The 286,998-nt window shown below is 49.3% G+C and overlaps 3 protein-coding genes and 1 non-coding gene across 8 annotated transcripts; all 4 read right to left on the bottom strand.

Annotated features, from left to right (window-relative positions):
• Positions 1-4,115: 4,115 nt before the first annotated feature.
• On the bottom strand, positions 4,116-105,317 carry NUP214 (nucleoporin 214). The gene is made up of 36 exons (XM_064376949.1): positions 105,167-105,317; positions 103,150-103,345; positions 102,383-102,534; positions 101,100-101,298; positions 99,363-99,433; positions 97,554-97,617; positions 96,971-97,074; positions 94,708-94,814; positions 93,517-93,583; positions 89,914-90,040; positions 88,609-88,770; positions 83,904-84,372; positions 82,368-82,543; positions 80,789-80,883; positions 77,670-77,756; positions 77,311-77,460; positions 76,169-76,327; positions 71,799-71,902; positions 68,456-68,638; positions 67,739-67,824; positions 67,550-67,633; positions 58,606-58,869; positions 57,305-57,466; positions 54,524-54,623; positions 46,427-46,502; positions 44,860-44,938; positions 42,969-43,059; positions 39,632-39,693; positions 34,527-36,329; positions 32,176-32,246; positions 20,658-20,814; positions 13,552-13,704; positions 9,482-9,653; positions 6,717-6,856; positions 5,452-5,476; positions 4,116-4,368 (listed from the first exon to the last, which is right to left on the bottom strand). The coding sequence occupies exons 1-36, from the start codon at positions 105,209-105,211 to the stop codon at positions 4,335-4,337; spliced, it is 6,276 nt and encodes a 2,091-aa protein (XP_064233019.1). The 5' UTR covers positions 105,212-105,317; the 3' UTR covers positions 4,116-4,334.
• On the bottom strand, positions 103,833-103,934 carry LOC135277384 (U6 spliceosomal RNA). The gene has a single exon (XR_010344991.1). It is a non-coding gene; the product is annotated as a U6 spliceosomal RNA (small nuclear RNA).
• A 4,376-nt stretch (positions 105,318-109,693) lies between the features above and the next one.
• On the bottom strand, positions 109,694-134,740 carry AIF1L (allograft inflammatory factor 1 like). Of its 5 annotated transcripts, XM_064376962.1 has the most exons (6): positions 134,695-134,740; positions 134,492-134,553; positions 119,097-119,163; positions 115,601-115,642; positions 112,563-112,725; positions 109,694-109,881 (listed from the first exon to the last, which is right to left on the bottom strand). In XM_064376962.1, exons 1-6 carry the CDS (start codon positions 134,723-134,725, stop codon positions 109,794-109,796), a joined length of 453 nt encoding a protein of 150 aa, XP_064233032.1. In that variant the 5' UTR covers positions 134,726-134,740; the 3' UTR covers positions 109,694-109,793. The 5 variants fall into 5 exon arrangements, with proteins under 5 accessions (XP_064233032.1, XP_064233044.1, XP_064233033.1 ...); XM_064376974.1 differs by lacking the exon at positions 115,601-115,642; XM_064376963.1 differs by lacking the exons at positions 134,492-134,553; positions 134,695-134,740 and adding an exon at positions 131,897-132,227.
• Positions 134,741-138,301: 3,561 nt separating this feature from the next.
• On the bottom strand, positions 138,302-219,565 carry LAMC3 (laminin subunit gamma 3). Its single transcript, XM_064376985.1, has 28 exons — positions 219,193-219,565; positions 202,160-202,464; positions 196,929-197,059; positions 193,405-193,571; positions 190,341-190,529; positions 190,146-190,263; positions 188,829-188,927; positions 184,915-185,051; positions 181,410-181,520; positions 177,139-177,331; positions 176,860-176,975; positions 171,421-171,639; positions 167,952-168,140; positions 163,570-163,815; positions 162,547-162,700; positions 161,664-161,806; positions 160,926-161,104; positions 159,123-159,264; positions 157,520-157,725; positions 157,045-157,121; positions 155,133-155,267; positions 153,814-153,961; positions 151,921-152,070; positions 149,503-149,605; positions 146,045-146,244; positions 144,072-144,218; positions 143,877-143,976; positions 138,302-139,801 (listed from the first exon to the last, which is right to left on the bottom strand). Exons 1-28 carry the CDS (start codon positions 219,563-219,565, stop codon positions 139,551-139,553), a joined length of 4,728 nt encoding a protein of 1,575 aa, XP_064233055.1. The 3' UTR covers positions 138,302-139,550.
• Positions 219,566-286,998: the final 67,433 nt, after the last annotated feature.

Genomic DNA, 286,998 nt, shown 5'->3' on the forward strand with positions numbered 1-286,998 from the left:
CCAGCACTTTGAGAGGCCAAGGAGGGTGGATGGCTTGAGCCCAGGAGTTTGGGACCAGCCTGGGCAACATAGCAAACCTCCTCTCTACTAAAAACACAAAAAATTAGCTGGGTGTGGTGGGGTACATCTGTAGTCCCAGCTACCTGAAAGGCTGAGGTGGGAGGATTGCTTGAGCCTGGGAGGCAGAGGTTGCAGTGATCTGAGATCGTGCCACTGCACTCCAGCCTGGTGAGAGCGAGACCATGTCTCGAAAAAAAAAAAAAAAAAAATTACAAATGAGAATCTATAGGGGTTAAAAGATGGAAAGCCCACTCAGCGGATGCCAGGGCCCCTCCTTCTCTGACATAGTAATTTGAAATAAACAACTGGCTGGACACAGTGGCTCATGCCTGTAATCCCAGCACTTTGGGAGGCTGAGGCAGGCAGATCATGAGGTCAGGAAATCAAGACCTTCCTGCTAACCAGGTGAAACCCTGTCTCTACTAAAAAATACAAAAAAAAAAAAAAAAAAAAAAATTAGCTGGGTGTGGTGGCGCATGCCTGTAATCCCAGTCCCTTTTAGGCAAGAGAATCGCTTGAACCTGGGAGGTGGACGTTGCAGTGAGCCGAGATCACACCACTGCACTCCAGCCTGGACAAAAGAGCGAGACTCCATCTAAAAACACCCAACTAAGTGGCAGTCCAGAAACCAAGCTGCTGTTAGGGGGACTCACAGGTGGGAGGAGGGCAAGGAAGGCCTTTCCTCCTCTGTTAGGGGAGCTCACAGAGGTGGGTTCAAGTGTTTGGCTGGCAAGGTTACTTGGCCCACTTGTACTTTCAGTTTTTCTTTTTTGAGCAGGTGCCAAAGAGCAGCTTAAATCTACGCTTGCGTCTCTTATCAACAATTTCAGATAAAATCCCTTAGCCTGGATTAACTGCAAAATAAACATGTCCACAGAGTTAGGTTCTGTTCTTCAGATGCCCCCTGGGTGAGTATTTATGGCTACTGTCCTTAAGGCCGAAGGCCCATAGGGTTCATGGATTATCTGTACAACAATCACCCGCTTTAGGAAAAACAGATTCAAGGGCCTGGCCCAGCCCTGGTGAAGAATCTCCAGTGAATGCCTGAGCACGGCGTTACAGCCGCACCACTCCCCAGCAGTGCGGTCCTGTGTTTGATAAGCGGCCTGAAAGCCAGGTGGGAGATGCTCCCATCCCCCAAACCAGATGAAGTTGAAGTGGGGACCGGCTTGCAGCCATTTAACCTGGATGTCAGGCAAGGGCCTGCAGGTGAGGGTAACCGCATCGCCAAGACTGAGAAGCAGCTTTGTGCCAGGTGCACCTAGTTTAATCCGAACCACCACCCTGCCAGACAGGTATTCGACTTCTACTTTACAAGTGAGGGAAAAAACCCTCAAGACACAGGCCAAGCGCCTCATTCTGGTTACAGAGCTGGTGAGGGTTAGGGTTAGGCAGCCTGCACGGTGCACTCCCTTTCTGTAATGCCAGACACTTGACCTAGAAGCCTCTCTGGAGGCTGCCAGAGGGAATGCAAAGCTGAAAGCAGGCAAAGGACACTCACAGGCAGGCAGGGCTGTGCGGAGGGGACCACTGGCTCAGCCACCTCACCATGCCACGGGACTCGCATTTTTGCCCAAATGAGAGGCCAGGATTGTGGGTGTCGTGTAACTGGGGTTCTACTTGTCCCCGAGGAGCCCAATTTGGCCTCTATCCCTGTGTTGCCATCTGAAGCACCAATTACCAGTGTGATATTTGTGTCTGGAAAAGCCAAGCAAAACATGACCTAGCTCATTCAGTCTGCCTTCCCCGGTTCCTTCCTGAGTTATGCAGTGCAGAAACATAAATGAAAGTGCCTGTGCTGGCCACTGCACACATGCCCCAGAAAGGCTGTGTGGGCATCCTTGGGGCCCTTCTTGTTACTGGGACACAGGCCCCATACACCCATCCAGCTCTTTGCCTGCCCTGATTTGGAAGCAGCTGAAGCCCCGTCATCTCCTCTCTGGACAGGCGGGAACGACTGTGCATTCCAGCCAGACATCCTGGCGGCTCGGGCGTCAGGGGATGTAGGCTGAGCTGACCCCTGCCATCGACCACTGTAATGGACCCCAAAAAAGGAACTTGGAGGGGCCCACATGCCAGTAGTACATTCCTCCAGGGCTGCTGCCTGACAGGGAGTACGGATGTTATCTGCCTGAGCACAGCTGATAGTGCCTTATGGAGAGATGTCACATGCCACCTCAATGGAGGATCAACACAGAGAATTTGAGGTCAAGGGTTTAGGCTGAACCATTTCTATTTATATAAAGGAGGGTCCACGGAGAAGCAGAAGGGTAGGAAAAGACTGGCTTAGCCTGGGTGCCGGCCGGCAGGATAACAGCCAAAGGCAGAATGGAGCCTACGGTGCCTCCAGGTACATCACTCCCTTTAAAGCTGAGCCCTCCACTGCCAGCCTCTCCTGTCAGAACTCGAGTCCCTTTGTCTCTAGATGGCCTCTGTATATGAACTAGCACGAGCCCACGTGGGAGAAACATGCCCTGTGACTGGCTGTGAATGTCATGGGAACTGTCCCCCCACTTCATGGCTGAGAGAGCCTCCAGTGAACACAAGGTGGAGAAGGTGAGAGGCTCTTCAATTCTGCAAGGACCAAAAGGGGCACACATTCAATTTTTGGAGACCTCAGTTCTTTGCGAGAGGCAGAGTCCTAGATAATGGACCACACAGACAGCCCCTCCCTCTCCTAACTGCACAGAGTGCAGGGTGACAGTCATCCAGACACCATGGATCTAATTCCAGCTCTTGGCTCTGCTGACATCTGGTTGAGGGAGGGATTTCTGAAACCCAACAGCGCTACACAATGAGATTCCTCTCCTCGGGAGCTTAAGAAATCACCAAACACAAAGCCAGGTGGGCGTCCAGCCTCGATTTCAGTCCTCTGGAGCCAGTCCCCTGGACGGAGGCTGGGAATGTGCACGTGACAAAGAACTCTGAAGATGATGCTGGGGCACAGGCGAGACGGGGACCGTCAGACCAGGTGGTGACACAGTGGAGACCTCACCATGGTCCACTCTCCCCACATAAGCCATCAGAACCAAGGTCATACTGTCTGTAACATGATAAATTAATGTCATGTCAAACTTTTACTAAAACATTAAAAAAATACAACCTGCTGATATGTAAAACTCAAAAAAAACAACCCTTTCCAACTCTCTGTTGCTAATGACCCAAGCCAATGCACTGTCAGATTCTGGGCCTGAAAGATAAATTCTTACATCTGTTTTTAATGCGAGACGGTCTCTGTTTGACAGCAACTACCTAGGATGTTACAGGCCCAAGATATATAAATTATGCCCAGGCCTCAAAGATACTGCATTAAAGATATATAAGCACTTTAATACAACTGCAATGATGAGCTCTAGGCGACGCCAGCAAACACTGTTGTCAAATCCAGCACTGCCCTGCTGGTGGTATCTGGCAACAGCCCGTCTTCACGCTTCCCGGGTCCACCAAGGGCTATCTGCACTGTGGTTAGTAGACACAGGGTAGCTGTGGCTACCAATGTCATTGCCGCATATAGAATAGCTGTCTTCTCAAGCAACTGCCCCCCTCCTCTCTGGAGTAGGAGACACAGCACCCAAGAGCCACATGGAGATGAGCGGACAAGGCTGGCTAAGGGGCAGCACTGTCGTCAGCACTCAGCCATGTTGCCCGGGTCTCTTTGCCAGTCCTGCCTCACACTGGCTACAAGTGTACTGAAAAACGCTACGGCTGCTTCTAAAGCTGCTGCTGGCATGAGTGGGTCCTCTGCCTGCACTCAGTCTCAGAGTGCATCCTTGGAGGGTCCTGATATACAATGACAAAAAGAACTGAGAGAGGAGATAACCAAGTTACCGCTTCAAAAAGACGGCCCACAGGATTCAACCTCTTCCCTACGTGGAGGGCACTAGGTCCGAGTGAGACCGCGGCAGATTCTATGCTGTTTATCAACACCCGATGCTGGAGACTTCTGATGCCATCCTTGAAGACACAGTGCTGGCTGACGGAGACTCTGCTGGCTTCTCAGAGCCACAGAAACGGGGCAATCTCCTTGGCTATGATCTGGAAAAAAACCACACACATTCTGTACAGAAACAGACCAACAGTTTAATGGTGGGCTGGGGAACCCGACATGAAATATAAGACGAGTAACTGCCCATCTCTTGAGGTTTGGTTTCTGTTGTTTCTTTCTGGGTGTATGTTTTGATGGCAATATCCGTCTGAACAGCTTGCTCCAGCATTTCTCGGTGAAGCAGAGGATGCAGTTGGTCCCAGGGATCGAAAGGCCTGCTGACACCCCCTCAGCTTCGCCAGCCACCAAATCCCTGGACAGACCTGTAAGGAAGCACAGGGGAGTGGCGGAGTCAGCTGCTGTGTCACAGAGCAGAGTCACAGGCTCTGCTGCTCTGCCTTTGTGCAAAGGTCGGGACTCTGATTTTTTTTTTTGTATATAGAGTCTCGCTCTGTCGCCTAGGCTGGAGTGCAGTGGTGTGATCTCAGCTCACTGCAACCTCCGCCTCTCGGCCTGGCGTGCGTGTGTGTGTGCGTGCATGTGTGTGTGTGTGTGTGTATTTTTAGTAGAGATGGGGTTTCACCATGGTGGCCAGGCTGGTCTGCCCACTTTGGCTTCCCAAAGCAGGAGGCCTGGGATTATAGGTGTGAGCCACTGCGCCTGGCCATTTTTGCTTTTTTTTTCTTCTTTTGAGATAGGGTCTGACTGTCACCCAGGTGGAGTGCAGTGGTGCCATCTTGGCTCACTGCAGCCTTGACCTCCCAGGCTCAACTGATCCTCCTGCCTCAGCTTCTACAGTAGCTGGGACCACAGGCATGAGCCAGCATGCCTGGCTAGTTTTTTTTTAATGTTTAGTAGAGATGGGCTCTCTTGCTATGTTAGCTAGGCTGGTCTTGACTCCTGGGCTCAAGCAATCCTCCCACCTCAGCCTCCCAAAGTGCTGGGATATAGGCGTGAGCCACCGCACCTGGCTAAGAGTCTGAATTTTAATGCCATGAAATTCTACACAGAAGCATAGAGGGAGGATCAACATATGGAGACCTGGGGATGGCCCAGAGCCCAGGGACTACACGCAGCTTTCGAGACATCCCCAGGGAAGTCAGGCGCAGCATCTCCTCAGTGCTGCCCTCAGGCCTGGTTCACTGGCAGGTGTACTCGTTTCTCTTTAAGCCATCCTCTTAAGAAGGCGAGGCCTGGCACCTCCTGCCATATTCCTACAGAGATGAACAAGTCCACAAAACTCAAACTCTGCTGCTGAACCCCCACACTTCCAGGACAAACTCCAAAAACAGGAAAAATGAAAAGAAAATGCACAAATCCAGCAGGAATGATTTGTGGCTCACACATACTTCCAACTTTATTTAATACTTTTAATTAAGGTCAGACTCAGAAAGGGGGATACTTACGAGTTATTGGATCCAAAGCTGAACCCTGAAAAACAGAAGAGTGGAGTTAAGGCACATCCGCTCGAAACACAAAGGCGGTCTCCATGCCAAGTGCCTGCCCTCCCATGCTTCTCGTGGAAAGCCCTCTGTGCCCCCACCACCTACAGGAAGGCAGGGGAGGTACATGCAGAAGCCCCTTTATTCTGAGTTTATCCTCTGGAGCTGTTCAGGTTCCCCGGAAGTCTGAGGAAATCCTTGACTGTTTACAAGTTACCTTCTTGGTAGTTTTGGGTTCTTCTTCCCTCCCCGGCCCTGGCTGTATTGTGTGGAGGGTCTCTGGGTTGGCCTTTCTCTCTTAGCTGCACTGGACCACACGGATCCATTTCATTAGGATTTTTTTTTTTTTTTTTTGCTTTTGCTGTTGTTTTTCCATCTGCTTGCTTCCTCTTCTTTTTGAGGGCCAGACAAGCAAGATGGCTGGATTCTAGGCCTGGTTCTGCTGCTAACTGACTCTAGGCAAATCAGTTAGTTCCTTGGAGTTTCTGTTTCTTCATTGGTACAATTGTAATGATATTTAAATTCTGTGCCTTGTCAGTTTATTCCAAGAACAAAGTGGAAAACACATACTCTGCCATCTGAAAAAGCAGAGTGTTAAACAAATGCAAGACATTCTGTGAAGTTTCTACATCTTTTTTGAGTCTGCTGGCTTAAATTTTTAAACAAAGGCCCTGTAAGACCATTGTTATTTTGGGCCTCTCAAATCCTAAGAGGAAATCAAGACAGTAGTTTCTTTGGTAATAATGACACAATGTCCTAAGTCTAACTAAAACTTAAAAAAGAAATTTATTTTTCAATCACTTTCAGTATGTATGTATTTTGAGACAGGGTCTTATTCTGTCACCCAGATAATCTCATTCTGTCACTGGAGTGCAGTGGTGCAATCACAGCTCACTTTAGTCTCAGCCTCTCAGGCTCAAGCGATCCTCTTGCCTCAGCCTCCTGAGTAGCTGGGATGACAGGTGTGTGCCACCATGTCCGGCGATCTTTAAAATTTTTCTGTAGAGAATGGGGTCTTGCCACGTTGCCCAGGCTAGTCTCAAACTCCTGGGCTCAAGTGATCCTCCCGCCTTAGTCTCCCAAAGTGTTAGGATTACAGGCGTGAGCCACGTGCCTGGTCAGCTCTTAAAATACTAAACAGACTGGTCAGGTAAAACATACTCCTTTCTTTGGGGGAGAAGGCAAGAGGGAGCCACTGTGCTTGTGAGGCAGAACCTGGGGCAGCTTACCTCCTGTGCCTGATCCAAAACCAGAGAATCCGCCACTCTGGGTCCCAAAACCAGAAGTCTGCTGGGACAGTGATCCGAAAGTGGGGGCGTTCTGACTCGCGAGTGTGCCGAAGGATGTAGTGTTGCTGCTGCTCCCAAACCTGCGCTCCAGTGAGAAACAGACCGAGGTCAGCGGGGCTTCTCGCCATGTGGCCATCTGTAAGCCTCAGCCCCATGCTTTAAGTCTCAATATGCAGGACACACATGAGCATGTTAGTTAGGCCCGGTGATAGATGGGGCCTAACTAGCAGCCTTGCAGGGAGAATGAGCTATCGTCCAGGGTCAACCTTTATCTCTGCTCTGGGAAGAAAAATGGAAGGACTACAGTATGAAATCCAACCTGGCCAGTGTTTTAGTTTCCATCCCCCATCGAAACACCAGGGCATCTGGGAACTATGCAGTACACATTTCCTGCACTATCCCCAGCAATCCTACAGCTTTATTCCATCATTTTAGCATTTCTCACTTACCGACCGTTCCCCCCACCCCTGCCCCATTTATTTATCTTTAGTTCCTCTCGGGATCTTGATCCTATTTACTTTTTCCAAATCATTTCATTCAGGATTGTATTTGCTTCCTGAATCGATAATTACTAAACAAAACAACGTAGAAGTGGCTACCATTTGCTCTCCCCTGCTCAGTCCACCTGGGGACAATCCCCTGCGCACCCTCGCCCAGTTCTCCCTCCAGATGTGGTCCAGCACAAAAGGTGGCACTGTGTGACCTATCAGAGCCCTCTAAATCATTTGCAGAGGAATTCAGCTGGGTAGGGGAGAGCTTCTGGGGTCTGGAGGTGATTAGGTGAGGGAAATGGATCAATGGTTTCTGGGGGAAGGGATAGCACCTGGGGCAAGAATCAACCCCAGAGAGAAAAACGATCTAAAATTCCCCCTCCCCACCACTCTTCACGTTTGATGATGAGGTCAAGGCTCTTTCTGTACAAAGGTGGTCAAGGGATCTGCTCTCGCTGGACTCTCTCCCAGCAGTGGCCTGCTCCCTTCCTCCTCCTGCCTTGGGCCTCAGCAGCAACAGCCTGCCCCTCTCAGAGGCCTGCCCTTCAGGGTCAGAGACAGGCTCATGGCCAGGTACTTGGAAGAAGGTAACGGCTCCTAAGGAGATTTAATAACTGACGTTATTAAGGGTGGTACTAACCCTTTTTAGGACTGACTAACCAGCCAATCAGGATTTATGTGAGAGCTGCCCCAAGGCAGAATATGATACTTTTCTACTAGTAAAAAAACAGCTGGTTTCAAATAAATAAATCCTCAAGATACCCAGTCAACCCAAACCTTCCATCAGCTCTGTAGTACTGTGTGCTAGGTCATCACTGCAGTGAACAGTGTCCATTAAGACCGCTGAGAATACCAGACTAAGTGGGTCTCTAACCGTCCTTTCAAAGTTTTCCCTAACTTTAATTCTTGGGGTTTCCTGAGAGTAAACCTAACGCATTAGTCTCCATGTGGAATATGAAAAGCAGCATACCAACCCGCTCACTCTCACTGCTGTGCTCCAGCATCTTTCACGGAGGGGAAGGGCGTAAGAACATACTGTAGTTTATTTTCAAGATAAAGATGCTGTCATCTTGCCAAGACTCAGATCCCAAGTATCTCTACAATTCCCCCAGACAAAACCATCTCCCCTACCCCAAGTCTTCAGCTCATCCGGAGCCCAGTACCGTGGTGAGAGGCATTTTAGAGTTCCTTTTAGGCATTAACACCTCCTTGGAACGAGAGACTTGGTGGTCATCACCATGTACATTTTTTTTTTTATTGGGATTTTGTGGTGTGGTGGAGGTTATTTTTCCCTTGGGGTTTTGGCAACCAGACTGAAATTCTGTCCTTAAAAGCAACTCCCTAATATGGCCTTTTCCAGTGTAGACACACATGAGGCGACTGGAGCAGCTTCCAAATTCCTGATCATCCAGGCTCTTCCCTTGGTGGGGGGGCCTATGGAACTGAATACTCATTCTGAGGGGAGCAAGAGACACAGGGAGTTGTTTGTTCAAGGACAGCAAGTCTAACACAGAACAATCCCAAGAGGAAAGTAATCTGGTGAAAACGATTCATTGAGGACGTCCTAACAGAAGCTCCACATGGGGGTACTCCTGGCTACAGAGCAGTAGCTAAGGCAGGGCTATTTGCCTTCCTTTAGCCCCAGCAGGAGAACAGGAGTTCTGATGACTAGCATTTCTCATATCAGAGAACATCAACACAACTGAGGTCCACCCATGAATTCAACAAAGCCTGGCTTGAAAGACACTAGTCTTACCCCAGAGAGGAACGGGAATCCTTGAGGGACCTGTTGACCAATTTCAAGGGAGGGGCCTTCAGCTCACGGTCAAATTTCTTTTCTTTTTTTTTTTTTGAGGAGTCTTGCTCTGTCACTAGCCTGGAGTGCAGTGGCATAATCTCGGCTAACTGCAACCTCTGCCTCCTGGGTTCAAGCAATTTTCCTGACTCAGCCTCCTCAGTAGCTGGGATTACAGGTACCTGCCACCATGCCCAGCTAATTTTTGTATTTTTAGTAGAGACGGGGTTTCACCATGTTGGCCAGAATGGTCTCAATCTCTTGACCTCAAGATCCACCCGCCTCGGCCTCCCAAAGTGGCGGGATTACAGGCGTGAGCCACTGCGCCCAGCTTCAAATTTCTTTTCAGAGCAAGAGTACAGGCCTAGTGCTTTTTGGCTGGCATGTGGGTTCTGTAGGGCCCTCCCCAGGGGGCTTACCCGAATCCTCCTGCGCTGGCAGCCGCAGTGCCCTCTCCGAACACTTTGCCTCCCGTCGAGCCCAGAGGGCTTGTAAAGGCTGGGGCTGAACCGAATGCTGGCACCCCTCCAAACCCAGGGGATCCCCCAAAAGTAGGAGGGCTGCCAAACACTGGAGCAGCACCGAAGCCACCTGAGCAAAACAGAGGCAAACAAACAAAAAGGGAGAAAGAAGGGAGGAGATAGGAAGAGAAGACATTGAGCAATGAGAAATCAAATCAAAATAGGAAGAAAAAACAGGAAAAGAAGATGTTAGCAATTCAAATGTAAGAACTAGGGTAAAGAGTAATACCCCCCTTCCCTTCTATCAGGAAAATAGCAATGAAAACAAGAACAAAGCAAAAGCCCTCAAACCAAACCACCCCTTCCATGTCTAGCAGAGAGCTCCGGGATCCACTCAGGAGAGCTCCTGCAGACCCCGTGTGTGTCCGAGGCCAGCTGGGTTCGTCAGTGTGAAGCCACGTGAGCAGACCTCTGGGAGTCCACTCGGTGCACCCCGACCCCTCTCAGGTCCTCTGAGCTGTTTTGAGTGAAAAACCATTCTCAAAAACTCCAATCCCTACCCAGCTGTCAAAAGATGATACACTGTATTACTTATCAGCATACAGGCAAGACATCTAGCTTCATAGAAACCCAACTATAAAATCAGAGGCTCAAAACCCCGTCTCAAGGAGAATCCCTGAATTGGGTCATAGCAGAGACGGAGACGTGCACACTGGCGTCCAGCCAGGTGCTTTTTATTTATTTACAGCCTGATGGCTCCTATGTCTCTCGCCAGTCTCCCTTTCTCTCTCTCAGTGGAGAAGATTTTTTTTTTAAATTCTTTTTTTCTGCAGTTTGGAATTACTTCTCAATGAAAAAATACACCAAATTTCCTCTTTGGAAGCAGGCTGCTGTATAAATCCAATAAAATGGTAAGTCAATAGTGAGGACAGCCCTAGAGTTCAAACGCCTTCTGCAAGTTGCCAACACTGCTGCCCAGTGGGCTCAGGCACCACGCAGGTGGCCACACAGACAAGGGTCAGATCGTGCACTAGGCAGCCTCCTCTGATTGCTGGTGATGCCTGTCAGGCAGGAAGACAAAACATCCTCCCCTGAGCTATTCCTGCTGTTCCTGATGCGGGGTCCCAAACTTCCAAGATGCTGCTGAAATCATTCTAAAGTGTTAGAGTAAAAATTCAGTAAGTGACTTCTTGAATGAATAGAATAGAATGGCATTAAGAAATGTGCTCTAAATGTGAGCACCCTCTAAAGGGAGTACTTCTTAAAGTGTTTGCCTATGAACTGCGTGCTAACGGGAGTAATGGTGGCCTAGCAACAAGCCAGGAAATGGTCAGCAGAGACAGTCTTTTCTCCCCTTTCAGAAAGTGAATCTGTTGTTAGAGGGATGAAATCTAGACCTCTTATCATATATGTAATTGCAACACAAGCCTCTGCTGTCTGAATCAGGAAAGACCAAATACTGGGTATGAAAAGCTGTCAGCTGAATTCCTCAATTAACTGTTATCTTGTGATTCACTTATGTGCCTATTTGCCATTAATAGTGATAGACTGCACAACTGAGAAAATGCTTTTTTGCTAAGGCTCATGTTTGGGTTAACATGCTGCATTTTAAAACCTTGAGTGAAATTCCAAGCTATGATAATGAAGACTGTTGGGTTATAAATATAACAGACTGGAAAAAAAAAGTGCTAAAAAACCCTAACAGTTGAATTATTTAAGACTGATCACAGATCTGGTTACACTTTCTTCCTAGACACACAGGACTTTATCTAGGGCCTTGTATTCAATATTGTTTAGACTTCTTGGTGGAAGGTGAGTGAAAAATGGTACGGAAAATAAACTGGACAGGGGAGGGGTGGAGGTTAAACATGCGCAGAGAGAAAAAGCCCCCAAACAACAAACCTGGGTCATAGCCAAATGAACTAGGAAGAAAACAGTCCTCTGGCTTAAACAGGCAACTCTCTCCTGATGGCAGGAGCGGTTCGATTTTATCAGTTGCTGTATTTTCATAAATTTCTTCTCCAAAAGAAACATACATTTTCTAATTATCAATGATGATAAACTTTGATTTATTGAGGGCCCACTATGTGCCAGGTGCCTCTTAGCAGTTCTCTTAAATCCTCCCAATAAGCTTGGGATCCTTACATTACAGGGGAGATAACTGAGGCTCAGAGAATATGCCACTTGTCTAAACTTTAGCCAGCTGGTGGGTGCTAGAGCTGGGGCTGGAACAAAGCCTGTGTGACTCAAACGCCCACCTCTCATCTTCATAATTCATCCCCTGCCTCCCTCCATGTAACCAAATCTAACACTTTAGTGAGAGAGCACAGTGTAGATCACTGACCGTGGTGGGCAGCAAGGCCATCTTCAGTCCATCCTACCTTCCTCCCGTCCTCTCCCTGGATGACCTCCAGCACGATTATTTTCTAATGCAATTTTATTGAAGGGAGGATAGACACTTTCGGAATTTTTCAAAGACCCATCCAAATCGTCATCTCAAAATCCCTCTTAAAGCAAGAAGTGATGGCCCTGATGCCTGGCCAGGAAGGCAGTTCCTCTATTCACAGCAGGCTTTCCTTCTGGGCTAAAGTGATTTTCCCACCTTAGCCTCCCAAACTGCTGGGATCACAGGTACAATCCACCACACCTAGCTGGGTGGGATTTTCAAAGGTCAGATTTTCAAATCAATGTCAATCCCAGGATAAAGAACCATATACAGGAAAACCGTAAGAGTCAAAGAAAACATTATCAGGCTCCTAAAAACATAAAATGTCTTGATGATCGATGAACTGTAGTTGAAATGTTCACGACGTGCCTTTCTAACTGGGACAAAAGCCTTGTGGCCCTTTCATTTTTAAATAATGCACTGTGTATGTGGCCAGAAGAAAGCTGAGATGCCCATTTCTATACTGTTTTAATTTCTAGGAAGAGTATTAACAACTAGCAACCAAGGACTAAGCTACCTGAGTCACAGTCTGAGGTGCACAGTGGATTTGCAAACCACGGCACTTGAGGCTCTAAACACAAGACTCCATGTACTAATTTGGGGCAGCCTTACTCCCAAGTCAGAGCCACTGATGCATCTATTCCTGAGGTCAGATCCTCCTCTCCAATTAGCATATTTCAGAGCATCACATACATACATATGAGGGCCAAGTGTCCTGCCCACTTACCCACGGGAGTTTGCTTTAAAAAGCTGCTTGCTCAAACAGCCTACTCTGGACCCCCTGTCTTAAAAAAAAACCTCTTTTCACACAACTTGCCATCAACAAAGACAGGAGTGCAGACTCTCTGCAGATCTCAGAGACAGAAACAGGGTGGAGAGGCAGATGACAAAAATAAAGTACATGTTTTCAGATCTAAACATACATTGTTCTTTAAAAATTTTTAGTTATAAATATATCTTACATGATTAGAAAAAGTATATAGTTTATATAAATGTATACTTTAATAGTAATGCTGGGATAAAAAGTAGTGCTAGTAATGTTCCTTTTCCTTGGTTACATGGGTGTATTCCAACTGTGAAAATTAATTAAGCTGTATACTGTTGATATGTGGACTGTGTATACATATATATTTCAATTAAAAACAAAGTGATTTCGGAAAGAGGGGAAAGTAACATAACACATGAGAAATTAAACAGACGATCTGCCTTGCCCTCATAAGTAACGGGCACCCAAAGAAATCCGTGACCCAGGATGTTTTCTTGTTGATATTTCAGTTCTCATTTCCCTCTGTGTTCCCTTACTTTGGTTGTTCTGCAACTGTAAAATATTTACAATGTTTTCTCTCCAAGAAGACTCTGTGTTCTCTTAAGATAGGCTTTTAAACATGTTTCAGAAGACCTGGAATCATGTTAGGAGTGTAGCAGAAGCTCAATCAATATAAAAATAAAGTTGAGAAAACAGCTAACTTTACTCCAATCCTACTCTCTTGAGATAACCACCCCAGAGATGTCTCCTTCCAGATCTCTACGCATAAACAAATACACATATAAAGTTAATCATAACAAATACGTATAGGAGTACCTGTTTTGTTTGGAGAGGAAAACCCAAAGCCTTGGGACGCCACACTTCCTCCTCCAGAGCTGAAAGTACCAGTGGGTTTCTGCTCTCCGAACGACGAGCTGGCAAATCCACCAAATGTCTTGGCCCCACTGTTTCCAAATAGATTAGAGGTATCTGAAGAGATGAAGATGTGAGGGAGGTCAGAGGGAGAAAAATGTCCTTACCTGCTTCTCAGAACAGAGAAGAAATCTCAGTTGGGTGTTTGGGAAGATGGGAGTGACACGCTGCCTAGAACCCAAGGGAACCGAGTGACAGAGCAACAGGCTTTCTCTGATTTTCATGCACCTTGCTGGGAAGTTTTTAATCATTCTGGTACCCAGGCTCAGGATTTCCTGGCATGATTCTACAGGCACAAAATGAAGGGGCAGTGAGAGGCCCCAGTGAGGAGGCTTCTTTGTAGGAGCTCACTGGATGCTCCCACAGGTGTCAGGACTGCCCAGCAACGGAGGCCACAGGCTCAGTCCCACACGAGCTGCTTTATTCTGAAGAACAGGGCTTGGTTTGATTGGTCTCTTCACACTAGGACCAACTTCAAATTTTGTCAAACTAGGGAAATTAAAGTTAGAATAAATCCAAACCAGGCATAATGGCTTCTAGCACTTACTTTCTGTTTTTATAGTCAAGTTCAGCATACATGTGGCTGGCTGCCTGAGCAGCTCAGAGAATGGCAGTGAAATGAGAAAAATCATTGTGCTCCTATCTTTGATCTGAGGGGATCTAGGGATGCTCTGAAGAATGTGAAAGAGGCCAGCAAGACTTCCAGTCAGATTTCCTCTTTCTAAGAGGCTTAATGAAGCCCTTGACCTTTTAAATGCCTATCTAGGCGGTCATTCCCTTCCTCAACTATGCACTAAATTCACTCCAAGAATTAAAGGAAAAAAGGAAACTACTAAAAATCAAGATGGCTGAGAAGTTTTCTCACCTGTTACAAGAAATGCAAACCTGACAGAAAATAGATAAATAGCCAAAGTCCACATACAAAGAAGCCACCACTCAGATAATACAGCACAGAATATGTCAGGGTTTTACAGTTTTTTTTGGGGCGGGGGGATGTGGTGGGAAGGGAAGGAATAACTCATGTTGCCTACAAGTCTGGATGGCTGTTTTATTAAATACGTACCCACAAGGCAGACAGAAGCCATCCTGAAGTGGAGTGGATGTCCAAAGATACAAGGCATAAATGGGAGGCACACCGTATGCTCTGGGTAATCACTGGGTGGGTAATGGAAGACCAGTCTCCCCCTAAGCCAGTCAGGTGTTCATAGGGAAGGTGAAAGGAGAGGACTAGAGGAGGGGAGCACTTAACATCACTCGAAGTCGAGCTGTTGGAAGGGGTGGCCCCCCTTATTAACCTGTCAACTCCCCAGGTCTCTCAGCTCGGTGCTGCTACCAAACCACCCCAATAGGAGAGCCACCATCGTTAATACTTCCAGATGCAACGCTCTTAATCCATAATCCGGGAATTGAGAGACCCAGTCACCTCAAATTTCCAGGCACCAGTAATACAATATGACTTGGCCCACCACATCATGGTCACTGCCCTATAAAGCCACTGCTGACAATCGGAGAGCCTGGTTAAGGAACCACATGCTGAGTATGTCAGGCACTGGCAGCTGGGTGGTTATGAAATCCCTCTGTGTTACCCTCACACTCGGTACCACGGAATAATTTATCCCTTGACTGAGTCCCACAAAATGCCCTCTTGAGCAGTTTGACCTTCCCCTTATTGAGCTAGCCCAAGGTTACATTTGATTCCTTCAATGGCAGTACATTTGACACTGGAGATGAAAAACAGGCTTCTCAGCCATTCCTTTTACTCAGTATTTCAAGAACAGAGGGCTGCAATTTTTGCACTTTGTTAGTGCTAGCAATGCAAAATTCAAATAGCAAACAAATTCAAGGGCAAGACTGGGGTTGGATCTCCTCTCGGGGAAATTTGGTGCTCTCATATGAAATGAGAGGTGAAATGACTTTACTGGGACAGTGGTGGGAAGTCAGAGATCATTTAGAAGTCTTTTGGCTTCTTTATCTTTTTCTCTCTTTAAGAGCTCTTTGTTAAAATCTTTATGGCATATTCTAGTGGAACAAGCAATGAAGTTTGCAGTCAGACCCAGGTGAGATTACCTAATAGCTGTGTGACTCTGAGCAAGGACTTAACTATCCTAAGTCCCAGTTTCCCCACACATAGAACAGGACAGCAATTCTGACTCTGCAGGGATGCTGGGAAGATAATGGGAAGCACATAGAGCAACTAGTGTGATATGTCGTGGACGCTCAGAAAAGGCTGCTGCCCTTCTCTGTTCCTTCAACCTCCCCTTCATCATCTCAATCAGGTTCTAGCCAGTAAGACACAGAGCAGGCCAGCAGAAGAAAATGAAATCCTTGTCATTTTGAAAAGACCCCAAGAATTATATCCTTAAAGCTGTAATCACTCTCATTTGCAGTCTCACAAGGAGCTCTGCATGTTGAGACATTTTACTGTTGATTCAAATTGCTCTGAAACAAAGTAGCATAAAACAATGATTGCCTCTCTGTTTCTTTTTTTTCCCTCCAAGGTTTCTGATACGGGATTTAATTAATAAGAAGTTAAGCACCACAATAAAATACATTTAGAAAACAGAAACAGAATGGACTGTCATCAATATGCAAGTCAGGAACAAAAGAAAGCACTTACACTTTACTGCCCACCTTTCCCCCACGAAAAATTTAAGCACTCTAATTCTATCAATCTGAAATTTTACAAAGACTTTTTTGTGTGGTTATCTGTGTGTGGTATTACATGCAAGATACAAACCAAAATTCTATTTAAGATCTGAAGTTCTAGAATTATGATTTGATTCAAGAAGAATGTCATATTATTTGTGCATGTTACAAATTTATTTTCAGATTATATGCTATATTTTTATGCTTTCTCCCCTCAAAGTCTATGGTTAAAGGATAGATAGCACTTATTCATTCTGAAGTGCATGAGAGAATTTATGACAAATTGCCTTATGAAAAAAAATCTGAAGAGTTCGAAGTAATTATGTATAAATAAAACTTCAAAATAAAACTGCTGTAAATTCTCTGCATCTATTTAGCAATACAAATAACTTCAATAGCCAAAGTGTCATTTTAAGTTTCTCTCCTCCATGATGTATTTAATTACGCTGTTACAAGTAAGACTAATTTTTTAGTATGTGTAACAGACCACATGCTAAAAAAGTTTAAGGGTTCAGAAAACTAAAATTTATAATTCTTTTTTTTTTTTTTTTTTTTTTGAGACGGAGTTTCACTCTTGTTACCCAGGCTGGAGTGCAATGGCGCGATCTCAGCTCACCGCAACCTCCGCCTCCTGGGTTCTGGCAATTCTCCTGCCTCAGCCTCCTGAGTAGCTGGGATTACAGGCACGCGCCACCATGCCCAGCTAATTTTTTTGTATTTTTTTTAGTAGAGACAGGGTTTCACCATGTTGACCGGGATGGTCTCGATCTCTTGACCTCATGATCCACCCGCCTCGGCCTCCCAAAGTGCTGGGATTACAGGCGTGAGCAATTTATAATTCTTATATGGTTATACTTAAGTCAGATATACAAGACTAGAAATAAGTAACTTCAACCTAAAATATGCTTTAAATACCACAAAAGAAAAAAGAAAAACAAAGGGAGAAACGATTTCTCTTCATGTAGTTTCTGAGTAGACGATACAGCAAAAAAGCAAAATATTAAACATTGAGTTTTCACTTCAGAAGAAATTATTCATAAATAAAATTCACTAAATAAGATATAATGAGATTAGGCATATGAATATGGGGTATTCAGACCCACTGCATTCAGATGAGAAGATGACATCTTTGAAGGAAAAAAAACCCTTCCGAAATTATACAATTTTTATCTCATTAACCTTTCAAACTTCACCATTTATACCTTAAACCTTACTCTAAGATAACCATTTTCTTCCCCTCAAAAGTCAGAAACCATGTAATTATTCAAAACTGGGAAACTAAAGGTTAAAAAAAATCAACTAAAAATCGTACGCTCATTAGTATACACAGTTTTATGTAGGAGGGAGACCACATAATTGATCTTTCTGATTAAACCTCTGGCTCATAAAACAGTAGAGTCAGAAAATTAAAATAAGCAATACATACTTAAAATCTGTATCTATATCCATTTTTTTTTTTTTGAGATGGAGTCTCGCTCTGTTGCCAGGCTGGAGTGCAGGGGCGTGATCTTGGCTCATGACAACCTCTGCCTCCCAGGTTCAAGTTACTCCTCTGCCTCAGCCTCCCGTGTAGCTGGGACTACCGGGATTACAGGTGTGAGCCACTACACCCAGCCTATATTCATTTTCTTTTTTTTTTGAGATGGAGTCTTGCACTGTTGCCCAGACTGGAGTGCAATGGCGCGATCTTGGCTCACTGTAACCTCCACCTCCTGGGTTCACGTGATTCTCCTGCCTCAGCCTCCTGAGTAGCTGGGATTATAGGTGCACACCACCACGCATGGTTATTTTGTTTTTTGTATTTTTGGTAGAGATGGGGTTTCATTATGTTGGCCAGGCTGGTCTCAAACTCCTGACTTCGTGATCCGCCCACCTTGGCCTCCCAAAGTGTTGGGATTACAGGCATAAGCCACCATGCCCAGCCCCTATATCCATTTTCAATAGATGTGAGAGTTAAGAAAATGATAAAATTATATGATTATAAATATTTACTGTGTAATAATACAAAATTGTTGTTGCCAAAAAGAGGGTAAAAAAATCTTTAACTGATATTAAACATCTTAAGTAATCTGGAAAATCCCAAGGTTGAAATGTAACTCCACTGTTCCTTCCTCTTATCCTGCACTTGGTGGCCCTCAGGGTTAAAAAAAAAATTGCTGTCCCTTTCACTATTGATTCATACACTTAGTACCACAAAAACTACTGAAATAAAATCGTACACTTAGTTTTTTAAAATAATACAATGTGAAGTGTTTCCTCTACTCCTTCAAATTCACTTAAACTTCCCTTAGGCACACATGTAAATTGTTGGTTTACAATTAACAGCCAACATTTAAAAGATGAAGACTAACAGGTTACCTGGTATCAAGAATAGTTACGTGTTTATTTTAAACCAGAATTAAAAGAATTAGCCAGTAATGTTTAACAACAGGCTGGGGAGTCCTGGTTTGTGGTGTTTTCCGATTTCCATGGTATAAATACTCCACCATGGCTAATTTCAGGCTACCCCACACGATGTCACTGAATGAGCAATTGGGGAGATGTGCACGGCTGGCTCTTGTGTGTCTGTGCAAACCAGCTGCAGCCAGCCACTGACAGAAGGCAACTCCTTGACAGTCGAGAGTCAAGGCATTAGAGATGAATCAGCCAGGAGCTAAGGGATGTTTGTAGGGATATGACACATCTGACTTTAAACAAAACTGGTTAGTAACACAACCTCACAGATAATACCTTAGCTCTAGGATAAATCCAAATTTCTAACTGCAGTGGAGCATGTTATTAAGTGTCTCTTCTGTGCCAGATTCTGTGTTTGGCATGTGATATCCGGTCTAGCTAAATTCTTTATCTGTGACTTTCTGGCTTTGTGACCTCAGCATTCTGGGCTAGCTTCCTCAATGGAAAATGAAGAGCCATAAAAGGACGATGTTTTCAGTGTGTGCTATGTAGCCTCACAGTCCTGTGGTGCCAGCCAGCTGTGTGTCTTGGGGTTCCTGACCCCTGCTTCAGCATGAACCTACTTTTATTTGTTCTCCGTATCAGGATGCTACTTAAGAGTTCATTGGCAAGAACAGTTTTTGAAAACTACTAGACTTGATTTCTAAGATCCCTTCATTCTAGGATTCTAAATCCCTCCTGGCAGACTAAAACCTAAAGAACAAAAATTTCTGATTATATAACTTCACGAGTTAAGAGGAATGTGTCTCTTGACAAGTAATCTTTCCTTATATATTAGTAGAGTGGACAGTGACATCAAAATAACTAGGTTTTTGTTTGTTTGGTTTCTGAGATGGGGTCTTACTGTGTTGCCCAGGCTGGACTCAAAAAATGACTAGTTTTTAGTTTGAAGGGCAAATCAGGATAGAAAGTTTTGCTAACTGCATAGGCCTTAATAGTAAGGAAACATCTGTCATGACTACAGAACACTAGCTCATGATTCATGAAGATCGTGCACAGCACAATCGATGAGAGAAACTTCATGTAGAGCACATTAAATGAGAGAAGCTGAGACAAACAGGACAGGCTCCCAACTTCCAATCTCAGCCTCCTTTTTAATGCCGGGCATGGTGGCTCATGCCTGTAATCTCAGCACTTTGGGAGGCCAAGGTGGGCAGATCACCTGAGGTCAGGAGTTCAAGACCAGGATGGTCAACGAGGCAAAACCCCATCTCTCCTTAAAATTCAAAAATTAGCTGGGCGTGGTGGTGTGTGCCTGTAATCCCAGCTACTCAGGAGGCTGAGGCAGGAGAATCGTTTGAACCTGGGAGGTGGAGGTGAGCTGAGATTGTTCCATTGCACTCCCGTCTATGTAACAAGAGTAAAACTGTCTCAAAAAAAAAAAAAATTAGCTAAAGGAAGCACTAGCAGATACAACTTCAGATGAAAATAAAACAAAAGTGTAAGAGATGAGAAATACTAAAGGCTTCAAGTTTTAGGTGACATCTCCCTACAGGAGCTGAATTTGAAGGAAAATTCAGAGAGTACTACCCAAATGAAAGTCTACATGCTCTCCTCCCAGCATCCTCAGCTTGCTCTGCTGATTTATGCTTGTCTGCCTGCATTCACTTCAAGTCACTCCAATACTAAGAAACAGAGTGATCTGGGCCTTGGGAGAGAAGAGGGGAGCAGCTCAATACAGAGATCCTCTCCCTGCAGCTCTGATGTCTTTTCATGATTATATATGACATCTCATTAAAAAACCAAAAATAAAAAAGCAAAACAGATCACACTGATTTGGGGAAGATATCTTAAATGGGCCTTCTAGATTTTTTTTCCTTTTTATATTTGTCACAGAAGCTTTGATAACACCCTGAGAACGACAGTGGCATTAGGCGACCAAAGGACTGGGAAAAGTCTTCTCAACTTACTTGCGGTAGCTGTGGATCCAAAGCCCCCACTGGCCGAGCTGAATGGGTTTTTGTTGGCTGCATCCTGACTGGGTTTCCCTCCAAGGCCACTGAAGAAACCTCCTCCTCTTCCAGTGTTTCCAGACCCAAACACGCTACCACTGGAAGAGGATGACTGCTAAAAAACAAAAGGGGCAGGAAGCAAGATAGGATGAAAGGTCATTGTAAAATGGCAGACTGCATCCATGGGTAGGAGGTGCTCACAGCTGGTACAAATGGAAAAAGCAAGAGAACTCTTATTAGTTCTGGTACAAATGCTCTAACAACCACAAACGCAGCTAGACTCTGGACAGGGACTTACCACCTATGAGAAGTTCTCAAGCTATTCCATGTTTGCAGTTCTCTGAAAACATGATTTATGGTAGGTGGAACTTTTCATGTTTATCTGCCAGGCTGCCTGCAGTGTCTGTTTGACACAATGCCAGTGTCAGGAAAACCAGCCTCACAAGAGACCCACCAAATAAAAAGTCTGAAAACATTTATAGGCTATTATGAACACCACTTATTCTGATTCCCCCAGTGTTTGGCTGAACTCATCGGCAATGAATGATAAGTGATTTACACTGCCTTTCTCTCAATTTGTACACTTTTACTTCATAATGACTTTCCCAGTGCTGCAGAAGTAAGCTTAAATTAGCTCCATTGTTGAAATGATGACCAAAGCTGAATTCTGTCCAAGTTCGCAAATCTCATGCTCAGAGGATGTTGCTAGCGCAGGGGCAAATGCTGACTCGAGGCTGTGTCAGGCCCCAGACACTTAACTTCTTTGGAAGCTGGTTCTTAAAGAACAACTGGGCCACTTTTGAGGGGCTATTCACATTAGTTAAGTGTCATCTCTCTGTGGCTGAGAATGCAGAATAAGATGGGCTTTAGAAAGGGGCCACTGTGCACAGAAACTTGCAAGAGCAGAGAAATGTTATCGATTCTCTCTTGTAAAATGGGGTAACCATCCACCTCAACACGGTGGTGAGTGAATTACATGAGCCAAGAAATTAACACATTTTAGAATGGAACCTGAAAAAGACTTATATGCTCAAAAAATGGTTGCTGTTCAGTATTTTAACAACAATGAACCAAAAATCAAGCACTCTGTATGTGCTAGGCACATTTCTAAGTATTTTCTAAGTAATCATTTAATCTCTACTAGTCAAACCTCCAGTGGGCCACTTCTGAAATACCTGCCACCTCCCAGGTATCCCTTGCTTTCTAGTCTGGTCTGAGCCACTTAACCCCAACCTTTTGCCCTGACTATGCAACAACTTAGCTGGTCTTTTGCTCCCACTGCAGTCTATGTTCACGTAGCATCTGAAGTACTACTTGGAATGGCAGTTACATCATTTCACTCCTGTCTACCAATTCTAGAAGGCTCTACATGATCTGTCCCCTGTCTACCTCTCTGACATCATCTTTTATCACTCTCCCCCTCAGTCAGGACAGTCACACATATCTTCTGTGCTTTGAATACAACAAGCTAATTTTTGTCTTGGGGCAACTTAATGTACTTCTTAGTTTCTTTTTTCCCCTTTAAATTTCTTTTATCTCTCTCTTTTTTTTTTTGAGACGGAGTTTCGCTCTTTGGCCCTGGCTGGAGTGCCGTGGTATAATCTTGGCTCACTACAACCTCCACCTTCCGGTTTCAAGCAATTCTCCTGCCTCAGCCTCTCTGGTAGCTGGGATTATAGGCGCCCACCATTATGCCTGACTGGTTTTTGTATTTGTAGTAGAGACGGGGTTTTACCATATTGGCCAGGTTGGTCTCCAACTCCTGACCTTGTGATCCTCCCAAAGTGCTGGGGCAGGCATGAGGCACAGCGCCCAGCTATTCCCTTTAAATTTCTTAACAACAACAACAACAAAACAGTAACAATTTGCTACAATCATTTAATGATGAGTCACAGCTTTTAAAAGCTAGCAATCCAATCCAGTCCTAACAGCATTGGTTCTGATAACTAGTAAACTGCCATGGAAAGAGAGAAAACCTTAACAATGAATGCATGATTTTTTGTGGAAGGTATCAGACTGCTTAGCTGACATCCATACATCAGGCTGAAAAAAAAATTGCCAGTATATGAACATTTTGCCTGACAAAGCTCAGAAACCTCAAATGGTTCAGCTTAGTTTTTAAAATATGATTTGACGAATAATGGCTTCCCATAAAAATGAAGTCGATCACTAACATACTTCACTGAAGTCAACATGAATTGATAGTTATTGCATCCTCATAAATGGGTGTGAGAATTCATTTTAATTGAGATAAATAACAATAGGTTTTAAAACTTATAATTATGGAAAATCTAAAAATGTACAAAAAGCAGACAGAAGAGTGTAATGAACCCTCCATATACCCATCAGTCAGATTCAACAACAATCAACTCATGGCCTATCAGATTTTGTCTTTAACCCCAAGTACTTCTCATCCTTTATTACAGTGGAGCAAATCTCAGACATAGCATTTCATCCACTGATTTTCCTATATAAATCCGTAAAACATAAACCATCACTACAAGACCATTATATCAGAAAATTTTTAACAATGCCTTAATATCACTGAGTAAGTGTTTATGATCCAGACTTACAATATTGCAAAAAAAATAAAAACAAAAAAACAAACTTGACTCTCCTCAAGCCTCTAGACCTAATCACCGCTGCAAACGAAGTAACAGAGGGCCGAGGATCGAGTTCACTTTGGTACCGTGGGATGCAGTCAGCAACCAGATCATGAGAAACCCCACAGGAAAATGACCAGCTTTGTTCACAACTGAATTACCAGGATTCCAAAGGGAGGGACATGAAAGGGGAACCTATAGATAGAGAGACTAAAGAGACACAGCAAACAATCCCAATGTGTGGCCTTTATTTGGTCCTAATTAAAAAAACAAAACAAAACAAAATAAAGAGACATTTATGAGACTTTTTCAGAGAGGCATTTCCTGACCATCCAACCTAAACTACTTCCCCATCTTCCCCAACTACTATCACATCATGCTTTGTTTCTTCACAGTACTTAACACTATCTGAAATTATACTGTTTTTTTAAAGATTCATTCCCTCCACCTAATGGAAGCTCCATGAACACAGCCACTTTTGCCTGTCCTACTCACCACTAATTCTTGTATGAATGATTAATCTGAACAGGCCTTGGTTTCAGTCCTGGTTCTACAATTTACTAGCTAAGTATTCCATCTTAACAAAACGTTGAGTCTTCTGATGCATGAATATGGGATGAGTTTTAATTTATTTAGGTTGTCTTTAATTTCTTTCAACCATGTTTTATAGTAGTCATTGTATAAGCATTGTACTTCTTTGGTGAATTTATCCTACCCTTCCAGGACTCTGATTACACATGTCGGACTGCTGATATGGTTGCACAGATCACAGAAATGCTCTGTCCATGTTTTTTCCATCTCTCTGACCTTCATTTTAGATAACTTCTATTGATACATCTTTGAGTTCACTGTTCTTTTGCACTCTACTGTTAAGGCTTTCTAATTTTTTAAAATTTCACATACTAGATTTAAACTTCAAATACAGATACAGAGTTCTATTTGTTTTTTTAAGCTTCCATTTCTCTGCTGAGATACCTTATTCAACCACTGTTTCAATAACCTTCCTATAAGCCCTTGAACACAACAGTTAAAGTCTGTCTCTAGATCCAATATCTGAATCATCTACAGGTTGCTTTTTGCTGATTTAAAAAATTTAATTGTGGGTTTCACTATCTTTTCCGGTTGCTTTGTTTGTTTCCTGTTTTTTTGTATACTAGACTTTGTATTATGGAAGAACAGTTGTGACTGAAGAACGCTAATGCTTTTCCTAGAGAGTGAGAGCTCCCTTTCATCTGTAGATTAAAGTGAGGAGATAATTCAGATTTCACTAAGGGTTGATTGGGAACTGAGCCACAGATTTAAGAAGACTGAGCTCAACTCTGGTTAGCCCAACACTGTTTCTGCTTAGGGTTTAGGTTATTTGTCTTATAAATATCTGAGGTGGGAATCAGGAGGCAATTGGGCTACAGTATCACCTTTCAAACAAGAGTTCCAGAAAACAGGAGAATGTAAGACTCCATGAGTTCTTTCTGCTTTTTAGAGCTGTCTTTAGTTCCATTTTCTTTGTAAAAGTTGGGGAGGGCTGGCAAGGGAGAGCTGGAGGATACGTATGCCAAATAAATAATTGTTGAGCTTGCAGGTCTTTCAGATCCCAATCTGACTTTTTAATTTTTAAATCTGATTGACTGAGGCCAGGCATAGTGGTGGCTCATGCCTGCAATCCCAGCACTTTGGGAGGCTGAGGTGGACGGATCACCTGAGGTTAGGAGTTCGAGACCAGCCTGACCAACATGGTGAAATCCCATCTCTACTAAAAATACAAAAATTAGTTGGGTGTGGTGGCGGGTGTGTAATCCAGCTACTCCTGGGGAAGCTGAGGTGGGAGAATTGATTGAACCTGGGAGGCAGAGGTTGCAGTGAGCCGAGATTGTGCCACTACACTCCAGCCTGCAAGACAGAGCAAGACTCTGTCTCAAAAAATAAATAAACAAACAGATTTGACTGATTGACTGAGACAGGGTCTCACTTTGCCATCCAGGCTGGAGTGCAGTGGTGCAAACATGGCTCACTCCAGCAGCCTTAACCTCCTGGGCTCAAGTGATTCTCCCCACTCTGCCTCCTTAGTAGTTGGGACTACAGACATGTGCCACCATACCCGACTAAATTGTGTGTGTGTGTGTTTTTTTTTTTTTTTTGGTAGACATGGGGTTTTGCCATGTTGGCCCAGGCTAGTCTCAAACTCCTGAGCTCAAGCAATCTGCCCACCCCAGCCTCCCAAAGTGCTGGGATCACATATGTGTGACACTGCACCCAGACTTAGCATATTGTTTTCAAAGTTAATCTGTATGTAGCATGAATGAGAACTTCATTCCTTTTTATGGCTGAAAAATATTCCACTGAATGTATATACTACATTTTGTTTATCCATTCATCTGCTGTTTGACACATGGGTTGTTTCTATTTTTTGGCTACCGTGAATAATGCTGCAATGAACATTGACGTACAAGTATATGTTCAAGTCTTTTTTCAATTTCTTTGGGTATTCTACCCAAGAGAAGAATTGCTGGGTCACATGGTAGAAGTACTATATTTAACTTTTTGAGAAACCACCAAACTATAACGGCTGTACAATTTTGCATTCCCACCAGCAATGTATGAGGGTTCTAGTTTCTCCGTATCCTTGCTAACACTGGTTATTTTTATTTTTTACTTTTTAAATGATAGCCATCCTTGTGGGTATGAAGTGGTGTCCTATCTAATAGTGGTTTTGATTTTCATCTCCCTCATTAGTTTAATCTACTTGATCACCTTTTCATGTAATTACTGTTCATTTATTTTGCTTTCCCCCATCAATGTCAACAACTTCTTGTACATTTTCTCAGTCTTTGGCAAGGCCTCTCTACTATCTGCTCAAACCCAGACTTGGCATCTGCCCCTAGCAGCTGCTGTGCCACAGTGCTCACACCTATGATGGGCTCCACTCTCTGGAAATCAGTTCAACAAGGCTTTCTACCACTCTTCAATAGTCCCATTGTGACAGGCATTTTCCAAAGATGATGACAGCAATACTTCTCATCCCATATGCTCTTCTAGAGCAAGAGGTGGTCTATCTCTTCTTAAACCTGGATAGGACTTTGTGAGTGCCTTGATGAAGAGGATGCAGCCTAAGGGATGTTCTGTGACTTCTGAGGATAGGTCATAAAAGTTTATACAGCTTCAGCGTGGCTCTTTCTCTTTCTTGGAATGTTCCTCCTTGGAACCTAGCCACCATGCTGTGAGGAAGCCGAGGCTACATAGGCCAAATGTAGGTGTTCAGCTAACAGCTCCAGTTACGGTCTGAGCCAACAGTCAAGCCAACCACTGACATCAGAGCGAGCCTTCAGATGACTCACCTCCAGTCTTCCTTTCTTCCAACTGAGACCACAGATACTGTGAAGACAAGCTACCCCTACTATGTTCATCTGAAGTTATGACCTACAGAATCCAAGGCTGTATAATAAGTAGCTGTTGCAGGCTACTAGGTTTTGAGGTAATTTGTTATATAGCAGTAAATAATTCCAGTACTCCCAGAGTAAGTGTGATGTCTACATTATCTGGATTTGTCTTGGTGTTATTATGGCAGTGAAGGTTTTCTATATCCTTTAACATCCTAGCCAGAATCTACCTAGCATCTTTGGAGTTTTCTGAGGATACTTCGGCTACCTGAAAATTCATTCATTTCCACAATGTCTATCATGTGCTAGACACAGTCCTAAGCACTGGAAATATAGCAATAAATAAAAAAGATAAGGCTCCTGCCATCATAGAAAAAACCTTGATTTCAATCTTTGGCCCCTCCAATTGCAAACATAGTTTCTTTGGAGGAAGAATATGGAGTGGAAGGGGAATAACAACATGGAGTTTATCACAGTGATGTTTTAGATTTCTTTGGCTCAACATTGTGCTTGTCAGCTATACATGTAGCTGAAATGTGCTCATTTTCATAGCTGGATAATATTCTACTATGGGGTCAGGTATGGTGACTCATGCCTGTAATCTCATCAGCACTTTGGGAGGTCCAGGTGGGAGGATCACTTGGGCCAGGAGTTCTAGAGCAGCCTAGGCAACATGGCGAGACCCCACCTCTACAAAAAAAATTTAAAAATTAGCTGCGCGTGGTGGTGCACCTGTGGATCTAGTTATTCTGGAGGCTGAGGTGGTAGGATTGCTTGAGCCCAGGAGATCAAGGCTGCAGTTACCCGTGACTGCACCAGTGCACTCCAGCCTGAGTGACAGAGTGAGATCCTGTCTCAAAAAAAAAAAAAAAAGAAAAAAGAAAAAAAAAGAAAGAAAGAGGGCTGGGCATGGTGGCTCATGTCTGCAATCCCAGCACTTTGGGAGGCTGAGGCAGGCAGACTGCTTGAGCCCAGGAGTTGGTTCAAGACCAGCCTGGGCAACATGTGAAACCCCGTCTCTACAAAAAAAACATAAAAGAACAGTGGTGTGCACCTGTAGTCCCAGCTACTTGGGTAGCTAAGGCAGGAGAATCACTTGAGCCTTGGAGGCGAAGGCTGCAGTGAGCAGAGATCACATCATTGCACTCCAGCCTTGGTGACAGGAGTGAAACCCTGTCTCAAAAATCTACTGTGGAATAACATAAATTATAAAGTCACCTACCCATATGAATGTTGATAAATATGTGGGCTGTTTCTAGTTTTAAGTTATTGTAACAATGTTGCTATGAATACTCTTGGATCCTGACACATATGTACATGAGTTTCTTCAAAGAACAAATCTAGGGCTGGGAATGGTGGCTCACGCCTGTAATCCCCACACTTTGGGAGGCTGAGGTGGGAGGATCTCCTGAGGTTGAGACCAGCCTGGCCAACATGACAAAACCCCATCTCTACTAAAAATACAAAAAGTAGCTAGGCATGCACCTGTTATCCCAGCTACTCAGGAAACTGAGACGGGAGAATCGCTTGAACCTGGCAGGCAGAGGTTACAGTGAGCCAAGACCATGCTACTACACTCTAGCCTGGGCAACAGAGTTAAGACTCCGTCTCAAAAACAAAAAAACAAAAAAAGAACAAATATCTAGGCCAGTTATAGGAGCAGTCCATTTTATTTCTCTGTAGTATTTGGCTGTATAAATATATCACAATTTATTCATCCATTCTTCGGCTCATAAGCATTTGGGCTGTTTCCTGTGTTTAGCTATTAAGAAAATTCTGGGCCGGGCACGGTGGCTCACGCCTATAATCCCAGCACTTTGGGAGGCCGAGGCGGGTGGATAAGAGGTCAAGAGATCAAGACCATCCTGGTCAAAACGGTGAAACCTTGCCTCTACTAAAAATACAAAAAAAAAAAAAAAAAAATTAGCTGGGCATGGTGGCGCGTGCCTGTAGTCCCAGCTACTCGGGAGGCTGAGGCAGGAGAATTGCTTGAACCCAGGAGGCGGAGGTTGCGGTGAGCCGAGATTGTGCCATTGCACTCCAGCCTGGGTAATAAGAGTGAAACTCTGTCTCAAAAAAAAAAAAAAAAAAAAGAAAGAAAGAAAATTCAGCTGTGAACATTCTTAACCGTATCTTTTGGTGAACAAAGGCACTCATTTCTGTTGGTTACATATTCAGGGTAGATTTGCTGGGCCAAGAGGGATTTTGTATATTAGTTTTGATACTGCCAAATTGTTTTCCAAAGTGGCTAATATAAATTTACACTCTCGGTAGCAATATATGAGTTCCCAGTTGCTCTTCTTACTCACCAATACTTGGTACTGTCAGCCTTGTAATTTAATTTGGGTATAGTTGTCTTTCTTTCTTTCTGAATTACAGGAATTCTTTATATATTCTCAATATAATTACTCTGTTGGTTAGATAGGCTACAATTTTCCTATTTAATGGCTTGTTTTATCCTAAAATTAAGAAAGCCGTAATTTCAGTAAGGTCAAATTTTCCTTCTTTCCGAACAGTATCTCTTAGAATTTCTTTCAGGTCTGCTAGACATAAATTCTCTCAGTATTTGCTTATATGAAAAAAGTCTTGATTTCTCTTCATTCTTTAAAGATATTTTTTGCTGGATTTAGAAATGCTAGGTGGCCAGTCTCTGGCTTTCATGGTCATTGCTGAGAAGTCTGCTGTCAGTCTGCCTATGGCTCCCTAAAAGATAATCTCTCTTTTATCTCTCGTTGCTTTTAATACTTCGCCTTTGGCGTTCTGCAGTCTCACTAGGACAGGTCTCAGAATCAGTTTCCTTTTATGCATTCTCGCTTGGTACTTCTTGGGCTTCTAACTATTATCGGTTAGTTTTGGAAGTTTCTTTCTCTAATGCTGCCACACATTCTCTCTCTTCTCCTTCCAGTTCTGATTAAATGTACGTTGGATTTTCTCCCACAGGATTTTTTCTCTCTTGTATCTTACATTTTTGCTCTCTCTGATGCATTCCAGGTAACTCAACTTCACCTACGTTCTAGTTCAAGGGTCGGCAAACCATAGCTCAGGGGCCAAATCCAGCTCATTCCCTGTTTTTATAAACAAAGCTTTACTGAACCAATCAAGCCCATTTCTTGACATATTGCCTACAGCTGCTTTTGCACTACAATGGCAGCGTTTAGTGCTTATGACAGAGGCTATCGATAGCCCTGAAAGCCGGAAATGTTGACTACCACATTCTGTTCTAGTGCACCACTCCTCCTTTCAGCAGGTCGAATCTGCTCCAAATACAGCCACTGAGTTTAAAACTGAGTTTAATCATTACATTTTTCTAGAAATTCTATTTGGTTCTTCTTCAAATCTGTTGAAGAAGAATGATTTCCTGTTCCTTATGATTTCCTGTTCCTTACTAGTATTTTCAAGTTTGTCTTTGATTTCTTCTAAACTCTGTAAGCCCCAGCTGATTTATAGTCTAGGTAGTCTGTGCAAAGGTGATTTCTGTTGCTCATTCTGGCTCTTACTCATAGTTACTGGTTTCCTTGTGTGTCTAATTTAGGTACAGAAATCCATATCCTTAAAAATTATTTGTAAGAGTAATCTGTAGCCTAGGTATAGTTCTTTTCCTTCAGAGTGGGCCTGCACTGCCCCTGACAGACATCTGGAGGCAGCATCACCCTGGAACCATGTCAGTCTACTCACCAGCTGAGATCTGTCAATGTGGAGTCCCAGCTGATTGTGGGAGGGTCTCTTTTAGAACTCCCCACTTTGTGCATATCTTAGTTGGTGATTTCTGTCTGTTTACCTTTGAGTTACTAAATAGAAAATTCAGATTTTCTTAGATTAGTAAATGCTGTCAGGGCAACAGGCTTCTGGGCTCCACTTTATTTCTCTAGGTTCCCATTTTCCTCTTGGCTTGGTAAAATACCTTGTTGGTTTATTGGTGCTTTTAAAAATAGGGTTTTTATGTTTTATCTAGCATTTTTAGCAGTTTTCAGTAGAGAACTTGGTTTGAATAATTTAATCCTCTACTACCAGAAACTGAAAACCATAAATTTCACTTCTCTTTTAAGAAAGATCATTGACAGGGCAGAGCCTATCTTCAAAGGAAAACAGAGATGATAAAGAAAATTTCATACTGAAGATGTATAAGAAACATATATTATGCCTACCACCTTATTAACTGCTGGACTAATACAAATTCTACCTTCAGAAAGTGAAAGTCACAATCCTTTCTGATAAATCAGTGTATCCTTCTTTATAAGGGCTCCTTAGGAGGTTACTATAATCTAAATGCAGCTAGTGTCTGATGTACCAGTCAAGTTAACCTCTCTGGGCCCTCAGTGTCCTCATCTTTTAAATGGCGATAATAATAGCACCTATCTTATGGAGGTGCTGTGATGCTTACACGAATTAATTTGTATAAAGCACTTCAAATTATGCCTGGCAACATAGATAACTGTTAGCTACATAAAATGAAACAGTTTGGTTCACCAAAAGGAGTCCCCAGGCTACATAGAGTTTAGCAGAGGAGACACATACGTTGCCAAATCTTCTTCCTCCTTTTTCTTTTTAAACAACCACTTAAAAATATAAAATTGGCCAGGTGCCGTGGCTCATGCCTGTAATCCCAGAACTCTGGGAGGCCAAGGTGGGCAGATCACCCTGAGCTCAGGAGTTAGAAACCAGCTTGGCAACATAGCAAAAACCTGTCTCTATCAAAAAAAAAAAAAAAAAAAAAGCTGGGTGTGGTGGCATAAGCCTATAGTCCCACCTACTTGTGTGACTGAGGTGGGAGGATGACTTGAGCATGGGAGGCAGAGGTTGCAGGTGATACACACACACACACACAGACACAAACACCATTTGTAGATTAAGAAGTTAAAAAATGACAACAACAACAAACCCCAAAAAAGCTAAAGGGTGTATTTAGCCCACAAACTATAGTTTGTCAACCTTTGGCCTAACAGGCAGGGGACTGATAGAAATCAGGCAATGTGGCCAGGCATGGTGGCTCATGCCTGTAATCCCAGTACCGGAGGATTGCTTGAGGCCAGGAGTTTGAGACCAGCCTGGCCAACACAGTGAGACCCTGTCTCTACAAAAATAAAAAATGAGCTGGGCGTTATGGCATGTGCCTATAATCCTAGCTACTGGGGAGGCTGAGGTAGAAGGATTGCTTGAGCCCAGGAGTTTAAGGCTGCAGTGAGCTGTGACTGCGCTACTGTACTCCAGTCTGGGGCAATGGAGTGAGACCCTGTATCTAAAGAAAAAAGAAATCAGGCAATGTGCTTTCAAAGTACTTTCCCAGGGGACTATGGAAGGAGGATCAAAATTCTAGTGATCCCCTCTAATCAGAAGCTGAGACTGCTGCATCTTCAAGGCAGCTGAAGGGAGTACAGCTTAAGAACCACACATGGCTATCTGATGAATGCCGACAAACAACATGAACTGATTATATTACAGTGCAGAAAACTGGACGGGTTTGATAAATGTTGACATGAATGAAGACAAATGCATATTTACCTGGCCGAAGACTGTTCCACCAGTACTGGCTGCTGGACCAAACACAGAACCAGTATTACTAGATCCAAAACCTATAAAATACAAAGAAAACAAAAATTCGATTTGCATGAGTCTTTTACATTAAAGTTTGTTTCTTTTTTTTGAGACGGAGTTTCGCTCTTGTTACCCAGGCTGGAGTGCAATGGCGCGATCTTGGCTCACCGCAACCTCTGCTTCCTAGGTTCACGCAATTCTCCTGCCTCAGCCTCCTGAGTAGCTGGGATTACAGGCACGCACCACCATGACCAGCTAATTTGAGATGAGATGAGACCAGGATGGTCTCGATTTCTTGACCTCGTGATCCACCCGCCTCCGGCTAAAGTTTGTTTCTTTTTAAATGGCATGCAGGTGTGCTAAGATAGCCCACAATAAATCAACTTATGAATAAAATGTTTCCCCATCTAGGAAGTGGAGAAGATTCTGAGAAAATACTTTAAAGACCCCTCTTCAATGCTAACATTTTAAAATAGTTTAAGTTCTAAAGTCCTGAGGACTGAATCCATCCTACCAAACCCCGAAGTGGATGGGGGCTAAGAATAGCTTACTTTCAGCGACCAGAAATTCTGAGGGCTGACTTAATACTATGAATATTTCTACTCCTTGGTTTCTTTTGAGTCTCAAACGCCACATTCTTTCAGGGTAGTTTATCTTTCTTCCAGATGGCATAACATAGTTGAAGTGCTGAGCTGAACAAAAGAGCTCCAGACAAGGTGTGAGAAGGCGGGAGTTCTATTCTCATTTCTTTTTCTTTTTTCTTTTTGAGACAGTCTTACTCTATCGCCCAGGCTGGAGTGCAGTAGTGTGATCTCAGCTCACTGCAACTTCTGCCTCCCAGGTTCAAGCGATTCTCCCGCGTCAGCCTCCCAAGTAGCTGGGATTACAGGTGCCTGCCACCACACCCAGCTAATTTTTGTATTTTGAGACGGGGTTTTACCATGTTGGCTAGGCTGGTCTCACACTCCTGACCTCAAGTGGTTGGCCCACCTAGGCCTCCCAAAGTGCTGGGATTAGAGGCATAAGCCTCTATTCTCATCTCTGTCACTGATTGGGTAGGTGAGCTTGGACAAGACTCAATTTCTCAACCAGGGCTGAAGTAGACAGCTCAGATACCTTTCCACGCAGTTACTAAATGAAAGAAGATTCCTTCATGGGTTCTGAATCTGTTGAAATAGTATGACCATGCCTGTGCATGAGGTCTTCTCAAGTTCTGACTGCAGAACAAATGGTGTAGTAGAGATAGGGACTGTGTTAAATGTCCTTCTCTCTTTTAAGACTCTCAGGGCCTTCTTGTTCCCCATTCTCTGGACCAAGTCGGCACATTTCCCATCATTCAGTGGTCCACCAGCCTCTTCACAGGGCATTGGGTGGGTCTCAAAACCATGTCTGTCTTTTCAACACTGTGTCCTTATAGCTGAATTTAGTAATGAATATAACAAACATTTGTTGAAGGAAGAAAGGAAACCATTTCCTTTCTAATAAATTATGAACCATTTTCAAGTCTTCATCGAATAATGAATTAGCAGTTACGAGTAATCTTGCCCACCATGAAATCATTGATCCTTGCTTTTCTCCCAGAGTCTATTGCTGAAGAATTGCCTTTCATAAGGTAACTATCAGAAAGCAAATCTCAGGACAGATTTTAAAATTGCCTTGCTTATTGATAACTTTCGGAAGTAAAAGCAGCTGCTAAAATGGAAAATGCAATAGTGAAGAATTTCACTGCCAAAAACAGTAAACTGTAGTTTTTACAAAAAGTCACAACATTGAAAATAGGAAAAAAACCCAAATTAAATGTTAGTATCTGCCATTACAGTAAGAAAGATGGTGTCAGAGGGGACAGAAAACCCTGGCAGGGCGGTGGACTATGATGACCCTTGGACTCTCCTGCTGGTTCTACTAGCGCTATCTGACACGAGGGCAGTCTCCTTGACACTCGACAGCTTTGGGCATAATGACCTCTAAAGTGCCTTCCAAATTTGAAATTTCCTATCTATCAGTCATTAAATTACTTGCCAGGACCTTAAACTAAAGATGCTTGTTTTTTCCCCATGAAACTGTCACTCTGATAGCTAGCAGGTGACAACTTGCTAAGAAGCAAAACTGGAGCTGCGTTAAGCTGTAACAGATCCAGCCAATTAGGCCAAACAAGTTCCTGACACTGCATGTGCTCCACGCTGCCTTCCTTAACCTATAGATTATTTTTGGGTTCTGAGTCTCCCCTTTCTTTTAATTACAAAAGTAATATGGGTCTGTTGCTAATGTTTCAAATAGCAGAGAGGGAAACAAAGTAAAAATCTTCCATAAATTCTTACCTGAAGCTTGAGAAAAGCTGAACCCAGAGGATGCCGCTGTTGTGGTGGTGGCTGAGGTACCACCAAATACAGAGCCTCCTTGTCCAAAGCCAGGACTCTGCCCAAAAGCAGGAGGGTTGCTTTGGCCAAACAGCCCCCCTCCTGTGTTGGTAGATGACTGTCCAAATGAAAAGGAACTGGAGCTACTGGTACTTGAGGAGGCACCAAAGACACTTCCACTGGTGGATGTGGGGGTGGAGGAAGCAGGCTGACCGAAGGCAGGCACAGAACTGAACCCAGGTTGACTGAAGGAAAAGCCACTTGCAGCGCTGCTTGCTGACTGCCCAAAGGCTGGGGCCTGCCCGAAGGTTGTCTGTCCAAAGACCCCTGGGGCTGAGGTGCCAAAAGCTGGGCTGCTAAACCCTGAGCTGCTGACCTGTGGCGTGGCAGCCGCTGTGCTCACACTTCCCGTCTGCTGCCCAAACAGGCTGGGTGCAGTGCTGGCTGCCACTTGCCCAAACACGGGCGTGGCAGAGGGGGCAGTGGCTGTGTTGTTGGTGAGCTGGCTGAAAGCTGAGCTAGAACTGGCAGCAGGGGGCTGAGCAAAGACCGATGAGCCAGAAGTGACAGTACCAAACGCCGCTGCCTCTGCAGCTGGACCGGGAGCAACAATGGGTGTGGTGCTGGAGGCTGTGGGGGCACTTGATGTTTCGACAGCCACAGGGCCTACACTTGAGATAGCAGCTGCTATGACAGCAGTCTGCCCAGGCATGGAAAAGGTGGAGGCAGGTGGTACTGACTCCGTCCTGACATCAGGGCCCCCAGTGGTGGCTGGAGTAGCCTCTGCAGAAGGTGCTACAAGAGCGGTACTAGATGCTGCAGTGCCAGAGGTGCTGACTGCAGGCTGGGCAAGAACAGGTTCTTTTTTAATAGAGTCGGAAGTTTGCAGAGGAGCCTGGGGAAGCTGGGATGACTGTTGCTCCTCTAGAAGTGAGGCTGTTGATGCTGACACCTCACTGTCACTTGGTTTCTCAGGCAAAGCTGATAAAGTAGCCTCTTCTGTGCTTCTGCCAGAGGACATAGGCAGGGAGGGAGTAGTTGCTGAACTCAGGAGGCTACTGAATGACAATGTGGGGAATGATGCTGGAAGGGGAGTGGCAGCTGTAGTTGACGGTGGGGCAGATGGGGGCACTGTGCTATTGGTCTGTTGGCTTCCAAATGAAAAACTAGTCTTGCCGCCACTTAGAGATGTCCCACCAAAACTGACTACTCCAGAGGATCCTGCAGTGGTGACTGGCAGATTGCCAAAAATGCCAGTTGAGGAAGTGCTTGTGCTTGTGCTGGTAGCTGCTGGTGGTGCTACTGTGGTGGCGGTTGCAGAGGAGGTCACAGGGGGCTCCGCGAGCTTCCCTAACACTGAGGGGCCGGTAAAATTAAACCCCGAGGGCATGCCTGACGTCTTGTTTGGCTGGGTACTAGTTAGGCTTGTGGATGAAGCCTTATTGGTTGGCTTTGTAGAATCATCTGCTTGGCCAACCCGCAGTCCTGAAAAACTTCCCAGAGTCTCTCCAGCCAAAGAACTTGAAAACAGCTCTCCCAACTTGGACGGTGGGGTTTCCAGTTTACTAGAGGTGGTAGAAAGAGCAATTCCAGAAGGTGCCACAGATCTACTACTAGATGGGGCAGGTTCTCCTGGGGTGGTGTTTGATGCTGATGTGATTCCTGAGGAAGGTGAGCTTTCAGGAATGGCTTCATAAGGTTTGCTTCCCCCACCAAATGAGAATGTGTCCAGCTGGCTTGACTCTTTAGTGGAGGGTGTTGCCCCTAGCAAGAAAAAGAAATTAGAAAATGGGTTGGATTTAGCAAAATATGACCCATTACATTTCCATTCATTGTGTTTCTAAGCCAAAGTTCTCTCTTTCCTCTACAGAGTCAGGGTGCCTTGTTCTTACAGCAGTTTTCTCTAAGGAGGTGGAATGAGTGCTTCTCCACACAAACATCAGCTCTGTCTGAGTCGTCTGAGGTGAAAAGGAACAAATATTCTTTTTTATTAAATCACAAGAAATACAGAATATCTAGAATATGTGAAATTAACATATTATCCCAAAGAGAAATAAAAGGCCTCTTCCCTTAATTTACCCTAATTGTGTGCTTTCCTTAATAACATCCTCAGCGTAGCACCAGCCTGTGGACCTCCTGATAGACAAAGGATTTGATTCAAAATGGAAGTTCTTCCTTCATTTTATGGGCAAATAAAGTGTCGGTCCATAAAAAATAATTTTAATGTACAATTAATGGCTACTTACTAGTGCTCTACTACATCAGATATTTGACAGAGGCAGTATGGTCTGCTGGTCAAGGACATGGGTTCTGGAGCTATGCAGTCTGCTATTTGCTGGCTGTGTGGATCTGGAAAGGCTGCTTTACCTCTCTGGGCCTCAATTCCTCCATTTGGGAAATCTAGATAATTGCAGTACTACCCTCATAGAGCTGTTACAAAGATTGTATGAAATACGGGTAAAGCACCCACAAGGCCTGGTCAAACAATAGTGGTTAATAAATAAAAGAGTAACAAAATTTATAAACCAAAATTAGCCTACTGCAAGTGTCTCCTGAGATTTCTAACTGCATATTGCTTTATTTATTTATTTAGAGACAGGGTCTTGCTCTGCCACCCAGGCTGGAGTGCAGTGGCGTGATCAGTTCACTACAGCCTGATCTCTTGGGTTTGAGTGATCCTCCCACCTTAGCCTCCCAAGTAGCTAGAATATAGATAGGTGCGCACCACCAAACCTACCTAATTTTACAGCATTTTGTTGAGACTGGGTGTCCTTATACAGCCCAGGCTGGTCTTGAACTCCTGGGCTCAAGTGATCCTACCGCCTTGGTCTTCCAAAGTGCTGGGCCGCTACACCTAGCCAATATTGTTTTAAGATGTCTGCCTATCACAAACTGTCGGGAACTCTGCAACACCCCTACTACCTATAATTTCCTGAAAGATCCCTTTGTATCACCTGTATTTGTACTTAGTTGTTTACGGTTTTTGGATTGTGGTCTATTCTCTTTTTAATGAAAATGTTTATGTAAAATTATGATTTTATTCCTATTATGAATTTTGACAATTATTTTGTTCCTCTCCAATCTTTTTATAACACTTGGTTCTTTTTCCTCTAGAAAGTGAGAATGGAAAGGAGGCGGGCCTTGAAGGTGGTTCTACTACATCAAAGTAGGCAAAAGTTAAAAAAATGTTTTAAGAATGACTGTTCGAGAGAGAAAGGAATGAAATTACCAACCCATTAAGTGCCAAACTCAGACCAGGTTTAGGAGTGCTCTTATGCTTTCAGCTCCCTGGCCCACTTTGAGAGGTTAGGAGCTCCTCTTTCCACTAAGAAAACTGCCACTTGGGTAGGCACATACAAAACACTCAAAGAATATTTGTTGAGTGACTAAATGAAAGATGGTCACTATTTTATTTATAATAGGTAAAATTTGAAAATAACCTAAATGTCCAATATTTTAATTAAGGCATATCTACAAAATAGAATTATGAAGCCATTTAAATGATAATTATTCAAGGTTTTAAATAATACTGGAAAATTTATGAGACTGTATTAAATGGAAAAAAAAAAAAAAAAGTAAAAGACAAAACCCCCAGAAGGAAATACAGAAGAATGGCAATAGTTATTACCAAGGGGTGTGATGTGATTCTAAACTCCTGTATTCTTTTAAATATTTCTGTATTTTCCTCAATAAAAACACACTTTTATAATAAATGCTTTCTTTTTAAAATAAAAGACTTGGGCCAGGCATGGTGGCTCATGCCTGTAATCCTAGCACTTTTGGAGGTCAAGGTGGGCAGATCACAAGGTCAGGAGTTCAACACCAGCTTGGCCAACATGGTGAAACCCTGTCTCTAGTAAAAATACAAAATACAAAAAACAAAAAAACACCTGGGTGGTGGCACGACCCTGTAATCCCAGCAACTGAGGAGGCGAGGCAGGAGAACTGCTTGAACCTGGGAGTCAGAGGTTGCAGTGAACCAAGATTGTGCCACTGCACTCCAGCCTGGGCAACAGATCAAGACTCCGTCTTGGAAAAACAAAAATAAAAACAAAATAAAAGACTTGGGATGGGTGCTGTGGCTCACACCTGTAATCCCAACAATTTGGGAGGCCAAGGCAGGCGAATCACTTGAGGTCAGGAGTTCGAGACCAACCCCTGCCCAACATGGTGAAACCCCATGTCTACTAAAAATACAAAATTAGCTGGGCATGGTGGTGGGCACCTGTAATCCCAGCTACTCGGAAGGCTGAGGCAGGAGAATTGCTGGAATCCAGGAGGGAGAGGGAGGTTGCAGTGAGCTGAGATTGTGCCATTATATTCCAGCCTGGGCAACAAGAGTGAGACTCCATCTCTAAGTGAATAAAATAAGATAAAATAAAATACTTAATTGTAAATGGATAACTGGCAGGCATTTAACAAATAGATCTGGTTTCTTTATAGGTCTTTAAATTCTTTTAAATATTAAAAACATGCTATTGATGGATTTTTAACAACATGCATGGGATGAGTGTGTCTGCTGGTATGTCATCAAGGAAAAAAATGAGTTTGGTCTTTCATTTCTACAGCCTATCTGTTACTATGTCTATCTTGCCCTACAGAATCACCCTAAAAAATTGATGAAATTTTAAATTACAGATGAAAAAGCTGGAGAAATTTTTTTTCAAATGTTAACATTTAAATGTTAAAGCACAGCCCTGATTTTCCAGAAGCAAATCCTTTCCTTGTCCTTAATTATGAAAATAGAAATCCTTCGCATCAGTTTCTTAAATTCCGCATATTTCTCTCTCTCTCTTTTTTTTCCAATGGATGAGCGCTTTCTATGTTGCCCAGACTGGGCTTGAAAGAGTAGCCTCGCCTCCTTAAGCACCAGGACAACAGTCAGTGCCTGAGCCACCATGGCTCCCACATTCAGTATATTTCTGATGTACATTATCAACGCTGCGGTTATGCAGATACTGTAAGTACGACTCAGAAGCAAGTCAAATGATAACATCTGGGCAAAAATAACCTGTAGTTGTTGAGGGAAAACACATGAGTAATGCTACTCAACACAGAGTCTGTACCTTGCGCAGCAGTGAAACTAGAAGACGGTGTTGGTGTGATTATCCCAAAATTAAAGCCAGTCCTAACAAGTGGAAAAAGAGAAATTAAAAAGGAACAAATCAAGGCACAATACTGTCCTCATAATATTCCATTTTATAATTCATTCATACAAACCACCCTCAGGAATTTACAATCTAGAAGATAAACAGAGTCAAAGCACCTGTCTCAGAAGGAGTAAAGCTACTCTACAATCTCTAAGCAGACAGAAGCAGTTTGTGGATGAGACAGGACAGGGATAGAGGTTGAGGGCCTGTTGGGGGACGGCTGGGCTTCCTGTAGCAGAAGTTTGAATGGGGACGGACTTCTTGCAAATGAGCAAAGCTATAGCAGTAGAGACACGGAAGGAATGTGCACGTGGGAATGGGTGCTGGAGCAGATGGTCTGTCAAGTGAGGGGACAGAAGGAAGGTCTGGCGAGACAGAAGCACTGGACTAGGGAGAGCCTCTCAGGACCCGCATCAAGACCAACGAGCATGTTGGAGAGCCCCATCCTGCAAGGGAAAACAATGAATAGAATGAAACAGAAGGCTTATCTCTGTCATTCTGACAGAACTGAGTTTTAGGGCTGGGAAAATTTAGTTCAAAAACTTTCCAACTCCTTTCACCATCCTCTCTCTCCCTCTGTACATTTTCTTTACACTGTAAGTGAAGACACCATGGCTAAGGAAGAAAATTCCACACAAGTGTGAATCAGAACAATTATTCACTGTGATAAAAACTCAGGCCAGGCGTGGTGGCTCACATCTGTAATCCCAGCATTTTGAGAGGCTGAGGCAGGTGAATTCCTTGAGCCCAGGAGTTTGAGATCAGCCTGGGCAACATGGTGAAACCCTGTTTCTACAAAAACCAAAACCCAAAAAATAAGCAAAAACAACAACAAAAAAACTCCAAAACCAAAACTCAAAAATTAAAAACCAAAAATCAGCCAGGTGTGGTGGCGTACACCTGTAGTCCCAGTTATTCGAGAGGCTAAGACAAGAGGATCACTCGGTTCTAGAGGTGGAGGTTATAGTAAGCCATGATTGCACCACTGCGTTTTTTTTTTTTTGAGCCAGAGTCTTGCTGACACACACACACACACACACACACACACACACACTTCAAATCAGATTTTAAACTAGTTTTAAAATATAAGGAACCAAGCATATCAAAAATAGTAAATAATGTAATAACTTAAGACACTTTTGATCATCACATTAAAAATAAAAACGTAACCTTTCTTGGTGAAGAAATTTTACCTAATTAAGAGTCAAGCCATTGATTCAATGACTCCAACTTTTCCAAGTTATTTTATAAATGGGAAGAGGGCCAGGCGCGGTGGCTCATGCCTACAATCCCAGCACTTTGGGAGGCTGAGGCGGGTGGATCACTTGACGCCAGGAGTTCAAGATCAGCCTGGCCAACATGACAAAACCCCATCTCTACTAAAACACAAAAATTAGTCGGGTGTGGTGGTACACACCTGTTATCCCAGCTACTTGGGAAGCTGGGGCATGAGAATTGCTTGAACCCGGGAAGCGAAGATTGCCATGAGCCGAGATCTCACTACTGCACTCCAACCTGGGTGACAGAATGAAACTCTGCCGCAAAGGGAAAAAAAAGGGTCGGGGGTGGGGAGAATATCATTTCACAGAAGCAAAGATTATTATCCATCTTTAAGGATGTGGTAATTCTTGGCACTGACCTACTCTTTAAAATTTGCTCCAAATTACCTTTGGGAAGTATAAAACATAATGATTTATAATAAAGAAAAAATACGTATTATTACTTTTGCCCTCAAATAATATTCTAATACCCTCTTTTCTCCTAACGTGTTAGCCTGAAGGACATTCAAAAAATACATTAAAATCAGGAAAAAGAGACTGTGGTTAGTATGATTCCAGTTACAAAAGCATAAACTGAAGAACTTAAGAGGCTTTTCTAATGGAACTGAATGCACAATGCTTCAACAGCAAAAAAATCTTTTGACACGTTTTGATCTCAGTTCCACAGAGTCTAACCGCATCACTGCAGGGAAGAGAATGCTTCAGCAGCTCACACAGGTTTCAAGATGAGTGCTCATAGCACAGAGAACAGGCACCTTAACAAAGGCTCATCTTGAGATGAGGTTTCAAAGATTCTTTCATTTTTAAGAACAACTCAGCTTTACAAGTACAGTCATCACTTTTGAAAAAAAAAAAAACGGAAACAGATTCTTCTACATCTATATAAAACCTCAAATTTCAAATGGCGATTATCTTTCGTTATATTCTCTAAGAAGTTTAGTATATTGCACTCTCAATGCAGTAAGCCTATTTTATTTTATTTTTTATTTTTGGAGACGGGGTTTTATTCTGTTGCCCAGGCTGGAGTGCGATGGCGTGATCATAGCTCACAGTAACCCCAAACTCCTGGACTCAAGGGATCCTACAACCTCTGCCTCCCAAGTGGCTGGGACTATAGAAGTAAACCACTGCACCTGGTTAATTTTTAAATTATTTTTGTAGAGACAAGGTCTTGCTACGTTGCCCAGGCCAGTCTCCAACTCCTTGGCCTCAAGCAATCCCCCGACCTTTGCCTCCCTCCCCAAGCTTTAGGATTATAGGCATGAGCCAAACATGTTCCATGTTTGTCCAGCAAAGCCAATTTGAATGTCACATCTGGCCCCCAAAATGGTGTCAGAATGGAAACATCTCAGTGTGACAAACTAGACGAACTATAGAATTTAACAGACTCACGACCCAAAGAAAATGAGGCTTAGGCAGAAAAAACAAAACAGATACACAAATATGTAATAAACATGTATTGACTTGAAATGCAAAGGGAAAATCAATTTATATGAGAACATTAAACTACTGCCATTACCATCAGATGTATTAATGCCGTGGTAAGAACTCTGGGTTCATACACATTTAATAAGTATGTAAATATATCTCCAAATTTTTTTTTTTTTTTTTTTGAGACAGAGTCTCACTCTGTCGCCAGGCTGGAGTATAGTGGCACAATCTTGGCTCACTGTAATCTCTGCCTCCTGGATTGAAGTGATTCTCCTGCCTCAGCCTCCCCAGTAGCTGGGACTAGAGGTTCCCACCACCAGGCCCAGCAAATTCTTGTATTTTTTAATAGAGATGAGGGTTCACCATGTTGGCCAGGATGGTCTCAATCTCTTGACCCTGTGATTCCCCCACCTTGGCGTCCCAAAGTGCTGGAAATACAGGTGTGAGCCACCATGACTGGCCAAATATATCTACAATTGTAAGGGGAACTGGGGGAAGCTAATTGCTAGTAATATACCACAAAACTTAAGTTCATTACTGACCCTGATGGAGAAAATGAGAAAGGCTTGCTGAACTGCCCAGAAGCAGATGGGGTTGAAGTCATGGTTGTTTCTATCTTGGCTGTCCCTGGCCCTGAAATTATGAAAAAAAAAAAAAAAAGAATATTACAAAAACACAGAAACATCATTCCAGTGTAGAATTCCCTGTAGCTCAGCCTATGTCGTGCTGCTCAACACCGCATGTGCCTTCTGTGACACATCAGGGGCCATTGATAACCCAGCAAGTGAAAATAGAAGACCTCCTAATGAAAGAGAAGACTTCATGATCAGCAGTGAATGGTAAATCTTGGAAATTTCTTTGCAAGTCACACTACTTGCCTAGACATGCATAAAGCAGTTTCTTAGGTTTCTTTGAATCTAACTTCAAGAGTGACAAAAAACTCTCCAATGAAGTCCTTAAAAAAAGTGAGGGTATATGATCTTTCAAAAACTTTTTCTAAAATATTAGCCAGAAATAGAAATAAATTTCTTAACTTGAATCCTGAATAATTCGAAATTTTGACAATTCCACTATAAAATTTTCCTTTTAACATAAAGCTTTAGGCTGAAGTTGAGAAGTGCTGGATACCTCTTTCTCATGTGAGGCGTACATGATACCAACTAGGGTTTCATATCATTCTGAATTCTAGAATACAACTCTGGCTTATGCAATAATGGCTTTCTTCTGCAAGGAACAGTTGCTAAAGATAAACCCAGTATTCAATCAGAAAGTTTGGGATTACAGAGAAAGTCAGAAAGATTGTATAACTGAGATTATGAGAAGCAGGCTGCTAATGTATGAAGTTCAATTCCTAACAGAATTTGCTTGAAGACCCACTTAAGAGCATGACTGAAACAAAAGCCAGAATCCAGAGTGTAAAAATGCAGTACTGCAGACAACATAAGTAATTCCTTGCAACAGGAAGTAATACAGGCCAAATTAAGTAGGCTATAATAAAGGAGCCAACAAAAGGGGACACTGAGGAAGACACACATGAAAATTAGGTTATAAATAAGTAAAAGCATTCTGCATCAAGTTGGTTTGGGTAATGACACTTGGACAAAGTGTCTGGTCAAACACTCATGCACTGTGAAAACCAAATTAATAAGAATTATGCTTGAGTTAGTGTAGAAGTTATTTGGAGAAATAAAAATCTCATTGATATTGACTCCTTATATACTGTGAAATCTTACATCTGTTTTACTTTCTCTACCTTATAGGCTCTTTAGTTGTCACTGTGAACCAAGAGAATTTTTAATTCCTTTCAGTGGAAGTAATAGCGTTTAGCATTCTGATCCACTCCTCTCTCAACTGTGATCATCCAACAAGGAAGAAAAATATAATACTATTGCTTCATTTTAGGAAAAGAATTTAAAGGGAGGTTTTTCTCCTATTGCTCTATCATTTTTCAAACTAACCTCAAAATTTCAGAAGTCTACATAGCCATCAAAGGGCACACTAATTTCCTAGAATTCTTCATTAGCTCCTGTCTATGGCCATACTACCTAGCCTGAATGCTCCCAATCTTGTCAAATGTGACTCCTGTTTCCTACAGCAACTGCCTCAGTGATCTAGAACAATAACCTCTATTGTGGAGTTCTTCTTTCACCTTTATTTTCAAGAAAATAACAAGGAGAACACATGGACACAGGGAGGGAAGCACTATACACGGGGGTCTGTTGGGGGGGAGGGGGGATAGTGGGGGGGTGGGGAGTTGGGGAGGGATAGCATGGGGAGTAATGCCAGATATAGGTGAAGGGGAGGGAGGCAGCAAATCATATTGCCACGTGTGCACCTGTGCAACAACCTTGCATGTTATTCACATGTACCCCAAAACCTAAAATGCAATAAAAAAAAAAAAAAAAAAAAAAGAAAATAAAAATGCAAATTGACCTGAAGCTTTGTCACCAGATGATAACTGACTGGATGCTGGTGTAGGCCCAGATGGTTTTAGGGAATTCATTAGAGACCCCTATAACAGAAAACAAGCAAAATGTTTATGTTAAACCACTAACCGTTCTTTATAACAAAGAAACATGTAAAATGTAAACGTAAAAATATAATTTAAAATAAGCAAGCACAAACACTTTTAAATTACCAAAAAGAAAAACAAACAAAAAAAAGTCTCAATTTAAGTAACCACATGTAAGATCATATTAAAGGATGAAAATAGAAATACTCTGCGAGCTCCAAGAAGGCAGTCACACTGGCCTAGTTCACGGCTATCTTCCCAGTGCCTAGCACAGTGCTTGACGCATCAAGAGCACTTGCATATTAGGTGGATTAATTAATGAATGAGTAAATGAATAAAATAGTTCTAGCTCTCAAAGCATTTAAAATAAGGTTAAAAGCAAAAGCAAAACTGTTTGACTTATCCATCTCCAGTCAAGTTCCTTCACTCACTTGTCATGATTTACGCTTTATCATGTGTTTTTCATGGTGAACACAAATACCTCCAGAAGAAAGATCAAATGCTAAATGCTTAAATGCCATTTTAAGTTATGGTAAACTAAGGAACAGAGACATATTTGAGAACTTACAGTAGGCAAGTCCTGATATCCCATCTCAAATTCTGATCTCAAACACAAACTACTCATCTCAGACACAGACGTAAGAGTGGCAGATAAACCAGGATTTCTTAGGAAGAGTTTCAGCACTCTCCTGACTGACCTTCCAACCATCCAAGCAATGGACAGGAGGAAGTCAGAAGCCTTGGGTCCCAGCTCTGGTTCCACCATTTTACTTATTGTGAGAGTTTATGTTAGTCATTCAAGCCTAGGCTGTTTCACCAGTGAGACATATCTAAACACCTATCCTCCTACTGTACATGGTTGTTGTATGGATTAACTGAGATAATGTTAAAGTAAACTACAAAGCAAAATACCTCATATAAAAATGTATGGCATGAGAATCATGACCCAAAATTACTAGGTACAGAATGTTAAATGGCCTATGAAGACAGTATCATGTCCCAACTGACCTACTCTGATTAACAGCCATGTCAAGACTGGCATGAATTGTGGGGAAAGGATCATGGGCCTTTATAAGACTTATGATTCATTTAAACAAAATCAGGACTTAAAAACAGTATGGTCTTCACTTACACAGACAGACACAGCGTGAATGTTAAAGTACAAATCAGGCCGGGTGTGGTGGCTCACACCTGTAATCCCAGCACTTTTGGAGGCTGAGGCGGGTGGATCATCTGAGGTCAGGAGTTCAAGACTAGCCTGGCCAACATGGTGAAATCCCATCTCTACTAAAAATACAAAAATTATAGCGGGCGCCTGTAATCCCAGCTACTTGGGAGGCTGAGGTGGGAGGATCACTTGAGCTTGGGAAGCAGATTGCAGTGAGCCAAGATCATGACACTGCACTCCAGGCTGGGCAATGGAGAAAGACTCCGTCTCAAAAAAAAAAAAAAAACCCAAAACAAAACATATAAAAATCAGTAAGTTACCTGTTTGGCTTGGTTAGCAGTCACTGGGGTCAACACTGGGTGAGGTGTTTTGGCTGTGGAGTAGGGCACTGAAGAACTGAAAAACACACAAGGCATATACTCATAGAAAGGCATAACTAGGTAAAAATCACATTCATTCTCAAGCCAACCTTCTGTCCAATATAGAATACCAGTTTTGGGTAGGATACAGATGCATGGGACCCCATGCCAACTCATTTGACATTTTTTTGAAGAATAAATTTTTAAAAATGAACTTTGGGTTTTAGCATGAGAGTCAAAGCAGTGGCCTTAAACTTACTTCCTTTCTCCAATCCTAAGAAAAAAATTAGCAGCCATTCAAGAACTAGATCTTTTTGTTATCCAGAGTATAAGCCTGAAAGGATGATCCGCAGGCTCTGTGGGAAGCATCTAGTTCTCTGCCACCTATGCATCCAATTCACTGCTACTCCAATGGTGCTACCCAAAGAAGAGATCTTAGCTTCTCAGAGCAGCTATCCCCAAGAGCCCAGGGCTCACCAGGTCTGCATCCAAGGGATTCAAATGTACCACTGTTCCATTCCCAACCTGCATCTTTGCTACAGCATGAAAAGTATATCCCTATTCGCAGAAAGAGCACTCATCATCTTTTGTTAACTCTGAAATAGGTGAATACTGTATGCAAGGAACTGTTATTTCAATAACTAGTGTTCACATATGGGAAAACTACCTGTTAGTGCAATCACACACAAAAGTTCTTGGCTCCTAGGGGCAATTTTTTCAACCAATTTATCTGTTGTCAGCCCAGAGCTACTCTGACTGGTATATATAGCAGTAGTAGTTGTAGAACTCGGTTATTTTTCAGAGTTCCCCTAGATAGATTTAGGGAGGATTTGTATTTTCTATCAAAAAATTAACTTAGAAGATAAGAGATAGGCCCGTGCCTCACAGAAGAAAATTATCAAACAACTTAACAAACCTTACAAGCACACTGAGATTCTTGCTGGAATAACACAGAATCTTCCTAAACAGACTTTATTAGATTAAGAAAGAAGAAAAACTGAACTTATGTTCAATGAAACAAACCCCATTTCATGCTTCTGCTGAAGCCAGAAGCAGCTATATATGTGCATCTCTCTGGAGAAACACATCCCTGTTCCCCTGAGATAGCTTACCAAGCAGGTAATACAGGTACAGTGCTCCCCACCTCACCTCTGCTGAATCTGTACCAGAGGAAAAGAAGGTGTGAAACTGCTGGGCCCTGAGCAATACCTGGGCGGACACAGCTGACTTGCTTAGAGCAAGGGTTTGAGCTCACAAGGATCACAAGGGAAAGGAAACTCTTTTATGCTTACCCAAAGACAAACAAATCAGAAATAAAAATAAAAGCAGCAATTTAGCCAAATTTTAGAAAATTTTTTATAGCCAAAATTCAGTTGTGACATGATAGTAAATTATACATGAATAAAACTGATTGTAATTATTGTTCTATTTACCTGTGATAATGCTATGCATCTCCTGGGTATTCTAAACCCCTAAACACACAAAATTAGGATTCATAGTACCTACACCCCAGGCCATGTGACACCCCTGCAGAGAAATGCTCTTCAGTGCAATCAGCCAATAAACGAACTAACAGATCAGATTCAAGAAATCTCTACCAAGATCCAAGACAGCAAACGGAAAAGAACAGTATACTCTCAAACAAGCATGTTCAAAGGTTTGGGCATGATCATGAACCAAAACAATGGAAATCAATAGCTACAAATGTTCAAGATACAGAAAAGTCAAATTCAGAAGTACCCGTACTTTAGATGACTTTTTTCTACGTTTTAGCAATATGGAGCTGAAAAATATCAGAAATTCATCTTGATATTCTTTGTTCTACACATGCAAACAAAATCAAAGGACTGTAAAGAGAAAATGGTGTTGTAACAGAGCCCCAAAGAGACATCTCTTTACTGAATGAGTCTACAAATGACATGGACATTACTGGCAACACTAAAGCTCCTGGTTCAGAAATGAGCAACAGAGGCACGGATCACTAAGAGTTTGGAAACTCAGGTTCTTGGGGAACATTAAAACACAGAAGAGTCATTTTTTTTTTCTGTTTTTGGCCACACATTACCAGCACTACATGCCAACACAGGCAGACAAATGCGTACATGTTCTATGGATGTGTACTCTGCACACTTATAAAATTGGGTTGTGAAGCATTAAAATGTCACCTAGGCCCTTTGCTGTTGGTCCCTTCAACTTTAATGAACTTTAACAAGGTAAATACTCATCTCATTGTTGTAAAAGGCCTCAACTTCCTGCTCTTTAACTTATTTCAGGATTTTAAAAAGCACAAAAAACAAGAGACCTGGTTATGTTTTATTTTGGTAAATCTTAATCGCTCTCACATGCATCTTTAACTTATCAAGAGTAACTGAAGAAACAAATCAACAGGGAAAAAGAATCGAAATGATGGAATATACTGAAAACAAACACTCCATATTCAATTCTTGGGAGTGCTTGATGTCTGTCGATGGAAATATAACTGCCACCTATTTTCTCCATTGGTAAATTTAATGTCTTCAAGACACATTCTCCAAAATAGTATCCAAAAGTTTGTTAAAGCAAATTGTATTTCCTGCATGAATGTTTACATGCTAAGTAACTTAAATAATGGAAGTTGGAACTGCATTAGAGCTTTGAAAAACGCCACATTAAATATGAAAAAAGAGGCCAGGCGCAGTGGCTCATGCCTGTAATCCCAGCACTTTGGGAGGCTGAGGCAGGCAGATCACCTGAGGTCAGGAGTTTCAGACCAGCCTGGCCAACATGGCAAAACCCCATCTCTACTAAAAATATAAAAGTTAGCTGGGTGTGATAGCGGGCACCTGTAATCCCTGCTACTTGGGAGGATGAGGCAAGAAAATCACTTGAACTTGGGAGGCAGAGGTTGCAGTGAGCCAAGATAGCACCATTGCACTCCTGCTCTGGCGACAGAACAAGACTGTGTCTTGGGGAGGCTGGGGGCGGATGGGGAGGGGGAGATAGTCAACTGTTCATAACAATGTGTCATGAGGTTTACAGTACAAGTGGAAGTAAAATGTACAACAATAGCATAAAGGTGGTGAAGGGAGAAAACAGAATACTGTTGTCAGATTCTCACACTATTCTTTAGTAATATAATATCACTTGAAGACAGTCTGTGATAAGTTGAAGATATACATTATAAACCCTAATGTAGGCACTTAAATAACACCAAGTTACAGACAATAGTCAACAAAAAAGATAGAATCATAAAGATATTCAATCCAAAAGGCAGTAAAACTGAACAACAAACAGATGGGATAAACAGAAAAAAAATAGCTATGTAATAGATTTAAACCCAAACATGTCAATAATTGCACTTAAGGTAAATGATCAAATCACTCCAATTAAAAGTCCCAGATGGTCAAGATAAAAAAAGGCAAGCTAAGGCCCACTACATACTGTCTACAACCGTGGTCTCCAACCTTTTTGGCACCAGGGACTGGTTTTGTGGAAGACAATTTTTTCCACAGATGGACAGCAAAGGAGGGATGGTGTCGGCATCAAACTGTTCCATCTTAGATCATGAGGCTATAATTTTATATTTTATTCAGTTGGATTATCATTAGAAACACGCAATTTAGATCTTTTGCATGTGCAATTCACAACAGGTTTCATGCTCCTATGAGAATCCAGTGCTGCCCCTGATGTGACAGGGGATGGAGCTCAGGTGGTGATGCTCGCTCGCCTGCCGCTCACCTCCTGCTGTGTGGCCTGGTTCCTGAGAGGCCACAGCACTTACTGGTCTGCAGCCCAGGGTTGGGGACCCCTAGTCTACAAGAAATCCATTTTATTAAAAAAAAAAAGTTTTTTTTTGTGGTAAAATACACATAACAAAATTTGCCATCATAAAAGTAACGATTTTTAAGTGTACATATAGTTCAGTAGTATTAAGTACATTCACATTGTGCTACAAGAATCCCATTTTAAATAAAAAGACAAAATAAGTTGAAAGAAAGGATGGAAAAGATATGCTGTGGTGCTGGGACAACTGGATATTCACATTAAAAACAATGAAGTTGGATCTCTACTTCACACCATTTACAAAAATTAACTCCAAATGGATCAGAGACCTGACATAAATAGGAGCTAAAACCACAAACTTTTCAAAGAAAACAGGTGTAAATCTTTATGACCCTGGATTAGGCAATGGTTTCTTACATGTGACACCTAAAGCACAAACAACAAGAGAAAAAAATAGATAAACTGGACTAGATTTTTACCTAATTTTAAAGAAGGGCAAAGGAACTAAATAGATATTTCTCTAAAGAAGATACAACTGTCCAATAAGCACAGAAAAAGATGCTCAACATCACTAGCCATTAGGGAAATACAAATCAAAACCACTGTTAGTGTGAGATACCATTTTACACCACTAGGATGGCTATGATCAAAAAGATAGTCAACAACGAGTGTTGGTGAGGATGTGGAGAAACTGAACCCCATACATTGCTGTTGGGAATGAAAAATGGTGCAGGACCTCTATAAACCAGTTTGAGCTATGTGATCCAGTGATTCTACTCCTACATATATACCCCAAAGAACTCAAATAGACACTGTCCACCAACATCTTCCCTGACCTCACCCCCCAGCGTTCTTCCTCCTGGCTCGCTCTTGAACTTGTAGACATGCTCCTGCTACAGACCCTGTGCTTGGAGCTTTCTTCCCTGAGATATTCATGAGACCTGCTGTCTGTCCTTTCTCTTCATTCAAAGGTCACCTTCCCAGGGCCACCCTATTTAAAATTATAAAACCATGTTCAGACAATACTCCCTAATCCTTTTCCCTGCTTTAACTTTCTCCATCACACCATATCACCATCTAGTATATTATATATTTTACTTATTTATTTTGATTATTGTTTGTCTCTCCAAACAATCATCAGTCTGTTAGCTTTTTCAGTCTATTTTGTTAACAACAAAATGGGTAGTTTACCTCCAGCACCTAAGAACAGTATGTGGCACCCAGAAAATGCTCATTAAGTATTTGTTGAAAGAATGAATAAATGAATGACTGCACACCAAAACTTCTCAAAGGAATGTTGTATCTGGTGTACTTTGGTACAACTAAACAAAAAAATAAATAAAATAAAAATCCCACCTCTTCTAACCTCATTTGCCCCACTTTCTTCATTTTCCACTTCCTTCCTGCCAGGACTCTAGTCATTCCAGCCACCTTTCCACTGCTTCTCAAACATGTCCTGCCCTTTCCCAGGTTTTGGCTTTCACACTTCCTGCACTCCCTTTTCCAGCACACTCTTCTCACCACTCTTTGCCTAGCAACTTCTGGTCATCATATAAATTTCAGCTAGAAGATCTTTTTCATCAGACTGCCTTGTTTCGGCTTTCCTAGCACCCTGTACTCCTCCTTCATTGACCTTACTACATTACAACTAAATAAGCGTTTGTGTAATTGGCAGTTTCCCGGCTGTCTTCTTGCTTGGTATGTCTTATTCACTACCACATCTCTAGTACCCAGGGAGGCATCATGCTCACAGCAGATGCTGGGTAAGAAGCTGCTGGTCAAGAGATGGAGCACTACAAAGGAGTTTGAATAGCTGGGGGTTGGCGCCAGATAAACACTCTTCCAATGAACTGAATGGATGAGGCCAATGAATATAAAATACACCAATGGCAGAAATATGTAAGCTCACCCTATAATAAACCTTCTGTAAAATACCACTGAGAAAAAGCTAGCTGCAAAATTAAATACTTAAAATACACTTAGGAAACTACTGTTTAAAAGAATCTGAAGTTATTTTACAATGAGCATATTCTCTCGATCTTTCCTGGGGAGCGGTGACAGTATATATCAATTTTCATTTTTCAATTTATGTTTGGAGTTTACCTTTTCTTCAATAAATGATTATTGAAAAGCAATGCTTCTATGTTTCAGGCACCATGCTGGGCACACACATGAAACAATTATACCACAGTCCAAGTCTGTGGAGAACAGAACACTTTAAAGTTTCTTCAAGATTTCTTAAGTCATCTGACATTTTTTCCTGTCAGAAAGAGTAAACTCATTATTATTCCTTGAACAAAGCATTCATCAAAGATCAGCTCAGATGAACCATTTAGGGAAATGAAGCTTGAGAAATGGAAAAGCAGAATCTCCAAAAGGTGCTTCTCATACATGGTTAGTATGCTAGCACCGAATGTATCTCAGAAATCCCAGATAATACTTCCTGTACCTCTTACGTAACATTCTGCCTTTCGGTGGCTTTTCCCTGCCTTCCCTATGTTGGGAATCTGGCTACAGTTCCTAAATGCTAATGCATAGCTCTTTCCCTTGAAAAGTTTGCAACAACCACAAATACCATTTTGGTCCAAACAGCATACCAAGGCTCCGAGGTCACTATAAAACAGTAATAGAGAAGGCTTGTTTTTTGGCTGTTAGTATGGCCCTGAGATAACTAAAAATTTCTCAAACAAGTAGTGTTGATAAACAGAACAACATGGAAAAAAAGAGGCCAGTGGACCAGTGAGGCAAGGCCACTTGAGAGAGGGAAAACAGAGCCATGGCAGATCTGCTCTGTGGGACTGTAGAGGGTGGGCACCCTGTGGAGAACCACAGTCTGTGGCTGCCCTTCTTGCCGCTAGACTGATCATGGGTACCAGATACTAACTCCCTGAAATCTGATACTAGTCTTCAAGATCCCCATGTTCTAAGTGCGGAAATGTCCCTTAACTCTTCCCTATGCCACAGGGGATGGTGGCTGGTCTAAAGGGATCATGATCGCAAAATATGCAGGGTAAAGCAGGGCACAGGCATGTTCTGTGAACCTGCCCCGGGCAGTGGGAGGGAGTCAGCACCTTGAATTCTGAACACAGATGAGGACTAAAGACAAGTGAGCTAGGCACAGTGGTTCCTGCCTGCAATCACAGCACTTTGAGAGGATGAGGTAAGAGGATTACTTGAGCACAGAAGTTTGAGACTGGCCTGAGGTGACATGGTAAGAACCCCATCTCTACAAAAAATAAAAAAAATTAGCTGGGTGTGGTGGCATTGCCTGTAGTCTCATCAGCTACTTGGGAGGCTGATATGAGAGCATGGCTTGGGCCAAGAGGTTGAGGTTACAGTGAGCCATGATCATACTGCATTCCAGCCTGGGTGACAGAGTGAGACTCTGTCTCAAAAAACAAAGAAACAACCACCACCACCCCAACAACAACAAAAATAAGTGAGCTCCACCAGCAATGACTTAGCCCTCAAACATGGCATGGCAGAGAAGCTAGAGTCTCCAAACAGAGCTGCTGTCTTTTAAAGGATTTTTTTTTTTTTTGAGATGGAGTCTTGCTGTTGCCCAGGCTGGAGTGCAGTGGTGCAATCTCGGCTCACTGCAACCTCCACCTCCCGGGTTCAAGCGATTCTCCTGCCTCAGCCTCCTGAGTAGCTGGGACTACTGGTGCATGCCACCACACCCAGCTAATTTTTGTATTATTAGTAGAGATGGGGTCTCACCATATTGGCCAGGCTGGTCTTGAACTCCTGACCTTGTGATCCACCCCCACCTTGGCTTTACAAAGTGGTGGGATTACAGGCATGAGCCACTGTACCCGGCCTTAAAAGACTTTTTTTTAAATACAAAAGCAAAAGAAATGGGAAGAACAGAAATACCTGGAGAAGGGAAATGAGAAAGTGTCACCCTTGAGATTACAGTTTCCAGAATCAAGTCTGCATCAGACCCAAAGCATCAACTCTGGAACCCCCAGGTCAATTAAAAAGAAAAAAAAGAAAAATCAAACTGCACACCTAATGTGTACCACACAGACTTACACATGGCAAACAAAAACAGCATACAGCATCAAGATAAACTTTAAAGGTTTGGGAGCCAACTGTCACTGGCCAGTTAAAAAGGACAATCTCCTGAAAACACATCGTGTAGGCAGGCTTAGCGGCATGCCCCACACGCCCTTATAACCTAAGGCCGGGCAGGAAAACCAGACTGTGTCAGTGGCGCTGCTGCCCTCTGCAGGCAGTCCACCGTGACTACAGAAGTAGCTAGGGGCTGAAACACACTGTAAAGTCAGAACACACCCCATCGCTGCAGAAGGAGTTGCAGGGTTATTCTTCAATTCCTGCACATTTACCACTTGAGGGACATTCTTCAATGTTGATTCAGTCAAAGTGCTTACGGCTATTTAAACAGAGAAAAGAGAACACCATATTAATTCCAGTAAAGGATAAAAAGTTCTAGTAATATATAAATGAAAAACAAAGACATGAGCCCAAGCAGATTAGAGTTTTATCATATGAAGGAAATCTACTCTAGGTAGTTCTGCAGCACTGTGTTCAAAGGAACATCTGGCCTACTCCATTAACACAGGTGATGGAATGAGGCTTCCTGTAACTTAATCAAATGTGATACAGTAGGGGAAAAGAATTCTCTGGCCAGCTTTTCTACACCAGAGCTGAGACACCTGCCACATTGTTGGCTTGTCCTGGAAAAGGACAGCTAGAGCTAGAGGATTAACAGCATTCTGGACTCAGGATTTCTGCCACTCATTCACTCTGTCTCTCTTTAACATGTGCTTATTATGTGCCAGGCTCTGTTAGGGGCTGGGAATACAAAAGGTATCTACAGTTTCTTCTCTAAAGGAGCTCATGGCCTGGTGAGACAGACAGGCATAATGAATAAAATGTGGAAAATGGAGCTTGGACAAGAATGGTGGAAAAGGCCAAGAGGCATATATTTGACATCTACTTATCTATCTTACCAGCTTTTACTTTGTGTCTTACAATTTTAAATTGTATTCCAAAAGACTTAATGACATTCTATAATTAGTGATTAAGGAAGCCTGGGCAAAGCTTGTGGATCACTTCTAACTGTATCTCTGGCCAAGGTAAAAGCGGTATCATAAGCAGAACAGATCTGTGGTTAATTATCTTTCATTCCCTCTTTCAGAGAAGTGACCAGAACATCTTGCCTACGACTGCACATCTTTCATCTTTCACATTCAAAGGTGCCTACACCTTAGAAATTTTTGCATCCAACATGATAATGCAGATCACACCACCTCCTGCTGAGAGTGGAACAATCCTAAATCCTGGCAGATTTTAAGTTTTTACAAATCATCAACTCGATCAGCTTGATTTCAAGCCTATTCAGCACACTGGCAAGATTCTGCTTGGTCCAAGTAATATTTAAAGAGAACATCAAAGAATTCTATTTTTAGAAAGCTCAGAAGTACCTTAAAAGTTATCTCGGTTTTGTTCTTCAATATATATTTTAGATGTTTTAATAAAGGTTTTAATATTTAAATTTTTCTTTAAAATCTTTTATCACTGTTTAATGTTAATTCTTTTTGCCTAAGGTTTAACCATTATGTCTTACCCAGTCTTTTAAAAAGAACTCTAGATTGGTAACTGTTCTAAGCAGTGATAAATCTAAAAAATAATTCTACTCAGCTAAAACAAAAATATTTGGCTTATATCTGTTTCTTGACCCTGGCACTACTGATATTTTGGGACCAGATAACCCCTTGCTGTGGGGGTGTCCCACACATTTTAAAGATTTTTTTGGAGCATTCTTGGCCTCTACCTAATAAATGCCAGCAACACTGCCAACTGTTTCAGAGGGAAGTGGGGGCAGCCTCTAGTTGAGAAACTTGTGGTTTTTATAAGCCTCTACTAGCTTATAAAACTTGTGATAACTGAAGTCATCGAGACCAACTAGGCAGACTGTAAAATCCTAATGTAGAAAGTTTGGGATGATGACAAACCACTGACGAAAAGTTAAGTGCTAACTGGCTTATTAGAACTTCCATCTGTAAAAGTTAAACTTTACAATGTTACAAAAAAGTTTTCATCAGGCGCAGTGGCTCATGCCTGTAATCCCAGCACTTTGGGAGGTAGAGGTGGGTGGATCACTTGAACCCAGGAGTTTGAGACCAGCCTGGGCAACATGGAGAAATCCCATCTCTACAAAAAATCTTTGAATATTTGCCTGGTGTGGTGGTGCATGCCTGTAGTCCTAGCTATCCAGGAGGCTGAGGTGGGAAGATCACCTGGGTCCAGGAGATCACAGAGGCTGCAGTGAGCTATGATCGCACCACTGCACTCCAGCCTAGGCAAGAGAGTGAGACCCTGTCTCAAAAGAAAAAAAGAAAAGGCTTCATGCAAGATATAGTTGGAGGAGAAGAAAAAAGCTGTAGTGAAACAGAGCAGAGGGTTAGAGTTTGGGTTCTGCTACTCATTGGTGGGGTAACCTTCATCTCTCTGAACCTTAGGTTACTCAAACACAAAATGGTCATTCTTACATGTTTGTTTTGTTTTAGAGATAAGGTCTCACTATGTTGCCAAAGGTGGTTTCAAACTCCTGGCCTCAAGTGACCCTCCCACCTCAGCCTCCCAAAGTGCTGGGATTACAGGCATGAGTCACCATGCCCAGCCTAAACAGCCATTCTAATACCTACCTCTCAGGGTAGCTGGAATCTGTAAGATACTAAAAGATGATTCTAATGTTATTAGATGATCTAATTTCAAAGGCTATAATTTTAGGGCTCTAAGCAGACATTATTCAAAAGTAGGATTAGCAAGTGTATTTTTAAAAAACAAAAAACAACAACAACAAAAAAACTGATTTCCCACTTAACTAAATGTGGCAGTTCTAATCCCTCCCCTTAAAAACAATGAATTTCAGGCCTATTCTCTGCCTTCTTAGAACTCTCTCCACAAAGGGGAGAGGGTTGTCACATCAATCTCCTCTTCTGAAGGGCACCAAAGAGAGCCCACTGTTTCTTGCCACCTGCTGTCCTGGCCTGTGACTCAGACAGCTCATAATCAGCCTCTGTACACGTATGGGGCTACAGCATTTACCTGGTGTCTGACTGGCCATCTGTCGTCTGAGTGCTGCTGCGGCAGCTGCCTGGGGAGCTGAGATGGAGTGGGAAGGACTAGGTGCACCATGTTTCACGGTTTTCGTGGCAAGCATTGTGCTATCAGCCCCTTGAGGAATAATTTTGCTAGTAGATGTAGCCACTAAAAGGAAAAGAAAAATTGAGTGTGAGTGGGTAAGAGAACAGGAACATACAAAAGGTTAAATTGATAAAATTCTCTATGTTCGACTGCAGGGAAAATGCTAAAATTAGCATTAACACAGAAAAGTACCAGTGAAGTAACAGGCTGGCATCTATATCTTTTGGTTACTGCATGCAATTTGCCTACCCACCTCTACTAAGATACTTTACATGGTCATTTCCTGATACTAATTGAGATGTAACTTTTATACCAACATAGACCAAGTCCCTGATCCCCTCTCACAAATTCTCTTCATTCTAGTACCTAACACTAGTATTTTTCTCTGCTAGAAGTCACGTGGATGCAAAGCCCTGATACTGCACTGAAAGTGTGGGAGCACAACAGTGGTCAGCACAGTGAGCCAATACTGACCATGAGCACTGGAGCCAGGGAGTTCTGAGGCAGAATATGCCACAAGTCAGGCTGAAATGAGCCAGGATTTGAAAGATATGAGTGTGAATGTTGCTTTATAACTGAAGCAAACAGCCCCCTCCTTTTACTTCTGAAAAAGACCTGTTTTAAAAAACAAGCTGGCCCAGCAGAAAAGCTGTTACAGTGCATAATGTTGGAGGGCATCTACTTCCTTACAATTGGCCTAGCAACTGCTTTCAAGGGGAACACACAACTTTTGAATTAGTCTTCTAATTTCTAGAATACCAGCAGAAGTGGGCTGAGCGGCTGGGTGCGGTGGCTCATGCCTGTAATCCTAGCATTTTGGGAGGCCGAGGGAGGTGGATCACCTGAGGTCAGGAGTTCGAGACCAGCCTGGCCAACATGGTGAAACCCTGCCTCCACTAAAAATACAAAAACTAGCCAGATGTGGTGGCACATGACTGTAATCTCAGCTACTTGGGAGGGTGAGGCAGGAGAACTGCTTGAACCAAGGAGGCGGAGGTTACAGTGAGCTGACATCGCACCACTACACTCCAGCTTGGGTGACAGAGACAGATTCCATATCAAAGAAAAAAAAAAGAAGAAGAAGTAGTGGGCTGGAGCCAACCATCATATTGGTGTGATAAATATAAAACCCAGTTACAATTCCTTCATTAGTTAGAAACATCATAGGGAAAAAACAATTTCCTTTCCCACTGTTTACTTACTTGAAGTTCCCATCACACTAGGTGAAGAACCATGAACCAGGTGAGATTTACCAAAAGGTGCTGCCTGGGGCAAGAGACTGGGCTGAATGGAAGGAGTGCGAACCACAGGGGCGTGCCGAGGGGCCTGGACCACTGTCTCCTCTTCTTTACAGGATGTCCGCGCATCTTCACTCTCCAGAGACTGGGAGACAGATGAGGTTGAGCTGTCTTCATCCAAGTCTTCATAATATCTCTGAGACAGAAAGGCTGATCGAGACAGGCTAGCTACAAAAGTCCCAAATAAGACACAATTTAGACAACTCAAAGCAAGCCCAAAAGCTATGCAATTTTCACTGTTGATTAAAAAAAAAAAAATTCAACTTATAAAATGATTTAATTATTACTTATTTTAAGTGGGAGCAAGTATTGTCAAATGTGAACAAAAATGGTTTTGGGTCTTTGCTCAAATAGGGATTTGAAAAACTGAGCTGTATGAACGAGAACATCTTGGGACTGTTAAAGAATGTGAAAAAGTAAGAGACAGAATTAATGCTGGTGTCAAAGTAGAAGACCTGGAGCCCTCACCAGTAGAATAATAATATACCAGAAAAGTAACAGGCAAGTTTCCATGGTGGGGTGAACAACACACCATTACCATCACCATCCAATGATAAGCTTCTAAGAACAGGTCCAACATAACATGAAAAAGACACAATGTCCTCAGTCCTGAGTGTCTCAAACCTTTCCAGATAAATCTAATGATTCTTCTGAATCAGACAATTAGGTTTAAAAAAATTACAAGAGACTGGGTGCAGTGGCTCATGCCTATAATCCCAGCTCTCTGGCAGACTGAGGTGGGAGGACTGCTTGAAGCCAGGAGTTCAAGACCAGCTTAGGCAACATAGTGAAACCCTGTCTCTACAAAAAAAATAGGGTAACAGAGTGAAACCCTGTCCAAAAAAAAAAAAAAAGGGAGGTCAAGGCGGGCAGATCACAGGGTCAGGAGTTCAAGACTGCCTGGCCAATATGGTGAAACTCTTTCTCTACTAAAAAATACAAAAATTAGCTGGGTGTGGTGGCATGTGCCTATAGTCTCAGCTACTCCAGAGGCTGAGGCAGGAGAATCGCTTGAACCCAGGAGGTGGAGATTGCAATGAGCTGAGATTGTGCCACTGTAGTCCAGCTTGGGCAACAGAGGCCAAAAAAAAAAAACCAAAAGAGAAAATAGAATTCAGTAAGGCCTTATGTCATGTTTCTTTCTATCATAAATTTCAGAATGCAAGTAAATACTTCCTATATATTGGGAAAAACAAAAACCAAAGAACCTAGTCCTTTTTCTTCCCTCCCCCAAGTTATTTAAAATGGCTTTGCAAAATATTTATTGACTTTTGTGTCCTATGTGCACATGGCTCTGCAAGATTTTACTGTCACAATGTAAGTATAACATACACAAATGCCTCTGAAAACCAATGTTATGTGCTACGGCTGTCCTATCCAATTTGGTAGCCACTAGCCATATGTGGTTAAATTTAAAGCAATTAAAAGCAAATTAATGAAAAATCAGTTCCTCAATTGCACTAGCCACATTTCATGTACTCTACAGCCACATATGGCTAGTGGCTACCATGCTGGACAGCAAAGATAAGAACATTTCCATCATCACAGAAAATTTTCCTGTGAGATAACAACTAGGTACTGTTTTAAGCCACCAAGTTTGTGATAATTTGTTATGACATCCATAGGAAACGAATACAAACCCATGTTCTCTTGGGCCCAAACTGCTCTCCACGATTTTTCTAAAATCCTACTGTAGTTCCTGACAGTAACAATAAAAGATGACTCAAATAATCACATCACCTTCAAGAACTAGACAGAAAGAGACACTGGAATAACTATGTAACCTCCAAGGTCCCATATAACATGGGGGTTCTCTTAGATCCTTCCTTCATCTTTCTGATGCAATTCACTTGCCTTCAGTGGAGGCAGCCCCATGAATTGAAAGATGCAATGGCCATGCTCACTCACAGAAGCTTGCAGCATGGACTGCTCACTATGCCAACGGTGCTGCCTCCACCATTAATGAGTGCTGCTCTCTGCTGTGATCAAGGATGCAGTTAACTGCCTGGCATTAGAAAGAGGGTCCCACTGAAATTTAAAGAATCTTATTTTGTTTACACTCTACTCTAGTTCAGATTAGAAAAGGTAGAAACCCACATGACTGAGGGCAGGGAAACAAAAGGATAGAAGTCATATGAGCATCTCAGTAGATGCCGCAAACCTCACATTTTAGGATGAACTGTCGAAAGCGTTCCTTTTGAAATTAAGGATAGATGCACAACACTTTTATGCTGAACTGGAGGTTCTAGCCAGTGAAATCAGGTTAAAAATAATAATAATAATAAAAGAACTGTAAAGGCAGACACATCACCATTAGTATGCATGGAAGATATCATTGTTTCCATAGCTACAAGGCCAAGAAATAGCTACAGATGCGTTAAAATAAAGGAATTCTGCCAGGTTGCTAACTATAAGTAAATATACATAAATCAACTGTATTTCTCTATACTACACCCAACATAAAACATAAAATTTAAGGGAAAAAGTCTACCATCATAAAAGCATCAAAAATACTAAATTTTTACCAATAACTCTAACAAAAGATTCATGTCTCTCACATGCATAAAACACTAAGAGAAATTAAAGAACACCCAAATATACAAATATGTACCCAGGTCGGGAACTGAGAGTACACTACTGCACAAATGTCAATTCTCAAGTTGATCTAGAGACTCAATACAATTCCAATCAAAATCTCAACTTTCCTTTGAAGGCTGAGGAAGACAAAATCCGCCCCCGCCTCTCTCTTTTTGAGACAGAGTTTTTGCTCTTGTTGCCTAAGCTGGAGTGCAATGGCGTGATCTCGGCTCACTGCAACCTCTGCCTCCGGGATTCAAGCGATTCTCTTGCCTCCCTCCTCTTTTATTGTGGTAAAATACACATAACAAAATGCACCATCTTAACCATTTTTAAGTGTACAGTTCCATGGTATAAATACATTCATAATGTTGTATAACCATGACTACCATCTACCTTCAAAATGTTTTCATCTGAAGCTTCGTCCCCTTGAAACACTAACTCCCCATTCTCCCTCCTCCAGCTTCTGGCAGCTACCATTCTAGTTCTGTCTCTATGGTTTTGACTACTCTAGGTACAGGGAGGTGGAATTTAACAAGACAATTTAAATGTTAATATGAAAATGTAAAACACCAAGAAAGCCAAAACATTCTAGAGCAGGGGTCAGAAAACTACAACCATAGGTCAGCTGTCTCTTTTTAGAAATATAAAGTTTTGCTGAAATACAGACATGCCCCTTTCATCACATGGTCTGTGGCTGCTCTCCCATCACAACAGCAGAATTAGGCAGGTGCAATGGAAACCACAGTGCCTGCAAGCCTCAACTATTCTCTAGCTGGCCCTTAAGGAAAAATCTGCTAACCCCTACTCTGGATTGTAGAACTTTCTGCAATGATGAAATGTTCTTTTTATGTGTTTCCCACTACAGTAGGCACTATTCACATGTGCCTCCTGAGCACTTGAAATGTGGCTACTGGGATTGCAAAACTAAACTTTAAATTTTATTTATTTTTCTTTTTAAAATGTATGTATTTAATTGAGACAGTGTCTAACTACTCCTTGTCCAGGCTGGTCTCGGAACTCCTAGGCTCAAGTGATCCTCCTGCCTCAGCCTCCTCAAGCAGCTGGGATTATAGGCATGCACCACCTTGCCTTGCAATTTTATTTAATTTAAATGTAAAACAGAGTACCGTATTGGACAGAACACCTCTAGAATCTAGCAAGAGAACAGTATTGAGACTTATTTGAGCATGAATTAAGACACTGTGGCAGCAGTGCTTTCTAATCATTGTATGAGACCAACAAACATACATGTATATGCATAAATGATTTATAATAGAAGTGGCCCTGCTAAGCAGGGAGGAGAGTCTTTTCAATAAACAGTGTTAGGACAAGCAGATATCTAAATGCAAAAAAATGACACGAGCCATACCTTATATCACACACAAAAATCAATTCTTGATAGCATAAAATATGGTGTATCTATACAGAGGAATACTGTTCAACAATAAAAAGGAATGAACTACTGATACATGGTATACATGAGGGAACAACAAAAACATACTAAGTGAAAGAACCCAAACATTATCAGACTCCATAATATACGCAATTTCTTTTTTTTCTTCTTCTTTTTGTGTCTTGAGAACATACGCAATTTCTTTAAAAAGGCAGATCCACAGAGAAAGAAAGCAGATCAGTGATTGCTTGGGTGGAACAAAAATTGACTGCAAACAAGCATGGGGAAACTTTTTAAGTGATGGAAATGTTCTAGGACTGAAATGTGGTTATGGCTATACAATTCTGTAAATTTAGTAAAAATCATCCAGCTGTATACTTACAACAGGTGAGTTTTATATGTAAATTATACCTCAGTAAAGTTTTTTTTTTTTTTTTTTTTAAATCAATTCCAGGTAGATAGTTGATTCAATTGTGAAAAGCAAACATTCATGTTTCTGGAAGATAGTAAAGGTACATACCTACTTTCATTACCTGGAGATAGAGGATTTCTTAAACACAACACAAAAAGTACTAACTATAAAAGAAAAGGCTGATAAATCTCACTATTTTACAATTAAGAACTTCTGCTCACTGGGCTGGGCACAGTTGCTCACACCTGTAATCCCAGCACTTTGGGAAGCCGAGGCAGGAAGATAGCATAAGGCAGGAGTTCAAGATCAGCCTGAAAAATATAGTGAGACTATGTCTCTACAAAAAATTAAAAAATTAGCTGGGCATGGTGGCCTGTGCCTGTAGTCCCAGCTACTCAGGAGGCTGAGGCAGGAAGATCGCTTCAGGCAGGGAGGTTGGGGCTGTAGTGAGCTATGACTGCACCACTGCACTCCAGCCTGGGCAACAGAGCAAGACTGTTTCTAAAAACAAAAAAGAACTTCTGTTCACCAAGACATAATTAACGGGGCAAAAAGGCAAAGTGACTATCTACAACTCACATAACCAACAAAGGCTGGTCTCCAGAATTTATAAAAACATTTACAAATCAATAAGACAGATTGATTATTCAATAATAAATGAATGAGCAAAAGATTTAATCTAGTACTCCACAAAAGAAGATATCCAGATAGTTAAAACATTTTACAAAAGAGTTCTACCAGAATAGTTAAAAGAAAAAAGACTGACAATATCAACCTGGGCAAAGATGTGGAACAATAACACTCACATACTGATGATAAAGTACAACCAGTTAGTAAAACTGCTTGGTGGAATCTATGAAAGGTGAATATATGGACAGACTATAAGACAACAACGCCACTCCTAGCTACGTAACCAAATGGAAGAGTCCACAGGTGCTCTGAGAGACATTTACAGGAATATTCAGAACAACCTTTTCTGGAATAGCTATAAACTGAAAGAAGCACATGTCCAATGGGAGAATAAACAAACAAGTGAAGCATATTCATACAATGGAATACTACATAGCAACTAAAATAACAGAGGCAACAACATGGATGCATCTTACAAGCCTGATGTGGAACAAGAGAAGCCCATTCAGAGAATAAGTGGATGGATTTATGCAGTAGGCAAAGACCAAAACACAGGCAATACCAAAGTACAGTGTTTTGGAAGGTATGCTTATACAGTACAGCCCTGAAGGAAAGCAAAGAAAAGAAGACTAAAGAGAATGACAACTCATGCAATGCAAAATCCTGGATTGGATCCTAGATCCAATCAACCTGTAGGGGGTAAGTGGGATAGCTGGCAAAATCTGAGTATCAACTGTCTATGAGATAATTGTATACGTTAAATTTCCTAAACCTGTGAACTGTATTATGGTGTGTAAGAGAACACCTTTGTTCTTGGAGAACACGTGCTGAAATACTTAGGAGTAAGGGGCGTTTGTCTTCAACTTATTCTCAGATACTTCAGCAACAATCGTGGCAAACATCAGTAAACGTATGGGTGAGGGTTAAGTGGGTGCTTACTGCACTCTTGCAATTGGAAGTTTCAGTTTTTTTCAAAATAATAAATTAAAAATAACAAAAAATGTCAAATTGGAAAAAAAAGGCAAAGGCAAAACTCTCACATAAGCCCATATAATGGTGTCTTAGGGGAGGAAGGAAAATTGGGGTATGAAGAGGGATTCTAAAAAATGTCAAGGCCGGGCGTGGCGGCTCAAGCCTATAATCCCAGCACTTTGGGAGGCCGAGGCGGGTGGATCACGAGGTCAAGAGATCGAGACCATCCTGGTCAACAAGGTGAAACCCCGTCTCTACTAAAAATACAAAAATTAGCTGGGCATGGTGGCACACCCCTGTAGTCCCAGCTACTCGGGAGGCTGAGGCAGGAGAATTGCTTGAACCCAGGAGGCGGAGGATGCAGTGAGCCAAGATCGCGCCATTGCACTCCAGCCTGGGTAACAAGAGCGAAACTCCGTCTCAAAAAAAAAAAAAAAAAAAGTCAATATTCTGTTTCATGACCTGGGTAAGGCTACAGGGATAGATGTTTTTGTTTTGTGCACTTTATGCGTGTTGTATTTAACAATTTTAAAAATTAAAAGTGTTTCCATGCTGAGTTATTCTTCCCAGCATGCACACTAATATTAAATGAGTATCATGTGCAGTTATCTGTCTCATGTCTGAATTCCTCCTCTTAAATAAAAGCTTCTTGTGGGCAGAGGCCATGTTTCTCTTACTTAACACTGCCTGTAACAAACTAGGCAATCATATTTGTTGAATGAATAAATAAGTAAATTACATATATCTCACTTCTAAGGACTCTATCTAAATATATAATCTGATATGGGCTAAAGATTTGTGAACAAGGATGTTCTGAGTAAAATTCTGGCAACAAGATTAGCAACAGGCATTATGGCCTTCTAATACAAGGAAATATTATCTTGTCATTACAAGGCATGTGTTCAAAGAATATTTAAACACAGAAGGCTGAGGAAAAGCTTATGATTTTAACTTTAAATTTTTTTTCCAATTTTTAAAATTTGGTAAAATACAACATAAAATTTACCACCTTAAGTGTTTTAAAGTGTATGCTTCATTGGTATTAGGTATATTCACATTGTGGAATCATCACCACCATCCACCTCCAGAACTATTTTCAATGTGCAAAACAGAAACGCTATACCCATTAAAAAACAACTCCCCGTGATCCCCATCTCAGTCCTTCAGGCAACCCCTATTCTCCTTTCCATCTCTATGAATTAGATGTCTCAAGATACTTCATAGAAGTGGAATCATGTAGTATTTGTCTATTTGTGGTTTATTACAGTTAGCACAATGTCCTGAAGGTTCACTTAAATTGTAACATGTGTCAAAAATTCCTTTTTTCAGGCTGAATAATAATTCCATTGTACAGACAGACATTTTGTTTATTCATTCATTCATCAACAGACACTTACATTGCTTCTGCCTCTTGGCTATTATCAATAATGCTGTCATGAGCATGGATACAAGTGTCTCTTCGAAACCTTGTTTTCAATTATTTGGGGTATATACCTAGAAGTGAAATTGCTGAATCATACGGTAATTACATTTTTAATTTTTTTAGGAACCACCAAACGGTTTTCTACAGCAGCTTTACCATTTCACATTCCCACCAACAGTGCACAAAGGTTCCAGTTTTTCCATATCTTCACCAGCACTTATTTTTTTTTTTTTTTTTTTTTAATAGTAAGGGCTCATCAATTTTAAATTAGAAAAAAAATCAAGACACAAAACTAAATGTTATAATCTCAATTTCATTTTTAAATAAATCAGATTTACATATGCAAAGAAAAAAGTCTAGAACTAAACCAAAATAACTAAAGGAGGCCATATCTGGGTTGAGAGAGAGAGAGTAATTTTTTATTTTTCTTTTTAGAAATTCTGTTGCTTAGGCTGGAGTGCCGTGGCATGGCCATAGCTCACTGCAGCCTTGAACTCCTAGGCTCAAGCAATCCTCTTGCCTCAGTCTCCCAAAGAGCTAAATTACAGGTGTGTGCTACCACACTCAGCTAATACTTTTTATTCTCCTTTATACTTTTCCATATTTTTCCTAATTATCTACTAAAAGAAGGTATATTTAGGTAAGAAAAATTTATTTAAAAATTCACTTGTCTGTGACTATTATTTATCTAATTTAGCCCTATGTGATTACAGAAAAATAAATCAGTAAGATTAAGGTTCTTTTAGTTATTCTGATTACCAAAAGCATTTGTTATTGGTATTAAAAAGTTTTAACCAAAAACAGAATCTCAAAGAAAAATTTGGATATGAGCAGTAAAACAAGGCAGTTATGCCTAAAGCTGTTTGTAACAATTTTTTTTTAATTGAAGTTATTCTTTAGATAATGGGGAAAAAATTTATTTCACCAGTTATATGGCTTCTTTTCAGCAAGTGTTTTTAACCAACATTGCTTAATCATATTTTCTTCTTCTTTTTTTCATAAAAGAAGCCTTTTTTGGCAAGGCACAGTAGCTCACACCTGTAATCCCAGCACTCTGGGAGGCTGAGGCAAGAAGATAACTTGAACCCAGGTGTTTGAGAACAGCCTGGGCAACATAGGGAGACTCTGTCTTTTATCTTTTTCTATCTGTTATTTATTTGTTTTTAAAAATGCCTTTTTTCCCAAATGCAAACTTACTCTAAACCCAACACAAATCATAAAAGTAAACCTTCTCTGGCTAAAGTAGAGGCTAGGATCCAGCTCAACATATCTCAAACCCTTATGAATCAGTGCCATATCACCTGAGGACAGCAGAAAACTGTAAAAACCAAAATGACTACCTTGCTGCTCTATCACCTATTAAACCCCCCCCCACCACACACACACACACACCTGCACCCTATCATTATGTACAGGCCCAGTTACCAGTTCTCTTTACCTGGAGCAGTGGATCTCACTGGTGGGGTCTTCCTCTTGGCCAAGAAGTTTCTCAGTTGTGCCTGTTTCATGGGGGACAGTTTAGCTGCAAGAAATCCATAAACCCATAAATGCTTAAGATTCAGTTTTTAAGATATCAGTAGCTGGAAGAGAATAAAGGGAGCTAGAAGACTGGGAAGGATGCAATTACCTGGTACTTTGGGTAAGGATTTGGCATGAGATTCTATGGTGGTTTTCAACAAAGCATTGCGCAGGCTTTCAAGGTCACTGTCAAAACTGAAACAGGACAGTGTTACATACAGACCAACTAGGAACTAAAAGATCTGAAGCTGTCGGGTGTACACTATCCTCCTAAATATAAATGCAAGACATGAGCATATCCCCAATATTCATCAACACAACATGATGGTGCCTCAATAGAAAGAGTAATTAAAATCTACGCATTTGGCCTATAAACACAAAACCATTTTGATAAACTCAAGTCAGACTGTCAATCTGCCAGGGTCTGAAAGTCCCCACATTCAAGCAGAATGGCAAATCTGGGTTTGAGAGACAAGTCAGACAACTTAATCCTATCAGTTGATTTTCAATCAAACCATGACACTATTACTATGGTATATCACTTGCTATGATATACTCAGCACCTATTTCATCAGTGTAATACTTTATAGACTTAATTTAACTCTCCAACAATCCCATGAAACAGGTATTGTCATTCCCATTTTTTAGGCAAAGAAACAAAGGATTGGAGAGGGTGAGACCCTGACCAGGATCACAAGGTGAGACACAGCAGAGTCACTTGCAAACCTACATCTGAATGACTCTAAGACTACTCCACATTACTCCCCTAAATATCTGTTCATGCATTCATTCACTCGTATTTACTGAGTGCAAGTTATCTCCACACCTGTGAATGCTGCTCTGGGAAGGCACAGCTGAGGGCAGGCTCCATGGGGAAGTCTGGTTGTAAAGGCGGAGCTGCTGAAGACTGTCCACCAGGTGATTCAGCCTCTTCCTCTGTTGATTGATGATTTCCCGGTTGTTGGCTAGGGTGTTAAACAGTGTCTCTCGCTCTGGCACAAGTAGGTGCCTGTTGACAACCATGGAAAATAATTAAACATGAATGTTCAAGTAAAGGAATCTCTCGCTAAAAAACAAACAAAGACTATGATGGTAATAGTGAAAATGACAAAATGGAGAACCAAGAGTAGACAAGAACCATCAAGAAATTACTAGAAAATAAAAAAGAGATGAAAGCCTAATAAAGATAAAAAGTAATGTGGAGAAAACAGCTGGAAACAGGTAGGCCAGGCCTATAGCCAAGGACAGCATAAATTAGGTGAAATCTGAGAGAGACTCTAGAAAGAAAAGGGCAGGAATGAGGTGCAAGTCAGCAACAGGGGAAAAGTCAATCAGCTTTCTAATTAGAATTTGTTTTTCTGAATGTCAATTATATTCAATTAAAAAAAAAACAGGTTCACTGAAAGTCTACAGGAGTTAGTTAATTCTTCAGACTATTGTCAAGAAATAGTGGGATAGCACAAGATTTAGTATCAGGGAAGTAATCTGCCCCAAAGAACTAAAACAAGACAGGGACAACAGGAGCTGCCTCTGTGAAGGTCTGACTGCAGAGGGGGACAAGTCTATTTGCTTCTGCTTTTCACTAGAAATAAAGTTGCTCTGAAATTTTCTTCTACTCCATTAATTTGCAGAGGGAATAGGAAAAACTATACAAATAGAAACAAAAGGAATAATCCCACACCAGTTACAAACCAAATTTGCTTTGCTATGGTATGTCAATACAGTCATGTGCCACATAATGACATTTTGGTCAATGATGGACTATATATACAATGATGATCCTATAAGATTACAGTAGAGCTGAATTCCTATTGCCTAGTAATTTGTGCTACAATTGTCTGTAGTATTCAGTACAAAACCATGCTATACAGCAGGGGTGTCTAATCTCGTGGCTTCCCTGGGCCACACTGGAAGAAGAATGGTCTTGGGCTATATAAAATCTACTAATGCTGATGATGAGCTTAAAAAAATTGCAAAAAATCTCATAATGTTTTAAGAAAGTTTACAAATTTGTGTTGGGCTGCATTCAAAGCTGTACTGGGCCATATGCGGCCTGTGGGCCGTGGGTCGGACAAGCTTGCTGTACAGGATTGTAGCCTAGGAGCAACAGGCTATACACCATATAGCTTAGGTGTAATAGGCTATGCCATCTAGGTTTGCATAAGTACATTCTATGATGTTCACACGATGACAAAATCACCTAACAATGAAATTCTCAGAACACACCTTAAGCAACAAGTGACTCTATGTATATTCTGCCTCTTCACACAAATCATGGAATGAAAAATGCTTGCTAAAGAGAAACCTCTGGCTTTATTTCATCTTTTCCCATTATCTCTTTGAGTTCGGGGTTGACTAAGTGACTGCCTCTGGTAACAAGGTAGTTCAACATACAATTTTTATAAGGCATTTCAGACCAGGCGCAGTGGCTCATGCCTGTAATCCCAGCACTTTGGGAGGCTGAGGCAGGCAGATCATGAGGTCAGGAGTTCAAGACCAGCCTGACCAACATAGTGAAACCCCGTCTCTACTAAAAATACAACAACTAGCTGGGCATGGTGGTACGTGCCTGTAATCCCAGCTACTCAGGAGGCTGAGGCAGGAGTATCACTTGAACCCAGGAGGCGGAGGTTGCAGCGAGCTGAGATCATGCCTCTGAACTCCAGCCTGGGTGACAGAGTGAAACCCCATCTCCAAAATTAAAAAAAGGCATTTCAATAGGGTACAGAAAACAGAGAAGTGCTATCAAAATAGAAAATTGTACAGATTTAAGAATTTGAACTCTACAGAAAGGGAACTCGGAAAGCCTAAGTAGTAAATCCACAGAATTATTATAAAGGGGGAAAAAAAAAGACTGGCTTCTCTTTTAGCATCATGCACTTTATTACAAGGCTAATTTGTTAATTACCAAAGAGAAATATAACCATCAAGCAGAGCAGAATGTTACCACTATCAGGTTAGGCCATTATTTCCCTTGTGGGAAAGCAAACCGTATGGTTGAACATGAATCAGAACGAAGTGCGTGAGCTGGTTGTCTAATGGGGCCCCACTGCCCATGGAGACAAGTGCTCCAGTCCACAGAATCCTCCCCTTAGATAGTGGGGGAGGAGGGCTTCTCACTTCTATCTCCTCACACCTATCTATGCTCCAAGCTGAGGGTCCTCCAGTTGGGATTTCTAGCCTTTCTCCACATAACAAAATGTAACTTACTGAATTCAGCTTACTAAATTATAAGCGTATTCTAGTCCTGTCCCTGACGTCACACCCAGGTTGTCCCACTGAAAGTACATCAAATGGACCATTTCTTGGTTTGTTTTCACACTGGGCTAACTAATCTATTAATTAAGTGTAGGTGTTTCAAAAATCTAACATTTCAGGGCTGATCTGTTTTTCACATTTCTAATGGGCACTTCATGTTCTCATGGTACACCGCATTCTATTCCTTGTGGAAAATATGTGGCTTAAAACCAAATATCTAGGGATAAAAAACTATGCTAAAAAGTTTCCCATTCCTTTGCCATCGTTCCTCTTATCCTTTTAACTATCCACACTAATTACAAATATTTTCTCAAAAACAAAATTTGGAATATACGGAAGAGTGCTAAGGAAAATTTTCCTTAATCCCGTTTTGCAGATATGACTGTAAGTATTTTGATACATCTATTTACTTTTGTACCTCCACATTGTTATTAGCCAATATGCTTTTGCCTTTTTACTTATTAAATTTTTATATTACATCTAATAATTATAGTGAAATAATTATATATTCTATACATTTTATAGAAGATAGGAAATATATTTAATATATTAAATAATTTCTTGGAGAACATGCTAGTCAATGGTTACAGGGTATTCTGTAATTAAGAAAAAAAAAGTGACCATATTTAGCCACTCCTGTACCTTAAGATAATTAGGTTGAATGCAAATTTTCACTATCATAAATTATAGTTTATATAGTTTATATTTATATGCTGCAATATATAAATTCCTTTATGTAATTATTGTGAGCATCATTTGTTTTTTCTGTAGAAAAATATTTCTAGAAGTAGAATGACTAGGTTAAAAAGAATGAACGTTTGCAGGGATTTTCATATGTTCCTAAATCACCTTTCTAAAATGGCAATAGCAATATCTATTCCAACCCATTGCAGATGAGAGATCTCACTCGCCTTTGTTTTTTCTTTTGTTCCAGATGCCGATCCCACTCCAAGTCTAGAACATCATTCACATCTTGGACAGCAAATTTCACATACTGGTGAAGGCGCCGAATTTCCTATGAGAAAAAAATTAAAAGGCAAATGACTTGTTTTTCTGATAGTTTGGGGAAGATGTATCAAAACAGTCAAAAGAATTCTAAAACACTTCTATATTAAGAACCATAATAAACAAGGAAAACAGAATAGGTTTTAATATGATCATTAAAACTGTATAATTAAAATGAGGCCGGGTGCAGTGGCTTATACCTATAATCCCGACACTCTGGGAGGCCAAGGCAGGTGGACTGCTTGAAGCTAGGAGTTCAAGATCAGCCTGGGCAACAAAGCAAGACTCTGACTCTAATAATGTAAAACAAAAAAAAAAAAGTTACATAAAAAAACTTTAGAGAGAGATCCAAGATGGCTGATGATTAGCAGCTCGGGCATGTACCTCCCAGTGAAAGCGCAAAGAACGAGAGGACGCCACACTTTCAGACGAATATTTGTTGCTCACGGACCAGGAGATTCCCAGTGGAGAAGCCCCACGGGTCGCCAGGGCGACTCTTGTGGCCGGCGTGGTGGTTTTGCTGGTGCCTTAGCACGCCAGTTCTTGGTGCAGAGTCCGGAGATTCCCGGGCAGAAAAGCACCATCAATCTTAACACCACTGTTTTGGCCGGCTCAGTGGATTGCTCAGATCTCGGCGCAGGGAATCAACAAGTTGGACGTCAGAGACCCAGTTAGAAAGCCGGTAATTATAAAGACGACAGATGGACAAATATATAATGAAGGGAAGAAACCAGCGTAAAAAGGTAGAGAATACTCAAAATCAGAATGCCTCTCCCTCTACAGGGGATTGCAATTCCTCATCAGTAACGGAACAAGGCTTAATAGATTACACGTGTGTTCCAATAACAGAAGCAGGTTTCAAAACGTGGGTGATAAGAAACTTCTGTGAATTAAAAGAACTTGTTCTAACCCAATGCAAAGAAACTAAGAACCTTGAAAAAAGGTTTGACGAAATGTTAACGAGAATGGACAATTTAGAGAAGAATATAAGTGAATTGATGGAGCTGAAAAACACAACACGAGAACTTCGCGAAGCATGCACAAGTTTAAACAGTCGAATTGATCAAGCAGAAGGAAGGATATCAGAAGTCGAGGACCAGCTCAGTGAAATGAAACAAGAAGACAAGAATGCAGAAAAAAGGATGAAAAGGAATGAGCAAAGTCTCCAGGAAATATGGGACTATGTGAAAAGACCTAATTTACGTTTGATAGGTGTACCTGAATGTGATGAAGAGAATGAATCCAAGTTGGAAAATACTCTTCAGGATATCATTCAGGAAAATTTCCCCAACCTGGCAAGGCAGGGTAATATTCAACTCCAGGTAATACAGAGAACACCACAAAGATATTCTTCAAGAAGACCAACCCCAAGGCACATAATCGCCAGATTTATTAGGGTTGAAATGAAGGAGAAAATACTAAGGGCAGCCAGAGAGAAAGGTCAGGTTACCCATAAAGGGAAACCTATCAGACTTACAGCAGATCTCTCAGCAGAAACCCTACAAGCCAGAAAAGAGTGGGGACCAATATTTAACATCCTTAAAGAAAAGAACTTTCAACCCAGAATTTCCTATCCAGCCAAACTAAACTTTATGAGCGAAGGAAAAATTAAATCTTTTGCGAACAAACAAGTACTTAGAGAGTTCACCACCACCAGGCCTGCTTTACAAGAGCTTCTGAAAGAAGCACTATACATATAAAGGAACAACCAATATCAGCCTTTCCAAAAATATATCAAAAAGCAAAGAACTTTAACACAATAAAAAATTTACATCAACTAATGGGCAAAACAGCCAGCTAGCATCAAACGCCGGTATTAAACCTATATATATTTTAATTGGATAAAAAGCCAAAACCCATCGGTATGCTGCATCCGGGCCCATCTTACATGCAACAATACACAAAGACTCAGAGAGAAGGAGGAAGATTTACCAATCAAACAGAGAGTAAAAATAAACTAATAAACAAAAAGCAGGAGATGCAATTCTCGCCTCTGATAAAGTAGACTTTAAAGCAACAAAGAACAAAAGAGGCGAGGAATGACATTACATAATGGCAAAAGGATCAATGTAACAAGAAGAGCTAACGATTCTATAGATCAACGAGATAGAAAATTAACAAGGATATTCAGAACTTGAACTCAGACCCGGAACAAGTAAACTTAATAAACATTTATAGAACTCTCCACTTCAAATACACAAAACATACATTACCACCTCACACCTATTCCAAAGGTGACTATATAATTGGAAGTAAATCACTCCTCAGTAATCGCATAGCATTTCATAGGTTTAAATTAAATATTGGTTGGCTGTTTGTTTGTTATCTTCTTCCCTTATTCCTTCCTGACTACATCATTAAGTATAATTACCAGTATAAAAGAGCTTTTCAATACTCATTACTAAATTGCATTCTAGCCTGGGCAAGAAAGCAATACTCCCATTCTCTCTCCCTCTTTCTTTTCCTTCTCCCTCCTCCCCATTCTCTCTCTCTCTTTCTCTTCCTTTTTCCTCCTTCCTATTCTCTCTGAAAAAAAAAAAAAAAAAACAAAAAAACTTTAAAATAAAAAACAAAATCGGCTGGGTGCAGTGGCTCACGCCTGTAATCCCAGCACTTGGGGAGGCCAAGGCAGGCAGATCATTTGAGGTCAGGAGTTTGAGACCAGCCTGGCTAACATGGTGAAACACCGTCTCTACAAAAAATACAAAAATTAGATGGACGGGGTGGTAGGAGCATGTAATTCCAGCTACTTGCGAAGCTGGAGCACGAGAATTGCTTCAACCTGGGAGGCAGAGGTGGCAGAGAGGTGGTACAATGTAAAGGGAAAAAGAATGGGTGTGTCTGCCTAGGCCCCCAGGGAACAAATGTTCTTGCTTAATTCTCATTTCTTCTCAGCTCCTATGAAGTATCTCAACATGGTCAGGGAATTTTCCATTCCATTCTGGTACTCAGACAGTGCATCCATTTAGTTTTTGCTCTCCCATCCATAAAATTAACTGTAAAAGACAAAACAGTGCTGAAAGTAATTCTAAACTTATCTATTCACAGCAGAGAACATGTAAGTCATCTTCCCAAGTTGAGAAATACTCATTTGTTTGCAAAAGCAAAGAACAGTATCAGCACTAACAACTGAATCTAGCATTATTTAACATTTTAGCTATTTAACTTATTATAGGCCTGCAATAATTTTATTTACGTTTTGGGTGACTGCTAACCTTCATGGTTAACTTGATTCTCAAAAATTAAAAACAGGCCAGGTAGCTGGGCATGGTGGCTCACGCCTATAATCTCAGCACTTTGGGAAGCTGAGGTGGGTGGATCACCTGAGGTCAGGAGTTCGAGATTAGCCTGGCCAACATGGTGAAACCCCATCTTGACTAAAAATACAAAAATCAGCTGGGTGTGGCGACACATGCCTGTAATCCTAGGTACTTGGGAGGCTGAGGCATGAGAACCACTGGACACGGGAGGCAGAGGTTGCAGTGAGCTGAGATTGCACTATAGCCTAGGCAACACAGCAAGACTCTGTCTCAAAACAAAAATACAGGCTGGGCATGGTGGCTATAATCCCAGCACTTTGGGTAGCCAGGATGGGTGGATCACTTGAGGCCAGGAGGTTGAGACCAGTCTGGCCAACATGGTGAAAGGCCATCTCTACTAAAAATATAAAAATTAGCTGGATGTGGTGGCACACACCTGTAATCCCCAGCTACTCCAGAGGCTGAGGCAGAAGAATCACTTGAACATGGGAGGTGGAGTTTGCAGCGAGCCGATATGGCGCCACTGCACTCCAGCCTGGGCAACATAGTGAGACCCTGTCTCCAAAAAAAATAAAAATAAAGTGGGGGGGGGGAGGGCACAAGAAGAAAACTAAATAAATAAAATTAAAAAAAGAAAAGAAAAAAATTAGTTGGGCGTAGTGGTGGTGCACACCTGTAATTCTAGCTACTTGGGAGGCTAAGGCAGGAAGAACTGCATGAACCCAGGAGGCAGAGGTTGCAGTGAGCCAAGATCATGCCACTACACTCCAGCATGGGCAACAGAAGACCCTGTCCCCAAAAAAAAAAAAAGTATTAAAAAAAATTACATAATTACATGAAGTATATCGTTTTCTTAGACACGGTTAGGAAAGTTTATGCGAAGTGTGGTAAATTATAAGCAGAAAATTAACAACTTCATAAAGAGCCATCATCCAAATCTATACACAAAAAAAGACAGCAATTGTTACATGAGTTTGTTTTTAAATCTTTTAAATAGATTTACATAGATCTCCTACCTGAAGCTGAGCTTCGCTCTTGGGATCCAGCGGTCTTTTATAAAGCAAATGGAGATATCCAGAGTCACGATTTCTTTCATTTTGTTCTCTGGCTTCCTCAACACCAGCAAAGCCCTCAAGTAAAGTTGTTTTCAGGCTACTTATATCTCCATGAAGCGACTAGAAAAAGTACAATAATGTGTTGATACAAAAAGTTGTTAAGTCCAAACCTTTCTGTTTAGATCAAGGAAGCTGGTGTTTCTCAAACACTGAACACAATGGACATCTGATTATATTTAAGTCATGTAAAAAAAAGAATTTAACTGCTTATAAAGACACTTTTTTTACATTTATTTTTCATCCCCATTAAAAAAACTACATGCTAATTACTGAAAATGTGGAAAACACAAAACCATGGACAGTAGCTACAATACTATTATGTGAAGATAATTACTGCTAATACTCTAAAGAACTTTTCTCTTTCCAAACATGCTATTTAAGACCGGAACTCTGGAATCAGACAGTCTGAAACAGAATGCTGGCACTACCACTTGCTAAGTGGGTGACTATTGACAAATTTACCTAAGCCTCAGTTTTCTGACTTGCAAAATTGAGAGGTTAACAGTATGCATGACACAGGAAAGTTGTGAGGATTCAGTGAGATAATACAAGTGATGTGTTTGGCACAGTGCCTAGCATACAGTAAGAAATAATAATAGTAACAATAATTAACACTATTAACACCAAACATTTAATATTTTCATACTGTGTATGTTCTAAAATACCCTGCTTTTTAAAAATCTAACACTATGAAAGATAGTAAAATTTCAAATACACCAAATTAACAACTATAATAAACTTTATGGAGTACATAGTATGTGGTATGTGTCAAAGGGGTAGAAACTTATTCCATCTTATAGATGAGAAAACTAAGAAACAGAGTTAACTAGATTAACTTGTCCAAAGTCACATAATTTATTAAGTGCTGAAGGTAGGATCTGAACTCAGGGATTCTAGGAAAGCTACTCAGCCATACTAAAAAAACAACACTGGTTGTGGACTGGTGGTCCTTGAAGAAATAAAATATATACACCCATGTCATAGTAGGAGAAAACATTTTTTAAATGCAATTCAACTCAGGAAAAGTATCCATAAACACAAACCTCTGTGGTCTCTTTAATCTCCAAAAGAAAGGTGTGCAAGTCATCTGATTCTGTTCGCAGCATCTTCATCTCCTCAGAAGTGCCCACTTGGAAACAGGCTTTGGAAGTTCGGGCTTTTAACTCTTCCAACTCCTTCTGAAAGTGTGCAATCTGTAGAAGCCACAAATAAGGAACTACTCAGTCTGAATGACAAACAGTAATGCAGTAATGTCATTGCTACTGTGCTTATTAACTGCTCAAACTGCTGGGATAGGTCAGGCTTCAACGTTAGAATGAACTAGTCATGTAGGGGTTGGCACTCTGACCCATCCAAGTCTGTCAGCTACTTCCAGAAAAAAGCCTTCAAGAAACAAATTTACCTCCTCCCCAATTCCAGCCATCACAGGATCTGCATCTTTCCACCGGTGTCCCTGCTTTTCTGCAACAGCAGGCTGAAGTGACTTTGGCTGAAATGGAAGGCAAAAGGTTTAAAAATTGATCCCATACTACAAGCCATGGCTTCTACAAGCAATCACATCAGTGCCTATCACAGGGAGTGGCGCTCTTGTAACACAGTCATTGTTTCTTTACTCATTCTTCCGAACCCTCATTTATAGGGTCTCTACTTTGTGTAAGGCATATTCTAGAAAATGCAAGTAGAGGTGAACAAGCAGATGAGGGCCCAACTCTCACTGAACTTACCTCCTACTGGGACATGCTGAATAATAAAATGTAAGCATATCTGATAATTTCAGTTGGAGAACAAACAGGAAAACACAGAGAATAAAACAGGGCACTACTTCAGAAGAGATGGCCAAGAAAGCCCTCACTGTGGGCCGCCATCTGAACTGAGGCTGCAAGCAGAAAGAAGCTATGGGATCTGCAGGAAGCACCTGCCAGGCAGCAAGAAAGTCAAGCGCAGAGAGATCTCGAGGCAGGAGAAACTTGGTACACCTTGGCAAAGAAAAAAGTAAACGTGGGCTCTGTGAAGTCAGGGGAGGCACTGGAGAGGGCAGGGGTAGAGTCAGGAAGGCAGGCAGGGGTAGGTCAGTCAGGTCACACCGAGGAGTTTAGATTCTTTTCTAAAGGTTTTAGAAAGCTACTACTGGTGTTTTAGGAGAGTTTAAATCTTTACTATTTAAAAGATCCTGCTTACTGCTATCTAGAGCAGGGATAGCAGTGAGATTAGTCAAGAGGTTAAAAAGGTGAGAGGTGGCAATAGCTTGACACAGGATGCTAGCAGGGGGACAGGGCTGTGGGCTTATGACATGTGACACAGCAGAGGGTGGAGGCGACAAGATCTCCTGCCAGCCTGGACTGGGGACACATACTGTGAAGAGAGGGATCTAGGATGCTTCTGGGCTTGGAGCTTGGGCAAACATCTGGTTTGTTAGTGCTTATTTACTCACTGGAAAAGGACTAGCCTCTAGGGAGACAGAAATCAAGAGTTCTGCTTTAAAGATGCTATAATTTGAGATGCCCTTTAGACTATTTGCTACTTACAACGATTAACTTTAGAGAGGTCTTAGACCACATCAGTATTCATTAACAGCAAACATTTATTTGGCAAACACTGTGTGTCATGCATCATGCCACAAGTGTGAACTGTGACCTGGGCACTTACTATGTGTCCAGGACAGGTATGTGTCAGGGTAGGAGAAGGGTTGGTTAGGGGGACACAGAAGAAAAAGACATAACTCTTGTTCCCAGGGCACTCAAGTAAGCATGTGGAAAACACAATTCTCCTTATATTACACCATAAAAATAAACTGAGATGACGGACTACAAATCTAAATATGAAAGATAAAATAAAGCTTTTAAAAAAAATCTTTTGACCTTGAAATAGAAAATGATTTCTGAAACAAAACGTGAAAAGCATTCATCATAAAGGAAAAAAAACTGATCTACTCAACTATATTAAAATGAAGAACAAGTATTCATCGAAGAAACCAAAAAGACAACGAATAGGCAATTCACAGTGATAATGGATTTGCACTGTATGTGCGTGTATGTGTGTGTGTATTCAAGGAACTGTTAAAAATCAGAAGGAAAAAGATAATCCAATAGAAAAATAGAATAAAGACATGAACAGATACAACATAAAATATTCAAATGGCCAATAAAAGCTCAATTTGCTAATCATTAGAGAAATACAAATTAAAACCACAAAACAATACAACAAAAGATGAAAAATACCAAGAGAGGCAAAGATGTGGCGCAGCCAGAAGTCTCATACATTCTTGGTGGGAATCTACTAATGAGGAATACATGCAGAGTCTATGACCCAGCAATCTCACTCATACGGATACACCCAAGAGAAACCTGTACGTGTGTTCATTGAAGACGTCAACTGGAACGGTCATAGCAGTACTACATACAATGGCTTAAACCTGCAAATTACTCAAATGTCTGTCAGAGTAGAATACTTGTAATATAATCACACAATAAATTCCATACAATGACATGGATAAATCTCATAATGTTGAACAAAGCAGCCAGATACAAGAATGCATACTGTACAATTCCACTTAATAGAAGGTACAGGCAGGCTAACCTCATCTATGCTGTTGGAAATCAAAAAAGCAGCTACTCTTTGGCAAGAGTAGCAACTAGAAGGGTACAGGCGAAAAAGAACTCGGGTTCTGACCTCTGCCAGCTGAGTTCAAGTGATTCTCCTCCTCAACCTCCTGAGGGGCTGGGACTACAGGTGTGTGCCACCATACCTGGCTATTTTTTGCATTTTTAGTAGAGATGTGGTTTCACCATGTTGACCAGGCTGGTCTCAAACTCCTGCCTTCAGGTGATCCACCTGCCTCGGCCTCCCAAAGTGTTGGGATTACAGGCGTGAGCCACTGCACCCAGCCAGGTTCTCATAAAATTCTGTTTCTTGATCTGGATGCTAGTCACCAAGGTATGTTCAGATGGTGACAATTCACTGAGCTGTACATGTATTATGTGTACTTTTTTCTATATGTATTACACATCAATAAAAAATTAAAATAGATAAATGGCTTTTATGAGTATACAAGTATTCAAACCTCACACTTTGGTATTTACTATCACGTAGTCCCAGTTACTATCTCCAAGGTCTGAATTCTAAAACATAAAAACCCATTTAATTCATATGTATGCTTGGGCAGTAAATTAATAAACACAAACAAGGCCAGGCGTGGTGGCTCACGCCTGTAATCCCAGCACTTTGGGAGGCTGAGGCGAGTGGATCACGAGGTCAGGAGTTGAAGACCAACCAGCCTGGCCAAGATGGTGAAACCCCATCTCTACTAAAATACAAAAAGCAGTCAGGTGTGGTGGCAGGCACCTGCAATCCCAGCTACTTGGGAGGCTAAGGCAGAAAATCACTTGGACCCGGGAAGCAGCGTTTGCAGTGAGCCGAGATTGCGTCACTGCATTCCAGCCTGGGTGAAGAAGCGAGACTCCATCTCAAAAAATAATAAATAAATAAATAAACACAAACCTTGCAAGCTGAATTTAAACATACCTGGGGAGAGCCTGACTTTGCCACTGGAGCGGTCATCCTGGGGGATTTCTGTACTATTGAGGACACTGGGTTTGGACTGCCCTGAGCAGATCGTCCTGCTTGAAAAAGAAGTCAGTTAAAACAGACAGCATTTATTACTTTTTTTCCTATCACAAATGTCCCTTCCCTAAATCTAAGGAATTAAGTTACACATTGCCCCTGGCCCCACTTTTACGATTTATTTTAAATAGTGATGACCACCAGCTGTGCTAGCCTCTGTTCTAAGATAATGAAAAAAAACAATAAATGAACATTTTAGGAGCCAGGTATGGTGGCTCACGCCTGTAATCCTAGCCCTTTGGGAGGCTGAGACAGGAGGACTGCTTGAGCCTAGGAGTTTGAGACCAGCCTCAGCAACATGGCAAGACCTCGTCTCTATAAAAAATTAGAAGAATAGCCAAAGGTGGTGGTACATGCCTGTAGTCCCAGCTACTCAGGAGGCTGAGATGGAAAGATTGCTTGAGCCCAGGAGGTAGAGGCCGTGGTGAGTCTGGAGCATGCCGCTGCACTACAGCCTGGGTGACAGAGAATCTGTCTCAAAAGAAACAAAACAAAAGCCAAAAAACTTCCTGCTTATAGTATGACTGACTGAAAATATGAATACAGTCGCTGCAGGCACTCTCTCTTCTGTGAGTCTTTTTTTTTTGAGATGGAGTCTTGCTCTGTAGCCCACATTGGAATGCAGGGGTGCAATCTCGGCTCACTGCAATCTCCACCTCCTGGGTTCAAGCAATTCTACTGCCTCAGCCTCCTGAGTAGCTGGGATTACAGGCACCCACCACCACACCTGGCTGATTTTTGTATTTTGAGTAGAGATGGGGTTTCACCATGTTGGCCAGGCTGATCTCGAACTCCAACCTCTGGTGAACCACCTGCCTTAGCCTCCCAAAGTGCTGGGATTACAGGCATGAGCCGCTATACCTGGCCAAACCATTCTTGTGCCTGTGCTTCTTAAACAACTGTTCTGTAACTGTGCTTCATGAAGCGCAGGCTCCACATGAAGATAAATGCCCAACAGTTAGACATTTTCTTTGAATCATTAAGTCACTTAGCTCCATAAGAAGTGTCAGAGAGAAGCGTGGCAGCATTAAAGCCGCAGCGAGTCTCCCAATTCAGAGTACAAAAATCACAGCACATTAATCATTTATGTAAGATACAGGAAGCAAGAAAAAATAACCTTGTCCAACTGTTAGTTAGGACTCTTTTTTTTTTTTTTTTTAAGACGGAATTTCGCTCTTGTTACCCAGGCTGGAATGCAATGGCGCGATCTCGGCTCACCGCAACCTCTGCCTCCTGGGTCAAGGCAATTCTCCTGCCTCAGCCTCCTGAGTAGCTGGGATTACAGGCATGCACCACCATGCCCAGCTAATCTTTTATATTTTTAGTAGAGATGGGGTTTCACCATGTTGACCAAGATGGTCTCGATCTCTTGACCTCGTGATCCACCCGCCTCGGCCTCCCAGTTAGGACTCTTAACACTTGAAACCATTAATCTGAGAAGGCAGGGCTGAGGTCTGAAGTTGTTTGCTTAAAATCAGACCTGATGTTGAAGACAAGACTGAGGACTTCAATGACATGGAACTGGATGATGCTGAGAGAGGCATGGGGTGGTTGAGTGGTCCAGAAGCAGCTGGCTTGGAGGCAGAAGAGAATGGTGGCATCGAGGGTGTGCTCTGGGAGCTACTAACAGGAGCAGAGGTAGCCGTCGCAGTAAACCTGAAAAATGGCAGCCAGAAGGCCTCAGAAGAGCTTGCTAGAAGATTCTTCCAAACTAGCATGAGCAATGTCATCAAAAGATAACTTATTATCTTTTATGTTAACTTACAAAGATAACATACTTTTTTGCCTTCAGAAAACATAAATGTTTAGCTATTTCTTACAAAAGGTGAAAGCTGCAAGGAAGCATTTATCTTATCATCTGCTTATTTAGGATGCATTATTTAGGGGAAATATCAAGTACTTGAAGACAAAACTAAGTTTATCACAATATAAAATATCAAGTTTATCAGGAAATGAAACATTATTGTGTCCAGCTGAGTTTTAAACAGGAGGTGGGACCCAATTACGCTTAGGAGAGTTAGTACTTTTTCTTACCAAGGAAATTACTAATAACTCGTTTTGAGAGTGACCACCTTTTCTGGAAGTGAAAAAGGAAGAGAAATGCAGGTCACTGTCTTTGGGATACTCATGGCCTAAAGGGAATGTAAAGCCGGTTCCACCTAAAGAGCAAAAGTCTGTAGACAATCTAAACATCCAGCATTAGATGACTGGTCAGATAAACTGTGGCGCAGCCAACAAAATGGAACACTATGCAACCCTTAGCATGAAGTGGCTGTCTGCAGGTTCAATATTAACAGTAACTGACGATGGCAGCACCACCACAGCAACAACAGACAGTACGAGCAAGCAGGGAAAAAGCTGGTAGTATTTATACCCAGTGGTTATCTTGGGAGGGGTTACAAAATACAAGGGATTGCTTCCCTCGAAAAGCTTACATTCTAGTGGGGAGAAAAGAACAAGCAGATAAAAAAGTAAATAAATAAGAAATGAGTGAGCTGTAGGACCTAGATCTGGAGGAAACTGGATACCAGCCTAAGAATTAGCAGTGAGCAGCCAGCGGGCTTCATAGGGACTGTCAAGCAAAAGAATCACCTAACAATTTATGATGTCACAAGATCACTTTGTGGCTGTGTAGACAGTTCAGAGTTAAGGGTGGACATGGGGAGGGGAAGTCTACAAGGGATTCATTTCTCTTCTAGGATGTATATTCTTGATTGCTTCTTTTTTTAAAATAAGGAATATTTCCTACATTTGTAATGTAAAAAAGCAAAACAAAATTTGAATATAAATCCCTAATGGTCAAAAAAATAAAATGCTAGCTAAGAGACCCATCTGGACTCTATCCACTGATGAAATGCTAGCTTTTTATGTTGGCTGAATTTCTACCACTTGAAAGTATTACTCTGGGTAAAAAATTCTACTCAGTAACTCCTCTCACAGTGACTCTACGTCTAGCAAATAACATGCAATATTTCTACACATCCCACAGAAGAATCAAACTTTAGAAGTGACTTACTTTTCACCAAGGTTGACTTTGACTGCTGAGGGTGAGAAGGAAGGCTTCACTGCTATATTTGGAGCAGACGCACTTGGAATTGGCGTGCTTTCCAGGGTAGGCTTAAAACCAGATGATCCAAAGGAGAATGAAGCAGCTGATGGAGCCATGGGAGATGCTGCAGGGGTGAGGGCTAGGGAGGCTTTAGAAGGGGGAACAAAAGAAAAGGTTGATGGGCCAGGGCCCAGGGCTGCTTTGGAGCTGTCAGAGCCACTGGAATATGAAGGGGGCTCCCCAGTGACTGTAACAGCTGACTTCAAAGATGAAGAACCAAAGGAGAACACAGTGGTAGCCCCACCAGCAGGAAGCAAAGAAAAAGTGGCAACGGGAGCAGCAGGTGATGATGGTGGCAGAGAGGTGGGGGCTGTAGCTGCAGAAGCATCCAGTTTCTGTGGGGCTTGAGGGGAGGTCGGGGTAGTGGGTGTACTTCCTGCAGTGACAAAAAAAAAAAAAAGGAAAAGGTTAACACTGTAACAGTGGAGGTTCACATAAGGTAAGGCAAGTGAAAAAGAATTTGTGGTAGAATAAAGCCAGAAATGATACTAGTTTAAGCAGCAAAAAGAACAGATGGGAACACAGTTAATGTTGAAGTTTTCACGTAGCATGAGATAAATGAAACTGAAGGAAAACTAAGGAAAGATATTAGAATAATTGGACTTCATGGACTTCTCAGTGCTACTATGGCACACAAAACAGTCAGTCACTGACACATTTCATTAACAACCGGGAAAAAGTTTTAATTCAGACCTCCACCTTATTTCACTAAAAGTAATTCCAGATAAATACACATAGAAAGGCACATATATACATGTATCTCAAAAAAAAAGGAGGTATATGGATAGGTGTTAGGTCTCAGAGTCTAACACCTTGATAAATTTAGAAGTGACCAAAAAGAAAAAAAAAAAAATCACAAAGGGAGAAAGTTAAGATTCATGCAAAAAATAATTACTCAGGTATAATAACTAAATTGTAATGAACTAAAAAGACCCATAGCAAATGACAAATAAGATATTTTCTATTTTTTAAAAACCTCATACAAATAGAGATTTTAAAATTTCAGGACTGATAAACGGGAACCTAATTCACATAAAGAAGATACGTTCGCCGGCTGGGCATGGTGGCTCACGCCTGTAGTCTCAGCACTTTGGGAGGCTGAGGCAGATGGATTACCAGGTCAGGAGATCGAGACCAGCCTAACCAATATGGTGAAACCCTGTCTCTACTATAAATACCAAAATTGGCCAGGCATATTGGTGCACACCTCTAATTCCAGCTACTCAGGAGGCTGAGGCAGAAGAATTGCTTGAATCCGGGAGGCAGAGGTTGCAGTGAGCAGAGATCACGCCACTGCACTCCAGCCTGGACGACAGAGGAAGACTCTGTCTCAAAAAAAAAAAAGAAAAAAAGAAAAAACAAAAAAGAAAAAAGAAAAAGTAAATACATTCAATCTCTAATCAAAGAAATATAAACAAGGTACATTTTAAATGGTCCTCTAAATTATAAGAATTTAAACAATTCAAACCCCTTATGTTTGAATGGATAAAACCTGAAACTTTTCATCACTAGTAGGTAACTAGTACTTTTCTGTTTTTTTTTTTTTTTCTGAGATGGAGTTTTGCTCTTGTTGCCTAGGATGGCATGCAATGGCACAATCTTGGCTCATTAGAACCCCTGCCTCCCGGGTTCAAGTGATTCTCCTACCTCAGGCTCCCAAGTAGCTGGGATTATAGGCGCCTGCCACCACGCCCAGCCAATTTTTTGTATTTTCAGTAGAGATGGGGTTTCACCATGTTGGTCAGGCTGGTCTTGAACTCCCGACCTCAGGTGATCCACCCGCCCTGGCCTCCCAAAATGCTGAGATTACAGGTGTGAGCTCCCGTGCTGGCCCTGTAACTAGTTTTTTTTTTTTTTAAGAAAATATTTTGGCGTTGTATCAAAAACCATAAAAAACAGACCCAGTAATTCCTCTTCTAAAAATAAAGCTTACAAAAATAACCCCAAAAATGAAAAAGATATTTAATGGAATCCAAATGGTTAAAAAAAAAATTCAATGAAAGACTAGGTGCAGTGGCTTATTATGCCTCTAATCCCAGAGCTTTGGGAGGCCAAAGCAGGAGGACCCTTTGAGTCCAGGAGTTTGAGACCAGCCTGGAGAACAAAGTGAGACCCTGTTGCTACAAAAAATACAAAAATCAGCCAGGTGTGATGGCTTGTGCCTAGAGTCCCAGCTACTTGGGAGGCTGAGGTGGGAGGATCACTTGGATTTAGGAGGCAGAGGCTGCAGTGAGCCAAGATCCTGCCACTATACTCCAGCCTGGGCAACAGAGTGAGACCTCTATCTCAAAAATGAGTAAATTTTTCTATTTTCCAAACTTTCCACAAGGTAAAAATATTAATCTTTAAATTAAATAACCAACTAAATAAGAAAGGAATACTTTGTGTCAATATTTTCTATTTACATTAATAGGTCTTGGTTGTTTCAAATTAGCTAAGATGGCAGTTTATCTTCATGGAAGACACCATATCTAAAGCAATGTAATACTTAGGATGCAAGTATGAAAATACCACTTTCTGAAAACCAAAATCCAAATAAACTGTCAGTTTGATTAAAGTATAATGCAAGCAAACCTATTGTTAATACTTCTTTATACAACAGATATGGAACCAGCAACAACTACTTCTGTAAAGACACACATAGATGTTAAACTTTCATGCCTATTAGGTAAACTGACATGAAAAATATACGCAAGACCCTAAAGAAATCATAAGCATTTTTTCCACTGAAAACAGAACTGATTATTGGAAAACCACCATGCTACTACTACTTCTGATCAATACAGCATCCTTGGATCTGCAGTGTAGAAACGGGTGGAATCGTTCATGCCTTCTGAACCCATGAAGTAGGCTTTAGCTAGATGTAGGCTTTAGTAGACTTAGCTGACGGGACAGCCTTTCTCCCCTCAGGGGCTCTCTTCTACTCATCTGAACACAACTATTACCTCTGGACCAACTATGAAGGAAGAGGAGAGTTTCTCTAGGAAAGGCTAACAATAAAACTGGCCTCTGGTTGTGCTCCAGTGTTGAATGGGCTAGTAGCAAAGACTCAGAAACAGACCTTGTCCCACAGGCTCCCAATTTCACAGGCTGCTCTGCTTATAGACAGACCAGGCACCTGGGTATAGGTAGTTCATGGTACCCTCATTCATGGCTGAATGAGAAGGTAAGAAAAAACCAACACAGAGTACACACACTATGAATAATGGATTACCCTGATACAACACTCTGCAAGCCATCTGGTATATTACTTGGGGTAGTGCTGCCAGTTGCTAGGGCCCAAGTACCTCAGTGGCTTTATTGTGATATACAACTCACTTTGCACAGGGAAGCAGTGAGAGAATATACCTCTAAGTATTGTTAACCTTATCCAAACCAACTGGTCATACATTTTTGCTTAGGTAAGAAACTGGTCATAACAGAAAAAGAAATTTATTAGTCATATACTAAGTTCAAACAGAGAAATATTAGTCAAATTCCAATATATGAAACAACGCCCTTTTTAAAAGTTTTATATTTTCTGGTCATGTGCAGTGTATCATGCCTATAATCCCAGTACTTGGGGAAGCCTAGGCAGGAGGATCATTTGAGCCTAGGTATTTGAGACCAGCCTGTGCAACACAGTAAAACCCCATCTCTACAAAACATTTAAAAAAGCAGCTGCATATGGTGGTGCATGCCTGTAGTCCCAGCTACTTGGGAGGCTTAGGTGGGATTGCCTGAGCCTGGGAGATTAAGGCTACAGTGAGCTGTGATCATGCCAGTGCACTTCAACCTAGGCAATAGAGTAAGACCCTGTCTAAAAAAAATTTAAAAAAAAAAGTTTCTTTTCACAAGTGATACAAATGTCACTGAAAAAATTTTTAAAATACAGACTAGTATTTATATGTGTGCGTTCATTTTCATGGAGGATAGGTACCAAAACGTTGACTGTGGCCACTGCTTGATGACTGATGGGCTTTAAGTGATTATGGTTTTGTATGTTTTCATTTTCCTCTATTACTTAAGTAATGTTTTCAAAAAGGAGGAAAAAAAGCTCAAGAAAATAAAATATAAACAACAAAAATCCCCATGTTCCCACTACACAGAAATAAACACCATTTAGATTTTAAATACATCTCTAAGTTTTTTACTATGTATCTTTTTTTCTCATACAAAAAGGATCACACAGAATATAGCATTTTTTGTGATGTATTCTGCTCACTCCTTCCCTGTCAATAAATCTAACATATATAATTGTTACATGGCACTTCACTGTAAGACTATACAATCATTGCTGTAACCAATCCCAGGATTAAGCACAATGTCTTTTGGATGCACAGTACACAACACAGAGTCTTAGAATACCGTTGGTAAACAGCTGGATGCAAACCATCTAGTTGACCTTCCTCTAACTCCAAAGTAAAGAAATGGCTGCAGAATAAAGGTTGAAGGTAGGGGAAGGCAAATATGTGCATACATGTTCAAAGAAAAGATTAGTGCATGCCTTCCTAAGACAGACCAGCCTGGTAAAGATAACCACTATGTGTCTTCATACCGTGTTCATTCTTGGAAATACTCTTGCGCAAGCCCATGGTACTCCCTTGCTGATAAAACAGGCAGAGGCACATACCTGGTGACTTAGGTTGTCGCTCTCCTTCTAGTGAGAGTCGCTCTGGTGTTTTAATGAGAGACTTAACCCCAGGATTTTGATTAATCATATAAAATGGACAGAGCACACCATCTGTTGAAAGTAACATGAGAACTGGAGCAGGAGGAAGAGTCTTTTCATCATCTGTTAAAAAAGAAAACAAAAGCAGTAAAAGAACCAAGTCAATTTAAGAGCCTGAGCCCAGAAGGCAAAAACTGCCCTCAATAAGAAGAGGGCTTAAGGAACTCATCTGAATCACAGCTCAAGTTAGTTTGTTCTGATTTAGATCTCAACAGCCTTTCGTGCACCAGCTATTTAGAGCTGCCGCTATCAGACTGCCACCATTCTGCTGGGCCATGCCTAGAAGCTCCATTGGTCCTGCAGTAGCTCCAACTTTTCCAAAGGCCCCTCAGTTTTTATGAGCGTCTCAGTGTTCAGGAGGTAGGCTTGGCATTCCCCTCACCAAGACGGGAGTATCTAGGAAGTACTTGGGATAGTAGAAAAATGACAGACTAGACTCTTTGGAATGGACAGCTGGACGCAGAAAGATGAGTCAAACTACTTTATTCTCATTCACAGCCGAATAAAAAGTATGTATTTTGTCAATTAAAGACTTCAAGAGAATCAGAGGAAATGAGCTAATCAGAACAAATATTCCTGCCTAACCAGGGAAAGAACAAGCAACTTAATAGTACCTGACAGAGACACCTCTCTAAACTTAAGTACCAGACAGCAGAGACTGTTTCTTTTGTTGCACTTTTACATTTCAATGACTACAGCATTGCCAAGCTACTGCAGGGAAGATCTATTCAAAACACATATCCAGGACTTATTTGAAAACCATGGGCCTGAGGTCTCTCTTTTCTAATCCTTGCCTTCAAACTAAGTACTGGTGTGCAGTGCCAGACTCAGGTATTGCTTCTTTGGGAGGTCACCAGGGAAACGAACTGGACAAAGAAACCAAGCCATAAAATCCTGATGTTCTCTATTTCAGCCAGATCCTCAAGTACACCCAGACACATGCAGGTGTGCAAACATGCACTCACACCTACACATAGTGTCTGGCCTTGGTCTCATCAATGAATATCCATTCAAATCAGTTCAATGTTGTCACAATGCAGCCTATATCACTCTTCAGGTAGAAACGTGCTGCCAGAAGCTCTAAGTGCCCAGCAGAGTAGACTCTGTCATTAACATGTATATTAACATTAACATTAACATGCGTTTCAATATTAACCCTAACTGGAAAGAAGACTATTTCTGCACTAAGTGCCAGGCTGCACTTACTGATTGTGACTTCCACTTGGTTCGTACAGTCTATGGCAACACCCATGGGCAAGGAGTCATCGCTCTTATCCGTCACGGGCAATTCGGCTCGACTAGAATCCTCCAGTAGCCAAGATTCCCAATTAATCTAAAAAAAAAAAAAAAAGGAAGAAAATGCCACGTTGGTCAGAGCTTTGCATTGGTTCCTCCCAACATTGTTCAAATGGAGAGAACAGAGATGTCTCACTTGGTTTAGATTTATGTGTTGAGTAGGAGGCTCTGAAATCTGGGAAGATGGTGTAAAAGCCAGAAGTACCCCAGCAAGTGAGAAGTTAATTTTCCAAATCAACCCCTCTCTATCGGTTCCTGGTGTACCAAGCCTCTGCCTTGTGAATAATCACTATCACAAACACTTTCTGAGCTACCTTCTATGACAACTAGGTAGACTGCTGACCATGAGGGTCAAATCCAATAGCTGCACTAAGCCAGTCAATATCTGCTCCTAGACATTTTGGATTGGGATCAGAAACTCCAGCTGATCTCTGGAGTTTTTCACAAAGAAGCATGTAAGGCTGGCCTGTGCTCAGATGTCCTGTGCTCACTTGTCTATAGAGACAGAGGTAACTTTAGTTCTTCTCTTCTCAGTTCTTGGTACCAGTTCCTCAGACTGGTCAGCTTTCCTGTCCCTAACTTCCTTGCGAAACTACTAAGTCTTTCTAGTAAACTCCCTTTTTGCATAAGTTTGCTTGGATAGGCTCTGTTGCTTCCAACAAATGACTCTTGGTTTTTAAAAATCACTAACATCTTGCCTAACTTTCAGTGATGACCAGACTGGGCAGTGGACAGCATGAATCACAGGGCAATAGTGCTTAATGAGTAACAAAAAAGAAAAACAGGCCAGATGCAGTGGCTCATGCCTATAAGCCCAGCACTTTGGAAGGCTGAGGCAGGCGGGTCACCTGAGGTCAGGAGTTCGAAACTAGCCTGGCCAACATAGTGAAACCCTGTCTCTACTAAAAATACAAAATTAGCCAGGCATGGTGGTGCACACCTGTGGTCCCAGCTACTTAGGAAGCTGAGGCAGGACAATCACTTGAACCCAAGAAAGTGGAGTTTGCAGTGAGCCGAGATCACGCCACTGCACTCCAGCAAAGAAAGAAGGAAGGAAAGAAGGAAGGAAAGGAAGAAAACAGAGAGGGAGGGAGGGATGGAAAGGAGGAAGAGAGGGAGAGGGAAGGAAGGAAGGAAAAAAGAAAAAAAGTTGTTCAGGAAAGGGAATGAAATCACACTATGTGACTTAGCTATGGAGCAGGTAATAGACACATCATACTAAACAAAACAAGCTGAGCTTTTAAAAACAATCTATAGGCTGGGCACGGTGGCTCACACCTATAATTCCAGCACTTTGGGAGGCCGAATCACGAGGTCAGACGTTCAAGACTAGCCTGGCCAACATGGTGAAACCCCGTCTCTACTAAAAACACAAAAAAATTATCTGGGAGTGGTGGTTCGCGCCTGTAATTCCAGCTACTCAGGAGGCTGAGGCAAGAGAATTGCTTGAACCTGGGAGGCGGAGACTGCAGTGAGCCAAGATCACACCATTGCATTCCAACTGGTGACAGAGCGAGACTCCGTCTCAAAAAAAAAAAAAAATTTACAGACTAGATGACTTAATAATCATTGTAGGACAGAATGCAATTTTACAAAAGAGAAGACACAGATAACAGCAAGAAGGGTGCTAAGGGAAAGGGTAGGAGTGCTAAGACATTCCTCTTACAAAGTAGAAGATCAAGAGATACTACTAGGCTGGGCGCCGTGGCTCACACCTGTAATGCCAGCACTTTGGGAGGCCAAGACAGGTAGATTACCTGAAGTCAGGAGTTCAAGACCAGCCTGGTCAACATGGTAAAACCCCATCTCTACTAAGAAGTACAAAAATTAGCCAGGTGTGGTAGCACACACCTGTAGTCCCAGCTACTCAGGAAGCTGAGGCATGAGAATCACTTGAACCAGGGAGGCGGAGGTTGCAGTGAGCCAAGATGGCGCCACTGTACTTCAGTCTGGGTGACAGAGCAAGACTCCGGCTCAAAAAAGATACCACCAGAAATGAGGGTAAAAAACACTACTCAAAGTTACAAAGGTTCACCAAGAGAAGAAATTAAAACAATGTTATAACTCTGAGAGGAAGGAGGGAACTGGGGGCCACGTGTGAGCTAGATCATCATTTGCCAGTCAGTAAGGTCTAAAACTAATAACCAATTATTAGTTATAAAGCAGATTTTTCTTTAGGGATAAGGTGAGAGCATCATAAGAAAATGTTTACAAATTAAAAATGGTCCCCTCAAGAAAGCAAACAGGCAGGACAGGGGTGATTCTTTTCATTTATAAGCCCTTCTCTACTTACTTTTTAAAAACATGAACATAAATTATTTTGATAAAAAGTAAAAATGAAACTATCTTTCCAATGTGTGAACATATGAAATGCTTGTGCTAATAAGAAATTATTACTGAAGTCAATCTAAGATAATTTTAGAGCAGCAAATCAGATGGCTGAACTCTGGCCTCATCCAAAAGTGCCTACCCCTAGACACTGGGAGCCATGCCTCTCCTAATGGGCCACCTGGCCACCCAGAGAGTAACAGATAAATACTAATGGCTGAAGAAGCACAAAGTACCTATGTATGGGTGGAGCACAAAGTATCTGGGTGGGGAGGAGAAGCACTTGTTTCTTATTTACAACAAGGGTGCACTAAAGATTTTTAAGCTCAAGGCAGTTTTAAAATAAGTTTCCCCTTCTTTCGTTGTGCCCTCTCTGTAGTTGGTCATTCTGCATAGTGAACAGCACACCACCGCTACCTGGGCCCACCACGTCCGTGCAAGAAACACAACATGAAAGAAGGTACTTATATGCAAAGGTGCTTTTCTCTTTCTAACAGTTTTTCAAAGTCAAACAGAAAGTATTTCTGGTGAATCACAATTTAGTGTCATCTGCATGTTTTTCTTTCATAATTGAGGATGGATTATTGTTAAATTGTATAGAAGGAGTGGGTTCAAGCAACAGGAAGAAAACAAAGATGACAAAACAAGACAAGGCAGAAAAAGCCTCCCACACATCGGGCATACTCCAGTTGGAGGTTAACTCCACAGCACGCTTCCACAGCCTGGGGATGGATCCTAAAAGAACAGAAGTGAAGGAACTGCTAAGGCTGACACCTGTGTTTCTCCATGCAATAGCCAAGCCATTTGGCCAAGGCACCCTGTCACTGAAGCTTTGCTCTCATGTAGAAACTTGTTAAACAGATGTGAGATAATGTATACCTTAACCACACAGTTAATCTCTTCCAAATCATTTTTGGAAAAGTACCATCAGGAGTTCGTGACCAGCCTGGCCAACACGGCAAAACCAAGTCACTACTTAAAATATAAAACTCAGCCAGGCGTGGTGGTGCGCCTGTAGTCCCAGCTACTTGGGAGCCTGAGGCACAAGAATCGCTTGAACCTGGAAGACATAGATTGCGGTAAGCGGAAACTGCAGCACTCCACTCCAACCTGCATAACAACTCCAACCAAAACAATAATTAAAAGAAAAAAAAAATCACAAAAAATGACAAAAAAGAGATTTACCTGATCACTTTGTCGAGCAAGGATACTAACTTCTGTTGAAGCTGCAGATGCTGCCAGCACTAAATCCCTTAAAGAATAAAACCAGAGACTATTAGATTCAAATATAGCAACAGTTATAAGCTGACTTGGGTCTGCAGGTAACACTTGTAAGGGCTGCCTCCACATGTCAAGGAGAGGGTAAAGGTTTTCTATCTGATTGAACAGAGGTGGGAAGATTTTAGATGTAAAGTGGAACTTTTTAGTTTCTGTGAGAAAGCCCTGCAGAATCAGCTCGCTGCCTACCAGCATGAAGACAAAGGAAAGACACAACAGAATCAAGCCAGAGTGCACAATCAATACGCCACCCAAAGGCAGAATAACATAGCTAGAGGGATGGAAGCTTTGCTTTGGGTAATCTCCATTCTAAAGGGCAACTCTGCTCTCAGAAGGAAACTTTTTTTTTGAGATAGAGTCTCTCTCTGTCACCAGGCTGGAGTGCAGTGGCACGATCTCAGCTCACTGCAACCTCCGCCTCCCAGGTTCAAGTGATTCTCCTGCCTCAGCCTCCCGAGTAGCTGGGACTACAGGCACACGCCACCACGCCTGGTTAATTTTTTGTGTTTTTAGTAGAGATGGGGTTTTATCATGTTAGCCAGGATGGTCTCGATCTCCTGACCTAGTGATCCACCTGCCTCAGCCTCCCCAAGTGCTGGGATTACAGGCGTGAGCCACCATACCTGGCCTGAAGGAAACTTTTAATATATTCCTTGAGTCTTGAGTATCAATATTTTCATAAATCATCATTAGGGGTTATTGAGAAAATTAGATTTTTGAGATAAGTATGTACTTAATATAAATAACTAAAGATTGGAGAAATAGAAATAGTAGTCAGAAAGTTATTATCAAAAATCAGCTGAAAATATGCTCAAGGCATCTCAGCTTCTATTTTCCTCTCTAATAGAAAACATTTCAGGCTGGGTATGGTAGCTCACATCTGTAATCTCAGCACTTTGGGAGGCCAGCCTGAGCAATACAGCAAGATCCCATCTCTTAAAAAAAAACAAAACAAAACAAAAAAACAACCTTTAGCCTGGGTAACGGAGTGAGACCCTGCCAATCAATCAATCAATAAGAAAATATTTCAACATGGGACAAGGTGACTCGGGTGATCTTCCAGTGAGAGTAGGAATGCCCCATCCAGACTCTCCTCACCATTCCTCAATATAACTGAGGTAGTAATGATGCTGTCTCTCCGTGCAGCTGCCATAGCAGGGCTCCATAAAGTTCACAAATATCTCTGGGTGCTTTTCTTCTTTTTTCTACAATGAATAAACCAAGAAAAAAATTCTCATGTGCAATTTTTCTCAGATCCTATAGTACAAGAATCTCAAATGATAAATCATTTAAAGTTTTATAAGAATATTCACTCAAAGTCTAAGTATAGATATGAGGACATGGTATAAAGGCAGCATTTAGAACAAGGAGTACAAACATTGGCCTCAACCGAACTGCATTTAAACTCTGTTCCTCCACTTTCTGCCCATGAGAGAAGCAGATTTTTCAATCTTCCTGATACTTACTGTTCTCATGTGTATACTACACCTACTAAGCCTACTTCAGAGGCTATTTTTAAGTGTGAAATGAAATGATATATATAAAACTTCAAGCCCAGTACATAAAACATAAGCAGCAATTAATAAATACTAGTGTTAATATTATCATCCAGAATAAAAAAACCTCTAATTATAACTTAAAATAAGGCATCTAGGTAAACGTATTTTTAAAATTCAACCTTAAAACCCAAAAGAGTTAAAAACAAGACATCCTTTTCAAATATCAAATTGGCCTCCCCTGAACACCCAATCTTAAACACATACCAGTCATCATCTATCCTAACACGGCTTTATTGTCTCCATCACTCTGATCAGTCCTTGATCTCACACTTAGTATTAACTATCACATTAGAATGTAAGACTAGCCAGGTGTGGTGGCTCAGACCTGTAATCCCAGCACTTTGAGAGGTCGAGGCAGGAGAACTGCTTGAAGCCAGGAGTTCAAGACCAGGCTGGGCAACAAAGCAAGACCCCATCTCCACGAAAAATTTAAAAATAGCTGGGTGTGGTGGTGCATGCCTGTGGTCCCAGCTACTCAGGAGGCTGAGGCAGGAGGATGGCTTAAGCCCAAGAATTTGAGGCTGTAGTGAGCTGTGATCACACCACTACACTCCAGCCAGGGCAATAGAGTGAGACTCTGTCTCTAAAAAATAAATAAAAATTAACAACAACAAAGAAATATAAGACCATAAAAGCAAGGCCATAACCTTGATCACTGCTATACAGTCAACTTTAAAGCAGTGCCTAGCACACTGTTGGCATTAAACATTTGAGAGCAAATGAAATAATTTTAAAAATCAAGATATTGTCTTGCTTTCTAAAATTTCTTTATCAAGTTAACCAAGACTGAAGAGTTTATAGCTTAAGCAAAATCATTTACCTTTTTTTTTAACCTCATAACAAAACAGTAGAACACACTGTAAGTGGACACTCCAGTTTTGGACCGCAGGCCCACGGTACAGCATGGAAATCTTATACCTGAAGTTGCATAATCACTGCCAGTAAGTAAAAGAACCTGAAATCAGGTTAGGTGTGGTGATGCACACCTATAATCCCAGCACTTTGGGAGGCCTAGGTGGGTGGATCACTTGAGCTCAGGAGTTCAAGACCAGCCTGGGCAACATGGAAAAACCCCATCTCTACAAAATAATAATAATAATAATATTACAAAAATTAGCCAGGCATAGTGGTGTGCACCTGTAGTACCAGCTATTCAGAAAGTTAAGAGGTGGGATGATCACTTGAATCTAGGAGGTCCAGGCTTCAGTGAGGCGAGATTGCATCACTGCACTCCAGCCTGGGCAACAAAGTAAGATCCTGTCTCAAAACACACACACACACACACACACACACACACACACACACAATCTTGAAATCAAAGCCTCTAGCTTTATTAGAAGACTTCTCTAATTCTCAAACAATGATGTTTCTTTCACATGCAACAGAGTGAGATCCTGTCTCAAAACACACACACACACAATCTTTTTTTTTTTTTTTGAGACAGAGTTTCGCTCCTGTTACCCAGGCTGGAGTGCAATGGCGCGGTCTCGGCTCACCGCAACCTCCGCCTCCTGGGTTCAGGCAATTCTCCTGCCTCAGCCTCCCGAGTAGCTGGGATTACAGGCATGCGCCACCATGCCCAGCTAATTTTTGTACTTTTAGTAGAGACAGGGTTTCACTTTGTTGACCAGGATGGTCTCGATCTCTTGACCTTGTGATCCACCCGCCTCGGCCTCCCAAAGTGCTGGGATTATAGGCGTGAGCCACTGCGCCCGGCCGACACAATCTTGAAATCAAAGCCTCCAGCTTTATTAGAAGACTTCTCTAATTCTCAAACAATGATGTTTCTTTCACATGCATACCGGTAGTAGAGCCATCACCACATCTGGAGATGTTTCCAGGGTCCCATCTGCAGCAGCATACACTATTGTGAAGACATATGTACCAATCCACAGCACATCCAGAACTGAAAGACACACCCTACTCAGTAGGTCATAAAAATCACAGCAATCAGATACAGCCAAAAGCATCTTATGTTTGGAATAGCCACTGTATACTATAACATATATGATGAATAAAAAAATGAAAATACTATAGCTTTAACAAAGGCCCAGATTTCATTGATTAATATAATTCACAGGTACAAAGACCCAAGAAGCCCAAACTCATCCCCAAATGGTAATTTTTCTGCTCGATTATAATCAGGGCAAATTATGAAGAATTGTAACAAAAAGTCGGGATCCATTTCACGTCATTTACCATGAAACACAGATGTCACCGGAGGGCCATAATTTACACTGACTTAACTAGCTGTTTGAAATAGTGACATTATTCAGGAAGCAAGCACCAACACCTCACTGAGCAGGTACATCACACGATTATGAATTTCTGTAATACACGTAACACGACATTAGAGGTCAGCCCAATAAGAAAAGCAGTTGTTACCTCTGACAGGATGATCTGACTCATAAAATGGAGGACAAGGAATGACTTTTTTTTCCTGCAAAGTCTGAAAGAGATTTGGAGGGGATAATAAAGTATCAAATGAAACAATCCCTAAACCAATGAAACTGTCAAATCCATCTGTTCCCTAGATGCCACCTGTTCCATCTCCTTGGCCAGGAGAGACTGCAGAAACAGAACAGTGTTGTCTACTTCTAGGACTTCATCCTACAGAAATGTATAAACATGGCTGGGTGTGGTAGCTCATGCCTGTAATTCCAGCACTTTGGGAGGCTGAGGTCAGAAATTTGAGACTGGTCTAGCCAACATGGCAAAACCCCTTCTCTACAAAAAACACAAAAATTAGCTGGGCATGGTGGCAAGTGCCTGTAATCCCAGTGACTTGGGAGACTGAGGCAGGAGAATTGCTTAAATCCAGGAGGTGGAGGTTGCAATGGTCGGGATTGGACCATTGTACTCCAGCCTGGGTGACAAGAACAAAACTCTGTCTCAAAAAAAAAAGAAAAAAGAAAAAAAACATATGAACATGTTCAGATATAGGTAATTAAAGTAGCCAATGCAACACCATTCGCAGCAGCAACACCACTAGCACTGACGCAGACAATGATCAATAGTGGAATAAGGCTGGGCGAGGTGGCTCACGTCTGTAATCCCAGGTCAAGGCAGGCACACTGCTTGAGCCCAGGAGTCTGAGACCAGCCTGGGCAATATGGCAAAACCCTGTCTCTACAAAAAACACAAAAATTAGCTGGGCATGGTGGCAAGTGCCTGTAGTCCCAGCTACCCAGGAGGCTGAGGCGGAAGGATCACCTGAGCCCTGGAAGGCTGAGGCTGCAGTGAGTCATTATGTTATCACACCAATGCACCCCAGCCCGGGCAACAGAGCAAGACCATTTCTAAAAAAAAAAAAAAAAAAAAAAAGAAAGAAAGAAAAAGAAAAAGAAAAAATTTTTAAGGCAAACAACAAAGCAAGAACATTAAATAAACTGCATTATCTTTTTACAGGTTAATGCCCTAAAAGATTATGTACCAAATTTCATATAACTTTTGGTAATAAAAAATAAGAAACATAACCTTAACCTCAAACCTATACGACCTACATTCACTACTCTGCACCCCTCCCCTGCAGAGAACAGTCTCAGGGAAGAAGGCACAACAAAGGCCTTGGCGCCACCTGTGAATCCCTCCTTCATGTCCAGGCTCAATAGACATATGTGGGTTCCTTGCAACTCAATTGATATTGAAAGATATTTGCAAATATTATCTCAAAAAAATCACAAGGAGGATGACAGAATGCACATGCAACAACATGAGTATCCATTTTCTTTGGTGCCACAGTTAGAGAAACGGACTCTTTAAGATGGATTCAATTAAAAGACAAATACTGTGCTTTAACCCAGAGTGATTCTGCATTATTGTCATAGCTTTTTCACTAACTCCTTTCCTTTAAGTTCTGTTTTTATGGAATGGACTGAAAATATGAAGTCGGGAACAGTACACAGAGTACGATCACGTTTTACATAAAAAACAAAATAAAAAATGCAGCTACACACAGATTGTTTGTATAAAATCCAGAAAAGCTTGGAAGGCTACCTAGTCAATACAACATAGTGTGTGCCTCTGGAGGGAGGACTATGGGAGAGAAGGGAAGAGTTCCACTCTTCATTCACTGATGGATTTGTTACAATAAGCATTACTTTTTAATAGGAAAAACAAGAACAATACTCCCACACCGCCCCCAAAAAAGTGGGTGACTTAAGAAAAATTCTAAAGTTCAAGATAAGAACTTACAGGAAGATACTGGACCACAGTTCCATTCTGTTTTCCCACTGCCAGCTGCTTTCCTTTGGGGCTCCAGCACACTGAGCAAAGACAATGTTACCAAATAAAAACAAGAAAATGGAGCAAACCAATGAGATCTATCACACACAGCTAATTATCACTTCTCATTCCTCTGTCAGTCCATGGAAGACTGTAGGATCATCCCCACCCGACAAAATGGAAAAAAGTAAAATTATATAAGCCAACTGATTTATCACTGGGCTATTGAACTGAAAGCTAAAAGTGCTTTTTCAATAAATTACTGCCCAGAAAGCTGCAAAATACAGAAAACTCTGTAGTCTTTAGATAAGACAAGGAGAACACAGAAGGTTTCCAAATATCAAGAAATCATTGGCTGGGCGTGGTGGCTCACGCCTGTAATCCCAACACTTTGGGAGGTCAAGGCAGATGATCACTTGAGGTCAGAAGTTCAAGACCAGTCTGGTCAACATGGAGAAACCATGTCTTTACTAAAAATTACAAAAATTAGCTGGGCAAGGTGGCATGCACCTGTAATCCCAGCTAAACTGGAGGCTGAGGCAGGAGAATCACTTGGATCTGCGAGGTGGAGGCTGCAGTGAGCCAACATCACGCCACTGCACTCCAGCCTGGGTGACAGAGTCAGACTCTTGTCTCAAAAAAAAAAAAAAGAAAGAAAAAAAAGAGATCATTCTCCTGCTCCTATTTGGTATTCCAAATGCCTCTCCCCACGAAGGTACAAGTGACTTTTGGAGTATCACCATTATAGATCCAGAAACAATTATTCTCAAAAACAGTTTTAAATCATCTATACCAAAAGATTTCTCCAGAACCCAAGTATATTCAGGTTAAATTATGTATGCTGTTTGGCTTCAAGGACATTAAGTATGGGGATAAAGAATACTTTCAGCCGGGTGCAGCAACTCACACCTGTAATGGGAGGCAGAGAAGGGCAAATCACTTGAGGTCAGGAGTTTGAGACCAGCCTGGCCAACACGGTGAAACCCTGTTTCTACAAAAAATACAAAAATTAGTTGGGCATGGTGGCACAGGCCTATAATCCCAGCTATTTGGCAGCCAAGACACAAGAATTATTTGCACCCAGGAGGTAAAGGTTACAGTGAGCCACTGCACTCCAGCCTGGGTGACAGAGTGAGCCTGTCTCCAAAAAAAAAAAAAAAAACCTCCACTCTTTTGTTTTCTTTTTTTTTAATTGTTATTTTTTCAAAGTTCCACAAAAAACTCTCCACTCTTAACCTCCTCTGTCATGTTTAAAAAAAAAAACACAAAACCACACACACACACACACACACACACACACACACACACAACATGAAAAGCTATCCACTTTTACTTCTAGAAATCAATTTTTTTTTTTTTTTGGAGACAGAGTTTCCCTCTTGTTACCCAGGCTGGAGTGCAATGGCGCGATCTCGGCTCACCGCAACCTCCACCTCCTGGGTTCAGGCAATTCTCCTGCCTCAGCCTCCTGAGTAGCTGGGATTACAGGCACGCGCCACCGTGTCCAGCTAATTTTTTGTATTTTTAGTAGAGATGGGGTTTCACCATGTTGACCAGGATGGTCTCGATCTCTTGACCTCGTGATCCCGCCTTGGTCTCCCAAAGTGCTGGGATTACAGGCGTGAGCCACCGCGCCTGGCCTAGAAATCAATTCTTAAGTAGACTGCCATTATTGTATGTTACAGGGTGAGAGCCTTTGTTACTCACCAGAGGTTACTGCTACCGTGGAAGGAAGAGTTGCACACACTTTCACTGTTTCTGTGACTTGCAGGACAGCAATACTACCATCAGCCAGACAAACTGCCACCATAGAGGGGACAGTGGGGTTCCACTTCATATCAATCACCATGCCTCCTGCATCTTTCAAAAGCTTATGATAGGCAAATGGGCGTTTCTGCTGTTTAGCCTTTTAAAACAAATATGCAAAAGTGGAATAAGTTAACAAATTAGTAAACGCAGAGACATTTAATATTCGATGGAAATTACTGAATATACAAGTTATCTCAAATTAGTTTTTCTCCATAACCATAAAAAAAGATTTAGCTTTATATATCTATTTGCTATAGACAATTTCAACACAACTTAGAAAATGGCAATCAATTATTCTTTTTTTTGAGACAGGGTCTCCATCTGTCGCCCAGGCTGGAGTGCAGTGGTGCAATCCTGGCTCACTGCAACCTCTACCTCCCGAGTTTAAATGATTCTCCTGCCTCAGCCTCCCCTAGTAGCTGGGATTTCAGGCGCCCACCACCACACCTGGCTAATGTTTTTTTTTTTTTTTTTAGTAGACACAGAGTTTCACTGTGTTAGCCAGGATGATCTTGATCTCCTGACCTTATGATCTGCCTGCCTCAGCCCCCCAAAGTGCTGGGATTACAGGTGTTAGCCACCGCACTCAGCCAGCAATCAATTATTCTAACATGCTCAGGGAGACTCTCAGCAGGGGAACGCACAAATGCAAAAGAACCAATAAATAGCAGACATGAGATTAAAATCTTGGCTCTGCTTAACAGTGTTGGGACCCTGGACAGTTACTTAAACTCTGAGCCTGTTTCTCCACCTATAATAGTACCTACTACATAAGGCGGTGGTAGGCATGAACAAGTGACAAGACATATAAAGCACTTAGTACAGAGTCCGACACACTATTACTATTATTATTCTTAAACTGCTTGGAATGGAAGAAAATTGCATTATGAGGCTAAAGGCCCAAAGTGTAGGAATTTTTGACATTATCTATTATGAATTTGGGCAAGTCATGTAAGCCTCCTGATAACACCTTGGGGCAGGTAGTGTTATGAAAGAATTTCTTAAAGTCTCTTCTGTCTCAAAAATCTATGATTCTATAATTAAGGGTTTTTTTTTAATCTCATATTTTAATCTAGAGAAAGACTTCAAGGGTTAACCTATGAAGCTTCCAAGTTATAATTCAACACAAGGAAATCTGCTTAGGGTTCTCATGTTGATATCACAGTATAACAGTAGCTTACCTCATTGGAGAATGTGCGAACATCAAAAAAAGCAATAATGGAACCATATTCACCAGACATCATGCACACAGAGAGTGTGAGGTTATCACAGCTCAAGGCCAGGTGATGGATTGGGAATTTCATAGGAACTAGCAAGCCTTGGACTTTATCAACTATGAAAACAAAAAAATACAAAGCAAAAAAACCAGTATGTTCTAAGCATAAAGCCACAACCTCTATCCAGGTCAATGTGAAAAAATATTTGCATCTGCATAAACATACATACACTCCCGACACCTAATTATACAGATAAAATCTTAACTTTCTTAAAGATATATAACAATCCATTAAGTATCCCAGGAATTCTTCCTCATACAATCTGCGGAAACTAACTGTGGCTATTGCCCTTGTTGAAAATAGTTTTGCAACAATGCTCTAAATAGTACACATTCCCAATAGCTTGGATCGTCCTGTTGTGCCAACTGAAAACCCATTCCAACAAAACCCTTCACCCAGAAAGCCAGAGCCCAAGTTCAACTGAGCAAAATTAAAAGCATGGCATAATGGTAAATTCTTCCCCCTCGAGCTGAGAGGAACAACTCATGGAAAGAGAAATACAAAGGACCAAAGGGAAAACCGAGAAAGGTTTCCATTAATCTTCTTGGGAGTCAACTTGAAAACCGACAGTAGCATTCATTTTAACATTAGAGTGACTTCTTGGGAAGGAAACACATTATCATGCCACCATACTCTTCTCTCTACTTTGCAACATAAACCAGAGAACTTACCTATTTTATTGGGATCATCTCCGGGTTTATTTTGAATAAGAAGATTTTTAGTAGGAAAAATCTGCAAGCCACTGGCTCCACCAGCAAAGACCAGACCATATTTGTTAGACACAGCAAGCAGACTCGACCGTTCCTTGGGCAATTCCTCAGGGGAGTCAAAGATTCTCACCTTCTTTAGCGCTCTAAACTGAAAATCCTATTGTAAAGAATCAAAACAAAATCTATTCAATGAATAAATTAAAACATGTTATATTCAGTAGACTCAATTTCAGTACAACAAAAATATGTATTACTAAGACCAAGGACTGTCTCAGTTGTCTTTTTTTTTGAAACAGAGTCTCACTCTGTTGCCCAGGCTGCAGTACAGTGGTGATCTCGGCTCACTGCAACCTCCGCCTCCCAGGTTGAAGCGATTCTCCTGCCTCAGCCTTACAAGTACCTGGGACTACAGGCATGAGCCACCACGCCCGGCTATTTTTTGTATTTTTAGTAGAGACAGGGTTTCACTGTATTAGCCAGGATGGTCTTGATCTCCTGACCTCCTGATCTGCCCCCCTTGGCCTCCCAAAGTGCTGGGATTACAGGCGTGAGCTACTGCCCGTGGCCGTCTTTTTTTTTCTTTTTTGAGATGGACTGTTGCCTGGGCTGGAGTATAGTGGGCACTCACACCTGGCCCTGGTTTTTTTGATATGGAACACTTTACGAATTTGTGTCATCCTCGTACAGGAGCCATGCTTGTCTTCTCTGCATTATCCCAATTTTATATGTTCTGCCAAAGGGAGTACAAGATTACCATCTTCTAGGTCTGTGGTTCCATTAATAAACCCTTTTTTAATTCTACCCCAGCATATCTGAGGAATATGACACAATCCCATTAGGTGGCTCACCACAGGTGGTAATTCTCAAAAAAGAATTTACTATTCTAGGCAGGGCATGGTGGCTCAGGCCTCTAATCCCAGCACTTTGGGAGGCTGAGGCAGGTGAATCATTTGAGGTCAGCAGTTCGAGACCAGTCTGGCCAACACGGTGAAACCCAGTCTCTACAAAAAATATAAAAAATTAGCCGGGCACGGTGGCAGGCACCTGTAATCCCAGCTACTCGGGAGGCTGAGGCAGGGGAGTCGCTTGAGCTTGGGAGGAGGAGGTTGCAGTAAGCTGAGATCCGTGTCACTGCACTCCAGCCTGGGTGACAGAGGGAGACTCTGTCAATAAAAAAAAAAAAAAAAATCACTTTTCTAAACATGGTATGGGTTACTATCCCCTAAATGCATTTTAGTGATTTACTGTTGACACAGGCAACTAAAATATTCCTGCAACTTACTTCCTTTCACTGCTTAAAACAGATGTAGCCCATTTGCTGTCCCCTCACTCTGTCAGAACATATATGAGAACTCTTAACCACACCATCCTGGAGTTATCCCTGGGGACTCCCACGTCGCCATTATTGGGACGACTTGGCCCTCGCTTTAGGTTCCTGACTGCAGGCTGATACCCGATGTCAAAAATAGTCTTCCTCGTCCAATCAACTAAAGGTTCTGCAGGACGGATGACCTTCCCTGGCTCTACGTTAGGCAAGCCCCTACCACCTTACAGAAGTACTGGGAGAGCAAAGGTCTTAAATGATGCTGGCTTTCAGCCCCCTCTGTCAAATGTGACTTTAGGTCAATTACTTTCCGAGCCTCGACTTACTCCTCTACGTTAACAACTACTTCGTAGGGCTGCTGGGATGACTACCAACGTGCCTGGCACACAGTAAACGCTCAATAAACAGTGGTTACTGCCACTATTGTGACCGCCACATGAAAGTAGCTAGAGTAACTCAAGAGGCGTGCACGAGACCAGGAAGGGACTGGGAAACTGCATTCGGTGGCGCTATCGCGGCAGATGCGCTGCTGTGAACGCGGTAAACTGTTCAAGCAGCAGGCGGGACAGCCGGCAACCGCGCTTCGCCTTTCAGAGGGGCTCCAAGGCAACACCAGGACTAAAGAAGGGAAGGAGGCCCCGGCTAGTCTCTGACCTTCATCTCCCGCTCGGGAATCATGGCATCCATCTCGTCTCCCATTGTGTCGCCCTCGGTGTGTCGAAGCAGCCGACGCTGCCTCCCACGGCCTCGCCCGCAGAATCCAGGTCGCCCTACAGCAAACTTCCTTCCCTCAGCGCCAGCGTCGCGCGGCTGTCCCACATTTCCGGCGCGCTTTGGTGACGTTAAGCTTGGCCAGGGGAGGTCGCGGAATCGGTAGGAGACGCGCGCTCTCCCGGCTGCCGCTCCTCATTGGCCAGCTCGTGGGGCCCTCGCGCCTGCGCCCTGGATCGTCCTGGTGCTCCCGCCTTCGCGGCCAGCGCGAGTCCGCGTAGTGTCAGTGTCGCCTCTTGAGCGGCCCACGCCTAAGCGACGTATGCCCCTTGTTCCCCTTAGATGTAGGTTGGCTATTAGTAGCTTCCGATTCAGAGAAGTTAGGAACTTGACAGATGTTTTCAGGGGCTGCTTTTGAGAGAGGCTTTGGGCTGTGCAAGGGGAGGAAGGGAGATAAAGAAAAACTGGGTCGAGGGGACTTTTAAAATGTGGAAGGTAGAAGGCTGGGAGGGGAGATTAACAGGCACCAAAGAGCAACTTGGTTTGCTTCTATCAAGGTAATCATCTCCAGAGCAAGAGCCATACCCACTTCCAGGCGCACGAGTTTGTGTCAAGTCCTTTGCAAAAACCTTCAGATCTGGGATCTCACGTAATCTTGAAGACGTCCTAAGGGCTATTATTTATTTAATTGATGAGGTAGGCCAGGCACCGCTGGCTCATGCCCATAATCCCAGCACTTGGCAGACAGGATTGCTTGAGCGTAGGAGTTTGAGACCAGTCCGGGAAACATGGCGAGACCCCATCTCTTAAAAAAAAAAATTAGCCAGAGGGATGGAGTGGACATGTAGTCTCGGCTACTCAGGAGGCTCAAGTGGGAGGATTCCTTGAGCCCAGGAGGTCGAGGCTGCAGTGAGCTGTGATTGCACCACTGCACTCCAGCCTGGGTGACAGAGCCAGACTCTGTCTCAAAAAATAAAATAGGCTGGGCGTGGTGGCTCACTCCTGTAATCGCAGCACTTTAGGAGGCCAAGGCAGGTGGACCACCTGAGGTCAGGAGATTGAGACCAACCTGGCTAACATGGTGAAACCCCGTCTCTGCTAAAAATACAAAAACTAGCTGGGTGTGGTGGCGGACGCCTGTGGACCACACAGGAGGCTGAGGCAGGAGAATCGCTTGAACCCGAGAGGTGGAGGTTGTAGTGAGCCGAGATTACGCCACTGCACTCCAGCCTGGGTGACAGTGAGACTCTGTCTCAGAAAAAAAGTATATATATGCATAATAATAACAGTTGATGAGGTAAGAGAAGTTGAGAAAGTTCTTCAGTGGCCCTCAGTCAGAAAGTGGTGGTGGAAGCATTAGTATTGAGATTATCTGGCTAAGGCTGACTGATGATATTATAGTCCTTTGTAGAATAAATTTCTGTAGTGAATTATAAGTGCTCTAGGACAGAGGTTCTTAACTTGGACCCCATGGATTGGCTCCGGGGCGGGGATTGGGGGATGCAGATTTTGCCATTCACTGTTTCTTTCAGCACATTGCTTATCCAAGCCTGCTTTTCAGTTGTGAAACAAGGATGATGTAATAGAACCTGTCTCTTGGGGGAGGTGGTGAGGAGTAAATAAACTTCAGCTGTCTCAGACCAAATGCACAGGACACGGCTCATTTCATCTCTTACTATATTAGCTAGCTCACAATATGCTGAGCCCAGAACCATCCCAAAATACATCAGTCAAGACGATGGTAAGTTTGTCCGGTTTATTTCCAGTCTGTAGAGATGATATCCCAATTCACACACACTCCCATGCACACGCACACACATACTTCATCCACCTGAATTTGCCCGACAAACTCTCCTCTGAGTCATAGGGACAAAGCCATACTGGCAGTCCTCACGTTACTGGTTACGTTAAATTTGGTCTTTCAGAAAGAAGATAGCTGAAGTCCCAAGAAGCTGAGCCCTTGGCCAGAGGAGTCCCAGAGCCAACAGCCACAACCTGAAATAATGCAGACTGCCCCCACCCTCCTTCAAGGGACCACTCTTGAGACCCTCTCCTCCTAGGAGTTGAGTTCCAAGAGATGAAGTGACTCATGAGGTTTCCCAGAACACACCAGCCCCCACCCCCATTCAATGAGAAAACCCTCTTTTCTGCCATTTCCGGAAGCTGGGGCCACACCCGCTTGCTCTCCTCCCTAAGGAGGCTTCCTGCAGTCTTGTAGAAATAAGCCTGATTGGTTCTGCCTTCCTCTCCGAGTGAAGAATAGGGACACTGAATATGATGGGTAGTCAAGGAAGGCTTTATCTTCCTTAAAGATCCCTGCCTGTCCCAGAGAGGAGAGGCAGTGAGGAGGGGTGAGGACAGCCAGTTGCTAATCTAATGATCTCGGGAGAAAAAAAACAAAAACAAAAAAACAGGGCAGGGGAGGGGGTAGGAGCAGGATTTTCCATTTACAGGGAGGAATGTTTTACTGGGGTTTAAACTTCAACTAGGACTGTGTGCATTTGAAGCAGATCCTTGAGCTCAAGACCAGCCAGTCATGGCCAAATAACCTCATTCCTGAACTGGTTGAAACCAGTGGGTTAACCCAACCTGGCCATTTCCCCATGCCTTACCTGCTTCCCTCCCTCAGTCTGCTATCAGAGATGACTCAGTAGCCACAGGGAACCCACGTTGGCTCCAACCGCCAAGATCTCCCAGTCCTGTCCACTGAAGGTGTTGCAAAGGCTCTCACTCAGTCTTGGGCCCAGCTAGGCCCCCAGGATTGTAGGGAAGTCACCCCAGACTTCCCCTTCCTAACATTTATCTCATTGTCACTGTCTGGGTCTCACTTTCCTATTGGACTCCAATTCCACGAATCTGATCATTGGATCTGATCATCCAATTCCAATCATTTCATGATTGGATTCTTAACTGTTGGCCGACAGCAAGTGCTTAATAAATATGTTCAGTGAATAAGTGTGTCTAGGTCCTGAGCAGGTAGGGTAAGAGACTTCAGAACACAGGTGAGGTTCAGGCTGAACTCCCTGATCAGCCAAGATGGGGCTGACTTTGACATCTTCCTGCATGAATTACAAGAGGCAGCTTCAGAGGTCCAGTCTTTCCCTGAAGCCTTGATGCTGACTTGGAGGCACTGGGGAGGGCGGATCCTGGCCCAGGATCTTCAGAGCAAGTGAAACCCTCTCCCAGTGCTGACCTAGGAGGTTACCCCTTCCCAGCCCTTCCCTGTTCTCATCACTAACTAAGGCAGCCCAAACTGGAGATGAGGTGTAGGCAGGGTCCCTGAACATCTGGCCCCAGTCCAGGCACATCCCTCTGGAGATAAGCCTGACCTTGGGCAAGGCACTTAATCCCTGTGGGCCACAAGTCTCCTCACCTGGGAAGTGAGAGGACTGGCCCAGTTACCCTCCAGGGTGCATCAGGGCTCTGAAATCCTGTGAGTCCATAAGAAAGGACACAGGTGACCCCAGTCCAATTCCCAAGCTCAAGGTTTTCAGAGATTTGGGGAGAGATGAGTTAGACAGTGGATACTGCACGTGTCAGGGCAACATGGGAGGGCGTAAAGCTTATAATACGAGGTCAATAAATATCTGCTGAATGAGTGAGTCAATGAATGAATGATGTGAGTAGGGTGGGAAGGCAAATGAGGGAAGTAGAGTCAGGTTTCAAGCACATTGGGATCGGAAAAGCAACCTTGTGTTTCTCAGCCTTGGCTTACCAGTGCTGCTGACTCTGCCGTGAGCATTTTACTCCTCATTCTCTCATCCTGGTCTCCTCAGTATCCTCCCTGAAAGGTGGAACTGCACTGAGCTGACCTGTCTCCCCAAGACCCCTGGCCTCACTTCTACCTCCAAAGCCCTCTGCTGCCCCAGTAAGGGACAGTAGGGCTGCACGCTGCCTCTCAGCTGCCTGCAAAGGTGTGGCCAGGGAGCAAGACCCGAGGGTTCCTTCTGGTATCTTCTCGAAGGGCTCACGTTGCCAAGCTCCTTTCCTTCCCACCTTCTGTCACATCGTTGAGTACGAGAAGAGGTGTGGATTGAGGGGGGATCAGCTGGGGCAGCGGGGCACTGAGTGGCTGTGTCCTGGATGACCCCAGAGCACTGGAACCATGGCACTGTCCAAGGAAACCCTTAAGAGGCCCTGCAGCTTTGTCCCTACTCCAGGGTCTTCCCAAAGTGGTTTGGGGTCCTCGTCAGAGCCAGGCCAGTGAGCCTGAACTTGGCTCGGAGACTTTCTGGAAGGATGGAGAGTGCCAGTTCCAAGCACGGGGAACACAGGCTGGAAGCCTCCCTGCCCTGGCCCTGCCCGCTCTTGTTTTTGGTTTGATATCAGCCCTTCTGCACAGGGAGTAGGGAAGGAGGGAAGAAGAGAGGGAGGGGACCCCAGGCTCAGGATTCTCTGACCCAGAGCCCCTTTAAGGCAGATAATTTGTGCTTTACAAAGACATGGATGAAAACACAAACCAACCCTCAATGAACAAACAAATGAGAGAGAGATCACAATGTGTCAAGAAGGGCAGCAGGATCGGGAGGGAGGAGCAGGGCGGGAAGGCCACGGGGTCCAGGCGGGGTCCTCAGGGCAGGCTAGCAATGTCTCTCTCTGGAGGAGGGCCAGCTGGCTTGGGGCTGCTCTCGTTGGCTTTTCCTTCAAACATCATGACTCTGGTTTGGAGTTGGAGAAAAGAAAAGAAATAAAAAGAAAAGCAAGATTAAGATCCTTCCCTCATACGGGAAAAGATCATCTCAGCCTTGATGTCAGCAGGGTCCTGACAGAATGTTCTTAAATCTGTTCTCTGGTGGGATCCTTGCAGAAGTCCAAGGCAGAAGTTCCGAGGAAGGGGCTGCTGGTCCCATTTTACAGAGGGGGAAATGGAGGCGCAAAGTGCTGATGTGACTCCTCAGAACCACACAGGTGGTCCAGGGCAGAGGCGGGATGCGACTCCAGGCTCTGACTTCTAGGCCATGCCCTTCCCTGAACCACACTGCCTGGAGGAGGCTGAGCCAGACTGGGCCATGCCTCTGCATAAAGATCTTCAAAAACCTGCCCACTGCTCTCAGAGTGGAGTCCGGGGAGCAGACGGTAGGGGCTCGGAGTACAGCCTCCAGGGCAACAGTCTGGATTCAAATGCCAGCCCTGCTACTTTTCAGCTGAGTGGCTCAAGCAAGACACTTGGCCTCTCTGATCCTCGGTGTTTCTCCCGGGAAGTGGGGTGCTAGAAGATCTGGCCAGGTTGGACCGTGGGCTCATGGGCCAGGTACTTAGTCTCCTTGGGCCTCACCAAGCTCCTTTGTAAAATGAGACAGGTCTATTTTACATTGGTACTTTTTTTTCTTTTGAGATGGAGTCTCGCTCTGTCACCCAGGCTGGAGTGCAGTGGTGCAATCTCAGCTCTCTGCAACCTCCGTCTGCCGGGTCCAAGCGATTCTCCTGCCTCAGCCTCCCGAGTAGCTGGGATTACAGACACCCGCCACAATGCCCAGCTAATTTTTAGAGACTGGGTTTCACCATGTTGGCCAGAATGGTCTGAATCTCTTGACCCTATGATCTGCCCCCATCGACCTCCCAAAGCGCTGGGATTACAGGCGTGTGCCACTGCACCCAGCCAACGTTCGTACTTTTAAAAAAGTGAATCTCATTACATAAAAACAAAGTGAATGTTATTTTCTTCTCTTTTTTGTGAGACAGAGTTTTGCTGTTACTGTCCAGGCTGGAGTGCAATGGCACCATTGCAGCACACTGCAACCTCTGCCGCCTAGGTTCAAGAGATTCTCCTGCCTCAGCCTTCTGAGTAGATGAGATTACAGGTGTGAGCCACCACACCCAGCTAATTTTTGTATTTTTAGAGCAGACAGCGTTTCACCATGTTGACCAGGCTGGTCTCAAACTCCTGACCTCTGATGCACCTGCCTTGGCCTCCCAAAGTGCTGGGATTACACGTGTGAGCCACTGTGCCTGGTGGAGTGTTATTTTCAGCTGTGACAAATGACAATGAGACTGTCTAGGGCATTGCTTTAATGCTCTTCAGCAGGGCAGCACCCACAATGCGCTACTATGTATTAAGTGTTTGCCATCAGCCAGACATAGGCTGGAATCTGTGTGTCATCTCACTAGCCCTCAGAACATCACAGAAGACATGATTATCACCCCCAGATGAAGAAATTGAGACTGGCAGACCTAAGGTAACTTGCCCAGGGTCATTTTGGTAGCAAGTAATAGCATCAAGATAAACCTTATCTCCCTTTGGGGCCAATTTTGACTCTATTTTATGCTTACAACAGCCCTGTGGGGGTAGTGGAGTTGCTTTACAAATGGGGAAACTACCGGGCATGGTGGGTCACGCCTGTAATTCCAGCACTTTGGGAGGCTATGGTGGGGCTAATCACTTGAGGTCCGGAGTTTGAGACCAGCCTGGCCAACATGGTGAAACCCCATTTCTACTAAAAATACAAAAAATAGTTGGGCGTGGTGATGCACACTTGTAATCCCAGCTAATGGGGAGGCTGAGGCAGGAGGATAATTGCTTGAGCCCAGGAGGCAGAGGTTGCAGTGAGCTGAGATTGCGCCACTGCATTCCAGCCTGGGTGACAGATCAAGATCTCAAAAAAAAAAAAAAAAAAAGAGGAAACTCTGGCTCAGAAAGTTTCGACAGAGGCTCAGAATGTTTCACAGTAGATTTACCACCACACCACCATCATCGTCGTCATCACAGTTGCCGCTTATTGAGTACTGATTCTGCCCGACTCTGTTACAGGCTAATTTCCTCTGCAAGGTACATATTAACATGACCATCTGGGCCAGGCACAGTGGCTCATGCCTGTAATCCCAGCACTTTGGCAGGCCAAGGGGGCTGGATTCCCTGAGGTCCCCAACATGGCAAAACCCTGTCTCTACTAAAAATACAGAAATTAGTTGGGCATGGTGGTAGATGCCTGTAAGCTCAGCTACTTGGGAGGTTGAGGCAGGAGAGTTGCTTGAACCTGGGAGGTGGAAGTTACAGTGAACCAAGATTGCACCACTGCACTCCAGGTTCAAGTGATTCTCCTGCCTCAGCCTCCCTAGTTCTGTAACCTTTGAACCCAGGAAGCAGAGGTTACACTGAGCCAAGATCACCCCACTGCACTCCAGCCTAGGTGACAGAGTGAGACTCCATCTTAAAAAGAAAAAAAAAAAAAGACCATTTGACAGATAAAGAAATAAGGTTCAGGAAAAGTAAGTACCATGTCCAGCAGGTCACACAAGTTACCTACTACCTGGGGAATGGCTGGGGTGCCCAGAGCTGGGGGCCTCTCTGCATAGAATGATTTTGCCTTCAGGGGCCCCGGGGGAGGGAGGAGGTACTCACAGCTTGAGGACAGCCGACCGTTTCCCCAGCATCATGTTCACAAAGTCTCGGTAGGAGATGGTGTCACTGACCCCCCCTGTCACCTCCGAGATCATCTTCTTCATCTCCAGGTGAGTCTTGGGGACACCAAGCTTCTCCATCATCCTTTTTAAAGACATCAGGTCTGTCGGAGGAAAAGCAGATCTGCTAAGTGAAGACCGGCCACTGGGGTTTGAGGGGGAAGCTGGGAAAGCTCCACTCAGGCACCCCACCCTCAGAAGCTTGGTGTCTGCACTCCTCTAGGGAGGAGGAGCCCATCACTCCCTCCCTGCTCTCTTCCGAGGCAGTATGACTAGTGGTTAGTGATCTGGGCTTCTAGAGTCAGATGGGCTTGCACTGGAATCGAGCTCTGCTATTCCTGGCTCTGGGGTCTGGAACACACTACTTAACCTCTCTGAACCCCTGCTCCCATCAATGGTAGAACAGGTGGAGAGGATCATTCGGAGATCGCCATGTGGGAGGCACTGGCCAGAGCACATTCTTCACACCATGACTGTGGGCTCTGCTATTTCCTGCATTAGGGTGGGCCGGGCGCCTACTCTCCTGTGCGCAGGGAGTTATGCCCAGTGTGGCCAAGTCAGGGAGTCAGGCACTGAAAGTCACTCTACTGGGTGCCAAGGGGCAGATGGCTTCTCCCCATGCCAATCCAGTCCTGCTGTCCTAGGGCTCCGCCTCGGCTGGAAGGGAGAGGACACCAAAAATATCCCACAGAGCAGGAAAACCAACAAGAGAACAAAATTCAAGAAAAACAAGGGAGGCCCCAGAATGTCACTACAGCCCGAGGCGGTGCTGCCTCTGACCGCCCAGCTCCCACCAAGAGCTGAGGCAATTTCCTTCGGATTGTTCTTCAGTGAACAATGGGTCAGAAAAGGATGGTGGGAGGGGTGGAGTGGAGGCCGAGGGCCGTGGTGCTGCCCGTGCTCCTCCTGGCAGGGCGGGCGGGACTGGGGCCAGGCCCAAAGGTGCCAGGATGTCCAGGCATTCAGAGAGAACTGGGCAGCCTTCTCCAGGAAAGGGGGAAAGGGCTGCACATGTATTGCCAGGCTTTGAAGTTGGCAGGACCTTTCTCGGGCAGTTGGGCAAGATGCTTCAAAAGCCTTTGACCCATGGTGTCCACTTCCTGAGATTTCCTCTACAGAAATAACCAGGGAGTGAACAACACTCATGTACAAAGGTTCTTTACAGGATTATCAGTAACAGTTAAAATTGGAAGGCATCCAAATGGTCCATACAAAGGCATCTGCTAAACAAATTAGAATTCACTCCTACAATGCAGTCATTAACTATATTTCAAAAGAAAAATCAGCCAGCGCAGTGGCTCACGCCTGTAATCCCAGAGCTTTGGGAGGCCGAGGTGGGCGGATCACTTGAGACCAGGAGTTTGAGGCTGCCAACATGGTGAAAACCCATCTCTACTAAAAATACAAAAATTAGCCAGGCGTGGTGGCACGTGCCTGTAATGCCAGCTACTTGGGAGGCTGAGGCAGGAGAACTGCTTGATTTGGGAGGCGGAGGTTGCAGTGAGCTGACATTGCATCACTGGACTCCAGCCTGGGCAATAGAATGAGACTCTGTCTCAAAAAAGAAAAAAGAAAAAAATCAATAATAACACAAAATACTCACCATTGTTTTATTTTATTTATTTTTTCTGGCCAGGCTGACCAATAGAAAGTTATTTTTTTCAAGGAGGCTCAAAAATGGTGTAAAACAGCCTTTGTGGTTGGAATGAACAGTGGAAGGACAGAAGCTGAAATGTCTGCAGCAGTTACCTCCGGGGCGTGGGCTTTCGGGTGATGCATTTTTGTCTGTGTGCTTTGCTGTGTTGCCCCAATTTTTTTAATGATGAAAATATGTTTATTTGTCAAGCCAAAAAAATTTCTTTCTAAAGAAAAAAATGATCAAATATTCAAAAGGGAGAAGAAAAGAGAGAGGACACAGGAGGAGGAGGAGGAGGAGGAGGAGGAGGAGGAAGAGGAAGAGGAGGAGGAGGAGGAGGAGGAGAAGGAGGAGGAGGAGGAAGAGGAGGAGGAGGAGGAAAATGCTGGTGGGGGCATCACTCTGAGGTACAGGTGAAATGGAAAAGGGGAAAAGGGCTCAGAAACCAAAGGCAGGGCCCTGGTTTACGACCAGTGTCCCATGCAAGTCGTTTCTTTCTTTTTTTTTTTTTTTTGAGACAGAGTCTCACTCTGTCACCCAGGCTGGAGTGCAGTGGTGTGATCTCAGCTCACCGCAACCTCCGCCTCCCAGGTTCAAGCGATTCTCCTGCCTCAGCCTCCCCAATAGCTGGGATTACAGGCGCATGCCACCACACCTAGCTAATTTTTATATTTTTAGTAGAGATGGGGTTTCACCATGTTGGCCAGGCTGGTCTTGAACTCCTGATCTCAGGTGATCTACCTGCCTTGGCCTCCCAAAGTGCTGGGATTACAGACATAATCTGTGAGCCACCGCGCCCAGCCCATTTCACCTTTCTGAGTCTTGCTTTCCTCATCTGTAAAATGGGGCTAATTAAACCAGCCCTAACCATGTCTTTGCTGGTAAGGTCCAGGTATGGTCTCCTACCAGAACGGAAGTGCCAGCACCTGCACAGCAGGATGTAATGAGAGAATCAACATATGTAAAAGCACCTTGTCAATTGCCAAAACACTTACAATAGAAGGACAGACTTTGGGGCAATGGAAATGCCAGCTGGGAGCCCAGGGCCTGTCCACCCCGAGTGTCCCCAGTTCTGGGCAGGTGTGGCACCCTCTGTCCCGAATCCCTAGAGCACCTGGGGTGGGAGGCTGAGGCGTGGGTGGGGAGGGAAGCCGTAGGGGAGGAAAGCGTCTGGAAGAGTCCGAGGGCAGTGACGCCAGGGCAGAAGGCAAGGGGCTGACTCGGCTGCAGCATATTCACCAGCCTTCTGGACTGCCCCATGCTCCTCACTCACGCAGAGGGTCCCTCAAGCCCTCTACCCACCTAATGCCCTCCTCCCTCAACACAGTCAAGGCCTCACTCACCAATCTCGCCTTCATTGTTCAGGTCAAACTCCATGTACTTCTCTGGCAATCACAAAGCAAAAACTGGCATTAGCTTAGAAGCAGCAGCTCCCTGCGGGGACTAGTGGGCAGCTGACCGTGTCCTCAGGAGTCCGAACCGCCTCCCACACCCTACCAAGGGTCTTGACCTGAGTGCCCCATCAGCCGAGCCATGGTCTCTGGGAAAGCTCATCCTGCCTGGACCACTCTCCTAGAGGTGCCACAAGGGAAAGATGGCTGGGGTCACTCTGACCCTCTGACCAGGAGGGCAACAGCTTCCTCCCGGGTCCCCAGCAGTGTGGACCAGCTGCATCTGAGTTAGTAGCAAAGTGACTAGATCCAATTCCCTGCCCGGGGATTCTGGCTGGTAGGTGTGGAAGGACAGGGTGGGAGCAGGCATGCGCGTGCTTTTCAGCATCCCAGGCAGTTCTGATGGGCAACCAGGTGCAGGAAGCGCTGACTCAGGGGACCTTTGATTCTGAAACCAGGAGAAAGGCCTGCCCTAGCCCACAAAGTGCACATACGGTTTCCTGGGGTACACAGACCATTGTCCAAACCTCACATGCAGACTGAGTTAAACTTCCTTGATCAGGAAAATTTCTGGCATTGAGGGAGGATGCTCCAGGATGCTCAGAGCAGTGGGCTCGGCATGTTGCGACAGGGTCTATGTGTCACACAGACCGTGGGGCCTCCGCAGGTCACCCCTGCCGTGGCACAGCGGGGACCCTCACCATCTATCCTGCCCCACAAGCAGTTAGCAGAGAGAGCCGAGGCCCTCCTGCAGGCTGCGCTGCCCCCGCCCACTCCCTGCCTGCTCCAGCTCACTGCCCCTCTGCCTGGAATGTTCTCCCAAATATTCTCACAGTCCTTCCTCAGGGCATCCGGGCTCCCCATCCTTTCTTTTTCTTCTTTTTTTTCTTTGAGATGGAGTCTTGCTCTATCTCACTGTCACTCACAGATCTCAGGGAGGACACACAGCTCACCTAGGGCGGAGTTGGGACTTGAACCCATGTTAGTCTGGCTCCAAAGCCCATGCTCTTAACCATTATGCTTTTTTTTTTTTTTTGAGATGGAGTCTCACTCTGTCACCAAGGCTGGAGTGCAGTGGCTTGATCTCAGCTCACTGCAACCTCCACCTCCCGGGTTCAAGCAATCCTGTCTCAGCCTCCTGAGCAGCTGGGATTACAGAAGGCTGCCACCACACACAGCTTTTTGTTTTTGTTTATTTGTTTGTTTTTTGAGATGGAGTCTTGCTCTTGCCGTCGATCTGATCTCGGCTCACTGCAACCTCTGCCTCCCGGGTTCAAGCGATTCTCCTGCCTCAGCCTCCTGAGTAGCTGGGATTACAGGCATGCACCATTGCACCCGGCCAATTTTTGTATTTTTTTTAGTAGAGACGGGCTTTCTCCATGTTGGTTAGGCTGGTCTCGAACTCCCAACCTCAGGTGATCCGCCCACCTTAGCCTCCCAAAGTGTTGGGATGACAGGTGTGAGCCACTGCGCCCAGCCTAATTTTTGTATTTTTATTAGAGACAGGGTTTCACCATGTTGGCCAGGCTGGTCTTGGACTCCTGCCCTCAGGCGATCTGCCCGCCTCAGCCTCCCAAAGTGCTGGGATTACAGGTGTGAGCCACTGCACCCGGCCTACCTGCCTTTTCTAAATTGTACCCCCTCCCCACCGCTGAGCACCCGTCTTCCCTCCCTCATTTCTCACCAAAGCATCTACCACAATCTGCCCACCTTGTATTTCCCTGCTCTCTGTTTAGGCTCCCACCACCTCTCACGCCCCCCGGGTAGAACACAGGCTACCCGGGGCAGGGGCTCTCTTGTACGTTCACCATGGTGCCCTCGACCTGGAATGGGCCCGGTGCCTGTGCAGGTGTGCATCTGGAGAGCAAATGAGTGAATGATTTGGAGCCCTCTCCAGGCTCTGCCTTTCTAATATAACTTCCTGTCTGTCCCAGCATCCCACTGAAGACGAGCAGAAAGGCTGCCAGAGCCCTGAGACGCGTCCCTCCTCCCAGAGCCACCCGTGGGGGTGGCCATGCTGGTATGCACAGAGAAGGGAGTGGGCTGGCCTCTCTCTTTTTCTTTTTTTGAGATGGAGTTTCACTCTTGTTGCCCAGGCTGGAGTGCAATGGCACAATCTCAGCTCACTGCAACCTCCACCTTCCGGAGTCAAGCGATTCTCTTGTCTCAGCCTCCAGAATAGCTGGGATTACAGGCGTGCGCCACCACGCCAGGCTAATTTTGTATTTTTAGTAGAGACAAGGTTTCTCCATGTTGGTCAGGCTGGTCTCGAACTCCTGACCTCAGGTGATCCGCTTGCCGCGGCCCCCAACGGACTGCCCTTTTTTGCACAGCTCTCCTACAGGTGGCTGGGCTGGGGTGGGGTCAGGACTGTCTTTTACTATTTCTCTTCTCTCTTCTTAATGTAAAAAGCATCTTAGCATAACGGTTAAGAGCAGGGGCTTGGGAGCCAGACTGACATGAGTTCAAGTCTCAACTCTGCCCTAAGTGAGCTTATGTGTCCCCACGCCAATGACCCAGCCCTCCAAGCCCGAGTTTCTCCATCTGTACATTAACAAGCACACCATCTCCCTCCAGGCCGATGGGGGTGATGTGGGGAGCTCGCCACGTTGCATGAGAAGTGCTTCACAGTCCGACTTCCAACAAAAGCCAGCTGTTATTAATATCATTAGCCATAGATGCCCAGCCTAAGGACAAGTGTAAGTGATTTGAGGAGCACTTGCCAAGTTCTTTGCCGCGGGGCCACGAGGATGCTCACAGTGCAAACACTTTGGAGGGGAATGCAACTTCCAGGATACTTTCCACGAGAGCCCGGGGCCCCTGTGCCTGATTGCCTCCCCCGGCAGGGAAGGTAGGTCTGTGCTGCCCGCTATGTGCCCGGCTCCTCTCCTTTCGAGGTGCTGGCTGGGAACCAAGCGCCAGGGCCCCAAACAGAGAGACCTTTATGCGGCCCCTCTCCCAGGCCCTGTTTTCTTTTCATCCCATGCTGCCGGGTTTCAATGGGCAGAAACTCTGCCCCCCTGCCCACCGCGGCGACACAAACGTCCATTCTCCGCAGGGGCTCCTGAGACACTCTGCTGGGGAGGGGGAGAAGCAAGGCCTGCTCACAAAGAGCTGATTGTGTGCGGGGCCCGGGAGTGATGGGGCCTGGGCAGCGGCGGACAGGCGCCACCCTGAGCCCTGTGGGCAGTGAGGGGAGAGAGAGGGGCAGGGCCTGGCCAGGGCTGCAGGCGAGGGGTGATGGGGCCCGCCGGGGCAGGGAGGCAGGTGGAGGGGCCTGCCCCCACCTCTCAGGGGGTCCCTGTCTCCAAGCCTGCCAGGAAGAAGGGCATTCTGGATGAAACAGGGCCACAGCCTAGCCCTGTGGGACTAGGGGGTCCTGTGTGCAAGGGTGAGGGGCCAGCCCACCTCTCCAGGGATGAATGCAGGGCAGGCAGCCCCAGCTTACCTTTGAAGGCTGTGAGCTTTTCTGGAAGGTTCTCTTCATCACTGTACTTCTGGTCACAGAGAAACTCCTACAGAGGTGAGAGGACAGTGCTGAGCAAGGGGTTGGGGACAGAAGTCACCCACACGTGGGCCCGAGTTCCAGGTGCCTTTCCTCCTGTCGGGTAGCCAGATGCCACCAGGCCCATTTGTCCCATGTTCACCCCAGCTTCCTGTCGCCCTTGGAAGCCTAGGTGCACTGTCCACCCCGTGGGTAGGAAGCTTGCCCAGCGGCTTGGGGAGGCCCCAGAGAGTTTGTTCTGGGTGACTAAGCCCTCCAGCCAGCAGCTACATTACCAGTGCTGAGACCCATGCCCCTCCTCCAAGGACACACCAGCTTCAGATCCCTGAAGTCGTGAGCTACAAAGACAAGCCCCTGGTTCCATCATTAGCTTGTTAGGAATGTGATCCTGAGCTCATTCGTTCCTCCCTGCACTTCGGTTGCCTTATCTACCAAATGAGAATCATTTGCTTCTTGAGTTTGTATAGAAATCCAGTGACGCCCGGTGCAGTGGTTCATGCCTGTAATCCCAGCATTTTGGGAGGCTGAGGTGGGTGGATCAACTGAGGTCAGGAGTTCAAAACCGGCCTGGCTAACATGGTGAAACCTCATCTCTACAAAAATACAAAAATTAGCTGGTCTTGGTGGAGGGCGCCTGTAATCCCAGCTAATTGGGAGGCTGAGGCAGGAGAATAGCTTAAACCCAGGAGGTGGAGGTTGCAGTGAGCTGAGATTGCACCACTACACTCCAAGCCTGGGTGACAGAGGGAGACTCCATCTTAAAAAAAAAAAGAAGAAGAAAAAAAGAAAAAGAAAAAAAACCAGAGTGTGGATTTGTTGTCTCTGCTCTAGCTGGAAGATGACTATACATTTACCCCGTCACCTGTAAAATGGGGGTTTTAATCCCTGGCCTGCCTTTCCTTCAGATGCTTGGAGAGACTCAAATGAGTCCTTTCAGAACCAGATGGACAGGGTAGGGAGGACTGGACACTAATAGTGGCCTCCAGGGTGAAGCCCTTACCTACGTGATCTCTTCACATCTCCTAGGAGTCCCAAGAGGGAGCCATTATTATTATTTTGAAACAGCGTCTTGCTGTCACCCAGGCTGGAGTGCAGTGATGCCATCTCAGCTCACTGCAGCCTCCGCCTCCCCAGCTCAAGTGATCCTTCCACCTCAGCCTCCTGAGTAGCTGGGACTCCAGATGCGCACCACCACGCCTGGCTTATTTATTTATTTATTTATTGTAGAGACAAAGTTTTACTATGTGGCCCAGGCTGGTCTCAAACTCCCGGATTCAAGTGATCTGCTCACCTTGGCCTCCCAAAGTGCTGGGATTACAGATGTGAGCCACTGCACCTGGCCAGTAGCTACTATTATCATACCTACTTTGCAGGTATGAAGCTGAGGCTCATAAGTCAGAGGTTTAACTTGGCTCCATCTCATTTAGAGCCTGCATCCTTAGCCCCTACATCTAAAGGTGGGCAGATTGCAGGTGTTCATCTGGCCTGGCCTCTGACCTTAAAGCCAAAAGCAACAAGTGAGGGAGCACCTGCCGGGCGCAGTGCCAGGTGCCGTATGTACCTTGTGGCTAACCTTCCAGTGGCCCTGGAACCTGTATTCAGATGAGGAAGCACAGGGCACGTTCCCCTCCTACCACTTGAACTCTGCAAATACACCCCCTTCATGGAGTCTCTCACTCGTCGCCCAGGCTGGAGTGCAGAGGCGTGATCTCGGCTCACTGCAACCTCTGCCTCCCAGGTTCAAAGGCTGTGCCTCGGCCTCCCGAGTAGCTGGGATTACAGGCGTGCACCACCATGCCTGGCTAATTTTTGTATTTTTATCTTTTTTTTTTTGAGACAGAGTTTCGCCGGAGTGCAGTGGTGTGATCTCGGCTCACTGCAACCTCTGCCTCCTGGTTTCAAGCGATTCTCCTGCCTCAGCCTCCCAAGTAGCTGAGATTACAGGTGCCCACAACCATGCCTGGGTAATTTTTCGTATTTTTAGTGGAGATGGGGTTTCGCTATATTGGGCAGGCTGGTCTCGAACTCCTGACCTCAGGTGCTGGGATTAAAGGCGTGAGCCACCGTACCCGGCCTAATTTTTATATTTTTTTTATAGAGATGGGGTTTCACCATGTTGGCCAGGCTGGTCTCAAAATCCTGGCCTCATGTGATCTGCCCGCCTCGACCTCCCAAAGTGCTAAGATTACAGGCATGAGCCACTGCACCTGGCCAGTGGAGCTTCTATTCTTTATCGCTGAGCTGACTGGACCTGGACATTGCTCATTCATTCATTCATTCATTCAACATTCTGGGGGGACATAGTGCACACCGCACTGTGCTAGGCCTTGAGGGAGCAGGGAAGACCATGGTGAATATGGTAAGGTCCTTATCCTGAAATTATAGAAAGCTGGTGTTTAAAATGATGTGCAGTGTCACCCACATTGATCACACCTGATCTGTTTCCTACTACATGATGGCTGACCCTGTTCTTACATATCTCTTAGGACAGAGAACTCACTACCTTCCTAGTCTATTGTTGTAAACCCCTAAGAGGCTTCAAATAGAATAGAGGATGACAAGAACTAAGTGACTATAAAGCAATCTGGGTTTGGATCTGTCTGCCTTCTTACTAGCTGTGAAATAAGCCCAATAGTACCCACTCCTTGGGCACTGGGCTCATGGGTCAGCTCTCAATCAGTAACAGATAAGATTATGAGTATGAGGCTCATAATATGGTCTCTTCTGTGGCTCAAATTTCTCCACATTAACTCAGCACCCCTTGACCATAGGAGAAACCTATCTGGCAACGGGGCTTCCCTCACTGGATTGGGAGAGGGTCTGGCTGTCCTCTAGCTTTTGGTAAAGCATTGGCTGTGGCAGACCCTGTGCTATCTCACTAAATCCTCACAGCCACTAGTTAAAACATGAGAACTAGAGAGGTTAAATACCACATCTAAAGTTCATAGACAGGCTGGGCGCGGTGGCTCACGCCGGTAATCCCAACACTTTGGGAGGCCAAAGTGGGCGTATCACCTGAGGTCAGGAGTTTGAGACCAGCCTGGCCAGCATGGTGAAACTCCGTCTCTACTAAAAATATAAAAATTAGTCAAGTGTGGTGGTGCTCACCCAGCTATCTGGGAGGCTGAGGCAGGAGAATAGCTTGAACCTGTGAAGTGGAGGTTGCAGTGAGCCAAGATCGCGTCACTGCACTCCAGCCTGGGCCACAGACTCCATCTCAAAAAAAAAAAAAAGAACGTTCACAGACAGCTGAGGGAGGTTGGTTTCGAACCTGGGTCTATCTGACTCCAAGACCTGTGGTCTTCTGCACCTGGGCAGAGGGCAGTCCCAGGGCCTATGGGGTCTCGCTGACTTGGCCACAGCCTCACTCCAGGCCTCATTGCCATGCACCAGGCGCGGCCCTGCCTCCACTTAGCTGACGCTGGATCCTTCCTTGGCAGCCTGGGAGGCCACCCTCCTCCTGGCTGGCTCTGTCGAGGACTTCCTTTCCTCTTGGCTCCCTCTCACAGCTCTTCGGCACTGCTCCCCAACCCCATCCTCTGCCCGAAAGGAGGACAATTAACTTTTGTCTGTGCCTGAGCAAACCAGGCACCTCCCAGGGTCCCAGATCCCGTATCTGTCCAGTGGAGGGACGTATTAGATCAGTGATTCCCAGATTTTGGGGGTCATGCAGACAAGAAACATTTTTAAAGGGGGGTGGTAGGGGCACACTAATATTGGAGTGCCAAGTTTTTATTTTGCCAAGTAAAGACTTTTTAAACAATGACCATTGACTGTTGCCATGAGTTCAGAAAAGAATGTTTCATAAAAGTAGGAAGTTCATAATGTCTGAAATTTTAAATGGAATCCATTTAGCCTAGGTCCAACTCACCACACTGACCCTACATTCCCTTCACTTTACCAAGAACTAGAGAAACTTCCTGGGGAAGCACAAGACCACCAACATCTGGGAACCTCTGGGAAGAGATGTGGAGGGCCTGTCCCAGCTCCTGGGCTCTAGTTGACCAGAAATTCTGCCTTAGTCTGGACCCACCATCCATAGAGACCCAGTTTTACTTGGGCCACTCTGTAGGTGGATGGGTTCAAGTGGAAGGACATGGTCCCTGGTCTTAGAGACAAATCGCACACAGACAGACACAGACCAGTCAGGCAGGGGTTAAGAGCAACGCCAAGGGCACAGCACACGCTGCGGAAGCGGTTGGTGAGGATGCCCCGGGCTGCACCACGCTTGCTGTGCCCCCTGCCTGGAGTCCACAGATCCGCCTGCTTCTCTCCCTCACTTCCTTCGAGCCTTAGCTCGATGTCACCTTCTTCCTTCTTTTTTTTTTTTTTTTGAGACGGAGTCTCTCTCTGTCGCCAGGCTGGAGTGTAGTGATGCAATCTTGGCTTACTACAACTTCTGCCTCTGGGTTCAAGTGATTCTCCTGCTTCAACCTCCCAAGTAGCTGGGACTGCAGGCGCGCAACAACACGCCCAGCTAATTTTTTAGTAGAGATGTGGTTTCCCGTATTGGGTAGGCTGGTCTCAAATTCCTGACCTCAGGTGATCTGCCTGCTGTGGCCTCCCAAAGTCCCGGAATCACAGGTGTGAGCCACCACACCCAGCCTCAATGTCACCTTCTCAGTGCGGTCAACCCTATTTATTCTTTATTTGTTGGCACGATCACGGTTCACTGCAGCCTCAACCTGCCTGGGCTCAAATGATCCTCCCACCTCAGCCCTCCAGAGTACCTGGGACTACGGGAGTATAGCACCACGGCCAGCTAATTTTTGTATTTTTTGTAGAGATGGGGTCTCCCTCTGTTGCCCAGGCTGATCATGAACTCCTGGTCTCAAGCAATCTGCCTGCCTCGACCTCCCAAAGTGCTGGGATTACAGGAGTGAGCCGCTGTGCCCAGCTCTGCCCCCCCTGTTTTATACTGTTCCCTGCCCACTGTAGCCGCCCCAACTTCCAATCCACCTTACCCAGCTCCACGGGATGGGTCACTTCCAAACATGATTTGCACGCCACTGCTTACTGAGGTTACTACACACTCTGCATCCCCTGCTAGAATGTAGGTTCCACATAGCAGATGCTCAATAAACATGTGCAGGATGAGTGAAGGAGTTAAGACTCAGGTTAACTAACTTGTCCAAAACAGCAGAGCCACCAAGTGGCTGTGTGGAGATTGAACTCCTCTGTCCTTGGGGCTCCCTTCCTGCACAGTACTGGGGAGGACGTGGGCGTCAGGGGGCAGCTGAGAGGAGGCAGGGCCCCAGCCACAGGTTTAGCGTCGAAGTGCTCAGCATATGGTAGAAGACACTCAACAAACATCTGTCGAGGAGCCCAAGGAGGGAGGATCGCTTGAGGCCAGAAGTTTGAGGTCAGCCTGGGCAACATAGGGAGACCCCATCTCTACAAAAAATCAAAAAATTAGGCTGGGCGAGGTGGCTCATGCCTGTAATCCCAGCACTTTGGGAGGCTGAGATGGGTGGATCACAAGGTTAGGAGTTTGAGACCATCCTGACCAACATGGTGAAACCCCATCTCTACAAAAAATAAAAAAATTAGGCCAGGCGTGGTGGCAAGTGCCTGTAATCCCAGCTACTTGGGAGGCTGAGGTGGGAGAATTGCTTGAATCTGGGAGGCAGATGTTGCAGTGAGCCGAGATTGTGCTACTGCACTCCAGCCTGGGTAACAGACTGAGACCCGGTCTCAAAAAATAAATGAATAAATAAAAATTAGCTGTGCATGCCTGTGGTCCCAGCTACTTGGGAGGCTGAGGCTGGAGGACTACTTGATTTCAGGAGGTCAAGGCTGCAATAAGCTTTGATTGCACCACTGCACTCCAGCCAGACCCTGTCTCAAAAAAAAAAAAAAAATCGAAAAACATCTGTTGAATGAGTGGAGAGGCCTGCCATTCGGTCCAGAGTTACTTTCTCCATACTCAGCCCTGCAACAATCAGGCAGCTTTGCAAGTGTGTGACTGTGTGACTGTGTGACAGAGACTGGAGGAGCTCAGGGTTTGGACTCTCATTTTTCCTTAGAGCCAAAAATGATAAATGCAGCCAGGCATGGTGGCTCACGCCTGTAATCCCAGCACTTTGGGATGCTGAAACAGGTGGATCACTTGAGTTCAGGAGTTCAAGACCAGGCTGGCCAACATGGTGAAACCCCATCTCTACTAAAAATCACACACACCTGTAATCCCAGCAATACTCAGGAGGCTGAGGCAGGAGAATCATCTGAACCAGTGAGCTGAGATCGTACCATTGCATTCCAGCCTGAGCCATACAGTGAGACTTTGTCTCAAAAAAAAAAAAAAAAAACAAATGCTTGCGCCACAAGTGGCCAGGGTGGGAGAAGCAGCTAAGCCACTCATGCGTGAGCAGCCCTCGCTGGCCCTGGGCTTAGGGCAGCTGTGCTGACCATGCCTGGGCAGGGGGTGGGGGTGCCCGGTGGAAGGTGGCAGGAGCAGGACTCCACCAGCCAGGCTGCCGTGCCCACTCACACCTCCGAGCTTTGGATTCTTGGTTCCTGCTCATGCACAGTCCACAGCTTCCTCCCTGCAGGCATCTTCCCCTAGTCCCTGCCCAGTGCACAGCTACCCTGTCTATCCAGGACCCTCAGCTGCCCTGACCCTGGCTCCATAGGCAGAGGAGACAGAGATAGATGCCACCCCAGGTATTTGGAGGAAAAGCAAAACAAACAAAAAGAGGGCAAACTGGGCCGGGCGCGGTGGCTGATGCCTGGAATCCCAGCGCTTTGGGAGACTGAGGTGGGTGGATCACAAGGTTAGGAGTTCGAGACCAGCCTGGCCAAGATAGTGAAATCCTGTCTCTACTAAAAATACAAAAATTAGCCAGGCACGGTGGCATGTGCCTGTAATTCCAGCTACTCGGGAGGCTGAGGCAGGAGAATTACTTGAACCCGGGGGGCAGAGGTTGCAGTGAGCCGAGATCATGTCATTGCACTCCAGCCTGGGCAACAAGAGCAAAACTCTGTCTCAAAAAAACAAAAAACAAAAGGCATTCTGAAGCCAGAATGCCTGAGTTTTAATCCACTTCGTGGCTGTGTGAAATTTTTTTTTGAGACAGGGTCTCGCTGTGTTGCCCAGGCTGGAATGCAGTGGTGCAATCACAGCTCACTGCAACCTCGACCTCCTGGGCTCAAGCAGTCCGCCCCCGTCAGCCTCCCAAAGTGCTGGGATTACAGGCAAGAGCCACTGCACCCGGCCGGCAAATACTAAATAAATGTTAGCGACTTGATATTTTTTTCTAACACTTATACCCATACGATCAGCTTAGAACCCCCATAGATGCTCATAGACTATTTAACAGATTGGGAAGGAGGCTCCCTCCCCGCGGAGTAGGCCACTTAGGATTTCTCTCTCCTCTTTCTAGGTGTCCCCGTTTGACAGACGGGACAACTGAGGTCCAGAGAGGTTGTTCAGCTTTCTCAAGATTGCAAAGTTTTAGCAATTCAGGGTCTATGCCTGCCCCAAACAAGAAGGTAGCCTGGCTACAGGTTTCTGGCAAAGAAAGTCAATACTGGGAGTTACCTTTCCTCTTAGACAGCTGCAGGAGGTTATTCCGGAGGCCAGGGAACCACTCTATAGCCCTCCAGGGAGATGCAGGGTTAGGCGGTTTATTCTATCCCCATTCTCCATACACAATCTAACCCACTGTCCCCAAAGGCAAAGTTTCTCAGCTGCAAAAAGAGCTGGGGTCGGGGAGCGGCTGTGAGAGGTGCAGGGAGCCTCCGGGCTCTGAAAGTGGCCACTGACATGCAGAGGGGCAGGTCTGGAGGCCACAGTGGCCTGATCAGTCCTAGCAAAGGGTCAGGAAATGCAAGCGGGCAGGAGCTGCGGGTGACAAACAGGCAGCCGAGCCTACTTCTCAGTCCCCGGGGACCAGAGCGTCCAAGGGTGGGGCCTGGGAGGTGGCAGAGCTGTTAAAATATCCACTCAACCACAGAACCAGAAGGGACTCCTCACAGCGTTCGGCTTGTCCTCCTTGTTCGATGGCTGGGGAGACCGAGGTGCCGGAAGGGACAGGCCTTGCCTGAAGTCACAATGGCTGAAAGCGTCACATCAGCTTTCTGAGCACAGGGTGTGCAGGACACAGGGACAGCTTCCTAGGGTTGCAATTCCAGCTCCAGCACTTACTAGCTCTGGCTCTGGGCAGAGCCTCAGTCTCCTCTTCTATAAAGTGGGCTCATCTATAAAGTGGGATCATAGGCCAGGCGTGGTGGCTCAAGCCTGTAATCCCAGCACTTTGGGAGGCCCAGGTGGGCGGATCATGAGGTCAGGAGATCGAGACCACCCTGGCCAACATGGTGAAACCCCGTCTCTACTAAAAATAAATTAGCCAGGCGTGATGGTGCGTGCCTGTAGTCCCAGCTACTCAGGAGGATGAGGCAGGAGAATCGCTTGAACCGGGGAGGTGGAGGTTGCAGTGAGCCAAGATGGCACCTCTATGCTCCAGCCTGGGTGATACAGCGAGACTCTGTCTCAATAAATAAATAAATAAAAATGGGATCATAATGATACGTAGAACCTCCTCACTGAGCTGCTGTAAGGATTTTTTTTTTGAGTCGGGTTTTGCTCCGTCCCCAAGCCTACAGTGCAGCAGTATGATCTGCAGGGTTCACTGCTGCCTCGACCTCACAGACTCAAGCTATCCTCCCGCCTTAGTGCCCGGCCTGCGGTAAGGATGAGATGAGTGAATTCCACAGAAAGAGACTGGCTCCCAGGACACTTGCTAAGTGTTCAAAATTATCATTAAGTCGGGATTATCCAAACTCAAGCCACATTGAGAGGCAGGTGTGCGCGGGGGAAGGGTGATGCCCTGAAGTCCTCCCGGTGAGCCTTGGCCCACTGGCCATCCCTCCAAGGGCAAGTTTTGCTTTGTCCTCGGCCCCCGGCTGACCTGGCAGGGATGGGCCATCCAACCTGTCCGAGTGCTCCCATCTCAGTCCCCGACAGCACCTGTTCACTGCCGCCTTTCCTGGTCACCTACAGCCTCCGATGCTCGCCAGAGTCCCCCGAGCCCATCCCTGTCCCCAGCGAAGTCCCCAAGTGCTATGCCCAGCAGGGGCTGTTTCCAAACCCATCAGAAGCTGGCAGCCTGCCCGCTCCTCGCCGACTTAACTCTCTTTCCGGGCTGGTACCTCTAGCACCTTCTGGCGAACCCTTGCTCCTGGCCCTCCAGGCCTGTCTTTCTGTATCAGCTGCAGCAGAATTTTCGGGTGGGCGGATATCACCATCTTGGAGGCCATCCAAGAGGCTGGTGGCTCAGGCCTTGGACAACAACTCCAAGGACAGGAAGCACCATGCCAGGGCGCGGGGCCTCTGACGCAGCTCACAGGCTCTTAAAGGGCCAGGGCCAGGACACAGTGGTGCTGGCACCTGGCGAGTAGCAGGAGCCTGTAACGTGCACCCACAAGGACAGCGGGCTCACATTCCCCACGGCAGCCTGGGGCCTCATTCAGATGCCGCATCCTCGCCAACAGATGCGGCAGCTAAAGAAAAACACCCAACCAGCTACTCAATAAAGCGTACCCTGCAGAAATTCCATCTCCAGCTTCCTGTGACATAGCCACACCAAGGTCATAACTGCTTGGACCTGCAGAGGACATTGAATCCTCAGAGGCTCACGTGGCCACTTACCACTATCTCCTTTATAATATATTAAGGAAGAGCAAGAGAGACGGGTGCCTGGCAATGCCAGCTGGGCACATTCACCTGGGCAGAGACAGAGTGGCACTGCCGGGTATACAGGAAAAAAGACACACCTGCATACTCGCCTGGGTCAGGTCTCAGAGGTCCCCCATTGCTGGGGGAGGGGCAGGGGATATATACAACCCCTGGCAAAGATACCCAGCCTGCCCTGCCCAGCTGTCTTCCCAGTGCAGATGACACATGACTTCTGAAAAAACCATCAGGGGCCAGGCGCACTGGCTCACGCCTTCATCCCAGCACTTTGGGAAGCCGAGGTGGGGGGGTGGATCACTTGAGGTCAGGAGTTCGAGACCAGGCTGGCCAACATGGTGAAACCTCATCTCTACTAAAAATACAAAAATTAGCCAGACATGGTGGTGACTGCCTGTCATCCCAGCTACTCAGGAGGCTGAGGCTGGAGAATCACTTGAACCCAGGTAGCAGAGGTTGCAGTGAGCCCAGATCATGCCACTGCACTCCAGCCTGGGCGACAGAGTGGCACTCCATCTCAAAACAAAAAAACAAAAACAAACAAACAAACAAAATTAGGTACCTCAATGTGACAAGGAAAGCCGAGTGCCCTTCATTCGACCCAGGAAGGCTGGACCATTGGGACGGCAGCCAGGGATCCTTATCTACATAAGCGAGAGAAGCCTGTGTCACAGCTACGCTGCAGCCACTTGGTGGACAGGGCCAGGGTGACTGGGTCTGAATCCCAGCTCTGCCACTTCCTGGCGCGTGACCCTGCAGGTGACTTCATCCTGCTGAGCCTCTGTTTCCTTATCTCCAAAATGGGAGTCATGGTTGGGCATAGTGACGCGTGCCTGTAATCCCAGCACTCTGCGAAGCCAAGATGGGCAGATTGCTTAAGCTCAGGAGTTTGAGACCAGCCTGGGCAACATGGTGAAATTTGTCTCCACCAAAAAAAAAAAAAAAAAAAAATTAGCTTGGCGTGGTGGTGCACACCTGCAGTCCTAGCTACTCATGAGGCTGAGGTGCAAGGATCACCTGAGGCCAGGAGGTCAAGACTGCAGTGAGCTGAGATCATATCACTGCACTTCAGCCTGGGCAACCCAGTGAGACCCTGTCTCAAAAAAATAACATTAAATAAAAAACAGGAGTCACGACAACCGTTGTCCCATGGGGCTGTTTGCAGATTCTCACTGTGCATCTACCTACTGGGGAGCCGTTTCGGGGTGAGCGAGATGACGATGTTCATCCATGAGCAGGGCACACAGCCACAGCTGGTTATGGTGTTAATGATCTCGCCTGCTGGCCGGCTCATGTGGCGGCCCTTGCTGTCCCCTGGGCTCCTTCTGCTAAGCCCCAGGGCACAGGCACCCCGAGGGGCAGCACCCCCCCCACTCCAGTCCCGCTGGCTTCTCTCTGTCCCTGTGGGAAGCTGGAGAAAATCTCTCCCGCTGCCATATAAGGCCATGCCTGGCTGGCCTGGGGTCACCTACCACGCCATCGGGGCGTGGGGAATGCCAGCTATGTGGGGGGAGTAGGAGGTGCTGGCCAGTTCTGCCCACTCCAGTGGTGCTGCTATGTACACACGTGCGTGCACGCACAAACACACAGTACATGGAGCTGGCGCGGGCATCCAGCAGGAGGCCCAGCCAAGCTGAGCGATTGAGAAAATAGGCTGGGTTCAAATCCAGGCTGTTTAAACCCAGCAATTTACCCAGCTTCTCTGAGTCTCGTTTTCTCAAAAATTGGAACAATACCTACCTCCCTGGGTTAGAGTGAGCATTCACAAGATAATGCCCACAGGCGCCTGGCACAGGACAGGCACACACCAAGTGTTCAGAAAACAACAGCAAAAACTAAAGTGAAACCAAAAAGAGGCTCATTTTCATACGGCTCCCCAACCTCCCTTCCTCTACCAGGATCTCTAGGCCCATTCGAGTCTTCTATTTTTACTCTTGAATCCCTTATAACAACAATAGCTAAGGCTGGGTGTGGGGGCACATGCCCGTAGTCACAGCTACTTGGGAGGATGAGATGGGATGATCACTTGAGCTGGGGAGGTGGAGGCTGCAATGAGCCAAGATTAGGCCACTGCACCCCAGCCTGGGCAACAGAGTAAGACCCTGTCTCTCTGTTTTCTTTTTTTTGAGACGTAGTCTCTCTCTGTCACCCAGGCTGGAGTGCAGTGGTACGATCTCGGCTCACCGCAACCTCCGCCCCCGCGAACCCAGGTTCAAGTGATTCTTCTGCCTCAGCCTCCTGAGTAGCTGGGATTACAGGTATGCACCACTATGCCCGGCTAATTTTTATATTTTTACTAGAGATGGGGTTTCACCATCTTGGCCAGGCTGGTCTTGAACTCCTGACCTCGTGATCCACCCGTCTCAGCCTCCCAAAGTGCTGGGATTACAGGTGTGAGCCACTGCGCCCGGCTGACCCTGTCTCTCTTAACAACAACAACAAAAAGCTAAAGCTGGGCCGGGCGCAGGCTCAAACCTGTAATCCTAGCACTTTGGGAGGCCAAGGTGGACACATCACCTGAGGTCAGGAGTTTGAGACCAGCCTGGACAACATGGTGAAACCCATTTCTACTAAAAATACAAAAAATTAGCCGGGTGTGGTGGTGCATGCCTGTAGTCCCGCCTACTTGGGAGGCTGAGGCAGGAGAATCACTTGAATCTAGGAGGCAGAGGTTGTGGTGAGCCAAGATCGTGCCACTGCACTCCAGCCTGGGCGACAGCGCCTGACTCTGTCTCAAAAAGAAAAGCTAAGGCTGAGCTACCCTGCTCCTCTGGAAGCTGCCCACACCGAGGGAGGAGAAAGGCCCCAAAGGGAACTAGGTGTTGGCCCAGAGAAGCCCCTGGATCTGCAGGCCAAGCTGGGCTGTGCCCCAGGCAGCAGGCATGGCAGTGCCCCTGGCACAGAAGCAGGGACTCTTTGGCAGTGAGTTGAGAAGCCCAATCCTGGGCTTAGCCCAGGCCCCCAGAATCCACACTCCAGCGGGGTGGCGAAGCTGCACCCCAGAGGAAGGCAGTCCAGGCTGCCAGCACGGTTCTGCCTAAAATCCACTCACCTCAAGGCTCTCCACTGCAGCCATGGCTGTGGGTGAACCAGATTCAGACTCCCACACGGAGTGACTCCCCCACCATCTGCAAAGAGCTTCCATCCGCTTCCATCCACTTCCATTGGCTAATTGTTGCAGGGACTCCAGAGCGAGCAGAGATCCCTGCTCCCATTTGAGGCCAGGGAAGACGAGGCTTTGCTGGGCTGAGCAACAGCATGAGCCACGTCAGCATCTTCCACTCCCTGCACCTTGAGGCCACCAATAAAGAAACTGTCCTGATAACTATGAGGACCGCAGCCAGCTCTCCTGGGTGCTTTACATAGATTGCCTCACTGAAAAATCACCCATTATCTTTTTGGAGAAGGAGGTTCAGAGAGGTGAAGTGGCTTGCCTGAGATCACAGATCAGTGCTTGCCGGCACCTCTTGACTGACCTGGTGGGGCCACCCTGCTCCACCGTGGTGGAGAAGCACTCAAGCTTCCCGTGTGATCCTGGCACTGCCTTCCCACAGGGCCCCGGATCCTGCGCCTCAGCAGCCCTGTAGCAGCTGGGCTCATATGCTGGGTCTCAGAACAGCATCTCAGCAGGGGAAGGACGCTGGGCTGCAAGCTCTGTCACTGGCTTCTGTGTGGCCTTGGGTCAGCTGCTTGCCCTCTCTGGGCACTGTCCTGACGTGGTTAGACCACAGCCCCTTCCTGCTCACTTTCCCTAGTCCCAGTGCTGCCCAGATAAGCCCCCAATAGCTGTAGCCCCTCCCCTTTCTAAGCCAAGCCAGTCCATTTCCCAAAGCAACCCTGGAGCTGCCCCACCCTCTATCCGCCTCCCCAAGGGCGAGGTTGGCACGGAAAGTCCCCCGCACTCTCAGCTCATCTGGCTTGTCCAACTATGGTCACCTCACCCCCATCTCCAGCTGTCTCTGGCTCAGGGTCCTGCTGGCTGTGGGTGGATCCAGCTGGCTCAGAACCTGCCTGGTTGAGTGACCCAGGGGGCTATATGAGGTCAGGGTCCCAGCCTTCTGTCCAGAAGGCTAGAGCAGCCAAGCCCCAGGCTGGGTTGGCACACAGTGAACTGGGAAGGAACCCAGCAGGGATCTTAGACCCCTGAGCACCCCAGCCAGATGTCCAGGCAACCTTCCAGCTGACTTCAAAGTGCCCCCAGAAGGCAGGGTGAGGGTGGCGGTGAGGAGGCCAGAGCTCACCTGGAGGGAGGAACCCTGAGGTCCCCAGAGCCCTGTAGCTGGGGATTGAATGGGAGTCCTGTAGCCAGAGGACGGAAAACAGACAGGCTGCCTACATCCAAGCAGTCCAAGGAAATCAAGGAGGAATCAAGGCCGCACGCTGCTGGCAAGAGGCGGTATCACGGCCGGGCCCCAGGCTCTGGACTCGCCTCCCACAACCTTCAAGGGCTCTGCGACCTCACCAGCGGCCCACTTCCAGACTCTCCGCTGGGCTTAGACCCTTGGTATCCAGAGGTCCAGGGGAGCCCGCAGGAGGAATGCCAAGCCTTGTTTCAGCGGGTATGACTCTGCCACTGGTTAAGAAGAAAACTGGGAGACGTCCACCTCAGGAAATAATGCTAGTTCTCTAAGCGCTTCTCGAATGCTGGGTGCTTGACCACGTAGGCTACATGCCTTCCCTCTCTGAGCCCGCACAATGCCCTGCTTGGAGATGAGAGGCCCTTTGCTGAGGACCACAGAGCTGGCACACTATGGAGGCCAGATCTGAGCTCAGGTCTAGCAGAACTTTAAAGCCACTGGCTGTGCTGCCCTTGAGCATTGGCCAACCCAGACAGGTCCTGACATCGTTCCTTATCTTCTAGAATCTAAGCAAATTTATGGAGCTTTCACTGTGCCTGGCAACAGCAGGCAGGATTTCTTCTGAGAAATCCACCAGGACCAGCAAGAAAAGTATCGAGTCCATTCGACGGGATGGGGGCAACCTCTCCTGAAAGCTGGAGTGAAGAGGAGTGATGTGTTTGGAGTGGCCGGGAAGCAGGAGACCACGGGGACCTGCCAGGATCTCTCGGCCCATCAGAGTCTTCTGTTTGTACTCTTGAACGCCTTATAATAACAATAGCTAAGGCCAGGCGTGGGGGCACGTGCCTGTAGTCCCAGCTACTAGGGAGAATGAGGCGGCAGCATCGCTTGAACCCCGGAGGTGGAGGCTGCAATGAGCCGAGATTGGGCCACTGCACTCCAGCCTGGGCGACAGACCAGCTAATGACCCCGAGCCTGTGTTCTGAGCTGGAGCGATCACTGGCCTGGGGCTCTTCCCGCGCCAAATCCTAGGGCTGCTCCCAAGCGGGCTTGCTGGGAGCCCGGAGCCGGCTGGCATCCGAGCTCCTGACCCGGCCCCACCTCCCCAGTCCTCAGTTGCAAGTGTAACAACTTGCAACCCGAGACGCCGGGACCGGAGGCGGGAGGCGGAGGCGGACCTACCTGGAGTCGGAGGCGACGGAATGGGGGCAGAGGGAGGCACCTGGGGGAAGCCCGGGGGAAAGAGAGGAAGAGGGTAATCTGGAGGCAGGCACGGCCTCGCGGACGGAGGTGGCACCCGCGCAGCGCGCGGCTCGGGACTCGCGCGCTGCTCGGGGCGCGGCGCTTACCCGGTTGATCTCGGCCAGCCTCCTCTCCTGCTGGGCTTTGAGCAAGCCGAACGCCTTCCCTCCTGGAGGAGACAAAGAGGCGGCCCGGGAAGCGGGGTCCTCTCTGGGCCACGCGCCCCCGTCCCTGCCTGGTTCCCGCGCGCGGTGGACCCAGTGGTCCGCCATGCGCGCACAGGTGGCGGCCCCGGGACGGCGACACCTACCTTGGAACCTGTTGCTGAGCGCGACCGACATGGCGAGCGCAGGGCTCCCGCCGGCTCCAGACTCGGCGAGGGACGGGGAGGAGGCACGGGCGCCTGGTCCGAGCTCCGGCTGGCTGCGTGTGGCCGCGGGACCGAGGGGCGGAGGGACAGCGAGGGCGGCCGACACACCCCTCCCTCCGCTGCCGGCCCCTCCCTCCCTCCCTCCCTCCGGCCCGTCCCTTCCCTCCCCTCCCGCCTCCCTGTCCGCGGGCATCAAAGCCGCTATTATGCGGGACGCGGAGCCCGCCGGCCGCCCCTCTGCTGGAGGACAGGGAAAGTGCACAGCGCGGGCCGGCCGCGCCCCTCTTCTCTGCCCCTCCCCGGACCTCAGCGAGTCCCTGCCACAGAAATGAAATGCGAGGATCTTAGCATGAACTTCATGGGGTGGTTGAGAGGACCTAGGGCCGTCGAGGAGTCAGCAGCGCTCAAACAACGGGACTGCTGCGACAACAGCGGCCCGTCAAAGCAATTGGAATGAATTCGTGTCTTGTTAATAAAACCATTTCTTGGGCACTCACTATGGAACCGATTTCTGGGGCGCTCACAGGCACTTTGCACTGTGCACCAGTTATTTCATTCTCAAAACTCCATGAAATAGGACTCAGCAGTCCCATTTCCAGAAGAGAAAAGTCAGGAAGCTGGACCTGGGGCGCAAGGCCACCAGGATGACAAACCAGCCCATGACTCCAGGAACAGCGAAGCTCAGGGCGCAGGTCTGGGTACGGGTGGCCAGGGTGACCATCAAATCTAGTGTCCAAATCAGGACAGCCAGAGGAAGGGGGCACTCCTCATCATGATGTTGGGCCACAGGCGTAAACGGGCACTGTCCCGGACAGATAGCACTGGGAATGGTCCCACCGTGCACACCGAGTGGGCCTCCTCAGGATTACACCCAGGAAGTCTCCTTCCCAATGGACGTCTCCAGCAGACTCCTAGGTTTGGGACCCTGAAATCGTCTTTTTTTTTTTTTTTTTTTTTTGACAGAGTCTCACTCTGTTGCCTGGAGCTGGAATACAGCGGCTCCATCTCGGCTCACTGCAACCTCCGCCTCCAGGGTTCAAATGATTCTCCTGCCTCAGCTTCCCAAATAGCTGGGACTACAGTTACACACCACTACATCTGGCTAATGTTTGTATTTTTAGTAGAGATGGAGTTTCACCATGTTAGCCAGGCTGGTCTTGAACCCCTGACCTAAGATAATCTGCCTGCCTCAGCCTCCCAAAGTGGTGGGATTACAGGCGTGAGCCACCACACCCAGGTGAGATCATCTTTTTTTCTGTGGCTGTCCCTGGGGAGGGAAGTGGCCAGTGAGGAGCTGGGCAGAATGGGATGGGGCTGAGGTCAGGGCAGCAGTCCAGGGGGCAGGCCCCTCCTCCCCAGCGTGACCAGCTCCTGCCTCTCCCAGATGATAGTCCTCTGTCCATTTACCCAAGGGTTTGGATTTGGCCAAGCTGCATGACCTTGGGTGAGGCACTTGGCCTGCTGAGTTCAGGCCCCGATCTTCAGAATGAAGTAACCCAGAACTCACTAAGCAGGGGCTTTTGTAACTTGGATGCCTTGCTGGATAGTTTAAGCAGAGAGTAAAACTTGGTGTTACCACCCCTGGTTGATGGGAGCTGACTTAGGACAGAGCCCTCATAATGCACTTCCCCCCTAGGCTCCAGCAGCCTGTTGCCCTGGCCAGTTGGGCTGGTTGGCCCCAGTCAGCCATCCTGCAGGGCAAGGGCCACCCCACCTTCTCCTGCTCAACTGCTGGATTGCATTGCTAGCCAGATGTTCAACAGCTGCCGCATTCCACCTGGCAGCGGCCCCACCTCTGAGGCCGGAGAGTAGATCAGCACATGCACCAGGCATGATCAGACTGCGTGAGTCACAAGATGTCAGGCCCGAGTGCTCCACCCGTCCGGGATGCTGGGACTGGGCTTTGCAGGATCCACAGCTTGAGTGGATAATGGCTGAATGCCAACAGCAGGCAGCAGGGCGGCTGTGCCGCCAGCCGAGAAAGTGGAGGGAGGAGTGAGGGGGACATCAGACTCTATCCCAGAGACCTTGGAAGAACCCCATCTTCTTGACATCATTTACACCAGATGCCAATCACCGACTCACTGTGCAGCAGCAGCTCCCCGGCCTTCAGCCTCTCCACCTCTGCCCAGGTGTCTACCAAGTCACTCCCTAGCTCGGCTTAATCATGCCAATCCCCCACCGTAGCCTTGATTTTATAGTTTTCTGTGGCGGAGCACGCCTCTGCTCTGAACACCGTCTCCCATTAGGTTGGGGGGTACGGCACCCATCATCATTATGTGGCCTTGGATCCAGAGATCCTCGTTATCCTGAACAGGGGTTAGGGGGACTTCACCTAAGCGGAGAAGTTGGAATCAGGACAGAGTCACCAGCTTGTCTCTTGCAAGCATTGGATCTGATGACATGTACACCTGGGGCCATCAAGGGGGATGGGGCTGGGGGTTGGTGTCCGCTTCCGTGGGGCACAAGAAAAGCAAAGAAAGCCACTCTGCAAAGAGAAAAGAATGGGCCAGGTGCGGTGGCTCACACCTGTAATCCCAGCACTTTGGGAGGCCGAGATGGGTGGATCACCTGAGTTCAGGAGTTCAAGACCAGCCTGACCAACATGGTGAAACCCCGTCACTACTAAATATACAAAAATTAGCGGGGTGTGGTGGTGTGCACCAGTAATCCCAGCTACTCGGGAGGCTGAGGCAGGAGAATCGCTTGAACCCAGGAGGCAGAGGTTGCAGTGAGCCGAGATCGTGCCACTGCACTCCAGCCTGGGTGACACAGTGAGACTCCATCTCAAAAAATATTAACAAAGAGAAAAGAAGGATTCAGACACGGGACAGGAGAGCAGAGACAGAGACCAAGAAGAGAGGCGGGAGGAGGAAGAGGGAAGCCAATCTATCTCAGGCGCTCCTCCCTAGGCTATCTCCAACGCCTGGCCGCCTTTTCTACCCCAGGGTTCCAAGTGACCCTCCCAACACCTCTTTTCTGCTGAAACCACCTCCGGCGGGGTTTGAGGCTTGGGGCCAAGAGCCCTAAGTGAGCAGCTCCAACATTCCACCCCGTTCCACCTGGGTTCCTGGAGTGACAAGAGCTGGCCAAGCCCCCACCCTGCGGGCCCCGGACTGTTGTCCGCCCTCTTGCCTGGACTGCTGCCTCTTCTGCCTCCCCACCTTTCAAGGCCCGACCCACACCCTTCCCGTCCCTAATGGTGCCCCTCCCTGCTCCTCGCCGTCCTCACACTTGGCTGTGAGTTCGTCTCCAGCCTGAACCAGAGGTCAGCTGAGGGCCTCTCTGCACCTCACCCCTCCCACTCCCCAGTTCCTAGGCTTTGCGTGGTAAGTGCCTAAGAAGAGAGGGTAGGTACCTGTGGCCACAGGCCCCCAGCAAAGCCCTCTAACGGACGTACTGGCCCAGCCACGAGCTCAGCTTCTGCTACCTTCCTACCGATGTCCAGTCCACACACTGGCCACTTACCAGGTGTGTGATGTGCGTACCCACAGCCAGGGCCCTGGCTGGCTGCCCACCAGCAGGGAGGATGAGAGGCACTGCCCTGCCCAGTAAAAGGGTCCTTTATTTCCACGTTAAACAGAATCGGTCTGTGCTGCTGCCCTACCCCTGCCCCTGTCAGGGAAGCTGTGGGTAGGGGCTGGGCCCGCAGAGGCGTCTGTCTTCCCTATGCCAAGGCCTTGCGGTCTGCTGGAAGAGGGCCCGGAAGAGGGGAGGGGTGCCAAGAGGAAATGCCGAGGAGTCCTGGGCTCGAGGGCCTGGCCACAGGGCGATTCCCAGGCAGGACAGACTGGAATGGCAGCCAGCCTTGTGACCTCCTGCATGACAAGTGGTGCTGCAGGGCTGGTTTGGGAAGCATCAATTAAAGGCCAGCTGGGTTGCTGGGGGCACAAAGGGGCGCCCCTGATGGCCTGAGCCCCCTGACCTAGGTGCTCTTGGGCTGGCTCTTGGGATCGATCACAGGCTGAAGTGGGTACAGGCAGTGTGGGCCATTCCCTCCGGGCGTCTGGTGCAGTCCCGGGACCCTGAGAGGGAAGCATCCGGTGAAGCCAGTGACACCCCCGCCAGGAGTGGGCCTTGCTCTAGCCAGACTAGCAGGCCTGGCCATGGCCTCAGGGCTCTCCGGGCCTCAGGTTCCACTGCTGAGAACCCTCCCAGGATCTTGCATTTCTTGGCCTGTTGGTCTCTTGGCTGTGTGGAGCTGTGGGGTGTGCACACAGGGACGGATGTCGGGCAGCTGTCGTGAAACAGAGTGTGGCCAGCTCTGGGACTAGGGGCTTCGGTTCTTGCTGACCCCTTGATCTCTGCAGATCTGCTGAGATCTCCCTGTGGTCTGGAGCGAATGGATGTTGGCACCCCAGGGTATCTCCTATAACAACCTGCCCAGCATCCAGAGGGTGCCCAGCGCACAGGTGGCTCTCCCAGCAGCTGCAGACTGTCATGTGTGTGGACAGTAAGCTGTGGACTGGATGGACTGGACTTGAAAACGTGTGGGTCATACACAGACATGCACCCTCACGTGTGTATGTGTTATTGATGCCGGGGTGTGCCTATTTATGCACGTGCAGGGTGGGAGTGTGCACCGATGCCCAGGTGAACTGACTGCGTACACTCAGCCCTCTGGCAGGGAAGAAGCCACAGACAGACTCAGCAGGGAGTGTGACTATTCGCTTGGGAGCGAGTCCACAGCAGCCAGCTCCAGGGTGCGCCGGTATGGGCACACCTGTGGGGTAGTGTCCACGCCCCGGGTCATGTAAAAGCAGACGGGGAGTGTGTGCCAGGGGTCTGGGTGGCCCTCACTGCCAGCTGGCACAGTTCTCAGGCAGGCTGTACAGAATGGCCTCCAGGTTCCGTTTGTCGGCACGGATCTCGGCGAGGCCGCTCTCAAAGTCCTGGATCTGCAGCTCCTGCTGCTCGGATTCCTGCTCCAACAGCCTCAGTTTCCTCTGCAGGCCCCCCTGGGAGCCCAGCTGCAGCCTCAGGCGTTCCAGTGCCAACTGAGTCTCGTTCAGGGCCTTGGCTGGGGCTTGATGGGCATCCAGCGACCCTGTGGTGGGGCACAAACAGCCTCACTGTGAGCCGGCAGCCCTGCGGGCACCAGGGTACCCCCCACCCCCTGAGCCTCTCCTCAGCTCTGGCCTCCCAGGATTCCAACGGCCCGTCATCCACCAGGGAAAGACAGGGACCCAGAGGCTGTGAGGTGGCTGAGGGCCCATGCCTCCCAGTGGGCCCATGGAAAGACTGGAACATCCCCCTGGGTGGCACATTTTTGTTGATGGTTTTACTACTATTGTTTAAAAAAATGAAGGCCTTAGGTGAGTCCTCTCTGTCTCAGTTTTCTCATCTACAAAACAGCACGTGAGAGAGGCCCCTGTGATTTTCGCCGGCTGGAACGTACTGGCATAATTCACTGACAGCACACATTAACAGACGCTGCCTGTGGGCCTGGATGTGGGCAGCCCCTGCGGTAAATCACGGGGTCTCTGGCTTTAGAGCGAGAGGCTGGGAGGCAGCTGGAGCAGGGACTGCAGGCCTGAAAGGCAGGCAGCGGGGTCTTCGCTCTGGCCCCTGCATGTGTTCGCTCTGCTCCCTGGGGTGAAGGACTTCTCAGTATCTCCCCAAGCATCAACCCTAATCCTAACCCTACCCTAACCCTAACCCTAACCCTAACCCTAACCCTAACCCTAACCCTACCCTAACCCTAACCCTAACCCTAACCCTAACCCTGGGGCCAGATGATGACAGCCTGTAATCTAGCACTTTGGGAGGCCGAGGTGGGCGGATCATCTGAGGTCAGAAGTTTGAGACCAGCCTGACCAACATGGAGAAACCCCGTCTCTACTAAAATATACAAAATTGGCCAGGTGTGGTGGCACATGCCTGTATTTCCAGCTACTTGGGAGTCTGAGGTAGGAGAATCGCTTGAACCTGGGAAGTGGAGGTTGTGGTGAGCCGAGATCGTGCCACTGCACTCCAGCCTGGGCAACAAGAGCAAAACTCTGCCTCAAAACAAAAACAAAAACAAAAAAAAAACCAAGAACTACTAGCAATGGTTATGGAGTTGAATCTGCAGGCTGCCTCTCCCATCTAGTCCTTGTCACCTTGTCACTAAGTGTAACATTTAACTGACAGACACGGTTCAGCCAGGTGGGAGAGTGATGGGAATGAGGAGGTAAGTCCCAAGTGGCTGCTTCTTCCTTTTTTTTTTTTGAGACAGAGTCTCACTCTGTCACCCAGGCTGGAGTGCTGTGGCACAATGTCAGCTCACTGCAACCTCCGCCTCCTGGGTTCAAGTGACTCTCCTGCCTCAACCTCTGAGTAGCTGCGATTACAGGCCTGCGCCACCATGCCTGGCTAATTTTTGTATTTATTTGTTTATCGAGACAGAGTCTCACTCTGTTGCCCAGGCTGGAGTTCAGTGGCATGAGCTTGGCTTAATGTAGCCTCCGCCTCTTGGGTTCAAGCAATTCTCCTGCTTCAGCCTCCCGAGTATCTAGGATTACAGGCACCCAGCTAATATTTTGTATTTTTAGTAGAGACAGGTTTCACCATGTTGGCCAGACTGGTCTCGAACTCCTGACCTCAGGTGATCTGCCTGCCTTGGTCTCCCGAAGTGCTGGGATTGCAGGCATGAGCCACCGCGTCCAGTCCCAAGTGGCTTCTTCTAACCCCACAGGATTCCACTGGGCCCCATGGCTCCCTGAGGCCCTGGATTTCCTGGGCAAGCAGCTGCAAGCCCCAAGCCAGGGTGCAAGATAAGGCAGAGGGGAGTCCAGGCCCTGCTGATCTGGGCAGACCTCAGGAGGCCCCACTGCCCATAGCCAAGTCCAAACAGCTTGGCCTTCAAAGAGATTCAGAAATGAGTTACAGGCCCCACTCTACCTGCCCAGGCTGCCTAGGGCTCCTGGAGCAGGGGCCAGGTGTGTGCTGTTCATTCTGCTTCCCCGTATAAAGCACAGGGCTGACACAGAGTGACAAGTGAATAAATGACAGTGACAATGCAGGAATGGTTGAAGAGAGTGTCTGCTCCAAGACAGGGCATTGGGTGTCAACTAATGGCTACCTGCATGCACTGAGTCACTTGGACCCGCAGGCGAGCCACGGCTTCCCCACCGATTGGCTGTGGGACCCTGGGCACATTATCTAACCTCTCTGTGCTAGGCTGGGTGTAGTGGCTTTCTCTCGTAATCCTAGCACTTTGGGAACCTGAGGTGGGAGCATCCCTTGAGGCCAGGAGTTCAACACCAGCTTGGTTAACATAACGAGACACTGTCTCTACAAAAAACAAACAAAAATAAAAAATAAAAATAAACTCTCCACACCTCAGTTTCCTCATCTGCAAAATGGCAAAGGAGTAACTGTCCCTGCATTAAAAACTTAGTATGAAAATTCTGTAAGATGATGTGTGTGAATAGCTTAGTGTCGGCCTGGTGTCCAAAGTGAGCCACCATTGCGCCTCTGCACTCCAGCCTGGGCAACAGAGCAAGATCTTGTCTCTAAAAAAAATTTTTTTTAAGTACAAATACTGTATGATTCCAGTTATATGAGATCCCCAGAGTAGTCAAATTCTTTTTTTGAGACGGAGTCTCACTTGGTTGCCCAGGCTGGAGTGCAGTGGCGCGATCTTGGCTCACTGCAACCTCCGCCTCCCAGGTTAAAGCTTTTCTCCTGCCTCAGCATTCCTCGTAGCTGAGACTACAAGCGTGTGCCACCATGCCCGGCTATTTATTTATTTATTTTTGTATTTTTAGAAAAGACAGGCTTTCACCATATTCATTAGGCTGGTCTCAAACTCCTGATCTCAAATGATCCACCTGCCTCGGCCTCTCAAAGTGCTGGGATTACAGGCGTGAGCCACCGTGCCCGGCCCAGAGTAGTCAAATTCACAGAGACAAAAGTAGAACGGTGGCTGCCAGGGCTGGGGGAGGGAAATGGGGAGTTAGTGTTTCTGGAGGGCAGAGCTTCAGCTGGAGATGATGAAAGAGCTCTAGAGACGGGTAGCGGTGATGATAGCACAGCAATGAATGTATTTAATGCTGCTGAACTGTACGCTTCAAAATGGTTAAGATACAAAATATTGGCCGGGCACAGTGGCTCACGCCTGTAATCCCACCACTTTGGGAAGCTGAGGCAGGTAGATCATGAGGTCAGGAGATTGAGACCATCCTGGTTAACATGGTGAAACCCCGTCTCTACTAAAAATACAAAAAATTAGCTGGGCGTGGTGGCGCACGCCTGTAGTCCCAGCTGCTCGGGAGGCTGAGGCGGGAGAATTGCTTGAACGTGGGAGGCGGAGGTTGCAGTGAGCTGAGATCACACCACTGCACTCTAGCCTAGATGACAGATTGAGACTGTCTAGAAGAAAAAAATATTATGTGTCTTTTAAAATTTGAAAAAACACATGCTATTCTTTTCAGCTCAACTGCCCTGTCTCCTGTCTCCGCAACACCGGGCTTCTGGGACCTTCATGCCTTGGGAGGTGCTGTTCCTTTCATTCAAATCCCTCCTTGCTAAGGCCCATCTTGAATCTGACCTCCTTCCTACGAGCTGCTATTTCCTCACTCTTAACATACACCACGCACTGTGGTAAGCACTTTCTAAATCACCCCATGGTGACTCCCATTTTCCAGATGGGGGATCTGAGGCTCAGAGAGGTGGAGTGACTTGCCCAAGGTCTAATGGCCAAAGAAGGGACAGAGCCAGACCTGAATCTTGGTTTGATTCCAAACCAGCACCTGACGCCACACTTGCGGCCATGACAGTCTTTCTTCTCCTGAGCCCTCAGCCCCCGAGGGCTGACCTGCTCACCCGGCGCCTGTAGGTGTTCTTGCCAATGGTGAGTTTTCTGTGTGCCCCCCTGTTCCACCCGCAAGAATATAGGCCTCTGGAGGCACAAAGAGTTACTCAAAGTGAACTCACTTTTAGACACCCACCCCGTCTCACATGGCATAGGGGCCTGGGCGTGGTTACAAACGCTTGTGATTAAACATAAAGATGGGGCTGTGGGAAGCATGGAGGTAAGGACAGGGAGGAAATCTTCCCCAGGACTGGAGCTTACAGGAATATCCTAGAGGTGCCCCAGGGACCCAGGGGTTCAGGGTCCAGCCCTGCGGCCTCCTTACCCAGCCTGGCAAGGAGCTCTGACAGGGCCTCGATGTCCTTCTCCAGGGAGATGCGTGATTCCCGGATCTGCTGCTCCATCTCGCTCAGCCCAGCACCCACCTTCCAGAGGGAGGAGGGAGAAACAGCTTGAGTGGCACCCCCACCCTTGCTGCCGGGGGCAGGAGGTGATGGGGTGGGGGCCCTGGCACACGTACCCGTTCAGCTTCCTCCAGCTCCTGTCTGCGTGCTTCAGATGCCAGCATCTGCCGGGATGCCTGTTGCAGCATGGCTTGTGTCTGGCTGGTGAGCCGGCTGGCATGGCGGTGCCCCTGTTTCCCCTCCCTCAGCAAGGCCTTGGCGAGCTATGGGGTGGGCGGCAGTGGAGGGAGAAGAGGTGAGTGCCGTAAGTCCTTTTGCAGGTAAATAGCTCTTATGGCAAGAATGCCAAGCAGTCGCCTGTACCAGGCAGATCCTTCATGCATGCATGCAATGAATATGTACTGAATGCAGGCTAGGTACTGGGCACAGTGCAGACTGCTGGATACCACCTGTTTCTCTCAGGAGGAGAAATTCCAACTGTTTTACAGATGAGGAAACAGAGGCACAGGGGGTTGGAGGAGCTGGCTAAAGTCCAAGTGGTATGAGAAGAAGTCAACCCTGGGGACCCCAACTGCAAATCCAGCATGTTCTCCAGGCGCCATAAAGACAGGACCCCAGCTGCAAATCCAGCACATTCTCCAGGCGCCATAAAGACAGGACCCCGGCTGCAAATCCAGCATGTTCTCTAGGCACTGTAAAGACAGGACCCCAGCTGCAAATCCAGCACGTTCTCTAGGCGCCATAAAGACAGTTTGCTTGGTGTGTGAACAAGAGCCAGCAACAGAGCTGGGGAGATAGGCACTCACTAGAATTTGGCACCAATTTTAGGCTGGGCACAGTGGCTCACACCTGTAATCCCAGCACTTTGGGAAGCCAAGGGGGTGGATCACCTGAGGTCAGGAGATTGAGACCATCCTGGCCAACATGGTGAAACCCTGTCTCTACTAAAAATACAAAATTAGCTGGGTGTGGTGCCGCACGTCTGTACTCCCAGCTACCTGGGAGGCTGAGGCAGGAGGATCGCTGGAACCCAGGAGGCGGAGGTTGCAGTGAGCGGAGATCATGCCATTGCACTCCAGCCCGGGCGACAGATCGAGACTCTGTCTCAAAAAAAAAAAAAAAAAAAAATTAAGCCAGGTGCAGTGGCTCACACCTGTAATCCCAGCACTTTGGGAGGCCAAGGCAGGTGGATTACCTTAGGTCAGGAGTTCGAGACCACCTGGTGAACATGGTGAAACCCCGCTCTACTAAAAATACAAAAATTAGCCGGGTATGGTGGAGCATACCTATAATCCCAGCCACTCTGGAAGCTGAGGCAGGAGAATCACTTGAACCCAGGAGGCGGAGTTTGCAGCAAACTGCGATTGTACCACTGTGCTCCAGCCTGGGCCATAGAGTAAGACTCTGTCTTAAAAAATTATAGAAACAGGCTGGGAGTGGCTCACGCCTGTAACCCCAGCACTTTGGAAGGCCGAGGCGGGCAGATCACAAGGTCAAGAGATCAAAACCACCCTGGCCAACATGGTGAAACCCCCTCTCTACTAAAAAATACAAAAATTAGCTGGGCATGGTGGCACGTGCCTGTAGTCCCAGCTACTCGGGAGGCTGAGGTAAGAGAATTGCTTGAACCCGGAAGGCGGAGGTTGCAGTGAGCTGAGATCGTGCTACTGCACTCTTGCATGGCGCCTGGTGACAGAGCAAGACTGTCTCAAAAAAAAAAATTACAGAAACAAAAAAATTAAAAACAGAAAGACAGGCAAAATAAATAAATGCAAACTTAAAGATAACAAAAGAGAAAAGAAAAACCTAGAAGTTTAGGCAGAAAAGCCAAACAGACCCAGGTGTGAGTCCTGGTTAAGTCCATGAGCCTGGCTGTGCCTCAGTGTCCTCACCTGTACAATGGGACAGCAATGACACCTATTTCATGAGGAACCCACAGGCGCACCCCCCTGGAGTCCCTGAGCCAAGTGCCTGGGCCCACTGAGCAGTGAGTGAGTGCGGAGTCAGCACGGATGTCGGGAAGGGGCCCACGGAAGGGTGGTCCCTCCGGAAGGCAGGAGGCCGCTGTTGTCACAGCCACCGCCCTGACCTTGGCATTGTCCTTGGCCAACACCTCTGCTTCCCTGCCCTTCTTCTTGGCACTGGAGGAAAGAGGGGCCGCGTTTCCCAGCATCCTCTCCGCCTGCTTGGTCTTCTTTCTTGTGTCTGCAAGCAGCCTGTCCCTGATGGAGTCTGCCTTCCTCTGCAGAGCCGCCTGGTCCTTCGGCCGAGGAAACTGCAGCTTCATTCCTGCAAACCCGGCTGAGGCTGGGTCAGGAGAACTGGGCTCACGCCTCCAGCTCCTCCCAGGCAGCCGCTGGCAGAGCTGCCTGGCTGGCCACAGACCCTTGGACAACGAGTGGAGGTTTGAGGTGCATGAAAGCTGCGTATCACCTTCTCAGACTTCTCCAGGAGAAAACAAAACAAGTGAGACATAGACATACTGCCTGGGGAATTTCCAGATGCATATTCTCCGAGGATGTCTATTACATGGTGGTCAATGCTGGGGCCAGTGGTGGGGGCTAGCACAGTCCACGGCTCGGTCCACTCACCTCGGCATTTTCACGTGCCGCCTGTGTCTAAACAATAGGCAGTGTATAGTGACCAGTAGATCAACAAACGGATCCTTACCATGGAAAACCAAGCGTCTATGTAACTGGAGGGATGAGGAAGGATGGAGGAGGACGGAAAAGTGTCCGAAAATCTCAATAATGACATAGCAGGAACCAAATGTTCTATTGACCTCTGAGCTCTCAAGCAACCAGGGCAAAAAGGGAGATACTACAATTCTCTCTTTCTCTCTCTCTCTTTTTTTAAATACAAGGTCTCATTCTGTCGCCCAGTGGAGAGATCTTGGCTCACTGCAACCTCTGCCTCCCAGGTTCAAGCGATTCTCCTGCCTCTGCCTCCTGAGTAGCTGGGATTATAAGTGCAACCACCATACCTGGCTAATATATATATTTTCTGTATTTTTAGTAGAGATGGGGTTTCACCACGTTGGCCAGGCTGATCTCAAACTCCTGGCTTCAAGTGATCCACCCACCTTGGTTTCCCAAAGTGCCGGGATTACAGGTGTGAGCTACCACACCTGGCCAAAATGTTACAATTCCCATAGATTTTATTATCCAATAAGAAGCAGTTTCCTTCTTTGTAAACAAAGAGGCTAATTCCTTTCCTTTCAGATAAAATTCTAAGAGAAATTTAGTTAGGTGCCGTGGCTCACACCTGTAATCCCAGCTACTCTGGAGGCTGAAGCAGGAGGATCAGGCCAGGAGTTTGAAATCAGCCTAGGAAACACAGTGACACCTCATCTCTACAAAAAGAAAAAAGCTTAGCTGGGCACGGTAGCACATACCTATAGACCTAGCGACTCGGGAGACTGAGGTGGAAGGATCACTGGAGGCCAGGAGTTGAGGCTAGAGTGAGCTATGATTGCACCACCGAACTCCAGCCTGGGTGACAGAGTGAGACCCCAACTCAAAAACATATTCTAAAGGAAGTTTATCATCAAAAGAACTGATTACAGGCCGGGCACACCTGTAATTCCAGCACTTTGGGAGGCTGAGGTGGGCAGATCACTGGAGGTCAGGAGTTCAAAACCAGCCTGGCCAACCTGGTGAAACCCCGTCTCTACTAAAAATACAAAAAATTAGCTGGGCATGGTGGCACATGCCTGTAATCCCAGCTACTCAGGAGGCTGAGGCAGGAGAATTGCCTGAACCCGGGAGGCGGAGGTTGCAGTGAGTCAAGATTGCGCCATTGCACTCCAGCCTGGGTAACAAGAGTGAAACGCCGTCTTGAAAAAAAAAAAAAAAAGAATGAGGTCTTCTAATCTTTGGGGCATAGTATTATAGAATTGTTCTATCCAGAAATTAGATCTGCTTTGCTCCTTGTATACAAAATTGGTGTTTCTCAACATGTATTTTATGGAGCCCTAATTCTCCACGATGTTAATAAACATTAGAGGGAAATATCAATTAAGTTTAAAGTGAAGCAGGTTTCTGTATTATAGGCCTTCTCAGAGCCTTTAATATTCTCAAATGTTCTAAGACCTCAGGAGGATGCGGCAGTGAGGGACAGTTCCTAAACGTATTTGATCACAAACCCTCTCCCAGCAGCGCGTATCGTAGGCTAGGAGACCCCGGGCCACACCCTGGGGAAGACTGCTCCACAGTTCACTTCATGAATTTTCCTTTTATCCTAAGCACCAACTGAGCACAGGCCAACTGGTGGTAAGAGGGGGTGTCTCTAAAATGGGATCGGAATGGGGAAAAGAGCGTGGGGTTAGAGGTTTGAGGTTAACCCTCCTGTAGAATGTGGGAGCCGTGGAAGGAAATGTCCATCTACTACATACAAGAGCTTTCTCGTTCTCAGATCCCAACAATGAGAAGGTGAAGCCTTGTAAAGTAGCGAGCCCCCCATGGTTGGAGACAAGCAAGCTGAGAGTGGATGGGTGCACTGCCAGGTGTGAGACTTGCAGCAGATGACTTTAAGACCTCTTATAATTCTAACATTCTAAGATGCTAACATTGTCATTATGAATCGTTGAATGTACCTTTTTCTAAATACGACTCTAGCTGCTTAAACACACATGGCCACGCCTTCCCCGTAGGAAGTCCCCGAAAGGTGGGTGACTAGGGCTTCAAGCCACCAGGAAGCTGGAGATCAGGAGGCACGGACCAGCCCACCCACTGCCCCGGAGGGGCTGGGTCCACACCTAGAGCTCCATTTCTTCTGGGCCGTGGGCAGGGTTGAGAGGGAGGCCACAGAACCGAGACAACAGCAGAAGCCTGGCTTCTGGCCTCAGACCCCAAGAAACATCTAGGGGTTCAGAGTGCGCTCCTGCCTTATCCAGCTCATTGGATAAGGAGCCACAAGTAAAGGTAAGGGGGCTTCTCTCTGGAGCAAACTGGATATCACAGAAGCCCATCACACAGATGGACACTTGCAGAATCGTAATATTTGCTGGCTTCTATTCCCAGCTCAGCTCTGACCCAGGGATGAATAGCAATTCCTTTCCTCAGTCTACCCATCTGCAAAATGGGGGCACTTGGGCCTATTTTCCTAGAGCTCAAGAAAGGCCTGGACTGGCATGAACCCATAGCCCCTTCTAAAGAGAAACTCCACCCTTCCCATAGCCCCAACTCAGCATTGGACCAGGACAGCCATATTTGTACCAGATAACTAACTGGAGCCCGGGCCAGAGTGGACTTGACCTGGGTGGGCAGCCAATGACGTCAGAGTCTCCTCCTACTGGGTCTTGATGGTTCTGCATGTGGTCTGATGACCCAGGGTGTATGGGAGAGCCACATGGGGAAGTCCTAGGTGAGTGGTCTATGAGAGGGGGCAGGATCCTGAGAGGTGGAGGGAACAGTCCACTTGGCTTAATGAAGCCCACAAGACCAGATTCCTGTCCTCCGCAAGCCTGCCCTGGCCGAGGCGACAGCTGAGTGGCTGTCAGGGGCGTTTGTGTACCACAGAGCCTAGTGGTCAGCCGGACACACGTACCTTCCAGGTCAGCCAGCAGAATCTTGGCTCCCATGACGGTCACTGTGGCAGCCTGGACTGACGAGGAAGCCTGGGTCAGGGCGGCTCTGGCCTCCTGGTGCAGCTGGAGAAAGACGAGGAGAGGCTGGGCGCTGGCTCCACAGGAGCAGTGCCTGGGGGCAGCTCAGCGGGCACCAAACCACATATATGGGTGCCCAGAACATCACCAATTCCTTGACTCTGGGTCACACTGTCCACCAGGAGCACCTGATCTGTGTTATTACACAAAAGTTGAACGCTGACTATCTCCCAAGCAGATACCTGTTCCACAAAAACCCTGAGGAAAACTGGAACACTAGAATTAAAGGAACGAGAGCACCTGAACATCTCTTCAGAACATGTTCTGTTGGCCAGACACAGGGGCTCATGCCTGTAATCCCAGCACTTTGGGAGACTGAGGCGGGCAGATCACTTGAGGTCAGGAGTTCGAGACCAGCCTGGCCAACATGGTGAAACCCTGTCTCTACTAAAAATACGAAAAAAAAAAAAAAAAATTAGCTAGGCGTGGTGGTGCATGCCTGTAATCCCAGCTACTTGGGAGGCTGAGGCAGGAGGATGGCTTGAATCTGGGAGGCGGAGGTTGGAGTGAGCCAAGGTTGAGCCACTGTACTCCAGCCTGGGAGGTATCAAGAATCCATAGCCAAAAAAAAAAAAAAAAGAACACTGCTTTATCTCAGCAAGTGGATGCGAAAATCACAACAAATCTGTTTATGATACCACCTTGATTTATGGAACTTCAGTTTCTTCCTCACTGCCACTCAACAGGACTAGATACTCAAAGAATTTGGGTTTGATGAATGAAATGAATGAATGAGTAAACAAAATGTGCTTCACCCACACATGGGAATATGACTGAGCCTTAAAAATGCAGGAAGTCCAGATCCAGGCTGCAATGCAGGTGAACCCTGAAAAGATTACGCTAGCAGGAGGAAGCTGACACAATCAATACATATCACATGATTCCATTTCTGTGAAAGAGCTGGACTAAGGAAATCTACAGAGACAGAAGGCAGACTCAGGCCTCGGGAGGGGAAGTGAGGAGTGACTGCTGAGTGGGCATGGGGTTTCTGTTACGCGTGGTGAAACGTTCTGAAACTAGACTGAGGTGGAAGTGGCACAATGTTGCCATGTCCTAAAAGCCACCGAGTCCAAAATGGGTAAACGTATGCCCTGTGAATGCTGCTGTCATAAGAACAAATAAGCACTAGAGTTTGAGGAGCCACCTAGCACTGCCTCAGCCCTATTCTGATTGCTGTGGGGCGGGGCATCAGTACACTGGGGCCTGGCTGTGACTCCTGGAGAAGTCACCTCTCTTCCTGGCATCCTCACCCTGGATGAGGGAGTGGAGCAGATCAGCAGGTGCTATCCTGGGGCCCCAGCAGAGCCAAGCTCCCCAGGTAAGCACCAGGCACCGGGCTCAGCCCTTCAGATACATTCTCACACATCACAGATGGCCCCCTTATCCTGTCTTTAAAAGGAATGGAAGCCAGACTTCCATTCTTGCTCCTGTAATCCTAGCACTTTGGGAGGCTGAGGAGGGTGGATCACCTGAGATCAGGAGTTCAGCCTAACCAGCATGGTGAAACCCCATCTCTACTAAAAATACAAAAAATGGCTGGGTGGTGGTGTGAGCCTGTAATCCCAGCTACTCAGGAGGCTGAAGCAGGAGAATTGCTTGAACCTGGGAGGCAGAGGTTGCAGGAGCTAGGATCCTGCCACACACTCCAGCCGGGGCAACAAAGTAAGACTACATCTCAAAAAAAAAAAAAAAAAGAAGATTGGGCCTGAGTGTGGTGGCTCACGCCTATAATCCCAGCACTTTGGGAGGCCAAGGCAGGTGGATCGCTTGAGGCCAGGAGTTCGAGACCAGCCTGGCCAACATCGTGAAACCCTGTCTCTACTAAAAACACAAAAAAGAAAATTAGCTAGGCATGGTGATGCAGGCTTGTAGTCCCAGTTACTCTGGAGGCTGACACAGGGGAATCATTTGAACTGGGAGACGAAGGTTGCAGTGAGCCGAGATCGTGCACTGCACCACTGCACTCCAGCCTGGGCAATAGAGCGAGACTCTGCTTCAAAACCAAAACCAAACAAAAATATCTAGAGAATGAACTAATGAATGGAGGCATGAGCGAGAACTATCCCAGGATGGTGGGGTGGCCCCGGTGCTGCTGCTGCTGTCCTCTGTCTGTCCATAGCCTCTTCTCTGGGTGTCAGGGTCCCCTCCCCTGCCTCAGGCTGTGTGTGTTTTGCAGGAGGTACCAGAGGGATGGAAAGAGCTACTTCTGCCCTTCTCCCTCCTGCAACCCTGACCCCAGATCACCTTCGGGGTAGCCCCAACCTCTCCCAGGCCCCCTGCTTCAGAGCACAAGAGCTGACCTGTGTGAGGGGCTCTGTTTTCTGCAGCGCCGCCTGGGCAGCAGCCTGGATGGTTCGGGCAGCCTCGGTGGCCAGGTGCTGTCTTGATGCAACTGTCTTCTCCAGGGCCCTCGACTTCAGGCCCAGGTCTTCAGCCCCCAACTTCTGAGGCTGCAGGGAGACAATGGGCTCAGCAGGAGGTGTAAACACTACATGGGGGCAGGTGCCCTGCTGGGCTGAGGCCGCAAGTCTGCCCCTGGCTGCCAGCCCTGAACCCAAGCCCCCTGAAAACCCGGTGAGCCTACCCGATGCCCCAGGTAGCTCAGAAGCCCCGGGGGCAGGAATGGTGAGGGTGAGGCTTTGTGTGTACCCCAGGAGGCAGAGGGGCCAGGGCAAGAGGAGCCAGGCTGGGGACCCCTCACTTGAGGCCCAGATAACAGCTCTACCAACTTCTAGCTGCATGGCCTCCAGCGACTGAGCTAGCCTCCCTGACCCACATGCCTCTCTGCAGAGCGAGGATGCCTCCCCAGCTCCACAGTCCCGAACTAAGATCTGGGGGCTGGATGGCTTCAGAATGCAGAATCTTCCAGACTTTAGAGAAGAACTATGCAGGTCCTACATAGGATCTAACACCCTCAGAGGTGTTGGAAGCAGAACCTGGGCTCAAACGCACTGACGGCTGTGCATTACTCTTCACATGGAATGGGAGAAGTAAAGACCTCAAACAGGCGGCTTTGGGCATCAATCTGCGTCAGCATTTGTCCCAAAGGCATTTGTATAAGCTGAGCTCTTTTTTTTTTTTGAGACCAAGTCTCGCTCTGTCGCCAGGCTGGAGTGCAGTGGCGCCATCTCAGCTCAATGCAACCTCCACCTCCTGGGTTCAAATGATTCTCCTGCCTCAGCCTCCCGAGTAGCTGGGACTGCAGGCGCATGTCACCATGCCCGGCTAATTTTCTGTATTTTTAGTAGAGACAGGGTTTCACCGTGTTGGCCAGGATGGTCTCGATCTCCTGACCTTGTGATCCACCTGCCTCGGCCTCCCAAAGTGCTGGGATTACAGGTGTGAGCCGCTGCACCCGGCCATAAGCTGATTTCTTTAATGTTCAGTTTCTGAATTTTTTAGGATTTCAGGGTTATTGAATTGATATGATGGACCCAATTCATGCAGAGGATGAGTGTAAGGTGATGGGTACAGAGGGGCGGGCCAGCTACCTCGTGCATTGCTCCTGAATCTCTGCCCAGCTCCCACGGAAGCAGCTCTGAAATAACCTAGTGGGAACTTCCATGTGACAGACTGAGGCTCAGGGAGGGAAAGTCCTCGGCCAAGGTCACAGAGCCGGAGTGGCAGAGCTGGGATCGCATCCCAGGTCTGTCTGATGTCATTGCTAATGTCAGTGTAATGGGAAGAGGCCTCGGCCTTGATATTATCATCAACAGAGAATGGTCGAGCTCCACCCCATAGTGGTTTATATCATTTGACTTGGCTGCAATATAGTTAAAAAGGAGCCAAGGCCCCTGCCTCTGCCCGGGCCCCACTGGTTTCTCCAGCTGCTATAATTTTATTTTCTTTTTTGAGATGGAGTCTTGCTCTGTCACGAACGCTGGAGTGCAATGGTGCAATCTTGGCTCACTGTAGCCTCTGCCTCCCAGGTTCAAGTGATTCTTCTGCCTCAGCCTCTCCAGTAGCTGGGATTACAGGTGTGCACCACCACACCTGGCTAATTTTTGTATTTTTGGTAGAGATGGGGTTTCGCTATGTTGGCCAGGCTGGTCTCGAACTCCTGACCTCAGGTGATCTACCTGCCTCAGTCTCCAAAAGTGCTGGGATTACAGATGTGAGCCACCGTACCCGGCCTCCAGCTTCTATAATAGATCTCCCCAACCCCACGGATCTCTGAGGGCAACTGAGCTGACCAGGGCTCCCAGGGCGGCCAGTGAGGCCAGGTGCGGGGCTGTATCTGCGCCAACTTGCTGTACGGTGGCCAGCATGCTTTCCGCTTCAGGCAGCATCTCTGCCACAGCCATGCCCAGCGCTTTCTGGGCCGCCTGGACCTCCTGGTACCTGGGAGGAAACAGAGGCCGTGGAGCCAGAGGCAGGACTGGCCCTCCCCATCCCTGTCTGGGCCCCGGCCCAGAGCCCTTGGTTTGCAAAGGCCTCTGCCAACTTCCCAGGCAGAGCAGCCCTCTGCAGGGCCTGCACAGCTGCCTTGGAAAGTGGCCGCTTCTCTGCAGCCTTCAAATGAGCCAGACGGGCTGTGAAAGGGCCACATTCTTGTTCCTGCATCACTCAGTGCAGCCACACTTTGCTGAAAGGGCTCTGCTTGGTTTCCACTCAAGAATCACATGTTTGCAAATGTTTGGCCCTTCTGGGTGAATGGCGAAGAGGAAAATGCCTGGTGAAGTGGGGAGCGCAGTGGCCCTGGCCCTGGTCCTGCCTCAGCCATGCCCTTCCCAGGGACGTTGGGCATGTCCTCACCACCAATGAATGGAGGGCCCTGGGCTGCAGAACCTGTGTGCCCTTTTGCCCTGACCGCCTGTGTCTATAACCAACCAGCTAGCATGGGTTTTCCATACTGACCAGCTGTCCACACACTGCCCCACCCATTCCTCCCTGACAAGGGCACTGCTGGGGTGGAGGCCCCTGGCTTCCATTCCATCCCTTCCCCCTTTTTAGAGAGCCAGTGCCCTGCCCCTGGGTGGCTCATGTGACTGGCTCAGGGCTGGACACCTGATCTAAGTGGAGTCAATCCCATTCTCATTTAGGAATGCTCAGCAAGACGCTGGGGAGTGTCCATGGACCTTTAAACTGAGAGGGACAGAGGGGGTCACCAAAGCAGAGAAGCAAAGCTGCCTGGTCTGCAGAGGCAGAGAAAGAAGCTGGTGCCGTGGAGGAGCTCAGAGGAGCTGCCCTGGGCTGGGGCGCAGGGGCTGGGGGGCTCAGGGGACGCAGCAGAGGGAGAGCCAGGGATCTGCTGCTCTGGGTTCTGGTTCTTGTCCCTTCTCTTGAGAGGCTGAGTTGCACCCGCTAGGCACAAGTGGTTACTGTGACTCACCACCGAGTGTGCCCAAGACCCCGTGGTCGCACTCCGAGTGGGATGCAGACCCAAGACACACCAATGACAAAGAACACTGGGACTCAAGGGGGCCGGTTCTGGAAGCAGCAGCCTCTGGCCGAACCCTGTCGGCTCCAGGAGGCCAATGCCAAGCTTCTAGCCACACCTGGGGGGCCTCACCTGTCCTCCAGGTCCCGCTGGGTCTCCAGGGCCACCTTTCCCTCCAGCAGACTCTGGAGAAGCATGTAGCTGGTGTTGGAGGCGAGCAGGGCTCTCCGAGCAGTGGCTGCGATCTTGGCAGCGGCGTCTCTGTGGCTGTGTGAGGACACCCGCCTGACCGTCAGCAAGGGCTCGCACAGAAGGGCCCCAGGACCAGTACTATACCCCCTACGACCCGGGCCTCCTGCTTCCCCAAACAGAGGACAGCCACAAAGATGGGGACTCCTTTTCCACCTGTGTCACACACTTTAAAGACTGATAGGAAGGGTACTCCACGCCCTGTTTCTGTTACATGGAGTTTGTGACTGTTGTGTTGACATAAGGATTAATAGGACCTTTTTTTTTTGAGATAGAGTCTCTGTTGCCCAGGCTGGAGTACAGTGGTGTGATCTCAGCTCACTGCAACCTCCCCCTCCCGGGTTCAAGTGATTCTCCTGCCTCAGCCTCCCAAGTAGCTGAAATTACAGGCTCCTGCCACCACGCCCAGCTAATTTATGTACTTTTAGTGGAGACGGGGTTTCACCATGTTGGCCAGGCCTCAGCCTCCCAAAGTGCTGAGATTACAGGCATGAGCCATTGTGCCCGGCCTTAAGCTGCTTTTTTTTTTTTTTTTTTTTTTTTTGAGACAGAGTTTCACTCTTGTTACCCAGGCTGGAGTGCAATGGCGCGATCTCGGCTCACCGCAATCTCTGCCTCCCGGGTTCAGGCAATTCTCCTGCCTCAGCCTGTTGAGTAGCTGGGATTACAGGCATGCGCCACCATGCCCAGCTAATTTTTTGTATTTTGAGATGGGGTTTCACCACGTTGACCAGGATGGTCTCGATCTCTTGACCTCGTGATCCACCCGCCTTGGCCTCTCAAAGTGCTGGGATTATAGGCGTGAGCCACCGCGCCCGGCAAGCTGCTTCTTAAAGGCAGTAGATGAAACCACCCAAGTGTCTGTTAACAGATGAACGAATAAACAAAATATGGCATTTCCATATGAAGGAATATTATTCAGTCATAAAAAGGAGTGAAGCACTGGTCCACGCCACGATGTGGATGAGCCTTGAAAACACTGTGCTTAGTAAAAGAAGCCAGTTGTAAAAGGTGATACATTGTCTGATTCCACTTCTATGAAGTGCCCAGAATAGGCGTTGTGGTTCCAGGGGCTGGGGAGGTAAGGAGAAACGGGGGGTGGTGGCAAATGGGTCCGGGGATTTGTTTTTGGGATGATGAAAATCCTGACCAGGCATGGTGGCTCATGCCTGTAATCCCAGCACTTTGGGAGGCTGAGGCGGGCAGATCACAAGGTCAAGAGATCGAGATCATCTTGGCCAACATGGTGAAAACCCGTCTCTACTAGAAATACAAAAATTAGCTGGGTGTGGTGGCACACACCTGTAGTCCCAGCTACTTGGGGGGCTGAGGAAGGAGAATTGTTTGAACCCGGGAGGCGGAGGTCGCAGTGAGCCGAGATCACGCCATTGCACTCTAGCCTGGGCAACAGAGCGAGACTCCATCTCGAAAAAAATTAAAAAGAAAATTCTAAAATTCGTTGTGATGATGGCTTTGCAACCCTGAGAATATAGGGAAAGCACTGAATTACAGTGTGTGAACTCTACCCCAATATAATAACTTGTATATTATGCAACTGTCACAAAGAGAAAGCCAGCAGGTGCTCTCCGATGCCTTCAGTCAACAAAGCTTTGCCCCCAACATCTCTGGACTCGCACTCACCTTGCCTGCCCTTCCCCTTACTGGTGGCACTGCCCCCACCAGGCAGCTCTTGTAATATCTGAACCCGACTCCTGGGTGGGGGCACCTGTGGGCTGTGACCCTGGAACCCCCAGGAGAAGGGCCAGACACAATCTCACCACGTCTTGGGACTCACCTCCTGGCGAGGGCGCGGGCCTCTGTGGCCGGGTGGCTCCAGTTGCTGGGCTGGCCAGGCCCTTCCTGGGGAATCTCCTGTAGAAAGAAGAAGAGAGGAAACTGACAGCCTGTCCCCAAAGGGCAAGGGCCATATCTGGCTCAAGGGTGGGGCAGAACTGGATGGCACCAGCAGTTTTGTAAATGCACAAAGCTGGCCACGACGTTGGCATCCAGTGAGCGGAGTCCCAGCAGTAAGGACGCTGCCCACCGCTTACTGCGCATTCGGTCTACCCGGGACACACCTCGCCCTTTGCAAACGTCCCCTCGCCGAATCCGCGGAGGAGGCGCTACGTGATCCCCATTTTGCAGATGAAACTGAGCCTCGCAAAGTGGGGAGTCATACTCAAGGTCACCAGGTCACTGGCGGGGCTGGAGCAGGGAACAACGCCCTGGTTTGGTGTGTTTGGGTTGGTGGGGCGGGGGCCCTGGGATACCAGAGATGTAAGAACGGCAGCTGCGTGCACAATCTCCTCTTCCGAGGACTCCAGCACTGCCTCCAGGTCTGCCAGCTGGGTGCAGGTCTTCTGGGCTCCGGCCTGGGCACAGCGGGCACCCTTGCTCAGCCTCTGCAGCTGCTCCCGGGCAGCCTTCACAGCACCCTCAAGGCCTATCATCTGCTCCAGGAAGGCTTCTCGAGCCCCTACAGAAAGCCCACAGCCCAGGGGTCACAGAGTGGTGGAGATGTCACCCAAAAGCCCCCAGCCCTGGGGTCCCCTTCTGTGCCCTCCATTCCCCAGGCATCAGCAAACCAAACACCAACAGGTAGTCCCAAAGGAAGAACCCCCCGTTTTACGGATGCAGGCTGAGGCCCAGGGAAGGCAAACATGAGCCAAGGTCCCACCCACAGCAAGTCAGCCATACACAGGGACCGGGAGGGACCCAGGCCTTCTGCGGCCACACCAGCAGTCCTGGACCCCCTGCTCCAATAAGCTCCAATTCACACGGTGGCTCACACGTGGGCAACTGACAACATGGAATCTGACAGCCCCTACGTCCACAGTGAGTCCTGCTAACAGGTTCTCAGCTCGCCTCTGTCTGGCTGCTAAAGGGGTGTGGCACTTACACATGTAAAGCTTCACAAGTAATCCAGTCCATTTCAACACTATTTCCAGGTCCCAGGCCAAATTCCTCCTGGCTTTAGTGAGAGTTCCCTCCTTTTTTTTTTTTTTGAGACAGAGTCTCGCTCTGTCGCCAGGTGCCAGGCTGGAATGCAGTGGCGAGACCTCGGCTCACTGCAACCTCCACCTCCTGGGTTCAAGCAATTCTCCTGCCTCAGCCTCCCGAGTAGCTGGGACAGGCACGTGCCACCACGCCCAGCTAATTTTTGTATTTTTAGTAGAGACGGGGTTTCACCATGTTGGCCAGGATGGTCTTGATCTCTTGACCTCGTGATCCACCCACCTCGGCCTCCCAAAGTGCTGGGATTACAGGTGTGAGCCACCACGCCCAGCCGGTTCCTTCCTTTTTTTCCTTCCTTCCTCCCTCCTCCTCTCTCTCTCTTTTTTCTTTCTTTCTCTCTTTCTTGTAGAGACAAGGTCTTGCTATTGCTACGTTGCCCAGGCTGATCTCAAACTCCTGGGCTCAGGCAATCCTCCTGTATTGGCCTCCCAAAGTGCTGGGATTACAGGCATGAGCCACCACACCCAGCCCACCTTTTTTCTTATTTACTCAGGTATTAGTGTTTTCCATGCGCTGAGCACTGTGCTGGGCTACAGCAGTGAACGACATGGCCAAGAATCAAGCCGACGGGGCACTCCAAGTCCAGCCTCTGGAGCAGCGCCTTGTGACCCCCTTGTGGAGGGAGTGAATAAAGGAATGAGCCCAGCCTGTCTCACTGAGCTTAGAGTCTGGGTGAGGCATGGTCATGGGGACAAGGACTAATATTAATAAAGTTACAGGTAGGCTAGGGACATTGAAGGAGAGGCCCATGGCAACCGGGTTGTGTTGTGAGAGCCCCCAAAGCATCCGATAAGACCAGACTGCAGGCGCTATGGGCCTCCCCTTGCCTCCCGCCCTCCCACTCTGCCCCCGCTGTACCTGGCAGCAGGTGGGGGCTCTCGTAGACATCCCCCCGTGGGGCCTCTCCCTGCAGAATGTCTAGTGGTCCCCATGGACTGCCACAGTTCGACCCTTGCAGCCACCCCTCCATCAAAGTCAGTCTGACCTTCAGCTTGGCTGCCTGGAGGGGACCGGGAAGAAAAGGCAAATGAGGCTGGTGGCATGGAGGTTGGCCCAGGCTTCCCCCTGGCTTCTACCTGCCACTCTCCCTGGGGGTTCCCTTCTCCAAATCCTCCCCTGGACCTTGACGCTCAGGGTATGCCACAGCTCTGAGAGCCAACCCTGCCCAGCCCACGGTTGCTGTCCCTTCCCTTTCCACCCCCATGCCACCTGCTGACAGCGCTGACCACTCTGCTGTCCTACCTCAGAAGGGAGGGAGGAAGGGATGGGAAGGGACACCCCACAGGGATTTCTATGTGTCCTATTCACTGTGTTCCCAGGATGCTGCACCAGAAGGCACGCTATGGACACTGGCTGAGTGGGCTATAAACGTCCCCCTCAGCCCCGTGTTTTCATCAGACGAACAGTCGCTGCATTTACAGAGCATGTCCTAGGAGTCAGGCTCAGCACCAATGCCTGCCATGCGCCTGCCCGATTCCCCCCGTCACTGCTCTAAGTGGCAGGCACAGGTCCCAGGCCCTGTCCTCCATTTCCAAGTCCAGAATGTTCTGGAAAACCACAAGGCATTCCATTCCTCATTCGAGAGCAAAACCTGACCTGATATAAAACTTCTGAAAAAGGCCACTGTGGTCTCCGTTTACCTACTTGGTGGGAATAGTCATCTGTCTTCCCGCATAAATATCACTGGGTTTGACTATGGAGGCTGGCCCGTTCACAGTGGAGAATTATGTAATATTCAGTGCAGGCCATCTTTTTTATTTTTATTTTTTTGAGACAGAGTCTTGCTCTGTCACCCAGGCTGGAGTGCGGTGGCGGCGTGATCTGAGTTCACTGCAACCTCTGCCTCTTGGGTTCAAGCAATTCTGCCTCAGGCTCCCGAGTAGCTGGGATCACAGGTATGTGCCACCCCCACTGGCAGATTTTTATATTTTTAGTAGAGACAGGGTTTCACCATGTTGTCCAGGATGGTCTCGAACTCCTGACCTCAGGTGATCCATCTGCCTCAGCCTCCTAAAGTGCTGGGATTAGAGGCGTGAGCCACCGCGCCCGGCCTCAGTGCATGCCATCTTATCTTTCTACAATGCCACAAATTCGGAAAGTTGGTCCCATTGGTTTCCAGAAAAGGGTTGCAGGTCTGAACTTGGCCCCATTGGTTTCTAGAAAAGGGCTGCAGGTCTGAACTATTTCCAGTCTGGAGTAGGAGAGCGCCCGAGGCTTACCAAGGCTGTTGGCTACGCAGGCACATGACAATGAATGGAGCTGGCGGAGGAGAAGCCCGATGGGTTAACTCTAGAGCTTGAACTCCTGACTCCTGCACCACCCACCCTCCACTCAGAAGTACCTCCTGTTGACCCTCCTTACTAAAGGGTTATCGGTGGTCTCATTCCCACTGAACCTGAGAAAAGTGAGACCTCAGCCCGGTGTGGTCAGGAAGAGCAGGTGACAAGAGTCCCATCCACCCAGAGCAGGGGAAGGGCTGGGGTGAGGGTGGAGTGGGGCTGGAACAGGCCCGGAGCTGGGTGGGCACAGGGAGAAGGTGGGTAGTGGCCTTGCAAGGCCCGAGCACTTGGGTGAGCAGGCAGTTCCTGGTGCCTGGCACAGAGCTGGCACTCGCTGGGGACACAGAATGAATGGGAAGTGAGCGGTTCTGGGCAGACCCACCTCCTCCTTCACCAGGGCGTAGCAGGACGGGCACTCCTGGCAGTGTGTGCCGTCAGCCGTAAGGAAGAAGTTGTCGTGGCAGCGCTCGCACTTGTAGCCCTCGAAGCCAGGTCTGCACACGCACGTGCCGTTCTCCCGGCACTGGGCCGAGGCGGCGCCCAGTGGGGAGCACCTGCAGGCTGGAGGGGCCGGGGCAGTGCATGCTAGGTTCTGGGCAGCATCAAATACAGACTCCTGGGCCCTGCCCTGCAGAGTCTGATTCAGAAGGTTGAAGGCGGCACAGAGCCTGGCTTATTCCAATGTTCCCTAGGGGATCTGAGGACTCCCAGGTTTAGGAACTGCCAGTGCAGCCCAACTCTATAGGTGAGGAAACTGAGGCCCGGAGAGTAACATGATGGCCCCAGGCACACAGGCACTTAACAGTGGCATCTGGGACTATCTATATTCCTGGCTGGCATGAGGATGCTGGCAGGGTGCAGAGGGCCAAAGACTTGGGTGAGGGTCACAAGCACAGCCCTGCCCCCTCTGCTCTGGGTCACATGACCCTGCTCTCCTGGTCAATGCCAGGGCAGCATCTCACTCCTGAGTGTCCTCCACAACTCACTCACTCCACACTTCCAGTTGCTCTCCTATCTGACCATCCTCTCCCACCGCACCCATTTTCCCCATCCGTCATCTTTGCCCAGAGACCTCGGGCCCCACCCTCCTGGCAGCCTGGGAAGAACCCAGCCTCCTTACCCCGGCAGCCCTTGATGGAGAAGCCAAAGAAACCCAGCTGGCATCTGTCACAGGCCTGGCCTGTGACGCCTGGGCGGCAGGTGCACTGGCCAGTCTTGGGATGGCACTGATCCTCCTGGGAGCCCAGTGGGTGACACTTGCAGCTGTGATAAGGGAAGGAACTGGGTCTGAGGCAGGCTCAGGGCCACCCCTGGCCCAGCCTCTGCCGGCTGCAGCTGGTTGGGCCTCAGCTCACAGCCCCTGCTGACCAGGCCCTGTCTCCAGGAGGTCTGGTCCAGGAGACAGGCTCTGGACCAGGAGACAGGGTCTGGTCAGCAGGGGCTGTGAAACAGGTACATGGCGCAGCTTCCCCAGCTGTGCTCTGGAAAGCACAATTTTCCCAGGATGCTCGGGGAAAAACGAAGATAAAATAAGGCTATGGGACAAACACGTCTCGGGGAGCCTATACCCCTCTGTTGGAAAGTCACGATGCAATTAGCATATTAAGGGCTCTGAGAAGTCCTGCAAGGAAGAAACCTGTTTGCCCCACCTGGTGTTTCCCGGGAGTCCTCCGCTGTTCCCTAAGGACGCTTGTGCAAGGTGCTACTGTGGCCGAAAGGCCACCCAGTGATGGTGTCACTGAGAAGGGAATCAGAGACCAAACCAGTCATCTGCCCACCTGGACATCTCTTAGGGCTGCTCTTGGCTCGTACCCTGGGCTAGCAGAGCCATGAGTCCGATGTCAAGAGACTATCCCTTTGCCCCCCTTCATCGTAGGGCACAATGTAAGTGGCAGTGGGCCTGGGACAACACCTTCCAAACCAGTCCCCTCCCTGGGGGCCGCCTGGCGCCTTCTTCCATCCTGACGAAGTCCCCAGGGCACCGACAGTCTCACCCTACCTACCTCCGGCAGCCCCTCCCAGCCTGGAGGTCAAAGAAGCCAGGGTGGCAGCGGCTGCAGTCCCGTCCAGTCACGTGAGGCAGGCAGGAGCACTGGCCTGTCACGGGGTCGCAGGGCTTCTGCTCACTGACCGAGCCCTGTGGGTGGCAGCTGCAGGCTGGGGGTGGGAGTGGGAAGGGGTGTTGGGAATGTGCAGATTGTCTGCTCCACTTTTCGGGGTCCAATGGAGGCAGAGAGGATAGGGCAGCCTCCAGGGACGACACCGCATGTTCAGCCCAGATTCTGATGCCCCTGCTGGAAAAACGCTCCAGGGCTGAGCTAAAGCCTCAGCCCATTGACCGTATCCTTAGAGGGACAGCCCAGGACAGTCATGGCGGCAGACAGCCCTCTGAGCCTGCCCTGAGCCCTGGCAGGCTGCAGAGGGCCAGAGACGTGGGTGAGGGTCACAGGTACAGCGCTGTACCCTCTGCTCTAAGTCCTGTGACCCTGCTCTCCCGGCCACCGCCAGGGCAGTGTCTCGCTGTGGGCCAAAGTGGCATTTCCTGCGGGGGTTCCACAAAGCGAGAGTGAGCGGGACCCGCAGCTGCAGCGTGGGAAAGGGCTCCAAGCACATCGGTGTGGGGCAAAGGCTGAGCTTCCATCCTGCAGGGCTCTGGGAGGCTCCCGGGGGCTGCGTGTTAACGGAGGCGATGTTGGGGGCATGGCCTGGGACCCTGGGCGCAGGACGATCACTGCGTCAGCCATATGGGCCAACTGCAGAGTGGGAGATATGTGCTAGACTACCCAGGCTTCAGGATCGGAGCTTCTAGGATCTCACAGCTGAAACAGACCCCGGAGAGGGGCAAACCCTTGTGCTTTCTGGACACGCAGACAGGGAAGGGGAGTAACCGGCTGAGGCTGCACAGCCTTGCAGAGGGGCCAGCTGGTTCCGGCATGTTCCTCAGCCACCCCTTCTGTGTCCTGAGCCAGGGGAGAGGAGAAGGGGCCCACCGCGCGCCACCCCGGGGTCTGGAGGCAGGTACTCACGTGTGCATTTGTCTGTGGGCCGAGGGGCCAGGGCGCTCCCGTAGAAGCCTTCCTGACAGCGCTCACAGCGGTCACCTGTGGTGTTGTGCAGGCAGCGCAGACAGTGGCCAGACAGGGGGTCACAGTTGCCCACAGCATTCGGGTCCACATTCCCGCTGCACTGGCACCGGTGGCAGGGCTGGGGGGCCCCAGAGAGCCCCAGCGGGTCCCCAAAAAAGCCATCATCACAGACCTCACAGCGCCGCCCTGCGTGTAAGGGAGGACGTGTGGGGAATGCAGCCAGCTGGGCCCGCCAGGGATGAGGGTGGACGAGAAGCAGAGCGAGCGTCCCTGCAGCCTCCTCGGAGCAGAGCACGGGCTCAGGCAGGAGGGCCTGGGCCAGCCCCCAGTGGCTGCCCCCAGCTGTGTGGTCCTGGGCAAGGCACTGCGCCTCTAGGAACTCTGGTTTCTCATCTTTGAAGTGGGGACAACAACGGCGGCTCCCCACAGGACTGAGGGGAGGGTCCGGTGACATAATTTGTGAGAAGCACTTAACATCCGGCCTGGCACGTAGTAACGCGCAGCAGTGGCTGTCATCACACATCTGTCCTCACACCCTCGTCGTCACCATTATCTTCACCATCACCACTTTCCCCACCAGAACCTCACCGTCATCACCTGCTTCATCATCCTTTTTTATTTATTATTATTATCGAGAAGGAGTCTCGCTCTGTCACCCGGGCTGGAGCACAGTGGTGCAATCTCGGCTCACGGCAGCCTCTGCCTCCAGGGTTCCAGCAATTCTCCTGCCTCAGCCTCCCGAGTAGGTGTGATTATAGGCACATGCTACCACGCCCGGCCAAGTTTTGTATTTTTAGTAGAGACGGGGTTTTGCCATGTTGGCCAGGCCAGTCTCGATCTCCCGACCTCAGGTGATCTGCCTGCCTCGGCCTCCCAATGTGCTGGGATTACAGGCGTGAGCCACGGCGCCTGGCTGCTCACGGTTTTTTTTCATGTTCCTCTTGACATTTCTGCACTGCTCCAACATTATGATGAATATGTACATTTATTTCTATTTTCATTTTTTCTGAAGTTACTAAGTCAGTCAAGAGTATGTACTAATTTTATAATTAAAAAATAGCTGCTGTCATTGTGAAGAATAGTTGTGAGCTCCCTGCGTCCTCAAAAGCCATCAGTCAGTTAAAATAAAGTTAACGGTACAGGCCGGGCGTGGTGGTTCATGCCTGTAATCCTGGCACTTTGGAAGGCTGAGGTGACGGGATCACTTGAGGTCAGGAGTTTGAGACCAGCCTGGTCAACCTGCCAAAACCCTATCTCTACTAAAAATATAAAAATTAGCTGGGTGTGGTGACAAGCACCTGTAATCCCAGCTACTTGGGAGGCTGAGGCAGGAGAATCACTTGAACCCGGAAGCAGGGGTTGCAGTGAGCCAAGATCGTGCCACTGCACTTCGGCCTGGGTGATGGAGTGAGATAACATCTCAAAAAAAAAAAAAAGTTTATAGTGCTAAGGACAACCCTATAAAGGGAAAGGGGGAACAGAAAGGAGAGGGGAGGGGAAGGGAGGGGAGGGGAGGGGAGGGGAAGGGAGGGGAGGCGAGGGGAGGGGAAGGGAGGGGAGGGGAGGGGAGGGGAGGGGAAGGGAAGGGAGGGAGGGGAAGGGAGGGGAGGGGAGGGGAAGGGAGGGGAGGGGAGGGAAGGGGAAGGGAGGGGAGGTGAGGGGAGGGGAAGGGAGGGGAGGGGAGGGGAGGGAAGGGGAAGGGAGGGGAGGCGAGGGGAGGGGAAGGGAGGGGAGGCGAGGGGAGGGGAGGAGAAAAAGGGGACGGGAGGAGAAAAAGGGGAGGGGAGGAGAAAAAGGGGAGGGGAGGGGAGGGGGATTGAAAATGATGATGAAGAATGTGAGCCCCATGGTTAAGCAGCCGTTCACCCGGAACCAGGTGAGGACAGCTCACAGGGCAGGAGGCAGCTCTGGAGGTCCTGGGAAGGGTTTAAGGAGCCAGGATGGCAGGCAGGAGTCATCCTGGGACAAGTGAGAATCAGAGCTTGACCTTGGTCGATCCTGACTCAGAGGTCCAGGTGAGCTCTCTGTGTGCTAGGCCCTTGCAGGGCGCAGAGGACACTGGTGTGGATGAGAAGGGTGCTGGGGCCAGGCGTGGTCGCTCACGCCTGTAATCCTAGCACTTCAGGAGGCTGAGGCCAGCAGATCACCTGAGGTGGGGAGTTCGAGACCAGCCTGACCAATATAGAGAAACCCTGTCTCTACTAAAAACACAAAATTAGCTGGGCATGATGGTGCATACCTGTAATCCCAGCTACTCAGGAGGCTGAGGTAGGAGAATCTTTTGAACCCAGGAGGCAGAGGTTGCAGTGAGCCGAGATTGTGCCATTGCACTCTAGCCGGGGTATCAAGAGCAAAACTCCATCTCAAAAAATAAAAATAAAAAAAGGGCACTGGCAGAGGTCCCAGATCTAAAGTCCACTCCAGGTGACCCAAGGGCAGTTCTCTCTGCTCACAGCACTGCCTGCTCCCCTGACATCGTCCCTCAAGTTCGTCTCAGCCTGAGCTTCTCTAATTCTCCGTTCCCACTGGGTGGGCTCACGCATGTCTGCAGGCCAGGCGAGCCACGGTCAGGAGCCACAAAATGTAAGGAGATAATGGGAGTGGAGGGCCAGCACGGTGGCCAGTGGGGAGCAGGATCCTGTGGTACAATCTCCATCCCTTGGTTCTTGAGCTCCCGGCTCTGGGGCCACCTGTCCTGCCCTGTTGGCTGCCAGAGAGCTGCTTTCAGAACGGTCCCAGTGAAAGCACAGGGTATTTGACAAATCAATTTAATGCAGCCACAGGTACCAAAAGCAGTATCAGTTGTCTAGGTATCTTAAAATCATTACACTACGTGAAACAAGCCAGACCCAAAAGAACAAATACTGTATGGTTCCATTTACATGGAATACCCGGAGGAGTCAAATTCACAGAGAGAGAGCAGAACAGCTGGTAGCAGGGGCTGGGGAGGAGGAGCTACTCAACAGCACATTTTCAGTTTTTTAAAATTTTTTTGAGACGGAGTCTTATTGTGTTGCCCAGGCTGGAGTGCAATGGCACGATCTCGGCTCACTACAACCTCCACCTCCTGGGTTTGAGGGATCCTCCTGTCTCAGCCTCCTGAGTAGCTGGGATTACAGGTGCCCGCCACCATGCCCAGCTAATTTTTGTATTTTTAGTAGAGACAGGGTTTTGCCATGTTGGCCAGACTAGTCTTGAACTCCTGACCTCAGGTGATCCACCTGCCTCGGCCTCCCAAAATGCTGGGATTACAGGTGTGAGCCACCGTGCCTAGCCTCAACAATACATTTGATGGGTACAGTTTCCGTCTGGGATGACGAAAAAGTTCTAGAGACGGATGGAGATGCTTGGTGGTGATCGCTGCACAACACTGCAAATGTACTTCCTGACGCTGAGTGATTCGCTTAGAAATGGTTAAAATGGCAAATTTTATGTTATAGATATTTTACCATAATAAAAAATTAATATTGTAATATGACAAAAGTCATTGAATTGTACTTTATTTTTAAAACTGTTTTTGAGACAGGGCCTGGCTCTGTTGTCCAAGCTGGAGTGCAGTGGTGAAATCTCGGCTCACTGCAGCCTCCACCTCCTAGGCTCAAACTGTCCTCCCGCCTCAGCCTCCAGAGTAGCTGGGATCACAGGTGCATGCCACCACACCCAGCTAATTTTTGTAGAGATGGGGGTCTCACTATGTTGCTCAGGCTGGTCTTGAACTCCTGGGCTGAAGCAACCTGCCCACCTTGGTTTCCCAAAGTGCTGGGATTACAGGCATGAGCGACCACACCCAGCCAAACTGTATGCTTTAAATGGGTGAACTGTCAAGTATGTGAATAGTATCTCAATAAAGCTGCTTTAAAAAAAAAATCAGAGTCGAGGATGTCTCTGAGTCCCCGAGCAGGAAAGAACGCAGGAAGCCTAGGAATAGGGGTGGGCGTGCGGGGATCTGCTTCGCACATTACCTGATGACATTTTTTTTCAAGGCTGGAAGTTTCATTGAGGTTTTAACAGAATCACCCAGGGAACTTGTACACCTATCACTAACCCAGGCTCTAAGGGGCCAGGGACCAGATACGGGCATTTGCAGATGGCCCCAAATCTCAATGGCCCAAATTCTACTGGCAATGCGCAGCAGCCTGGGGCTGTGGCTATGGGGCAACGGGACTCCGTGTCCCCAGAGGCCACGCCTGCTGCCCATAAGCTGGGCTCTCCCTCACCTGCCACACCCTAAACCCAAGGCCTTAACCCCGGAGCCCAGGGCAGAATCACAGCATTTCGGCTTGGCCCTCTGTGGGGCACAGCTCAGGGCGGGAGTCACTCACCTCTCTGGCCTGGGGGGCAGTGGGTGCACACCACCTCCCCGCTCTCTGGGATGGTTGTGCAGGCCGACCCGCCAGGGCAGGGACAGGGCCGGCAGTCGTCGGCTTGGCCTGCAAAGGGGTTGCCATAGAAACCTGGCAAGCAGCGCTCACAGGACGGGCCCTCAGTGTGGTGGCCGCACACGCAGATCCCTGAGGGCAAGACAAGCACCTGGTTACAACTGTCGGAACCCAGAATGCCCAGAGATGGTGAGCATCCTGGCGGGAGAGGTCATGGGGCACACCCCGGGTAGGTGGTGTGAGAACTTGCCCAGGCGGGGGCAGCAGGGCCTGGGGACCACACGGTTCATGTCCCCCACTTACTGCCTGTGCAAAGCTGGGCAAGTTGTGTAATGACCCCACACCTCAGTGTCCTCATTTGCAAAATGGGAACAACCACAGCACTGACTTCGAAGGGCTCTTGTCAGGGTCCAACCAGACCATGCATTCAAAGTACCCCGCACGCCCCCGCACACACAATCACCAGTGCTTGTTATTGTTATTTGAGATGGAGTCTGGCTCTGTCACACAGGCTGGAGTGCAGTGGCACAATCTCGGCTCACTGCAACCTCCACTTTCCAGGTTCAAGCGATTCTCCTGCCTCCCAAGTAGCTGCGATTACAGGTGTGCGCCACTTGGCTAATTTTAGTATTTTTAGTAGAGATGGAGTTTCACCATGTTGGCCAGGCTGATCTCAAACTCCTGACCTCAAGCAATCAGAATGCTGGGATTACAGGCATGAGTCACCGCGCCCGGCCAGCACTGTCATTATTTTGTATTCTAAAACCTCTCTTTGAACCAACAGGTGACACGGCTGTCATTCACTACACTGCTGTCCTCTTAACTCCAAGGGGCCAAAAGGAAGAGCAGCTTTCCCTAAGGGAGACACAGACCCAGAATTCTGGCCTTCACATGACTTTGAGAAGAGGCTCCCCATTCTGGGGTTTGGGATGTACAGGGGATACCTAGTCTCAGAGGAGGGAACCCCTGTCCCTGCCCTCTGACTCCTGATGGTGGTAGATTCTGCAAATTCTTCTTCCCTAGGCTGACCACAGCTGGCATCTGCTCAGAGCCTGGGGTGCTTGGGAAGGGAGGCCCACTGGCAGGGATTGAGTGAGAAGCCTGGCTGAGAAGGGGTTAACTAAGACCACCACTTCCAGGAGGGCCCAGGGAAGGCAAGCACAGCCACGTGCCACACGCCACGCCACACACAGGGCACTGTCTCTTCTTGTGTCCATGGCAGGCATTGATAATCGAGCCCAGACGAGGCCACATAATCCCTCCCCCCTGCAATGCAGCCAAGGCACAGGTGACCTGGGAGAAAGCGTGAGGACCGGCCGCGCATGCACAGCAGGGCTGGCATCCAAGGGGAACCGTCCCAGCCTCAGCCGAGCACCCATAGCCTCACTCCTCCTCCCAGCCTTGGCAGCGGGGCTATGTTGCCCATTTCACAGATGAGGACTTGTCCAAGCTGGGTGGGAAGCGTGGCAGGGCCAGAGGCTCTGTGAAGATGATAAATTGGTCCCAGACATGGGAGGACTCTGCTGTCTCCAGAGGGGCTGTGGGAAGCATTGCAGAGGGGAGGGATTATGTGGCCTTGCCCAGGCTCGATTATCGATGTCTGCCACGGACACAAGAAGAGACAGTGCCCTCTGTGTGGCATTTGGCTGTGCTTGCCCTCCCTGGCTAGGTTGGCTAACATCTTTTTTTTTTTTTTTTTTTGAGATGGCATCTCGCTCTATTGCCCAGGCCAGAGAGCAGTGGTGCAATCCCGGCTCACTACAACCTCTGCCTCCTGGGTTCAAGTGATTCTCCTGCCTCAGCCTCCTGAGTAGCTGGGATTACAGGTGTGCGTCACCACGCCCGGCTAATTTTGTATTTTTAGTAGAGACGGGGTTTCACCATTTTGGTCAGGCTGGTCTCGATCTCCTGACCTCAGGTGATCCATCCACCTCAGCCTCCTGAAGTACTGGGTGCGCCCAGCTACTGTCTTTTCAGGAAGAAAAATGCTCAGCAGCCTTCTTCTCAGAGAGCCCTCACCAGCTCTGGGGAGGCAGCAGGTGTGTAGGCATGAGGCCCTCAGCGCGGGAGTGCAGAGAGGCCTGGGTCCAGACTCCTCAGGCGCCTCCTGGCCACATGAGCTTGAGTGAGGCCAGGTCTGCTCCTACAGAAGTGGGGATCAGTGGGCTGGACACGGTGGCTCAAGCCTGTAATCCCAGCACTTTGGGAGGCCGAGGCGGGAAGATCACTTGAGTCAGGGGTTTGAGACCAGCCTCAATATGGTGAAACCCCATCTTTACTAAAAATACAAAAATCAGCTGAGTATGGTGATGGGCATCTGTAATCCCAGCTGAGGTGGGAGGATCTCTTGAACCCAGTAGGAGGCTGCAGTGAGCCAAGACTGCACCACTGCACTCCAGCCTGGACGACAGATGAGACTCTTCCGCCCCCCTTCCCCACCCCCACAAAAAATAAAATAAAATATAAAACATAGAATAAAATGAAAAGAAGTGAGAATTGAGTAACCAGTAGTAACCAGGCCCTGGGAGTCCAGGCTGGAGGGAGGTGCAGCTCTGCCACCTGCTGGCCATGCAGGCACCCTGCATGGGGCCCTCACCTGTGATATGGGACAAGAAGGGTCCCGGCCCCTGCAGGGATGTCTGCGGGAGTCAACGATGTAGTGTAGAGAAGGGTGACTAGCACAGGCAGAAAAGGTGACGCTCTTTTGTTATTTCCCAAGTGTCCTAAAAAGTAGAGCCCTTCATTGTCTGCATTTCCCTAAGGCCCTCCCAGTTAGCTACAGCTGAGCTCCAGTGCAACCCAGGTCTGTGTTTTCAGAGCCTGAGTGTTTTTGACCTCCACGTGGCTTCGTGTAGAAACAGAGGCAGTGTGCGCACTGTCATCATCCTCACCTTAAGAAGAGGAAGCAGGCTCGGCGGGGAGAAGTGACTTTCCCAAGGCCACTAAGGGGTAAGAGTGGCAGGTCTACAATTCTGGATTGGTGCTTATGAGCTGCTGTCACCTGTGTGACCCTCATGAGAACCCTTCGGCTGTCACTTGCCACGCTGATGCCTCTGCCCTTTCTTGCAGCTCCCTCTGCATATAAGGACCCCCAAGGTGGTTCCCTGGTCCTTCCTGGGAGAAGGACCAGCCTGGGGAGAAGGTGGTGCATGGACAGACGGCCCACAGAGCAGCTGGCTTACGGCTCTCACCGAATGGATACAAGGTTCTTGGCACAGAGCCTGAGGCTTCGATAAATTTCAGTGGTAACTTTTATTAAAATATGAGACGCCCAGGCAATAACAGCACGGGCGAGCTCAGTGCCCGCACTTCCCCACAGCTTGGCCAACCCCTCGCCCTGTTCAGGTCAGTACTCACCTCATTTTTCTGGGTATAGCCCAGATGCCTTCGGATGGGGTGCCCGGAGACTCACCTGTGTTGGGGTCACAGGTGCCATGCTGGTTACAGGTGCAGGGGACACAGCTGGCATAGGGACCCCCTCGTGGTGTCTCCCTCTTGTATCCTGGAGCACAAGATTCACAGAACTGGCCTGTGTAGCCATTGGGACACGAACAAGTCTCCACCCAGGAGGCTGGCGGGGAAAGCCCCCGCCGGGCGGACGTGAGCCGGACCTCGGTCAAGAACGCTTCGCCTGCAGAGCAAGAAGGGAGAGAGGAAGAGAGAGAGGAAGAAGCTCCTGCACATGCTTCCCCCAAAAACCTTCCTGTCACATATGGACCAGGCCCACGTACATACAGGCAGCCTGGGAATCAATGATGATTTTTAAAATTTATTTATTTTTTGAGACAGATTCTCATTCTGTCACTCAGGCTGGAGGGCAGTGGTGCAATCCTAGCTCACTGCAGCCTCGACTTCCCAGGCTCCAGTCATCCTACCACGTCACCCTCCCAAAGGAGACTGGCAGGCAAGCCACCAAGCCCAGCTAATTTCTAAATTTTTTGTAGAGATGGGGTTTCTCCATGTTGCCCAGGCTGGTCTCGAACTCCTGGCCTCAAGTAATCCTCCTGCCTCGGCCTCCCAAAGTGCTGGGATTGCATGTGTGAGCACCATGCCAGGTGACTTTTTTAAAAAATAGTCAATTCAAGGGTGAGGAAGTTGAATCGGCAGTTTTCAAGAAGAAACAGACATGGCTGAGAATTTTCTGGAAAGATGTCCACTCCACAGGTTATCAAAGATACTTAAACAACAACGATACCATTCACACCTCTCAGACTGGTAACATTTTATAGATTAATTTTAGTGGGGGATAGGGCATACGAATCTCATCTGGCCTGCTCATAATTGAATGCTACATTTAGGCAAAGTTTAAGGTCTATTTCTAAAGTTTTAAGATTTGTTGCCGTTGTTATTGCTTGTTTTTAAGAGAGGCAGGGTCTTGCTCTGCCACGCAGGCTGGAGTGCAGCGGCACAACCATAGCTTTGAACTCCTGGTCTCAAGCGATCCTTCTGCCTCAGCCTCCCAAGTGGCTGGACCAAAGGTATGTGCCACCACACCCAGCTCAATTTTAAATTTTTTGTAGAAAAAAGGTTTTGCCATGTTGCCCAGGCTGGTTTTGAACTCCTGGCCTCAAAGAAAATGAACATTTTGTATTTAGGTAAACTATGACGTATACATTTTAAAAATAAAGAAATCTGATGTTTGGATGTACGAATACAAATCGGGAGGCTTTGCCTCCAGTAACAGAGGAGTGGGGGGTCCTAGCAGATCAACCTTCCCACAGAAAACACCTAGAAACTCCAGGCAAAATATGAAAATGACCATCTGTAGACACAGAAAACGGGCAGATTGGAGGCGGCCGACGCGCCTCATCGGAGCAGGCCTTCTGAAGGCAAAGTCGGCAGCGTGGATCAAAACGGCACACGCTCTGCTGGGACCTAACACCTCCATTTCCAACGCTCTGTCCTAAAGCGACACTTGTACTGGAATACCAAGGCCTTTCTATGAGGCTGGTCCCACCTCCCTGTGACACGGTTGTAACGGGGAAACCTGCAGGCCACTTAAGTGCCTGTCAATGGTGGGGATGGTAAAACCTCACAGAGCGCCCGTACCACAGAATCTTACACAGCGGGCACACGGAACCAGGCTTTCTACGCGGAATGACAAGGAGCGGCCTCCACAACGCACGGTTAGCTGACAAAAAGCAAGCTGCAGAATGTCGTGCTGCGTGATTACATTTCTTTATTTCTTTGTTTCTTTTTCTGAGACAGGATCTGGCTCTGCTACCCAGGCTGGAGTGCAGTGGTGTGATCTTGGCTAACTGCAACCTCTGCCTCCCGGGTTCAAGTGATTCTCCCTCCCTAGTAGCTGGGATTATAGGGGCACACCACCACACCTGCCTAATTTTTATATTTTCAGTAGAGACGAGGTTTCACCATGTTGCCTAGGCTGCTCAAGCAATCTGCCCGCCTAGGCCTCCCAAAGTGCTGGGATTACAGGTGTGAGCCACTGTGCCCAGCTGTGTAATCACATTTCTATGCTAAAAAAAAATACAGGCTGGGCATGGTGGCTTATGCTTGTAATGCCAGCACTTTGGGAGGCTGAGGCGGGTGGATCACGAGGTCGGGAGTTCGAGAGCAGCCTGACCAACATGGTGAAACCCCGTCTCTACTAAAAATACAAAAATCAGCTGGGTGTGGTGGTGTGCACCTGTAATCCCAGCTACTCAGGGGCTGAGGCATGAGAATTGCTTGAACCCGGCAGATGGGGGTTGCAGTGAGCTGAGATCGTGGCCACTGCAATCTAGCTTGGGTGAAAGAGTAAGACTGTCTCAAAAAAAAAACAACAAAAAACAAAAACAAAAACAAACGAAACCAGATGTTAAGTACATACACACAGAAGGGTTAGAGAGAGGCCTCCTAAAACATCACTCAGGGAAGAGGAAGTTTGGGGACAGTGGGTGACAGTGAGGGTCACTATGTCCCCTGCTTCTCCAGTGTACCCCAGCACCCTTGGACTTGAAAGAGGCCCAGGGCAAAACTGACCATCTGAGCCAGAGGTTCTCAAAAAGAGCAAAGTCTCCCTCCCCGGAAGCAAATCTGTGGACATGTTGGTTGTCATGTGGATGAAGAGGCCTAAAATTCCCAGAAACTGATATTCCCAGAAACTCCCCACGTGACTTTCAAATGTCCTGCTTGGTGCTGGAAGGGTAGAAAAACCCCTTCGTAAACATCTGAGCCTAGACCTCACTTCATTTTACACACAGACACGTGGGTTTTTGTTCCTTTTTTTAGAGACAAGGTCTCGCTCTGTCACCCAGGCTGAGGTGTAGTGATACAACCAATCACTACAGTCTTGACCTCCTGGGCTCAAGCGGTCCTCTAGCCTTGGCCTCCTGAGTAGCTTGGACTACAGGTATGGGCCACCACACCAGGCTGGTTTTTGTTGTTGTTGTTGTTTTGAGATGGAGCCTGGCTCTGTCGCCCAGTCTGGAGTACAGCAGTACAATCTTGGCTCACTGCAACCTCCACCTCCTGGGTTTAAGCGATTCTCCTGTATCAGCCTCCCAAGAAGCTGGGATTACAGGCGCCTGCCACCACGCTCAGCTAATTTTTGTATTTTTAGTAGAGAAGGGCTTTCACCACATTGGCCACGCTGGTCTTGAACTCCTGTCCTCAGATGATCCATCTGCGTCGGCCTCCCAGAGTGCCCAAAGGGATTACAGGCGTGAGCCACCTCGCCCAACCTGACTTAGTTTCAAAACATTTTTTTGGTAGAGATGAGGTCTTGGTTTGTTGCCAAAGGCTGGTCTGGAACTCCAGGCCTCAAACGATCCCTCCTGCCTCAACCTCCCAAGGTGCTGGGATTATAGGCGTGAGCTACTGCACCCGGCCTCCACGGTATTTTTGAACATTTTGAGTGCACAGGGCATTGTTCAGGGATGCAGACGCCACACTGATGGAGGGAACGCCACGCTTTGCTTCATTCAGAATTCTCCCTACAGTCACTCACCCACAGTGGCACCCTGGCCCTGGGGTGTCCGTCGCCATCGTCATCACCCCCCCTCCCATCGGCAGCCTCCTCTGTAGCTCCTCCACCCACGGTGATCCAGCAAATCTTCCCACTTAGTTCTGATTCCAAAATGACAAACGCAAAGGACTTAAAGCGTAAGGGTCATCATATTCAGCTGAATGTCTGAAACTCGGTTTCGCAGCTTCACTCACAAATCAACGCTTCCTCTGCCACGTGTTTTCCCCAATGGAGCAATAAAACAAAACCACCAAGGCTTAAATAAGCCTTTTAAAAGAAGCGCGCTACAGGCCGGGCGCGGTGGCTCACGCCTGTTATCCCAGCACTTTGGGAGGCCGAGGTGGACGGATCACCTGAGGTCAGGAGTTTGAGACCAGGCTGGCCAACATGGAGAAACCCCGTCTCTACTAGAAATACCAAAAATCAGCTGGGCGTGGTGGCACATGTCTGTAATCCCAGCTACTCTGGAGGCTGAGACAGGAGAATCCCTTTAACCCAGGAGGCGGAGGTTACAGAGAGCTGAGATCGCACCACTGCACTCTAGCCTGGGAAACAGAGCAAGACTCCATCTCAGAATAAATAGAATGGAATGGAACGGAAGCAGCACACTACGAGGTGGGGGAGCCGCCTCACTCGCGCTCACCGTGCTCTGGCCTATGACTGGGAGAGCCAGCCTAGCTCCATTCCCAGCCACTGCCCTCGCTGAGGGACCCTGCTGACACTGCCCACGTGGGTCTGCCTGTTCCCGCTGCTCTCAACCCGGGTTTGTGTTCCTGCGTCAGCCATCCACGGCGCTGTCTGCACTGCGGCTTCTGAGCATCTTCCTTCTCCTAAAACCAAATTTATTCCCGAGAGCAGGTCTCACCACTTCCTCACGTCTTCTAGCGCGGTCGCGTCTGAGCACTGACAATTTGGAATTCAGAGGATTGTATGTGGTATCATCCCTTCTCCTTTCATGTATTCTGTACAGTACAGTTAGGATATCATGGGCTCGGGCATGGTAGCTCACACCTGTAATCCCAGTACTGTGGGAGGCAGCCAGACAGTGGGATTGCTTGAGCCCCAGAGTTTGAGAGCTGGCTGGGCACACATAGTGAGACCTTGTCTACAAAAAAAAAAAAAAAAGAAATTACTGGTATAAACCAGCTAGGGCATGGCGGTGTGCGCCTGCGGTCCCACCTGCGTGGGGAGCTGAGGTGGGAGGGCTGCTTGAACGGAAGGGGTCAAGGCTACCACGAGCCATGATGCTTCCACTGCACTCCAGCCTGGGCAATGGGGCAAGCCCCTGTCCCTCATCCCCCGCTCCCCCCAAAAAAGTACATTCTATTGATTTTTTAAATAGCGTGCGGGTAGGTTATAAGGAGGAACAGATCAGAGGCTAAGGCCGTCAATCACTGTGGCCAGGGTGGGGGGTGGTGACAGATCCCATCAATGATGCGTGGTGGCCCAGCCCCCTCTTAGGGAAGGCTTAGGTACAATACTGCCAGTGACCAGCAGGGGAGTCGCTCTCCCAGAGGACTCCGAGCTGCCGGCTGTGTGCTGCGTCCAGCAGGGACAGAGGACTTGGTGGATTCAGCGAAGGTGGAGGGACAACACCCAATGGGGCTGGGTGGCTTGCTGGCCGCACACCTGCCTCTGAGACCCATCCCTCAGGCCTCTTGCCTGTCCAGTCCCTGCTTCTGACCTCAGCCACCATCCTCACTGCCTCCACGGGTTATAGGACCTCCGGCAACTGTCCTGATCTGTGACTCAGATTCCTTCTTGGCAAAATGGGACAACCACCATCTGGCCATGAGGCCCCGACAAGACTGTGCCCGCAGGAGCCCAGCCCAGTTCTGAGACCTGCAGGGCTCGGGTCTTGGGCACGTCTTTGTCTTTACTGACCGGCAGGGCTGGGGCTGGGACTGACGCGGAGGCGAAGGCTGGTGAGGTTGGCGAGGAGCCGCTGGAAGTGGAAGGGGGGCAGCGGAGGGGTCACGTCCTCGGAGGTCTCCTGCAGGCTGGCGGGAAAAGCGGTCAAAGCAAGATCCTGACATAGGGTGGCGGTACCATGACTGGGGAGGGGGTGCAGCCCCCTAGACCACAGGGGCATCTGAAATGTGCCTGGACCTCAGAGACCACCCCTCCACCTCCCCATCTCTCAAGACAGAAGCGGATACTTACTGGAACCTGAGCTCTACCTCCCTGGGGTGCCCGGCATCCTGGGGGCCAGAGGGGCTGGAGTGCCTCAGGGACAGGGCCAAGCCCGCCCCTTCCAGCCTCAGCTGCACAGGGAGTGGGGAGCCCCCGGGGGGCACCCGGAAGGTCAGGATGAGGGTCTGCCCATAGCTGAACCGCTGGTCTCCCAGGAACTTCTCTGAAGACAAGAGAAGAAGGCTTTGACAATCTTCATACGGTTAGCTCGATTTTAAATGTCTATATTGATTTTATCGGCAGCTAAACATTCAAACAAGATAAAACTACAGTGGGTAGAAAATCAAAAGCTCCCTGCACAGCAGACCCTGCAGGACTGGTCCACACCTCCGCAGCTCGTCCCCGGCTTCACAGGCATGTGACCAGTGCAGTCACACACGTCCCCATGCTTGGCTTCATGCTCTGCTGTGACCATCTTCACATCTTAATAATTTTATCTTCTTTTTTTTTTTTTTTTGAGACAGTCTCGCTCTGTCACCCAGGCTGGAGTGCAGTGGCATGATCTCAGGTCACTGCAGCCTCTGCCTCCCAGATTCAAGCAATTCCCCTGCCTCAGCCTTCCAAGTAGATGGGACTACAGGCGCACGCCACCATGCCCAACTAACTTTTGTATTTTTAGTAGAGACGGGGTTTCACCATGTTGGCCAGGATAATCTTGATCTCCTGACCTCATGATCCACCCGAGTCAGCCTCCCAAAGTGCTGGGATTATAGGCGTGACCCACCACGCTTGGCCCCAATTTATCTTTAACTAGGGTTTTAGAAGCGATGTCTGGTGGAGCACGGAGTCGGAGCATGAACGAAGGGGACACACACGTATGTGTGACCACAGCGGCTGCTGCCTGCTTGCGTGTAGCATTCATGATGCCCTTGAGCACGGAATTCCCGGGGAACACCCAGCAGCAGGAGTTTAGCAGGACTCCAGGTGACAGCAAGGTAAGTGAGCTGGCTGAGTGCTCGAGCGGAGAGAGGCGCTGATGGGCCCCAGGCCACACCTTCCCTTCCAATCAGAACTCACTTGGAACTCGGAAAGAAGGCACCGGAGCGCCGAGAAACACGGACTACCCGGGAGCCCTGGGCAATCGCTTCTGACTCTTGTCATTTCACCGTATCAGCCAATCATTTCTTTGGAAGATCGTGACCCAGGAGGACAGAGCACAGGCCACCCTCCATCCTCCTTCCCTGACGGTCTTTCCTTTGCCCACGAGAAAGCCTGGGGGGTGTGCCGTGTTGGTCGAATACGTGTGTGTCAAGGAGCGAAATAGAAGCGGTTGGGCCTGTGGTGTGCGGTATTTCCACTGTCCTTGTAAGAACAAAGCACGTGTCCGTGTGTGAACTGTGGAGAACCAGTTATGTCATTTCGGCCATTCTGCATACGAGTTAAATGCGCTGATGTTTGCATGAGCACTGCACGATGTAAAAATGATGGTAAAACTCGGCCGGGCGCGGTGGCTCACGCCTGTGATCCTAGCACTTTGGGAGGCCGAGGCGGGTGGATTGCCTGAGCTCAGGAGTTCAAGAGCAGCCTGGGCAACACAGTGAAACCTCATCTCTACTAGAATACAAAAAATCAGCTGGGCGTGGGAGTGTGTGCCTGTGGTCACAGCTACTCAGAAGCCTGAGGCAGGAGAATCACTTGAACCTGGGAGGTGGAGGTGGCAGTGAACCGAGATTGTGCCACTGCACTCCAGCCTGGGCGACAGAGTGAGACTCCATCTCAAACAACAAAAAAGTAAAATTCATGCTATAACTTAAAATGTTTCATGCTAATAACTTAAATCTTTCCTTTACCAAGAATGGCATCGAATAGCAAACCAGAAAACGCCACTACAAATGAAGAGCAAACCTGCCGGAAAAAGTGTCTGCAAATGGCGCTCTCCCCGATTTGGGGGGTGAGGGATTTTAATTCTGCAATGTGTCCCTCAAATTCTGTAGGGCGCCCGTCCCAGCTTTGGTGGGCAGCTCCTGAAAGTCCCTGTGTCCCTCTGCCCCAGAGCGTCTCCTGGCTGGAGGAGCTGGTCACCTGTGCAGAAGCAGCCTGAAGCAGGGAGCCCCGGGGGCTGGTGGCCGCACACCCCGGCTGCACCCCGCTTCAGCCTCCAGAATCAATCATCTCTGGTGCGAGCGTGAAGCTCACTCTCCCATCCCTTGCCACGCGCGTTCTACACGTGAGAGGTTTCAACACTGTTCCGCAACCCACGGTCTTCGTAAAGGCTGCATCACAGTCCACCAACCGGCGACCCAGCCCCTCCTGGGACTGCCCCAAGCTTGCACAATTAAATTGTTAGATACTCATCTTTTTTTTTTTTTTTTTTGAGATGGAGTCTCACTCTGTCGCCCAGGCTGGTGTGCAGTGGTGTGATCTTGGCTCACTGCAACCTCTGCCTCCCGGGTTCAAGCATTTCTCCCAGCTCAGCCTCCTGAGTAGCTGGGATTACAGGCATGCACCACCATGCTCAGCTAATTTTTTTTGTATTTTTAGTAGAGATGGGGATTCACCATATTGTCAGGCTGGTCTTGTACTCCTGATCTCAGGTGATCCACCTGCCTCAGCCTCCCAAAGTGCTGGGATTACAGGTGTGAGCCACTGCACATGGCCTGAATACTCATCTTCACTCAGCACCTGGCCTTTGCCCCCCTGAATATGGGGTCCATAGGCAGAATACAGAAAGTGGATGTGCTGGCCAGAGGCTTTGTGTGTTCATTCCCTCTGATGCTGTTTCCAGCCAGCCCAGAGGCTTATTTCTGTGTCCCCTCTGAGAGCAACGGGCAGAAGCCTGGCTCCCCTGCCGCGCCCTCACCTCCAGCTGCTCGGGGTGCCCCGGAGCGGGTTGGGCTGAGAGCACCGTGAGGACAGGCCGTCCATCCAGCTCACTCCTACGGTGTGGCCAGCACCAGCACGCACTTCTTGCAGGAATAAGCCCATTTTTTCACACATGCCAGCAAAGTGGCCACAGGACACAGTGTGTTTTCTGCTCACAGGCCTCTGAGCTTGGAGCACCTGCCCCAAGAGGGGCCCGTGGAGGCCTCTGGCTTCCTGACTGCGAGGCACATGGCTCCAAAGGCATCTGTGACATCATCTCCCCGGCCTCCCTGGGAGCGAGAGGGAAGGGGCAGAGCTGGTCGGAGGAACTGGCAGGACCCGAGTCAGCCACAGCTGGGCTAAAGATGGGCTCTAGGCTCTGAGTGCTGGGACTGAGATGGTCGCCAGGAGACCACAGTTCCCCTCACTGGGCAGGTGGAGAGGTCAGAATTATCAAGAACCTCCTTCCTTTTGCAAGAATCCTCGGCCCTGGGCTTGGGGTGCTGTGGCCTGGCGGGTGAGGGGCTGATGGGAAATACAGAGATTCTCTGGGGTGTGACAATGGCTATGGCTCTGTGGCACTGAAGAAGCCCTAGGTGACAAAGCTATAACCAGAAAAACGGGGCTTTCATCAGATACTGTGGTCTAATGGCAGAACAGCCGCCTCCGAAAGGCGTCTACATCCAAATCCCTGGAATCCGTAAATATGGTGTGTTTTGTGGCCGGGGGACCTTAAGGCTGTTAGTCAGCTGACCTGAGGGAGGAAGCGCATCCTGGGTCACCCACCTGGGTGCCATCAATCATTAGAGATCAATGGTAAATACACAAGAGGGAGGCGGGGAGCTGTACCAGCGATGGGGCAGGAGACAAACTCGGTTGCTTTGAAGATGGAGGAAGGGGCCTCGAGCCCAGGAATGCAGGCAGCTTCTGGAAGCTGGGACAGGCAGGCCGGGCGTGGTGGCTCACACCTGTAATCCCAGCACTTTGGGAGGCCGAGGCGGATGGATCACAAGGTCAGGAGATCAAGACCAGCCTGCCCGATATGGCGAAACCCCATCTCTACTAAAAATACAAAAATTAGCTGGGCATGGTGGTGGGCGCCTGTAGTCCCAGATAATTTTGGAGGCTGAGGCAGGAGAATTGCTTGAATCTGGGAGGCGGAGGTTGCAGTGAGCCGAGATCGCGCCACTGCACTCCAGCCTGAGCAAGAAGAGCAAAACTCCATCTCAGAAGCTGGGAAGGAACTTTCCCCAGGGCCTCCAGGAGGAACGCAGCCCTGCTGACACCTTGGTGTTAGCTCCTCGAGACCCAATTCTGACTTTTCCAGAACTCTAAGAGAATAGCTTGGCATTGCTTTCAGCCTCTAATGTGTGGCAGGTTGTTTAGCAGCAGGAGGAACCGACACAGGGCAGTCAGCCCCTGCCTGGCGCTGGAGGTACCTGGTGCTGTGAGCTCCTCCTCGTCTTCTGGGCTCAGGAAGACCCCGCTCGGGCTCCATTGCGGGGGTTGCTCGGAGCCCCCCACACTTCTGGCCCGCCAGCCTTCGGCTCCTAGACAGCAAACACAGACACCCGCTGATCAGTGTGGGGCCCTGGAGGGTGGTCTTCAGGTGCCAGCCCCAGCAGGGGCCTTGGGGTAGAAGGGAGCCCCAGGAGAAGCTAGAAAGCTCAGTGACCCTGCTCTGCTTGGGGCATGGTCAGACCTGGAAGCGTGCCCTGCCACTTTAGTGGGATTTTGAGTTCCACATGAAGACAGCTTGGGGACACCACGTGGGGACCCTGGGACATCAGGGCCATCTCTAATAGTACCAGACTTGACCTTGTCTTCAGGTTCTCAGAGACCTCTCTCACTTGTAACCTCAGGACCCTGTCCTTCAGTGGCCCATGTCATTAACACCACCGCAGGTAGGGAGGCCACCTGGCTAGGAAGGGGCCCAGCCAGGATGGGAGCCTGGGCCTTCTGGTCCCCAGTGCCAGTTCAGTGCCTCCTCCCTCTGGCCACAGCAGTTAACATGGAGCACAGCCCAGCACACAGCAAGTGACCTCAAGGGAATACCTCTCCAGGGGGCAGCTGGGCAATGGGGCAGAGGCAAACACCTGGGGCAGCCGAGGAGTAGGAAGGAAGGGACGCAGCGGGGAAAGAGGCCAGAGAAAGGAAGATGTCGACATGGAGAGAAGCTTGCAGACAGGCATGTAGAAGGAACTGGGAGGCCAGGCGCGGTGGCTCACGCCTGGAATTCCAGCACTCTGAGAGGCCAAGGCAGGTGGATTACCTGAGGTCAGAAGTTCAAGACCAGCCTGGCCAACATAGTGAAACCCCGCCTCTGCTAAAAATACAAACATTAGCCCGGCATGGTGGCTGGCGCCTGTCATCCCAGCTACTCAGGAGGCTGAGGCAGAAGAATAACTTGAAACCAGGAGGTGGAGGTTGCAGTGAGCTGAGACTGAGCCACTGCACTTCAGCCTGGGTAAGAGAGCAAGATTCCAACTCAAAGACCCCCCTCCAAAAAAAAAACCCAACCAAAAAAACAAACAAAAACCACTCAGTTTTCATTTTTCTTTTTCTTTTTTTTTTGAGACAGAGTCTCACTCTGTCACCCAGGTTGGAGTGTAGTGGTGTGCAACCTCCGCCTACCAGGTTCAAGCAATTCTCCTGCCTCAGCCTCCAAAGTAGCTGGGATTACAGGCGCCAGCCATCACGCCCGGCTAAGTTTTGTATTTTTAGGAGAGACAGGGTTTTGCCATGTTGGCCAGGCTGGTCTCGAACTCCTGACCTCATGTGATCCACTCACCTTGGCCTCCCAGCGTGCTGGGATTATAGGCATGAGCCACCGTACCTGGCCACAGTTTTCATTTCTAAGACAGCAAATATCCATATAAACCACCCACATAAACAAAAGCACTTTGGAGTCCTCAATAATTTTCAAGAGCATAAAGGGATCCAGAGGCCAGGTGCGGTGGCTCATGCCTGTAATCCCAGCACTCCGGGAGGCCAAGGAGGGTGGATCACTTGAGGTCAGGAGTTCAAGACCAGCCTGGCCAACATGGTAAAATCTCTGATCTGTACTAAAAATAAAAAAATAAGCTGGGCACGGTGGTGGGCACCTGCAGTCCCAGCTACTTGGGAGGCTGAGGCAGGAAAACCACTTGAACCTGGAAGGCGGAGGTTGCAGTTAGCTGAGAACACACCATTGCACTCCAGCCTGGGCAACACAGTGAGACATCGTTTCAAAAAAAGGAAAAGGAATCCAGAGACCAAAAAGTTTGAGAATGCAAGGGCAACTGTGAGACAAAATGAGACGACACCTCTGAAGGGCTGGCCACACCCAGTGCCGGGCCCAAGATGAGAACAGATCATGACACCATTCTTAGGGTCTAGAAAATGAGTCCTGCCCAGGCCGGGCGCGGCAGCTCATGCCTGTAATCCCAGCACTTTGGGAGGCCGAGGCGGGTGGATCACGAGGTCAGGAGTTGGAGACCAGCCTGGGCAACACGGTGAAACCCCGTTTCTACTAAAACACAAAACATTAACTGGGCATGGTGGCGGACACCTGTAGTCCCAGCTACTCAGGAGGTTGCATTAGGAGAATTGCTTGAACTCAGGAGGCAGATGTTGCAGTGAGCGGAGATTGTGCCACTGCACTCCAGCCTGGGCGAAAGAGCGAGACTCTGTCTTAAAAAAAAAAATGAGTCCTGCCTAATTAGCACCCTAGACCCCTGGACCTTCTTGGTCCTGCTTTCTGCACAGCTTCCAGCAGAGGGCGCACAGCCCTCATGTCTGGAGCGCCCCAGCGCCAGCCCTGAGGTTTTGTCCCAGCTGACGCCTCGCTCCTTCCTCGGGAGAGGTTGAAGGTGGGGGGCGCTCCATGGGACATGGCTGGAGCCCACGCAGCCTCTGGGTTAATGTAGAGCTCTGAGTTCTGTTGCTTTCCCCTCTAAAGATGCGGCTGTGCCACCTGGAGTCGGGGACCACGGTGGAGGCCGCCACAGTGGCTAAGAGCAAAACACAGCCGGGCGCAAAAGCCCATAATCCCAGCACTTCGGGAAGCAGAGGTGGGTGGATCACTTGAGCTCAGGAGTTCTAGACCAGCCTGGGCAACATGGTAAGACCCTGTCTCTACAAAAAAGAAAAAATACAAAAATTAGCTGGGCATGGTGGTGCATGCCTGTAGCCCCAGCACTTTGGGAGGCACAGGTGGGCAGATCACTTGAGCCCAGGAGATTGAGACCAGCCTGGGACACATGGCAAAACCCTGTTTCTACAAAAATATATAAAAATTAGCCAGCATGGTGATGCACACCTGTGGTCCCAGCTACTCAGGAGGCTGAGGCGGGAGGATCATGTGAACCCAGGGAGGTGGAGGCTGCAGTGAGCTGTGTGTGATTGCACCACTGTACTTCCAGCCTGAGTGACAGAGTGAGACCCCGTCTCAAAAAAAAAGGAGCAAAACTCAGGAGCTGACAAACGCAGTGCTCACAACTAAGTTGTGTGACCTCAGACAAGTGGCCTACCTTTTGTGGGTCTCAGTTACTTCATCTGTAAAAGTGGAATGAGAATCCTTGCATGTAAGGAGCTCAGCACAGTGCCTGGCATACAGCAGGTGCTCAATAAGTGGAGGCCAGGAGACTGAGCCTGAATCCCCAGTGTTTAGATACACCCAGGGTGAGTGGAAATTCCCCTACAGGATCCGAGGAGGGTCACGTACCTGGCCCCCAACCCCACCACGAGTATAAACAGAAGAGTCAGGGACTGGGGAGGGAGCTGGGGCTGCGGGTGGGCCCTGGGAAGTGGTTTTCTCACACTCAACCCCACCTGGGCTGTGTGGGCCCATGGCTCCTCTCCACAATGGGGCATCCGCCAGGGCAAGATCTGCCCGGGGTGGGATTGCCTGCCACTAGGCTGGGAGCAGCCCCTGGGGAGGCGTGTGCAGGGGGCACCTCTTACCCTGGCGGAAATCGGTGAGGATGTGATGCACCCGGAACTGGGCTGTGGTTGCGCAAACCTTGGAGTGGCCGTAGCAGAAGCAGCTGCTGCAGCCGGCCGGGTTGTGGGGCTGCAGGTTAAAGGTCCCGGGGCGACATCTGAAATGGAGGCAGGACATGCCCACGAGGGCCACATGAATCGTCTGGGAAGGGGCGGGGCGGGGGTATCCCAGCTGGACCCATGAGCCTCTAGAATCACTGCAGACACTTAAAAACACATTCTTCTCAGAATTCTAGAAGAGTAGCGAGCACATTACAGATCGTTCCCACACCTGCTTCGGCAGCTTCCCACGATGCTGGGGTCTGACGTGGCCACGGCACGTTTGTCAAAACTAAGTTAACTAAGCTCCAGCCTTATCAGGGTTTCTCCACTGTCTCCTCTAACATCCGGTTTCTGCTGCAGGATCCCATCCGGGACACGTCACATGCAGTGGTATCCTCGTTCTCCCCAACCTGTCACCGCTTCTCGGGCTTTCCTTGTCTGCCACTATCTTGACACTCTTTGAAAAGCACTGACCAGGTATTTTTAGAACCCTGCAATGTGTGTGTGCTTGCCTGGCTTTCTCATCATTAGACCAGGGTTGTAGGTTTGGGAAAGAAATACACAGAGGTGACGTGCCCTTCTTGTCATATCACATGGGGGCAGAGGAAACCCACATGACGTCCGAGCGAGGATGGCCTTCGTCGCCTGCTGGAGGTGCTGTCTCCCAGTCTTCTCCACTGGGCAATCGCCACATTCTGTTCATTAGAAGCAAGTCACTGAGTAGGCTGGGCGTAGTGGCTTATGCACTTTGGGAGGCTGAGGTGGGTGGATCACCTGAGGTCAGGAGTTTGAGACCAGCCTGGCCAACATGGAGAAACCCCGTCTCTACTAAAAATTCAAAAATTAGCCAGGCATGGTGGTGGGTACCTATAATCCCAGCTACTTAGGAGGCTGAGGCAGAAGAATCACTTGAACTCGGGAGGCAGAGGTTGCAGTGAGTTGAGATCTCACTACTTCACTCCAGCCTGGGTGAAAGAAAGAAACTTCATCTCAAAAAACGAAAAAAAAGGCCGGGCGCGGTGGCTCACGCCTGTAATCCCAGCACTTTGGGAGGCCGAGGCGGGTGGATCACGAGGTCAAGAGATCGAGACCATCCTGGTCAACATGGTGAAACCCCGTCTCTACTAATACAAAAAAATTAGCTGGGCACGGTGGCACGTGCCTGTAATCCCAGCTACTCAGGAGGCTGAGGCCGGAGAATTGCCTGAACCCAGGAGGCGGAGGTTGCGGTGAGCTGAGATCGCACCATTGCACTCCAGCCTGGGTAACAAGAGCGAAACTCCATCTCAAAAAAAAAAACGAAAAAAAAAAAAACAAAAACAACTATGACAACAAAAAAGCAAGTCGCTAAGTGCAGCCCAGTCTCAAAAACGAGGATTAAGCTCGACCTCCTGGAGGGAGGAGTATCAAAGAACCCCTGGACAGATGTGAAAGCCGCCACAGTAATTAACTGATATTTTGAGGCTATGCAAATATCCTCTCTCTCCTTAAACTTCTGCCCACCAGCGTCAGCATTCATCAGCAGCTCTCGCCTGTGGCAATTACTACTGTGAGGTCTGAACAGTGGTTTCCTAGTTCCCTCACTTCTACATTCATTGCTCGGAATTCTTCCGCAAGGAAGATTCATCCCTTCATCCCCATCTATTTATTATTCAATCATCTATTTACATCAGTACGGATTTGTGGATTTTACTTTATTCTCTGGGTTATAATCCAGTACTGTCATTCTTTATTCTGTTCCTCAAATCATTTCAGCCCTGGGAGCTCTTTCAGGTTGGCTCCTGTGTCCTTTGTCCTTTTGATGGGAGCCCCCATTCTGGTTTGGGTTTTTTTGTGTCTTTCAGTCTTTCCTTGGTTTCTGAAGCTATAAGACGCTTCGGGCTTATCTTGTCTTTTTCCAGCCCCAGCCCCAGCCCCAGAATCAGCCACTTCTCCAAGCAGCCCTGGGGAATGTCAGACACAAAGTCAGGAAGAAGGGCAGTGTGTACCCAAGGAACTAAACCCATGTTTGTCTGCTGGCCACACTGCTGGAGCTGGGGGGCCTCTTGAACACTTGAAGGAGGAAGTTTATGGGCCGGATGTGGTGACTCATGCCTGTAATCTCAGCACTTTGGGAGGCCAGGGCGGGCAGATCATGAGTTCAGGAGTTCAAGACCAGCCTGGCCAATGTGGTGAAACCCTGTCTCTACTAAAAATACAAAAATTAGCTGGGTGTGGTGGCGCATGCTGTAGTCCCAGTTACTTGGGAGGCTGAGGCAGAAAAATTGCTTGAACCCAGGAGGTGTAGGTTACAGAGAGTTGAGATCACGCCATTGCACTCCAGCCTGGGCGACAAAGCAAGACTCCAACTCAAAAAAAAAAAAAAAAGAAGAAGAAGAAGAAGAAAAAGAAAGAGGAAGTTTATGGACTTCATGGCCTCGGGAGAGCCCCTTTGATTTGTAAAGCTTCAGATGCCCCATTTGTACCATGATCAGCCTGCAAAGATGGCAAACAGGCTCAAATTCCAGCTCAATGGGTAAGGCCTTCCTGAAGCAGGGTGTTGAAAAGGATCCTGAGGTTATAGTAGGGCTCATGGCTAAGATTGCTGTGCGTCATTAGTGATGTCTGTTATAGGTGTGAAAAGGGAAGGTTGTGATAGGGCTCCCTCAGTGATGTTTGCCATGGGTATTCCATTAGTGCTGTCTTCCATGGTGTGAAAGGTGAGGGTTGATACTGCTCCATTAGTGATGTCTGCTGTGGGTATGAAAGGGGATGATTGTGATAGTGCTCCCTTAGTGATGTTTGCCATGGGTATACCATTAGTGATGCCTGCTGTGGCTGTGAAAGGGAAGGGTTGATAGTGCTCCATTAGTGATGCCTGCTGTGGCTGTGAAAGGGAAGGGTTGATAGTGCTCCATTAGTGATGCCTGCTGTGGCTGTGAAAGGGAAGGGTTGATAGTGCTCCATTAGTGATGCCTGCTGTGGCTGTGAAAGGGAAGGGTTGATAGTGCTCCATTAGTGATGTCTGCTGTGGCTGTGAAAGGGAAGGGTTGATAGTGCTCCATTAGTGATGTCTGCTGTGGCTGTGAAAGGGAAGGGTTGATAGTGTTCCATTAGTGATGTCTGCTGTGGCTGTGAAAGGGAAGGGTTGATAGTGCTCCATTAGTGATGTCTGCTGTGGCTGTGAAAGGGAAGGGTTGATAGTGCTCCATTAGTGATGTCTGCTGTGGCTGTGAAAGGGATGCATTGACAGTGCTGCATGAGTGATGTCTGCTGTGAGTGTGAAAAGGGAGGACTGGGATAGTGCTCCATTAGTGATGTCTGGGTGTGAAAGAATTGTGATAGTGCTCCATTAGTGATATCTTTCATGGGTGTAAAAGGGGAGGGTTGATAATACTCCATGAGTGATGTCTGCTGTGGGTATGAAAAGGGAGAGTTGTGAGAGTGCTCCATTAGCTATGTCTGCTGTGAGTGTGAAAGGGGAGGGCTGTGATAGTGCTCCATTAGTGATGTCTGCCACAGCAGTGGTAGTACAAGTGCCACGCCCACCATATATTTTCTATCCCTGGATTAGATGGTCTCTCCTATCCTTTCCAGCTTTCTTTTCAGGATTCTAAGCTAAGACATATATTTTCTCATCTTATGAATGATCAGTTGTGTTGGGTCAAAGCATAAACAGTGCCATAAAACCTTTGAGTAACTTCCTGTACGGCAGATTCATGGTGCTCCAGGAAGGGCACAGGGTGACAAGGTCACCCAAGTCCATGAAGACTGTGCCCCTTGCTCCTCCCCGCATTCCACAGCTTTGGTGCCTCATCAGTGAGCCCCAGGTCACCTGCAGCAGGCTCACATACCTGTCACATAGGTTGCCTTCCACATTCTCTTTGCAGGGGCAGCGGCCACTGCGGGGGTCACAGGTGTCGAGGCTGCCAGCGGGATTGCAGGTGCAGGGTCTGCCAAAGAGATAAGACAAGGGGAAAATGCAATGAGCAACTTCAGAATGGGAACAGCCCATCCTAGGAAGAAATCTCCCTACCATTCCCTGCTCCCAACATCAGGAGTGAGGCTGACACAGGAGCCAGCCCCGGCTTTACTGTTCCCGTCTTGTCAAGAAAGTGACTGATCCATCAGAGATACTGGGCGTGGTGGCGCACGCTTGTAATCCCAGCTACTAGAGAGGCTGAGGCAGAGAATTGCTTGAACCCGGTAGGCGGAGGTTGCAGTGAGCCAAGATCACGCCACTGCACTCCAGCCTGGATGACAGAGCAAGACTCTGTCTCAAAAAAAAAAAAAAAAAAGTGCTTCTGAATTCATAATGGGTTTTATTTTTGCCATTGTGTACTTTCTCAGTCAAGTGGTGGAAACGTGTTGGGGTAGGGTCCGTACCCCAGGAGCTCCTGCCCCTCTCTCCCCTTGACTGTTTCACGGGGTACCAGGCTCAGCGCACCTAGATGACACTCAGCCTCTCCCACCCCTGCTCCCCACACTGCACGCCCTGCTACCCAGAGGCCCAGGGAACCCCGAGGATCAGCCTCCACCCTTTCTTCCTCTTTGGCTCCCTGGTCACCATGTCCTGCCAGCTCCGCCTTGCACTGGGCTCTGGATCTGCCCTGCTCTCCCTCTCCAGAGCCAACCCCGCATGCAGGCTGCTGGGGGTGTTCCTGCCGTAGCCTCCACTTGGCTTCCCCTCACCCCCTCCTGCTTTCCACCAGTCCACAGCTTCTCCGGAGGCCCCCCAGATGCTCTTCCTCTGCAGATCCTCCTGCCCTGCTCACCCCCAAGCTCCACCTAGAGTGTGTCTCTGAGCCTCTGCTGTGCCCTCCCACCCCACCCCACCCCCACCTCAAACACCTGTCCTTCCCCTCTCCCTGCACTTAAGCAGCACCTCCTACAGGAAGCCTGCCCTCCACCCCCAAGATCCGCTGAGCTTCCATAGGCCTCAGCCTGGTCTCATCATGGTCTGTTTCTGTCTCTTGGCCTCCCCAGGGGCTGGGTGTCTCTAGCCCTCACCAGGATTAGGGCAAGGTAGCTGCAGACAGGGAGGGCTGGGGAGGGAGGAAGGGGGGAAGGGAGGGAGGGAGGGAGGGAGGGAGGGACTACCGTTAGCCTGTCCTTCCTGCTCCTTGTCACTCGGTGCAGTGTGTCTGTACTGGACCACCCCTTGCCCTCACCTGCAGCCACCCTCGCTGATCGAGTGGAACCCGGGCAGACAGCGGTCACATTTCCAGCCAGTCACAGAGGGCTTGCAGACGCAGGTGCCTGTGTCATCACACTGGAGGTGTAGGGAGCCTGGGAGAGGAAGGACACAGGGCAGCAGAGGCTGGGAAGGGCGAGGGTCAGGGGCTGGGGTGGTGGGGCCCACTCACCTGCCGAGTGGCAGTCGCAGGGCTGGCATGGCATCCGAGGGTCCCAGTGATAGAAATTCTCCTGGCAGCGTTCACAGTGTGGCCCAGCCGTGTGGTCACGGCAGTGGTGACAGCGCCCGCCGTGGCCTGTGCTGCGGAAAAGCTCCCGATCAAATGTGCATTCCTCGGAGCGGCCGCTGCAGTTGCAGGCTGTGGGTAGGAGCAGGGGAAGGTGTGTGAGTCCCCTGTGATGTGGTAGGAGGGGACGTCTGTGCCAGTCAGCCTCCCTGTGCTGAATGAGCAGGCAGTGCAAGGAGGAGGGCAAGAGCATGGTCCAGAATGGAGTTCAGGCCCAGCTTGATCAAGGCTACAGAGACTGATCAATTGATTTTCCAAAACAGGACACTCTTAAGAGCGAAGGGGACAGCATCAGTAAATACACCAAAACAACAGGCAGAAAGAGGACCCTCCCAGGAAAAACCAGGATATACATCCAGATAGATGGGCACCGGTCAGAGGCTGGGTGCCTTCTGGAGTGGGGAACATGGCTCACTCCAAAAGCCGCTGGAGGTCCTCCAAGCCATAATTATAGTGTGAATCTCATGATTCTGTGAGATCACTCGGGTGTACAGAAAGCACAAGGCACCTTTTATTTCCCCAGCAAATAATTTTTAAAAGTCTGTGTGCAGGACTGGCTCCGCCTTGGTTCCTAGAGCCCAGGGGTGGATCCATGAAAGGTGTGACCCATTTACACATGATGTCCTCATGCTGCCCACAGGCCAGACGGCAGGCAAGCAAGTACACTCCCCGCAGGTGCAGGACTGGGATAGGAGAGGCAGGGGGCTTTGGGAGGCATAAGGAGGGGCCCCTGCGGCTGTGCTGGGGTGGTGGGACAAGGCTTCCCGGAGGAAGTCACGACCGCGCTGAATCTGAAGGCTGAGCAGTGAGGAATAGGCCAGGCAAAGGCGGAGGGAGTGGGAAGGGCGTCGCAGACAGGAGGCGGAAGCCCTGGGGCTACACCACGCCCAGAGACAGAAGAGCGGCCTGGTGCGGGCACTGCAGGCGGCATGTCGTGTGATGGCAGGGATGGGGGACATCGTGCAGGGGCAGTTATGGAGTCAGAGGCTCGAAGAGCTTGCTCCAGGGAGGCTGGGCTGCCATGGTCAGTGGACGTTAGCCGGGAGCACAGCGGGAGCCGTGGGAGGGTTAAGCAGGTGATGAACATTATTAAATTTGTCCTTTAGGAAGCCTCGGCCCCGTGCCGTGGCTCACGCCTGTAATCCCAGCACTCTGGGAGGTGAGGTAGGAGGACTACTCGAGCCCAGGAGTGAAAGACCAGCCTGGGCAACAGTGAGAGGCGATTTCTACCAAAAACTGCTCGGCACGGTGACGTGTGCCTGTCATCTCAGCTACTCAGGAGGCTGAAGTGGGAGGAACGCTTGTACCCAGGAGTTCCAGGCTGCAGTGGGCTATGATTGTGCCACTGCACTCCAGCCTAGGTGACAGAGTGACACCTTGTTTCAAGAAAAGAGCCTCAGCTGCAGGTAGGGGAGGGCTGGGGACAGGGACAGCAGGGAAGAGGAAGCTTCAGGTGTGCGGGGAGAGAAGGCAGGGCCAGGCCCAAGGGATTAGCTGCCCCAGACACAAGTTAGATAGACTGGAGTGACAGGCATGAGGTGGAACTCAGTGCTTGGGGCTGTCTCAGCTTCAGGTGAGGGTGGGGATGAAGGGTCAAGCACGAAACCCTGACTAAGAGATACAGATGTGACCACAGGGCTGAGGACATGGTAGAAGCAGTCTGGCCTCTGTGTCCCCACCGTGGAGACAGTAGCAGGCTGGGATGGTGGAAGCCAGCCAGTAAGCTTCCTTGGCCTCAGGAGGACTCCCTGGTGGAGGCAGGCCAGTGAGGGCAGCTCCTGCAGACAGCGTCCCGCCCTCAGAACGACTGTCCCCTCCCAGCCCCAGTTCTGGTCGCCCGTGGCCCAGGCCCAAGAGGACAGTGGGGCACAGAGGCTGAGCTGCCCGCCTGGTGAGCCTGTGAGTGAAGACGTGGCTCCTGCCAGCAGCGCCAGCATGGATCCGGCACCCAGCGACAGCGGCTCTGCACGGAGAGCTAGAGGAAACCAAGCTGCCTGGGGACAGGGTGGGGCTTGCAGCCGGCGCCCCAGCCAGAAAGGAAGGCAGTGGGTCCCCGCTCTTGGCCCGTGTCCCTGAAGAAGGCATGATGGCATCATCCTCTCTCCAGTGCTTCTCTGAGGTTAGGCGGTCAAAGCCACATCACAAGGGGGGCTGGGACACAAAGGGCTGCCTGGGGGCCCATGGGAGAGGCCGGGTGGGACATCAGCAACCCTTGCTCGTGGGACAGGCTGGTTCTGATTAGCAGCTGGGTGGGAGCAGTTAACACAAAGAAGCAAGTCGGGGACCTTCTCGGTCTCCCACCACGGGTGCCTCTGCGGGGGTGGAGGTGGTCCAGGGAAGCGACTTGGTGGAGGAGGGACTGAGGCTTAAATGCAACCCCCCAGGCTCCCCTTCATCTGGTCCTCATCTCTGCAGCAGCACAGAGACCCCAAGCTGCCTGCGAGGCACACCAGGAGCAGCACAGAGACCCCAAGCTGCCTGCGAGGCACACCAGGAGCAGCACAGAGACCCCAAGCTGCCTGCGAGGCACACCAGGAGCAGCACAGAGACCTCAAGCCGCCTGCCAGGCACACCAGGAGCAGCACAGAGACCCCCAGGCACACCAGGAGCAGCACAGAGACCCCCAGGCACACCAGGAGCAGCAGAGAGACCCCAAGCTGCCTCCCAGGCACACCAGGAGCAGCACAGAGACCCCAAGCCGCCTGCCAGGCACACCAGGAGCAGCACAGAGACCCCCAGGCACACCAGGAGCAGCACAGAGACCCCCAGGCACACCAGGAGCAGCACAGAGACCCCAAGCTGCCTCCCAGGCACACCAGGAGCAGCACAGAGACCCCAAGCTGCCTCCCAGGCACACCAGGAGCAGCCCCCACCGTGAGGTTTTGGGGCAGTTCGTTCCCCAGCCTGAAACACCAGCCTCGGGTCCCAGATGCCCCATGACACTCACGCAGACACTCGTGGGCGGCCTCGGCAGTGCCCCGGGCCCATGGGCGGTCCTGGAAGAAGGGCAGGCAGCGCTCGCAGTCCGTGCCGGTGGTGTTGTGCTGGCACTGGCAGGCCAGCTGGCCCGCTGCGTCGGGGCTACACTCACTGGCGTGCCCATTGCACTTGCACCTGAGAAAAGACGTGGGAGGAAGGGGATCCGCAGGTGCCAGCAGGGCGGAGGAGGGGTCAGTCACCAGGCAGCCCCTGTTTGCAGGTGTAGCCCGACTCCACCCTCAATCTTGGCCTCACTGAACACCCACTATGTGTCCTGCGGGCAGCAGCAACAGAACTGACTGTGCTGGTGAGCTCTGTAACAAACTCGCCCTGTCTTCACCAGCCTGTGACACCGCCATTTAATGGATGGGCAAACTGAGGCACAGAGAAGCTGCCCAAAGCCACCAGCTAGCAAGTGCCTGCCACAGAAAGCTTCTGCCTGGGAGGAGCCCCACCTGGGGCCTGAGAGGGACCCAAGAAGTCCCCTTAGTCTCCCCGGTGGAGAGGGCGCCGGCAGTCACAGCGTAACAGGTGTGGGGGCCGGGGGACCGCCTCCAGCAGCTATCCCTCAACTGCGTCCCAAAGGGCAGGAACGAGGGTTCCCCAAACAGGGACGGCTCCTGTCTCACTCAAATCCCCCGTGAGTCCGCATGTGGTACGGTTTGGATCAGTGTCCTCAGCAAACCTCACGCACACTGTAACCCCCAGTGTGGGAGATGGGCCCAGTGGGAGGCGATTGGATCCTGAGGCTGGAATTCTCCTGAATGGTTTAGCACCGTCCCGACTCGGCACCGTGCAGTGAGTCCTCGTGGGGTCTGGTTGTTCAGAAGCGTGTGGCACCCACCCCTCCGCCCTGGCTCTCTCTCTTGCTCCTGCTCCCCCTTCACCTTCCGCCGTGACTGTGCGTCTCCTGAGGCCTCCCCAGAAGCCAAGCAGATGCCAGAACCATGATTCCTGTATAGCCTGTGGATCTGAGAGCCAATTAAACCTCTTTTCTTAATAAATGGCCGTCTCAGGTGTTTATAGCAGTGCAAGAATGGGCGAATACGGGCTCTTTGAGAGCAGCCCGGCCTGTGTCCCCATTCCACGCACAGGGTCAGGAGACAGGTAGCATCAGGCAGGAACAGGGGTGCCCTGGGAACCCGTGATTGTCCCTGTCCCGCGTGGTCGGGCCGAGCTGCTCAGAAGACAGCCACAGCTTCCGGTCCTGGCCGAGGCAATAGCTTCTGGCTAGAGCCTCACCAGAGGTGGAAGGGACATTCGCATCCCAATTTCACACGTGAGGAATCAGGCTCAGGCCTTGCAACTGACAGATCTAAGCGGCTGAGCTGGAACTGAAGCCCATCCTTGCCGACTCAGCGGACGCCAAGCTCCTAGACACTCCTCTGGGGCCACTCAGTGGCTCCCTTAAGCCCCATTCCACGCTCTGCCCTTAGCGGGTGTTGATGAATTGCTGAACACTGCCTGGGTTCCAGGTGCTTTAGCTGATATGGGGACAGAGTGTGTGGGAGGGCACGTGGCACACCTTCCGCACAGGGCCCAGGGAAGGCAGGCAGCACCCAGGGCTTCTTGGGGTGAGGCAGGTACCAGGTAATCCTGGGGACAGTGGTCACCAGGGAAGCGACAAAGGCCTGCCCCTGTCTTGGAGGGGGTGCTGCAAGTACCTGTTCTATGAAACCCTCTGACCCAGGGAAGGAGAGTGACACCCACGGGCTCGACTGTGAACACAGGCTGTGGGGACCACCTGTCCCCCGCTGTGAGCAGCCTCCCCAGCCAGCTGCGGCCTGAGGGTGGTCTGGCTCTGGCAGCTGGAGCCCAGCTGTTCTCTGGCCCGAAGGCCCCTGACAGCTGGCTCTGGAGCTCATGGCCACAGCCGCCATCCCTGGGGAGCTGCCCCCTGCTGACTCCCATAAGGGGCAGGTGGGAGCAGAGCGACCCTCGAGGCCGCATGGGCTCTCAGGTACCAGCCCTGGCCTTCCCTGGAGCTCACACACCCAAAGCAGGCACTCGGGCATCTCGCCGGTCCCCTGCCGTCTCTCTAATGCCGCCCAAGTGCCTCTGAACTGTGGAAGCCCAGAGTCCGGGTCATCCCTGCTTCCGCTCCCACGGCTCATTGTTCACACACAGAGCTGCGTTTCCGTCCTCAATCGCGTTCAGACCCCTGCTCCCCCACCCCCAGCCCCCGGGTCCAAGCAGCCGTCTCCCGCCCGATTCCTGACATTCGACTTCCTCTCTCCTTTTATCCTCCCCACTTGGCTGTCAGGGGTTTGGGGTGTTTTGAAAATCAGACTCTGTTACTACCCTGGCCAAATCCTTCCACAGCTTCCTCTTGACTGCGGGGTGAGGCCAAACCAGCGCAGGCCTGACACTCAGCCAACCTCTCCACGCCCGCCCACCTGCCCGCCCTCCACCCAGCTCCACTGGCTGTCCCTGGTCCTCAGCCCCAGCCTTCCCACTCCCAGGTCCCACCTGCAGCGCCAGCTCCCATCCTCCCCGACCCCAGGCATATGCTCTCCCTTTCCTCCCCTTCCTTGTCATCCTGGTGCGGGCTGATGCGTTTACTGGGGAGCAATCTGATCAGTATCTGTCGTTCCCATGTGACTGGGACAGGAACACACCTGTTTTCCTCTCTCCATTCAAAGAAACCTGAGAAACATTTACGTGGAAGACATTCGTGCCTCCTCGTCCCACAGCCCTCCCTGGGCACCCAGTCTCAGATGGCCACGTGTGAGATGGGCCGTGGGACTTGAGGTGGGAGACAGGCCTCTACCCCCGGGCAGCCCTTGCTTCCTGGAGGGGACGGAGGTGGAGGAGAGACAAACTGCCCAGGGCACTGACGGGTGCCGAGGCGCACAGGACCAGGACCAGGACCAGGGGCCACACAGGAGCGCCTTTCTGTAGGCCAGTAACATTCCTATACTAGAAAGGGGAAGGAGGCCGGGCGTGGTGGCTCACATGTGTAATCTCAGCACTTTGGGAGGCCAAGGCAGGTGGATCACCTGAGGTCGGGAGTTCGAGACCAGCCTGACCAACATGAAGAAACCCCGTCTCTACTAAAAAAAATACAAAATTATCCAGGCGTGGGGTACATGCCTGTAGTCCCAGCTACTCAGGAGGCTGAGGCAGGAGAATTGCTTGAACCTGGGAGACGGAGGTTATGGTGAGCCGAGATTGCACCATTGCACTCCGGCCTCAGCAACAAGAGCAAAATTCTGTCTCAAAAAAAAAAGAAAGAAAGAAAGAAAGGGGAAGGGGCCTCCAGGCTGCAGGGACAATGGACACTAAGACCCAGTGTGTTGGCGCATGGCAAAGCAGCTGATGTGGGGGGGGGGGCTGGGGGGGGCCTGGCAGGAGGTGGGCGGGGAGGGGCCCCAGGGCCGTGAATGGCAGGTGTTCCCTCCCTCTCCCCTGGGGCACACCTGGCTTCTGTGCTCCCCCCACCTTCTGCTCCTGGGTCTGGGTCCCGGAACCCTGCCTCCCTCCTCTGCCTACCTGCCGCCCACAGAGAAGTCGGACACGGCATAGTAGTAGGACTGAAGCACCCTGGGGTCCTTGAAGATGTCGTCCCCAAACGTGTTGAGCCGGTTGAGAGAGATGAGGAGCTCGGTGCTGGTGACCCACTCCTGGGGCAGAGGGGAGAGGGCGCCATCAGCAGGCTCCTGAGCACTTAACCTTTTACCGTTTACCCCCGTCACTCTGCTGGCAGGTCCAGCTGGCTGCCCCGGGGGCTCCTAGGACACAGGGATGGGCCAAGCTCGAGCCAATTCTGAGAACGCTGCAGAAATAAGGAGGCTGTGCTTTGGGGGTCACCCCAGCCTGGGTGCTAGGCCATCGATTAGTGCAAGTCTGTTCAATGTCTTAGAGCCTCCATTTTCCCATCTGAAATGGAACAAAAATAGTCCCTCCCCTACAAAGGTGTCTGGAGGAGGGTGGCCGGTGTCAGCGCTGGCTGTGGGGTCAGGTACATGGTCAGGAAGCAGCTGAGGTTTGGGGGAACAGGGGTCGAAATGGCCCACTGAAGACCCCATCATGCAGGTCGCCTGGCTTTTCCCAGCAGCTCCTATGCCCCATTCCGGGGATACAGCTGGGGGACGGTGTGCCCAGCGACCTTCTCCCCTGCTCAGCGGGGCCGGGTGTGCAGCAGACCCTGGGTTTCTTGGCTTCTCACATGCTGAGGATCAGGCTCCTGTGGACAGGGCATCTGCCCCAGGTGACATCACTTCCAGGAGCGTAGGGACTTGGGGCCTGTTCTCGCTGTTCCCCCAGCGCCGGGCTCTGCCTGGCCCTCACAGGCACTCGATAAATACCTGCTGATCCCTGAATGAGCAGCTTCCCCATGGAAGAGCGTGGCGGGGAAGTCGGGGAAAACCCACGTGCAGACTGACATTTTCGTCTGCCTGCTGTTACCATCAGCAGCAGCTGCAGCTGAATATTAATCAGCGTTTCGATTCTGCCCAGGAGCCCCTGCTTTAGCAATCAGGCCCATCAGTACAGAAAATGAGCTCCTGGCAGGCCGTCTTCTCACCCCAGCATGACACAGGCCGGCGGGCCCCTCCTGCTCCCCGAGAGCTCGGCGACTAGAGCTACTGCCGGGGACCCAGGCCCCCTGCCGGAGGATGCCTCGGCCGGGGAGAGGGATCCAGCACCTGAAAGCTACAGTGGGAGCCTCTACACCAGGCTAAGCTTGCACTTGAGTCCACAGGCCCGGATGACCCCAGGATGCATTTCCCAAAGGCCAGCGTGCATGCAGGGACCTGGTGAAAGTGCAGCTTCTGATTCAGAGGTCAGCGGTGGGGCCGGGAGCTGGCGTTGCTAACAAGTGCCCGGGTACTGATGCTGCTGGACCTGCTGCGGGAGCAAGGCGCTAAGGCCTGGGGCGGAGGAAGCACCGCAGTCCAGAGCTGAAGGCACTGCAACTCTTCCCTCTCCAGAAAACAGCGTCACCTGGAGAACTCAAACCAACTGGTCATCAGAGCTGCGCGGTGTGGCGGCAGCTGATGCGTATTGTGTGGTTAGGACTCGAGCCTCACAGTCATCCTGCAGCAGACATTGTTGTTACCCCCATTTACAGATGAGGAGACTGAGGCTCAGCATTCTGTTCCAAGTTGCACAGCCAGTGCATGGCAGAGCCGGGATTCTGGTCCATCTGATCCCAGGGTCCCAGCTTTAACCACTAGGCTGGTCTGCCTTCCTGTGTCTACTCCAACGCCCTCACACATCCCCGTGGGACCCAGAGATGGCAATGACCTGCTCCAGGTCTCCCGCCTCTGCTTTCTGGCCTGGGACCCGAGCCATCAGTCTGCAAGGACAATGGTGGGAAAGGAACAGGGTCAAAATCTCTGAGACACAGGATGGACGCTGGGAGAGAGAAGCCTTAGGCTAAATTGCAGAGGGCGCGTCTTGATGCCTTAAAGGTCATTTTAGGCCGGGTGTGGTGGCTCACGCTTGTAATCCCAGCACTTTGGGAGGCCGAGGCAGGAGGACCACTTGAGACCAGCCTGGGCAACACGGCGAAACCCTGTCTCTACTGAAAATACAACAATTAGCCGATGTGGTAATGCTCACCTGCAATCCCAGCTACCTGGGAGGCCGAGGGACGAGAATCGCTTGAACCTGGGAGGCAGAGGTTGCAGCGAGCCGAGATCGCACCACTGCACTCCAGTCTGGGTGACAGAGTGAAACTGTCAAAAAAAGTCATTTTAGGGCTGAACCCAGGCACTAGAACTTTGCAGCCTGTAGTGTCTCCAGCTCAAGCTACGAGTGTGTGCTGGAGTTGACTTCGGATGGATCCCAGGACCCAGGCCGTGGCATTAAGGAGAAGCAGGAGGTGGAAAACTTGGGCCCTATGTCCAAGGGCTGCTCAGGCGACCATTCAACTCTGGTGGTCTGACTCCGCCACAGCCGGGTCGGCCTTCCCCTCCAAAGTCCTAGGCCCCTCCATGGGGGTCAGAGGGACCCAAGACCCAGCAGCCACATCCTTCCTTCCACGCTCCATGTCCTTTGAGAAAGCACCTGCCCCCTAAATGTGACCAGAGGGAGCATGAGGAGAAAAGGTAGCCTTGCCTCTTTGTCCTCTGCTGGTTTCTGTCCAGAAGCAGCAGGGAAGACATTTCTCAAAAGGTCATCTCTCCATCAGGGACAGTGTACAGAACACATGAGGCAACAGACAGAAAGCCTCCAACGGCCAAGGGTCTCCCCAGAGTGGCAGCCACACAGAGCAGGTGGGAGTGGGCTGGCCCTCCCTGCCTGTCCTCATCAACCCTCAGCTGACGCTCCCTCCCTCCATCTCTCTCTTCCTCTCTTTCTCTTTCTTTCGAGAGGGAGTTTCGCTCTTGCTGCCCAGGCTGGAGTGCAATGATGTGATCTCAGCTCACCGCAACCTCCACCTCCTGGGTTCAAGCGATTCTCCTGCCTCAGCCTCCCGAGTAGCTGGGATTACAGGTGCGCACCACCATGCACGGCTAATTTTGCATTTTTAGTAGAGACAGGGGTTTCTCCATGTTGGTCAGGCTGGTCTCGAACTCCCGACCTCGACCTCGCTGGGATTACAGGCGTGAGCCACCGCCCCTGGCCTTGGCTAACATGTTCTAATCTACAGAGCTTTGGAGCCTAGTGGAGAAGAAACTGTAATTTTAAACAATCATGACGACATGTGTACATTTTTAGTGTGATGAGCAGGGTCTGGACGTCTGGAGATGTGGTTCTGTGTGATAAAGGATTCAGCTCGCCCAAAGAGGGGCCTGGCCCTTTGCCCTGGATCCTGGGGACATCAAAATACCCCGGTAGCCTTTCATTGCAAAGCATCGCAGCCCTGAGCCTCACAGCTCTTCTGAGTTCCATGGGTCCTTATAGTGAATCACTAAACCCAAGGGTGGTCCTGGGAACCCTGAGACGGCGACTCCACGTGTTTTTGTGCTACCTATCGCCAGCGGGACACAACTTCTTTTTGGGTCTCAGTGTCCCCTCTGGAAACAGGATTCTAACCCCGGTTCCCTTATTATCCCAGATGGGCAAAGGAGATGCTCTGGGAGTCTGGAGGGGAGGAGAGGGCAGGTTCCCTGGGCTCAGACAGCTCTCGGGTCTGAACCCAGGGAAATGAGCAGCGGTCTCCAACCCTTTCAGCACCAGGGACGGGTTTCGTGGAAGACAATTTTCCCACGAATGGGGTAAGTGGTGGTTTGGGAATGAAACTGAGCCACCTCAGACCATCAGGTGTTATAGATTCTCACGTGGAGCGCGCACCTGGTTGCTTTTAGGAGAATCTAATGCGGCTGTGGCTGATCTGACAGGAGGCGGAGCTCAGGTGGGAATGCTCACCCGCCTGCCCGAGGCTCACCGCCTACCGTGTGGCTCGGTTCCTGACAGGCCATGGACAAGGACCCATCTGCAGCCAGGGGTTGGGGACCTGTGGACTAGAGAGCCACCCAACACACCTGCGTGTAGATGAACAGCTGTGGACACAGATGGTGCGGATACCAGCAGGTCCCACACCTGGGCGGACCCATGTGGGCGGAACTGGAGGGCCCTGAACAGACCGACATGGCTGCAGGCCTGCCACCCTCTCTACCACGAGGACAGGGACGGGAGCTGTCGTGCACATGTATCGCCACAGTATGGGTGGGCACGCTCTCCGTGCCAAGCGCCGCACTGGTCAGGGTGTGTGCGTTCCTGCTACCACACAGCGGCCTCTCCAAAGGGGCCCCCACTGGACACATGTGGCTATTTAAAAAATTAAATATAAAATCCAGTTTCTCAGCTGTGCTGGCCACATTTCATGGTGGCTGCTGGCACCGTGCGGGACAGTGCAGGGAGAGGCGCTGTCCGTCATCACAGAAAGTGCTGCTGGCTGGTGTGGACTTACAGTGGGGAACCCAGGGCTCTGTGACCCCAAAGCCCATGTTCCTGTCACGTTTTTCCATTTTCATAGGAGCCGTTGGAGACACACAGGCAGACCCTGTTATTAACTCACAGGAGGAGGAAGTGAGGCCCGGCGGCAGAAAGTTCCAGAAAGAACACCAGTCGGAAGCCTGGACACTCAGGTGCTGGCCTGGGACCCTCCACTGCCTCATCTGTGCCCCCGGAAAATGCCATCCCCCTCCAGGCCTCAGCGTCCACGCCCATATAAGGAAGGGGCTGGGTGGGTTGCCAGTCCTCACAGGCTCCTGGGAGCCACAGGGCTCTGCCCCAGGAGGCCAGAGAAGGGACAGCTGTGGTCCACTGAGCGGCCCTTCTCCCACCTGGTTCATTAGCGGCATCTACAAGACTCAGGTGTGGCAAAGGCTTCTGAGGCAAAACGCTTGAACCCCATGGGCTTTGTGGCCGAGTGCAGTGGCTCACGCCTGTAATCCCAGCACTTTGGGAGGCCGAGGCAGGTGGATCACTGAAAGTCAGGAGTTCAAGACCAGCCTGGCCAACATGGTGAAACCCCTGTCTCTACTAAAAATACAAAAAACAATTGGCCAGGCGTGGTGGCGGGCACCTGTAATCCCAGTTACCTGGGAGGCTGAGGCAGAATCGCTTGAACCCAGGAGGCGGAGGTTTCAGTGAACCGAGATCGCGCCACTGCACTCCAGCCTGGACAACAGAGCAAGACTCAGTCTCAAAAAAAGGGAAAACCATGGGGTTCTGCAGGCTCCTCACCCCGTGTCGTGGCACACCAGACCCTCCTACTGCTGTGACCGAGTCCCAACCCCGTCCTGACCCCGCAACCCCTCCTCTCTGACCTGCAGCCCAGGGCTCTCTTCGAAGTTGTAGGCGCTGGGCCGGCCCTCCAGGGTGGAGAAGGCCACGTTGCCCCCACTCAGCGGGGAGATGTCGCTGAACTCGGAGGTGCAGAAGGCCACACGCTCGTCCTCACCGGGGCGCAGGTACTGGCCCTCGGGCCGGCTGTAGGTCTTCTGGCACGAGGCGCTGTAGAACTGGTAGGGCTCCCACGGGCCGTCGGCTCGGCTGCGCTTGTAGATGGCGAAGCTCTCGGGGCGACTGGTGTGGAACTTCAGCCTCACGTAGGTGATCTCGTAAGCCTTCCCTGCAGCCAGGAAGATGTGGGCTCATTTCCATGGAAGGGGAGGGAGAAATGGAATCCCGGTCCGGGGCGGCAGACGGCTGCATCGCATGCACTAGTTGGAAGCTGTCTGGAGCTCTGGAAAGAGCATGCCACCATCCATTCCTGATGCCTGCTGGGGCACTGGAGAGGACAATGCCATATGCTTCCCAAGTATTTGCTGTCCTTTTTCTGGGTCACCTCGCCGCCCTGCACAGGAATCTCCGTTGTAACACCCTGACAGGCAGCCAGCTCTTTTTGCTCAAATATCTCCAGCAAAGGGATGTTGCCACATTCTGAGAAAGCCTGCTCTACCGTTAGAAAGTTATTTCTTTTACTATACCCCAACAAAGCCGATCCTTCCACTGTGCCTTCAGCCTCATTCCCTGGCAATGACTACAGACCTCGTAATCCTAACGAAATCCTCCCCGGACCCCTTATTCCTCCAAGTTTCTATCTTCCTCCTGTTCCAAATTTCCCATGAGAAGTCGAAATCACTGCCCCACAGCCTCATCTCCCAACTCAGCCTTCAACCTACTGCAGCTCAGCTTCTCCGGGCCACTCCACAGAAGACGCTGCACTTGCAAAGTTACCTCACGCACAGCCCCCCGTGGCCACAGCAGGGGGCCCCTGCCTCGCCTCATCTCCTGGGCCTCCGATCATGCCCACCACCTCAGAAGCTGCCTGTCCCAGGGCCTGCCTCGGCCCCCTCCTGAGCCCTCTGCTTGCTCCCTAAACTCTCAGTGTCCCCTCCCTTCCCTGGGCTTTAGCGCCACTCCCCGACCTGCCCCCCGATGGGGGATCTACAGGCTTTAGGCACCTGCCTGCCCTCCGCTCCACCCTAGAAGCGCCCACAACAGTGGGCCTGGCTCCGTCCTGATGACTCAGATACCCTGGGAGGCTGGGTAGGAAGGATGGCTGTGGTAGAGGGAGGGCGGTTCCTAATCCCTCCTCTTCCCCCATGAGATGTCGACAGGCAATGCCTAAGAAGAGGAAAACCCCGACGCGGCAGTGAGCACAGGGCTGGGAGATAAAACACCCCGATAAAAAGCATCAGGGAACAGAAACAGCTCAGACAGCGCAGGGTGGAGAGGGGGGCTGGGGTGTGGGCGTGGGAGAACTGCCGCCTTCCACGGTTCAAGCTGGCAAGTATCTGGCTTCTACGCTGAGTGCGGTTATGCTTTCAATAATAAGAAGGAAGTACAGCTTGAATTTTAAAAGGCAATGCCCACTGCTTGAAATGCCACCATCTCCCCCCATCCCCCAAGTTTAGGACTCCATCCACACACCCCCGCCTCTCAGAAGCCCAACTCAACCTTAAGCCCTAATCCCACAGCCCTGACATCCCCCAAAGCCAGAGGAGGGGGTCTCCTGCAACGTGACCCCATAACTAGCCTCCTGCAGAGTTACCTGCTCAGCGCTGGGCTCCCCATGCTGGACGGAGTTCCTTACTGCCAGCACCGGTGTCTCTCCGGTAATCTCCGCCACCCCAGTGCCTAGCTATGTGCCTGACTCCTGGCAGGCATTCACTGAGCGTTGGTGCAGGAACGAATGAAGGAAGGGAAGAATGCCCCATGCAGGGAGCCCCTCCTGTGCGTCTACCGCTGGCAGTAGCCTCTCACTCTCTGGAGCAGCACAGAACATGCCCAGTTCCCTCCCCATGGGCGGCTTTCTCTTCTCTGATCCTTCCGTAACCGTAACCGGGTCCCAGAGGCCCCCAGGAGGCTGCCTGCTGCCGCCAACGTCTTCCTTAGGTGCTGAGGACAAGCCACTCTAGTCCTCTGGTGAAACATCTTGGCTGTAGGTAAGAGCTAAAAACCTGGGCACGGTGGCCATGCCTGTAATTCCAGCACTTTGGGAGGCCAAGGCAGGTGGATTACCTGAGGTAGGGAGTTCGAGACCAGCCTGACCAACATGGTGAAACCCTGTCTCTACTAAAAATACAAAAATTAGCCAGGCATGGTGGTGGGTGCCTCTAATCCCAGCTACTTGGGAGGCTGAGGCAGGAGAATTGCTTGAACCCGGGAGGTGGAGGTTTCACTGAGCCGAGATCGCACCACTGCGCTCCAGAAAACAGGAGTAAATCTTTGGGACTTTGTGTTAGAAGAGTCTTCTTAGAAATGACACCAAAAGCACATGTGACAAAAGAAAAAACAGATAAGCTGGATTTAATCAGAGCTTCTGTTCTTCAAAGAACGCCACCGAGGAAATGAAAAGGCAACCCACAGAGTGGGAGAAAATAGTTGCAAATCATATATCTGATAGGGGACTTATCCGGAATATATAAAGCATTCTTACGACTCAATAATAAAAAGACAAACAACCCAATTAAAAACGGGCAAAGGGGGAGTAGGTTGCTGGAGCCAGGAGTTCGCCACCAGCCTGGGCAACGTGGGAAAAGCCCATCTCTACAAAAAACAAAAAAAATGAGCCAAGCATGGTCGCCTGTCCTCCAAGCTACTTGGGAGGCTGAGGTGGGAGGATTGATTGAGGCCAGGAGGTTGAGGCTGCAGTGAGCCATGATCACACCACTGCACTCCAGCCTGGGCAACAGAGCGACACTCTGTCTCAAAAAAGGAAAAACAGAAACGGCAAAGGGTTTGAATAGATATTTCTAAGTGGACATATGAATGGCCAAGAAACACAAGAAAAAATACTCCATATCATTGGCCAGCAGGGAAATGCAAGTCAAAACCATAATGAGATCCTCTTCACACCCACTCAGCTGGCTGGAGTCAACATAGACAATAACAAGCGTTGGTGAGGAGGTGGGGGGATTGGAACTCGCATACGCTGCTGATGGGAATGGAAAATGGGGCGGCCACTTTGGAAAACAGCCTAGCAGTTGCTCAGAATGTTAGACACACGGTTATCACAGGACCCAGCAATTCCACTCCTCAGCACATACCAAGAGAAATGAAAACATTTAACATACATCCGCACAAAACGTAGACATGGACGTTCACGGCAGCATGCTTTGTAATTGCCAAAGTGTGGAAGCGACTCCAGTGCCCACCGACCGATGAGTGAATCAATGAAACATGGCCAGTCACATGATGGAATAGGACTGGGCTACAAGAAGCAGCGAAGCGTTGACACACCCAACCACGAGAATGAACCACGAGAATGAACCACGAGAACGTCCTGCTAAGTGACAGAAGCTAACCACCAAAGACCACATATGATGGGATTCCACGTCAACGTCCAGAACAGGCAAATCCACAGAGATAGGAAGGAGACAGGTGGCTGTCACAGGATAGGGGTTCAGGATGGGGACTGGGGAGGAAGAGAAAGTGACTGCTAATAGGTACAGGGTAATAAAGGTGTTTCAAGCCAGGGCCAGTGGCTCACACCTGTCATCCCAGCACTTTGGGAGGCTGAGGCTGGAGGATCGCTTGAGCCCAGGAGTTTGAGACCAGCCTGGGTAACATATCGAGATCCTGTCTCTAAAAAAATAATAAGAAGAAGAAAAAATTAAAAACTTAGCTGGGTGTGGTGGCTTGCATATGCAATCCCAGATACTTGAGAGGCTGAGGTGGGAGGATGGCTTAAGCCCAGGAGGTAGGGGCTGCAGTGAGCTGTGATCATGCCACTGCACTCCAGCCTGGGCAACAGAGCGAGACCCTGTCTCTGCACCCCCCAAAGAAAGATATTCTAAATTGATTGCGGTGACGAGTGCACAATTCCGTGTATATACTAAAAACCACTGGATTGTATGCTTGAAATGGGTAAGTTGTATGGTATGTGAATTATAGCTCCTAAAGCTGTTATATGTACTATGTGTGTTATTGTGGTGTTATGATACATACCAGTTTTCAGGTCAGGCATGGTGGCTCACACCTGTAATCCTAGCACTTTGGGAGGCCGAGGTGGAAGGATCACTTGAGCCCAGGGGTTTGAGACCAGCCTGGGCAACATAGCAAGACCCTGTCTCTATCAAAAAAAAAATACATATATATGTGTGTTTTCATCCACAGCTCCTGGCTCGTGACCCTCATAGCCTTCTTACGGTCTTTTGTTAGAATTTTGGGGTGTTGGGCCTCAGGGGCAGGCCTCTGCCCTCTCCTGCCCTCCTTTCGCTCTGAAGTTCCTCCACATTTCTGCCTGTGGGTCTTAAGACCCTCAAAGACAGGATCCCACCCTACACCCAGGGGAAGCAATGCTGATGCATGAAGCTTCCATGAAAACCCACGGACAGGGTTCGGGAGCTTCTGGATGGCTGAACACGGGGTGGTTCCCGAAAGGTTTCATCCAGGGAGGGCATGGAAGCCACCGCCCCTTCGCCGTTCCTCACCTGCTCCTCTCTTCATCTGGGTCCTTTGCAATGTTCTTTACAATAAACCGGTCAATGTGTTACCCTGAGTCTGTGAGCTGCTCCAGCAAACTGACTGAACCCAAAGAGGGGGTCATGGGAAGTTGAAGCTAGTCAGTCCGAAATTTCTGAGGCCTGGACTTGCGACTGGGGTGTGTGGCGGAAGACAGTCTTGGGGACTGAGCCCTCAGTCTGGGGGATGGGATGCTACCTCTGAGTAGATTGTGTCGGAACCGAATTAGAGGACACCCAGCTGGTACCGCTGCTTGTTATGTGAGGGGGAAAGCCATGCATTTGGTCCTAGAAGTCTTCTGTGTTGATGATGGTTGTGGTCTGAGAGCAGAGGAAAAACACGGTTTGAGAGATTTTCCCTACACAGTTATCTATGTGTATAATTGGACCTCATGCTACTATCAAAAAACAGAATAACAAGTGTTGGGGAGGAGGTGGAGAAACGAATCCTCGTGCTCTACTAGTGGGAATGTGAAATGGTGCAGCCATTATGGAAACTGGCAGTTCCTGAGAAAACTGAAAACAGTGCATCGGTTTGCCAGCCCTGGAGCAGTTACTGCCTGCTAAGGTTTCCGATACACACGCAAAGCCGCGCCCCGAGCGTTCTCTCTGACTGCTTTCTGCTTTCTGCGGCAGCCGAGATTGAATAGAGGGATACAGGAAAAAGCATGGAGAGAGAATTTTTGCAACTCAAGAATAACCTTGTAGGCAGGGAAGAGCCTGTCTTACTCCAAGCAAGAACCTACAATTTGAGTTTACACCACAAGTGTTGGGAAATAGGCCCTACCCTCCTCACCTGGTTGATCACTTTTACAAAAGCTTAAAGGTTAAAATGAATTGAAAGCAAGCCAGGGACTGTTTGGTCCATTTGGGGGAAAAAAAACCCAATAAAACTAAAACTAGAAATGCCATATGATCCAGCATTTCCACTTCTGGGTGTATATCCAAAATTTTTGTGTTACACGTATTTGGGAAAAATAATAATAATAAAGGTTGGCTGGGCAACGTGGCTCATGCCTGTAATCCCAGCACTTTGGGAGGCCAAGGCAGGCAGATCACGAGGTCAGGAGTTCAAGACCAGCATGGCCAACGTGGTGAAACCCCATCCCTACTAAAAACACAAAAATTGGCTGGGTGTGGTGGCAGGCGCCTGTAATACCAGCTACTCAGGAGACTGAGGCAGGAGAATCGCTTGAAACTGGAAGGCGGAGGTTGCAGTTGCAGTGAGCCAAGATTGTGCCACTGCACTCCAGCCTGGGTGACAGAGCAAAGTTCCATCTCAAAATAAAAATGAAAATAAATAAAAAAAGGCATCCTCCTTCCTCCCCTGGTCTCTCTATGCACCAAAACAAGGAGCTGGTGAATCACCTCCACCCTCAGCCAGTGACCGCAGCATTCGCCAGATCACTAGCGCATTCTCTGGAATATTCCTTGCGTCTGCCCTGCTCCCTGTCATTCTCTCAGCCCCTCGTCTGTCCCCTGATTTATTGCAATGGTCTGGAATGCCCTGCCACCTCTCTTTGCGAACATGTAGTCATGTCTCAGCTCAGACCGTTCCTCAGAATCCTTCTTAACACAAAGTCCTAGGCAATAACCAATCCAAGGAAAACTGTTTGTTCTCCCCAGGTTAGAGAATAACTTGGCAATCTTTTTGGCTCTTTTAGACTTGGCAATCTTAATTCCTATTTGGGGCTTAGACTTAGTGCCAAGGTGGGAGGGCTCTGAGGAGCCCAGCCCTGGTTTAGCCAGGGTCTTGTGGTGTCTGGCATCATGGCCATGGGGAGTCCCCAGCTCCTCATAGGGAGTCACCACACCCAGAAATGCCAAGAGCTGGGATGGGAGAGGAAGAACAGGAACAGTGGGTGGCCACATGGAGCTCAGGGACCCTGCTGTGTGTGACTCCCCCGCAGCTGGGAGCAGCTTCCCCGCCTGGTTCTAATGCCCAAAGTGGGCAGGGCAGCCTCACCCTTGCATTCCCAGCTCAGCTTTCCACCCCACCCCCTCCTGCCCCACTCCCCAGGCCACTGCTCCCCAGATGGCTCCAATTAAAGGGCTTTGTTTTCTTTCCATTTTCCCAAAGCAAGCCTCTTCGGTCTGGGCTCCTCCTGCCTGGTCAGTGCCGGATGTGGGCCGGCTTGATTTTATGACTGTCCCGGTGTCATTCTTGATGGGCTTTATGTTCCAGCTGGTTGGAGAGGACACAGCTTGGCGCTCCTGCTGTTTGGCTTGGTTGGTGGGGGGTGGGGAGCGGCTCTGCTGTGCCCAGCTGCTGGCTTGGCCAGGTGCAGACTGGGAGGGGTGGGTGGGACACAGGCACCAGTACCCCCTTCACCCCCTTCCTAGGCAGCCCCTTCTCTCTGGGGCCCCACGGACCCCTGAGTAGGAGGGTACCCCGGTTTTGAGCAGTGGCTTTGGGGGGCCTGTGGTAAGAGAGAAACAGCATGACACCAGGCAAGTCCTTCTCCCTGAGCCTGACTCCTCGCTAGTACATGACGTGTTTGGGGGTCTCAGCCATACAGTGCAGGTGAAGCACCTGGCAAGGTGCTCACTAAATGCTGGCTATTGTTAAACAGAGACTCACCCAGGGATCACGCCTGGCAGACACACTCGGGGCCGTGTGATCCATCCTGTCAGGTCTGCCTACTGTCACCACTCTCTCACCGGATTATAAACTCCTTGAAGGTATGAATCCTGCCTCGAGTCTACGCGTTCATCTGGCAAGCGCTTACTGAGCAGCTCCTGTGTGTAGGTGCCACGCTCAGCTATAAGAATTCATGGCACCTGCTCCAAGGGGAGGTTACAGGTAGGGAGAGAGAGGAAGGTCTTGGTTGTTCATTTTTTTGTTTTTTTGTTTTGTTTTTCTTTTTTTTGAGACAGAGACAGAGTCTAGCTCTGTTGCCCAGGCTGGAGTGCAGTGGAGCAATATCAGCTCACTACAACCTCTGTCTCCCGCGTTCATGCCATTTTCCTGCCTCAGCCTCCTGAGTAGCTGGGATTACGGGTGTGCACCACCAAGGCTGGCTAAGTTTTGTATTTTTTGTAGAGACAGGATTTCACCATGTTGGCCAGGCTGGTCTCGAACTCCTGACCTCAAGTGATCCGTCGACCTCAGCCTCCCAAACTGCTGGGATTAGAGGAGTGAGCCACCGCGCCCGGCCGAGACAGGCAGGTCTTTACAGAACAGGACAGAGCAGCCCAGCGCGGCTGTGGGAGCATCAACAAGACACCCAAACCTAGGGTCCCAAGGATGAGCAGCCATTTGCCAGGGAAGGTGAAGAGAAGGTGCATTCCACACCAGGCAGGATGTCGGCAGAGAGGGGCCACCTCGTGGTGGAGCCTGTAGTTCAGGCTGGCAGGAGCATGGAGAGGGAGGAGGGGCAGTGGTGAGAGGTAAGCTTGGAGCATGTGATCCAATAAGCTGGTGGGATGAGCAGGGGTGCATGGGAGCCAGACCGGTGAGCAGAGCAGAAGGAACAGCATTCTAGGCAGAGGGAACAGCATATTGGGCGGCCTGGAGGTGAGGGAAGCCAAGTACTCCCAAGCAGTGTCACCACCAGCTACCAGCTAAGGATGGTATCTTGGCTCAACTGTCCTGATAGGATCACAGCTGTCTCAATCACCCAGAAGCCTCATTAGCCCTGCAGCTTGTGAGGGTCTGGGCTAGGGCGGCAGATTTTAATTCTTGTCGCTGTTTAAAAGATCTTGGGGCCATTCTTTTCCCAGCCTTTTGGTTGCCTTTGAAAGAAATCTTTTCCTCACAAAGCAGGGATTAAGCTGCTTTCTTGGCCCCTCTAATTAAACCTTTTTATTTTTTTGAGATGGAGTCTCGTTCTGTCGCCTAGGCTGGAGTGCAGTGGCCCAGTCTCGGCTCACTGCAGATTCTGCCTCCCAGGTTCAAGCGATTCTCCTGCCTCAGCCTCCAAGTGGATGGGATCGCAGGTGCCCACCACAATGCTCGGTTAATTTTTGTTTTGCTTTGTTTTGTTTTCAGTAAAGACGGGCTTTCACCACGTTGGCCAGGCTGGTCTCCAACTGCCGACCTCAAGTGATCGCCAGCCTCAGCCTCCCAAAATCCTGGGATTACAGGCATGAGCCACCGTGCCCGGCCTCTAATTAACTCTCGTAACAAAAAGTGCCTGCCGTGTCTCTGCTCCGTCTCCTCTCACCTCCTGGTTTGGCAAGGACGGAAAAGCCGGGATGTTTCCTATCGCGTGAGGCTGTTCGTTTGCATGAAGTCCCAGTGACTGCCTTTTTCCGATCATGCTTCTAGCTGCCAGCTACCTTTTAAGTGGCTCCAAGCTCCCCTCCCGAGAGGTGTCTGGCCGTTAGATGTTTACCAAGGAGTCTGCGACGGCGACCCGCAGCAGCCCGCGCACAGCATCCTTTAGTGAAGGCACATCTGGGCCGCCCCCCCCACCTGGTTCCAAGGCCCAGAGCCTCCGCTCCAAACACACACAGACACCAGGCCGCCCCCAGATCCGGACTCTGTTTGCTCCACACGCTTTCTTTTAAGGGGTTGGGAGTTACGGTGCCAAGCTGTGCTGCAACAGAACTTTGAAAAACATCTTAGAACATAGCAAGGCGGGTGCTTTTAAAAAAAAATTGTAGAAATGTGTTTTCTCCAGTTTTTAAATTAGAACAAGCTTCATGAGAGAATATTGGGAAAATGTAGAAAAACAGAAAATGGAAGAAAAGTCGCCGTAAGTCCTGAGGACAAACAGCTTCCCAGTTTGAGGTCTCTTTTTTGCCTACTCTTTGGGGATTTTAAAATATAAATCTGATGATTCCACATATACCGACTTGTGTCTTTTTCTTCATTCAACATTTTGACTTCAGCTCTCCGGGCGTATTACAAACTCTCTGTCAGCTGCTGCGCTCAATGGCTCCAATCATCATGTGAATTTATGTCCTGCAATTTACTTAACTATTCCCGTATGGGTCCAATTTCTTCCGACTATAAAGACTGCCTTGATGAACGTTTTCATGCATTAGGACCCTTCCCTTATTTGAATTCCCAGAAGTAGGATTCCTTTGCCAAAGGCCAGGAACATTCTTGTGGGTCTTCATCCACGCGGCCAAACTGCCTTCTCAAAGGGCCGACACGTACTTCTGCCCAAATCTTCTTTTACTGTGGTAGAATACACACGACGTGACATTGACCATCTTAACCATTTGTGCCGCTCACGTGGTTGTGCAACCTTCGCCACCACCCATCCCCAGAACGCCTTCATCTTCCCAAATTGGAACTCTGTCCGACGATACATCCCCTCTCCAGTGCCCCTCCCCCAGCCCCTGGCGACCTCCGTTCCACCTTCTGGCTCTGTGGATTTGACTATCCCGGGCTGCCTCATGTAAGTGGAACCCCAGGTATCTGTTCTTTTTCAACTGGCTTCTTTCCCTTAGCATAACGTCCTCAGGGTTCATCTATACTGGGCTGTGTGAGAATCGCCTTCCTTTTCAGGGCTGAGTAATATTCTACTGCACGGATGGACCACATTTGCTCTTGCTCCTCATTCGCCCCTCAGTGGACACTAAGGCTGCCTCACCTTTGGCTATTGTGAAAATGCTGTTATGGGCCAGGTGCCGTGGCTCACACCTGTAATCCCAGCACTTTGGGAGGCCAAGGAGGGTGGATCACGTGAGGTCAGGAGTTCGAGACCAGCCTGGCCAATACAGTGAAACCCTGTCTCTACTAAAAATACAAAAAATTAGATAGGTGTGGTGGTGGAAACCTGTAATCCCAGCTACCTGGGAGGCTGAGGCAGGAGAATCACTTAAACCTGAGAGGTGGAGGTTGCAGTAAGCCGAGATTGCACCATTGCACTCCAGCCTGGGTGACAAAGCGAGACTCCATCTCAAAAAAAAAAAAAGCACGCAAGCACGCAAGCACGCAATGCTGCTGTGCACGAGGGGCCCTTGCAGCCTTTGCACATGGGGGTCCTGGCATGACATCCAGAGTGGTCGGTGTTGAGGAGACTGCTCAAATTACCAGCCAAGGGCTCAGGTGGAGACTGAGCCAGGGCGGGAGGTGTAGGTGGAGTCCTGGACGTCCACCACGATTCAAATAGGCAAAGCCAGGGCACGAGCTGCGCAAGGTCACGGCTGCGGGGAGGGCCTGCCCGGGGACAAGGGGCTGCAGGGAGGGGAGAAGACCAAGCCGCTGGAGCCTGGGCAAGCAGAGCTGGGGAGGGCAGGGCTGGGCCGGGAGGATGGTGGCGCTGCTGTGAACGCTGTGGCTTAGGAGTACGGGCGGCACCTGGAAGGCTGGGAGCCCTTCGTCCCTGAATTCCTCACTCCCTCGCTCTCAGCGAGGAAACACAGCGCAGTCTTGCAACTCTGGGGCTCACAGCCCAGTCCCGCCACTTCCTGGCTCTGTGGCCTTGGGCAAAATACTTGAACTCCCTCAGGTTCACTAGGCAAGTAACCGCAATGCAGTGCCTCAGTTTCCCCATTTGCTAACTGGGCATAACAATAACAGGGCTAAATCAGCAAAGGCCTTGGAAGCACTCGGAACAGTCCCAGGCCCACGGCACGTGTTCAACTACATTTTCCTCTTTTTTTTTATTTTTTTGAGACAAGGTCTTGCTCTGCTGCCGAGGCTGGAGCACAGTGCTGTGATCATGGCTCACTGCAGCCTCTAACTCCCAGGCTCCAGCGATCCTCCCATCTCAGCCTCCCAAGTAGCTAGGACTACAGGCACTTGCCCCCACACCCAGCTAAATGATTCATTTCTCCTTTCATTTTTATAAAGACAGAGTCTCACTTTGCTGCCACTTTGTTGGTCACTTCTGGTTCCAGTGACCCTCCTGTCTCTGTCTCCTAAAGTGCTGGGATGACAGTGTGAGCCTCACCCAGCCTCAATGACATTTTAGCTGTTCTTCCATTTATTCTCCTGACCAACCTTTACCCAGCACCCTGCGCAGTGGGCAAATGCAGGCTGGGCGCTGAGGAACAGCTATGAAAACAGGCATTCCTTCTGGCAGCTCAGAGATAGGGACGGACATAAACAAACCAAACGCTCCTGCAGTGTCACCCAGACTCTGGTGGAATGAGGAGTCCGGGCTGTAAGGATGCAGGGGTGGGCCCTATGCCTGACCTTGGAGGGGGATGGGGCTTTCCAGAGGAGGCACCGCTAAGCTGAGTGGGGCAGACGGGCATCCCCAGGGCTGGACACAGGGGTTGGCAGGCATGCGATGGTTTTGTTGATGAAAGAGACTTGAGTTAGGCTGCAGGTGGGAGGGGAAGTGTGCCAGGCAGAAGCCACAGCACATGCAAGACGCCAGAGGAGACAGAGTGCCACGCCCAGCCAAGGTCCTGCTGAAGGGCAGTGTGGGAGGTGGACAGGAGGCCAGGAGAGGCTGCCTACCCCACTCCTGGGCTTTGGGACTTTCTACCCCTGCAACTCCTGGATTCCTCCTGGTAGGCCCAGAGAGAGCGAGGTGGCCAAGGCCAGTTGGGCCCAGGGGCCTGGGGGGCAGGCAGTTCTGTGGGTGGGTGGATGGAGGCCAACCAGCCGCTGCCTTGACCCCCTGCCCTGCTCGGGGCTTCGCGTTCCAGCCAGAACCCCCAGGGAGCAGGAGGGAGGACTTGGCCCCCAGCACTGGCCCAGGCAAACGCAGCCGCCCACTCGGCAGGAAGACACGATGGAGCCAAGGCTCCGGAGACCCAGCTGGCTCCTCAGGGGCCGCAGGGTCCCCTAACATCCAGCACCCCGGGGCCGGGCTCCTCCCCAAGACTGGCCAGACCCCAGCGTCTTCTCGGCATCTGCTCTCGGGCCATCCAGGCCTGGGGGTCTAAAACCCACGGAGCTGGCTCTGCCTCCTGGTGCTGTCCCCTCGGCCTGGAACACCCTTCCCTCTTTGGCCAGCTCCTACCAACCTTCAGGTCTCAGCGAGGCCCTTCCTGACCCCGGAGATGAGGCTCGTGCGCCCCAGTGCACGTTCTCAGAGCATACATCCTCATTCGCAGCACTGCTCAATACAGGCTGCCTTCTGGTGGGCCCGGAGCCCCCCAGGACAAGGGCCGCACGTGGCCCTGTTCACAGCTGCTTCCTCTGGCCAGTGAGCCGAGGCTGGGTGACCACCAAGCAAACGGCTGAAGACAAGCGAGAAGAAATCAACTCCGCGCAGGGGCATCGCGGACCTGTGGGGGAGGGAGGGGAGAACTCGTCCACTTGGGGACTCGGGTCTTCCTGTGGTTCCAGGAGATTCTCAGTGACCCACCAAGCATGCGAGAGGGGAGGAGACTCCCCCAGCCCACCGAAAGCCACAGCCCACGCTGTTCCTCCCAGGACCGAGGCTTGAAGCACAGGGACCAGCCTAGCCCAGACTCTTCATTCCCAAGTGCAGGAGTCAGGGGGAGGGTCCCGGGGGCCACCATTTATTGACTTGTGTGACCCTAAGCAACTGACCTCACCCTCAGAGCCTTAGTTTCACTGTCTGTTCATGAAGAAAGCATGCCGGTTTAGGATAACGTGTGAGCATGAGGTGAGAGCCCTGGAATGGTCTGTCCACTCCCCCCACGGCCCCGCCGACTCCCAGGCCTCAGCCCAGCGGCCTTCCTGAGGAGGTGGTGAGCTGGGGCTGCCAGACCCCGCTGCCGCCTTTCATCCCAGACAGGAAGGCTTGGCTCAGAGATGACGGGAGGATCTGAACAGATGTCTGAGAGCCATGGGGGGCTGGGAACGAGGCGACCTCCGTCTCCTCCCCTGCCCCTCACCCCATTTCCTCCAGGGGACCCTGGGCCAGAGCCGGCCGCCCACTCTCCCCTCCCATGAGCCTTCAAGGAGAGGGAGCAGTGGGGGACGGAGCCAGCAGAGGTAGCCTAAGGACCAGGAGGAGAGGCTGTCACACGGCCTCCACCGGGGACACCAGCCACCCCAGACCTCTCCTTCCCCCGCTATTGTGCAAGCCATGGCTTAGTCTGGTGCAAACCTAAGTCACAGGAAACCAGAGAGAGGCCAGCTCTGGGGCTGCTGGGCCCCCGGCGCCCCTTGTGCGTAAACAGAGCCCAGGGTCAGGATGTCTTTGAGGAGGCAGGGTGACCGGGACCAGCATTTCCCAATCCCTGCAGGAGGGCCCACCCGCAGGGGAGCCTAGGCACTGAGCCGTCTCAGCAGCCACACTGGTCACACATGAGCACTGCCATGGCTCCGACCTGGGCTCATGAACCCAAACAGCTGCTCAGGAGGTGGCAACTCTCATCCGCTCGGTACAGGCGAGGAAACCGAGGCTGAGAGAGGGGACGCCGCTGGCCCAGTGAGTGGCTCTGCTGGGACTAAGTCCAAAGCCCCTTTTCGTGATTTCTACCCTATTCTGCCTCCCAGAGCAGGCAAAAGAGAACGTTGAGCCGGGCCCAGAGCGCAGGACAGAGGAGGTGACCCTGTCACTCACTCATTCATTTGTTCATTCTTTGCTCACTGGACAAACACTTCTGGACTCTCTCTTGTATTCCTGATTTTCAGTGACAAAACAGAAAGAATGCTCACGGGGGTGGGGGTAAGACACAGCAGGGAGTGTGTGTGTGTGTGTGTGCGCGCGCGCACGCACACGCGCCTTTGTTCTGCATTGACCGTGTGGAGGCTCTCAGGTTCCTTGCTTTTAGAAGGATTAGAGCCACTCTGCTTCTAAAGTTCTAGGCAGAGTTCGACGAGGTCCCACAGCTCAGCACAGAGCCTGGCACACAGTAGATGCTCAGTAAACAGGAACTGCCCCCAATCCAAAAACTTGGCTGTTACCCCCACCTTCCTCCCATCTTGTTTGTGCCTGGGCTGAGCCCTTTCCTTGGCCCCTGGGTTCCCAGGACACATGTGACACCCTTTGTCATGGAGCACTGTGTCTCCCCTGCGACTCCCCACCCTGTCCCAGATTCCTTCCCTGTTGCCTTGGGGTCCTGCCAGCTCCATCCAGACAACTCCCCTAGCCTCCCCCCTCCCCCCGGTTTCCTGTCCCCTCCCCCTTTGTCCCATCCAGAAACCCCACCTAGTGATCCAGACAGGCTGAGAGAAGGTGACGTGGCCCCAGAAGAAGGGAGCTTCTGGGGTGGCAGCCTGTACCTGTGTGCTCTGCCGAGGGGGCTCACAATCCTCCCCCCACCCCACTCCAATGTCACTTTCCAGCCCTCCCCAGGACACTGTCACCAGGCTGCGGTGGAGCCAACTCAGTTGATAGGTGGTGGAACTCACATCAAAGACTTTATGCTCTGACCTCTGATGTCCATGAATGTCCATGCTCAGATGGTCACTTAGCAGCTGTGTGCCTTTGGGCAAAACAACCTCTCTGAGCCTCAATTTTCTCATCTGAAACATAGGACACAGTGCCATCATCTCTAATCCAAACTCCCAGGCTCCTGATGTGTTTGGGAATTGAGACTTTTATTTTTGAGACAGTTTTGCTCTTATTGCCCAGGCTGGAGTGCAATGGCATGATCTTGGCTCACCGCAATCTCCGCCTCCTGGGTTCAAGCGATTCTCCTGCCTCAGCCTCCAAAATAGCTGGGATTACAGGCATGCACCACCACACCCGGCTAATTTTGTATTTTTAGTAGAGACAGGATTTCTCCATGTTGGTCTCAAACTCCCAACCTCAGGTGATCTGACTACCTTGGCCTCCCAAAGTGCTGGGATTACAGGCGTGAGCCACCCTGCCTGGCCTGAGAACTTTTCAGAGTTTAGAAAGTTGATGCAGGCCTTATACCATATATTGTGCTAATACCCCCAGTGGGGTCTGGGGCTGCAGGCTGTACTCAAATGAGATTTCAGCAGCAAAACCAATGAATATTCATTCTCACTCGGATAAACATAGCTTATAAATAGCCTCAGGTCAGGTTTAGCAGCCAAAATGAGTTATAAAAATAATTTGAGTTTTCAAAGCTTCGGGAGACTGACCTCGAAGATAAGGGCGTATAACTAGTGACCCAGCCCCTCTTGAAAAGGCAGTGAGGACTGCAGCAGAAAGACACTTAGCGCATACCCAGCCACAGATGACACGGGAATTGGGCTGAACTTGGAGGAGGAGAGAGCATTCCAGCTCCCTGCAGTGGGGGCAGGGGCTGAGAACCAGGGCCGGCTCCAGACTCCAGATTCTGATTCCTGGAGATCTAAGGGCTCCCGCACCTCCACAAGTCATGAGCAGAGCAGAGAGGCCACGCCACCCATAGCAGCTACCCAGCAGCAGGAAGACACTCGATCCTCCTGCCCCGAGGGCTAAACTTTGCCTGTGCAGTGATGATCGTCACAGCTTCCATCTTCCAGAACCCACCCAAGGACTGCAGGCAGCCTCAGGGGTCCACTGAGTAGCTGAAGTTGACCAGAAGACCCAAGATCAGGACCCCCCTGCCCTAGAGGGTGACCAACCCAGCCCGTGGTGTGTCAGCTCCTCAACAGTTCCGGTCTAGGATGGAAAAGCATTAAGGGGACTGTAAATGCAACCTAGAACCCCAGCTCCGCAAGGGACTCCAGCCCCTCCCGCCCCACGGGGCACCCCTCAGTCTATCCTTCTGGCTACCATGGGGTACAGGTCCTGTTTTTCTTTCTTTTTTCTTTTCTTTTCTCATTCTTTCTTTTTATTAAGAGAGAGGGTCTCACTCTGTAGCCCAGGCTGGAGTGCAGTGGCACTATCATAGCTCACTGCAGCCTCGACCTCCCAGTTTCAAGAGATCCTCCTGCCTCAGCCTCCTGAGTAGCTGGGACCATAGGTGTGCACCACCACACCCAGCTATTTTTCTTTTCTTTTTCTTTCTTTCTTTCTTTTCTTTCTCTCTCTCTTTCTTTCTCTCTCTCTCTCTCTCTTTCTTTCTTTTCTTCTTTTTTAGACGGAATCTAGCTCTGTTTTCCAGACTGGAGTGCAGTGAGTGGTACCATCTCAGCTCACTGCAACCTCCGCCTCCCAGGTTCGAGTGATTCTCTTGCCTCATCCTCCCGAGTAGCTGGGACTACAGGTAGGTACCACCACACCTGGCTAATTTTTCTATTTTTAGTAGAGACGGGTTTCACCATGTTGGCCAGGCTGGTCTGGAACTCCTGCCATCAGGTGATCCACCCATCTCTGCTTCCCAAAGTGCTGGGATTACAGACGTAAGCCACAGCTCCCAGCCTATTTTTCTTCATTTTTTATAAAGCTGGGATTTCACTACTTTGCCCAAGCTGATCTTGAACTCCTGGGCTCAAGCGACCCGCCCCGCTCGGCCTCCCAAAGCGCTGGGAATTCAGGAGTGAGCCATGGGGCCCAGCCTAGTTCCTATTTCTGAGCCCCCGCTTCCCCACCCCATATCTGGGTCCTGCAGCCCTGCGCCACAACCCCGGACCGCACAGCAGCTCAGGCCCCAGCCTCGGGCCCCCAATGGGGTGGGGACAGGGGGTGCGGTGGCGGCGCCCCCCAGCCCGCGCTTACCCAGGTTGAGGGTGATGTTGACCGAGTTGGGGTACTGCACGCCGAAGGCCATGGACGGGCTCTGCCACCAGGTGCTTTCGTCCTCGCTGTGGAAGTCGGTGAGGTAGGAGGCGTTGTGGTGGCGCTGGGGGTCGGCGGCGTCGCAGCGCTGGCACTGCGCCCCCGCGCCCGCGGCGCCCACGTAGGGGCAGAAGTCCTCGGGCGGGTTGCCGCACGTGTGCGAGGCCTGGGCGCGCCGGCCGAACGCCGCGTTCTCGAACACGGGCAGGCAGCGCTGCGGGCGCCCCGCGTCGTCGTAGCACGCGCCCATGCCCGCGCCGGCCGCCCGCGGTGCCGCCAGCGCCAGCCCCAACAGGAGCGCGGCCGCTGCCATGGTCAAGGGCACCGACGCCGCGCGCTCTGCCTGCCCCGCTCGGCTCGGGTGGGCGCGGACCGCGCGGGGCTCCCAGGACCCGCCTTCCCGGGCGGGCGGGACAGCGGCGGGGCGGGGAGGCTGGAGGGAGGGGCGGTCGGCGGCGGCCCCACCCGACCAAAAATACGAGGAACCGCGGCGTCCCCGGGCGCCCACCCCACCTGCTGGACGTGCCCGGCAGTGCGCGCTCAGGAGTCCGCCCGAGAGGCGGCCCGGGCCTCTTGGAGCCTCAGTTTCCTCGTCTGTGGAGGGGGGTCGGTAAAGATGCAAGCCTCATTACCGCCGTTCAGAGGCTTCAATGCTGCTCCTTAAATAGAAACTGCTCACCGGTGCCTGGGAAGTTCCGAGATAAAAGGGGACACGAGGATCTCTACCTGATCGCTACGGTTTGCGTGTCTCCTCCTAGCAATAAAGCGCGCCCTGGACAGGGTTGTGAGATGGCTCCGCACGGCTCCTGTCGCCCTTCACCCTGAGAAGCACTCCTGCTGCCGGCTGCTCTCTGCTCTCACAGCAAACAGATTCTAACCTGATATTTGTGACAAGGGTACCTGGTCTTGTCACAAATGTCACCTCGGAGAGGCCTTCCTTGTCTTCTGCCCCAGCCCCCATAAATGTCCCCTTTACTCCACATTAATTCACATTAGCAAATCGAAGGATAAAAGTCATTCGATAAAATGTAGCAGCCAGGCCGTGCGCCGTGGCTCACGCCTGTGATCCTAGCACTTTGGGAGGTGGAGGCAGGAGGATAACTTGAGGCCAGGAGTTCGAGACCAACCTGAGCAAAATAGTGAGACCCTATCGCTGCAAAAAATAAAAAACTTAGCTTGGCGTCCTGGCGCAAGCCTGTAGTCCCAGCTACCTGGGAGGCTGAGGTGGAAGGATCCCTTGGGCTGGGGAGGTCAGGCTGCAGTGAGCTGTGATTGTGCCACTGCACTCCAGCCTGGCCAAGAGAGTCAGGAGAAAAAAAAAAAAAAGCAGCCATTACCAGAAAAACTCTAAGGAAAATAGAAATAAATTTCCTGGCTGGGTGAGGTGGCTCATGCCTGTAATCCCAGCACTGTGGGAAGCCGAGGCAGGTGGATCACCTGAGGTCAAGAGTTGGAGACCAGCTTAGCCAACATGGTGAAACCTGTCTCTACTAAAAATACAAAAAATTAGCTGGGTGTGGTGGTGCATACCTGTAATCCTAGCTACTTAGGAGGCTGAGGTGAGAGAATCACTTAAACCCAGGAGGCAGAGGTTGCAGTGAGCTGAGATGGTGCCATTGCACTCCAGCCTGGGCAACAAGAGCAAAACTCCATCTCAAAAAAAAAAAAAAGGGAAGGAAAGAAAGAAAGAAAATTTTCAGGAACAAGATGAACTGTAGCGGGGTGGTTCACTACCAGTTCTTTACACATGATTAAAACGATACAGTTCTGGAAAGGACTACAGAATAGACCCATGGAATAAGTTATTTTTCAGAACTATCTAAGTAGAGTTAGTATACGATATTACCACTGGTACTTAAGGTTATTTTGGAAATTCTAGCTAATGCTATAAGACAACAAATGTAAAAGATATAAATGCTTATATTTTCTATTTACCTGAAGATACATCTAGAAAATCTAAAAGATTCTACTGACGACTAATTAAAATTAAGAGCTCGATAAGATGGCTGACTACAGGATAGAGTGTGAAAACTAATGCCAGCAACAGGCGTTTTCTGGCTGGGAGCGGTGGCTCAGGCCTGTAATCCCAGCACTTTGGGAGGCCGAGGCAGTCGGATCACCTGAGGGTCAGGAGTTCGAGACCAACCTGGGCAACATGATGAAACCCCATGTCTACTGAAAATACACAAAATAGCCAGGCGTGGTGGTACGCCTGTAATCCCAGCTACCTGGAGGGCTCAGGCACAAGAAGCGCTTGAATCCAGAAGGCAGAGGTTGCAGTTAGCCGAGGTTGTGCCACTATACTCCAGCCTATGCAACAGAGCAAGACCCTGTTTCAAAAAAAAACAAAAAACAAAAAACTGATACCAGCAATGATGTAGAAAATGGTAGAACACTTAACAATAAATCTAGTATGACATCACAAGATACAAATGAAGCAAATTGTATAACACTGTATTCACGGATTTCCAACTGTTTAAATACACAAATTCTGCCCAAGTTAAAATATCAATTTAATGTAATCCCAAATTATTTTTTGATGGTGTTATGGGGGCTTCTTCGTTAAAGTTTTGTTTTATGGTCAAGAACGTGACTGCAGCGGACTCTCAGTGACCCATCCCGCTACCCTGAGCTGGGCCGTGCACCCATCCAGAACCAACTCATCCATCAGGCACAGGAGACATGGCAGGCCGCAGGAACTTTAGAAACCCACAAACATTGTTCTAATTTCTTTAAAGTCAGAAGAAACAAATGAAAAAAAGCTCTTTTAGGCTAAAGAACATGTTTTAGCACATGATATTAATATACTCGTTTTTAGATCAAAGCAGTTGTCAAATAGAATTTTTTAAAATGTTAGTGCCTGGGAGGAAGGTGTTCCTTATGACCAGCTAGTGGACGACGAGAAAATCCCAGCCTGACTCCCAGGTGAGCCAGCTCAGTGTGCAGTTATGGGACCAGAATGGACTGCCACTGCCCTTCCAGCCGACTCTGGGGTGGCCCTGAGGATAGTGGTCCCAATGCAGTGTTTGTCACCTGGGAAAGATTCACAGGAACTCACGGACAGTGGCAAGTGGCTTAGCAACTCATGTAGCAAGATTGGTGGCAGGGGCATGCAGACGGACTTGTGGGATGGACGGGCTTTGTTCTGGACCCTCCAGAGCTCAGGACCGTGACGCAGGGGGAGGTGATGAGGACAAGGAGTTCAGCATCCTTCCTCCCAGGCTCCACGGCAAAGCAGACCCTACCCCTGCCACCCTAATTCTCAGTCAATGACTCTGCTTGGATGAATTAACTGGTCATCTTCTCAATGCAATCTGTGTGACACAGAAGCCATTGGCCACATGGTGTTCTATCTCCACCACCTGTGTGGCTGTGGAGGGTAATGAAGCCTTGGCTCCCCCCGCTTCTTGGACGCCTCCCTGATACGCGCAGATTGCCAGCCTAGGAGCTACTCTTTCTGGCTGCTTTGCCGCTAGAGTCCTACATGCAGAGGTCCCACCAGCTGGGTGTCCTCGCTTGAGATGTAGAAGGTGGGAGTGAGCAAAGACCATCTTCTGCCCTTCTGGTGGATTTTTCTGCTGGCATGTGAGGTCACAGAGAAGAGAGGTTTTCAGCCCGACCTTCTTCCCATTCTCCAGCCCTGCATGTGCTGAGAGGCCTCTGTGTGGTGGCAGTAGCAGGAGCAATGGCTTACTGACGCTTATGTCCAGTCCCCGGATTGCAGGCACTGCTGTGAGTTGTCAGAGCCAACAGCAGTGGCAGCCTCAGAGGTGGTGGCAGCTTCCCTGGTGGGTCAGTTCTGTAGTGTCCCAGGTGTCAGAATCTCTAGTTCTCCCAACCATCCCTGAGCACTCAGTGCCGTGTTCAATCCTTCCTGTTGGAAATACACAAGCACTTGGCAAGTGCTTGGTCCAGAGCTCAGCATGGACTGAGTGCTCCATAAATTGTTATTGCTAAGATTCCCACAAGATCCTGCCCTTATGAGCCCATGGTCTGGTCAGAGAGGAAAAGAGCTCATTAAAAAATAGCCTGAATGGCCAGGCGTGGTGGCTCATGCCTGTAATCTCAACACTTTGGGAAACCGAGGCTGGTGGATCGTTTGAGCCCAGGAGTTCAAGCCTAGTGTGGACAACATGGCAGAACCCCGTGTCTACAAAAAATACCAAAATTAGCCAGGCATGGTGTTACACAGCTGTAGTCCTAGCTATTCAGGAGGCTGAGGTGGGAGGATCGCTTGTGCCTGGAAGGTGGAGGCTGCAGTGAGCTGTGATGGCACCACTGCACTCCAGCCTGGACAGCAGAGTAAGATCCTGTCTCAAAAAAAAAAAAAGAAAAAGAAAAAGAGAAGAAAGAAAGAAGAGAAAGAGAAAGAGAAAGAAAAGAAAAGAAAGAGAAAGAAAGGACGGAAGGATGGAAGGAAGGAAGGTTCTTTTTTTTAGTTAAAGAAAAGAAGGAAACAGCCAGAGGACACTCCGAGGCTTGTTGGAACCTGTTTTATAAGAGTGAGTTGTTGTCATTTGTCCCTCAGCAAATGCACGGCTGCCCACTGTCAACCCCCCACTTCCTGCCCCCCTGGGCTCGCAGTCAGTGAGGCAGAGGCGTGATGTGCATAGATCTGGGAGCACAGGCTGACACATGCAACAAAGACAGTGCCTGGAACGGGGGCAAGGAGCGTGGGGTGGCTCGTTCTGCCTGGAGTTGGAGGACGCTTCCCAGAAGAGGCGGCATTTAGGCTGAGCTGTGAAGGATGAGTAAAGGAAAGGGCGTCCCAGGCAGGAGCATGCGCAAAGGCCCAGAGGCGTGCACAAGTAGGGGAGGTCGGGTGTGTGTTTGCAGCGTTGGGTAGGGAGCTGGTCCTGGGGATTGAGGCCGGAGCAGGGCACAGAGGCCAGAGGGCGTGGGCCTCTTGACAGTGGCAGTTTGTCCTGTGAGGGTCTGCAGGGGCTGGAGGTTGTGAGCCTCTGGGGGGCGGGGCAAGGACCACGTGTGTCCCAGCCTGGCGTCCCCATTGCCCGCCCTCAATAGTGTTCAGGAGCCTTTCCGGAATGAATGAGAACCGCCGGGCGGGGCAAAGACTAATCCTATAGGAGCTAGGCTGGCCCCCACCGACCTCGCCCAGCCCTAGCAGCAGCCCTTGAGGGGACCGTCCTGCCGGCGCTGGCGACCTCATTTCTCATTTGCAGACGTCTCCCAGCCCCCTCCCTCACTGCTCCTACCCTCTCCCAGTATTCCCAGCTCTTCTCCCAGCGCTCACCGTCCAGTGGCTCAAGTTCACCCGGGACCAACCACCAGGTGGCGATGTTCGCCACAATACGGGGACAGGCTCCTCTCCGGCCCCTGGTGGCCCAGGACACCCAGGGCCGTGGCTGCACAGGGCAGGGGAGCTGACCAGTGCTGCGGGGGGCGCGGAGCTCCATCGGACAAAGCCCCTTCCCGAGGCCACTTTCTGGGTGAGTGGCACGAACACGTCTCGGCCCCGAGAGCAAGAGACTGCCGTCTGCCCCGCTCCAGCCTTTACCCCCCAGCCGCTCGGGTCGACCCTGGCTGAGCGTGGAGCAGCCAGGTTGATGGGGAGCCCAGAGGGGAAAGGAGGGTCTCAGAGCGGGGGCGACTCCCAGGAACACAGCTGGAATGGGCAGACCCAGGGCCAGAGCCAGGCCGCTCTCCATCCCACTCCTGAGGACAACTCCCCAGGCCCCCATCCTGAGACCCCTCAGCCTCCATGGGAAGGCCAGTGGGCATTGGCCTCTCAGACTGACCGCTATGTTCAGACAGCGTGAACAGAAGGGATGGCACTGTGGGTGGGGTAGCTAAATGTCCCCCGCTTCCCTGTGGCCTGGGATCCAAGAAAAATGGACGTATAAAGGTTGTTGGATCCAGGGCACAGGCTGTACAAATGGGGAAACTGAGGCCCAGAGAAGAGAAGCGGTTTGTTGGGGACACATTCAAGGCAGGATGTGATCAGGTGTCTCCTATCCCTGTGGTCGGTTCCTCCTAGGATAAGGTTCAGGGAGAGGCTGGGTGTCCATGGAATTCAGGAAGCAAAGTGCACCCCTCAGGCATAGGGCTATCTGGGAACCCACAAAAAAGCCTCAGAATAACCCCCCACATCTGGGCGGCAAGGGGACAATAAACACCTGTATTTCTAGAAGGGGCTGGGAAGGAGCCAGGAAAACCTAGTAAGTCAGCCGTTGGGATATGCTGGGGGGGTAGGAGGGTGAAGGCTGCCAGCTCTCCATCGGGGGGAAGGCTCTGAGCAGCACCTTCCGATGGGGCCCCCCGGGGACAGAAATGAAGCCAGCAGGGCTTGGTGAGGGTCTGCACGTTGTCCTAGCCATAGCAGGGAGCCAGGGAGGGCTCTGGAGCAGCAGATCGCCCAGGCCTGTTTCCTTTTGGAAGATGGGAGTGGAGTCCAGGGGACCAGCCTGGAGGTGTTGTGGTAGGAGGAGCCGATGTGTGTGCATGTTTGTGTGTGTTCCATGTGTCTGATATGTGTGTATGTGTCCAATGTGTGTATGTGTCCAATGTGTGTGTGTGTCCAATGTATGTATGTGTCTCCGATACGTGTGTGTGTGTCCGATGTGCCTGATAGGTGAGTGTGTGTGTCTGGTGTGTGTGTGTCCAGTGTGTGGATGGGTATGTGTGTTCGATGTGTGTGTCTCTGATGTGTGCGTACGTCTCTGTGTGTCCAGTGTGTGTGTCCAGTGTGTGTGTGTGTTCGATGTGTGTATGTCCCATGTGTCTGATATGTGAGTGTGTCTGTCTGGTGTGTGTGTGTCCAGTGTATGGATGGGTATGTGTGTCCAATGTGTGTGTGTCTCCAATGTGTGTATGTGCATCCAATGTGTGTGTGTCACTCTGATGTGTGTGTGTTCAGTGTGTGTGTGTTCGATGTGTGTGTGTCTGATGTGTGTCTCCGATGTGTGTGTGTCCAGTGTGTGTCTCCAATGTGTGTGTGTGTCTGTGCATTCGATGTGTGTGTCCCATGTATCTGATATGTGTGTCCAATGTGTGTGTGTCCGATATGTGTGTGTCTCTGATGTGTGTGTGCGTCCGATGTGTGCGTGTTCGATGTGTGTGTGTTCGATGTGTGTGTGTGTCCCATGTGTCTGATATGTGAGTGTGTGCCCAATGTGTGTGTGTGTTCGGTGTGTATGTGTGTCCCATGTGTCGATATGTGAGTGTGTCTCCAATGTGTGTGTGTGTCTGTGCGTTCGATGTGTGTGTGTCCCATGTATCTGATATGTGTGTCCAATGTGTGTGTGTCCGATATGTGTGTGTCTCTGATGTGTGTGTGTGTCTCTGATGTGTGTGTGTGTCTCTGATGTGTGTGTGTTCGATGTGTGTGTGTTCGATGTGTGTGTGTGTCCCATTTGTCTGATATGTGAGTGTGTGCCCAATGTGTGTGTGTGTGTTTGGTGTGTGTGTGTTCGATGAGAAATGTGCCTGCGCTGAGCACCTAGGGGGCTCCTGCAGAGGCCTGGCCTTCCGCTTGGGCTACCAGGAAAGGTAGCAGTCTCCCTTCCCTGAAGCCCACCTACCAAGGGTTAAAACCTTTCGGGAGAAGAAAGAAGGGAGAAAAACCCTGTTGTTCTGATTTGCTTAATGAACGTTAATTAAGAAGACAGAAGAGAGCTGATTCCTTCAGGACAGAGATGAAAGGCCCGTTAATTAAATCTGGGGAGATCGGCCAGGGCCCTGCTGATCTCTCCTGACAGCTCTGCAGCCTCGTCGGAGCCCAGCACCCGGGGCACAGAGCACGGGGGAAAGGCAGCTCCCCGCCGCCCCTACCCTCACCCCCACCCTCACTCCCACCCCCGCCCCCTCCCCGCGGCTTTGGAGCCCAGACTCACTGTGGTATCTTGGGTGGGGCCCTGCCCCTTTAGGGTGCCTCAGTTCCCCGTGTGGACACCAGGAGCATTGGTCTAGGTGGTTTCCCGGGATGCCCTGTCTGGCTCCGAGGCTGTGCTAAGTCTGTGCTCTGTCCGCATGCCTGGGTCTCGGTCTTCCCTTCTGTTCAGTGAGGAGACATTACTGGCTCTGTAGGTTTCAAGGGCAGGAGGTAAGAACTGGGGGTCTGCCAAGGGCTTATGGACAACTATGGAAGAGAGAAGTTAGCAGCCAGCGGCATCGGCCCCCAGGACCCCACTGCCAGGCCACGCCCATCTGTCTGCATTGCAATATCCACCCCCACCCTCCTGGCGCTGCCCTGCCCCTCTGAGCAAGGACAAGATCACCCCCTGAGAGGCCTCCTGGGGGCCAGACCTGGGCTGAGTGCACCACTTGCACAAGCAGGCACTGTTATTCTCCCCGTATTGTAGACGAGGAAACGGAGGCCCAGCCAGAGACAGCTCCTTGCCCAGGACCACTCTGCTTGTCAGCAACAGAGAGCCGGGTTCAAACCCCAGTGTGCCTGGCCCAGAGCCTATGAGCCTTTCCACTTTGCTCCCCATTCATTCATTCATCCATCCATTCCTTCCTTCCTTCCTTCCTTTAGGGGACATTTGTTCCGTGCCCTCCCTGAGCTAGTTGCTGACGTACAGGGGATAGATTGTCTGGGACCTTATGGGGCTCCCCACAGAATCAGGAAGACAGACAGTGACCCAGGAAGCAACCTGATGAATTAGGTAGTGACTGATCATGGTAAGCGCCACAGAGGAAATAGATACTGTGCTGGGATGAACTCCATGAGGTGTGAGCAATCAGGGAGGCTTCTCGGAGGAGGTGACAGTTCAGTGGACACCTGCAAGATGAGATGGGAGGCAAGATGGAGAGGGAGCTGATGGGAGCTGACAAGGGGCCCCTCAGCTGTCACCCTCACAGAGCGTCTCCTCCCAGAGAGTTAACAGGTTTAGACAGGACAAGGGACATGTCTGGCCTCAGGGATTGTCACTACTCAGTCTAGCAACTGTCTCAACCTCCCTGCTGTGCTCAGCCCGAGGTGGGCCTGGGCCTGGATGAGTCAGCCCTGGGCAGCCCTTCAAGTTCAGGGGGTTCAGAAGAATATAGGATGTCCCCTTCTGGGTGGTACAGGGGCCACAGGCTGGGCTACAAAGGAGATAAATATGGCTGTCCATTCATTCATTCATGTATCCACTGGACAGATGTTTACTGAGCCCTGGGCTGGGCACAAGGGACAGACTGATGAATAATGGTGAAACTGTCCCTTGACTGGGGTCAGTGGCTCACACCTGTAATCCTAGCACTTTGGGAGGCCAAGGTGGGCAGACCACCTGAGGTTGGGAGTTTGAGACCAGCCTGACCAACATGGAGCAATCCCATCTCTACTAAAAATACAAAATTAACCAGGCATGGTGGTGCATGCCTGCAATCCCAGCTACTTGGGAGGCTGAGGTAGAAGAATTGCTTGAACCGGGACCAGGGAAGTGGAGATTGCAGTGAGCCAAGATCATGCCACTGCACTCTAGCCTGGGCTACAGAGTGAGACTCCATCTCAAAAAAAAAAAAATTAGCAGGGCGTGGTGGCGGGAGCATGTAATCCCAGCTACTCAGGAGGCTGAGGCAGGAGAAGCACTTGAACCCAGGAGGTGGAGGTTGCAGTGAGCTGAGATCATGCCATTGCACTCCAGCCTGGGCAACAAGAGCGAAACTCCATCAAAAAGAAGGAAGGAAGGAAAGAGAGAAAGAAAGAAAGAGAGAAAGGAAGAGAGGAAGAGGAAAGAAAGAGAAAGAAGGAAGGAAAGAAAGAAAGAAAGAAAGCGGGGAGGGAGCAGGGGGAAGGGAAGGAAGGAGAGAAAGAAAGACCCAGGGTCCCCAGCAGCTCCCATTGGGCCTGGTACTTCCTGATAAAATGCTGGCAGCCAGGTCCACACTGACACAGCACCCCCTGGCCAGTGCCCAGATGCGGCCCCCACAGCTCGAGGTGCCACGTGTCACCCAGAGATGGGCCCAGCCAGGGATCCAGGAACCCCCCCATGGGCGGATTAAATACCTCACCCCCCTACAGTGGGCTTTCTCGTCTCTCTGACCGCACCACAGACGAGGAGCCCTGTGAGGGCAGGCAGGAAGACGGTGTGACTCCTCACCTGGGCGGGTGGCAGAGTGGACGCTCACACACGCAGAGTGGATGAACAAAGGCCGGTGAATGAATGGGAAGTGGATGAAGGAATGGGCAGAAAAGGAATGAATGAGCGAAAGTGAATGAATGATGATGAATCAATGAAGTGGGAGTCCAGGATGAATGATTGCTCCTTGAAATGAGAGCCTTTCCTTCCTGGGTTCTCCAGCGGCCTCTGCCCCAGCTGCGCAGTCCTCGCTGTCCCCACAGGAGGTACTACTTGATCGCCCCCTCCCAGTTCTGGTTTCTCCGACCACACCTGCCACGCTGTCCCCACGCCCGCTGGGCTAGCTGCAGCCACACGGGCCTCCTTCCCGATCACACAGAGCCCATTCCTGCCTCAGGCCCTTTGCTCTTGCTGCGCCTCGGGCCTGGAGCGCCCTTCCCGCACTTTCTTCTGCCTCCCAATCTGTCCCCACATCCCTTTATGGCGAGGCCAAAGCAGGTCCTCCTGCTGACCTTCCCCAGCACTCCCCTGCCCTGCCCCGTGGGTTTTCCACCCCGCCTCCCCGCACCTGCCAGGCACGCTTCTGCATGTCTCCCCCATCAGCCATGAGCTGGGCCTTGCTGGCCGCTGTGTGGCTGCGGTTATAAGACACTGGTCTCCGCCAGCAGTGCTCCGCAGGGAGGCTGCCCTTAAACAATAATTTTGTTTCTGAGCTCTTTCTGCTGAGGACAGGGACAGAGCAATTATAAGTCACCAGCAGAACCCAGTCAGGGATGGGAGGCACATTCACGGCTCTGACTGCCCTAGGGCCTGCCTATCTGAGTGCCACGTCTACTGAGCAGGACCCCAGTCCACACCAGAGGCCTGGCACGACCCTGCAGGACCCCCACTGCCCTTGGGCAAAGGGGATCTCTTGAGCCAAAGCTCCTAAGACTTCAGAACCCACGGGCCTTGTGCAGACCCTCAGGCATCCCTGGCCCCAACCCAGGACCTTTGTACCCTCGGGTCCTGAAATGCCCTTCTGCCTCTTCCTGTTGGGATGGGGTGGGGCCGACTCCTGCTCCTCCTCTAGGCCTGGGTGATGTCACTTCCTCAGGGAAGCACTCCCTGATGCGCCAACCCTGTGACACCTCCCCCGACGCCCACTTTGTGGCGCCGCTCACGCTTGTCATTAAGTATTTCATGTCCCTCTTTCCCACGTGACTGTCAGCTCCTGGGGGACAAGAATCCTGGGGCTTCCTGCTTTGTCCTTGACTTACACCCAGGAAGGGTGTGCACTGGGTGCTCAGTAAATAGTGCAGAATGAAAGAACAAGTGAATGGGGGAGCGTGTGAAAGGAGGGAGGGAGGGCAGAAAGCAGGCTGGAGGCTGGGGGGAAGAAACTGGCCAGCGAAGCTCGAAGCTCGGCAGGCTGTCCTCCCGGGACTGATGGCTTTTAAGTGGGGGAGTGAAGGCCAAGGGCAGGGAAGGAGCCGGCAGCCTGGTGACGGGGAAGTGATGTATGGGTGCCTCGCCCTTCACGTGGCTTTATTTTGAAAACGTGAACTTTACAAATGTCAGGGAAAGGCGGGATTCTCCGCCTGGGACCGCCAGGAGCCGATTAGCATTCCCGGCGATGTGCAAATGGGGCCCTCCATAGGCTGAGGGAAATTTATGCCGCCTGCTGGGGCCGATTCGAAGGCCAGGCGAGGGGGCTCAGAAAATAAAACTGTAAGGCTGCCTAATCCGTGCCTGCCCGGGAGGCACGGCCTGGTGGAGGCCCCTGGAGGACAGGGAGGTGAGTTCAGAGGAACCCCCAACCCTCCGTGGGACAGGGTGTAAATGGGGGCCAGAGCAGTTGGGGTTAAGGGGTACCCCTTGGGGTGCCAGACTCAGAGAGGTGACCCCTCCTGCTCACTCCTATGGGGCCAGGCTCCATCCCTACCACCTGCCGCACAAACCACCCAAATTCATCTTCAAGATGATCTTATTTGCCAAGCTTGGTGGCTCACTCCTGTAATCCCAGCACTTTGAGAGGCCGAGGCGGGCTGATCACCTGAGGTCGAGAGTTTGAGACCAGCCTGACCAACATGGAGAAACCCTGTCTCTACTAAAAATATAAAATTCGCTGGGTGTGGTGGCGCATGCCTGTAGTCCCAGCTACTCAGAAGGCTGAGGCAGGAGAAATGCTTGAACCCGGGAGGCAGAGTTTGCAGTGAACGGAGACCGTGCCATTGCACTCCAGCCTGGCAACAAGAGAGAAAGTCAATCTCAGGAAAAAAAAAAAAAAAGATCTTATTAGGGAATGGCATTAGCCCCAGGCTGCAGATGAGAACGCGGAGGCTCAGGGAAGCAGAGGGACTTGCCGAGGCCACTGATACGACAGGGTCAGGCAGGATGGAAGCCCAGCTCTCCGACTCCCTTCGCAGGCAGCCTCCTGGCCCTGCCCTCCCCCCGCTTCTCCCAGTTTCCAGGACAAACCCCATTTAAGACAGTCCACAGCCTCAGTGTCCGGCTAGAAATCCCTCTGCTTAGGGAGCTCTGTGCGGGCTGCCCGGCTTTCACACGCCCATCGCTCCCTCTGCTCGGAACACCTTCCTGCCGCACCCCCTGGTCTTCCCCAGCCGGTCTCCTCGGAGATCAGACTTCTCCATAGTTTGAGTTGTCAGCCCCCAGCCCCGTCTCTGCAACGGGGATATTCTTTGCAAATTGATTTTCATGCACACACGGGTCTCAAGGATGTGCTGGGAGGCATCGGGTTTCCATCGGGGCCTGTGAGGGGAGGATGCGGGGAGAGTGTATGTGTCGGTGTGTGTGTGTGTGTGTGTACATGTGTGCATGGAGGTGGCGTGTGTGTGCATGTGGTGTGGGGTGCGAATGTGCGTGTGCACATGGTGTGTATCTGTGGGATGTATCTGTGTGTGGCGGACCTAAGGGCCCTGAGGGGGACGAGCCTGGCGCAGGAGCCCTCAGCACAGGCAGAGGAGGAAGGCGGCTGGGGCCGGTGGTGGAGTGAGGCCCGTGGCAGTCCCTGGAGCCGTGCTGGAGCGGAGCTGTGAGCTTGTCGTAGATGGGGGAACGCAGGATGGGAGCACCTGGAAGTAGGGGCTCCAGATAGTGGATGGCTCAAGAACTCAGGGAGGGACCCGGCAGCTTACCTGAATCTTGGAGCCCAGGGGTCCACCTGAGATGGGGACCGAGGAGAGGCTATGTGTTCTCCAGCTGAGTCCTCCCACAGGCTGGGGTCCAGTCCCCAGCAGGGGACAGTCCTGGGGATCAGTGATGACCCCAGGCTCAGCCACTGAGCCTCTCTGTGACCCCAAGGGCAGGGCCCCACTAAGGGCTGCGATGCTGTCTGCGGGTTCGCGCATCCTGGCACCTAGTCCCTGTCTGACTTTGTGCAGTGGGTGCCTGGCTGTGCCCCTGTGGGCAAGCAGGGCCTACTGCCATCCTCCAGGCAGCCCTGGGACAGAGGCTGCTGTCCTGTGCTCAGATGAGGAAGCGAGGCCCAGGGATGGGGAGACTTACCGAGGGTCCCAGGACTCAGAGATGCTGGTGCTTGGTTTTTGAAGATGTGGTTTAACTCCAAAACAGAACTTCTGGCGTGGCTGGTGGGCATGGAAGCAGAAAGGCACCAGTGGCACAGCCAAGCAGCCTTGTCCTGTGGGGCGTGGGGTTCCCTTGGGAGAGCCGGCCAGGAGCCAGTCCTCAGTGCTCTCAGCCTGCAGAAGAGCTGGGACATGCCCTCCTGAGCCCTGGGCAGAGTCCTCCGAGATTCCTGCAGGCGAGTGGCAGAGCAGCACAGGCTTGGGTTCTGATTAGGGACACCGCAGCCCAGTGGCACGCAGAGGGCAGGCAGGGCAGCCCGCCAACAGGGGCCCCTAAATAACGGGGAGTGACCGGCACGTCGGCTGCTCATCCCAGCTGGGGGACAGACTCTGGCTTCATAACGCGTGATCGATGGGCCTAATATGGGCCTGGAGACGGCAGGCTGGCAGCTCCGGCCTGGCCTGCCGGCTGCCATTTGCCCACATATTTATTTATTTATGCATTCTCCTCCATGGCAAAAGCCCAAAAACAATAAAAGAAATTGAATTGCATATCAGATGGGACATCAGAGGGAGATACGGCCATAAATCGCACTGTATTTATTCCATAAATATCAGCACCTCCCGAATCACCAGTGCCCGTTATGAAGTTATAATCAGGAATCTGGTCCTGTGATGCTTGTTGCCAGCCCCTCCCCCGTTAGACAAACAAGCTGGGTCTCTAAAGTCAATAACCACTTCCTCAGGCCACCTGTCCCCTTCAAGGGGCATCTGCTCACCCCGGCTGCCCCACCCAAAGTGAGGGACCACAGGAAGGGCAGGAGGTGGCTGGCATTCCAGCTGGCCTAGGCCTGGATGTGGCAAGCCCAAGGAAGGAGCATAGCTTCTCCATGCGCTCTGTCCCCTTGCTGCCCATCTACAACTATACACTATACTACTACGTGGTTAGAGCCAGCATCCTCTCCACTGCCACTTTGTGTGTGTGTGTGTGTGTGTGTGTGTGTGTGTTGTGGGGAGGGGTATGCGTAATTTACATTTAGTGAAATACATGCATTACAATTATGTAGCTCAATGAATTTTTACACGTGTATGCACATGTGCAACCACAGATCAAGGCAAAGGACATCCGCCACTCCCAGAAGTTCCCTTATCCTTCTGCCCACGGCCATCGAGATCACCTCTGTCTTTCATCACCAGGGCACAGTCAGCAACTTCTAGAACTTCAGACAAATGGAATCCTATAACAGGGACTCTTTTGTGTCTGTTTTCTTATTTGTTCATCATTAAAGCAGGAGAAGTCCATCCTCATCATCACGAGTGTCAGGGGTTGGTTCTTTTTCACTGCTGTGTGGTATTCCATTCTGTGAATGGACCATAGTTCGTGCATCCATTCTCCTGTGGGTACACATTTGGGTTGTTTCTAATTTGGGGCTAGTGTGAACAAAGCTGCTATGAATGTTTTGTGTGAGTCTTTTTGTGAATATAAGCACTGACCTCCCTCGGGTATGTGCCCAGGAGTGGGATTGTTGGGTCATAGGGGAGATGTATGTTTAACATCATGAGAAACTGCCATGTTCTTCTTCTTAACGTGGCCAGGGCGTTTTATGTCCCACAGCAACGCGGGAGCATTCCAGTTGCTCTGTGTGGACATCAACGCTTGGTGTTGTCTGCGTTAATTTTAGCCACTTCGGCAGCTGTGTATTGAGGTCTCTGGTTTTAATTTGCGTTTCCACCTCCATAACTACTGACCGCCCACTGGAGTGACTGTGATAGCCTCTGCTCCCCGAAATCTATCCCTTCTCTGCTGTCCTACACTGGCCTCCACGCCGTCCCTCCCCTTCCTGTCTCCGCTCCCTCCCCCAGGCTCTGCTCCGTGTTGCCTTCTCACTGCCCACCTCCTTCCCCGCTTTTTTCTGCCCAGCATTTTTCACCCCATTTTTCATTGTCTGTCTCTCCCTGACCACGTCATCTCCCCAGTGGCAGAGATCTTTGCTGGGTTCACTGTTACATCCTTCCTGGGGGCCTAGACCTGTGCCTGGCACAGAACGCAGGCTCGATCAATATTGATCAACACTGGCTGAGCAATGGAAGTAAGCCGTTGGTAGTAACACAGCATTTTGACAAGAGTTGCTTTTTAAAAACGGAAATGAAATGCACATAACATAAAATCACCCATTTGAAAGTGAACAATTCGGTGGCATTTGGTTCCTGCGCACGGTTGTGCAGCCGCCATCGGATCCTTCCAAGTGACGGAGCCATTCGGCCATGGCCTCATCAACCTCCGAAGTGACCTTAATACTCTCCCTCGCCTATTTGTTTAAACAACTAAATGTCTCTGAGCTTCTTTCTAACTCCCTCCCCACCCGGAGTCTTGCCGTATCCAGGAGCTTCTCTCCTGCGGTGTTTTAAGGACAATCAATCAAAATGTCCCACCCTGAGGCTGGCTATGGGGCAGGGCTGGCTGATGGGGGGCTCCCACCAAGGCTGGGGGCTCAAACCCCTCCTCCTGGGTCTGATAGGGAGAATGAGGGCAGTGTCTGGGTGAACTCTTCTCCCCTGTTGAGGACTCTGCCTAGGTCCATGGGTCCCCTGCAGGTGGGACCCTCCTGGGTGAGTCTGGGCGCTGCCATCCAACCCCACATGCCCTGTCTGGCTGCTTCCCCCACGCACGCCCAGTCTCCCGCTTCCACACACAAGAATCTTTCCTTTCTTGTAGCCAAACTACAAACTGGGGGAGGGGCGGACGACCCAATTTATTTGGCAACAAATAAAGAGCTGCCATGATTAAGATGGGGGGGAAAGTTTAAAGGAGGAAAAATACCTTGGGTAATGCCATCTTCTGCATCTTTATATTCTGAAACGGATCGTTCTGGACTCGGGCAGAAGGCCTGATTTAATATCCTCATGGAAAATACTGCACCTGATCCAATTACCACGGGAATTTTGATACAGTCAGCAGTCAAGATGAAAGATTCAGAGGCGCTCACCGCGGGAGTAAACACAGAGACCGAATTACCCCGGCTCCTCTGGGAGGAGTTAAGCGGTTCAGGTCGCTGCGAGGGCACCTCGGGCCAGGCCGGGGGGGTTCCACAGAGGCCACTGTGCCACTGCCCCCGTGGCGACACTTCTCTGGACAATAACACAGTCCACTGTGCCTCATCCTGGGCCGGGGAGAGGTCCTGGGGTCTGGGCCCTGGTGTGGCAGGCCAGGGGTCTATGCAGAGAGGTACCCACACACCACGCCCACGGCCCAGCATGGCCCTAGGGGGCCTCCTCCTTTCCCAGTCCCTCCCCACCCCACCCCACCACGGCCGACCCCATCCGTGCTGTCTTCTAAACAACTCTCCATGTGCCCGCCTTGCTTGTCTCTGTGCCACCAGGTCAGTCCTGGCTCCAGCTGCTCGTCTGGACGCCCGTGGCAGCCCACTCCTCTGCCCCATCCTGCTGCCCTCCTGGGACAGATGGCTTACAAGCATGTGGCTCCCCTTATTCCTTTCATGCTCAAAAGCCTTCCATCACCTCCAGCTGTTCTTAGGAGAATGTCCAAAGTCAGGATGGGGCCGGGTGCGGTGGCATCACGCCTGTAATCCTAGCACTTTGGGAGGCTGAGGCAAGAGCCCAGGAGTTTGAGACCAGCCTGGGAAACCCAGTGAGACCCTGTCTCTACAATATATATATATATATAGAGAGAGAGAGAGAGACTGAGTTTCGCTCTTGTTACCCAGGCTGGAGTACAGTGGCGTGATCTTGGTTCACTGCAACCTCCGCCTCCTGGGTTCAAGCGATTCTCCTGCCTCAGCCTCCCAAGTAGCTAGGATTACAGGCATGCGCCACCATACCTGGCTAATTTTGTATTTTTAGTAGAGATGTGGTTTCTCTATGTTGCTCAGGCTGGTCTTGAGCTCCCAACCTCAGGTGATCCGCCTGCCTCCCAAAGTGCTGGCATTACAGGTGTGAGCCACCACACCTGGACTAAAATACTTTTTAAAATAGCTGAGTGTGGTGGCATGCACCTGTAAGTCCCAGCTACTCAGAAAGCTGAGGCGGGAGGATCACATCACTGCAGTCCAGCCTAGGTGACAGAGAAAGACCCTGTCTCAAAAAAAAAAAAAAAAAAGGATACATCTTCAAAGTGTCCCATGCGCCCCTCCAGTGCCCTCTTGCCTTGGCTTTCAGAGGCTGTGCCTTAGTGAGCAGGTGCTGCCCCGGCCCCTCCTCACCAGGTGCTGCCCCGGCCCCTCCTCACCAGGTGCACTCACACCGGGCCTCAGCTGAGCTCTATCATGTCTCAGCGTCAACACCAACTTCTTGGGCGCACCCCTCCTGTCCCTGGACCAGGCAGCTCTTCTCACTGCACACTCTGAGCTCCTGCCCTTTCCCTGCAAAACACTGGCATGACTATAATTAAAAACCATTCAGCCCAGGCGCGATGGCTCACACCTGTAATCCCAGCACTTTGGGAGGCTGAGGTGGGTGGATCACCTGAGCTCGGGAGTTTGAGACCAGCCTGACCAACATGGAGAAACCCCATCTCTGCTAAAAATACAAAAATTAGCCAGGCATGGTGGCACATGCCTGTAATCCCAACTACTCGAGAGGCTGAGGCAGAAGAATTGCTTAAAACCCAGAGGTGGAGGTTGCAGTGAGCCAAGATCGCACCATTGCGCTCCAGCCTGGGCAACAAGAGCGAAACTCTGTCTCAAAAAAAAAAAAAAAAAGAAATCAGTGCTATCTGTTGAAAGGCCACGGTCCAGTCAGGTGAGGTGTCTCATGTTTATAATCCCAACACTTTGGGAGGCCAAGACCGGTGGATTGCTTGAGGTCAGGAATTCATGCCTGGGCAGCATGGCAAAACCCTGTCTCTACAAAAAATACACACAAAAAAATTAGCTGGGCACGGTGGTACACGCCTATAGTTGCAGCTACTCAAGAGACTGAGGCAGAAGGATCCATTGAGCCCAGGAGGTCAAGGTTGCAGTGAGCCGTGATCACATCACTGTACTCCAGCCTGGGCCACAGAGTGAGACCCTGTCTCACCAATAGCAAAGTCCATCCCCCACTGGATTTGAGCTGCACCAATGTTGGAAGGGCCAGAGGCTGCTGGATCTCTGTCCTAGGAGACTGTGTGGCCTTGGGTGAGGTTCCAGACTCCCTGAGCCTCAGTTAACTGATCTGCAGAATGGGACCACAGTATCTCATTCGCAGAGGTGGTGGGAGGATGGAGCAAGATCCTGAAGGTTGGGAACCTGAGGAAGACTTAGGCTCCGCAACCAGGCTCCCTGGGGCTGAGTCTTTGGGGCTGCCACTCATCAGCCTGCATCTCAAGCTTCTCCTCGGTGAAATGGGCTGTTACAGCAATTGTACGAGTTAGTATCTATGAAGCTTCATCACTCGTCCTGGCATACGATGAGCACGATAGCACTGTTAGCTCCTGTTACTTCGTTGGTGCCTTAATACTTCCTCCTGGATACGGTCAGGACTCAATGAATCCTTTCTCCCTTAAATGGGAGAGTTAACTAAAGAGGTCTGAGCAGCCCCTTTATCAGAGACCCAAGTGTGTCCTGTTGAAACCAGACATTAGCCCATTAACCATAAACCTGTGAGTGTGACAGCAGCCGAGCCTGTCACCTTGAAAGCTCACCTCCTGGGAAGGGGTACGGCAGGTGGGGAGCACAGGAGGAACGGCTTTGGAACGCGGACAGGGATGTATCTTTGTCGACGGTTTGCTGTTCTCTGGGGTGGCTCTTGTGCATAAAAAAGATTACTCAGAAAATGACTTTGATTTGAAACATTAACATTTGTTTCATGAATGTTACCCATTCAAAAATGTTCTTCTTTCTTAAGCTTTTAAGTTCACTTTACACATGTTACTATTCTATTTAAAATCCAGCACATTAGAACAATCCCTTCTAAGGACCGTTTCGCTACTGTTTTGGTCCTATTTACAGAGCCAGTTAATCGAGCTCCTTTAAACATTTTGAACTGCATACATACACTCAATATATTCAGTTTCCTTTTTAAGTACTTCCATGGCCTGACTGAGAAAACAGCCTCTCTACAGATTGAAGCGCACCTTTTGTGCAATTAACACACGGAATTTACAGCTGCGGTGAATTCCAGCACTATTTGCAAACTTTCTCAGTGTGCAACTTCAAGTCCCAAGTCGAAGTCACATGCTCAGTTTCACATTTTAAGTCAGAATCGTAAGGCTGGCCTCATCCTTTAATCAGCAAAAGTCTTCCTAACTTTACAAATGCTGAAACCACACAGTGTGAATGCTGGGTGGTTTCAGTATTTGTAAAGTTAAGAAGACTTTTCTTCTTTCTTTCTTTTTTTTTTGAGACAGAGTCTCACTCTGTCACCTAAGCTGGAGTGTAGCGGCCAGATAGCTCTCTGCAACCTCTGCCTCCTGGATTGAAGTGATTCTCCTGCCTCAGTCTCCCCAGTAGCTGGGAATACAGGCACACACCACCACATCTGGCTAATTTTCATATTTTTAATAGAGACTGGGTTTCACCACGTTTTCCAGGCTGATCTCGAACTCCTGGCCTCAAGTGATCCGACTGCCTCTGCCTCCCAAAATGCTGGGAGTACAGGCATGAGCCACTGTGCCTGGCCTGTAAAGTTAGGAAAACTTTTGAGACAAAAATACTATTATATTGTTTTGATTATCTTAAACACGTCAATACTTAATTCTAAACCTTTTGGGGCTGAAAGATGCTAGCTTATTATGGAAAGGATTTTGCCACACCTGGTGATTTGGGGGCCGATTTCTCAGCCGGCAGAAAGCCTTCGGCCAGTGTGGCCTGACTGGGTTGCCCACATTCCTACCTGCTGCCTCATGGGACACAGAACACCATGGGGCTCCTGGCCAGCCGGATGCATCCTCAGCGCCTCATTCTCTGTCTGCTCACGCCAGTCTAAAGCCCCCTACCCAGAGCCTTCCTTCCGAATCTGATTGGATTCAGCTAATCGGTTTACTGCCTCATTCTGCTGCGATCTCTTTTCATATTCCTCCTCTCCGTGAAGGCAGACGCTGTGGAGGACACCTAATGACGGGTGATTGGATTCTCTGAATTTCCCAGGGCTTTTGTGACAGTTCCGAGGTCACCCCAAGGACGGGGGTTAGGAAAACACGGCCAGCCACTGTCCAGGAAGAGGCTCAGGGCATAGGGTGGCCCTGGGAAGCAGGGGCCGCTCCGAGGGCCAAGGGGGCCACAGAGATGCCCCAGCCTTCCTGCTTTTGCCAACCGCAGGCTCTCCATCCAGCTGCCACAGAAACCAAGCGAAGTCACCAGGAAGACCGGCCCTGCGGAAGGGCCTGGGCGAGGAGGAGGCGGCCGCCTGGACTTACCCACCCAGCGATGTTAGCAAGTTGCTCCTCCCTCTACGTCACCCATGAAACGAACCCCTATGGACAGGGCCTTCATGTGCCATTCTGGGCAGTGCAGTTGTGAGCACTGGGCGGGGCCTGGTGCCTAGGGAGCTCCGCACAAATGTCAGTCCTCTTCTCTGCGGTGGCGCCCTCCTGAGCTCTGCCCAAAGGAGGCTGGGGCCAGGGCAGGAAGTTTATTTGCTGAGTGTTTTTTAGGTACCAGCCTCCAGGCTGTCCACACACTCTTTTTTTTAGTTGGGGGGAAGCAGGGGGGAGGACAGAGTCTCACTCTTGTTGCCCAGCCTGGAATGCAATGGCATGATCTCGGCTCACTGCAACCTCCGCCGCCCAGGCTCAAGCGATTCTCCTGCCTCAGCCTCCCAGGTAGCTGGGATTACAGACACCTGCCACCATGCCTGACTAATTGTTGTATTTTTAGTAGAGATGGGGTTTCATCATGTTAGCCAGGCTGGTCTTGAACTCCTGACCTCAAGTGATCCACCCGCCTCAGCCTCCCGAAGTGCTGGGATTACAGGGGTGAACCACAGCGCCTGGCCCCACACACTCTCTTACTTGACCATTGCAACAACCCCATGAAGACAGTAATCAGCATCCATTCAGTACCAGGGTTCAGAGAGATCCAGTAACCTGCCCAAAGTCACACAGCTTAAGAACAGTAGAGCTGGGCGGGTCTCACTCCTCAGCCTCCTGGTCTTGGCCCCTGTTCTGTCCTTCCCCAGGGCCCCGGCCCCCTACGATGGGCTTGGCCAGACCAGGCGGCAGGAGGAGGCAGCGTGACAGAGCTTTTTCCACAGTGGAGAGGATTCCGTTCCTTCTCCTCGTCACTCCCTCCTCAATTATCTCACCACCAGGAACCTGACAGAACGCAATCCGCTTCGAAGGCAGCAGCGTCTCACAGATGAAAGCCACTGCCTGCAACCCAGACTGACAGCCCCATGGTGAGGGCACCTGCCTGGGCCTCGCTGGCCCTGAGCGGAGGGCGGGGGCCACAGGGAGGTGGGGGAGCCGCGTGAAGGGTGGGCAGAGGCCGTTGTCTTGGTAACTCGAGCTGAGCTGACGCTGGCCCTCCTGGGATTTTTCCCTGTGATGAAAGGTGCGGCAAGGAGAGGGCGGGAGAGGATCAGGGAACTCAGCAGCACCCTCCTTCCGTGGGGGTGGGGGTGGGGGCTGCTGACTTAATAAGGACCAAAGGCAGCTTTGAGGATTCTTTTCTGCAGGAAGCCTCAATCCCGAGTTTGAGATGTGCCTGAGCAGGGTGGTGGGGGTGCGCTGCTGGGGAAGCCAGGCCCCTGGGGTGCAGCAGGGGAAGGGGGCTCCCCACCCCTGTATCCCATGGGGAAAGTCCTCAGGTTACAAACCCCATCCCAGGCCAGAGATAGCTCTTGCAAGGACCCAGTGGATCTGTGGCCCTGAGGGGAGGGGGGAGAGGCTCCTGCGAGGTGGGCCTGACGGCTCAGTGGTTACAGCTCAGCCGGGGTAGACAGTGAGTCTCCTCTGCTTCCCGGGCAGTCACTTCCTTTTCCTCATCAGTAACAGGAAGATCATTAAAACCTCCTGGGTTGGTTAATGAGGTGTTGCTGTGAAGCCCTTAGCTCTCGCAGATGGCCCCGTCGAAACGGATGGTGTTGCCATGATCGGGCTTGGGGTGGGGAGGTCTGGCCCCAGCTTAACCAAGATGTTCATTCACCCAAAGAGCTGTGGGCAGCGTCCGGGAGGGCAGAGCAGCTTCATCTTTTTTCTTTTTCCTTTTCTTTTTTTTAAGTGGCTTGCAGAATTGCAAAATCATCTCCCTTGGACTCGAAAGGATACAGAAGAGAAGCTCGCCCTGCCGGCTCGCAGGCAGGAGCACGTCCGCCATTGATCCATTATTCATTCAAGTTGCTTCTCTTTTAAGGACATGGTCCGAGAGGTGGGTGGCGCCGGGTGGACGGGAGGGTCCAGGTTGCCTCTGCTCAACGTTCTTTGCTCTGACAGCCCATCAGCTCTGCCTTCTCTGTGAAGAGCCCCCCTATCTGCACGCCCACCCCCGGTAACAGGCATGACTCTGCACCCTGTCAAGCATCCGCTTGCTCTAACACAGGCCCCCGCGTACCTAGGCTGAGTCTTGAGGAGGTGATGACGTGAGAGGCCAAACCTGGTCTCGTAACTGACTGTCCCCCAAAGCACAATGCAGCCTGACCGTCGAGGGGGCTGTGCTGCACGCTGAGCTAAGGATGAGAGCGTCTCTGATGAGCAGGTGGATGGGCCCGGGAAGGGTTACACAGGTTTTCTAAAGTGGCTTCCTCCTTACCACTCTGCAGGACTCCCAGGACACCCCCCACTGCCCAGGGGGCAATGCTTCCCTCCTCAGCAGCACGGTGACAAGGTTCCCGTGTGTTGCATATTAATCAAAAGAGGTTCATTTCCTAGGCGCTTGCTGTGTTCCAGGCCCTATGCTAAGACCCTTTGCGCCAACTACATGCTGGAGGGTATGTCATGTCCATTTCACAGATGAGATAAGTGAGGCACAAGGAGGTGAAGTCCCTTACTATTTAGAGGGGTGTTTCCAGGAGGAGACCCTAGTCTAGGATTTCAGGGCAAGTGATTTTTTTTTTTTTTTTTTTTTGAGATGAAGTCTTGCTCTGTCACCCAGGCTGGAGTGCAATGGCCAGATCTCGGCTCACTGCAACCTTTGCCTCCCAGGTTCAAGTGATTCTCCTGCCTCAGCCTCCCAAGTAGCCAGGCACCCGCCACCATGCCTGGCTAATATTTTGTATTTTTATAGTAGAGACAGGGTTTCACTATGTTGGCCAGGCTGATGTTGAACACCTGACCTCGTGATCCACCCGCCTCAGCCTCCCAAATTGCTGGGATTACAGGCGTGAGCCACTGTGCCTGGTCAGGCAAGTAATTTTATGAAGGAAGAGCTTGAAGGAGAAGCTGGTAAGGGTGGCAGAGGCAGGACAGGGAAGAAGAAGAAGGCAACAGGGTGGGATTGGTGGGGGCTGCTCCCACAAGGTGCAGTGGGCATAGATCGTCCCCTTGGCTTTGCCCAATCCCAAGGCCAGGAGCTGGGCTTCTGCACCCAGCACCAGCCAGTGGCTGCAAAGCAGAGGCTTGGGATGCTGGCAGAACAGAGGCAGTGCTCACAGAGAGGACTCACGGGAGACCTGGCGGGAACACCAAAGGTCCTCCCTATACTTGACTTGCAAGTCACGCACCTCACAAGTGGCAGAGCCAGGGTTCAAACCCAGCTCTGCCCACGTGGGACGTTTCCCACGGCCCCATGCTGCCCTGCCAGAGCCAGCGCTCTATCCTCACTCGGAGCCTGCTCTTCCTCTCCGATCCCTGCTCTCTGCTTGGAAGCGAAGAGCCGTGTTCTAGGCGCTGAAACGACACCAGCATAGATCGTCTGCTTTTATTATACCATGTATCGTATCATGCTCTAATCCATGGCCTCGCCATGGAAAATATAGATGACGCATCTCATGTATTATTTATGCAGTGGGTCTCTGGGCTGGAGTAACATGGGGGCAGCCTTAGATATATACACAATTGGCCCTGCAAACTCAGAGAAGTCCCCAAGCCCAGAGGAACAATTAGACACTCCTGAGTTAGGGCCTCTCTCTCTGGGTGACACAACGAACAAACAAACAAAAAGCGAGTTGATTTAGAGAAAACCATTCTGACCGGGTGTGGTGGGTCACGCCTGTAATCCCAACACTTTGGGAGGCCAAGGAGGACAGATCACTTGAGGTCAGGAGTTCAAGACTGGCCTGGCCAACATAGTGAAACCCTGTCTACTAAAAATACAAAAATGAGCCAAGCGTGGTGGCTCATGTGTGTAATCCCAGCTCCTCGGGAGGCTGAGGCTTGAGGATTGATTGAACCTGGGAAGTGGAGGTTGCAGTGAGCCGAGATCATGCCACTGCACTCCAGCCTGGGCGACAGAGTGAGACTTGGTCTCAAAAAGAAATAAAATAGGCCACGCGCAGTGGCTCACACCTGTCATCCCAGCACTTTGGGAGGCCGAGGCGGGGGGATCACGAGGTCAGGAGTTCAACAAGTCTGGCCAAAATAGTGAAATCCTGTCTCTACTAAACATACAAAAAATTAGCCAGGCATTGTGGTGTGCACCTGTAATCCCAGCTACGTGGGAGGCTGAGGCAGGAGACTCGAGTGAACCCAGAAGGTGGAGGTTGCAGTGAGCCGAGATTGCGCCACTGCACTCCAGCCTGGGTGACAGTGCGAGATTCCATCTCAAATAAATAAATTTTAAAAATAAAATAAAATAAAACAAAAAAACATTGTGTGACTGATTGTTGTTGGCCCATGGGTCTGGCAGGTGACTGAGGTTGGGGGAACACAGACTGGATCACACGCCCCTTTGGAGAGCTGCCCAGGAAGCGGAGGCGGGTCCAGCGACGCGCTCCTGGGATCATCCTTCCTGCCCTGTCCAGAGCATCAACTCCGCACAGTCAGCCCTTCCCGCAGTACCTCGCTGACCGCACTCCTCACAGAGCCCTCTGGAGTGGATGTCACTGAACCCATGTCCAGTGGCTCTCACTGCCTGGCCCTGTTGCTGGGAGGCGGGGCCCTATGGCTTCCTCCAGCCAAGGAATCCAGACAGTGGGGGATGTGGGCTGCGCTCAAGTGTGGGAACCTCTGGCTCTCCCTCCACGTGGTCGGGCTCCGGTCAGCCTGGTTTCCGGGTGGGGGACGGGTGTCCCGTGTGAGCGAAGAACAAACTGTTGTGCTTTCCAGGCCCTGAGGTTCTGGGGTTGTTACCCGGTGTCGTGTGCCAATCGGGCATTAACAGATAAGCACACAGTCAGGGCCAGGCGCACACAGCAAACTTTCTAAAGCCATGCTGCTGGGAATGGGGCAGCCGGGATGCAGAGCTGGTCTCTTAACTTCACACTGCTCAGGCTACCAGTCGGGTCCAGTCCCCACACGACCTCCTCGCAGCAGCGTCCTTCCATCCCTGGGGCGGCTGGCTTCTTCAGAAGGCCAATCTGTCAACACGTCCCCTCCAGCGACACCTAGGCCTCTCCCAGAGCCCTCCACTCACCCCCGTGCGCTCAGCCTCACACTCCAGGCCTTGGGGTGGCTGCCCTGGTCTTTCTGAGGCCTCCTCTTCCCTCCCCTACTCCCTCAAATCCATTGTCCATCCAGGAGCAGGGCCATCTTTCAAAATGTGCATCGGCTCACACCGTGCCCTGTCCAAGGCCTGTTGCTGGCTCCCCAGTGCCCTGGGGCGCCGGACCCACCTGCTCTGGCTGCTGCGGGCCTCTCCACGTCACTCACATCAGTCCCTCAGACACACCACACTCGTTCTGTTGCAGGCCTCGCGCAGGCTGGTCCTGCTGCCTGGAACACTCTTCCCTGCAATTTTAGCCTGGCTCATTCACACCCCAGCTTCAGGCCTCATCTCAGCCACCTAAGAGGCTACTGCAGCGGGGGTCCAGTCACAAACATTGTGTGTGTGTGCATGTGTATGTGTGTGTGCGCACATGCATGCCTGTGTGCGAGTACATGTGCGTGCGTATGTATGCATGTGTGCATGTGTGCCTGTGTGCATGTGTGCACGTGTGTGTGCATGTGTGTGTATGCACGCCTGTGTGTGTGCATGTGAACCCCACCTTCCCTCACACCCACCCCAGATGCTGTAGCCCCTGACCAGCCCCAGCTCTCCTGTGTTAAGCTTGCTGTATTTCCTTGTTCAAGGCCCATCTCCCCTACCAGGACAGCAGCTCCATGCGGGAGGATTTGCCTTATTACTTTGTATCCCAGGGGTCTCGCTCAGCACCTGGCCCAAAGCAGCTGTTTAGTGAATACAATCAGCCCTCCACATCCATGGGCTCCACATCTGTGGATTCAACCAACCTTGGATTGAAAATATTTTAAAAAATAAAAGAATGGTTGTACCTTCACTGAATATGTACACACTTTTTCCTTGTCATTATTCCCTAGACAATACAACGTAACAACTATTTACACAGCACTTACATGGCATTAGGTGTTATAAATAATCCAGAGATTACTTAAAGTATATAGGAGGTTGTGTGTAGGTTATATGCAAATGCCATGTCATTTTATAGAAGAGGCTACAGTATCCGTGGAGTTTGTATCTGCAGGGGTCCTGGAACAAATCCCACATCAATATCCAGGGATGTATTCACAGAATGAATGAATGAATGAATGAATGAATGAGTAAATGAAGGCTTTGCATTGCTTGACACCATGAGTGGCCATGAGTTAGGGAAAATGTAATTGAATTTCTCTGTCTGTCCAGGACACAGACCCAGCTGCCCCTCTGGTGACTACACCCAGGCCTCTCATGGATAAGCCCCAGCCCTTCAGAGGGGGGCACCGTGTGTGAAGTCACTGTCCCTCCCGCTCATGGGCCTGGCTGCACCTGAGAGCCCTGTGCTTAGGGCCTGTGCTCCCCGAGGTTCATCTACAGAGTCACTCATTCCTTCCCAAGTGCCAGGCCTCAAGCCCTGGAGTGTGGGCCCCACACTGGTGCAGTGTCACCCATCAGACAGACATGGAGCTTTGGAGCCAGAGAGACCATGTTCCAGTCCCTCCTGCTAGCTGCGTGACCTTAGAGAGTCACTGAATATCTTGGTAGAAGCCTCTGTTTTCTCCTCTGTAGAATGGGTATAAAATAATGCTCGACTCCAAGAGCTGCCATGAGGATTCACAGCCCGTGTCTGGAGTTTTCAGCTGTTAACGGTCATGACCTTGGCCTCCCAGCCCTGCCCTCTGGACCTGCACGCCCTAGGCAAGGATTGCTGACCCAGAGATTCAAGGTGTTAAAAATGAATTCAAGGGCACATGTTCTCAGGATCTCCTGAGGGCTGTGTCACAGGCAGTGCGTCACTGTAAAATTAAATCAGGCCAGACACAGTGGCTCATGCCTGTAATCCCAGCACTTTGGGAGGCCGAGGCAGGCAGATCACGAGGTCAAGAGATCGAGACCATGGTGAAACCCAGTCTCTACTAAAAAATACAAAAATTAGCTGGGCGTGGTGGCGCACACCTGTGGTCCGAGCTACTCGGGAGGCTGAGGCAGGAGAATTGCTTGAACCTGGGAGACGGAGGTTGCAGTGAGCCGAGATCGCACCACTGCACTCCAGCCTGGTGCCTGGCAACAGAGCAAGACTCTGTCTCAAACAAAACAAAACAAAAAAAACAAAAATTAGCCGGGCATGGTGGCATGTGCCTGTAATCCCAGCTACTCAGGAGGCTGAGGCAGGAGAATCACTTGAACCCGGGAGGTGGAGGTTGCAGTGAGCCAAGATCATGCCACTGCACGCCAGCCTGGGTGACAGAGTGAGACTTTGTCTAAAAATTAATTACTTAAAAACGATTAACCTTCTTTTAACTTTTATTTTAGGTTCAAGGGTACATGTGCAAGTTTGTTATATGGATAAACTGCATGTCACAGGGGGTTGGTGTACAGATCATTTCAACACCCCAGTAATAAGCATAATACCCAATAGGTAACCGTAATCCTTCCCCTCCCAATCGCCACCCTCAAGCAGGCCCCGGTGTGTGTTCTTCCCTCCTTAGGTCCGTGTATTCCTGTTGTTCAGCTCCCACTTACAAGTCAGGACATGCTGTGTTTGGTTTTCTGTCTCTGCACTTAGTTTGCTTGAGATAATGGCTGCCAGCTCCATTCATGTTGCTGCAAAGGACCTGATCTCGTTCTTTTTCATGGCTGCATAGTATTCCCTGGTGTATATGCACATTTTCTTTATCCAGTCCACTACTGATGGGCATTGTGGTCAATTCTATGTCTTTGCTATTGTGAATACTGCTGTGATGCTTGTATCTTTATGGTAGAATGATTTATATTCCTTTTCGTATATACCCAATAATGGGATTGCGGGGTCGAACTGTAATTGTTTTAAGTTCTTTGAGGACTTGCTACACTGCTTTCTATAACAGCTGAACTAATTTACGCCCCCTCCAGCAGTGGGTAAGCATTCTGAAACACGGGTTAGTTCTCAGAGGAGACTTTTCTCTCGCACTGTCAGAAGGACCAGAGGGGCATTGATGGTGGAGACTTTCACATCTGGAAAAACCACTCACCTGCGTGCACTCTCGGGGCAGAGGCACCTGCTGCAGGCGTGAGGTCATTAAAGGTTGCCTCCACCGCAGATGGTGGCCTCACCTCGGAAGAAGTCCCAGGAGTCCCATGAGGCTCTCTGGAGCCAGGCGGGGGCGCCGAACAAAGGCATCTGGGGGGAGATAAATTGAGGGGCTATTTGGTGACCATTCTGTCTTCTCCCTGAGCTCAGGAGGGGCTTGGCATTTCCAGACCCCTAGTGCTTGTTTTTCTTTATTCCTTTCTTTGTTTCTTTTTTTTTTCCTTTTTGAGCAGAGCTCACCTGAAGGTGGACAGAGTCTCGCTCTGTTGCCCAGGCTGGAGTGCAGTGGCACAATCTTGGCTCACTGCAACCTCTGCATCCTGGGTTCAACTGATTCTCCTGCCTCAGCTCCTGAGTAGCTGGGATTACAGCTGCCCACAACCAAGCTCAGCTGATTTTTGTATTTTTAGTAGAGAAGGGGTTTCACCATGCTGGTCAGGCTTGTCTTGAACTCCTGACCTCAAGTGATCCGCCCACCTAGGCCTCCCAGAGTGCTGGGATTACAGGCGTGAACCACCGCGCCCGGCCTGGTGCTCACTTTTCTAGTGAACCGTGTTTCCAAGCCTGTGGTCCTCTTGCCGCCATTCGCTATGGATGAGCAGAAGCCCTGAGGTTGGAGAGGAACGCCAGTGATTGGGTGGGGGGAGCAGCCAGAATTGCAGGGTCCATGGCCTGGATGGGCATCGTGTCGGCCTCATTCCCACGGCCCCTGGGGAGTTCTGTGTGCCTCCCACCTGGCTGGGAGAGGCTCCTAGAGACACCGGGAGTCAGGTCTGTCCTCTGCGGCCCCACTTACTGCCTCCTCCGGGGACAGAGCTGGGCAGGAATGGCCATGTGATAACTGTGAGGCCGAAGATGACTGAAGGTCTCAGAAAAACCTGCAGCTTCCTTGGCTCCCCCTGTGATGAGCTTTGGGGGCTGTAAGGCCGGTTGCCTCGCCGGGAGCTCGGACGCACATCCCCCCCTCTCCTTTTTTCCGAAAGCTCGGACATGCTCGGGTTTTCCCTTTTCCCCTTCTTGCACAGCCTGGCTTTCCTTAAAGAACCCAGTATGCAAGCGGGGTCTTGTGATTCTAGCCAATAGCAGCCAAGTCTTTCTAGCCAATAGCAGCCAAGTCCTGTATGCAAACGAAGGCTTGTGACCTTACCCAATAGTAGTCCTGCTCTCCCACAACCAATCGAGCTCCTTCACTCCCTATAAAACCCCACGTCTGAGAGGAGTCCGTGCGACTTCTCCTGCCCCTCCTGTCGGACTGCAGAACCTCGCCCGGGAGCCTGAATAAATTCCTTCATATTGGTTCTTTTTGTGTTGGCCTCAGTTTCTTCCTTTTAAACTCAGCAGGAACTAAACCTTACAGGGGCATTTTCCCCCTTCATCAGCGGGTCCCACTCAGGAACAGCTGGAGGCAGGGAGGGGAACGTGACCAGGCAGCATGAGACACAACTCCAGCCACCACCGCCCACGGGCAGAGCAGCCAGTGGACAGTTTCGTGCCATGAGCTGTGACGGGAGGTACAGGCTGTGCAGTGAGAGGCACCTGTGACAGCTGGGGCAGGTGACCAGTGGTCAGGGAAGACTGGACATGACGATGAGCGGGGGTGAACTGCGACGCAGGGTAGAGGGGGGTGATCGGCAGAGGGAGCGGCTTGTGCAAAGGCTGGGAAGAAAGACAGATAGATGTGGGGTGCTTGTATTTTGTGAGCTTAAGAAGGCCAGGCTGGCTGTGGCTGGTACCTAGGGGGGCAAGGAGTGTGGCACCGGCTGGAGGGGTGGGCACTGGCAGCCCCCAAGTTGGCATCTGGGCTTTGTCTTGCAGTTGGAGGTGGGCATGGGTCAGCAGAGGGAAGCAATCTCCTCCGGCCCTCCTGTCCCACCCAGGAGGGGGCAGGGTCTACACCCAGCCCTGTCAGCCACCGCGTGTCCTCTGCTCTAGAAGGTAGAGCCAGACACTTTGAGTCGCTCAGGAGCCACTCAAACAAACAATGATGGCGACAGTTACACCCCAGCCTCCCAGGTCTGCTGGAGGGTCATTTAAAAGGCCTGGGGTTATCTAGGAGTCTGGGGCCAGGCTGCAGGAGGCAGGCAGAGCTCACCTGAAGGTGGACAGCTGCACCTGCAGAGAAAGGCCGCCCCCGTCACCCGTGTTCACCTCCATGCACCTGGTGCTCATCTGCTTATACCTCTGGGTGCCCACAGAACCAAGGTAACCCCTTCCACACAGCACATCCACAAGGAAGTGCAGGCCTGGGCAGACAGCACGCAGGGCCCTGGCTGCGGGGGGTGGGCTCAGCAACCCTCAGGGACTGTCCCTCACACCACCTCCTCCTACTGAAAAGGCAGGACCCACCTGCTGCTGGTCACTGTCCCAAAGGCTGGCAGAGACCTCAGATAAGGCAGGGCTGGTGTCTCACAGACGGGAATTGGGCATCACTGGGCAGCCCCCTCTGGTTGGGCCCCCAATGGGCTGTGTGGCCGGGGTAGCCTGAGGTTCCAGCCAAGGCCCCAGCCCATCTGCTGAGATTTCAAAGGCAAATGTTCTGAGAAAGAGTGGGGCTTCCCAAGCCAGATCCATTCCACTGAAGGGAGGGAGAGAGGGAGAGGCGGAGAGACCTGGAGCAATACAGAGACAACAGCAGAGACAGACAGAGGGACAGAGGGACAGAGACACGGCACAGAGACAGAGGGGGCAGAGAGACACAGCAGACACACAGAGAAAGAGGGAAGGAGAGAAACAGAGGTAGACACAGACAGAGAAATACAGCGCTGCACAACAGACACACGGAGAGACAGACACAGACCAGAGACAGAGACACACGGAGAGACACAGACCAGAGACAGAGACACACGGAGAGACACAGACCAGAGACAGAGACACACGGAGAGACACAGACCAGAGACAGAGACACACGGAGAGACACAGACCAGAGACAGAGACACACGGAGAGACACAGACCAGAGACAGAGACACACGGAGAGACACAGACCAGAGACAGAGACACACGGAGAGACACAGACCAGAGACAGAGACACACGGAGAGACACAGACCAGAGACAGAGACACACGGAGAGACACAGACCAGAGACAGAGACACACGGAGAGACACAGACCAGAGACAGAGACACACGGAGAGACACAGACCAGAGACAGAGACACACGGAGAGACACAGACCAGAGACAGAGACACACGGAGAGACACAGACCAGAGACAGAGACACACGGAGAGACACAGACCAGAGACAGAGACACACGGAGAGACACAGACCAGCGACAGAGACACACGGAGAGACACAGACCAGAGACAGAGACACACGGAGAGACACAGACCAGAGACAGAGACACACAGAGAGATAGACACAGACCAGAGACAGAGACACACGGAGAGACACAGACCAGAGACAGAGACACACGGAGAGACACAGACCAGAGACAGAGACACACAGGCAGACACATCCCACAGGAGAAAGAGAGCCCGGGCCCGTCTCCCCACTAGAGAAGGAGAGACGTGGAGACACACACCAAGACACAGAGAGTTGGGGACACAGGGGCTCCCAGACAGTGAGGAAGTCAGTGAACCAGGGGAGGAGGGGAGTCTCTGGTTGTGAACCGGTGGGGCAGGGGCTGAGTGGCCTGGGAGGGGCCGAGGCTCTGAGCCTCCTTGGGAAGCAGCAGCTGCTGCTGTGGTGTCGGCCTCTTCCCCAGCCCACTGGGGTCTGGGCTTGGTCCTCTGGCCCCTCAGGAGCCTGAGGGGCACACAGGCTGCAGCTGCCCTTTCCAGAAGCTTCTGTGGACCAGGTCCATCCTGAAACCCAATGACCATCAGTGAGTTCAGCTCAGAGAATTCCCACCTCCAGATGAGAGAACAGGCTGGGGTCGCATAACGGCCCCTCACAGAGGTGGGATTTGGGTGCAGGCCTTTGCAGTGTTTTCAGCTTTGAACACGAATTTCAATCACCCACGTCTATGCCTCTTAAAGTCAAAAGCAGGAGGGTTCTTTGTTAAGGATGGAAAATGGCCACCACCAGCGGCAGAAAGGCATTCCCTCCCTCCCTCCCTCCTCCCTTCTTCCTTTCTTCATTCCTTCCTTCCTCCTCCCTCCCTTCCTCCCTCCCTCCCCTCTGCCTTTCTTACTCCCTCCTTCCTGCCCTCCATCCCTTCCTCCCTCCCTCCCTCCCTCCTTCCCTCCTTCCTGCCCTTCCTCCCTCCCTCCTTCCCTCCTTCCTGCCCTTCCTCCCTCCCTCCTTCCCGCCTTCCTACCCTTCCTCTCTCTCTCCCTCCCTCCTCCTTCCTGCCCTTTCTCCCCTCCTTCCTCCCTCCCTCCTTCCTGCCCTTCCCCCCTCCTTCCTCCCTCCCTCCTTCCCCCCCTCCTTCCTGCCCTCCCCCTCCCTCCTTCCTGCCCTTCCCCCCTCCTTCCTCCCTCCCTCCTTGCCCTTCCTTTTGGAACATGTGAGACATACTACAGTGTCTGGCTATAGTAGATTATTAATAAACAAAATTTTAGCTGGGTGCAGTGGCTCATGACTGTAATCCCAGCATGACGGGATTGGGAGGCCAAGGCGGGTGGATCACTTGAGGCCAAGAGTTCGAGACAAGTCTGGGCAACATGGCGAAACCCCATCTCTACAAAAAATACAAAAATTAGCCGAGCATGGCGGTGCATGCCTGTAGTCCCAGCTACTCAGGAGGCTGAGGTCAGAGAATTGTCTGAGCCTGGGAGGCTGAGGCTACAGTGAGCCACTGCACTCCAGCCTGGGTGACAGAGTAAGACCTTGTCTCAAAAAAATAAAAAAGAAAAGAAACAAAATAAACCCAATTTTAAAACACAGGTGTCTCTTGATCCCTCCACAGTTCTTCGTAGGCCTGTCGTGAGTTCTCCCACCCACAGATTGCCGAGCCTCAGACCTCCTTCTCCAGGGTCAGAAGCCACGCACAGCCTCTGCAATACACGAGCTCCCTGAGCCGAGGCGCCCCCACTCCAGTGGCCAGGGCTGGGCCCAGAGGCTTTGTGTGCTCCACCCACCCCACTCCGCCAGGCCCAGGCAGATCAGATCTGCCTGGATGGTAACCCGGCAGGTCGCTCTGCCCGCCACCACCAGGCAGCAGTTACTGGGTGCTCACTGTGGCCAGGCACGTGCAAGATCCCTTCCTATCCTCACCCCTCCAGGAGGAAGAGCCTTTCTTTTGAGACAGAGTCTAGCTCTGTCACCCAGGATGAAGTGCAGTGGTGTGATCTCAGCTCACTGCAACCTCCACCACCTCCTGGATTCAAGTGATTCTCCTGCCTCAGCCTCCTGAGTAGCTGGGATTATAGGCGCGCACCACCATGCCCGGCTAATTTTTGTATTTTTAGTAGGTTTCACCATGCTGGCCAGGTTGGTCTGGATCTCCTGACCTCAAGTGATCCACCCGCCTCAGCCTCCCAAAGTGCTGGGATTACAGGCGTGAGCCACTGCGCCCGTCTGGAAGAGCCTTTTGGATAGAAGGAAAGGTTTTAGATAAAGCGCCCCCTTCTCGTCCCAGCTCAGCCCCCATGAGCTCCCTCTTTAGAACTGACCCTTCCTCAGCCAGGCTCCCTCCGGGGGCTGTCACTCAGCCTGACTGTGTCCCCTGCTGGCTGCATGTGAGAAGCAGCAGGGAAGACGTCAGAACCCGGGGTCCTCAGAGTCTCACAGCATTTATTATTTTATTTTCTAAATTAATATTTTATATGTTATATTTTATATCTAAAGTATTTCACTATTATTATGATAAAATATACACAATGTAAAAGTTACCATTTTAATCAGTTTATTTTATTTTATTTTTATTTTCATTTTTTGGAGATGGAGTTTCACTCTTGTGACCCAGGCTGGAGTGCAATGTCACAATCTTGGCTCACTGCAACCTCCACCTCCTGGGTTCAAGCAATTCTCCTGCCTCAGCCTCCTGAGCAGCTGGGATTACAAGCATGTGCCACCATGCCCAGTTAATTTTTGGGGGGGTATTATTAGCAGAGACGGGGTTTCACCATGTTGGCCAGGCTGGTCTCAAACTCCTGACCTCTGATGATCCACCTACCTTGGCCTCCCGAAGTGCTGGGTTTACAGGTATGAGCCACTGTACCTGGCCTATTTTATTTTTTTGAGATGGAGTCTCACTCTGTCACCCAGGCTGAAGTGCAATGGCACAATCTCGGCTCACTGCAACCTTTGCCTCCCAGATTCAAGTGATTCTCGTACCTCAGCCTCCCAAGTAGCTGGGACTACAGGCATGCGCTACCACTCCTGGGTAATTTTTTTGCATTTTTAGTAGAGTCCGGGTTTTGCCATGTGGCCAGGCTGATCTCGAACTTCTGGCCTCAAAAGTGGTGGGATTACTCCTCAGCCTCCCAAAGTGCTGGGATTACAGGCGTGAGCCACCGTGCCTGGCCCATTTAAATCGTGTTGAAGTACGCAGTTCAGTGGCATTTAGACCGTTCACATTGTGCCGTGTGAACTTTTTAATCATCCCAAACAGAGACCAATTAAACAGCCATTCTTCATCCCTGCTTTCCCTCCAGCCCCTGGAAACTGTTAATCTGTTTTTCGTCTATGGATTTGCCTATTCCCAACATTTTATAGAAATGGAACCATGGAATACGTGGCCTTTCGTGTCTGGCTTCTTCCACTGAACATACTTGGAGGTTCCGCCATGTTGTAGTATGTGTCAATACTTCATTCCTTTTTATTGCTGAGTAATATTCCATTGCACGGATACACCCACCTGTTCTTTACCCATTCATGCGCTGAGGAACATCTGGACTATTCCCGTGTTTTGGTGATCGAGAACAATGCAGCTATTATCACTCGTACACAGGCATAGCTTGGATATATGGCAGGTTTCATTCTAGACCATTCAATGAAGCAAATGGCACAATAAAGGGAGTTACACAGTTTTTTTGGTTTCTCAGTGCATATAAAAGTTAAGCTTGCCCGCGCAGGGCGTGTCCCGCCGCGCGCCGGGACCGGGTCCGGTGCAGAGTGCCCCTCGTCCTGGGAAACGGGGTGCGGCCGGAAAGGCGGCCGCCCCCTCGCCCGCCACGCAGCGCACGTTCGTGGGGAACCTGGCGCTAAACCATTCGTAGACGACCTGCTTCTGGGTCGGGGTTTCATACGTAGCAGAGCAGCTCCCTCCCTGCGATCTATTGAAAGTCAGCCCTCGACGCAAGGGTTTGTAAAAAAAGAAAAAAGAAAAGAAAAAATAAATAAATAAAATTAAAAAAAAAAAAAAAACACAAAAGTTAAGCTTGGCCAAGCGCAGTGGCTTACACCTGTAATCCCAGCACTTTGGGAGACCAAAATGTGTGGATCATTAGGTCAGGAGTTTGAGACCAGCCTGGCCAACATGGCGAAACCCCGTCTCTACTAAAAATACAAAAATTAGCTGGGCGTGGTGGCACATGCTTGTAATCTCAGCTACTCAGGAGACTGAGGCAGGAGAATTGCTTGAACCCAGGAGGCGGAGGTTACAGTGAGTTGAGACTGCCCCACCGCACTCCAGCCTGGGTGACAGAGCAAGACTCCGTCTCAAAAATAGAAAATAAAGTTGGCCGGGCGCGGTGGCTCACGCCTGTAATCCCAGCACTTTGGGAGGCCGAGGCGGATGGATCACGAGGTCAAGAGATCAAGACCATCCTGGCCAACATGGTGAAACCCCGTCTCTACTAAAAATACAAAAATTAGCTGGGTGTGGTGGCTCGTGCCTGTAGTCCCAGTTACTCAGGAGGCTGAGGCAGGAGAATTGCTTGAACCCAGGAGGCAGAGATTGCAGCGAGCCGAGATCCCGCCACTGCACTCCAGCCTGGCGCCTGGCAACAGAATGAGACTCTGTCTCAAAAAAAATAAAAAATTAAAAAAGTTAAGCTTACATGATACTGTACTGTACCAAGTATGCAATAGCATTACGTCTAAAAAAAGGCACATGCCCTAATTAAAAATATTTTATTTCTAAACATGCTAATGATCATCTAAACTTTTACCAAGTCGTCATCCATTTGCTGGTGGAAGGTCTGGCCTTGATCTCATGGCTGCTGACTGATCAGGGTGGTGGTTACTGAAGGTTGGGGTAGCTGTGGCAATGTCTTAAAATCAGACAGCAGTGAAGTTGACCACATCAACTGAGTCCTCTTTTCACAAAAGATTACTCGATAGCATGTGATGCTGTTTGATAGCATTTTATCCACAGTCCAACGTCTTGCAAAATTGGAGTCAATCCTTCTAAACCCTGCTGCTGCTTTATCAACTAAGTTAATGAAGTATTCTAAATCCTTCGTTGTCATTTCAACAATGTTCACGGCATCTTCACCAGGGCTAGATTCCATCTCAGAAAACAACTGTCTGCTCATCCATAAAAAGCAACTCCTCACGTTCAAGTTTGATCACGAGATTGAAGCAATTGAGTCCTATCTTCAAGCTCCACATCTAATTCTAGTTCTCTTGCTATTTCTGCTGCATGTGCAGTGACTTCCTCCACTGAAGTCTTTGGGGTTTTTTGTTTGTTTGTTTTTGGGTTTTTTTTTTTTTTTTAGACAGTCTCGCTCTGTTGCTCAGGCTGGAGTGCAGGGACGCCATCTTGGCTCACTGCAATCTCTGTCTCCGAAGGTTCAAGCAATTCTCATGCCTCAGCCTCCCAACTAGCAGGGATTATAGGAGTGTGCCACCACCCCTGGCTGATTTTTTTGTATTTTGAGTAGAGACAGGGTTTCACCACGTTGGCCAGGCTGGTCTTGAACTCCTGACCTCAAGTGATGTACCCACTTCAGCCTCCCAAAGTGCTGGGATTACAGGTGTGAGCCACCGCACCCGGCTGCTCCACCGAAGTCTTGAACTTCTCAAAGTCATCTATGAGAGTGGGAATCAGCTTCTTACAAAGTCCCGTGAATGTTGATATTCTGGCCTCCTCCCATGAATCACGAATGTTCTTAATGGTGTCTACAGTGGTGAATCTTTCCAGGTTTTAGATCCATCAGAGGAATCACTGCCTATGGCAGCTGCAGCCTTATGAAATACATTCCCGAATAAGATGACTTGAAAGTAGAAATTCCCCTTTGGTCCATGGGCTGCAGAACAGATGTGTTAGCATGAAAACAGCATCAGGCCCCTTGCACATCCCCATCGGAGGTTCTGGGTGACCAGGTACATGGTCAATGAGAAGTAACATTTTAAAAAAGAATCTTTTTTTCTGAGTATTGGGTCTCAACAGTGGGCTTAAAATGTTCAGTAAACCAGGCCAGGCTCAGTGGCTCACGCTTGTAATCCCAGCACTTTGGGAGGCCAAGACAAGTGGATCATGAGGTCAGGAGTTCGAGACCAGCCGGGCCAAAATGGTGAAACCCCGTCTCTACTAAAAATACAAAAATTAGCCGGGTATGGTGGCGCATGCCTGTAATCCCAGCTACTCAGGAGGCTGAGGCAGGAGAATTGTTTGAACCCAGGAGGCAGAGGTTGCGGTGAGCCGAGACCACAGCATTGTATTCTGGCCCAGGTGACAGAGCAAGACTAAAAAAAAAAAAAATTGCTATCATTCAGGCTTTGTTCTCCATTTATGGAGCACAGACAGCATAGATTTGGCACAAGCTTTATTTATTTATTTATTTATTTTGAGACAGAGTTTCACTCTTGTTGCCCAGGCTGGAGTGCAATGGCGTGATCTCGGCTCACTGCAACCTCTACTTCCCAGGTTCAAGCAATTCTCCTGCCTCAGCCTACTGAGTAGCTGGGATTACAGGCGCCTGTCACCACACCCGGCTAATTTTGTATTTTTATTGGAGATGGGGTTCACCATGTTGGTCAGGCTGGTCTCGAACTCCTGAATTCAGATGATCTGCCCGCCTCAGCCTCCCAAAGTGCTGGGATTACAGGCGTGAGCCACCACGCCAGGCCCACTTTGGCATAATTCTTAAGGGCCCCAGGATTTTTGCAATGGTCAATGAGCATTGGCTTCAATGCTTAAGAGTCACCAGCAACATTATCCCTTAACAAGAGTCAGCCTGTCCTTTGAAGCTTTGCCAGGCGTTGACTTCCCTCTGGCTATGAAAGCCCTAGATGACATCTTCCAGCAGAGGGCTGTTTCGCCTACATTGAAAACCTGGTGTTTAGTGCAGCCGCCCTCATCGGTGTCTTCTGGACAACTTGCTGCAGCTTCTCCTCGCACTTCTGTGTCATGGAGAGGGTTTCTTTCCTTAAACCTCAGCAACCAGCCTCTACTAGCTTCCAACTCTTCTCCTGAAGCTTCCTCACCTCTCGGCCTTCACAGAATTGAAGAGAGTTAGGGTCTTGCTTTAGATCAGGTTTTGGCTTAAGATGTTATGGCCGATTTGATGTGCTCTCCAGATCACTGAAACTTTCTCTGTATCAGCCCTAAGGCGGTTTCACTTTTCTTTTCATTTGTGTGTTTCCTGGAGTCACACTTTTAATTTCCTTCAAGAGTTTTTCCTTTGCATTCACAACTTGGCTGTTCGGCACAGGAGGCCTAGCTTTGGGCCTGTCTTGGTTTTTAACATGCCTTCCTCATTAAGCTTAATCAAGCCTAGCTTTTGATTTAAAGGGAGAGGCCTGGGACCCTTCCTTTCACTTGAACTCTTAGAGGCCATTATAGGGTTATTAATCAGCCTAATTTCAATATTATTGTATCTTAGGGAATAGGGAGGCCAGAGGAGAGGGAGAAAGATAAGGAAGGCTGGTCAGTGGAGAAGGCTGAACACAAACAGCATTTATTATTTAAACTTGCTGACATATGTGGATGCAATTAGTGGCGCTGCTAAACAATTGCTTACTGTAATTGTTACACTGATGTTACAGTTATAACATCAAAGATCGCTGATCACAGGTCACCACAGCAGATAAAATAAGAACGAAAACGGGCCGGACGCGGTGGTTCACACCTGTAATCCCAGCACTTTGGGAGGCCAAGGCGGGTGGATCACGAGGTCAGGAGATCGTGACCATCCTGGCCAATGTGGCAAAACCATGTCTCTACTAAAAATAACAAAAATTAGCTGGGTGTGGTGGTGGGCATCTGTAATCCCAGCTACTCTGGAGGCTGAGGCAGGAGAATGGCTTAAATCCCGGAGGTGGAGGTTGCGGTAAGCTGAGATCATGCCATTGCACTCCAGCCTGGACAAGAAGAGCGAAACTCTGTCTCAAAAAAAAAAAAGAATGAAAACGTTTGATGGGCCAGGTGACACCTGTAATCCCAGCACTATGGAAGGCTGAGGCAGGAAGATCACTTGAGGCCAGGAGTTCAAGACCAGCCTGGGAAACATAGTGAGCCCCCATCTCTATGAAAATAAAGATAAAAAAAATTAACAGGTCATGGTGGTGCATGCCTATCTATCTTCTAGCTACTCAAAAGGTTGAGGAGGGAGGATCCCTTGATCCCAGGAACTCGAGGCTACAGTGAGCTATGACTGTGTGACTGCACTCCAGCATTGGTGACAGAACGAGATGGTCTCTAAAAAATAAAATACAATCAATAAAAATTTCAAAACGTTTAAAATACTGCGAGAATTACCAAATGTGACACAGAGGCATGAAGTGAGCACACACTGTTGGAAAAATGGCACCGAGAGACATGCTCGACGCAGAGTTGCCACAAACCTTCAACCGTAAAAATCGCACAATAAAATGAGATGTGGGTGTACAGGACCGTGTGTGTTTGTGATGTCAGGTTTCATTTCTCTTGGGCATATACCTGGGAGTGGAACTGCTGGATCAAATGGTAACTCCGGAAGAGTTATGGAGTCTCACTCTGTTGTCCAGGTTGGAGTGCAGTGATGCGATCTCAGCTTACTGCAAACTCCACCTCCTGGGCTCAAGAGATTCTCCTGCCTCAGCTTCCTGAGTACCTGGGATTACAGGTACTCACCACCATGTCCAGCTAATTGTTGTATTTTTAGTAGAGACGAGGTTTCACCATGTTGGCCAGGCTGATCTTGAACTCTTGACCTCAGGTGATCTGCCTGCCTCGGCCTCCCAAAGTGCTGGGATTACAGGCATGAACCACCGTGCCCAGCTTAGGCCCATTTGTGCACTTTCTTGTAAAATCCAGTTTCAGCAAAAAACCGTGCTAAGTCAGTGTAGTCAGAGTCCCTAACCCGGATATCCGGTCAGGTTCCTCGTCCTCCACCTTCCCCCAGGTGATCTGATCCCTGCCGCCCACAGGGGTCAGGGATTTTTCACTCGCTTACTCCTTACCCTGCGCCTCGGCTATTAATCCCCACTTGTCCAGGCGTGTTCCGAGTTGAGGCCAGTCCCCCAACCTCAGACTCTCTTGCAGTGGTCCTTGAAGATTCTGAATAAAGTTTTCCTAACCGTGTCTTCACAAGTGCCACTGAATCTTTTTTTTTTTTCTTTAATAGAGTGAGCTAAGAATGGTGTTTGCATTTTTAAAGGGTTGTAAAAAGAAATCAAAGACGCATATGCAGAGTCTAAAACATTTACTGTCTGGCTCTTGACAGTTTTCTGACTCTCATGGTGAAGCCCTCCAGCCTGGGGGTGGGGACTGGTGACGTTCGGGGCATAAGACACCACGCACTGCAGGGGCACAATCTCCCACGGGCCTTGCCCCAGGCCTGGGTGCTGGCCGGGGGACACACTGCCAGGCTGCTCACAGCCTAGCCCCCCCCGGGTCCCCAAGTGCCAGGCGTCAGCTCTCCGTGGCTCCCATCCAAGGAGGAGGTGAAAAATGTGACACCTAAAAGTGGGACATGAAAGTTTAATGGGGGCCGATGCATATTTAACAGGGGCTTAACAAAGCATCCTTAAAGACATCCCAGACAGCCCCCCGGGTGGGGGCAGGCTGCTGTGAAAGCCAAAAGCCGCCCCGCCCACCGCAGCCCACACTCCCTCATCTGTCTGTGGTGGTGATCCAAGCTCCTGCCAGAGCTAAGTGAGGCCTGTGGTCTCCGAGGGAGCTGCCCTTTCATTATTAATATTATGAGGATGTCTGACGGGGATGTGACTCCAGCTGCTGGCCCCATTCGAGGAAGCCTCCATGGAACAGAGTGGGAGGGCTGCCCCCTCCTCCCTCAGTCCCTCTGCTCCCCAACCTGTCAGGAACCACAGCTGGAGTGGAAGGTCAGCTGGGGACATCCTGGGTGTGGGGGTGTACAGAGAGATGGGATAAGAGGGGTCCCTGTCATTGACTCTGAAATAACTAAGTCTTGGAGATCCTGCATTCTTCGAATCAGGGCATCTTGGAAGGGCTGAGGTGGACACACCTGAATCCTGAGGTCCAGGCCTGCTCGATGCTCCCCCACCCCCATGGACGTGACCTTCTGGCTGCAGCCTACTCTCAGCACCACCCCTGATATTTCTGGGGTCTCCAGGGGTTTCTCACAAGGAGCCCACCAGCCCTTATCGGCATCTTCACAGGCCTCGAAGCAGAAAAAGCTTTTCCTCTCATGCCTCATCTCGACCTGGCAAAGGATGACGGTGACCTGGAATTCTCAAGTGGCAGGTCCCCAAGACTCAGCCCCATGCCCTGTCCTGGTCTCAGCACCGGCCCATCATCCTGAGTTACCTGTGATGTAGAGACATGCACAGTGTAGGCTGTCTGTGCAGCACAGCCCGTGCGTGTAGCCCGAGCCAGCAGCACCACCTGTCCCTGCAGCACCGCCTGTCCCTGCAGCACCGCCTGTCCCTGGAGCACCGCCTGTCCGTGCAGCACCGCCTGTCCCTGGAGCACCGCCTGTCCCTGCAGCACCGCCTGTCTCTGGAGCACTGCCTGTCCGTGCAGCACCGCCTGTCTCTGGAGCACCGCCTGTCCCTGCAGCACCGCCTGTCCGTGCAGCACCGCCTGTCCCTGCAGCACCGCCTGTCCCTGCAGCACCGCCTGTCCCTGCAGCACCGCCTGTCCGTGCAGCACCGCCTGTCCCTGCAGCACCGCCTGTCCCTGCAGCACCGCCTGTCCCTGCAGCACCGCCTGTCCCTGGAGCACCGCCTGTCCCTGCAGCACCGCCTGTCCCTGCAGCACCGCCTGTCCCTGTAGCATGTCCTGCAGTACAGCCTGTGCCTGTAGCCCAGATGAACTGTATTTCACTTCCAGGTCTCTCACTTCCTTCCCCTCGGGTTTGTTTCAAGGGCTCTCCTGCAGCCCAATGCGTCCAATATGGAGCTCCAGATCTACCCCAAATGCCTGGTCCTCACCTAAACCTCCCTGCCGAGGTGAACAGGGTCCCATTGTCAAAAAGTCCAGACCAGACACTCGCTGAAGGGCGATCCTCGAAACCTGCCTCTCCTAAACCTGTTTCTGGCACTGAGCCCCTAAGGCCCTGCTGACTTTGTTATCCTCCTCTCAACCCTGGTCCAAGCCACACCACCTCTCCTGGCCTCCGTGCAGCCCCAGCCAGCCCTCCATCCATTCCCTTCATGATCTTAGTGAATTTCCAAGTGCCGTCTGGTCACGCGTGGGGCTCCCATTTAAAACCTGTCAGCGGGTTCCTGGTTCTCTCTGAAAAGAGCCCAAATCCCTCCCACTCACCCCTGTGCCAACCCAGACGTAAGCCCCACTGACATTCCCAGTGTCCAGGGATGCGGGCACCCTCTGCCTCAGGACTTCCTGCACCACCCAGGGTCCTGGGTTCAGGCAGGGACCCATGAGATTGGCCACACCCACTTGGTGCCCTTTGGCCAACTGCCCTTGATGGAGCACCTGCTTTGGGTCAGGCCCTGGTCCCTGGACCCCAAAGTGGAACTACGGAGCCCAAGGGTCCCATGGTCCACTTGCAGAAGAGCCCCTTCCTTCCAGAGACACACCCCCTTACTCTAGTTGCATACCCTGATGTCCCTTGATGTCTGGAGAGCCTGGCTCAGCTGTCCTGGGCCCAGTCAGCATGGCTGACGAGACTGCCGGGAGGCTGGGCCCGGTTGGAATGGGGTGACATCACTTCACTGTGTGAGAATGGGTCCCTCTCCCACGAGCAGGGGTTTTGGATGTTGCATCCACAGAGCATCCATTGGGCCAGGGCTTTGAAGATGGGCTCTGCAGTCTCAGGTTCTGTGAAGCGACTGTGTGGGGGCTGAAGGCAGGAGGGGCTGGAGGAGGAATTGGGAGGCCAGCAGGGTGCCCTGGGCCCTTCAGTAACCACCTCCCAACCCTCAGTGGTTCGGTATGAAATCACATTTGAACAGAGTATTGCAACCACAGTCAAATCCAGACACCTCATTTGACAGCTGGAGAAAATGTGGCTGGGCTGGGGGTGGGGACAAAGGGGTGTTCCTCTTGGTCACTGCCGAGCCCCAGGCTCGTGGGGACCTAGCATCGGGGATGGAAGTTAGCATGAGAAGGCGGAGGGGGTTGGTGACATCTGGAGTAGCTAGTCACGTCTCTGGGTTCTTGCTCGAGAAGAAGCAGGTGTCCTGGCAGCCTTGCGATGTCTCTCCAACCCCCTTCGAGTTTCCACCCCCCACCAGACACCCCACACCCACCCTCCAAGGCAGCACAAAGGAATCAGCCGTCCTCACATTTGGGAAGCATTTTCTAATTCCTTTGACATTTGTTATCTCTCTCTCTTTTTTGACAAAAATTCTCCCAAACATCCTGGGAGGCTTGTGATTTCATGATTCGAGATTCTCTGGTGCTGAACCTCAGTGGTTTAATGATTCTAGGGGTAGGAGATTTCCATTCAGTGTCTGGGGGGATGGGCAAGTGACAGGTCTGAGGGTACCCAGCCATGCCGGTGACAGAGCCCATCCTGGCCTCAGCCACCTGCTCCTCGGCTCCGGTATGAGTCCTTCCCAGCAGTCACGTGAGCTGAAAGACAGTTCCAGGGCAAGGTCGCAGTGGCTGGCTTCTTCAGGGAGGAGTTGAAAGACCCTGCCCCCCACTCTCCTCATCAGGGACAGGGAGATAGTTGCTCAGCGGGTCTGAACCGATCCCGGGTCCTGGAGGGGGCTGCCTCGATGGAGGGCAGGCACTGTGCACGGACCTGCCAGAACAGATGACCACAGCTCTCCCTCCCTTCCTTTTCCAGGTTTGAGAGCCCCACCTCCTTCCATGAAAGCCTGGGTGGGCTGTCCAGATACTGGTCCCAGGCAGGAGGGGAAAGTCAACCCTACCTGGCCCTAGTTCTCCTGGGGCCTCTGGTGAGAACTGACCTCACCTCCCTGGTGGGCACCCAGGGGGCTGGACAAGCTCCCTCACAGACCACCTTGGTCTGGACAGTTTAGACCTGAGTTGTTCCAGGCTAGATGAAACTCTCCTTGGAAACTTCCAGAATTGGACAGAGTCAAATTCTACTTCACTTTCCCTTTACTGTCATCATCTCTAGAACCAGTCTCCCTCTGGGACCTCAAAGGATGAGGTGTCCAGGCTCTAGGGCAGGATTCCTAGGCTCCTTGCCAAACTGTATCCAATGATGCCCAGTCTCACCCCCTTTCCCTTGGGTCCCCCCAGGTGGCCCCTGCCTGCCCGAGACCCCATGGGCACCTTTGGGGGTGGAGCTGACCAGTTTGTTCAGTCCAGCTCCTTGTGAGCCGTGCACCTCTGACATTAGATAATTTATGGGGCTAGCAGGGGTGGGTGGGCAGAATGGCAAGTAGGGGGTGCCAGAGGCAAATCTGGGCCTAAAATAGGCATGTGCATTATGAGCAGGCCGCAAAGAGTGGGCCCGAGCTAGATGGCTTTGGAACCTGGTAATCAAGAAACTGATGCTGGGCCCTGGGGGCAAGTGGGGAATTTTAACTCCTTGGCATGGCTCAAGGCCCCACTGAGATTCAGCTCAGGCCCGAGGGAGCAGCAGAGGGTCTAGAGGAGAGTGGGGCCACTTGCAAGAAGTGAAAGGTGGGTCTTTGGGTAAAAGTCATGGGGAGCTGTGCTGGTGAAGGGGATTGGTCATGCTGGTGGTGGGGGGTGGTAGTCACAACACTGATGTGAGAGTGGAGGTGACAGTGATGGTGGCAGTGATGGTGTAATGATGATGGTGACGCTGATAGTGATGGTAAAATGATGATGGTGATGGTGATGGTGATGGTATGATGGTGATGGTGATGGTGATAGTGATGGTAAAATGATGATGGTGACGCTGATAGTGATGGTAAAATGATGATGGTGATGGTGATGGTGATGGTATGATGGTGATGGTGATGGTGATAGTGATGGTAAAATGATGATGGTGATGGTGATAGTGATGGTAAAATGATGATGATAGTGATGGTGATAGTGACAGTAAAATGGTGCTGGTGATGGTGATAGTGATGGTAAAATGAAGATGATAGTGATGGTGATAGTGACGGTAAAATGGTGCTGATGATGGTGATAGTGATGGTATAATGATGATGGTGATGGTGATAGTGATGGTATAATGATGATGGTGATGGTGGTAGTGATGGTATAATGATGATTGTGATGGTACTAGTGATGGTATAATTCTGATGGTAATGGTGATAGTGATGGTATAATGATGATGGTGATGGTGATAGTGATGGTAAAATGAAGATGATAGTGATGGTGATAGTGACGGTAAAATGGTGCTGGTGATGGTGATAGTGATGGTATAATGATGATGGTGATGATGGTAGTGATGGTGTAATGATGATGGTGATGGTGATAGTGAGGTATAATGGTGACAATGGTGATAGTGATAGTGATGGTATCATGGTGAAGATGGTGATTGTGATAGTTATGGTATAATGATGATGGTGATGGTGGCAGTGATGGTATAATGATAATGGTGATGGTGATAGTGATGGTTTAGTGATGATGGTGATGGTGATAGTGATGGTGTAATGATGATGGTGATGTTGAAAGTGATGCTGTAATGATGATGGGGATGGTGATACTGATAGTATATAGGCGATGGTGATGGTGGTACTGATGGCATAATGGTGACGGTGGTGGTGATAGTGATGATATAATGATGCCGATGTTGATGGTGATAGTGATGGTATAATGTGATGGTGATGGTGATAGTGACGTTACAACGATGATGATTGTGATGGTGATAGTGATGTATAATGTGATGGTGATGGTGTTAGTGATGGTATAATGATGATGGTGATGGTGTTAGTGATGGTATGATGATGATGGTGATGGTAATAGTGATTGTATAATAATATTGTTGATGGTGATAGTGATTGTATAATGCTGATGATGATGGTGGTAGTGTTGGTATAATGATGATGGTGATGGTGATAGTGACGGTTTAATGGTGATAGTGATGGTGTAATGATGATGGTGATGGTGATAGTGATGGTAGAGTGACGATGATGATGGTGATAGTGATGGAATAATGGTGATGGTGATGGTGGTAGTGATGGTATAATGATGATGGTTATGGTGGTAGTGACAGTATAATCTTGATGGTGATGGTGATACTGATAGTGATGGTATAGCGATGTTGGTGATGGTGATAGTCATAGTGATGTTACGATGATGATGGTGATTGTGATATTGATGTTACAATGATGAGGCTGATCGTGATGGTGATAGAGATGTTATAGTGATGATGGTGATGGTGATACTGATGGTATAATGGTGATGATGTTGATGGCGATAGTGATGGTAAAATGATGATGATAGGGATGGTGATAGTGATGGTGTAATGGTGATGGTGAAGGTGATAGTGATGGTATAATGACGACGGTGATGGTGATAGTGATGGTATAATGATCATGGTCATGTTGATAGTGATGTTTTAATGATGATGGTGATGGTGGTAGTGGTGCTATAATGATGACAATGGTGATGGTGATAGTGATGGTATAATGATGATGGTAACGCTGATAGTGATGGTATAATGACAATGGTGATGGTGATAGTGATGGTATCATGATGATGGTGATGGTGATAGAGATGTATAAGGGTGACGATGGTCATGTAATAGTGATGGTTTAATGATGATGTTATGATGATAGCGATGGTATAATGATGATGGTGATGGTCATACTGATGGTGTAATGGTGATGGTGATGGTGATAGTGATGGTATAATGGTGACAGTGATGGTAATAGTTCTTTGTATAATGGTGTTGGTGATAGTGATGGTATAATGATGATGGTGATGGTGATAGTGATGGTATAATGATGATGTTGATAGTGATACTGATGGCATAATGATGATGCTGATGGTGATCATGATGGTATAATTATGACGATGGAGATGGTGATTGTGTGGTATAATGATGATGGTGATTGTGATAGTGACGGTATAATGGTGATGGTGTTGGTGGTAGTCATGGTATAATGATGATGGTGATGGTGATAGGGTTTGTATAATGGTGATGGTGATGGTGATAGTGATCGTATAATGATGATTGTGATGGTGATATTGATGGTATAATGATGATGGTGATCGTGATCGGGATGTCATAATGATGATGGTGATAGTGATCATGATGGTATAATGAGGACGATGGTGATGATGATAGTGATGTTATAATGATGATGGTGATAGTGATAGTGATGGTATAATGATGATTTTGGTGGTGATGTTGATCGTGAGAGTGATGGTATAACGATGATGTCTATGGTGATAGTGATGGTATAATGGTGATGCTGATGGTGATAGGGATGGTATAATGATGATGGTGATGGTAATTGTGATGGTGCTAGTGATGTTATAATGGTGATGGTGGTGGTAATTTTATAATGATGATGGTGATGGTGATAGTGATGGTATAATGATGATGATAGTGATGGTGATAGTGTGGTATAATGATAATAGTGATGGTGATAGCGATGATAAAATGGTGATTTTAATGGTGATAGTGATGGTATAATTGTGATGGTGATGGTGATAGTGATGTATAATGGTGATGATGGTGATGGTGATAGTGATGGTATAATGGTGATGATGGAGATGGTGATAGTGATGATATAATGATGATGGTGATGGTGGTAGTTATGGTATAATGATGATGCTGATGGTGATAATGATGGTATAATGGTGATAGTGATTGTTGTAGTGATGGTGTAATGATGATGGTGATGATGGTGTAATGATGATGATGATGGTGATAGTGATGGCATAGTGATGATGGTGATGCTGATAGTGATGGTATAATGGTGATGGTGATGGTGTTAGTGTTGGTATAATGATGATGGTGACAGTGGTAGTGATGGTATAATGATGATGGTGATGGTGATGATTATAGTGATGGTATAGTGATGATGGTGATGGTTATAGTGATACCGATGGCATAATGATGATGGTGATGGTGATATTCATGTTATAATAATGATGGCGACAGTGATGGTGATAGTGATGGTATAGTGATGATGGTGATGGTGATACTGATGGTATAATGGTGATGAAATTGATGGTGATAGTGGTGGTATAATGGTGATACTGTTGGTGATAGTGATGATATAATGATGATGGTGTTGGTGATAGCGATGGTATACTGATGATGGTGATTGTGATAGTGATGGTATAATGGTGATTGTGATGGTGGTATTGATGGCATAATGATGATGGTGATGTTGGTAGTGATGGTATAATAATGATGGTGATGGTGATGGTGATAGTGACGGTATAGTGATGATGGTGATGGTGATAGTGATAGTGATGGTATAATGATGATGGTGATGTGATTTGATGTTATAATAATGATGATAATGGTGGTGGTGATAGTGATGGTATAGTAATGATTGTGATGGTGATACTGATGGTATAATGGTGATGATGGTGATGGTGATAGTGATGGTATAATGATGATGGTGATGGTGATAGTGATGATATGATGGTGATGGTGATAGTGATGATATAATGGTGATGGTGATGGTGACAGTGATGGTATAATGATGATGGTGATGGTAATATTGATGGTAAAATGATGATGATGGAGATGTTCATAGTGATGGAATATTGATAATGGTGATGGTGATGGTATAATCATGATGGTGATGGTGATATTGATAGTATAATGATGATGATGGGGATGGTGATAGTGATGGTATAATGATGATGGTGATGGTGATAGTTATGGTATAATGATGATGGCGATGGTGATAGTGATGTATAATAGTTATGAAGGTGATAGTGATAGTGATGGTATAATGCTGATGATGGTGATTGTGATAGAGATGGTATAATGATGGTGATGCTGATGGTGGTAGTGATGGTATAATGATAATGGTGACTGTAACAGTGATGGTATAATGATGATGGTGATGGTGATAGTGATGGTATAATCATGATCGTGATGGTGGTAGTGATGGTGTAATGATGTTAGTGATGGTGAAAGTGATGGTGTGATGATGATGGTGATGGTGATACTGATGGTATACTGGCGATGGTGATGGTGATAGTGATGGCATAATGGTGATGGTGATGTTGATAGTGATGATATAATGATGACGATGTTGATGGTGATAGTGGTAGTATAATGATGATGGGGATGGTGATACTGATGGTATAATGATGACGGTGGCGATGGTGATAGTGTGGTATACTGATGATGGTGACGGTGATGGTGATGGTATAATGAAGATTTTGATGGTGATGTTGATGGTGATAGTGATGGTATAGCAATGATGGTGATGGTGATAGTGATGGTATAATGATGATGTGATGATAATGGTGATGGTGATATGGATGGTATAGTGATGATGGAAATGGTGATAGTTATGGCATAATAATGATGCTGATGGTGATAATGATGGTAAAATGATGATGGTGATGGTGAAAGTGATGATATAATGATGATGATTGTGATGTGATAGTGATGGTATAATGATGATGGTGATGGTGTTAGTGATGTTATAATAGTGATGGTGATGGTGGTAGTAATGGTATAATGATGATGGTGATGGTGATAGTGATGGTATAATGATGATGGTGATGGTGAAAGTGATGATATAATGATGATGATTGTGATGGTGATAGTGATGGTATAATGATGATGGTGATGGTGTTAGTGATGTTATAATAGTGATGGTGATGGTGGTAGTAATGGTATAATGATGATGGTGATGGTGATAGTGATGGTATAATGGTGATGGTGATGCTGGTAGTGATGGTATAGTGATAGTGATGTTAAAATGATAATGGTGATGGTGATAGTGATGGTATAATGATGACAATGGTGATGGTGACAGTGTGGAATAATGATGATGGTGTTGGTGATAGTGATGATATAATCGTGATGGTGATGGTGATAGTGATGGTATAATGGTGATGGTGATAGCGATTGTATAATGGTGATGGTGATAGTGATGGTATACTGATGATGGTGATGGTGATAGTAATGGTATAATGATGATGATGGTGATGATAGTGATGGTATAGTGATGATGGTGATGGTGATAGTGATAGTGATGGCATAATGATGATGGTGATGGTCATAGTGATGGTATAATGATGATGATGGTGATGGTGATAGTGATGGTATAATGATGATGATGGTGATGATAGTGATGGTATAGTGATGATGGTGATGGTGATAGTGATAGTGATGGCATAATGATAATGGTGATGGTCATAGTGATGGTATAATGATGATGATGGTGATGGTGATAGTGATGGTATAATGATGATGATGGTGATGATAGTGATGGTATAGTGATGATGGTGATGGTGATATTGATAGTGATGGCATAATGATGATGGTGATGGTCATAGTGATGGTATAATGATGATGATGGTGATGGTGGTAGTGATGGTATAATGTTGATGGTGATGGTGATAGTGATGGTATAATTGTGATGGTGATAGTGATGGTATAATGATGATGGTGATGGTGATAGTCATGGTATAATGATGATGATGGTGATGATAGTGATTGTACAATGATGATGGTGATGGTGATAGTGATTGTATAATGGTGATGATGGTGGTGGTAGTGATGATATAATGATGATGGTGATGGTGATAGTGATGGTATAGCCATGATACTGATGGTAGCAGTGATGGTATAATGATGATGTTGATGGTGATAGTAATGGTATAATGATGATGGTGATGGTGTTCATGATGGTATAATGGTGATGGTGATGGTGATGGTGATAGTGATGTTATAATGGTGATGGTGATGTTGATAGTGATGGTATAATGTTGATGGTTATAGTGATGGTATCATGGTGATGGTGATGGTGGTAGTGATGGTATAATGATGATTGTGATGGTATAATGATGATGATGATAGTGATAGTGATAGTATAATGATGATGGTGATGGTTATTGTGATGGTATAATGATGACGGTCGTAATGGTGATAGTGATGGTATAAGGATGATGGTGATGATGATAGTGATCGTATAATGATGATGGTGATAGTGATGTATAATGGTGATTATGGTGAAGGTGATAGTGATGGTGTAATGATGATGGTGATGGTGATATTGATGGTATAATGATGATGGTGATGGTGATAGTGATGTTATAATGATGATGGTGATGGTGATAGTGATGGTATAATGATGGTGATATTGATAGTGATGGTATAATGATGGTGATATTGATAGTGATGGTATAATGATGATGATGGTGATAGTGATAGTGATGGTATAATGATGATGGTGATGGTGATAGTGATGGTATAATGGCGATGATGATGTTAATAGTGATGGTATAATGATTATGATGATGATGGTGATAGTGATGGTATAATGATGATGGGGATGGTTATAGTGATGGTATAATAGTGATGGTGATGGTGATAGTGATGGTACAATGATGATGGTGATGGTGATAGTGATGGTATAATGATGATGATGGTGATAGTGATAGTGATGGTATAATGATGATGATGGTGATAGTGATAGTGATGGTATAATGATGATGGTGATGGTGATAGTGATGGTATAATGGCGATGATGATGTTAATAGTGATGGTATAATGATTATGATGGTGATGGTGATAGTGATGGTATAATGATGATGGGGATGGTTATAGTGATGGTATAATGATGATGGTGATGGTGATAGTGATGGTATAATGGCGATGATGATGTTAATAGTGATGGTATAATGATTATGATGGTGATGGTGATAGTGATGGTACAATGATGATGGTGATGGTGATAGTGATGGTATAATGATGATGGTGATGGTGATGGTAATAGTGATGGTATAATGGTGATGGTGATGGTGTTAGTAATGGTATAGTGATGATGATGGTGATGGTGATCGTGATGCTATAATGATGGTGATGGTGATAGTGATGGTATAATGGTGATGGCTATGGTAGTAGTGATGGTATAATGATGATGATGGTGATGGTGATTGTCATGATATAATGATGATGGTGATGGTTATAGTGATGGTATAATGGTGATGGTGTTGGTTGTAGTCATGGTATAATGATGATGGTGATGATGATAATGATGGTATAATGGTGATAGTGATGGTGGTAGTGATGGTGTAATGATGATGATGATGGTGATGGTATAATGATGATGATGTTGATCATGATAGTGATGGTATAATGATGATGGTGATGGTGATAGTGATGGTATAGTGATGATGGTGATGGTGATAGTGATGTTATAATAGTGATGGTGATGGTGGTAGTGATGGTATAATCATGATGGTGATGGTGGTAGTGATGGTATAATGATGATCACCATGGTGATGGTGATAGTGATGGTATAGTGATGATGGTGGTGGTGATATTAATGTTATAATGATGATGGTGATGGTGATGGTGATAGTGATGGTATAGTGATAATGGTGATGGTGATAGTGATGGTATAATGGTGATGATGGTGATGGTGATAGTGATGGTATAATGATGATGGTGATGGTGATAATGATGGTATAATGATGATGGTGATGGTGATAGTGATGGTATAGTGATAATGGTGATGGTGATAGTGATGGTATAATGGTGATGATGGTGATGGTGATAGTGATGGTATAATGGTGATGATGGTGATGTTGATAGTGATGGTATAATGATGATGGTGTTGGTGATAATGATGGTATAGTGATGATGGTGATGGTGACAGTGATTGTATAGTGATGACGATGGTGATGGGTGGTAGCGATGGCATAATGATGATGGTGATGGTGATAGTGATTGTATAATGATGATAGTGGTGGTGATCGTGTTGGTGTAATGATGATGGTGATGGTGATAGTGATGGTGTAGTGATGATGGTGATGGTGATAGTGATGGTATAATGATGATGGTGATGTTGATGGTGATAGTGATGGAATAATGATGATGATAGTGATGCTGATAGTGATGGTATAATGGTGATGGTGATGGTGATACTGATGGTATAATGATGATGGTGATGGTGATAGTGATGGTGTAGTGATGATGGTGATGGTGATAATGATGGTATAATGATGGTGATGTTGATGGTGATAGTGATGGAATAATGATGATGATAGTGATGCTGATAGTGATGGTATAATGGTGATGGTAATGGTGATACTGATGGTATAATGATGATGGTCATGGTGATAGTGATGGTATAATGATGATGGTCATGGTGATAGTGATGGTATAATGATGATGATAATGATGGTGATAGAGTTGGTATAATGGTGATGATGATAGTGATGGTGATAGTGATGGTATAATGTTGATGGTGATAGTGATGGTATAATGATGATGGTGATGGTGATAGTGATGGTATAATAATGATGGTGATGGTGGTGATGCTGGTGGAGGTAGTATAATGGTGATGATTGTGATGGTGGTGATGATGGTGGAGGTGGTGTTGATGGTGGAGATTGTGGTGGAAGTGATGGTAATGGCAATGATGGTGGCAGTGGTGACAGTGGTGGTGACGATGGTGGTGATGATGGCGGTGATGATGGCAGTTATGATGACATTGGTGCTAGTCGTTGGTGATGGTGGTGGTCATGGTGGTCATGGTGGTGCTGGTGGTGGTGGTGGTAGTGGTGGAGGTGGTAATGGCAGTGGTGGTGATGATGATATTTGTGGTGATGGTGTTGATCATGGTGGTGGTAGTGGTTGTTGTGCTGGTAGTAATGATGGTGGTGGTGATGGTGGTGGACGTGGTGATAATGATGGTGGTGGGGGTGGTGTTGGTGGTAATGTTGGTGGTCATAATGGTAATAGTATTGGAGGTGGTGATAGTGGTGTTGTGGTTCAGTTGGTGATGGTGGTGGAGGTGGTGATGGTGGTGGTGGAGGTAGTGATGGTGATCATGGTGGAGATGGTAATGGTATTGGTAGTGATGGAGGTGGTAAAGGTAGTGGAGGAAGTGGTAGTAATGGTGGTGATGGTAGTGATTTTGGTGATGGTGATGGTGGTGGTGGAGGTGGTGATGTTAGCAGAGGTGGTGATGGTGATGCTGGTGGTGGAGGTGGTGATGGTGATGGTTGTGATGGTGATGGTGGTGGTGATGGTGGTGGTGGAGGTAGTGATGGTGATCATGGTGGAGATGGTAATGGTAGTGGTAGTGATGGAGGTGGTAAAGGTAGTGGAGGAAGTGGTGGTGATGGTGGTGATGGTGATGGTGGTGGTGGTGATGGTGATGGTGGTGATGGTGATGGTAGTAGAGGTGGTGATGGTTGTGATGGCGGTGGTGATGGTGATGGTAACAGAGGTGGTGATGGTGATGGTTGTGATGCTGGTGGTGGCGATGGTGGTGGCGGAGGTGGTGATGGTTGTGATGCTGGTGGTGATAATTATAACAACACCAGTCAACATTTACTGAGCCACTGCAGGTGCCACACCCTGTCTTGTGGAGTTGATGTGTCTAATCTCATTGCACCCTTGCAGTCACCCAAGGAGATTTGCCTTCTTGCATTATTATTATCACCCCCATTTACAGATTAAGAAACCGAGACTTAGACAGTTCGAGTCACTTACCCAAGGTCAGTGAGTAAGTGGAAAGACGGGGACCAGATCCCACGTCTGCCTGCCTGTACTACGCTGTGCTGACCTCTCATATCTGGCCCTTTCTGCAGGGACACAAAGTGGCAGACCGGCCGAAGAAATCCAGGGCCTCCGCCTCTATCCTTCCCAATCCCCGGGCTGCCTTGCACCCACCTGCCCTGTCGGCATCTGCGTCTGTGACTCCTCCCTAAGCCCTTTGCAAAATAACTTCACGACGTTGTCTTCTCTGAAACAGGCTCTGAGGGGCAGGCCTTATTAGGAGACAGGGAAACTAAAGCTGGAGAGGGGATGTGACTTGATGAAGGTCAGGGAGTGTGGTTTAGGGGGTGACTGGCTAAGACTCAGGATGCCTGACGCTCAGCCCGGGAGCTGCCCACTCACCTCTCTGGGGCCATCAGAGTGGCAGACTAGACCCAGTGAGCACCACGAGGCACTGATAAGGACATCTCCAGGCTGTGCAACCTTAGATGAACATCTCAACCTCTCTGAACCTTGATCAGGGCTCACTGCAGGGCCTGGCACATGAGAAAATTTGGGTCCATGGGAGTGCAGGAGAGGCTCATGCTGGACACAGTGATAGCCCAGAGCCTTCGCATCCATGGAGGAGGCTACCCCTGCCCAGGATAAAACGCCCCTCACCCTGGCTGGAGAGGCTCCAGCTGGAGATCCTGTTGGATCCAGTGAGGGTTCAGTTGGAGACGACACCAAACCCCCCTCCAACTGTTCTAAGGTGAGGGTCCGCGGAGGGGATGCAGCCTTCCTGAGCTCACGCCGGCGAGGTGCTGAGCTGTGGCTGTTTCACCGTGACCTGGCCCCACAGGGCTTTGCCTGGCCGCTCGGAAGAAGAGGTGACCCCACTTCCACCCTGCTGTCACTATGGTGGCAAGGCCTCCAGGGAAGGGAGTGAAATCTGGGCCTGGCTTCAGCCCCCTCCACAGCACCCAAACGGCTGATAACGCGAGAAATTTCAAAAAACAAAACCAGATGCTTATTTGAACATTTCTGGCACTCATAAGGCTAGGAGTTCCATCCCCATAGCAGCTGCTCTGCATCTGCTGCCGCCTTCCTGTTGCCCTAGGCGTCCCCACCCTCCGGGTCCAGCCCCAGGCGACAGAGGCCCTGCTTCCCCGGGTCTCAACTGCAGTCTATGCCGCAGCCCCTCACCCCACTCTCCACCGACACTCCGGAGGGCCGGAAGGCACACTCCTGGCCATGTGATCCCACTGCCCGGCTCACCTGTCCCTCCTCTCCTGAGAGGCCAGGGCCTTTGCCAGTCCCCCAGGGCCCCCTGCAGAGAACATGCAGCTCTGGAGAAAGGTGACTCACGGCAGGGGCTCAGCAGAGCAGCAGGGAGGGGGATGGGCTCTGGGGGGTCTCAGAAACCTGGCACTTTGACTTGGAGAAAAGTCGTGCCCCCTGCCCACTAGCGCAGAAACACAGGCCCCCACAGAGTTCCCCCAACCTCCGGGCCTTTCCTTGACATCCACCCCAGGGTCTCATTGGGGGAAGGAATCTGAGAAGGGGGCTCTGCCGGGCATCCTGAGGGCCCCTGGGGGCCTCAGTTTCCCATCTGGACATCCAGAGGGTTGAGCTGGATGGTTTGTAATAGCTCTTCCAGTTCCAATATTGCAGGATTCTAGAACAGCCCACCCCCCACAACCCCATCTCCATCACTAAGGGAAATAAAAGGAAAAAAAATAACACCCACCCCATCTAATCCTTTCCCGGCTTAAACCACGCAGCTCAGCTCTCTCTCGGCTCCTCTGGGGGATGATGGAAATGTGAATTTAAATAGAGTTATGTTGAAAGAACATTACCCAGCACGGTCCCAACAGGGAGAAGTCCTGCTGAGACGCAGAAGCAGGGCCCGCAGTGGCATGTTTCCGAGAGAGGCCAGCACCTTCGGACAATTACAATCAGGACAGCTTGATTAGCCTTCCTTCTCGCCTCACCCCTGCCCATGAATCTCCTTAATAGCTAGCTGCCTTCTTTCGGGGCGCTGGGGTCGGCCGCTGGGGACTAGCTGCGTGTGGATAATCTCCCGGTGGCACCACGATGCCATCCACAGCTAACGGGCATTCCAAACCAGCTTTCTGGGCAGCTTGCTCCCCCTCCCAGTGGGGGCGGCCACCAGTCCGGGACAGGATTAGCATGGTTGTCTGCTCTGAGCTGAGGGCTCTGACATGGGACTCCGGGCAGAATGGAGCTGGTGCCATGAGCTGGGGGTATTTAGGGGGGCCCTGGCTTCCTCTGCACAGCCCTGAGACAACTCCTATGCCTCCACAGCCCTCACACTTTCCTATCGCCTGGGCACCCTTGAGGGGAGGAGTGACAGTCAGCTGCACTCACTGCGGGGCACAGAATGGTGCTGGGGCAGGGGAGCTTATAACACTATGAGAGGTGGGGAGGCTGGCAGGGTGGGCTTCTCTTAGCGATGCACTCCATGGGGGCTTCTGACACCCCAAGGCTCAGGCCAAAGGGCCATGGCAAGCCCCTAGGGGAGAGCCAGGAGCTGGGGACCTCATGATGTTATGCTCCAGCTAGACAGGACAGTTGGCACTGGACCCTGGGGTGGCTACACAAGGGGGCAAGAGTTGTAGCATCAGGGCAAGGGGTCCTCTGATGCCATGTGGGGGGAAATCAGCACGGGTAAGGCAGTTCTCATGGTGAAGGCCAGGACCTCCCATGGCCCTTCCTGACTGAAGGGTCTCATGGAATTGAGTGGCACCTGCTTCGGGGTATGGTTTCAGGAGCTGCTTTTGTCCCCAAAAGTGGTGCCACTGATGGTGGTGGTAATGATGATGATGGTGGTGGTAATGATGATGATGGTGGTGATGATGGTGATGAGGATGGTGGGGATTATGATGGTGACAATGATCATGGCGATGGTGACGATGATGATGGTGATGATGGTAGTGATGCTGGTGATGAGGATAGCGAGGATAATGATGGTGACAATCATCATGGTGATGGTGGCAATGATGATGGTGACGATGGTAGTGATGCTGGGATGAGGATGGCGGGGATAATGATGGTGACAATGATCATGGCGATGGTGGCAATGATGATGGTGATGATGGTAGTGATGCTGCGATGAGGATGGCGGGGATTATGATGGTGACAATGATCATGGCGATGGTGGCAATGATGATGGTGATGATGGTAGTGATGCTGGGATGAGGATGGCGGGGATAATGATGGTGACAATGATCATGGCGATGGTGACGATGATGATGGTGATGATGGTAGTGATGCTGGTGATGAGGATGGCGGGGATAATGATGGTGACAATGATCATGGTGATGGTGGCAATGATGATGGTGATGATGGTAGTGATGCTGGGATGAGGATGGCGGGGATAATGATGGTGACAATGATCATGGTGATGGTGGCAATGATGATGGTGATGATGGTAGTGATGCTGGGATGAGGATGGCGGGGATAATGATGGTGACAATGATCATGGTGATGGTGGCAATGATGATGGTGATGATGGTAGTGATGCTGGGATGAGGATGGCAGGGATAATGATGGTGATTATGATGGTGCTGATGATGATGGTGATGATGGTGATGTTGAAGTCCTCCACATTGAGATTCCCAGAGGTACCAGCAATGAGCCCAGTCTTTGAGGGACACACTGTTGGCTTCTTGAGGACAGGCTGGGTTTCTTTCTCATTCATCCCTGTGTTCAACTACAGGTCTCTCAGAGAAGGGACAAGAGGAGATGCAGTCGGGCAGGAGACAAGATGACAGAGGTGAACCAGTGAGTGACAGAAGAGGCCCGGAATTTGATGGCTGTGTACATGGCTGTAGCACTGCAGGAATCTAGAGCTGAAGGAAAATACTGAGGCACAGGAGCTGAGGGGCTTCAAGGGAAGGCAGAGGCTCAAGATGGGGCAGGATTCTTGGTGGGTGGTAGCCTGGCTAAGGTGTGGTGGTGGGAGGGAAGTGGCCGGCATAGGGGACACATTCAGCAGAGAAAGGAGGGATTGGTTTGGATGGGGGCGTTGACTGCCAAGCAAAAGGGTTTGGGATTTTTCCTGTTGAAAATGGGGGGCCCTGGCTCCCTGAGAGCAAGGGTTGAAATGAGGGTGGTGAAATTCGGGAGGATGATGCTGATGGTGCCATTTGTAGTAGACTGGTTGCCAGGTGCTAGTTACTCATAATAAAACAACAGTGTCACCACCTACTGAGTGCCCGCAGATGACCAGCACTGGGCTCGGCACTTCTCAGGCCCATTCCCATGAGTCCTCTCTGCACCCCTGGCAGGCAACTGTGGTGGTTTTAAAAACTACCGACTCTGGCTGGGCATAATGACTCACACCTGTAATCTCTGCACAGCCCTGAGACACTTTGGGAGGTCAAGGCAGACAGATCACTTGAGGTCAGGAGTTTGAGACCAGCCTGGCCAACGTGGCGATACCCTGTCTCTACTAAGAATACAAAGATTAGCCGGATGTAGTGGTGCATGCCTGTAATCCCACCTACCCAGGAGGCTGAGGCAGGAGAATTGCTTCAATCTGGGAGGTGGAGGTTGGAGTGAGCCAAGATAGTGCCACTGCACTCCAACCTGGGTGAGAGTCAGTCTCAAACAAACAAACAAACAAAAACTACCCACTTCTCTCTTAGGACAAGCTTAGCTCCCTTGCCCTTGAGCGTGGATGGCACATAGGGACTCACTTCTAATCAATAGAATGTGGTGGAAATCATGGAGTGTGACTTTTGAGAGTAGGGCATAAGAGATTGTGGCTTCCATCTTGCTCTCTCTCTTGGATTGCCTGCTCTGGTTGGCAATCTGTGAAGTTGAGTGTCCTCAAAACCAAGTTGCCATGTTGTGAGGGACACACTGTTGGCTTCTTGAGGACTGTTGTGAGGACACTCAAGCTACCCTATGGTGAAGTCAGGAAATTGAGGCCACCAGGCAAACAGCCATGTAAGGGCGTCATCTTGGAAGTAGATCCTCCAGCCCCAGTCAAGCCGTCAGATGATGCAGCCCCAGCCAACACAATGACTGCAACTTATTGAGGGGCCCTGCATGGGACCCACCCAACTAACCTACTCCTGAATTCCTGAGCCTTGCGTGTTTTGAGCTGCTCCGTTTTGGGATAATTTGTTATGCAGCAGTGGATATCAACATAGCATTTTTGTTCTCCTTCTTGTTCAGACTAGAAAATCCAAACTGGGAGGTTTCCAGGCAGGGGGCCTGGCTCAAGCAAAGGCGCCCTGGCTGGAGCACTTGTTTCAGCAAGAGAAGCATTCATCAAGATCAAATGGACTTTGGGTACAGACTGAGCGGTTGGGGTCTTCCCCACTTCTGACGCTACAGTGGGGAGCCACCCTCCCAGCTTCAGGGCTGCCCTCTGGGCTCCAGAGTGAGGAGGCTGCTTCGCAGGTGGTTGCTTTGCAATGGAAAGTGGAGCCAGGGATCTCATTCATCCATTGACTCATTCCTTCAATCATGACCAAGCCCCTACTGTGTGCCAGGGGTACCTGCAACCCCCACATGAAGACTCTCCCTGCTGGGACACAGAATGGGACCCACGGTGCTGGAATGGAGGTCACCCCCACATCCTCAGGGGCAGAGACAGGCAGGTGTGGGCAGGGCAGAGGGAGGCCAAGGCTGTACGCTTCCTATTGACTTAAGACAGTGTGGGAAAGAAGAAGGGAGATTGGAAAGCAAGGCCAGGGTTGCCCAATGGGGATGGAGAGTCTTAAAGACAGTCCCGCTCTTTGACCCTGTAATTCTCTTCCTGGGAATCCACCCTAAGGAAGTAATTAGCAAGGCAAACTGCAGTTGAGGGTAAGGCTGTTCCCTATGCACTGTTTACAACAACCAGAAAATAGAAATAAATGCCCAGAAATAAGGGAGGTTTACAGACATCATGTGCCTCCCAACCCACCCTGGACGTAGACGACCTGGGTATAGATCTTTAGTCTTCAGCTGTGTGGCCTGTCTGTGCCTCCATTTCCTCACCTGTGTATGGGGATAATGAGCCACTATTAGGATTGGATGAGTTGGCACATGTTACATACCCAGCTCAGCTGCTGGCACAAAGAACATCCTGTCTGCATATTAGCTAATATCACTGTCAAATAGGCTTATGTTTTAAAGTAAGTAAGGGGGGTTTATTTATGTCTGATTTTTTAATTTTTATTTTTTGAGACAGGGTCTCACTCTGTCATCCAGGCTGGAGTGCAGTGGCGTGATCATGGCTTACTGCAGCCTCGACCTTCTGGGCTCAAGTGATCCTCCCACCTCAGCCTCCTGAGTAGCTGGGGCCACAGGCACACGCAACCACACCTAGCTAATTTTTGTTTTATTTTTTGTAGAGACAGGGTCTCGTTATGTTGCCCAGGTTCCTCTCAAGCTCCTGGGCTCAAGTGACACTCCTATCTTGGCTTCCCAAAGTGCTGAGATTACAGGTGTGAGCCACCGTGCCCAGCTTGAGTTTTTGAATTTGTTTTGTTTTGTTTTCAGGTACAGTGGTAAAATCACACTTACTACCACCTCGAATTCCTGGACTCAAGGAATTCCTCCTGCTTCAGCCTCCTGAGTAGTTGAGACTACAGGCATACACCAGCATACCTGGCTTATTTTTTAATTTTTTGTAGAGATGGGATTTCATTATGTTGCCGAGGCTGGTCTTGAACTCTTAGGCTCAAGCAGTCTTCCTGCCTCAGCCTCCCAAAGTGTTGGGATTACAGGTATAAGCCACCACGCCTGGCTTGAGTTTTTGGATTTTGAAGAATGTGAGGGAAATCCTCACAGTCACATGGGAACTATCGTATAACCTCAGTCTGGGCAAGACCGGGTCGGTGGGGCACAGACACTCCCCTTCCTCGGTCAGTGTCACATGGCAGCAGCTTGTGCTGTAAGAGCAGGGGTTAAAGGAGGATTTGCTGAATGGTGGTGAGAAGAAACGGGAGTGACATGTCAAGCCCAAACACGCAGCACCTGCTTGTCTTGTGATGGCTTTTGCCAAAGCAGAGATGTAAATACCAGTCGCTTCTTCGGAGGAGACCCAGGAAGCTCTGGAAGGGGAGTGGAGGGGGAGACAGGGAGAGGAAGGCAGCCGCAACTGGGTGTGCCGTGTGTTAGATGCAGCGCTGGGCACTGGGGCTGGAGACCCCAGGGGAACTCTGGGAACCATGTAGCACATGCCCTCCCTGAAGGGCGAGGGAGCTGGAGTATTTATCCTCTGACTCTTCCAACCTCCATCGCCATTGGCTGAGGGCTGCCCTTGCGGGGAGAAGGTGCAATTGCAGGTCTTGGCACGTTCTGGAAGGTTGAGCACTGAGTGGCTAAGTGGATGGAGATCCATCAGTGCGAGCTGCACTGGTACAAGTGAATGCTGAATAAACACCGCTGTGGTCTTCCATCCCAGCCCCAAGCGCCTGCCACAGAAACGCCACCAAGACCCTTCTTCCCATCGATGTGGCACATCAGCACAAATGGATTCCCGAGAAGTTGCTGGTCCTGCTGGCCCAGTATTTACGAGTCTCTGGCAATTACTCAGAAAACAGAAGCTGGACGAAGTGGCTCACAACCTGTAATCCCAGCACTTTGGGAGGCCAAGGTGCAAGGATATCGTGAGCCCAGGAGTCGCCCAGACCAGCCTGGCCAACGTAGCAAAACCCTGTCTCTGCAAAAAAAGAAATAAAGTAGCTGTGGTCCTAGCTACTTAGGAGACTGAGGCAGGAGGATCAGAGGATCACCTGAGTCCAGGAAGTAGAGGCTGCAGTGAGCCATGATCATGCCACTGCGCTAGAGCCTGGGCAACAGAGTGAGACCCTGTCTCAAAAAGAAAAGAAAAAGGAAAAAAAAAAAGAAAACAGACTAGAAGGAAGCACCCCAAAATAGTAATCATGCTTATCTCTGGGTACAGTGATAATAGGCGATTTTTATAATTGGAATAAAAATGTGAAAACGAAAAGAAACACAGCTGCACGTGTCAGGGGCTGCCGTGAGGAAACCGCTTAGGGAGCGTCTCTGCTTCAGGCCCACAGGGAACTGCGGGTTAGGGAGACGAGTGAGTGTGTGCTGAACACTTGCTGTGTGCTGGCTCCCATGCCAAATCCTGGGGTGCACGATCTCATTTCCTTCTGTCACTGCCCTGGGAGGGAAAACAGGACCTCGCCTCTGCTTGTGTATCAGTCAGCTGTGTCTGCACTATGCTGTGTAACAACCACTCCCAACATTCAGTGGCTTACAGCAACAGCATTTGTTTTCCTGGCTCACAGCTCTGCCAGGTTCAGGCCTGTGCCACGTGTCTGTCAGCCTTCTGGGACCGGTGGCTCCCCAGGAAATGTCTCATGGCCATGAGGGAAGTACAGAGTGTGCCTCTTAAGGCCGAGGTAAGTCACAGCCAAGTCCAAGGTCAATGGGGTAGGACACAGAGTAGAGTCACCAGGCAAAAGGTGTGGATGTGTAATTCTCTAATAGTGAGGGAGGAATTAGGAGCAAGGGTTCCATCTCCCCGAGAGCCACTGCCCACCTGCAGCCTCTTCTGGAGTCAGTGACTCCCAGAGCGCATCACCACCTGCAGCCTCTTCTAGAAGCAATGACTCCCCAGAACGCATCACCCACCTGCAGTCTCTCTAGCATCAATGACTCCCCAGAGCCATCACCCACCTGTAGCCTCTCAGAGTCGATGACTCCAGCCTGGATCTCTCTGGACTCGACTTGCGTATTTGACACCCACTCCATGCCCTTCCTGGAGGTCTAATAGGCAGCTCAGACTTTAACAGGGCCAGAACAAAACTTGTGATCACAGCCCGTTCCTCCCCAGGTCTCCCCTTCTCACTGAGTGGCACCACCACCCACTAGCATCGTGGGCCGAGCTCCTGGCTCTGTCCCACTACCTCACTCCTCATTACTCCATCAGTCAGACCTCCTGGCACCATCTCCAGAACTGGTCCCATGTCTATCCACGTCTCACCGCATCCACTGCCAACGCCCCAGTCTGAACTGCCTTCATCTCCTCCCAGGACAGCTGGCTTCACCTCCTCACTGGTCCCCACCCGCCCAGAGCCCCTCAGAGCCCATCCTCGATACAAAAGCTAGAGTGAGCTTGCAAAAATGTCCATCAGCTCATGGCTTCTCCCCACCTACATTCTTCCAATGGGTTTTTTTCTCTTCTTTTTTTTTGAGATGGAGTCTCACTCTGTTGCCCAGGCTGGAGTGCAGTGGTGCCATCTCAGCTCACTGTAACCTCTGCCTCCCTGGTTCAAGCAATTCTCCTGTCTCAGCCTCCCAAATAGCTGGGATTACAGGCGCCCGCCACTATGCCTGGCTAATTTTTGTATTTTTAGTAGAAACAGGGTTTCATCATATTGGTCAGGCTGGTCTCGAACTCCTGACCTCAGGTGATCCACCCTCCTCGGCCTCCCACAGTGCTGGGATTACAGGTGTGAACCACCGCGCCAGGCCCTTCCAATGGTTTTCTATTGCAACCATGTGATACCCAAATTCATCACCTGCGTGCACCTTCCGTCTCCTCTCTTCAGTCTCATTGCTCCTCCCACGTGTCACTGCTCCAAATGCAAGGCCTCTTTGCACATCGTAACACACACCAGCCACCAGCCTTGTTCCTGCCCAGGGCCTCTGCACCTGCCACTCCCTCAGCACCTCCCATGCGGGCCTTCAAATGCCACCTCCTCACAGCCTCCTTCCCAGCCATTCTGTATGACAGCGCCCTGTTCATTTTCTTATCACCACTGGATGTGTCTTATTTGTTCGTTAGAATTAAACTACATGGGAGTGCTCAATACATATTTGTTGAAAGACCTTGCTGGTGGATCAGATGTGTGGGGCGGGGAGAGGCTCAAGAACGAGTCTCCCTGGGTGCATGGGTGGCCGGGGGAGCTTTTGGGTAGGCCTACAGAGGAAACCTGGGTTCCGCTGGAGGCACCACTCGGGAGCACTGGGCCCTGTGAATCCCCCCAAGGCTCAGGCAGGCGTCTCCCCATCAGGAAGCAAAATGGGTGAGGCACTGACTGGGGTTCTCTTTATGCAGTTCACCTCCTTCTCCAGGCAGGGGGATCGAAGTGGGACCCAGAATATGAGATGTGGGGCGCCCAGAACCCCAATCCCAAAGCCGGGGGCTCTAGGAAGTCAACAAAAAGCCAGGGCCATGCCTTCAGGGAATGGGCAGACGGGGAGAAACTCTACCTGGGGGAAGGGAAGATGACAGAGGAAGATTTCCCCTGCAAATTAATAACCACCCGCCAGTTCCTATGAAGATCTGGGGGTTTGAATTTATTCTTCCAGTGGGAGCGTCAAGTAGCGCAACCACACGGGAAAGCAACGTGGCCGTTTTCACAAGGGCTCGGCCGTGTGGTGGCTGACGTTAGAGGGTGCTGGGCACTTGCAGCTGGGCAGGTGGGGAGGGGTGACCGGGAAACAGACCTGTGATTGGCAGCACTCCCATGCCACTGGCAGGTTTCTGAGGTTTGACTCAGACGCCAACATCCTCGGAGGCACAGATGACAGCTGAGCTGCCCTTCCCCCCGCCACCACGGCTTTAAGACGCACCCTCTGGCAGGAGTGGAGGCAAAAGGGGATACCTACCAGGGCAGAGCTGTGCCCGGTGACAGGCGGTGCCCCGTCCCAAGAGCCCAAACGGAATTAGGGCAAGGCAGAGTGGGTGGGGCTGCAGGGGAGGTGCTGCGTGGATGTCTGTGGAATGACTGAATGAGTGAAGTGAGGGAGTGAGCGACAAGGGCGCCCAGCAGACACCACAGCCACCGTCTCTCACTGTGACACTCCAAGGGACGCTGGAAGAAAACCAGGCACCTGGAACCCCAGTATTGCTAGTGGGGGGTGTCAAATAGGACAGCCACGTCGTAAAGCAATGCTGTCGTTTCCGATAAGGTTAAACACAGTCCCACCCTATGACCCAGCAATTCCACTCCTTGGTATACGACCAAGAATGTGTACGTATGTGCACCAGGGAGCTGCGTACGAATGTCCGCAGCAACGCTGTTCTCAACAGCTCCAACTGGAAGCAAGCCAAATGCCCATCAACAGAAAAACGGTTCAACAGATTGTGGCAGAACCATACGATGAAATACAAGGGCAGTATGAAGGAGTGAGCTGCCGACACAACACGGATGCCCCCGCTGCTCACCAGGGGAGCGAAGGAGCGAAGGAAGCCGGACCCCAGAGAGTACAGCCCGCAGGACTCCATTTACATAAAGTAAGAGAAGGCAAAAGTAGGCTTAGAGAAATCAGAACAGCAGTTGCAGGGGAAGCTACCGGGTAGGGGCACGGGAACTTTCTAGGATGAGAGGAATGTTCTGTGTCTTTTTTTTTTTTTTTAAGCAGGGTCTTGCTCTGTTATCCAAGCTGGAGGGCAGTGGCATGGTCATGGCCCGCTGCAGCCTCGAATTCCTGGGCTCAAGGGACCAGTCTTCCGAGTAGCTGGGACCACAAGCGCACACCACCACTCCCAGCTAATTTTTTCTGTTTTTTGTAGAGACGGGTTCTCACCATGTTTCAGACTCCTCGGCTTCCCAAAGTTCTGGGATTCCAGGGGTGAGTCACTGTGCCTGGCCATGTTTTGTGTCTTGATTGGCATGGTGGTCAAAACTCCCCAGTGCTGCCCTTCAGGTGTGTCCATTTAAATATATGTAAATTTGACTTTAAAGTTTAAGAAACAAAAGAAAAATAGGCATTTGAGAAGAAGAGACTTCTGCTTCCAACAATATGGCAGACCAGACACCCAAACAAAAACCTGGATACAATAACTTGGATCCTTTTCAAGGCACAGCCAAATATGAAACAAAGAACAGCAGGAGACCCAGGGAGGCTGGGCTGAAGCCGTGGGGCCCAGGGCATCACCAGGCAGGGGCACCATGCCCTTTGGGTGTCATGGCCGAGGACA

Source organism: Aotus nancymaae, unplaced genomic scaffold (assembly GCF_030222135.1).
Source record: "Aotus nancymaae isolate 86718 unplaced genomic scaffold, 86718_ANA_hifiasm-v0.15.2.pri h1tg000003l, whole genome shotgun sequence".
Lineage (NCBI taxonomy): Eukaryota > Metazoa > Chordata > Mammalia > Primates > Aotidae > Aotus > Aotus nancymaae.

What these genes read in the sequence shown, in the direction of transcription:
- NUP214 (XM_064376949.1), bottom strand. Translation starts at nt 105,211, where the DNA reads ATGGGAGACGAGATGGATGCCATGATTCCCGAGCGGGAGATGAAG. An exon ending in AGTGAGATCCACTGCTCCAG is followed by an intron (nt 58,870 to 67,549) that starts GTAAAGAGAACT and finishes GGACTTTTGTAG; the next exon opens with CTAGCCTGTCTCGATCAGCC. An exon ending in TTCCTCTCCAAACAAAACAG is followed by an intron (nt 9,654 to 13,551) that starts GTACTCCTATAC and finishes TGTTTTGCTCAG; the next exon opens with GTGGCTTCGGTGCTGCTCCA.
- AIF1L (XM_064376956.1), bottom strand. Translation starts at nt 128,411, where the DNA reads ATGGCCTCCAAGATGGTGATATCCGCCCACCCGAAAATTCTGCTGCAG. An exon ending in GAACAATGAAGGCGAGATTG is followed by an intron (nt 112,726 to 115,600) that starts GTGAGTGAGGCC and finishes TTCCTCCGACAG; the next exon opens with ACCTGATGTCTTTAAAAAGG. An exon ending in CGGTCGGCTGTCCTCAAGCT is followed by an intron (nt 109,882 to 112,562) that starts GTGAGTACCTCC and finishes ACTCCAAACCAG; the next exon opens with AGTCATGATGTTTGAAGGAA.
- LAMC3 (XM_064376985.1), bottom strand. Translation starts at nt 219,565, where the DNA reads ATGGCAGCGGCCGCGCTCCTGTTGGGGCTGGCGCTGGCGGCACCGCGG. An exon ending in ATCAGCGAGGGTGGCTGCAG is followed by an intron (nt 188,928 to 190,145) that starts GTGAGGGCAAGG and finishes TCTCTTTGGCAG; the next exon opens with ACCCTGCACCTGCAATCCCG. An exon ending in CACCTGTGACCCCAACACAG is followed by an intron (nt 168,141 to 171,420) that starts GTGAGTCTCCGG and finishes TCTTGCCCTCAG; the next exon opens with GGATCTGCGTGTGCGGCCAC.